Raw genomic sequence first — 284,372 nt, 5'->3', positions numbered from 1 at the left:
AGACAATAAGGAACCCTACAACACTGATGCTTTATTTACAAATGGTAGGTGAACAAGTGACAAAACATACAAAAGAGGCTCTCTTTGCCTGCGGAGTGTGAGGGAGGTCTGTCTGTCTGCAGGTCCACCTATTAGCAGTCTCTAAGTGTGAGATTAAGACAGCCATTAATCTTCCAGGCAGCAGTGGCTTATGGGAAAGGCCTGACAGCCCAGGGCTAAGTGATACATGGACCTTGTCAAGACTCCCGATGGAGGGATGGATGGATGAAAGGACACACACACACGCCCACCTTACCTGGCCAATAAGGTATGAGAGGTGGAGTTAGTATATGTCAGCACTGAGATAAAATAATTAAGATCACCTTACAAATCCACCAATCAACAGGAAACTTCCTACAGTCCTGAATCCACCATACATAAATGAGACCCATTATGGTAACTGTCAAAAATGTATGATATACCAACATCACACAATCTCTCTGGGTGGAGTCTGCATGTCCTCCCCGTGTTACCGTGGGTTCTCTCCGGGTTCTCCGGCTTCCTCCCACCGTCCAAAGACATGCATGGATGGATAGTATATTGATAACTTAATTTACACCTCAGCCGAATGCATGTCACCCTATCTGTGCTCTGTGTTAGCACTGTCCAGGGTAAGGCCCAAAGTCACTTTCAGTTCATATTTGAGATGTCAAAATGGATGGATGGATAGTATACAGTAATTAATGCACACCTGCATGGATGTCACCCCTATTTTGATGCAGTTCATATTTGAGATGTCAATTACTTAGTGCACAATGCATGGATTTATAATGCAGATGTCACAATTTATATTGCAGATGTCACAAAATGTTTCACAATAAGGCAACAAACATTTGAGGAAAGGGAGGCTTCCTCTGATGCCCTGCTTTTCAGTGCAACAACACTGATAATAAACAACTTCAGTCACCCGCTGCTTGTTACAGACACAGAGGTCAAACTCTGCTTCAGAATCTGGAACAGGTTTCTGTACCACATCCTGTTCCAATAAAAATTGAACCTATCAGAGAGCTCACAGTTTTTCATTTGAAGAAGTCCTAGTTTGTTGTTGCTCATCTCAGTTAATCTATTTCTAATTATGGACCATTCTGTGCTCTCTAATTGTGAGGCCAGATTGATTTGGTTTGGACTTGGATTTGGGTTTATGGTATGCAGCAGTTGGAGTGAGGCCAGTAGTAATACAGATAGAGATCTTTACTCTTTATTTTGAATACATTCTGTTTGTTTGCATCAATGGTATTTTTTGGGTCATATGATTTTGTATTATGTATAGTTTTCCTATATATTGCAGATGTAAGTATAATTCTCTAAGGTATTTTTGGCTTTATGAAACTATATTTCTCTTTGATGAATATAAATGTACCATGTCATATGCTATTAGTGGCACTTTAAGATGATATAATGCTATCTATGCAGTATATTAAGAGGGTAATTACTCAAACATGACATGACTCTCTCTTACCTGCCAGGCTCCACTTTGTAAGCCACTGTAGTTCTTCCAAGCGATTCTGTTCTGCATCCATGTTGTAAGTTTAGTACCTGGCTGTCTGAGAATAGACTACGAAGATAAAGGTCTATAGTGCTTTTTTGCGTAGAGAAAGTAGAAATTTGTTTAGTGTTTATGAGTTTGCTGAAAAATAGTCATTGTTCTGCATAAAATCTATAAACCTTTATCTATTAACATGTTGTCACTGCATTCAAAAACCTCCTGTAGCTTTTACGCTCCACACTCCAAAACTTGTTTCAGATAATGATAATGCCAATCATATACTGTATTAGTTACATGAGTCCCAGTTGTATTTTACCAACATGCAGAAACTGCAAAACCAGCAATAAAGTATGTTTCATCTCATCATCTTGATGCATTTTAGTGGTTAATTCAGCACCTTGGACAGCGGGCTCCAAGCATCTGTTTTTCTGGCGATGTAAGTAAAACTGACTGACAGAATTCTACAGTTTCAGCACCTCACTACTTTATGGAACATCCGGCAAGAGGTGCATGTCAGCTGAGGTGAGATGAGATAGCTTTACGGTAAAAACTCTCCTTTACATCATTGGCTCTAATTGACAGTCTCAATTTTGGGCTTAATCTGGGATCTCCACACAATTCATGTTGGTTTGCATGGATTTTTTCAGACATGCTTGCTATGATTGGCTCAGATGAGTTTAAAAAAATAATCATTGTGGTTGAATATAAAAACCCATCACACCAATGGCCAATATAACTAGGTCAAACTGAAAATTCAGCAGTACCTTCCTCAGCCTCCCAGTCACAGGAGTAGACCAGGCTGATTGTCGGGCTGTAATTACATGTTGGATATTAACTAGTCATGTTGTTTGATCAAAGTAACTTCCTGACCACAGTCACATAGAAATAAGGTATTAAAGGTATTCATGTATCTATTTTCTCAGATTTCACCCTTCAGTGACCCATTATGATTTAATGTTTAAGAAGGTTATTTGCCTTCATGAGAAAAGCAAAAAGCCTAGCTCTAATTTTGGGCCTGAACATTAATTTTAAAGATTTTGTTTTGTAGCTTCAGCAGGAAAAATACTGGTATTGGCCTTCAGTAACCCACAGCAGTTCAACCCAAACACAGCGGCTCACCTTGCAGAGAGTGGAAGAAAGAAAAGAAAAAGAAAACACACTCACCTTCTGTCTCGCACACAGTAAACAAACCAAATGACCTAAATAACAGCACAGCAAATGTGATTCATTAAGTTAAAAAAAAAGCTGCCAAAACACCACAAATTAGTTTCACCAACTGATTTCCATTCATTTATTCAGTAATAAAGCGCTGTGTAAAACCAATTATTCTGGTGGAAAATTGGTATATCTGCCTTCCTTCTCCCTTTTCCTGAAATGCAAATGGGATTATATGTTGCAGAATACCATTTGGTGGTTTACTGTCAATGTGTTTAGGAATTTACAGTATGAGGGTTGAGAAGGTGAGTGGTGGCATATTGCTCAGCTTTTGTGTCTCTGTGTGTGTGTGCATCTCTTACTATCTCTTAAAAAACACACACTTATGTGCACACTCAGACACTCGCAGAGATGTACTGTAGGAGAGGATGGGATTTACTGTCTAAAAATGGCCAAAGAGGAGGAGGAGGAGAGGAGGAGACGAAGGCAGGGTAAGTGAGAAGATATGTGGAAATGTAACGAAAGAGGAGGGGGATATATTTCTCTCTGAGCTGACATGGGAAGGAATGAGAAGAGAAGAGGACAAGTCATGAGGGAGAGAGAAATGAGGAAGGAAAAAGAAACAAAATGAAAAAAGAACAAAAAAGAAAAATGGCCGAACACAAAATCAAGAAATGCAGGGAAAGCTGGAGAAACAGAAAATAAGCTGTCATTTTCTAAGTAAGATTTATATATTTGTAGGACAACAATGATGAACCAATAACTCAGATCATTTATTTAAGCCCAAGTAAAAGGGAATGTCCATTTTTCTTGTTTTGTTAGAGGCTCTGCAAGTACACACACATGCATGTACACGCACACACACACACACACACACACACTCACTGACACAGCACGCACACAAGGTCTGGCCCATCTGAAAAGCGGATGGCACAACAATCTCCAGGGCACAATGCTTCACTCCACCCACTCATCTCCGCTGAGAGGATTGAGAGAAGAAGAAAGAAGGGGAAAAATAGAGAGGGGGGGAGGGCAGAGAGCTAAAAAATAAAAGCAGGAAAGAGAGGGAGAAAGTGGAGAGAGAGACAGAAAAATGCCTACACAGTGAGTAGAGGCATGCAGAGAGAGAAAACAGCAGTCAAGACAAGGAAATGAAAGGAAATAAGAAGATGAAGGAAAGGAAAGTGCAGAGGAAAGGAAGAGGGGGAGGAGGATGACACGGCGGAGAGAAGAGAAAGAGGAGTGTATGTTTGCGTCACATCTGCAGTGGAGGAGAACTGCCTGACAGCCATCAGACGCCTGCTGAATGACAATCTCCTCTCCTCTCTCAGGTGGCTGGCTTATCCCGAATTTCCCTTTCTTTCTTTTTCTGGGAAAAAAAACCCCCACATCGCCTTCCTCGCCCTACAATGTCCTTGGAACTCACAATCCACTGTGCTTACAGTGCTGGGTGATTTCACACCTGGCAATCCATCTTTTCTGAGACATTATGAGTGCCGATACCACGTCATCATGGTCAATAAACTATTACGGTCGAATCAATGCTCAGTGTGAAACTTGAATGAATACAGTCAAGGTCCAGCTTGTGTAATTCACAGTCATCAGCTGTCACAGAGTTGAAGCAAAAAAAATAAAACCATACTAGGTTATGTCCTTGTTAATGGTGACAACTATTTCACTGAATTTGTGAAGAGTTTTCTTACAGCCTGTAAGTGCAACCCCTAAATTGCCCTTGGTGGGTTAATGGGCATTGACATGCATTTTTATGTGACAGATGACCTTAAAGCAACAGTGTGACATTCAAAAAAAACCCTGCTTGTGTGACATCAATCCCATGGTCTCATGAGAAAATCAATATCAATTAAACCTCTATTAGGTCCAGGATGTGTTTAGCCTAGCATAGCATAGTTAAAACTGGCGACATCAAAATAAATATATCTGTATTATTGAACAGTATTGGCTGAGTGGTACATTAGAGATTCCCAACCAAACTAAATGTGCCATACTTTTTTCTTGTTGCTTTAATGACACAGGGCGAACAGAGGCTAACTTCAGCTGTCATTATCACAAGGGACAGACTGTAGATGCCTGAGGTGGTTTGAGCTATCAGATTTCAGTCTGTCATGAATGCTTCTTGGACCAATTTTCTCTTCTTGAGATCAGCCTTTCAATCCGACCAAGATGCTTGAAAGTAAGTGTAAATGGGGTCTATATGATTTGGCAAAATAAAGGGCAATAATAGTTCTATATCTTTAAAGGCTGTTTTTGCAGCAATCAACTTAAACTTGGTGTAGTCTGTGATGCATTTTCCTAATCACTCTGTATTACATCTCCAATAACAATAAACTGATTTAGAATTAAAGTAGGTCATCACTATGTGTTGTAACCAGTCCATTAATCACCATTTTTCAGCATTCAGTAATGAACTCTCTGTGAGAACGCTGCCAAATGTCTCTGAGTTGTCTATTTGTATTTTTACAAACACATACAGAACTAATTAAGTTCAATTTCTTTTTATTTTGTCTAAATGCTCATCATTTTCCAACTCTGTATCAATGTTTTTTTGTGTGATAGGAGGATAAATAAAGAGAGATCAACCAAAACTTGATTTCCGATCATTCCCCCCATTTGCTGGTCCACCACCCAATTGTCAATATAAAAAAAAAAGAGTTTGCAGTGCAAAAAAGATAAAGAGCCCCTGCAAAAAAGACATTTTGACATGTCACAGTAGGTGCACAGGTGTAAATGATAAAGATAAAAATTAATTCCATTTTGTGCTTCGGTTTCAGGGTCCTTGTGTTGCGCATGCTGGCTCACTGTCATGGCTTACTGGGCCACTTGAATATAACAGAACCATCATTAATGTTATTAGTAACACCTGTGTTTTTCCTACTGCGACTGCTGTGTCAAAGCTTATTGACGATCTGGCAAATGAGTAAAGCTAGTGGGTAGGTATATATACTGAGAGACTGATTAGGGCGATGAGGGACAGGTGTGCAGCCAGGTGATGATCAGGAGAACAGCAGGATGAGCTGAGGACAACTGCTGGGCAGGGGAGGAATGGTGGGAAATGTTCAACTGAGAGACATGGCAAATGGGCAGTAGAAAGATGCAAAAATAAATTAAGATGGTGCTGTCAGACAAAATCTGCAGCTTGAGTCTGAGCAAATGACACAGCAAGTCCACCAAAAACAGCAAAAGTAAAATCCACTAAGGGTCATGGAGCTGGAGATAGACCTTGTGCCTCTCTTTCAAAAGCAGACTGACTTCATATAAAAGTCAAGCTCTGCAAACTGGGATGAGAGTTTTGAACATCCAGTGATTTTTATTGTGTGTGCAATGTGACAATGTACAGCACAGGTGTCTAAAGCCACCAGGTGCTCTCGCTTGACAATGTACTCTCAAGTCAGCCTTACGCAGCACCTAAGAGACCCACTCACAGAGCCGACCATAGATAGTGCTCTGTCCGTGCATACTGCTGTTAGCTGTACATAAACGGCAATGAACTTTTGTTTAGTTATACAGTACCAGCGTGTGATTGGTCCCCCATGACTTATGTGTCGGAGCCATGCAAAGAGTGCAGGTCATCTTCCTGGTCTCCCAGCACCCTTTACACAATCAGTTTAATTTTTTTCCATTAGAACGGAGCTTTGACCTCCCTAACGGTGGCACTAACAGGTATATGGAGTATTTTAGTCCATCGGCTATTGCCATGTCATTTGGCTTACTCTAAATGGTGTTAGACAGTGATAATTACAACAGTGACAACATTAACTTGTGTACTTTTTTAATCTATTATTTATTGCATTAGACATTAAAGTGCTACTCAACTCTGGTTTGTATCAGGGATTTAATACCTATAAGTAGTTCTTGTGGTTGTGTCAGTTGTTTTCCATCCTCCTCTAAACTGTTTCTATCGCAATAAAACACCAGGCCTCTGACTAAATCTCCAGAAGAGCTTCAGATGAACAGATTCAGGAGAAAACAGGCTAAAATAAAGATGAGCTGAACCTGAGCTGACTGACAAACAGTAGCTAAGTATAGCTCACTGATTTAAACACAGTATTTCCTTTCGAGGAGCCTTCGCCTTTATCTCCATAACTGTCATCTGTCCAGGCTGTCGTGCAGTCAGTGCAGCCATGTTTATTTGAGTCTTGTCACCGTTAATTAACAAGAGCAGATGATGACGTGCTGCTCTGCGGTAGGTTTGGCAATTCTTTGCAAACTGGTGGACAGAAATATGTTTAAGAACCTCTGCTATTTAAGTTGTTCCCGCTTGATTTAAAGTCAGCTCATGAAGCAATTCTGCTCCTTCTTGTCTGTGATGGATTTTTGACAGGACAATATTGTAAGTTTATTGTAAATTATTGCCTGAAAGTTATTTATCAGAACAAAAACAACACTTTCCACCTTACAGTTATTGTTACCGTAAGGCCCACATGTCACAAAAAATATGATTAAAAGTTCATTGATCTGTGTGTCCTGGTGCTTATTGAGAAGGTGCAGTGAATGTAGCAGTGAAAATAAACTGCTTTGTTGTCGTCTTTGGCAATAAAGCTGTAGAAATGTCACACCTCGAGAGAAACAACTCGCCTCTGAGATTTTTCACAAGGTGTCACTTTTCAAAGTTTTTATTGTACGACTGAAATTGCAAAAGAGTAAAAAATTTACACAGGAGACTTAAGCGATTTGACCCCATCCTGAAATTAATTAACAACCCATGAAGACAGCAGATGACTATTTTCCCCTGGTGGTACAATATCTAGACACTGATGGTGACCAATGAAATTGTGAAGAGATCTCGTTAGTACACCCAGTCACACAGTTGCAACACATAAAAAAAGTATCTACACACACATACAACATTTCTTGTTCTTCACAATCTTCTTAAAGCCATGATATCTGTCGTTTTTGCTTTCGGTCAGTCCACCACTGGTCCCGAGTGAAATATCTACAATTGTCTCCCTCAAGATGAATTTTTAACATACATCTGTGCCCATGTCCACTACAGTATGTAACAGAGCTGTGTTGTATATTTGGGAATATTCTTTAAAAAAGTTAATATAAAACAAATTTCGTTTGAAAATAAAAAAGAATAAACATGTACACATATGCAGAAATATGTGTTAATGCATTTGCACATAACACAGCTTGCATATGCTGTAGGGTTCAGACACACACGTGTATCCAAGCTTCCTTTTGATAAATGAAAGGTGACTTTCACCAGACACTGGATTTCACTTTAAATGGAATGTATGAAGTGGGTGTATGGGTGTATAGGAGTGTGTGCTTTGGGGAGTAAAATACACTGTACAGTACTTCGACTTTCATACCTCTTGTCTTCCCTGTTCACCTATGTAGGACTTTGAGAAGAGTGGGAGATTATAGAGAGATTGAGGTGATTAAGAAGAGGAGGGAGGATCAGGAGGAGAAGGAGTCTGTGAGATGGTAGGAAATGGGTGGGAGGAGTGGAGGAGAGAGAGGAAAACTGTGGATGAAACAAGGAGGAGGAGTGCCATCCATTAAGCAACCATTTGGTTTAGGCGGGGAGTGCTGTGGTGTCCTTGGGCCTCAGGTCAATAAAGCCATTACATTATAGTGACACACACACACACACACACAGACACACACAAACACAGTCAAGGCTGACCAGAGGCTTGACTGTGTGTGTGTGACTGAGAGCAGTGCGCGAGAGACAAATGAATGGCACTGCATGAACACGCAATCTGTTAGAGAGACACTTTGTCATCATGTGAACACGAGCTCTACCTGTGACTGGAACACACACACACACACACACACACACACTAACCTTCAGGGCTTCCGTTCCCAATATGTTCACATCAAAGCATATATGCTTTTAAAGAAACATTCTGCCATTTTTCATATTCAGCTCTGTATGTGTATGATAAGGATAACATTCAATTAGATGTCTGTGTTTTTATAACTTCCCCGTGTCACCAACAGATTCACAAGCTGTGTCTACAGAAGCGTCTGGACTACGACATGTGTGAAAAGATAAACTACAGTCTTCTTATGTTAGAGGGGAAGTTTGGATTAGAATGGAAAACTACATTTTTTATAGCATTATAAATCAAATATCGGAGCATATCTGGTAAGACTATCAACAGCTGGATGGTGGGATAGACAGCAGACTAATGGCTGAGATACCTGTGTTGAGTCATACAACGAGAAACCTCTGCTGATGCACACATTGCACGGATTCTTGTATACAATAGGACTGCACAAGCCTGCAGCTCACTGTACCTGATTCCCCTTGTACCATTCCTCCCTTTTTTAAACTGCTCTGCTGACACCAAACATGACCATATCTAGTTGTGTAGACCAGTTTATATACATTTTTATTGCACTTTTCTTTTAGCAATTGCACTGCTAAGCTCAGTGACAACCATATCACATTTACATATTCTGTGATAAATTCTTTATTGAAACAAAACAACAAGGGCTTAATGGTCTTGAGCCACTGAGTGAGGAAACAAACGAGTGAGCCCTAATACATTAATCCATGTAAAGTCTGTAAAAGAAAGAAATAAGAGCACCAACATTACAACCCTCCATCCCTCTCAGAGTGATAAAATCCCCCTCAACATCCCCTGGTAGATGTCATACCAAATTTTTTCTCAGATTAAATTGGAGCCATCTGAGGGTAGATCCACATTCCACAGTCTGTCAATAGGTTGGGACTTGGAGGAGGGCTTTACCAGGATGGAAAATGCTGCCCCTGGGCTTGGTCAATGTTGCATGAATTGGGTGTGTAAAGAGGGATGTGTTCTACAGTACACCATAAGTGTGCTTTGCAGTGTGCATTTGAAGATTAAAAAAAAGAAAGAAAGATGTACCATGTAAATTAAAATGTTTTTGTTGTTTTTGAATGAGTAGAGGCCCTCAAGCCCACATGCCAGAGAGTGTGTACTCCAACTGGAGATTGTTGTTGTGAAAAATGGGTGACTGAAGGTACCAGTTGGGTGTAATTTCCTAAAAAGTTTATCACAGAGCTTTCTATTAGTCCACTTTTAAATAAGTCCACATCGAAAGCTACTCAGTGGTTCGTCTCTGGAAAATTGAAGCAGCAGTGGCAAGACATGTCCAGATTGTGTTAGCAGTGACTTAACACAGCAAATACAGCTCTAATAACACTGCAAGAAATCATCATTCTTTGCTAAACGAGAACATTTGTTTGTATGCATGAAAATAAAAGTATCTCCTCCAAACGATAAGCATTACATTTAAAAGTATTTTGAATGTTCCTATTAGCAAAATACATTTTGGGAGAAACAATGCAAGCTGGACTACAGTACTTTTCTCTTTGTTCTAGCACACACGATTCATATTGTTAGTATGTGCAAACTAATTATGTTTTTCAGTTGGTTACTTCTATAACATCTACACTTGGCAACTAAAATATGGTTAAGTTTAAACAGCAAAAAAGAAAGAACCTCTGGAGCAATGCTTGTGTCTGGTGCAAAAATAGAGACATGTTAAGGAGGTTTGTGGCCACACACAAAAACACTCTCCTCTCCTCAAACAATAAAACCTATTTCAAACAATACTCTGTTACTATTGTGTGTTTATTTTGCTTTTGTTTTGCAGCAGGTTTCTTGTCCTGTATGTGTGTGTGTGTGTGTGTGTGTGTGTGTGTGTGTGCATACATCTGTCAAGCCTTTATGCTGTCTCACTTCTTAGACCTATTGCTTTTTCTCTCTAGAGTGTTTCTGTCAGTCACTGATGCTCTGCAGTTAGCATGTGTGTGTGTGTGTGTGTGTGTGTGTGTGTGTGTGTGTGTGTGTGTGTGTGTGTGTGTGTGTCTGTGTCTGTGTGTGTGTGTGTGCTTGAACGAGGAAGTGGCAGAGCTGTGTGTATTATTTTTTAATGCATTTGATTTGCGTGTGTGTGCCTGTCAGTATTCTTGTTCTTTCTTTAATTATCTGTGATCTGTGTGAGCATATAATTCATTGTGTGTGTGTGTGTGTGTGTGTGTGTGTCTCAGTCCCCCGCGGTGCAGTAATGAGACATATTGGCTAGACAGAGATTTGGGAAGGTCAGGCTAAATTGAGGCATTGAGGAAGAAGGGAAGGTGTGACTTGTACGACTGTGAGCCTCTAATGACGAATCAGAATAAACCTGCACTAAAAAAGAGAGCAAAAGATAGAACAATTCAATCATTCTCAGTCATTTCTCTGTCATCAACGCCTCTAGGATCTGTTTCTTCAGACTGGGAGGGTGGGTGGTGAAAGAGACCAGAAATGTTGTTAAGTTATTATGAGTTATTGTGTTAATGTGAACCTCATGACACAAAACATGATGCAGCTATCATATGCATTTGAATGAGTACATCAAAAGTGTACTGGCTGTTTCCAGCTCCTGGGGATCAGCCCTTCTGGCCTACATCCTGGATCAACAGTCACACTTCTTCTCCTGCCAACCCTGTCTCCTAAAAAGTATGCTCATATACAAATAATTAGCTTTAGCAATTATGTTTTGTATGAAATGCGATGCCATCTGGATTATGTTTTTCTCCTAAAGAAGAAAGGTTTATATTGAATGTATTCACAAAACATTCACTCTCAGAGTATTTCATTCCTGGCATCTAATGCATGATTAATGTTTTATTTATAACACTCAGTTAAGGTTAGGGAGAGATTGTGTTTTTGATTAAATATTATGATCAGATGGAACTTATTGATGTTTTCAATACTGAACCAAAACTGCAATCTTTCCCCAACCTTAATCAAATAAAGCTTAGCAAAAGACCATGCCTACTCCATTTATTTACCGTAATTAATTTCTTTTACCACTTCCAACTCAACCAACTGACTGAGGATATTTACATTTTTCCCTTCAACAATCAGATTTTTGCAACAGTCTCTGTGAGCCAATCATCTTGCTATCAAACTTTAAAATCTTTAACGTTCACCTCCAGTTTTCATCACGACCAGCTGTCCAATGGATCCTTTCAGTGGGATTATCAGGACTCTGTCTAGACTCCATCAATGCATACATCTCATGGCATACAACCCTGTTTCCTAGAATGTACACTTATATACTTCAAATCTGCAACAGTCAAATACATTTAGAAGGAAACGTAATGTCGCCTGCGTTACTTTTTTTATCAACATACTGAGAAAACGTTGTTAGTTATTGGATCTACCAAGTCACAAAAAGTTGATTTGTTCAGCATAAAAAAAAAACATTCACTGACAACGTATTCAATTTGCTTTCATTTGCTGTCCCCTATTGCAATACAGTGTCATACAATAACCTACAACAGTTCCTGGATTTTTGTGTGTGTATGCAATAACATTTTCTCAACAATTTTTCTGGCGAAGCAAATTGGTTTTGTACAAATGTATTTGTGGGGGATAGGGTTGCTCCTGCACCATTTGGACGCTCACAGACAAGCTTTCCAGGTATTGGCTTTTTATCTCTTCATCCTTTGTATGATTTATGAACTAATTCTATGAGTCATACACCACCTCATCCCTGACCTTGGAGGAAACTGGTCAGTACGAATGAAGCCAGCCGAGAGCCCATCTTTTTGTCTTTCTCCTCTTTAATTTCTCATCGGGGGGGCAGCAGCAACAGCTGGGAGCCTTAAAGCACTGTGGTGTTGAACCTCCAGTTGCTCAACTGTAGCTGCTACCCACGGACCACAGCTAAAAGGTCATGTGAAACTGTATGAATCAGGGAGGGGATGTAAACAAGCTTGACCTTCCGTGTGGTTAAATTGTCATTGCCAAAAGTTTGATCATCTAAGTTACTTTAAAAAAAAAAAGTCTTCTCACTGTTTCTTCACACTGTTCACCTTCAAAGTTTCCTTACTGTACAACTGGAATTCCATCAGTGGGATTTCTTCCCACATGATGAAATCATTTGCAACTTGTCCTGCAGTCTCGTTACATTAGCATTCTCATTACAGCTGCTGAATCAATAGCAGATACTACAGCTGTCATTCAGCTGCCTGGTGTCTTACTGATAAATCCACATGGTTCAGTCTCTGTTGGGGCCGTTGTAAAGGTTGTTACAGAACAAGAGGCTTGCTGCAGTCTGTGTGATTAATGCAAACCAAACTCCCTCAGGCCCTGGCCAAGTGTTCGCCTTTGTTCCTGTAACAAAGAGGTCAGAAACCGAGGGCAGGTAAAACAATTCTGCAGCTTAACAGAGAGAAACAACGTCTGACGGTAGAAAACTTTGACTTTTGATGGGCAAGTATTGTGAAAAATACATCATGAAGAGATGTTAACATTTTTAAGATGCTTTTCCACTCTGATAAGAAGTTCCAAAAAAGATGTGACGTTACGAGAAAAAAAAGAGTATTGTGGTATAGAGTATTACTACAAATATTAAATGTAAACTATTGCCACTGGCATCGGCTTTAAAAAAACCAAGACTGTCCTAACATGAAAAATGACAGCATTTGTCATTTTTTAAAAGGCCTAAAATGTGGACGTTTGCCTCACACTCACAACTGGATGACATGTCCCTTTTTTCTGTATAGCCTATTATTCAGTTACTATCATTAGTTAGTGACTATTTAAAGTGAAGAAATATGTGCCATTAATTTGCCATGGTCAGTTATGTTCAGCAGCTCCTCGCCACAGTTTGCTCTTCAGCCACGCTCTCTCATTGCTTTGTCTCCCTGTTTTCTAGCCCCTGCTCACTTCTCCCAGGCCATGTATTTTCCTCCCAGATCTGCCATCCTCAAGCTGTTCACCAGATATCCTCAAACTTTCTCTCTTTTCCCATCACCTGAATGCCCCACCCATCTACACAGTTGTTCCCACTTCTCTCATCAGCACAGCAGTTATCTGGCCTACTCTGCCCACTCCTCGCCTGCAACTCATTCCATCATCGGCCACTCACCACATATATCAGTCAACTTTCATTGTTCTCAGCCAGATTGTCTTGTGTGTTTTTGCCAAGCTCTCTAGCAGTTCCTGTTCTGTTTTTTGCCTGATCTACCTGTTCTGATTCTTCCTTCAGATTTACTATGAATAATGCATCCACAGGCACTCACAAAAAAAATTCAGAGATTATTTAAAAAGGTAAAATGATATTTCCACAGTTTCACTCTGGTCAACAGGGGGAGCTGTATCCCCCTCAGCACCCCCTTCCCTCGCTAACGTATTTACCCAACATACGCCTCTAGTGGCTGTGTGAATTAGGACTCTTGTTTATCAGGAACAAAAGCGGAAGTGGGATGGAGTGGTTGAATAGGTCAACAAACAGTTCTGCTATTTATTTGCTGTTTCCTACGAACATTCAACATTGGTTTCTTTTCCTAACCTAAGCCAAGTAGTTCTTCGTTTAACCATCACCACAATCGCATTTTAATCTTAACCAAGTATTAAAATGTTGAACTACTCCTTTAACAAAAGTTATGGCAGATCAGAAAATGGTCTTATGCATTCTTTTTCTAATGTCAGTGACAAATATATTCTTCCTGCCGATAGGGTTCTCGGTGAGAAAACACTCATACAAACAATGTATTCTATCATTAAGTTTAGAGGAATTGTTGGGAAAACCATATCAGTCAAACCTCAGCGATCACCGCATTGACCTGTGGATTTGTACTACAGTAGAAATCCCAAATAGAGCATGAATCTTTGTTGTCTTAAAAGCAGTTTAATGTAGGATTTACATCAAATGCTTGGAGCAAAATCAATTGTGAAACAAAAAACAAAGACCCAGTCAATGCCTTTTTTGTGTCTGTTGAGAAGACAACATAAAGAACCTCATTCAATGTACTGCAATGAAATATTTTATAAGACATGGCAGCTGACAAATCTCAGAGGAGCTGAGATTCATATGGCTGTCAGCCAGGGAAGCAGAGGCACATACAGCGTGAAACTAAACATCATGGGCTGTGCTCAACAGACGCCCATTGGCATTACCTGCTCATCTCTCTGTCACACTGCAAAAATATATAGATTGTAAGAAATCACTATTGAGATGTGAATGCTTCTATTTATTTAAAATGAAATAAATCTTCTGTCTTACTGTCTTACTGTTTAAAAAAAATCTATTTTTTATAAACTAATCTGCCTTTATTATGCCTCATTTTAAAACAATAACACTTTTTTCTTGACAAATCCTGAGACAAATCAAACTGTATTGAATCAAAAGGAATTGCTGCAGCCCACTGGGCATAAATTGTCTCTCGTTTTAGGGGGAAAAAAGACTGAATATGAGACTTGTTATGATTGATATTTTTTGCAGTGTGTCCCCTCCTTTCTCTTCTCTAGTTATTATTCTATCCCAGTCCGCCAGGCTCTTACTCCGTGCAGTGGAGTGCCAATTATTATGGTAATGACTGAAACAGATATCAGATGGGTTTCCCTGGAATAAGCTTTTTATATTTCACACACATCACTCCATATGTGTGTGTTCATGTCCACAGATGCAGCGGTGAGAGTTTCTCCATGTGCAGAATTGAGTTTTCTCACCTTCGCTGGCTGAATTAAACCTTTATGGGAGGAAATTCATAGCAAACTACCCGGCTCTGCTCATCAAAAACGCATTCCTTTGAACACGTTGGGCACAAATTTGGTATTATAAAAGGAGCCGGTGTCTGTGCCAGTGACAGAAATTGGACACGAGAGAGAGAGATGTGATGACAGTCCTGATTCCAAGGTCGTTGCTCCATCCCTCTGGTTTCATCTCCTCAGCCTCTCTGATGGATTCACGTGTTGCTCACTGTGATCCTCACGGCATCATATAATGTGTTTCATCATATGTGTTGGTTGTGGTGTGCACATTCTGTCCTACAGTATATTTACGCAAGATACAGGATAACAGATTCAATGAATGGAGCATGAAGTGCATTACACTGGCTTAAAGCTTTCAAAACTTAATTGGACTGACCAAAAGGCAATGTTTGACATTACCTGGTCTTCATCAGGCAAATGGCCAACATGACAAAAGACAAGGTATACTGTATACAAGCATCAATGACATCAAAAGGATGTAATCAAGTTTGTGCTTTGTAGTGTTCGATGTTTGATGAATATATTGTGTCAAATTTCAGTCATTTAATTTTTGTTGGTTTTAGTCAACAAAACCCAAATACATTTTAGTCTAGTTTTCATCAGTGAAATTTTAGTCAAATGTATTTTTATTAATCTAAATGTGAGGCTACAGCTGCTGCCATCTTTGTTGTGTAACCCGCTGTAAAGTGGACAATATTGAAAATGAAAATCCAATATAAACAGTGTAACCCAATTTCCCATTTATGCAAGCAATATTTAAGTCAAAATGAAAATGAAAAGGAAATTTTCTAACAATTTGAAAATGAAAATGAAAACTGCATTTGACATAAAATTTTCAAAAACTCAACCTGCTGTACAGTGGACAACATTCAAATCCAATAATCAAAACAGCACCCCCAGTCATTGCATTTATGTTTACATGTCACCATGCTCTTTTGAGGTCAACATGAAAATGAAAATGTAATCTGTCAGTGCTCTTAGCAAGGCAGGTCTTCAGTTAGGACGGCACATGCTTGAACATCTGCTGCTTTGCTCATGTGCGTAGTCGACTTGTTGCAGAAAGGCGAGAAGGTGACTGGGCCTCACTGACTACTGGATTCATTTACTCTACAAAAACACAACTTTAATAACTTTATTCACTGATTTTGGTGAAACGTCATTGGAGTCAGAGTCCTGGTTGGAGCCGCTGTAAATCATCTCAGTAATGTATTCCATGTCAGCCCTGAAAACCTTCTCTTCCCGGCGGTCCAAAGCTCCTGTGCTAACGGTGTCAACAACATCACTCAGCCGGTGCTCTGTGCTCCCAGTCCGGGCAGAGTCAGCTAAAAGGACCGCTATCTAAGCTAACTAGTTTAAAATCAACAGTTAGCGATTACTTTAGCAACAAGTTTTTCAAACGTAATTCTTGTCTCATTTGTGGTCTGATAAACAGTAAATTCATCAATTTCAGTGCTCCATATCGCTAGTTTCACCAAAATCAGTGAATAAACTTACAAAAATTCTGTTTTTGTACAGTAAACCAGTAGTCAGTGAGGCCCGGCCGCCTCTTCGCCTTTCTGCCACAAACGGACTACGCACACGAGCAAAGCAGCAGATGTTCTGCTTACACCAAAATTATAAAGAAACAATGTAGAGACAGATTTATTAAGTGAGGCAGAAGTCATCACTCCATCTTCCTTGAAATGTCCAATATAGGATATAATAGAATAGGTACCCAGTAGTTAAATAATAACTACAGTGTACAGAATACAGTATAAATTACAGGCTATAGTAAGACCATAAAACTGAGAAAAAAATCTGTATATTTCAGGGTAGATGGGGTGATGACTTCTGCATCACTTAATAAATCTGATGTGATTTTATTTGAAAATGACCTTATTACCAACAAACTAAAAAAATACTAATTATCATCCAGTAAAATGTTTTATTTGCTAAATCACCATTGTCCTTTGGTGCGTGGATTTCGTGGTTATTGTGGCCATATAGGTTAGGTTGTAACAAGGGGAGAACTACCACCACATATACTGTAACTATGAATTCTCTTCCTCCCAAACGTCCAGATTATTGCTCAGTAGGTCATACATACCCTGTAATAATAGAATATGTACCCAGTAGTTATAAAATACAATATAAGTTCTTTGTAAGATCTCAAATTGTTACACCCTTATTCCATAACTTCACATCTTGTTCCCCAGTACCTACATATTTGTATTGGTACGTATTGTACTGGTACATCATTAGTACAAAGATTACACCGTAACTTCGGAGTAATTACGTTACATGTTGCAAGCATTCTTTAAATGCGTCATTTTTACACATCGTCAAATCTGTGAAAAATCATTAAAAAACTGCTACTGTTTCAAAACTAATCTGCATTTCAGGTTTTCTCCCCAGGATGTAAAGTGTTGATCCTCAGATGAAGGGAGAGCTGAGGTTTATTGATGAAACTGGATGTTGTATTTTAATGAAGTCAAACACTTTCAAGACCAATGTGAAACCTGCAGGGAGAATACCGCGTGACCACCAAATGATACTTAATTTTACTAGAAAGAAGATATAACACCTGAGTGATGTTATCCAATAACATTCTCCTGAGTGAATTCAATAATCTAAGGACAACATGATTAGGGTTGGTATCTGCTGCAACTGTTGCACCAATGGCAAAAATTATGCAGTATTTTTTATCATGAGTTCATTAAGCTTCTCTTTTACACTGTAATACACTGGATACACTGTTTACATTTATAACTCATTTGTGATTGTCAGTTTTAATAAGCTAAAGCATTTGTTTTCAGTCTATTCATATCCAACACACTTTGAAATATGCTTTTAAAAAAGGCCTCAGATAATCACATCTATGATATTCAAAGCATTCCTTCATTTAGTTTGTGTTTCACCCCAGCATGCTTCATTGACCTCCACTTGTGTGGTTGTTTGTTTATTTACATACATGAAGATGATACACTATTTTACCACTTACTACCATTACATTACAATGAGACAGGGAACATGAAAGACAAAAAAATCCTAAAGGGTCTTAATTCTTCAGAGCAAGTGTATTACAGAGATAAAAAGAAAAAATGTGTTTTATTGTGAGTATTTACAATGGCAACATGCAGTATATTAGAGATTGAAAAAAACCTCCCATGCACACAGCATAAAAAGCTTTTTTAATAATATAAATATACATATTGCAGATTAAATCAGCCACACTGAACATTTAAAAAATAGCAGACAACAAATGTTAACAAATCACTTTAAAAAACATTTAAGAAGATTTAGAATATGATATTAACCAATAGGGAGTGATTTCTATGCATTATTTCCACATGTCTCCAAAAGCCTTTGAGGGGTTTTACATGCAGGTGTACAGAATTGTGATGAAAAGAATATCCAGAAAAAGCACAACCATTATTGCAAAAACATTTTGCATTGAAAAAATTTTCTTACATACAGAAAATGCATTTTGAATGTAACTCAATATGTCAAGGCTTCCAAACTTCAAAAACATGTCATTGTAAATTACAAGGAAACATGTATGAAAGGACATTATCTCTGGAAACATTTGAAAGCCAATTTGGCATATGCAATTTGCACCTTTCGTGCAAGATTCCGCAGGTTTAAAAAGTAAAGTTCGCAGGCTACTGCTTCTTTTTCATCATTTGTGATGAAGCCTCAAGGCAAATGTGGTGATTGCAGTTATAAGTGTACATGAGGAGGAGGGTGATTTGCTGCTCCATTGGATTACCTTGTAATTCTGTACCAAGAAAACATCATTGCAGTGTTGTGGAGGAGGACATAACCAGACCGTTTATATTGTACAGAGAGACACATTTCTGTCGAGAACTAGAGCATTAACTGCAGTATTATTAACCCAACATAAACACACCACTTGTGTAGTGATGAAAATAACACATTATGTTACATCTCTATGCAACTTGCTCATTCCATTACAACACAGGTCAGAACTCAGGGCTAAGCAACATTCCCCTTTGTGCAGATACAGAAAAGACTGTAACAAATGACAAATATTCTTGCCATATTATAACAAGAATATTTGTACATTTCTCATATTCTGATCATTATTTAAAGGACAATGTCACATCATCAGAGACTGCAAATCCTTCCATTTCATAAACATTTCAAGAAATTCTAGTAATAATGGCTCTGTGATGCAGCATTGTTCTTCATCAGATCTTTCAAACCAAACAAATTAGCCAAAGGGTGCTTGCTAGATAACCTGTATGAGTTATTGATAATAATGATTTATAAACATGCACTGACAGATTTTTTAGGACACTTGAAGGCAGCGCAACAACCTGTAAACACAACATTAATATATCATCACCTTATAAAGTTGATATGACTAACTTGTTAACAAACAGTTGCTCATTTACACATCAAGCAGACACGGAGCAACATTATTATTCATTTGGAGTCGTGTTCCTGGCCACTTGGTGAATATAAGTCCTTTTAGCTCTGTTTTTGGTCTCCACCACTTCCTGATGGAATATCTGGCTATTTAGCTGCTAAATACTCCACTATGGTCACCAGCTAGTTGCTGTCTGTGTGCCGTTTGGTCTTGGGCAGGTAGCGCACAGTGGGTTTATCAGAGCTTTTTCACTGAAAAAGAGGTTGATGAGAGCGGTGAGAGTGAATCAAAACAGTAAAGTTGGCCCGAAAACCAAAACAATGAGCTGAAAGATGCTAAAGTGCTCCATAGAGCTGAGGAGAACAACAGAGTTATTAAACAAACCTCTCCGTTGATTACTCACAGTAATTTGATCAAATGTGTAATATAAAAATATTGAATAAAGAGACTTTAAGTGTCTTTAAGTAACTTTAAGTTACTTAAGTAACTTTAAGTTTATCATTATTTGTTTAATCTTAAAGAAATAATTTTTATCCACTTTTCAGTTACTGTTTTATCAAGGGATTTTGACCAAGGTTTGTTACTGTGATCATTAGTGAGGCATATCTGCATAACTGACAGAAGACACACCCAGGCTTTATCCAGAGGATGTTCAGCATTCTCAAAAGTTGTTTCAGATGTTTGGACCACACAAGGGGGAACCTGATGAACTCCCATCCCAACAGGTGTGTGACACCGTGACCTGCATCAGATAGCCGGATAGCATCTCGCCAGAGGATAGAGAGTTTGCAGCGGCAGAGCAGGTAGACTGCCTCTCATCTTTTCAGCTTATGTATGGTATTGAATATTAATGACAGTATCAGTCAATTGTTATGTACAGTCCAGTGTTTAAAAGCATAGTTCAATATGCTTATTTGCTTTCTTTCCAAGATGAGATGCGAGGATTGACACCATGCATTCTCATGTCTGTGCTTTAAGTAGGAAACTTAATTTAGCATAAAACATGCCCGCAAACACCTCAAAAGCTCAATAATTAACATATTGTATCTTGTTTGTTTAATTAATTTACAAATGCAAATGAAAAAAATGACAATTTGTGACTGTGCCAAGACATAGTTACAGCACATAACTCTCCCTAAAACCACAACTTGGCCTTTTTACAGTTCTGTTTGTGTAAGGATTAAACAAATGAGATTTAACGTGTTAATTGTCTTGTGAATCTCAGGTCGAAGCCCTTGCCAATCCAGCTCTTCAGGCAAAACAGGAGCTTGAATCGTACTCAGGTTTGATTTTAAATGCCAGATGAAATACAGAATTTGTTAAATAAAAATGCTTGAAGAAGCACAGAGTACTTGTTCCCCCACTGCTTTGCGTTTTCATGCCACAATCACCTTGTTTGGCATGCTCTCTGCAACCTTAAAGTAGACAATGATCTTGTGATGATCTTGTAATGTTTAAGTAGTGTTTGAACACGTATGGACTACTCTGTCAAGCACAGATGGAAGATTGCATTTGCAATTGCACCATGTCCTCAACAACAGCTTCTGAAATGTTCTGTTTGAGTTTACACTCACTAATTAAATGTCACATTTGTCACGGGTTATTTGGCCTCTCTGTTGATGTACTGAATCAGCTCAGAACAAAGAGTTGATATCCTGGGACATCTTGTGCACATGAGGGAGAAGGCTATGTTGTTGGTTTGAATGAAGTTAACCTTCTGGCCTACATCCTGCACTAAACTAAACCTTTTTTCTTTGTCCTGCTGCTCTTTTTGACACTTTGGCCACCCCTATCATGTGAGACACCACATTTGCATGCTCCAATATTCTTACATAGTCCAATATTCTTGTCCATCTTTTCAGAGTAAAGGTATATTTTCCACAAACATTTTGTATTATTTTCTGCAGCTCTTTTCTGAAAATACACTTCTAATAATAAATAAACTTCTACTGAGGAAAATGTTGCTTTTTTGCTCAGCTTTCTTTGTCACTCTGACGTATCAGTCCTCTCATCTTGCAACAAACATGGTATTAATGCTGGCAGTAATTATTGAACACTTAATTGACATTATGATTTTCATTAGCTGACACCTGTGCTTCGAAAAGTACAGCAGTAACGTGGCTTCACTGAGGTAATCACTGCAACACTGAAAGAAACCTCTGCACAACAAAATGTGAAACCAATTTTGCATTTTGATGTCAACAGAGCAGTTCTCTGCTAGCAAACTCCTCATAAGTTGCACTAGAAATGCATCAATGTCACATCACATCCTCTAACTGTGATTGATTAGGAGGAACATACCCGCAAACAACAAAAAAAGACCCATAAATGCAAAGTAAAGCATGTAAAATATTGATTTGTACCTGCCAGTGTGTCGCAATGTGTCTCACATTACTCTGACCTAATTTATTGTCATTCCTGAGTCTTGACAAACTAAAATCATGTTTAACAAGTGAATGTCCATCTCACAAAGGCCACTCCTCGCTGCAATATGGAGGGGGAAAAAAGCTGTTCCCTTTCACTCTGCAGATGCAGTCTGCTATCTTTCTCATTGTTTTATCTCCGCCTTTCATTGCATCTCTCATAACAACAATGACAGATCCCTTCTCTTTGTTTTCTTGAGGCTGCTGCAATGATGAGCCACACTGCCTCGCTCCATGCTCTTTTGTTGGAGTTTTCAAGTGTCGGGGCTGAAGATGTTTTCACAAAAGACAGATGAAAATAAACTTCACTTCTTTCATAGAAATAAAATATTTTTCACCTTCACCTTCTTTTGTGTATTTATATGCAGTATGCAGTGCACTCTCATTGTGGAGTATGGATGTGTGTACAACATGTTCTCTACATTGTTGGTTTTGCTAGGATTGAGAAAAATTGTGTGAGTGTGTGTGTGTGTTTGTGTGACCACTGGGAATTTACTCTCTTGAATGTTGGCAGTTAATCAGATCATTAATGCAGGTGGCGATAGAGCAGTTTAACCCTCAATGGCACCGTGGTGCTATTTGTGTGCGTGTGTAGCGGTGTGCATTATCAAATGTACTCTGTAAGGCTGGGGAGTCAAAGAATTTAAATCTGTAAGTTTAATTAATTGTGAGAATAAATCATAAAGTTTTACCAAACTTATAAGTAATGGAATAGGAAAAAACACCCCACATAAATTAAACAGGTTCATCTGCTATCTATCTACAAACAAATACGAAGACACACATTAACATAATACAACACACAAAATAATATGGATCTATGTGATGTAGCTGTGGATGCCAAAAACATTTACTGTATTAGTAAAGTAAATTAGAGCATTAGAATTTCTTAATTTTCTTCATTTGTCCAATTACAATTATCAGTTTTTAAAAATGTATTACACAAATATATCCCATTGTATGGAAGCCAAGAAGGGCAGTGGTTGCAGATAAATTATCTCCAGAAAACAAAAGGCTTTTCCCCCCATTTTTTTAGATAACAAGATTATTATTATCGTATTTCAGGAAAACAAATAGATGCGTGCACAGATCTGTGGCTCTGGCTAATGTAGCATCTGATCTCAGGCGATAACGTCAGATCCAGAAGATCCCATAATTCATCGGTGCTTCAGAGTATACGTTAACAAAGGCCGACATTGCGCTTTGTAGTTGTTGTTGTCGTCGACATTTGTTTCTGTTAGAGATAACATTTGATGCATTTCAGTGATCCTGAAGATTATTAACTTTATTGGTACCCATTAAGAGGTACTGATCACCTGTTGCCATGTTGACATTGTCACTTCAAACCTCCCATCTGTTCTATTCTTATTAATTTCTTTATTTTGTGCTGAATCCTGTTAACATCTCCTGCTGCAATGACCCAGTTTTTCCACAGAGATCACTAAATTTTCATCTAATCTTTGATGTGCTTGCGTACATCCTGCTATATTGATTCCTTTGCACGACTGTTACAGTGTGTGCTTTGTGAATTTGTGGGATGTGAAATGTCTCCCGACAACCCTGAACTGAGTCTTGCATGGGGAGGCTGAGTTGCCCCGGTTTCATAACCAAGTAATGACAAACTCACCAGAGCGCCTGCGACGCATGACTCATAAAGATATGATTTTTGAAATGCTAATGAGGTGAAGATTATACAGAGTGGAAGAACAAGATAGAGCACGAAAGAGTGAGACAGACAGTAAGACAGAGGGAAAGATTCTTGCTGGGTCTTTTGCTGAAGCCGACATATTTACAGTTTCCAACTGAATGTATAAGATCATTTTTAAATAATCTCTCTTTACCGGCTTTAGTATTTCATGACTTTGCGATGAGTCATAGAGGGAAAGAGAGAAGGAGAGAGTCAGAGTTTAGGCGGTAAAGCCTGCAGCACTGTGAGAATGCTCTTCTTACTTTTTCTCTCTCTCTCTCTCTCTCTCTCTCTCTCTCTCTCTCTCTCTCTCTCTCTCTCTCCACCATGTGTGTGGTGATCTCCAGTGCAGTGAAACAGGGCTAAACAAGGTTAAAGAGAAGGTCAAACACACATGGACACAGTTAATCTTCCTCCTGTCATCACATGAGACAGTGCTCCTCCAGGAGAGACTTAATTATCTTTGTTTGTAGAATATACTGATTCTTCTGCATCACTGGTTGAAGTCCGCTGGCATGTGGACAGAGGAGGTTTTACCTTAAAATGCTTTATGGGGGTAGAATTGGGGTGATGCTATCTGATTGAAGCCAGGATTTATTTTAGCAAGTGTGCTATCATTCCACACACTATCTCACTCATCTTTTTCCCATTCTTCATCCCACTGTTCCTCTGTCTCTTCCCCGTCTTACATCTCCTGTTTTTGTGTTCCCAGCTTTCATTCTCGCTAATTTTTCTCTGTCTTCTCTTTCATCATCCTCTCGCCATCTATCCCCCATCTCCTTACCAATACACCTCCATCTTCTTTGCCTACTTTACCTCTGTTTCTTCATTTTGCCACAACTCCTCCCTCCCTTCTTCTTATCCTTTTTCTCTCCATACCACTCTGCTTCGGTCTTTCCCATCTTCCGGCATGTTGAGCAAGTGAAGGTCATTTTAGTGTTAGAGGGGGATGGGGGAGGGGATGATGCTGCTATATGCAGCTCTGGATAACTGCAGGAGGATGGATGGATGGATGATAAGAGCGTGAACGTGAAAGCAGAGAAACAGAAAAGACAGAGGGCGAGAGAGACAGTTTCCTGCGACCTTCGTCTGCATCCTGATGAGAACACACTGTGCTAGTGTGTGCATATGCTGCCCATGTAAAACTGTGCTTTATGTGTGCACCACTGTGTGCTGCTGCCATTTGTTTTCATTAGTGTGGTCCATCATGTTGGCCACCCTTTCAAATTACCTTGGTGTCAATGGCTGCATCGTTATTTGTATTTTGCAGCAAACGTGAAAGGTTAAAAGTCCTTTTAACCCCAAGCTGACCGTTTGCTAACCCCTCCTCCGAACAGAGATCATGGCTTAGCAAAGTGCAGAAGTGCACATGGAGCTCTAATAAAAGCTATAGGCCTACCCACAAAGAGTTTGGAGCCTGGTGTCTTTTCTTTCAGCCTTTCAAAAACCAAAAACAAAAGAGTAACTCTAAAGTTAAATTCCTTCCAAGACCAAGGAGTATAATCTAACTATAATATGTTGGGTTACCAGTTATGTTAGAAAATGTCCCATTCAGGACTGGTACATCCACTGTTTAGTTTCCCCCCACTGCATGGGAGTCAGCCTGGGTGCTGCTCCGTCAGAGTTTTGAGTAATGTTAGCAACTCTGCGCTGCTCTTTATTGGCTCTGGAGAAGTTTACACTCCAGGAACACTTTACCCAAGATAGCATTATAATTGCCAAATATATCAGTTAGTTTTAATACTCAAATCCTATTCTTATTTCTTGTGACGTGAAATGCTGTTTTAAAATACAAAGAAATAAAGTATAAATCTAACCTCTGTTGCATGTCCAAGTAGGCTATGTTTTTCTACATTAAGCAGCATACACTGCTTATAGCTTTGTGTTTTGCCCTTTACAATACACTCGGGCATACTAGGAAAAATGGCATCTATACAACCCTAAATTTCTTCTTTTTTCTAACTCATGTTGTGGGTAAAATATGATGTTACTGTAGAGGTAAAATATGTGGAAGAGCAATTCACCTCAAAATGGAATGCAAAATAGCTTTCATGTCGAGGGAGACCAACAGGCAGCTATAAGCAACATTCAGAGTTTCATTTAGGCTTGTATCAGAGTCAGCTCTATGAATACATTTTTAGTATCATAGCATGTTGACAGCCGCTTGTGGGATTGCATGCAAGAAAGGTTTTTCACTCTCAGATGAACAGTTGCAAAAAGCCCACAATGTTGTCAGTCCCCCTGCTGTGTCATTGTCAGACATTCAGCTTTCTGCTATCTCTCCTTTGGCCCACAGCTGGTAAAAGCTCAGTTGTTACTGGGTTTAAAACTGGCTCAATATTTTACAAAACCTGAACCATTCCTTGCCTCCGTGGAAAGTGTATGAAAAGAGATGGAGTTGTAAGAGGGCTGCAACAGAGCCGAGCCTAACCTCAATCCCTGCTGCTCAAATTGATGCACTGAATCAACATGAGTGGAGGCAGCTAATAATCCGTGGAATTAAATGAATGGGAGTCATTTCCTCTTGTGAATGTTCTTACTTGACAGTGCAATACAGATTAGTGGCACTCTGTAGGGAGATAATATGTAAAAGAGTAGGTGCATGTCTTTGCATGTGGGGTTAGGCTTACAGATATACCTATGTCTTATGAATATTACTTAGCTTATCTCCACCTCCCCACCTTCCTGCCTGGCAAACAGGAAGTGTGCTTTCTGATTCCCTCAGGGACAGGGACTGGGGCAACCCTGGCATTTCCACACTAATAAAAACAATCATGAGAAATATGTTAATCTGCCCGACTGTGGTTGGCTGAAACAAACTGTGCTCTTTCAAAAAGGCCAGATGCTCCTGTGAGTAATCATCCATGGCAACTGAATCCATTTAACCATAACCATTATGGCTCAGTATTTGACCTGTGCATGTGACTTACTCCATACACTGTGCAGCATTAGAGAGATTGATATCTGTCGTTTTTTGCCATTGGGTCACAGAGCTGAGATTATCCATTAGTGTCTCCAAAACAGCATTTTTAATCACCTGGGTAACATTTACAGGTAACAACCAAAGGGGAAAATGTATCAGTGGTCTCAAAGCTTGTGAGGACGTCATTACCAAGTGGGAATGACTCTGTTCAACAGTGCAAAATGCTGAAAATGATTAGTTATACACGGTGGACTAATCCTGGTTAACCAGAACAAATGATGAAATGAGCTGAACTCTTCTACAGAGCAGTGTATCCAGTATGGCTGCTGGAACTGGGCTGATAATGGCTGCGACTGCGAGGGAAGGAATTATTCAGAATGGCACAGACCTAATATGACTCATCACAGAAGAATACATAGCAAGGTACATGCCCTATATGGCAAGAACACATGCAATGTAAATGTTGTGCTCTTCTATTTGAGAATAATAATATGCTTGTGCACTTAAAATTTTGTGCAGCCTGTAGAAAATGATAAAACTAATCCCCTCAGGAAAAATAAGAAGAAAGAAAATTTGTAAAATCAACACAATTCACTATTTGGATGTTAAGCAATAATACTGATATAGATAGTTTATTATATATATAATACAATTGCCAAGTCACACACTACCCTCTTTATTTGTTGTCACAGTTGTTAAAAAGCATGGTCCCTAAGTATTGAAGCAGCAAATGAAGCAAGCAATTAATAAAAGGAAATAACGGCAAAGTGAGCAATATAACGCTGTAAAAAATTGTCTTTATTTTCTATTTTTGCATGTAAACATAACAAATTCAAGTATTTAAATTACAATACAAGAAGAATTCAAATATACAATAAGTATATATGAAGAAAACAAATGTCAACCAATGAATAAATCTGTACAAATTAGTTTTACATGTATGGAGGGATGATGATCTGTAGACTTGTAGACGAGTGTAAATCGCTATGGGAATCTTCTTGGCATCCACTGTCGACTCATATCTGCTCTCATTACACAGTTTACAGAATTAAGTGTCTATTATATTTGAGGATGATGTCAAGATCCTTTGCTTGTGCAATATGTCTGCATGATTACAAGCTTGGCCTGCTGTGCTTGCTCTGTCCAAGACAATAGATGGCTTAGTCCAATTCTGTGAGAGGTAGTTTTTAAAGACAAAAGTAAAGCTGCCTTTCACAGTGTTCTGTTGTCTGGCGAAAAGTTTTAAACCGAGATCAACAGATCTCCAGGCCGAAATAGAATTTACAGAGATAAATGTGTGTTCATGTAACCATGGGAGCACTGCAACCCCCCCACCGCAAAACCACAACTTTGGGTTTTTACACTATAGTTTTTGTACAAATTAAACAAACAATATAATGTGTTAATTAGTGAGCTTTAGAGTGGCTGGTACGTGGGTTGTTTTACCTTTGGACAGAGCTGAGAGTGATATTGATCCCCTCATCGATCACCTGGCAAGAAAGTGAATAAGTGTATCACCCAAAATGTCAAACTATTCCCTTAAAACCATGGTTGTAGATAGATTTAAATGAGAAAGATTTGAGGGAGTAGCTTCAGTGAGAGACACACAAGCCTCTGAGGTTAACCAGGTCTTTGTGAAAAGTACAAATTTGACTGACAGGGGTAAAGTGAAGAATAAAAAGACAAATACTTGTGACTTATTGTTCGTACTAAACAACTGCATACAAGATTGATAAGCAGAGGAATATAATGATTAATTTGCTGCTAATTCATTATGGAATTGTTGAACTGTCTATGCTATGTGTGTGTGTGTGGGAAGACAATAATGGCAAAAGTGAGACCTGTGATGAATCCTTACTGTTTGTACCTGTTTCTCATTGTTTTATCATTTTGATGGAAATCACCTGGATCCACTTCAAAGAGTCCTTGGAGCCCTTTTTGACAACCAAATACTGCATGGTTGACATTTACACCTACTATGGTTAATTAATGATCAATTTAAAAATAAACATGTTAATTACTGCATGTGACATTTCAACTGTCAACTCGTATGTGGAGGTCCTTAAGTTCTAAAAACTAATTTTCAACCTTTTTCCATTTTTATTTATGTGATGCGAGGGCAGAATAATGTTTTGTTTTCCTGTTGCCATCTCAGAAGTCATTTCAGGTCTCAAATTTAGATGCCACCTTCAGTGTCAGTGGTGCAAATGTGGCGATGACACGTGTCATGCCTTCCACTCTTACTCTTGACTCTGGCAGGATAAGCATCAATGCTGGGAAAAATAACTTTAATAAAGAGAAACAGTTGGCTGGGTGTGTGTGTTCCTCAGTTTGGCTAGGAGGACCAAATGACGTCAAAACCAGGACGCGGATGTATTTCTGTCCCTGGTCCTTTTTTTTGGGAGGGGGCATGTGGGTGGGTGACATGTTGCCAGGAGGAGAAGTGACAACCTTGTGGATGAAATATGTCTGCCAGTGTGTGTGTGTGTGTGTATGTGTGAGACAGACTGTATTTAGTCATGCTAAGGGGCAGGACAAAGATACAAAAAACAGAAGCAACAGTAAGTGACAGAGAGGAGGAAGGGCAAAAATGGAGGGATTAGTCATTATCAAGTGGAGAAGTGTAACATATACACACACACCACAGCAGAGCTTCATCACCTCTCCAAAGGTCTCCACTAACATATATTCTCTGTTTCTCTGTATTTGTAGCTCATGAAAATCTACGACCACCTTTGCGTGTGTGTGTGTGTGTGTGTGTAGCCTACAGGGCAGACATCTTTGTCCTCAATTCAATACTGCTGTCACCGGCCCATGAATTATGGAAGTGTTTGCAACTGACAAAGCACGGCTTACAGCCAAGAGACATTTTTATTGAGTTGTGAGATGTGATGGGTGTGGGCGTGTGTGTTTATGTGTGTGTGTATATGTGTGTGTGTAATTCTGTGTGTTTTGATCCCTTAACCATCACCTCTCTCTCTACTCATCCCCACTTTTCCTCTTCGTCTCTCTGTTGAGGCAACGTTGCCATCACAACCTCTCCCGTTTGTACGTTTTCCTAACATACAACTGTGCCACAACAAAACAAAGAGCAGTGTGAATGAGGTTTCCTCACTGACAGTGAGCAGCAAGTAGGCGCAGTCGTCCTGGTGATGTTGTCTCAATCCCAGCCCAGTTTATTCTCCTCCAAACTGATGGCAAACTGGTTTTGGGTACTTTGTGTATTTTGTGTATTTTTTCTCAGCCATGTATACAGTGTTGTTGGTTCAAGACCATATAACTGAAATACTAAATAAATAGGGCATGCCACATAAAGTAAACTGTGGATGTCATTTTTTGAGGCAGTTTGTTTCTTTTCTACAGCAGAACTGTGCCACATCAGGTTACTATAGCAACACAGGTGGATGAAATTCACAGAAGAAACTCTGACACACTGACGTGAAGATTACATTTCTCCACCATTAAGAAATTGCATGACAAAAGTATTAAATAGACACATTTACATGTTCATCATATGAAAAGGCTGATTTAAAAGTTTGTCATTAATTGAGAATTGAGCCAGAGATGAATTTATTAACTTTTCACTGTGCCATTTTAGCATCAGACTTTTTCCTATGTATAATTAATTTTTCTAAAATCAAACCAAGTGCTGTAAACTACCATTAATCAGTCTGTATGTTATTATTTGGTCAAGTGGTTAGAAAAACACAGTATACATTGTAAATTTTATTAATTAAGAAAAACTGTTGGCAGATTAATTTATAGATTATAATCAATTTTTAGAGCAGGTGCAATAATTGTTTTACAAATTTAAAAAAAAGAAGATTTTAAATATGGTTTAGATACTCACTGTTAAGGGGAAATAGTTAAGATCTACATTTAAAAAGCACGCAAATAAAATCCCAAAGTTGAAGACGGCTCGTCCCTGTTGTCTATGTCAGCGAACACTTCTGATCACATTGAGATTTTTCGGTCAGATTCCTGTTTTAAAACACTGAGATGTGAAGCTCGACTCCGACTGCCGTTCCAAAAAGGAAAACAGTTCTTAACTTTCAGTTTCCTCTGAAAACTTTGGAATAAAAACATAACTACATCACTAAAAGAGCCAGGAGCCCTAATAAGCACCACACACACACACACACATATGGAGTCTTTGGGCATAAACTGAGTGTGTTCCCTGAAATGTCCTGAAGGTGTTATCTTAAAGTGGCATCATGGAGCTTGAGGGTGGGAGGGTGACTTGTGGAGCAGATTTAGAGTGTCTCCAAAGAGTATAGTACATAGTGTGCACACACACACACACACACACACACACACATACATACACAAATGAATATATACACACACAGGTGAACACACACAATTTCCCATATGCTAATTAATTCATACGTTGGTACAGACGTATGCATCAACATGGCCGTAAGTCATGATTTTCACTTAGTGCGCCATAATTAAGAGATACTCAGGAGAGTTCTTGTTTTTATCATTCCTAACCTTTCATCTGTTTCCTAGAGGGGATGTGCTTCCATATAAATGTGTGGGAATCAAATCACAAACACACATATGTAATCCATATACAATGCTGTTTTTTTCATTATTATAATGATTTATTTGCATGTTTGCCTTTATTTGTGTGTTAACAGGGAGCATGGTTGCTAGCTGGAATCAAACCAGGGACACTGTGGTTGCATGACATGCATCATAACCCACTAGGCAACAGGACATCCCCTGTCTTTGCATTATTTTAGGATTCTGTGTTTTCTCATGGTCAGACTTGAGTCACATGTCCAGCGTAGGGAGAGTAGAAGAGCCTGGACGTCCTCAGCTCACCTTTCTATCCTCTTCTCCATCACAGTTCCCTATTTTTATAGCTCTAACTTTCTAGAACCATCCATAAAACCCACTCAGGTTGAACCTGATGAGCCTCATGAGATGGAGCAGTAAATGGAACTGAAAAGTAGAGAGGAGCAATGTGTGCACCTTTCTCTGCTGAAGTGGAAAACATTGACCTCAAAAAGCGAGGGAAACATACTTGAGAAGATACTCTCACAGAATTGCAGCTGATTTTCTACAGCAGTGAAAAAAAATCAGTTAAGTTTGTTTAAACACAACCAAATTGTTGTTTCGCATCCTGACTGAAAAGCATTTCCCCTCACTGAATAGTTTTAAATGATACTCTTTTATGTTTTTTAATTTTTTTTATTTTGATGTCCTGAGCTGTTTTCCTTTTATCAATCAAGAAAACAATTTTGTTCCCCATGAATAATCAGGAAAATCAAACAGCGTTGATTTCCAGTGGTTCCTTTTACTCAGAAATACAAAGCAATGGGAGACTTTCATCCAGAGGAAGTTAACTTTTTTTTTACCTTTTTCATCAAAAACTTAAAAACCTTCCTCTTATCTAATCTGGTTTTAGTGTGAGAGGGAGGATTAGTAAATATGGGAAAGTTAAATCAGGTTATAGGGATGATTGCAGATTTGGATTAATTCAAATTCAACCTCATACTTTAAAGGAGTGCTAAGGTAAGTAACAACTTATTTTTTCCTTTGCGTTTGCTATTTTAACTGAAATAGCATTTAATCCTAAAGAAAATATATTCTCAAACGCATCAACACTCAGCTCCAAGTGGACAGCACTAGTTAACCACCATGACACTGGTAATACTTCACTGTGTCACTGGGTACTATCACTGTCTCTGCACAGGTCAAGCTGTCTTCAGCCTCAGCACTTAATTTCCCTTCGTTAGGCAGACTCTCTGTAAAGCTGTCCACAAGGATTTGACATCAATTCTAATTTGTTGCACTTTGAAGTCTGATTAATTCACAATTACTGCGAGAAAAAAAGAACAGAAGGATAGAGAGGGCAGTGAGAATGAGAGGGTGTATAGAATAGAAACGGAGAAGTGAACAGTGGTGGCACAGTCTTCTGAATGCAGAGCATGGTTCAGACAATACTGGTGTCTGAAGGCTGATTATGATCTTTTCCAGTTAAAGAGTCAGACAACTGATATTTTGTGCAATTATCTTTTGGCAGTCCACATTTTTATGCTAAATAAATGACAGTTAGTATTAATGTAAGTTTCTCACTGACAACCAGTGCAGCGTGGATCAATTTAATGTTTTCAAGCAAACTGCGTCACAACAGAGGTGGAGAACAATGACAGGCTGAGTTTTAATAAAAGGCTGATAGCTGCATTTTGGATACATCCTGTGCACGGAGGATAGGGATGAAATGAAAGATGGGCCGGGCCATTGTGAAGAAGATTTATTGAGTCGCGTCCACCATTACAAAGAACATGGTACAAAGCCAGCTTTACTAGGCTGTTAAGAACAGTAAGAGGCGAGGGGGTTCAGACACAGGGCTTAGGACTGAGTGATGAGAACAGATATGTAAGGAAGTTCATCTTCTTAGCAATGAGACTGGAAGCTCACACTGCACACCATCTAATAGAGGTTGACCTTTGCAGTGCATGGCTAATAATTTACAGCAGAATCGGGCTGGAATGGGCTTAGTCTCTTACCTGATTGTCTAGATTCAGAACAGGCATTCTTGCTAAAATATGTGCTTTTTGGTATTTTATTGTTAACAACAAGTTAGTATGTTCACACAGGGTGTTCATTTAAAGACCAAATTAACACCTGGTTTGACCTTAAACTTTAAACTTAAAAAAAAAAAGCATTTGAACTGGAGAGCGACAGAATAAGGGACATGGTAGTGAATTTGTAAATCTGCCACAAGTACTAAACACTGATCAACACAAATACTAGCTTGCAAGCAGTAGAGGTAGTATTACTACTACCCTAGTATTTCTACTACTGCTACTCTCAGTTGCATGCTCTCTGCATGCTTTCATACTCCATGCTGTCCACACTGCCGACAGTTGATTGCCGTATTTATATGTCAGGGGGTGGGGTGACCGTGACATCCCCTCATAGTTTGGGGGCAGAATGTCTCGGGGTAGCTACATCATAGATTTTTTCACATATTTTTGGGGGGTCTAGAGGACAGAATTAAAATAACTTCTGCAATGAACAGTATAAAATGGGCCCAGGATCAATAGATAGTGCAGTAAAGTGAGTGTACATGTAATTTACTAACTCAAAAAAGTGGGTGTAGTGTTGAGTTACTCTTCAAGATTCTGATTTATATTTGATATAATTGTGTCTACTACACTGCCCCCTACTGGTCATGCTGTAGAAATAGTATTAGCACACAGACTCTCCCTGGTGGTCATGAGCCACACAGCATAACTGCTTCTACTGCTATACTAACTCTTCTCACACTGTTGCCGTGAACACCATTTGTCCCTAAGTACTTTGTTTTACCAATTATTAGGTGCTGTAACAGAAAAAAATTACAAATTGAGTCTCTTGTTAGCAAGCAGAGGTGGTAATAATTAGCACTGCTTGTCATTTGACTCTGCATTTTCTGTCATTCAAAGTTAATTTAACAGTCTAGCTTTCATAAGGAAAATTTGTTGCAAGCACAATAACCAGAGAATGATAACCTTTTTGCTCAGTCTGGCTTTGAATGGAGGGCTGTTTGTATTTGACTACTAAATATGTGTTTTAAAGTTGTACATGCACAAGTCCTGACTCAGAGATCCACACTTTCTCAGTTGGCACATTAAGCCAGGGCTGAGAACATTTTGAACTTTTTGTTGGGTGGCCAGAAAAATGAGATTAAAGGGAAATGAGATTAAAATGCTGATTTAAATAAACATTATCAGTCTTTTTTGCTGTAATGTATTATATCAGTATGCATCATATCAAGCTGTTGGTGCCATATTTAATTTTTTGGTAGAAGGCAGTCAGTCTAACAATAACATCTAGTCAATAGGCGAGTTCCCATTAGGTGCTACATAACAGCAACGGCCATTCTGGCACTTAATGACAACAATAAAAGTCTGGATCCACAAGAGTAGGCTGAAGTGTTATTTTGAGTTGTTGTTTCTGTTACGATACCATGACTAACGTCATGCTAACTGAGCAGCTCTTCTTCTATTAACCTCAGGGGTCCATTCCACTCATTCACTGATGTTTTAAGGCCAAGTATTGTTCATAGCAAAGAACTTTATTAGAATATAGAGTATCCAGAATTGAGCAGCCATAAAAATGGGCCTTGGTTTGAATATTTCATAGATCATACAGATTCAGTGATAAAGTAGATACAGAACTTTTTTTCAGGTGGAGTGAGTTTTCAGTCCTGGTACAGGAGTACCCTTATCTCATGTCTCTCTGTGTCCCAGTACAGAATCATAGATCTTCCCAGTGAGCCGGTGCTGGATGTTGGTGAAGCCAGCGGCAGCCAGCAGGGCAGCGTACTGAGCAGCTGTCCTCTCTCTGCCCTCGGTCTGCACCAGCATGTTCAGGGAGTAGAGTTGCACTGTCAGCGGGCCAGAGCCGTCCTCGTGGAGCAACGCCTCCACAAGCAACACAGCGCCTCCTGCAGGACGGACCAAAGGGTCGGCTTTGTTTGTTTATTAGTTCCTTTCTCTGTCTTTTTTCTCTGTCTTTGTTTCTTTCTCTCCTTCTCTGACGGATTCGACAAGTTTTACAGTTTCGTACTCAACATATTAACCGAATGCTGATCAGCCGCAGTATATATATCAAAAGGACATGGTTTACATTAAATGGTCATCAAGTAAACAGGACAAGCCAGTAAACTTTTGTTTGTTCAATCTGTTTTGTGGAAAGTTGGAACATAGTGACTGTGTGAGTTAGCGAGTATGCACAGTATGTAAATGGCAGTTTGCTTTAATGCTCAACTAGTTAACAGGACAAACAACCATGTTATCATTCATTCAGTTATTGTGAAAAAGTAATGCAATCATAGTCATTTTCAAGTTTACGTTCATGACTTTACTGCTCGCCAGAATTGATAAAGCTTCACAGCAGACATCTTGACTTCTCAAACACAGGTGTATCTAATACCATTGTTAATTGCTGCATTGCACTGCAATAATTGCTGGAACGGAGACATCATTAATGTTATTAGTAACACCTGTGCTTTTCCTGTTATAACAAGTCAAAATGTCTGCTGTTGAAAAGGTCTACTGTGTGGCTCCTCTGAGAAACATACTTCGACAGGTTGTATTCTCTGTCCAGTAAAACTAGGCTTCCCTACTTTATTATTTTGTTTGTTTTTCTTCCTTCCTCTTATGTACACACACACAGATACACAGACAAACACATGAGAGGGTTTTCTGCCTCCTGATAGTGCCTGCTGCTTTTGTGTGAGTGTGCGTCTGTCTTTGATCAAAGTCAGAAGGACAGATTTTTCTGGGATCAGCTGCATTGTGGGATGCAATCTGCCATCTCATTTCAAGCAGGGGAGGGGGGAAAAAAAGTACGCATCCCTTTCACACTCACACACAAACACAGACCTGGTCTGCAGGCTTTGTAGACTCTACTGAGTAGCTCTACGCTGCGTTCGTCGGTCCAGTCGTGGAGGATTCTGGCGAGGATGTAGAGGTCAGCCTCTGGCAGAGGGTCTTTGAAGAAGTCCCCTAAACACACACACACACACACAACACACACATCCATATGCACAGTTCAAATGCACTGAAATCCTAAGACACTGCTATATTTGATTTAATTATTTCACATAATTATTAATTCTGTTGACAAGCCTTCCAGTAATAAGACAATGATTCTATTAGTTGTTTACATACTCAAACATAATTAATACAAAGGGGGGATGCCTGCTGCAACCAAATTATGTCAAAAGCATATGACCTAACTACATATTTCCAGCTGCTGTCTAACATACAGTGGTGATGTAGAGAAAAAGACACACAACCACAACAACACTGCTGCTGTTTATTAACCCTGTATAAACCATAATAGAATTAGTGTATGTGTGCTTGTCCTCCACTCAATTCCATGTCCTTGCTGTAAATTATAAAATAAAGCACACAGAGGTCTGCACTCAAAAAAAAAACACAGAGACAACATCAGTACATCAGTGTTTCCCACGTTACAGCTCTCATTGTGTTCGACACCATCATGGCTTTGAGAACAGCAGGAGAGGCAGGAATTGACTTTGGCTCTGGGTTTACAACATCACAGGCTGCTGTGAACTTTTTTTTCCCGTTGGAGAGCCGACACAACAAAGCGTGACTTATAAGTTGACAGTTTTGTACACAATATTTTCAGTCCAACAGCAGCAGCTCAGTGGGAGCATGGAGACACATAGGTGACAGCATCAACAGCGTCTTAATCTGCTTTTGTTTTTGGATCTGAGTTGCACTTGATTGTTTATTAACTGTACGCACATGGAACTGAACTGCGGGTAAACCTACATACACTCTGAAATGATTTACTAAAATAATAGTAATAGTTTAGTTTTCAAAAACAGTGTTGGGAGATGCTAGAAACGATAATTTAAACCAAATTTAAAAAACACCAACTCAACTTCTTTGGCATTACATTTTAAATGAAAGATAATATCTTTAATATTAATATCTTTATGCTTTTTGAAGGAAAGTCCTTAGATCTGCATTTATTCTTGTTAAAGCAGGTGTACCGAACACTTATTATCATGGTGTGGGAAATGATCTTAAGACTTTAACACTTAAAAGAGGTCCTTTACCTGTCATTAGACTTTTGCTAGTGTGTTGGAAATATTGTGTAATGCATTATCACTGTTTGTCTTCATACAGCATGATGGTCCCCATTTCACCTGGCACTAACATGTAATATGTGTCTGTATATCTTATCTGGATAAGTTTTTAGCAAAAATTACTAAAACAGGAGTAAATAGTGCATTTGGTGGGGACTACTATGAGCAACAGATGTGGTGCACTAGTGAGAATTTATGGCACCAGGGGCTGGATGTATAAACGATGATTATGTAATCTTATAGTAAAACATTGTTCGTTTAGGTTGTCAGCGTTCTGTAAAATGTCACTCAAACAAACTGAATTTTAAATTATTTATGAATAAATGATGAATTTGATAATTTTTATTTACATTTGAGCCATTATTTCCCTGTTAATGATCTTTTCAATGTATCCTGAATCGTGAAGCCCTTTGTAAAGTCTGTTTGAATATGAGCTCTATAAATTAGTCATTGATCGTCCTTCTGACATTTAACAATGATGATTGATTCACCGCGACAATGGTTTACAGGTACATATGATGAATTAGTGATATGGGCGCTGTAAATAGCCACAGCCGTGCGTAATGATAGCTGCTCTGGTGCTGTTGGAGAACCTCATTAATACGACGCAATCTGTGAAATTGCACTTCTTTGCCGTTCCTCTCATTGACAGACTCACTGTTGTGTTTTAATAGTTTTTGGACAACAGTGGAGGTCTATGGCACAGAGGAATAAGCTGTATCAAGCTTTGGCCACACTGTCAAAACATGTTAGTTGTCGTATGGTGTGTAGTATGTGGACCCAAATGCAGATGACCAGGAAGCGGTATGAGGATGAAGTAGCTGGATGGCTACAGTGTTTGTTGGGGTGAAATGGCTTACAGAGAGGCAACAAACAGGTAACAGGTAAATAGGCAGATACAGGTCCAGGGAAAATGGGTTACCAGCTGGCAGTGGTGGAACCAAGGAAGTGAGTCTAATGAGGCTAAACAAATCCAATAGGGAGCAGGCAAAGTTCAAAATCCAGAATCTAGACACGGTCCAAGGGAGACAAAGAATCCAAACAGAACTCATGGTAAGAATGCCAGGGAACTGGGCACGGGAACAAGGTACAACGAAAAGTGCACCAAACGGCGACACACCCAAATGACATGAACACACACAAGACAGGAACAACAATGATCCGACACTGAACAAAAGAAAAGACCTGGACTAAATATCCTAAGGGATGTGAGACAATGAGACACAGGTGCAAACAATCAAGGAAGGGCCAACAATCAAAACTGGAGGGAAAGCAAACAAAGACAGGAAGTAAAACCACAAGACACACAAGGAGAGGAACACACTACAAAATAAAACAGGAAATGACAAAACATCAAACTATAACAGTTAGTAGTATTAATTTATTGTTGGTTTTGGTCTTTTCAGGGGATTCGTTTACAATAAGAATATGTCATCACAAGCCTTATTGGGAGGACACACAGTAAGCGAACAAATTGCACGCCACTTCTCGCTCATCACTGTGGGCGTGTCAGCGCTCGTGAGCTAGCAAGTAGCTTGCTCATTAGCAAACATTGTGTAAATAAGCAACTTGCACTTTCTCCTACAATTTGCACCTCGTTGTACTAGGTAGCACTTCATTTTTGTTTGTTTCTGTAATCCTGGAAGCTTGGGATATAGAAAAAATGGACCCCAGAAAAATACAACTGCTCTGCTATTTTTTGCAACATGACGGCCTCTGTGGAAGGAGACCTCTGTAGATAAAAACGGCTCATTCTAAAGGTAATGAAGACACAACGATTCTTATTTTCAGGTGATTATACACTAATGAAAACATACTTATAAATATCATATTCCATTTCTGCCAATAGCTCCTCCTTGTGTTACACACTGGACTTTTAAGGAACAAATCCTCACTATAAGTCTCCTAACTCCGCCTCTTCTCGCTGTGTTAAACAAGCCCGGCAAAAACTTACAGACGAGCCCATGCTTGGCAAAGCAAAAATAAGTAGAGCCCATGCAGCGGTGTTGCTTCCCTTCACCTGGGACATGCCACTTCTGTTGACAAACCCACCAGCTCTGCTTACGTGATTTGCATATTGAGATCTGATCACAATGCGGGCAGAATTCAGATCAGAAGAACGCTTATTAATACCAGGTCTAAACACAAAGGCTCAGATAACGCATCCAGATACAGGTTGCATGTTAATACCAGCAACATGATCAATTCTTAGAGGATTCAATTTATTTTTTCTTAGTGTATATTTTGACATAGTTCCATTTTTACAAAGCTTATTCAAAACTTTATCCTGGGAAGATTATAGCTATTTCTATTTTTGTATATGATTGTGTGTGTGTGTGTGTGTGTGTGTGTGAGAGAGAGAGAGAGAGAGAGAGAGACAAGCATTTGAACTGGCTGTACATGATTATAAATGTCAAGTGATTTCGGCCAGTCTTGATGACGTTACCTTCGTGAAAGCTTATCCTCTGGTCGGCCTCTGCAACAAAGTGTTCCCTCGACATACGCACCACCTTGGTGAGGTCAAAGATCGTCACAGTGCATTCTGGGTAGGCTGACGTGCACTGCTTGGCTAATGCTCCACTGCAGCCTGGAGAGAGAGAGAGAGAGAGAGAGAGAGAGAGAGAGAGAGAAAAATTACATTTTGTTACAGCACAATGAATACACACAACCTTCATTAACAAGGTAGTGCATCACTCACACGCACCGTGCACACAAACACACACACACACACACACACACACACAGAGTCACACGAGTGGAACAGATGCTTTGAGGTATGTACCCATTATTTAAATGCATGATTTGTATTCAGTTGTATGTGGCAGCTTTGGGAATATAGTTCATCTAACATTCATGCCAATAAAGCAGACTGAATTGAACTGAATTTAGAGTGACCTTGCTTTATACAGAAACAGGGCAGAACTTACTGTCTAGGAATCCTATTAAGCAATCTAATCTAAGGAACAGCAAACACAAACACAATTTGATTGTTAAGTGGCTAAATCTGATTTCACTTTACCCTGCATTTGTATATAAACCTTTACATCTTAATGCATTTGAAAATCCTTGTTTTTAGCCATGTTGATTAGTCGATGGTTCTACCACTTTGATCCCGACTGAAATATGAACTATTGGAGGGTTTGCTATGAAATTTGGTACAGATATTTATGGTCCGTAGGGAATGAATCCTTCTGACTTTCTTGATCCCCTGACTTTTCCTCTGGAGCCACCATGACGTTGACATTTTTGTTTTTTATTGAAATATCTCAACAACCATCGGTTTGATTGCAGCAAAATTTGTGGTCCCCAGAGGATGAATTCTAGTTGCTGGCATTATCAGTGTGTGAATGTTAGAATGCTGACATTAGCATTTAGCTCAGCCTCACAGAGGTGCTAGCATGGCCGAGTCTTAGTCTTGTTTTGCTTACTGTCCTCATAGAGAGAAATGTAACGCGATTTAGGGCCGAGGTCAGACCTGATGATTTGAGTGGAAAATAAGGAAATTAAATGTGCATACGAACACACACACACACAAGGTTGGAAACAAGGATTTAATGTGAAAATGTGAATATTTCAACTAGATGCTTTGACAGCATTGTTATCAGCGTTCATGCTTCATAAAGCAACCTGAATTTGAAACAGAGAGAATGAGAGAGAAAGTGTATGAGACAGATGGAGAGAGAAAGAGATAGATGAAGAATGTATGAATGGGACAGAGTGATGGAAAGGCAGTGAGGTGGAATACAGGATCAAAGGATCTCACTTTGACAGTACTACAAAGCCAACCGGACCTAGGTGTGTGTTTGTGTGTGTGTGTGTGTTGTGTGTGTATACAGGGCAAACTGTCAAGCCCAGTAGTGCCGTCCTCCTAACATGACCTGCTGCTACTTTATCAGTCTGTATTCTTACAAGGCTTTCTCATTTTCACACACACACACACACACACACACACACACACACACACACACACACACACACACACACACACACACACAAATACTAGGAGAAAAATCAAAGAGCAGCAAGGAGGAGCAAAACCAAACACAACACGCTGTACAAGACCCCAAACTAACCTGGCTGCCTCAGTTTGTTAATAAAATCCTTTGATGGGCGTTTGTGATTGTTACAGTGTGTTACATTTGTTGTGTGTTGTTCTGTTTTTCTTTCTCTTTTTTTTTTTTTGGTCTGTTTACTTTATCTGTATGTTATCTGACATACATTTATTTGTGCAAATGTGTGACCATTTAATAAAAAAATAAATTCTAGTGTATTGTGTTGCATGTTTTATAAAAGTCAGTAGTTATACTTACATATAAGTATGTTATGTCTTGGATAAATCTCTTAGAATACTGGTTGTGTAGACTCTCCATCTGTAATGTGTCAGCAACTGGATACTGGTGTATAATGCGCTTCTGTGGCTGAGATTTGAGAATTTGTAACAGAAAGCCTGCATTATAAACTGGGGAAATGGAGTCTGAAAGATGTGGCCGTTTACTGCTGGGTGGGTCTAATGAAAAATGCTATTGAGTTGCATTGTGGGAACTGTAGGATCCAGCATTTTTGGAGCTCAGTCCATACTAGGGACTGCAAGTCAGGATATCTCTACCTCATGCTGCATATATTTTGACCATTCTTTTTTTTTTTGTCTTTCCCTTGCAAGTTCCCCAACTTTATGGAGGTGCAATATTAAATCGCTGTCCCAATACAGGCACAATCACTGGTTCAATTGTAAACGACAGTTTAGCTGCACAGAATCAGAATATGCAAAGGCAGTGACAGTATTTAATACTTGGACAGGCTGTTTTAAAACTAGACAGCAAACAAAACCTTATCCAATGTTAGTTAAGTTTTCTGATCAGTAATGTCAATAGCAGTTGATAAATTTAGGTAGATAGATAGTTCTTTTTAATCCACTACATGTATCTGATAGCTGGAATCAAAAAACACAGGACGTGATGTTAAACAATCCCTTGTGCCAATAGGTGGTGAGCACTTACATGAGATTCATCTTGTTGTTAAGAGTGGTTAAGGTTAACAGGTGGGGGTTCTCAAGTGGGCACCACCCAACCTCATCGTTACGTTGATTAGCCCACTACATCTCTGGAGGGCTCAACGGTGTATTGTGGAGCGGTCTTTATTTGGTCGTAGCACCCAACAACGGCCATTTTTATTATTGACTACTTATTTGAGAAAATATGGTATTAATGTGAGAAATGATTGCTGAAATACGAGTCTCTTTGTCTTGTTTGGCCACTCCAAGCACCAGTACCGTAACTGCATGAATAGACGCACATCAAAAGCCGGCTGGCTTGACCACAGTAATCCTCTGACACGACCGCACTTTTGCGACGATGGCTTTCACAAACGCAGGTTAGTCTGTTTTTCTCTTCTTCGTTTGTTCACATAGAGCCTAAAGTTTATGAGTTGTCACATATTAGCTAACGTTAGCGCTTGTTCCAGCGGACCAGACAAATGTCTGAGAAACAGACCCTTCCTCTCCATGCGGACAGCAACGGTGACAGAAAGTTGAAACTGAAAACCAGTGACATTGAAAAAAACCTGACAACATTAAAAAAACTTACTGAAAAAAAGAATGACATGAAGAAAAAATCTGAACATTGTCATTGAAAAATGCATCAGAATGCAAAAAAACCCCCAAATAAAATGAAATAAATTTTAATGTCTGTTTTATTTTTCAGCGAAACTTTTTTCAGTGCCAATACAACTTTTTCCAATTCAAATGTTTCAATGCCAGTGTTTCCTTTTGCAGTTCCGGTTTTATTTTCAATGCCAAATGTTAAAGTCACTGCCCTGGCTCCATAGTCTTACAACCTGTCATGATGTGTTTGAGAGTTGCTGGAGTTGGGCAGAGGGCACAGTTTGGATCCTTGCAGAACCACTGATGGAGATTCTTTGGTGATGGAAGCACCACAAATGTATAATGTTTGAATGCATATACTTGGAATACTCTAATGTAAATGATGTGAATGCTTTTTTTCCATGACTGTGTTTGTTACTTGTAGCAACGTGATACAGATGGCTGTTTACATAAAAAAAACATTATGCTTCAGAACCATGAATATGATTTCCTTAGAGTTGCAGTAACCTTTAAGTTGATTATTTATTTTTAAACAAAACATACAATTGAAATGTGTGTTAAATGTCACATTAAAATAAATCTAGGTGAACGGCTTCCCACAGACAGCCAGTATAAAACAAACCACCTTCAGCATATACAGTAAATGATAAAGACTTTGAATGTGGACTCACACTGGCTGATACCTGATTTTGGATTAAAGTCAGCTAGTTGGCAGAAAGTTGGACAGACAGACAGACTGAGCACCTGAGCAGCAGGTGTGTGCAGACACAACAGATGCTGTGTGAGAGACAGTCTTAATGGGACACTGCAGTCACTCACTTCACACCCCTGCTGTCCACATGCACACTCTTTTTGGTGATGCACCTTAATGCATAAACATGAACACACAACCCCATGGTGAGAAAGTCACAGAGGAGAGGGAAGAAAAGACGGGAAGGACTGTCCGGGATGTGTGTCTGTGTCCGCGTGCATGTGTATGAGTATGTGAGCTTTTAGTGGCTTCACAGCTCCCCTGTGTGGTCAGCTGAGGTGTCACACACAGGAAGTGGCCACCCATGGCTGTCAACTAGTGTTGGTACAGTGAGCCGCTTGCTGTTTCTTTGCCTCACTGAACCCAAATGTTGTAGTTTTTGAATCACTAAAACAGTGAAAAATGGAGACTCACTTGTGTATGTAAAATAACTGCTGATAAGCAAGATGGATTTTTTTCTTGGCTTTCTTTTTCTCGATAAATGTTGATGCACTTTTACCCATTTTGATGTCATTATTTTAAAATTTTCCATCACTGCTACATTATCATCCATCACCTACTCTTTTAAGGAATGGAATGGAGACAACATTCAGCTCTCACTTCAGTTAAGAACACAGGATGAGACAAAATGAAGAAGAACTGGCAACATCTCTCAGACAAAAGCTTGTTTCCACTATTATTCATATGACGTTGTCAGCAGAAGATTCATTGTTTTTTCATTTTTCTTTCTGTCCTTTCCTTTTGATCCTGCTCTGTTCTTGGCTTGTTTCCCTGCATTTCTCTCATGTTGTTTATATCTTATTCTTTACTCACTTTCTTATCCTTGTGCCCTTTGCTCTCTGTGTAAACCATTTTATAAGAAACCTGCACTTTATAAATAAACCTGATTTGACAAAGAAGAACACAGAGGAGATCAGTCAAGGAAGCTACCGTTTTACTTGACTAGGCTGCAACATCTTGCTTCACATTTATACATTTTACATTCAGAGCTGTTCAGTTCAACCAGTCTTCTTCTGTTGAACAGTGGATGGAAGCTACATTAGTCTGGAGCAAATTGGAGTTACATGTTTTCACTTTTTATTTATTGGCATTTCTTGTATGCTTAAGAAAAATCTGGTGATAGGGCAGTAACATCAGGATCAGGCCATGCAAAATCACATAAAACCAATTAGAAATACATACTAGGGCCATGACCACATTAATGCAGACAAAACGTTGTTTCCAGGTACATACATCTCTTTTTTGTTTTGGTTGTCAAACTACAAAATCATGTATTGCAACCATTTTCTGGGAAGGAGACGGGTGAAATAAAATTAAACCTCAGCTCTGTTGACTCCAACTGTCTGTGAACACTTAATTTGTTTTCAAAAAAACACCCAGAAAAATAAGTCAGTGACAAAACCAGAGTTGACGGTGACTTGGCTTCTTAGCGTTGCTGTCATATGGAAGTACTGTGTTTGGAAAGGTTGACGGTTAGATTTCATTTCCATTTTTGCAACACTGGCCTTGTTAAGTTTATCCACTCAGACCGCATTTTTGAACATTTTTAACGTAAAAGGAAGCCACTGGAGAGAAAAAGATTTTTTTTTGTATTTAACCGCATCAGTGTGGACTGTGAACACACAAGCTTGACCAGTCACCAAGTGTTTTTTCTGCTAATTATTTTCTTGTTAGGCTGGACAAGCCCCTGAAATAGCATTTAAACCATCATGGGACATTAACAAAACTTAAACTCAGACATCTTAATTATTTTAGGTGCATCAACAGCTCTAACTGCAGTAGCAGGTGACTGTGAGTGGTGGGTGTTATGTAAGTAAAACTTCTTAACTGTGGGACTCACACTTAATTGACATATCAACACTTGATGACACTAGTAGACTGATGTTTAATATTTATTTAAAGAACTAGTAACAACCCCATGTGTTAGTACACTGTATTTGTTGTTGTTTGTTGTATCTGTTCCGCTTTGAAGGAAAAAACATGATTTTAAGATCATTAATGACATTTTTCTGACAGATGTTAGTACTTGGCAACAGTGAAACATACAATCTCTGATAATGGAAACTCCAGGTGGAGTTGTGTGTGGTGAGAAGCTTGACTGATTTACTAAGCGGGGGGGGTGTTATAATAAAGGTCACAGTTGACTGTATGTGTTGTGCATTTTTGTGTGCACACACACTGTGCTGCATAAATACGTGTGTGTGGCTGAGCCAGCTGTCTCTCAGCTAACACACAACAGTAACAATTATATATGTTAATGACTATGAACTCACAACCTTATGGAAATTAGATATGGTTATTCGATAAACACACACACACCCACACACACACACACTTACCTCCAAGATCGCAGATGACCTTGAAAGGCGAAAGGTCGAAGGCTGTGACCACGTCTTTACCACAGATGTTCCAAATGGAGTTCATTAACTGCATAAACTTTACCATCTCTTCATCAGACCTACACACACACACACACACACACACACACATACACACACACACAGATAAAACAGTTAGTCATCTCAGTACTATTCTTTCACTTCAGTCTTGCTGCATTGAGGCAAAACTTTATAATTTTCTGCAAGCTGTCACCTAAGGGGCTGCTCTATGTCCACAATAAACAGAAACACACACACACACACACACACACACACACACACACACAGTCACACAGTCACACAGTGCCTCTCCTCATCTACAAAGTTTCTTCCCGTAGCGACACAGTGTGTGTGTGTGTGAGAGAGAGACAGAGTGCAGCAGAATAGAAGAGCCTGTGGTGACTGCTGCTGCTCTGAGGAATCTCCACCTCATCACCCAGCACTCTGCCCCTGCCATGGGGCTACACACACACACACACACACACACACACACAGTGAGTATCCTCTGTTCTGTAACGCTAGAATTTTATTTATCCAAACTTCACTGTAGCACAGTGACCGGCCATCTGATACATTCACCAACTTCAGACGACACAGTGACCTCCAAAAGAACCTTGAAAGTGACTCATTGCTGCGGCTTCAGACTCTGATTACATTGGATGTGAAAAGACAAAATGACTGTGAGGCCAAACAGCAGACTGTCAGCTTTAATATGAGAACATTTTAAACATAAGTTATTGAATGCCCCCCAACGTTAACATTAACATTAAAATTAACTGCAGCCCTTTTGATTGATTAAATTTTTTACATGCAAACCATGTCATCCTGTCTTCAATTATACTGAGGAAAAGATCTCTGTCCTTGCATGCATTATTATAACATCATTGTGGCTCATGACCTCTCTGCACAGACATGCCTTGTACTCCTTAACATCCCCGCAGGTCTCTGTCATATCTGTACCGACTGAGTTATGGTTCATGGCTGCCTGATCACTGTTGTGTGTTTTACCGCTGTCTTGTTGCTTTAGCCTCTCCATCTTATCAGCAATAACGGCTATAAAGGCTGACTTCTTATAGTATCAGTTAAAGTATGGCCCACTTTGACTAGTGTCATGCTTTCACCTCATTATATCATTTATCAGTGTAATATTTTATGTGTGTATGTTTGTGACTACTGTAAGCTGTGTCCTAATTCCACACTATACACTAATCCCCTCCTGATTGATGTAGCATGTTCACTCTGGAAAAGTGACAAAATACCCAGATTTTAAAAGTATTTATACTAAATTTGCTTGATTTAATCTGTTAATTGATGCTTTTGTCCCACCATTCAGCGGAGAAGCTACTCACAGCTGCTGAGACACTTCCAGGAGCACCTTGGAGATCAAAAATGTATTTTAATGTATTAAAATTCTTAATTACAAATTGCTTTCTCTTTGTTTCCCTTTGTTTGTAGAAAAAATGAACAATCACATTGAAAACTGGTGCAGTTTATGTGTCCTTTCTGCCCATTCATTTCAGCGTCTAGCTAGATCTGTCCTCTTTTACTGTTTCTTTATTGATACTACCACAAGAGGGTGCCAAAGTTGGACATTTTCAAATTTGAAGTATCGTGGCGTACGTTTCTACAAAGCAGTAGCTTTCCAAAGTTGCAGTACGATCTACTTTGGTCAGTACAAAATTGTATACTAATTGCCAGTACAATTAGTACATAGTCTGCATTTTGGTTTCATGACCAAAATAAAAGCTTGTCCAGGTTAGTAACCAGGATATCTTCTTTACATGCTAAAACATGTAAACCTAAAGAATCCACTCATAGACGGGATACAAGTGCCCATACTCATTGTACCTGTTTTACAATATACTGTAAAAACATGACATTTAATATCATGTCATTAACTATGTTCAATTTATCAGTCAATGGACTACATTTTTCACATGTTTACTTCTGTATGATTTTAATGGACACCCATGGAATTCATATGATGACAATGAAACCATCAAGCACATCTACCTGGTTTGGACAAAATGTACTCATCAGTAGGATCGAAACTTCTCACTATGTAATGTCTTGTAAGACATCTCTAAATCCTTGTCTTGCCAGTCTTCTCTCCAAATCTTTTCTGCTTTCTCGAGTGTGAGAATTCAAGCCATAGATGGGACTTGGCTGTAAATTATTCAGGTGCAGTACATGGCTGGTTAAATGGCAATGAGTAAACAGGAGTCTGAGTCATCCAGCCAGCTTTGAATCATCCTACTCCTGCTACAGCTCCCCAGGAATGCAGTGAATGACTTCAGCAGTTGTTTCCCCTTGCTAATTTACCCACAGTATTCACAGGGGAAATCAGCAGGGACAAACAACTGCTACTCCACATTAAATCAATTGTGTGCAGGTGTTTTTCTTGTAGGGTATTTTCATCTTCAATCAATTAAAGCTGAATTCCAAATTTATCTGCACAAGGGTGTATTATGTTATGTGTGCATGGTTCATATTCCATCTTTTTTTTTTGAATAAGGCAATTTCTGTGAGATCAACAGCTGCTTTTCAAAAGGATATGAGAATAAAAATTAATCAAAAATGGCAAATACAGAGATAATGCAACATATGCAGCAATTCCCAACAACCACAACATACAGAAAAATAAATTGCATTATATGTAAAAATCCAAAGAGTAAAGGAAATATGTCCAATTTCACAGTTTCTACCTCTGCTGAAGTGCTGTGTGTTCAGATTTACAACACTAATTCACACATATGCACACTGGTATTGGTACATTTAATTTTATAGTTCAGATGTAAAATAATGATGGAAATGTGCATTTAACATCTGTTTCATCTTCCATTTGTGCGCATCAGACTCCCTTCCATCAAAGTACAATGGTTTTGCAAATCATGTCATGGTGAGGACAAGAAGGGAGGATGTTTTTAGCAACTTACTCCACTGTGTTTCAGTTTTGATGGTCTCTGTTCCTTTGGGACTGGCAGTGTTCTACAGTACAGGCCCTCAGGCAGGCTGATCAAAATCTATTAGCGAACAAAGTGTGAAACTTTTAGCATGTGACCCCTGAAAACTGCTGACCAGCAGATCAGTGAAGCGTTAAAACTGTGGGCACTAGATACTATAAACATGCGAGACCTCAAGGACAATGGTGGATACATTCTTTCTTTCTTTCTCTCTCTCTCGCTCCCTCACACATCCCCTGCCTCCTAATCAACCCCACGAGTCTGCTTTTATAGGGGGAAGAGAGAAGGGAGTGACAGATAGGCTTAAGATGGAGAGACAGGGACAGAATGTAAATGAGCGAGGATGTGTGTTTGATTTGTCTGAGTGTGTGTGTGTGTGTGTGTGTGTGTGTGTGTGTGTCAACAAAGAAAGCTTCTTACCTGTAGAGAGCTTGAAACAGGTCTTTCGAGCTGACTCCAAAAGCCTTTTCATACTGGTTTCTTCCTTCTCTAGAACAAGGCAAAGACAGAAATATTCATACATGACAACCACATTGTACACTGCCATACGTGTTGGGTATTTGTGACTTATTTGATGATTTTTCACTTGTTATGTTTGCTACGTGAGTATACAAAATGTGGGATCTAGGCATTGATTGTTTCACTGCTTAAAATCTGCTTCAGCTTCATCTCATCGTCACAGCTGAAGTCGATGAAATCAAGATCAAGTGTGTTGTTCTATTGCACACTCCCACGCAAAAGAATAAGTCATTTAGATCAAGATGCCTTTATCCTTTAGGTAGCATTTTTACTTCTATCTGTTTTCAGTGTTTCTCACAGATGGACTTCACTTGTCAGCCTCAGTGAATCCAGTCACGCTGTCTCTGAGCCGCTGGCTGTCCTCCCTCAGACATAGCAATGAGACAAAAATCCATCTTGAGACACTGTTCAAACAGAAAAGGAGGATGGGAATCCACTTCCTTAGGCTACAAATCAAAGCTGCACCTCACCGCCCACCTGTGTGTAATTTTACTCTTTGCTTGCTCATTTAACTGAATAACATCCTCCTTGTGCATTATTTACAATAGCATTGTCTTTGGTTACCTTGACCTATTTTTCAAAGCACTTATGGCAGTTAATCTTTTGCTTCACCTCCCCCTGCAGCATTTTGTGCCCCTAAGTTACATTTTTAAATTATATTTTGGTGATTAACAGATGTTCTCATACAAAATTCTTACAAGTCATATTAAAGGTATAGTACCTGGATATCACAACACAAACTGTATGGCTTGAACCCCAACAAGAGGGAGCAAAGAAAGTTTACCCCATGAGGAATAAACAAAATCAAATCACATCAATGTAGTCAGTTAAAGTTTTATAAAAGGTAATATAAATGTAGAAAATTTGAAGGAAAACAACTTCCGTTTTGCAAATACTCTAGCTATTAACTGGTAAATATCTCTTGAAACTGAGATTTGGGTGATAGAGACTTTTAAGTCTGACATAGTACTGAAACCAATTAATCAATCAATTAGTCAATTAATCAATTGGTAAACTGACTCAACAATTATTGATTAATTGTTTAAGTCATCCATCAAGAAAATGTGTTTAAAAATGGCTAGTTTCAGCTTCTCAAATGTAAGGATTTGCTGTTTTTCAGTGTTTTATACCATTGTAATTGACATAAACACTGAACATCTTTGGGTTTTGGACTTTTAGTTGCAAATAACCTTGTGCTTAGGGAAATTGTAATTTTTCACCATTTTCTGACATTTTATAGTTTATACAATTAAACTTGTAGTTGAAAAATCAATCAACAGATTGATAGATTTGGGGGAAAAAATCATCAGTTACAGCTCCAGTCCAGACATCACCTACAAGGATACTGGGAAAAGGTATCAAACACACTGAACATGAAAAAAATGAATGTGGCAGAAACTCCTTCAACTGTGAAACTGTGTCCAGACAGCAGACAGGGATGTGGTGGCGCTCAGTGTACTGACTTGACAGCGTCGGTCAGGTAGTGCCAGCAGAGGTAGATGGTTCTGGAGCTGTACTGGATGGACTGGTAGAGGGATAAAGGACTGGAGCGGGTCAGGTAGACGCTGGCCTGCTCTGTGTTACTGTAATACACTGAAACAGGTGGTGGGAGAGGTGGAGGAAGAGAGAGAGAGGAGGAGGAGATGACTGTGGATGAATCACTGCAGGTGTTAAGACAAAGTTTGACCTTTGATGTCTACGTGGTAGACAGAGACAGACAGACAGGACAGAGACAATGGCAGGGTGCGTTCAATCCTAAATTATTATGTAGCACTCTAACACTGTTTTAAAGATACTTATCATTATTACTATCAGTACTACTACTCAACTTATTTAGAGGATCAAGTTGTTAGACAATTACCAAGTTATTACATTATTTTGTGTGTGTGTGTGTATGTGCTGACCTAGTCCATTGTCCTGGTGTGTGTTGAGGAGCTGCAGGCCGGTGCAGGCAGCCAGCAGTCTCTGTGTGCCGTCCAGACTGGCTCCAACCGCCTGACTGATCTCCTCTGCAGACAGGGGACGCTCTGCACCCAGCAACACATCAAACACACCCAGCTCGCAGGAGGAGAAAACAGCCTGGGTCGTGTGTGTGTGTGTGGGGGGGGCAGAGTAGAACAGAATAGAGTCCATTCATGTACCAGAATGCTGTGCTCTAACTGCAGTACCCCGCCACTCCTCAGTTCATCTCCTTGAGTTCACTGATTAAATTATCTGATCAATCAGATCAACAGTCACATATAGCACCATATATTTACACTAAGCAGGATAGCACTCATTTCAGACCAAAAATATCCATGTGTCCATTGTAGATCATAAAAAGACTTGTGTTTTTAACAGGTAAATTGTACAGGGCCATTCAAACTGTCACATTAGCTGGACCTATAGTGTGCAACTGAAGTACTCAGTTGATGTATGTCTGGACTTCAGTAACATTTTCACTAATATTCTGCGCAGCCTGCATATCTTACATTATTTTGTTCTTTTCATTTCCCCTTTACACCATCTGATGTATGAATTTACTATCCTAATTTTCTTGTCTGTCTCCTTTTACCATTTGCATCCTGCAACGATTTGTTTATTGGGATCTTTCAATTAAAGCTTCATCACCCAGTATCTATTATAGTGTAGATGATGATCATGTGTACCCTGTGATGTGCTGGTAAATAAAAAGTGCAGTAAACTGACCTGCGGTGGGTGATAAGGCAATAAATGAAACCAAAACTCAAATTTAATTATGTTAATACTGTGTCTGTTAAGAGACTTAGGGCTGCAATTAACAAATATTTTCACTGATTAATCTCACAATTATTTTCTCGATTAATCGTTTCCCTTCACAATATTCCAAAGCCCAAGGTGGTATCTTTATAATGCTTTTATTTTTATACAACCAACAGTCTAAAACCCAACGATATCAAGCAGAAAATCTCACTCTTTAGAAACTATATCCTTGTGGCATCAATATGTTTGCTGCTATTGCAATAGCATCTATCAGGAATGCTCCATCCCTGTATGTGACCCATGGAAGTGAGTGTGTATGCACTACATATGTATGTTACCTTGGAGATGAGGAATCCTTCCATGTACTCCAGTATCTTTCTGGGATACATGTCTGCAGCAGGAGTCCCCTCAGACGAACCCATCTCTTGACGTTCAGCCATGGCCACAGTTTGGACAGGAGTCTTTGGACAAAGACTCTGAATGTTGTGCTACTCCAAACTCTTCAACATGCAAAGTGAACTTCCCTGCTAGTTTGTTCTGCTCCGGAGACAGGTGTATGTATGAGTGGCAGTGAAGACAAAACCAGACTAAAGCTACAGAAAGTGCCCACCCAGCAGCAGGAGCAGCAGTGAGAGTAGCAGTGGGCTAAGCTGATTACAGCCAGATAACCCAGATTAGAGCAAGGGCTCAGTCTGCATTGGACAATGAAATAACTCTGTGGCAATACACTGCCGCCTTGTTCATTATCACTCACACTCACACACTCGGATGGAGACATTGAGCCAGTGTATTCTCATACCAGACCTGTTTCCACCAGTTTTCTTGATCCCAAAATGTGATTGACGCTTCTGGAATTCCCAACGTTTGAGGGAAAATTGTTTTATGAAAGACATGGTCCCCTTCTGTTCTCCATATGACCTGACTGCACGTACGCTGAGAGACTAATGTTAGCGTCAAATCTAATGACAGACTGCCACGTCACATGCCTTGATGAGATTACACTAATCAGTTTGACTATTAATTATAGTTCATTACGGACAGGATACAGATACCACAGCTGGAGTTGGTTAAGTGGTCACCTTGATCGAGGTAAAAATGGACATCAGTTGCTCAGATCATGGCTCAATTAGCAGTAAATCATGCAGACGTTTCCAAGGAAGGCTTTTCAAAAACTGACTGACAATAAGCACTTTTGACACAGAATTTTAATGTTGTTGATCACAGTGGAGCATAAGACAGTGTTAAAGTAGAAAACCCAATATTTTAACACTTGATATTTTGAAGCTTCTCATTATAGTACACAAGATTGCATGGTACATCTTCAATGAAAGAAAACAATGCTTTTCAATTTTCAGCTTGGATTTTAATTTTAACCATGTGTACGCAAGGCATGCTCTAGTAGATCATGAGCATACAGTACACAGAACAAACAGGCTTTGCCATGACAAGTCGATGTCGGTGTAGCAGTGTCAACAAAACAATTTGATTTGATTGACTTCCCTGAAGCGGAAATACAGCTAAGAAAACAGTTAATAGTAAAGAAATGTATGCAGCACAACATTGTGAACATGAAAGCAGAAAGAGTTACATCCTAAGATCCCATTTTTACTTGGTATTGTGCTGGTTTACCTTGAATCCCAGGAGCTGGTTTCCTAAACGATGATTAAACTTTATCGCAGACAGAAATAAATTAGACAGATCTCAAATCCATCACTTGTATTCAAGACTCACATGACCAAGGGAAGTGGGAGTACACTGCTTGCTGAGTCAGGTCCATTATGTCATTATGCTATCATCATTATGACTTTCAACATCAAGTCTTCACACAACTCACTCAATCAACAAATTACTTTTTCTTTTAAATATTCTTCCAAACATTAAGAAATTGAAATACGCCTAAAAGAAATCAGTCTTTGTCAGCTGAAACTATATGATCATCAAAAATGGTGCTGCTTGGTTGAGCTCAACAACAAGTCTGTTGTGGAATTCAGTTGGGTGTTTTTCTGAGCTGCTTATCAGCAACACAGCCAATACTGAAGCAGTATTCCAAGAAATATGTTAGGCTGTCTGCAGGTCAGCCAAACTAAAGGTATGTTTCTTATAGTCTGTGGAAATTTCACATTTTTAATGGACCAGCGGCCATTCATTTTAGACCGGTAGTCAACTTAAGTTTTCCACAACTATGGCATGCCATGAGGTCTCAGTGTTTGAAACTAAACAGACTGGTGTCACATCCAAACACAATTTGCCCTCTGTACTTGTCATTTTCTATAGCTCACAGTTTTTCATGCACAAAGACAACCCACACGCAGAAAATGAAGGTCACCAACAGGCTTTTGGGTTGACAGTAAGATTAGACTGGTCAATCTACAAATACAGTGAGTCTATGATATTAGCCTTTAATCTATCAGAAAGTCAAGGTTCTAACCTTCCAAAATATTGAATATCAATGATTATATAATGATCACTAACTTTGAATCAAATATTAATACCCTATTATGTTTATTCCTGTTATTCTAATTTTCACAAGAGTTTTAGTGTACTTCAGTCCAAATGTTGATGTCTTTCACACATATTAAAGAACAACATTCTAGAAACCAAATAGCACATTTAGCGTTTTATGCCATGAAATTGATAAATGTAAAACACAATATGAATATTTTGACAAATTCTTTTGACAAACTTCTGCTTCAATCTAACAATATGAAATGTGAAAAAACAAAAACAAAAACAGGTAAACGCAACTCCCTAGAATCAAGTGCAGAAACGTAAATTGCCTTACACATACAGGGAACACTTACATATGTTGTTTTAGTTGATTCTGTGGAGTTGATTTTACTTCTGTGGGATTTTTGTTTTATATCTAAGATGTCTTATTCTGAAGCCCTATTCTGAAAAAAGCCATTGGGTGCACTGTCACATTACTTAATCAAGGGACCAAAAATATCTATTCTTCTTCTGAAACTTTAGGTGTAAGACCAGAAATGGAAACTATATAAATCAATAAACTGGTAATATTGATGAGATTAGCGTCGTCTGGAGTGGCTCCTGTCTCTACTGTTGCTGTGTCTCCTGTATCTTCGAATGTAATGGCTGTCTCTACTTTTATTGCTGCTCCTGGAGCTGCCTCTGCTGTATCTACGGTGACTATGCCTGCGGCTCCTCCCTCTGCTGTAACTCCTCCCACTGCTGCTCCGGCTCCTTTCCCGACTGGAGCTTGTGCTCCTACTGCAATGGCTGTGGCTGTGCCTCCTGCTGCCGTGATGACTGTGGCTCCTCCTATGACGACTGGAGCTCCTCTTTCGCCGGCTGGAGCTCCTTCTTCTCCTGCTGTAGCTGCGGGAGTGCCTCCTCCTCCCCCGGCTGTAGGAGCTCATCTCTCTGTGGGAGCGGTCCCGGTCCCTTGCTTGCTCCCTACTGTGCCTGCTACTCACCACCTCTTCCCTCCTCCCCTCCTGGTCTTTCTTCCTGTCCTCCCCTCCTCTCCTCTCCTCTGTTGCTCTATTTTTCCCCAAAACTTGGGACACACTAGATTTGGACACCTGCTTGTCTTTGCTCTCAACTGCCTTCACTCCGTTTACCCGGCCCAGGACCCCCAACATCACATCATTGCCACCAGGATCAGAGGCCTCCTCACTCGTTACAGGGGCAGCCTGGTCCTGCGTGCCTGGAGGTCTTGTGGTTTTACTGCTGCTCTTCTTCAACAGGTTGCAAACCAGTCTCTCCCTCAGCTCCTTCTCTCGGCGCTGGAGCTCCAGTGCTCGCTCCTTCTCCACCTCCACCCTCCGGAGCTCCTCCTCCTGCTTGCGTCGGCAGGCCTCCAGCTGCTGAAGACGAGCTAGTTCCTCCTTCTGACGAGCCTGCTCCTGCTTTTCCTGTTCCTCCCTTTCAGCCCTCTCTTTCTCCTGCTGCTGCTGCTTTAGCGCCTGGAGAGGAGGCGGAAACAATGTAGGTAAAGATAAGAGAAACAAAAAAAATTGAAGGCAAAAAAAACCCCCCACAATCATCAGCAAAATCCAAATTCAAGTTAGACAGTCAGGATGAGACACTGCTCTAACCTACTCTAGGCCAATATGAAACATTACAGTGTCATCCAAGTAATTTTCTGCAAAGCACGCAATCTCTTTATCAAGCAGTAATAAAAAGGTTCTACTCTTGTGAAACAGCTCACCTGGTTCTGTCCAAAGGTACCAAAACCATGTACCAGCAAGCTCACCAATCTCCACGTTTTATCCTGTTTGTTTAATTCGTACAAAATCTGACGTGTAAAAACAACAAGTTGTGGTATTACGGGGGGTTATGTGCCAGACTACTTCTTGGCTGCAAGCAGTAACTTCTTGGAGAGTTGTCTTCATATTCAATGGACAAATATGAGAGTAGTATCAATCTTCTCGTCTAACTCTCGGCAACAAAGCGAACAAGCACATTTCGCAAAATGTCAAACTATTCCTTTAAAGATGAACTCCAACATTAACAGACACAATAAGTTGTACTGATTTCTTTGATGTTGAATATTAAAAACATTTAAGCTTAATTTACAGTGCTTTCACATTATGTACCTCAGTATTGGTATCAAAATCAAAAGTGTCTTATTACATACCAGATGGATGTGTGTATATTGTGTATCTTTGTGTACATGCTGTACCTTGGCCCTGGCCAGCAGCTCAGCAATGAGCCGTATGGATTCCAGGTTGCGCTGAGCCAGCAGCAACCTCCTCTCCTCCATGGCGATCTTCATCTGCAGCTTCTTCTGCTCCTCTTCCTGCTGTCGCCTCACCCTCTTCAGGTTCTTCCTCTCCTCTCTCTCCCGCAACTTCTGCTCTCGTTTTCTTATTCTCTCTTCCTTCCTCCTCTCCTTCTCTTCCTCTTCCTGCTCCTTCTGTTTCCTAAACAAAAAGGTGAATTGTCCTCCGTGAATATCTGTTATTAGTGGTTTTTGCTATACACTCTGTCAAACAGTGCTGTGTGGCAATGCATCGTAACTGTTTTTTAGAGCAGTGAGTGCAAAATCAAATTAAAATTGTTGCCACCCATTCAATATTATACTGAAAATGAATTCCCAAACCCTCAGTTGTTGTTCCTCAAAATAAGTTGAACGTTTATTAATAAGTTAATAATTAATAAGACCTCTAAAATGGGTGAGTTGGGGATGGATATGAATATAAAAGGTGGGTAAACTTCATGGACAGGTGAAACATTTATATGAAGGTCAGACAGAAGGGGAGCATAACTGTATTTTTAAATATTTACTATTATCTCCTTTCTTTCCCATAAAATATGAATGCAGTAGTACAAAACGATAAATTGGGGGTCATTGCCCTGATTCACAGTTACATGAATCTTCTGGAGCTTTGTAATCCATCATACCTCTCCTCCTCCTTACGTCGCTCCTCCTCTTCCTTCTCCCGTCGTTTCAGCTCCTCTCTCTGCCTCTCAAGCTCCTGTAACTTCAGCCTCTCCAGGCTCCTCCTCTTCAGAGCTAACTCACTCAGGTGCTTGCTGGTGTCAAAGGCCACCTAAGGAAAACACATATGCACAGATACAAGGCTCACAAAAAGTGCTTTCATGTTCGTAGTACTACAGCAACAAGAATCTCTTTTTCAAAAACTATTTTAGTGTTTTGAGCATCTATGTTTTTTTGCGGTGTTAATGAATCTGTTGTATCGTTTTGCATTGTGCTGTGGTATGGTCATTTCAGCCTGTCCAGAAAAAAAAACAGACTCAACAGTCTTGTCAAAGTGGAGAGTAAAATAATTAGAGTAAGTCAGATTCAGCTCTCCGTTGTTTCTAAAAACAGGTGCTTAAGAAGGTTTAGGCTATTCTGGCATGGCAGAGCAATGAAGAACAGATGGTAGAACATGTTAATAACAACAGCTTGATATTGATTTTGTAGTCCACAGTAGATAGTTTGATAATGTAATGAGTTTTTGCCTGTTGATTACCACAGTGGCTCGGTTAAAACTGACTCAGTACAATACTGATCATCAGGCAAGATTATGAGGGTCATCAGTTTTAAAATACTTTATATCATATGCAAGCAAGATAAAACCCTCCATGTTCAAGCAAGAGCTGGTGAGATTATAACATGCCATGTCCTTTGTGTATTTATGTAATCTAATAACAGAACCAAATTACAATATCTTCTTTTGTTCCTCTTTTTTATACATATTTCCTTTGCTTCTTTGACCCTAATTTAGATTTTACACTGAAGCTTTATTCATAAGAGACCTGGCTCTCCCCTACCCTCATTAACTTGGAAAGAATGATGACACGGCTTTAATTCTCATTCCACTAAACAGGTCTTAAAGCTGCTATGTGACTCTGAACAACACAGTCTAATCTAAAATCTGCCTATCTGCAATATCACTACAGCAGTTGCAATTCACTGGTGGCCTCACACACAAAACAGAGGCATGCAGATCTCTGATACGGTATGCCCTTAGTGGTCAATCAGACCAAAAATAGCAATGTGTTAAATGAACTGCAAAGGCCTGTGCTGGTGGGGGCTTGTGGCTGCAGTGAGAAAATTAAATATAATCCAGGAAGGCCAGTTTGAGAAATACATCCATGAGTTTGTGCGCTAACACAGATACAAACACTGCATAGTGGCTTATAATGCTATGAGGAAGGATTTTACAACTGAAAATTCAGGGACAATCATTTTACCTCCATCTTCACAATCGTGATTTAAAAAGAACACAAACACAGGAACAGCGGAGGATATTAAAGGGATGGTGTTCTCAATTCTCGGTATGTGGCTGTTTGTCACAGCAAGGAGACAAACAGCAGAGTTTGGGAAATCCTACATCCGAGTGCAGACGAAGAGACGACATCTAGAGACAATTCTCTCTGACCAATCACTGGTCTGTAGTGTTTTAACTCCAACTTTTAGTATTGGCTCAGCTCATTGGAACCTCGACCGAGGTGATACAAAAAAAAGTACCAGGTACTATCCACAACTTCTGCCAATAGAAAACCAAAAATGAATGGTTTCACGCGAGTCGAGCTGAGTCGAGCTGAGTCGAGCCGTACCATGCAGTGGAAATGAGGCTTAAGCTACATCCACTGCCTAGGCCTGCCAGGCTAGGATAGTGAATTTAACATGTGTGTAGCCAAGAAGAAAGAAACACGAAGCTTCACAATTCACCTTATTGGGAAAATAACTCTCTTTATACAGCTTGAGTTAAACTCAATTTTTCTCGACACTGCCCGTTAAAGTTTGTACAGATCAGTTTCTCTATCTAGGATTGAAGACATTTAAGAACTCAAACCACTTAATCAAGCTTAATTAGGAACACAATGAATCTCAGAAATGGGAAGCTTTTGGGAAATGGAATATCAACTCACCCCAAACTTCTTAGTTCTGGGAGAAAATATGAATATATATATTAACATGGATAGTGCAGTACTTCATGAGAACCTACAGTACCTTGATGTTGCAGGCCACTGCCTTTCCATCATCTCCTTTCAGCATCAGCTTCATGCTGCGCAGAGTGTCCATCGCCTTGGTGAAGCCGCAGTACTCCTGGTACTGCACATAAGCCTCAAAGTTCAGATGACCCCCGAAACTGAATGTGTTGAAGTTCTTGTCAAGCATCTCCTCCCGGTACGGGTCCAGCATGGGGATGTCAACGTTTCGTACCTACAATCAAAACGGTAGCATAGACAAAATCAAATATAATTTCTTAATATCGATGATATGATATACATGACTTTTGGTGATTTCTTGCAATATTTAACTAGGGTGTGTGTTTAAGTGTTCTCAGTCAAATAAGTTCAGAAAGGTCTACCACTAAAATGTTTTGCATAAAATCACAGCTATGTCTTTTAATTTGATTGTTTGAGTGAAACAAAGTTTATTAACTTCCATTTATTACAAAAGTCAAAGCATGCAGAATCGATCAGTTTGAGGAGGGACTACAGCTCTACTCTCAACAGCAGTGACTTTCCACCTCCACCCCCTTTATGTCACATACAGTAAGGATCAGTGCTCCAAAAACCCAATCATTACAACATTTGTACAGATGTACTGTAATACCAGCCTTGTCTATGCTAAATTAACAGGCCAAAAAAGTAAGAATAGGTCTTCAGTAATGTATGCATGGTATGTTATGTTTGCAGCGAAGGCCACATTACAATAGCTGTGTCTTACAGCCTAGTGGGACATTATCTTATTTCAAACTAACAAATAACATAATGAATTTTGTGTTCAGGTTAATTTCATGAATATAGAAAAGCAGAAAGAGAAACATGTACCACCTTGCCAAATGTCTGGAAGACAGCAATGAGGACCTCTTCAGAGGGCCGGTCTGGGTAATGGCTGTCTTTCTGGCTGAACCAGCGGCAAGGAAGTCCCTCCAGGTGGATGGTGTCAGGCCTCTCTCCTGGCACAGTCTCATTCATGTCCTTGGCGTCGCGGAAGAAGGAGTCCCAGTCGTGACGTGTAGGGAAGTCCACCTTATTTTCTACTGCACGAACCTAAGAAAGAGGAGGAGAGAAGGGTTGATATACACTCAGTTGTAGGGGTGTAACGGTTCTCTAACCGCGACGGAATCTGCAATATAAACGTCCATGGTCTCAAGTCACGGTTCCGTCTTCCGTGTCAAATAAGATCAACAAACAAACTGCCCTTTGTCACATTGCACAATAGCAATTTTTTTTCGCCGTTTCATTAATACTAGAAATGTAACTGTAGCAAGTAACTCACTATCACTATCCTCATTCATATTTTAAGACGCTACAAATTATATCCAGCTACAAAAAAGCAGAGTCGTTGATATGATGACGATACACCATCTCGTCTAGTCACATTAGTGTAAACTGGCAAGTTTCAGAGCGTTGCAGACTGACGCATTGCAAGTAATTGCAAGTTTCAACTCGTCTTGTTGCGAATCTTTTGTTTGAACTGGGCTTAATACATCAGCCTTGCAATAAATCAAGTTTTAGAAACTGTTTTAGAGAGTTGTTTTATTCAACTTCATTTTGGAAGATGTAATTTGTGGTGCTGTTTAATTGTATTGCATTATACTGAGAAGTTTTTCTAATATTTAGTTTCTACTCACTGATATAAATGGGGTGGGCAAAATATTAGAAAATCTGTCATTGTAACACAATGCAACTCAACTGCACCACAAACTACAGCCTCCAAAATAACCAAGGAATAACCAAATACAGACGCTGCAATCAGCAACATAACCAGCAAAGGTTCACCATGGGATTTGTGGTCCACTATAATGTCAGCCTTACCTTCAGTACATCAGTAAATCCACTAAGTTTGATGCTCTTCCCATCCAGGCGGCCCAGCAGGCCCTTGACTACTGTCTTGTTTTCCACCTCGCCCTCAAAGCGGATGAAGTCCATGGTACTCTTGGAGATTCGCAGGGCTGAAAACTGCTCTGGAGCTACCATGGCCTTTACCCTCTCCATTACCTCCCAGTTGGAGATGCTCTTGCCTGGCAGCTTGAGCTGGGGCAGAGCCACACTGATGGTCATTTTGGCAATGGGCTTGAGATACAGGTTGTACTCAGAGGACAGGCACACTGCCTCTGTAGTATCATGGACAATGGTGGTCATTGTTGCAGACATGTGGGGAAGCTGCAGGAAGGTTGGAAAAACAGTAAAGACTGTTAGCACATGGTAGCTGTTCTTGAAATAACACTGAATTAGAGGACTATTTTAGTGCTTTCACTTTAGAATATAACGTTAATGTTCAAGCTTCAAATAACTGCCTAGCTAACGTTAAACATAACTCGTTAGTACTATGTTATATCAACGTATTGTTAGGTACTAACAACGCTTTTATGAATGTTGGCTCCATTAGCTAAAGACTAATTTCAAGCTAAAGAAAAGCTTTTTGTTGTTTGTTAATGTTAACCCATTGAGACCAAACGTTGAATGTATGCTAACGTATAAAAGATGTTGACTGTACCGTTACTAGCGTAACGATAGCTGTAAAGTTTAACTTAGCTAGCTAGCGTTAGCTCAGATTCTGAAGGAAGACAAATAATTCATAGACCATGTTGGACAAAACGTTAGCTATTACATGCAACATGTTTGGGTTAATAACAACAGCCAACGTTAGTGTTATTTATAGTTAGCTAACATTAGTTGCAAGCTAGTTAGCTTGAAGTGTTGTGTAACTCTATCGACCTAGCTTTTAAACAACGTCAGTTATCACAGTAAATTTCTCCGCCACTTACCTAACATCAGTTAGCCACTTGTCAAAAGAGAAAAATCATCAAACTTATTGTATTGATTTATGGAGAGCCAAACATTGCAGGAAAAAGGAGCATAGAATAACCCATGGATGTATGAAAACCCCCCCACTAACCTGCATGCCACTTCCGCATGCAGTAAACTTTGACCTTAAAAAGAAACAACATGTAGCAACATTATGGCGGCGTTATTTCAGAACAGTGACACCATGTGGAAGATATAGGAAAAATTAGGAAAAGAAGAATGTGGCAAAAAGTCGCTTATTTTTGATATTGTCATCCAGTTGGTTTTAGAGTCACATAATTAGTTAAAGGGAGATCACCTGTGTGTAGGGTACCGCTTGATTGCAGTATAAATACACCTGTATCTGCAAACAAGAAGCCTATTTTATATTTATAATTAATATTTTCTGACGATTACTGTAAAAAAAAAAGCCACAATAAATCTACTCTGATTCAGTGTTGTAAAACAATAAAACATGCAACCCTCTAAGGGGGTACTTTTTATAGGCACTGTATGTCACAAGACACACAACAGAATATCTGGCTGATACTGCACATTTGTTACTAGCTTGATGGCTATTTGGCACTGTTAGTCACAAGTTGGGCTTTGTATGAATGTCATCATCACTGTGGTAACTGTTTGGGGAGAGAGTGAGCGATGGGGATAGATTGGACATGGAATAGTCCAATAGCGGAGGCCCCAGGCAAAAAAGTTGGCACAGTTTCCCTGAAAAGATGGCAGAGGAATTTACATAATAGGCATTACTCCCTTCACTTTGTATGTAGGTCAGTAGCTGCAGTCAGACAGCCTCTCTACTCCGTCCCGATCAGCAGTCATCTAACAGAAAAGCTGCCTAAGCCAACTAGAGTCTGGAATCTACCGGCCCACGAAAAAACCTCATCCCTTCAGTGACCTCTATAAAGCTTGTTTGACTAGTAGATGTGGGCAATAACAGAGGTCAGAGAAACATCAAAAGAGCATTTATATTTACACAAGCAACACATTTGTGATTGTAATGACTGTATACACATAATCCTGCTTTTATGTGGTTGATTTGTTCTGGTAAACATGAAGTGGAGGACAGACCCAGAAAGGGAGCTGGAAGAACATCAGTGCCACAAGACGATTGTCAGAGCTGTGGTTATCTGTCCAGTCCCAGGCGCTGAGTACATTGGCTAGAAATGTACCATATCCGTCTCACACATATGATTATGCTTATGCATATAATTTAACTTACTCAACTTTTCACATTTTTGCCTCTTATTCTCTGTGACATGCTGGGGATAACAGGCTCAACTACATGCCTGACAGAAAAAATAAAAACCACTTGTCCTCTGTCACTTCTTATTATGTGGTATTCTGATGAAACCTGGAAAATCTGCAGTTTAAATGGTTGTGAATTTACATTCAATTGTATTGTTTTGAATCCTAACCCAATCAGAATTTCATTAATCTTGTGAGGACGTTTGGTCTTTGTAACAATAGAAGTACACACACACACACACACAAATACACACACAACAGGTGCAGAATGAGGACTAGCTGTGAATATATTGGGTGCAGTGTTACATGGGCAGCTTGTGGACAGGAAGCTGTGGATATACTGTAAATGCTGGACCAAAGCTAGCACAGGGGGTCATCAGATCATCAATTATTCAGCACCACCAGACAAGAACAATCACTTGGTGTCAGCAGGGCTTGCAGACGAAATAGCCTGCTTCATTTGGAGTTCTGGTTCATTCTGGTTGAATTTGACTCCAGTATTTATATTATGACAACCATCAGGTGTCCAATCCTTGGTACTGGTCCTACATATTCTGTATATTTGTTTGCTTGGATGGTTGTAACAACACAGTTAGTGGCAAACTGTAACCGAGCACTGACTTTAGTTTTATGCAAACCATTATTGCTTTATTTAACATTCAAGGATGAGACACAAAGAGAAAAATGACAGTGGCTCAGTAACAGTGTATTCACACCACATAACTTCACAGTATTTCACAGACGACAGACACAATGACTTACAGACATACAAATAACAGTGCAAAGCATTTACATTTCCCCTATTCATGCAACTGAAAAAGCGACATCAAAGTAGGTTTGTACAATACATTTCTACATCAAAAGAGTCAAACGTACAATTACATGAAGCCCTATGATTTGAGTACAAATGCTACAAAATACTAAGGGAACATTCATGAAATCTCGGATGTGTCATTGATACAAAAATCAGATGTAAGAAAGGTTCACATATTTGGGAAAACAGTCGAAAAGTCACTGTACTCCTCAGCTAAACATACAACATATTCTGGTCTAGACTCTTTACCATCCACAGATGATGCAGACATGATTAATGAACAAAATTATTGTTTACATGCAAGATTAGACCAATACAAGAGGTCAATATAGGCAATTTATTAAATATAAAATCTGGTCCAGAGTGATAAGGTAGATATGAATCAGTTCGTTTGGTTGCATATTTACTGTAGAAGTAATCAGTGCTACGCTGTTTTAAAAACTTTTCAAGAAATTAGATTTGGACATGAGACAATTCTGCATGAAATTGTGAATCTATGTGATGGTTTAGAATTGTTCTTTGAAATGAAAATGGTAAATATAATACATTTTACAAATTGAAGATTTGCTCAAAAACACTGCAATCTGCTATTAAGAGGCCCACACCGCTTAAACTCCCTCACAAAGAAGCAACGTTACAATGAGTGAACCAGACTCAGAGGATTTGAGGTGCATTATACTCTGTTTGAAAAACTCACATAAACAACATCAGTTCCTCCTGTGCTTCCACCCTGTGAAACAGCCCTACTGTGAAACTGATCGGTGTCTTTACAAAAAGGTACTTGGATCTAACTAAAGCCACGGCAGCCTGGAAATACCCCCTCATCAGTGTAACTACCTAACTTTTAACACTTTGTACATTCTTTTGGTGTCAACTATTGATCAACAGAAGTGAAAGGTATAGGAAAAAATTACATAGTCTCATTTGTGCATTTATATAAACAGTACATTATACATCTAAAAGGTGTAACAATTTGATCACCCTCTTATATTGTGTATACAATATTAACTTATAAGTATGACATGGGACCAATAACAGCTGCCGTGGTTTTAGTTTGACCAGTTTCCTCCCATTATCACGAACTATCTTCAAAGTGACAAGTGCAAACATGACAACTGTACATGGTTGTTTGGACATACAAGAATTCTGTAGAACAGTTTGAATACTAAAATCTGCTACTTAAAAATACAAAATGATTCATTCACAGAAATTTACTAAAAAAAAAAATCAGCACCATCCAATCAAAGGAAGCTGAAATATAGAAAATTAGTTCTATGAATATATTACTTTACTCTGCAAACAAAAACAAGATTTTGGATAACTCTGTGGAATCAAACCTAAGTGTTATTTTCAAATCCCTCACCACTGTGAGTCAAAACTAGTGAAAGCCTGTTGCTTTTGCATTTGTGTGAAAATTGTATTGTATTAAATTTAAAAACCTGGTGTAATATTTGCTAACAGAGCCTAAAAACATTATAGAATATCCCACTAACACAAAAAACAAGTTCAAAAGCAAATCACAGAGCAGGAACTCAGTTTTAACTCAATGAATTGTTGTGGCAAATAAAATGCTACTTGAATTGTGCCCTCTGTGATCAACATAAGCCTAACAACTACAATGGGGGAAAAAATAAGTTATACTTTTAGCAAAACATACATTTGTGGTTATTCATTTAAAATCCTATAATAAAACTTTAAAATCAGCTTGACACCATAAATTAGGATGTGTATTATTAATTTTGGTCACAAAAATGTCTGACCTGTCAGCTTATAAAGGTGAGTAAACAGTCAAACTGGTTTATATCTCTATATCGCTGGTTTGTGTATCTTCATCCAAACAGGTTGGACAGTGGTCGGGTTCGGAGAGGGCTGCTGGGGAGCTCCTCTCCTCTTCCCACCTCCCCAGTGTCCCTGAAGGAGGCGCTGTGGATGATCTGGGCTCGGTGGCGTCCTCGATGCAGCCGGGCGTTCAGTCGGCTCAGAGACGACTTCCTCTGCATCCCCCCCTTGGTCCTCCCAGTCACGGCTGCCTCCTCTGCTGCCTCGGCGGGTGGGTTCAGGAGCCGCAGCGGGTTCAGATTGCCCTGGAGGACTCTGGGAAACCGCCAGCCACGCCCTCCGCCACTGCCACTGTTAGTGTTTTCGCTGTCTGACTCAGCTCCCGGTGAGATGACCACTCCCTCCTCCTGCAGGTCAGCGGCCAGCGGTGGGGGCAGGTACTGGATGGCTCGCCTTCCGCTGTAGTCTCGAGCATCAGGGTCAGCCTCCCAGTCTGACAGCAATACACGAACCACCTGTCAATCACAGGGAAAATTCAGATACTGAAGTCTTGTCACCTGTCGTTTCCACAGAACATTTTACTTGTGCCTTATTGGCTAAGATTTCTCTGATAGCAATCTGTGAATAATATCATTTCAATCGGTGTCTCATCAATAATCCAGAATGACAACATTAGGGTACTAGCTGTCTTCTCTGCTGCCATCTTGTTGTCTGTCTTGTATGCCTTGATCAGTCCACAGTTTTTTACGTCCTTGCACATTTGTTTGTTCTTATTTGGTAAGGATTGTTGCCAAATACAATGTGTGATACTGCAGCATTATTTATTGGTGGATGTGGACTGTACTATTTTGTGCATATTTATTATGTGGTGTATATGAATTTTATATGTCATTATATTCTATTTTTAGGGTGCCACAAGCACTGCCCCTGTCAAAAAAAAAAAAAAATTTTTCATTTATTTATGTTTGTGATCCCATGCTAGTATTTTTTTAAATTTACACTTATGTCCAAAAGGCATACGTTTTCACTTTAAAAGTAAATGTCATGAAAAGGATTTCTCTTTAGCCTATTGTTTTCCTATGACCAGAGCACATCCTGCACATTTTCCTGTTGATTTCCCACTTAGGGAAGCTTAGCTATTACTGGACAAAGTTTCTGTATAGATGTTTCCATCCTTTTTTGGAACCCAAAGCATACAGTAGACCCTGCACTGCACAAATGTATCCCAAAACATCTCACTCTCAAGGGACCCACTTCTTGGTAGTTAGTGAAAATGTTCAGGTTGTTGGATTGTCACTGTCATATTTAGAAACATACTTTCAATGCACTGTGTTTTGAATTAAATTAATAGCGAGTGAAAGCCCTCTCTGCAAGAAAAGGTTTTCTATAAACAAAGTTATGACTATAAATGACAACACACATGATCTTGTATATGTATACTTATCTGCTGCTTCACTGAGCAGGTGTAACACCTATAACACACCCCACTACCACCACAGTCTATGCAACTCACCTGTGTGTGTCCGTGCATGGCTGCCAGGTGTAGTGGTGTGTATCCAGCACTTGATCTCGCATTCACATTGACAGGTATAGCGTTCTCCTTGGCGAAGGTCAGCAGCTGGGAGAGCAGCTCAGCTTTGCCCTGTTTAGCCGCCCAGTGGAGGCAGGTAAAGCCGGTCACAAAGTCTCTCTTGGCCACTAGGCTAGGTTCCACAGTGAGCAGGGGCTGCAGGCTTTCCCACAGGCCATCCGAGGTGCACAGCATCCACTCGTGTTCCAGTGGGTCCAGGGTCACTGAGGCACAGTCCTCATCAGTGGCTGAGGAGATGAGCGATGTTGAATCTCCATCGCTCCTCACTGAGTCCCGGAGGCGTGAACCACGGTTGATCAGAGACCTCCGAACCTGCAAAGGGAAGAACATAGGAATCAAAGAAGTACACACTTTATATCCTTTTTTTGTGTCACAACATTTAATAGAGTAGTTGTTTAGCTTTGTACCACTACGGAATGCTTTATGGTGATATAGAGATGGCTTTTTTATAAGTTCTTTGCCAATAGCCTGCTAAAATGGTTCTTCACAAGACATAACATTTTCACAACACTTACCACAAGAACCACATGCATACTTTATTGTCATTTGTGGAAGACTGGCTAAACAAAAGTAGGCCAGACACCAGGGGACTGAGCACCACTGTTCATCACAATAAAGCATCAAACTGATAGTAAGCTGACAGTAAACAAATCAGTTTTGAAATTGTCAGTTTTGTTGGTTGTTGCCTTATGATGCCTAAGAGTTAAGGCTAGATTACATCACTGTGAAACTGTTGCTGTGGAGTCACACTTCATGAATGTTGCATTTCACACCACAAATGGCATTTTCCATCAGCTGTCAAAGGCTGCGCTCTTGGCCATGCTGCAAGTTACACAGCAGCAAATAATTTCATCTACGGGCAACTGTGTGCCATTCAGGTTCTGGAGCACACCCAGAGGTGAAACACCTGCCGTGACATCACTGATTTAGGTGTGGCTAAAAGTATAACATGGTTCAAACTATCAAAGCCCATTTTTGTAAACATACTTTCTCGCATGCTTAGATTGTTACTTTTTTTTAACGGCTATGCCCTGTAGAGAGCTTTATAAAGCTGCCTTACAAATAAAACTTTAACTTATAACTTTAACAATAATCTACTTGGAAGCTTTTTTCACGCCAGAGAAACAAAGTATCCTACCTGAGGAGAACTAGTCATCATCAGCTCTATGAAGTTCCTGCGACTTCCCTTGGGTGTGTTGAGATCGCCCACAGGGTCCAGCCCTTCCAAGGCGCTGTCTTCAGAGAGGCAGCTGATCAGCATGGCCCGCTGGGACCCTTTGGACACCCTGCGTGCCCCTCTCACCTGCTGGTTGTGGGACCCTGCAAGGTGAGCATGGTCCAGATCTGGCATCCCAATCACTGGGGCCGACTCTCGCCTCCTCCTCTCCCTCAGCTTCACCTCCCCTCCTCCACCAGAGGTAGGAGTCACTGTGTTGGTCTTATTCTGGGAGGGGGCTGCAGGTTGCTCATTGCCATTTGACTGTTTGTCATTGTCCAGGCTGGCAGTCAGTGGACTGGATGCTCCTGTGGAACCTTTGGACATGTTTTTTTTTTTTTTTTTGTAATTGTCATGCAGCTTTGACACTGTATGATGGGGTTGTCTATGGCATAATCTTAACCTGAGCTGACTCCAAAGCAGCCTACCCATTGTAATCCTTACAGGTATGCTGCATGAGGTTAGTCTTGTTATCCTCTTTGTGTGATTATTATCCTGAAGTATTGGAGACTTTTTGTGATTTTTGGCAAGAGAGAGGTCAAAATTAAAACTATTGATTATTGGATTTTGACAACTTCAGTCTAAGCCACTATAGTAGGTATTGGCCTTCAAAAACAATGGCCAAACAATGATACTTGTTAATGTTGTGGCTATTGAAAGGGCCAATGCGAAATAATAGCCTAAATAAATGCATAGACATAACGTTACTGATTACACAAATATATATATATAGGTTAGATAAAGAAATATAGAAATGTAGGCCTACATTATATATATGTATATATGTAGACTATTCGAACAAATAAATCATGGATAAAACAATGAATTAATCACAGAATAAAATCAACACAAAGTGCGTATCGCTCACCTGTTTGGTCTCCGTTGTCACGATTGCCGTTGACATAGTTGTTGTCCAGTGTCTCCTGGATATTACCGTTGCACTCCGCGTGATCGTGGCCGTCTGTGTCCGTACGCATCACCGACTCCGCGCTGCCTTCAGTGTTTAAACAAACAAATTTCACGCCGTTTTCCACCTCCACGAAACCCACGTTGTCCACGATGCGTTTCATAACCTCACGATCCACGCTTTCCTTCGATTGGTCATTTCTCCCCCAAATTGATCGGAAATGATCGATCAGCTCCATCTGTTGGACCCTCCCTCCTCTCTCCATCAGGAACTCCTGCACGGCTTGCTCCGTGCACTGGGACGCCATCATCCCCCCCTGAACGGCCCAAACAGAGCGCAGGGATAAGCTAAATAAGTTACACAAGAGCGTTTCAAAATTACTCCATGTTCACGCTAATGTCATACACTGAGGTCGGTGACAACGGATGACAGCATCTTCTTTACTTGCCTCCTCCTCTCCTCCATAGGGAGTGTCGCGCTCTGGCAGATAGGGGTCGCTGAAGTAACCAAGCAAACGGCTCACCCCTGCAAAATAATCATGCTGCATTCAAGCGCTCCTCGTAAACTTCCAATACTAATAAAATCGACCATATAGGAAAAGCAGTCTGATTTTTGGAGTATGCGGTTTTATTTTAAGTGTCGACTGAGCCGTGATAGCGTTAGAAAGAAGTGGAAATATACTTCGGGCCTGTAATTCAGATCTGTAATAAGTGACTAATGACATGTTGATAATTTAACTAGATATGCCATGGTAATCATGCTGGGCAAAGTCCATGACAACTAAAATTTAGGCTATACAAAACAAAAAATGTAGGTTGCAATATATTTAGCTTACACATAATGCGAAGTAATGATAGTAATCAGCCTTGTGAAATACATCTGTTTTACCCTAAAATCTGAGTACACGACAGTGTGGTCTTTTGATTTTTTTTTTTAAACTAACTAAGCAGGCCAACAAATGTAGCCTTCAAAATATTGTCAAAATGTTTTTAGTTCCTTGTGAATTCTCTAAGGTAAAAACTCATATGTGAAACCAGGCATCAGCAGCAGAATAGAGTAGCTGTTGGATGTAGATGTTGGCGATGAAATTGGTTAACAAATTTTCAGACAGTCCGCAACATGCCAGAGAATATATCTGTGTGAGCGACTGGGAAAATTAAATTGCACTGTACCATTACACGAAAAGGGGGGATAGGTGTATTATTGCAGAAAATTAACATTGTTATGCTACACTCTCTTACAATTGTAGTGTATTTTATTCGTCAACAATGTTAGATATTTTAATTCCCCTGGCAGTTTGTCCTGATTTGTAGAATGTTAGTGTTAAAGCAAATTTACAAACTATAGATCTCACCTCATTCCCATCTTGTATTGAGTGGTATAGTCTGTCCAGTTGTCGACGGTACGCAGTAAGGCGGTCCCGATCAGTGTTCTAAAAAAAGAAGTCGCTATTTAGTCAGTTTTGTTGTTTTATTTCTGAATCTGTCTGGGGTATTAACTTCTGGCTAAAAGTATGGCTTCTTCGGATGTTGCTCGGCAGTCGGTTAGTATTTTCCTTCTTTGTGGTAGACAAATGACAGTGTTCTTGACAGTTGAGCAGGGAGTGTCTGGGGCTATCATTAAGTTAGCTGTCGCTAGCCCGATAACTATAGTTAAGTACTTTCTGTCTTTGAAGTTATTGCAAGCACGACAGTTCAAATGTTACTTGCACGCAGTATAGAAAACAAAATCACATATGCCCTTCACGTCGACATATATCCAGAACACCAAGCGAGGCTGTTTAACTTTAGTTACTTTTCAAAAGGGATTCCGTATTACATCTTTCACCAAAATACACCGCGGAGGGCGTTAGCTGGCTAACACTACGCTAGCCATCCAACAGTCAGAAGTTTCTGAAAATAGTTGTGTCGTACGGTTTAACACTCCTGTGCTACAGTTACTAATTGTTAACGCTAGTGCAAAATTGCCAACGTTTTAGGTAATGTTTTATTGGTAAGTTATATAGGTTACGCTGACTATTTAGCTCGATAAGCGCCACTAAGTAGCTACATTTTTGAATGAAATTTGGCGTTTACGAAGGTACTCCAATCAGGACATCTGGACAAAAATAAACACGTTGTCGAAACTTGTGCGAACGTTTAGTGTTTCCCACATAGACGACATAGTTTACGATTATCAAAAGTTGGAGGTCTATTATGAGTAATTTCCTCAACTTCAGCAAATTGTACTGCACCACAACTAGGGCAATGTTAGCCCTCTGTTTACCTGACTAGTGATACTCTGGATTTCTGAATAGAAGTTCAGACGGGGGCAGGTTAGAGGAGGACGATAGGAGAGCGCAGTTTGGGGAAGATGGATTAGCCATAGACTGTATGTAATGTGAGATAAGCTTTTTGTAGCTTGCACATTGAAAGAGATACATTATAATGTGGAGCGATTTTTCTCATGTTTCTGTCTCATTGGTTGAGATACAGACATAACTTTTAGAACATCTTTTTATGTCTTTTATATTAGTTCCCAAAAGCCACTTGTAAATGTAATACTCTGAAGTCGCAAAGCTGTTTTTAATTCCAACAAATTAAGGGGTCCATGCTAAAAAGGGTAATGTATTTAGCATTAGTTGAAAATATTAAAAATATTATAGGTGCCTGCACCATGTGAATGATTCCATTTGTTAATAGAAAAAGCATTAGTGATTTCACTTTAATTACCCACATTAGGACATTTCTTAATTGATAAACACAATAGCTAAGTATCTATGGTATAATAGTATTTATCTATGGTATGGATTGGTTAACAAATATGACCAGAATCTTCATTACTGTGCATCCCTACAACAAAATTTTAATGTATGAAGCTGGAGGGTCGTGGCTGGCAATGGGGGATCATTTTTCCTATTTGAGGAGAAAATTGCTGCAGTGTCTTGAGAATGATCTGTGTATCTGTGTGATTTCTTCCTCAGGACAAAGGAATGCGGCCCCTGTCCCTGGCAGGCCACGTGGGCTTTGACAGCCTCCCAGATCAGCTTGTCAACAAGTCCATCTGCCAGGGCTTCTGCTTCAATATTCTCTGCATCGGTACGGTGTCATACACTCACGCACATACACACACAGTCCACACACCCTTACTGAAACATAGATGCACACAGGATCCTGCTCTACTACTAAAATAAATTCAATCAAGGGGCACTACATGCACACACATGCACATTGTTTTCCTTGACCACCTCGTTTCACTGCCATTGCTTAGGTCTCCTCCTCCTCCTTCTTAGCTAGAGTGCATTTTGATCCCAGTGGCAGTGCTTGATACTCTTAATAAGAGCATTAGTTTGAGTATTAGGGGGCTGATGTAGACAAGGGGTCAAATGAGCATTGTGATGAGAAGGATGCTGCTGGTTCAAATGTCTCAAAGCTGGTAAATATGTGGTTAGGTGAATGAGTAATGTTTCTTCTTCCTCAACAACTGCGTCCTTGAGCAAGGCACTGATCCCATCACTGCTCGAATGCAGCTGGAGTGTGGACTTAGAGCTTGTTGAGTCACTCTTCCCCTAGCACATAAAGCTTTAGGAATATTGCATTTAAAGCAGTTTGGTTTTGGCGTCAGATTGCTAGTCTGTGATGTTCAGACTACTAAATTGTATCTCATTCGTGAAATTCAATAACAAAAAATTCTGTCCCGTCTTTTTCTCCAGGCGAAACCGGTATTGGCAAGTCTACCCTGATGGACACTCTGTTCAATACCAACTTTGAGAACTTTGAGTCATCCCACTTTGAGCCTCAGGTGAAGCTGCGGGCTCAAACCTATGACCTACAGGAGAGTAACGTCAGACTACGCCTTACCGTGGTCAACACTGTGGGCTTTGGAGACCAAATGAACAAACAAGAGAGGTGGGAGGAGGAGAGTGTATTATTGACAGTTAAGAAGAAGTGTTCGAGAGAGTTTGAGGGATGACGAGAGAGTGAATGTGATTAAGAATGAGTGTTAAATTAAATATCATTTAAAATGTCCTGCCATTGTGAACTAATCTGTGTTTACCATTTATAAAACCCAAATTTCTGATCAGCCCTATATGTCTGTCCTGTAGCTATCAGCCGGTGGTGGACTACATCGACAAGCAGTTTGAGAGTTATCTGCAGGAGGAGCTAAAAATCAAGCGCTCTCTTCACAACTACCATGACTCACGAGTCCACGCCTGCCTTTACTTTATCTCCCCGTCAGGTCATTCATTAAAATCCCTGGACCTGGTCACTATGAAGAAACTAGACAGCAAGGTAGGAGAAGGAACATTGTGTGTGTGTTTCATTCCAAACAGTTTCAGGGGAGGCTTAGTGACTGGTTAAAGTAAAAAACAAACATTAGTTATCAAAAGGAGCTCACATGTGTGTGATTTTGTTAGAGATAGTTCAGAGATACAGTAGTTTTGAGAAAATGTACTGGTTTTCCCACTTTCCCAGAGTTAGAGACTAATGAATGGGACAGACCTTTTTTATGTCTTTGGTGTAGTCTGAAGTTACGTCAAACCACAATAGTAGGCTGTCTTGGCTCAAGTTTTAAGTGTCTATGGGATCAAATAACATAATCATGATCCCATAGGCATCCAGAAATTGAGCGAAACTAAGCAAGTAAACTAACGGGGTTGAGGGGGCGCCTTTTTCCAAGCTTTGTCTGAGGGGAGGCCCACAGTCTCAGACTTTGAAAACCCCTGCTAGAATATTCGAAGGTTCTGTGTATCCCAGACAGTATATACAGACATGATATGCAGGACATTTGGGGAATTCTCAGGGGAATATCAGGCAATTTTAAAAAATGGTTTATTTTACTGGAATGATACAAATGGTACAAGTTGTTTTCCAATGGTGATGTTTACCTGTGTTTTTTTGGGGGGGAAGAGTTCCTGTTGTGGAGCCACATAATAGCTTAGTTAATGGCAGGCCAATTTATTGTAAAAATAAATAAATAAATAAATAAAAATCCATTAATGAACCAAGGGTTATAAGTGGAGGATGGGTTAGCGTCACTGTACAAGTGTTTTGTAAATAGTTACAAGTGATGCAATAAAAGGCAGTCTGTCATTACAGCAAACATACAGCCAAACTTGTCAACCAGCTTTGGGAAGGCATCCGAAAGATGGTTGTCTTCATTGTAGTGAAGATTGTATTAACCTTTTAGGAGAAGTTGCATAAACTTTTTATATAACAAAGCTCAAAACGATGGCTGAAGTAACTTGCTGTGAAATGACATAACTGGAATTGTTGAACTTGTCTTTACCCAACAAACTACGGGGGAACAAGAGGTTTGATGCATGAACATGTTCAAAACATGTTTGATTTCGCAGAGATGATAGTGCAGTGACCTAAAATGTGTCTGCAGTTCTTTGACTGACTTCTATTGACATGGATATTTAAAAATAGACCCGTCAATTCTTGGGGTATATAATGTATATTTATATTGTGGAGAAGAGATGTCAGTATGCAAAAGAGCTTGTTTTTTGTTTTTTTGTCAAATAGGACACTGAAGAATCAGATGTGAACATTATATGAGAACTGATTACAAACTGATGTGTATGTGATAGTTGGAAGTACTGTATTAGAGGATATGCTGTGGCTGTTTCTAGACTCTCCTCCAAGTGTTTTTATGATTTTTATGTTGGGAGAGGTTCGCTATCCAACTTTCTAAACTCCTCCCTTCACTCTTGAAGTGGTCAGAAACTTTCCCATGCTCTCTGTGTGTAGTGACTTTGTGTTTCTTGTGTGTTTGTGTGATTTTACTGCTCTGGAGTGTCAGTAGCCCTGCATTTGCATGTGAATAGAGTAGAAAAAGCAGTGGAATGCTGTAATCACCTCACGCACACACACTCGAGTTGTCCTTTTGTGTCACTGTACAGATACACACAGAAAGAGCCATTTGTTGAATCTGCACTGACAGAGAGACATTCACTCACTCAGACAGCTGCTAGAACAGATCTCCTAGCATAGTTCTGTTGTCTCTGCTGGGATCAGTGTGTATTCTGTATGGGTGTGGGGTCTGGCCCAGAAGCTTGTCTAGTGACAACAACTCATTCCAAGCCTCTCTTCAGTACGACAAGATGACGGACGGACAGGCAGGACTGGAATGTGGGACGACTTGGACAGCAAAGTGGGCTGCTGGGCCAAAAATAACATCATTAAACCTGGTTTATATAACGCTTATCTGAAAGCAGTTTTAAAAAGTATTTTAGATAAAGTAACAAAAACAAATACAGTTGGAATAGTTAATGTTTTTGTTGAATTGTTGTTTGTACTTTGCCAGAGTCAGACGAATGGATGCCTTTTTAAATAGAGGTCGACCGATAATAATAATCATGATAGTTTGGTGCAAGAAAAGGCTGATAGCTGATTATTAGGGTGTATAAGTTGTAATAAAGGGAAATTTTCCTTTTTAACTTACGAGGAGGAAACCCAGTGGTCTCCTCGTCTTGCCCCTTGCTGCTCTGGAACCATTTTTTAAACTAGTTTGAGTCACTTAAAGCTACCATCTGTAGAATTTAAAATATGATTATCTGTCTTATCTATCTTATCAATGGTAGTAGACCACTGTCACAGGAGTCTGAGGTCCGATGGGGAAAAATAAGAGTGTATATATGTGAATATAATCAGACGTAACATCCTTAAACATTTATCATCCTGTCGTGTTTTATTCTCATGCCCCTCACCTGTAGTTTCAGAAGTTATTTGTTCTTACTTCGAGAGGGGGGGGGGGTAATTTTATTTTATTTTTTTTAAAGATTGCATTTAAAGGTCTATCGCTGAAGACTGCAGATAATATTATTTATATTTAATAATGATTGCTGAGGAAGAAGAATCTGTTATTTTGTACATGAACATGTATCCCATGTTGCCGTAGGTGAACATCATCCCAGTCATTGCCAAAGCTGACACCATCAGTAAGACCGAGCTGCACAAGTTCAAGATCAAAATCATGAGTGAGTTGGTCAGCAACGGCGTCCAGATCTACCAGTTCCCCCTGGATGACGAGACTGTAGCTAAGGTCAACACTACAATGAATGTAAGGAAACAGACACGCACACACACACACAGGACCAGTGTGTAAGATTTAGGGGGAATCTATTGGCAGAATATGGCAGAAATGGAATAATAATATTAATAAGTCTGTTTTCATTAGTTTGTAATCACCTGAAAGCCGTTTATCTACAGAGGGAGCTGGTCCCCTTCCACGGAGGTCGCCATGTTGCACTGCCATGTTTCTACAGTGGCCCAGAACAGACAAACCAAACACTGCATCTAGATAGGGCCTTTCGTGACCACATATGAAACTCGCTGTGATCGAAAAGTGGTTGATGGTATGCCACTAGTGGTTCAGCGGTATATGCCGGTCCCAAAAGTGGTGTGTCGCTTGTGTTCCACCGACACATACCGTTTCCTAATGGCAGGTGCCACTTGAAAGTGGTAGGCCTCTGTCAAACGGTCACATCAAATCAAAACATCCGCTCAACCACTAGTGGCATCCCATCAGCCAGTTTTCGATCCCGGAGCTACTGTAGAAGGGGAGGGTGAGGCGAGGGGTATTCCTTTGGTTGCAATCTGCAACCTCACCGCTAGATGCTACTAAATCCTACACACTGGACCTTTTAGGTCAAAAACTCAGTTTTAAAGGTTTTGTGGTTTGTTTGTGTGGATTCTTCAGTTTCAGTCTGACAGATCTACAGATTTGCAGTTGTTTTATTTTCAGAATTGAACTGCATTTCTTTGTTGCATCAGCAAGGTTTTAAAAATAAAAACTTAAACATGCAGACACTGTGTATGTTTGTGTGAGGGAGTATTGCTAAGGGAGCTGATAACAGCTGTGACTTAAGTATATACTTAACTACTAAAACAGGTTCAGTTTTAGCAGTAGTATTGTGGATCCCGCCATGTTATAGCTTTGCTTGCAGTTTCTGTTTAAGCGTAACGTAAAATAAACATTTTTTTTGTAGGGTCATTTGCCATTTGCTGTAGTAGGCAGCACAGAGGAAGTCAGCGTTGGCAATAAGTTGGTGAAGGCTCGTCAGTATCCCTGGGGTGTAGTACAAGGTAAGATGGAACATTTCTTTGTTTTCCTACACAACTGTGTTTGTGTTGCCAAAAATCTTGCAGTTAATTGTAGGATCACATTGATCTAATGGACATCTATATATATTTTTTCCGACCTAAATTGTTTCCCCTCACAAGAAATGTCAATCTTGGTTAGCAGCCAGCTGTTAGTGTTAGCTGCAAGCCAAACTACAGTAAAGAAATGTCACTACTGTGGCTGTCAGTGGGGAGTATCAGTGTCTAAATGCTTTTTCAAAGGCTTTCCTAGCCTGATATATTTTTATATTTTTTAAGATTTCCTCCAGATGTTATTATAACATTTGAAATTTTACAATATTTAATATCAGTCGGATGGCTAACCCTTTTGTGTCAATGTGTTCGTGTGTGTGTGTCAGTGGAGAATGAGAATCACTGTGACTTTGTGAAGCTGAGGGAGATGCTGATCTGTGTAAACATGGAGGACCTGAGAGAACAGACGCACACTCGCCACTATGAGCTGTACAGACGCTGCAAATTGGAGGAAATGGGATTTAAAGACACAGGCCCCGAGTGCAAACCTGTCAGGTGAGCTGCCACCTCATAACTGAAATAAAAATTACAAATGTGCAACTGACAACTGACCTGTGTGTGTGTGTGCGCGTGTGTGCGCGTGCAGCTTGCAGCAGACTTATGAGACAAAGCGTCAGGAGTTCCTGGTGGAGCTGCAGAAGAGAGAGGACGAGATGAGGCAGATGTTTGTGCAGAGGGTAAAGGAGAAGGAGTCTGAGCTGAAGGAGGCTGAGAGAGAGGTATGTAGACATGCAAACACAAACTCACCCACATGGAACTCTTCATTAGCAGCATATGGTGTGTGTGTGTGTGTGTGTGTGTGTGTGTGTGTGTGTGAAAAATAGTCGCAAACTAGGCGCACATCGTCCCTAGGGGTGTGAGTTGCTGACTTAACAGCAGTTCAGTTTTATTTATATTGTTTTTCTTTCTTAAAGCAAAACTATAGTTTATTACAGTGTGGGTTTTATTTTTGTTGCTCCAGCCATCGGTTCGATGGGTAATGATAACTTTGTACTCTCCAAAGAATTGCTGAGATCTTGGAAGGTCGCGACATTGCTAAAAATAGCCAAACTTATTTGGAAAGAAAACTATGGCGAACAAAAGTAAAGTACTGTCTCTTTGTAAACATCTGCAACATTTTGCAGACTTCCTGGTTCAACTTTGATCCACCACTAAACTGTTGGTTACTGACTGTATTTTGTCCCTCCAAAGTTGTCATTCGTTAGTGTACTCATTACTTTTTTAAATAAATCAGTGTGATTTCAACAACCTCTTTTCGCTTTCAAGTTGTTTTTTTTTCTTGTTTTTTTTTCTCTATGAATCATGAAGAAACCAAATATGATGTTTCTTCTTTTTAATGTATAGAATCAAAGTAAAACCAAAATTTCCTCCCAGAGAAAGGCAGCCATTCTTACAATTTCACATCTAATTTGGTTTTAGTGTGAGAGAGCAAATCCCAAAACTCATTGTGAGGAAAAGTAATTTGTGGCATAATAATTTTCATTTGCTACATAGAAAGGCAGATCTCTAATGTTTTTGCTTGTTCTACTTGATGCTAGCAAAAATAGAGGCATCTCAATCTCATCTCAACTTGTTCTCTGTGTGCGTTCCAGCTACAAACTCGTTTTGAGCAGCTGAAGCGCCTCCACGCAGACGAGAAAGCAGCTCTTGAGGAAAAGAAGAGACACCTGGAGGACGACCAGAGCTCCTTCAGCAAGAGACGAGCCGCCGCCCAGCTCCTGCAGGCCCAGAGCCTCACCGCCAACGGCAAGAAGGACAAGGACCGCAAGAAGTGAGTGGCTTCTCTAAAAGCTAATGCTGACGTTTCATGGAAATATTCAGGATCCATAGATTTACACATCTGTAGGCAGTGAGAGGGAAATGAAACTTTTTGAGTCATTAGTGACTCGCTGTTGACAATGGGTTCAGTACTCAGAATTTTATTTAATACAAAACACGTAGCCACCTGCTGGTAATATTAATGTGGGGCAACACATCTGATGACTACTGAGTGCATCTAAGATTTGTGTGCATGAGTGCACTGACTGACATGTGGTGCATATTGTGCAGATAGCAGGATTTTGCACTCCTAAACTGGGTTTGATCCTGTTAACTACTCATATTTAATCATTAAATTAGTCTTTTTGCAATATTTCAATCTTAACTGAATGTGACAGTGAATATTTTCATAAAGACAGAAGAACAAATTGAATCTTGAAGACTAATGTGTTAAGTGGTGGGGAAAGGCCACTAATGCTTTAAGTGGACATTTAAGTTGCTTACAGACAAACTACATAATAGACAGTCAGTACAGTAAATTCAGTAATATGGTGTGAGATAAGTTGTTAAATATAATTTGCTGTGAAATTGATTCTCAACTAACTCCATCTTGTTCTCTCTTCCAGTTCTGGCTTCATGTGAAGACATTGGGATCTGAAGTACGCTCCAGTATGACCAGTATAACCAATGACATTTTGCTCACATCCTTTCCAGCCCTTTGTGGCCAGTCTCAAACACTAACCAGGAAAACCCCACACAAACCAGCAGTGTGTGCGAGTGTCAGTTTGATTTTGTGCCAAAGTTTAATGACTGTACCCATGAATCCTGTGTAAACTTTCCTCAATGGTATTTTTAATCTTCTTTGTGGCTTTTATACCTCTGTGTAATATTTTATATTTATCCATTTTTTTTGTCATTTTTATTTTCCATATACCTCCCTCTTGTTGTTTTTTCTGCCCAGACTGAGGGACACCTCAGTGTATTGATCCTCACTTCGATAGGAACTTCAATAGGTACAAACAATACATTGAAAGGGACTTCTTCAGTTACATTTAATCTGTCTGCCATGTGGTTAGTGCACAATAAGAGCACTCTCAGTATTTAGTAATGCAGTCTTATGGCTTTGTTAATGAGACAGTCAAACATCTGTAACATGCTTGTAATTTATTATAAAGCCCCTTTCAGACATCCACTTCATGAGGAGATTTACATTTTGTCTAAACAAGTGCCAGAGTCTCTTTCTCATAAAAGTCGCTGCGGCGATCTGACAATGTTGGACGTGGTAAAATCTCTGTAACACCTCCAACACAAGTCATAGCTGCTGGTGGTGTTGCAACTGAATGCAAAATGAATGTTAAAGCTACAGTAGCATATCCTACATTTAATATTTTTTATTATTACTTATTAAACTGTTTAATAAACCACAAAAGACTTTAAATGAGACCAGTTTAATTTGTAGAGGAGATTACTCTCATGTCAAAGTCAATACAAATGTGTTATTAATTTCATTTTTTATTTGTGGTGAGGGAAAAGGAACAAAAGCCTTCGGACAACCACAGGTAGTGATCAGACCATCAGTCTCCCTAAATATTCAGCTTTCATTCATGCCAACTGCTTACAGTATGAATATCCAGCAAAGTGCTTTAGAGACAGCTTGTTAGTTTTAACTACATTTAGTCATTGTCAGATGGTGTGAAATAGGCAGCAGAATTGTATGTTCTATACGTAATTGATGACATAGACAAATGTATCAGGAAGTCTACAGGGTTGGTTAGACTAGTGAGAAGCAGAGGCGAGCGGATCGTGAATGGAGAGATAAACAATGAAAAATTCATCACTTTATTATTTATTCAACTCACAGCTGTTCTCCAGCAGTGTTATGTGAGCAGAGTATTAACTCCACAGAGACCTATGTATGTTTGAATGCCAAAAATTCCATTAATGTAACAGATTTGTAGCTAAATCCAACAATGTTACAGAATCCATGTCTGAAAAGGGCTTCAGTGAGCATTTCTGAAGTAGTGCTTTCATCATTAAGAGTTGTCATAAGCATGGTCACAGGGCATTAGAATTCCTTATCCCTTTTCTGTATTTTGTTTTTCCCCTCACACCTCCTTGATGCTATAAACTTTTATTATGAGCACCCCAGCATTACAAAGAGCCACAGTGAATCTCCTGTTGTAGTTCCAAAGGGAAAGAGTTTTTTAACTTATCTTGTCCTATCACAGTCTTCTAGGAGAGTGAGGCTAAGGCTCAGTTTTGGATTAGGGATGCATGTTACAGCATATATATAGCGTTTTACTTGCTCGCTTATTTTATTTAATTTTTTTTTTTACTGACACAAACAGTTGAAGTTTGCAATGCAAAGTCTGTCTGAAAAGAGCTGACGCGTGGGAAAAAATGAATTATGTCAAGTCAGTGTTTGTTGAGGGGGCACAGGAAGAGAGGGAGGATGTATTTTTTATCTTTTTTTTTTTTATTCCCTTCTCTCTGGAGTCACAGCGAGACAGGGTTTCACACTTCAAAGCATTTTACAGCACAGAATACACCAGAACACTGTGGTGCTGGTTTCCAGTAAAGTGTGATTTATAAACCAACTCACAAACACTACCGCTTTATATTTACACTAGTGCTTACGATGTGTTAGTGCCTTATCTGCGTGAAGCTCACTTAGAAATACAGTATCCACTTAACTTGTACATCCAGGGAAACACACTAATGGAGTAAAGCTTGTCTAAGACACATTTGTACTACACTTGTATTTGAGGAATGAACAGTGTTATTTGGGAACCTTTTTTTTTCCTTCTTTTAAAATAAATCTTTGTATTTTTGTCATGATACACTCTGCTTGTCTGTTTGTTTTCATCTCATAATATGGCGTCTAATCAATGAGTTATTGAGTATCTTATTTCATGCAGATTTATCACAATGATCAGAATTTTGATAGTGCTCCTAATACTAGTTTCTAATACTGCTAAGGTGACTGATGTATCAAGCACTTGTATTGGGAAATGACTTTTTAATAGTTTATCCATTGTTCAGATGCACTTACACTAATTGTATATCAATATAAATACCAGACTATTGAAATACAGTACTCCAAAATTTTACTGTAGCAAAAAACAAGATGTGTTATCAGTAAAATGTACTTAAAGTATCAAAAATAAAAGTACTCATGCAAGAGAATGGCCCCGGTCAGTTTTATATTATATATTACTGTTGGGCTGTGTCATGATAATGTATTATATTTTATAAATCCGTCATAGTTTTTTTTTTAATGTAAAATCTTAACTCCAGCTGTCAAATAAATGTAGTGCAGTAAAAAGTACAATATTTCTTCCTTCTTTCCTTTTGAAATTTAATGCAGTACAATTATAAAGTAGCATAAAATGGAAATATGTAGCTCAAATTTGTGCCTAAGTACAGTACTTGAGTAAATGTGTTTAGTTACTTTCCACCAATTGTGTTGTACAATTTAAAATGCAGTGATGCAGTATCCAAACTTTAGAAGTGTTATTGGTTTTGATCTGGATCTCAGTTCAGTACTTTTCACACAATCACATAAAAACCGTGGTTTGCAAAACATGGACCAGAATTTCCATGAGTCTTCGGCTGACAATATTCATTTGTAAGTTTCCTGTGTGAGAATATGCAGAGGAACAATGCTTTGGACTCTATAGTCAGTATGAGGTCACATGTAAAAGGACACATCTGGTTGGTCACCTGGTGTTTGCCAAAGATGGAAGCAAAGAGAGAAGGAAAAGCAGCTGTGATGTAGGTGTGTGAAAATGTAAGGTGGGAAAATCTATGAAGGGACAACAGTTGTCCAATTCTGTCATGTTTGTTACGTGTGTGTGTGTGTCATGCTGGACAATGCGACGATCCGTTATTATCACTCAATGAAAATTAGATTTTTTCCTGCATGGTGTTGAAAAATGTACAAACTCAAACCCCATGACCAGGTCAGAGGTAATGGACTACAGCTGTTTTGATTTGTCACACACACAAAGCCTTTTTATCTAAGGTGTCTGACCAGGGGCATTTTACAGTGGGTGTGATGTGCAGTGAATGAAAAGCAAGATGTGGAGCAGGTTCTGTTTATCGCTGTTGAACGATTGCAGGTATGACCTCATAATGTGATGAGCTGTAAAAAGAAAGTTGGGTTTTTTTTTTGTCCTAGTTTTTTTCTTTTTTTAGACACCAGTTTTTAGACTCACAACACTTTTGGGAGCATTTGCGATTTTGCAAACTGGAACACAATTGTGGAGTTTGTGTCACCTATTCTCAAAACTGGACCTTTTGTTTCTAATAGTGCAGCAAACCCAAAGGAGAAAAAACTGTCAATTTTAGTTATTTTCAGACTGTTGTAAGACCTGCAGACCTGCTGACTTACAGTTTTTTTACGATTGCGTACACACTAAAATTAAATTTTTCCCACAATTAGCAAAACCTTACACTCAAGGAGCAGGTAGGTTCACCTGCCTTCAACCAAAATGGAAGGAGTCAGAAGAAGAGTGAGGGTGAGAGGAGGAGTACAGAGAGGAGGAGAAGGAGGTAGAGGAAGAGGCAGAGGTAGAGGAAGAGACAGAGGCCGAGGAAAACCTGAAGCAGGAGGAGAACGTGCACAAAGAAGAAGAGGACCAAACTTAACAAATGACATTCGTGCAACATAGTGGACCATGTTGTGAACCACGGATTGATGCTGAGGGAGGCTGGACTGAGAGTTCAGCCAAATCTTAGCAGATATACAGTGGCATCTGTCATAAGGACTTTTCGACACGAAAACAGGTAAAAGAAGATCTGTCTACAGTAATCAGCCGCTTATTGTATGTACCATATCAGCACTTGTGATACCCCTTCCTGTGACATTGTACAGCAAGTTACATGTATTATTCTCTACATAGGATTGAGGGTCGGGAACGACAAGGAGGAAGGGGGCCCATATTCACGCAAGAACAAGAGAGAGAGATAGTAAACATGGTTTTGGCCAATAATGCTATCAGGCTCAGAGAACTACAAGCAAACATTATCGGTGACCATGACATTTTCAGTAATGTCCATCAGGTCTCTCAACACTGGCACGCATCCTGAAAAGACATCAAGTTCAAATGAAACAACTTTATCGAGTGCCTTTTAAGCGGAATTCAGATAGGGTCATACGGCTGCGGCATGAGTATGTGGAGGTTTGTTTTGTTCACTTTAGCTCTGTGATGTTGCATACTCCACACATGACTTTTTTACATTGACTGTAATATACTAGACCTACCCTGAACTACACAATGTTGTCTTGCACTGTATTTCAGAGAGTTTTGCAGATGGATGCTGTGGAAATCCTGCATGAATTCATATATATTGATGAGGCAGGGTTCAACCTCACAAAAGCAAGGAGGAGAGGCAGAAATATCATTGGCCACAGGGCTATAATATATGTCCCAGGGCAACGTGGGGGTAACATCACCCTTTGCGCTACCATTTCACAGCATGGGGTTCTCCTCCGTCATGTCAAAATGGGCCCTTACAACACACCTCACATACTCGCATTTTTGGACCGATTGCACCACATCGTCACAGCAGGCAATGAAATGCACCAGATACAATACACTGTCATCTGGGACAATGTGTCATTCCACCGCTCTGCTTCGGTCCAGAACTGGTTTCAACACCATCCACAGTTGACAGTACTAAACCTTCCACCATATTCTTCGTTTCTAAACCCTATCGAAGAGTTTTTCTCTGCATGGCGGTGGATGGTTTACGATCTCCAGCCCCAGGCTCAGGTACCGCTCATTCAGGCCATGGAGGACGCCTGTGACCAAGTCGACGCCGCAGCTGTGCAAGGATGGATGCGACATTCAAGACGGTTCTTCCCGTCTAGCTAATGAGGATATTGCTTGTGATGTTGATGAAATTCTCTGGCCAGATCCAGCTAGGCGAAGAGATAATGTATAGTATGTTTACCGTAGTATTTTCTGTACAATATTGTCAGTTTTTTCAGATCATTTTTTGTTTGTTGTTGTTGTTATTTACTGTAATTGTAACCTGTACTGGATACAGTATTTTACGTTTGTCTGTTGTTTGCTGAGCTAACAGTGTTATGCACACTACTGTAGTAGCATGACAACTGGGACATGTTTTGTTGTGATTCTCCATGTTGACTGATTTGGGTATATGGAGAGAAATCAATGATATTTTCCTCAGTCTGCAGCATTGGTCTTGTGTAGTGTTTGGTGAACTATTGTATAGTTGCACTTTCTCTGTGTACTTCATTTACAGTACTCTAATCACTGAGAATTAGACTTGCTAAAAGTGTTTTAGGTTAGCAACAGCAGTGTGTAACTGATTCAAAAAGATTAAAGTCATATGAAATATGTGTGTTTCATATGGTTATAAAGTTGTGTATAGTTTTGACAAAAGTGTTCCATTTTGCAAATGATCTGAAGTGTTGTGCAGGGTTGTGTTAATTGTGTGTAGTGTTTTGACAAACTGGGCCCTGTTTTCAAAATTGTGCTTAAGCAATCGTAAAAAACTGTAATCCCTCTCCACCCCTGTGATTCATTCTAAAAGAAATACCTAGGCTACTGTAGAGACGTCTACATTTCTTCCCCTTTTATCAGAAGGTAAGAGGATAAAGGATGATCACAAGCTTTTGCTTTAGAGGAAGATGTAGGAGACAGCAGTAGCTTAACATCTCCCCTGCCCACCACTTGGCTATATTTGAACACACACACACACACACACACACACACACACACACACACACACACACACAGGACAGCACTGTACTACCTAGTAGAGGTCTTGTTCCCTGCAGTGTCTTACCCTCCGGCTCTGTTGCCCTTCATGTGACTCAGAGCTGGCACACAGACAGGTAGACAGACAGGTCTGGTGTAAAGCAGAGGAATGCTGATCGATTCCCTGCAGGGGCCTGCAGCAGCTCGCTGGTACGCCCCGAGGAGAACCATTTCACTAAGGCACACTGTGGAGAAAGTGTGTGCATGTGTATAGATGTGTGTGTGTGTGTGTTTGTGTGCAGACTCCTTTCGCTACTCTCTGGGTGGTGCAGCTTCTGGGTGGGAAGCGATTTCTCCCCAGTTTTTCTGCCAGAGGTGAACACTATCTCTGCACTGCAGAAATCTGACAAATCGAAATTTGCTGCCTGCCTCCTGCTCGCCTCAAATATAGCAGTCTGAGTTTGTGTGTTAGTGTCAAGTTTTTCTGTGCGGGCTTACATCCAAGATAACTGCCATAACCCCTGCGCTCGCACACACACACACACACATTATCAAATACACATACCCTTGTCACCTTTTGCTAGTCACTCTAAATGCAAATGGAGGTGATCATTGGAGACGGGCCCGGCTGCTGGAGAGATGAGGTTGTCATTTAAGGGGAGTGCCAGCAACGCTCTGAAATGACCAATTACACACCTCATCCATGCCAGTGTTGGCTTGAGAACAGAAGAGAGAGAGAGGGAGAGAAAGGAGGAGGAGGATGGAGAGAAAGAGGTAAAGAGATGAGGAAAAGACAAGGAGAGTGTCAGCTTTATTTCTAAACATCCTTCACTTCGCATGTCTGTATTGATAAAGACACTGTCAGACAACTGTACCTGGAGTGTTGCTCATAAAGGCTTCATAAGCTCACAATGAGCACATTGTGAGTGCAGATAATTCTAATTAGAGCAGGATATAATATGATTCTCAGGATGAATCCTCCAAAGGGCAGCTGTAAAATCCTAATGGGCTATATAGGTAATGCGTTTGTTATGCATCAGAGTACACAAGTGTGTGTTGTTTCCTATCACTTTCTGTGTTATCTCCATTATAAAGCTACAGGGAGATGCAAAAAAAAGACACTGAAAATCTGTTTTAAAACAAAGGCATTTATTGCGAAAAATGCACTTGACATGAAAAAACAATCAAATCAGCCACGGGTCATCAGTACAAGACGATGTATAATGATCACATGGTAGAGAGCGCTGGGCATGACCAGCGCAGAGCATGACTTCAATGGCACAAAAGGCCTATAAATATGCTGCACAATATAGAATTATATATATATATATATATACTTTCTTTTTTTTCCTGTTCCCCTCACTGTACTGCTGTATTCAACCCAGCTCAGTCCTGATGACGCATGAGCGTTCACACCGCACCAAACCTTTTCATAAAGTTCCTTTTTTATGTAAAGAGCTACATACAGAGGCTCCCCTCCCCTCGCACACTCGCACACACACTCAGACACACAAGTATCCATAGGAACAAATATGGCCAACATTTAATTCAAGATGGCAGGGCGAGTGCTCAGGCTTCCTGGAACGACAAAAAAAGGGGGTGGACAGCAATTTGATATCAAGTTCAATGAAAAATTGGATGGTGTGTTTTAAATTGTGTTCATGTCCAATGGGAATTACCACAGCTGTTGATGGCTGTTCACATTTTCCAAGCCGTCACTTTGAGTTCTCAGGTGGTATTTACAACCAGGAAGCTGGGGCGAAAGACAAGCTTACATCACATAAATAAAACACAAAAGGCATGAAAACATTTGTGAAACCAGGATATTTTATGTAAATTGACCACTGTGCGGTGGTTTTATTCCTGATGTTTTAACTGTTGTAAACTCTTCTCCCCCTCACAGCATCAACCTCATGAAAAATAATAAGTTTGTTGAGATCCATTGATCTTCCGGCACAAATGAGGACTTGTGCTTTAGTTTGACCCAGTAGAAAGGAGAGTCCTCTGTTCAGCGGGCGTACAAACACATAAGAGAAACCCGCTTTTCTGAGATCTGCTGTTTTTTGTCAATCCAGTCAAACAGAACAGAAAAACAACCAGCAGGCTCATCGGGCCGATAAGAACGTAAAGAAGAGACAAAGACGGATAGGTCTGCCTGATGGAAACACTACGAGTGTGTATGTTGGCATTTGTAGGCAGTAGGCACTAGGGTTTGACTGACAGGTTCTGAAGGCCAATGCAGATATTTTTGGATTGAAGCTTCTATCTTCTACCAAAATTTGACATTTAGTTTTGACTCTTTTCATGACAAATAAACTGGCACTTATACTTGGCAGAACTACACTCAATTAAACGCTGCACAAATATCACAGTCTAGTACACTTGAGAAATAGGATTTAATAAATAGACAAAACTGGTCAATTAAACTTTAAATATGTATGTAAATAAAGAATCATTTAACAACTGCTTCAGGTCCACGCTTCTAACTGAAAAATTATATTTGTCAGTCTAGCCCTAGTCTTTTATGTGTGTGTGTGTGAGTATGTTACTTACAGTCTCCAGTTGAGCTGTGACCTGTGGAGAAATTAAATTGTTTGTGGTTTCATCTGTTGCTTCAGATGCACAGGATTACCCATACTGCACTGGCAGCAGACAGAAGATGATTGCAGACCATGCTGCTCTCTGTAATGACTGTGTGTGTGTTTTCACTTTGTAAAGTTTATTTCCCTAACATGTTCACTTTTCTTCACAGTCACACAGGGATTTGGGTTGGGGGGGTGGGGGGTGGGGTGGGTGGGGGGTGGCGACACACGTCACAAGTATAAGCTGCTTTTGTCTCGTCAGTGACAGGTCACCTCCACTTCAAATTCAAGACAAACATGAAAACATTTTTTTTTTACAAAAAACAAGAAAAGAAAAAGAAAGCTTGCTTGTTTAATTTTAAGCCTGCTCCTCTTTTTTCATTTTCACTTAGTGCTGAAAAGAATTACATGGACAAAAAAAGAATCATGTAACAACTTTATCAGACCATTAATCTAGGGAAAAAGGGGGGTGAGAGAAAACTGAATTTTTGTCTTTTGTCTTAATATAATTTCTGTTTTGTGCTTGTTTTCTGCAAGTATGTGGAGAGTTTGTTGCAAAGTCTCACATCTGAGTATTTATTCTGCAGTCACATCGTATGGGAATACGACATGGTAGATGTTTCCAAACCATTTGGACGCTGCAGCGTTTAGTTGACTCTGGGAAGCTTTTCATTATTGCATTGCAAAAAAAACAAACAAACAAACAAAAAAAAAACAAGTTGTGTTTTGACATTTACTGATTAAATGCAGATTTTTTCACAAGTGGTATTTTCTATCTGGAGTTTTGTATTTATTGTCTTTCCCATATGACATGAATGCAGTTCACCAAGGAGACTCAAGTGTGCTTAGCCAATGACAGACTCTCGCCTGGTTACGACCCCGTTAGACATTTGTGGGCTCAGCCAATGAGTGAGCCTCACTTGTGTGCACATTACCAGTGGTTGTTTGTGCTTCATTCCGGCACAAAACAGCAGGAGAGGAAAACCATTCATGCCCTTTAACTGTGTTCTTTCACTGATACATGGCCGCTATTACAATCCTGCAGACCTCTCACTCTCTGACACACACACACACACACACACACACACACACACACACACACACACACACACACACACACACACACAGTGAGCAAGTCAAACTCTCAGTTTTGCTGTGCTTCTATCTCCAGAAACAGGGGGAAAAAGGTAGATGGTTGCGGCTGGATGTAAACTAGACAAGCCTGGATTCACACTCAGGACGTAGAGATTCACAAAGCAGACTGTCTATAGACTCACTGAAGCCGTACAAAAATACTTGTTAAAGGTTGACAAGATCAGAGGAAAAGTGGTTGTCAAAGGTTGGCAGTTGTGTGATGAAAAACTTGCATCCCTGCCTTCTGACTTCAGGTGCTTTCCCCCTTCGGCCGTACATTCTTCCATGAGCATCGAATCTGCACGCTTTTGGTTTCGCGATATTGCTGCAGTCAGACAAAAACTCTCAACAGTATCTCAAGAGAAGGCTGAGGAAGAGGCAATCTTTGTGACAGAATGCGTTGTATGTTAGGTTTTGTTATTATTTTGTCCTACCAAAGAAGTTTGTGTCTGCTTAAAGAAGAAAACATGTTTGCTCTTAAAACAAAAGGCTGTCACAAGTAGCGATGGAAATCCCTTTTGTCAAATAAATAATAACGGAGCGTGTAAAACCACTGTGTGTATAGATATATTGGCAGGTTGTATCAAATATTACCAAGTGCATTCTTTGTCTCTATAATCCCACACAGAAGATCAAAAAACATCTTTTTCAATACAAATCAATTCTTTAACAAGTTTTGGCGTAACTTTTAGTTTCTTCTTACATTCAGCAATCCGTTTATGCAAATCAACCCAGCTGTGGAGGGTCTATAAAGGACTAATTTGAATTAAAAAAATGGTTGTATAAATTTATGTAAGCTATATAAATGGAAAATTAAACGCCTAATTCATATTTTGCTTTTTGCACCATTTGTTTCTAAATTAAAATTCCTGTGACAGATCATCACAGCATGACTAGTTTGGGACAACACAAACATCTATTATTAAATAAAACATAATAATGCTACATGCATTGTTATTAACATATTGGATGATAAAAAACACATGTGCTTGTTGTCACAAACTAGACACGGAGATGTGCTCACAATGATCCTGCAGTGTCGGCTCACACCTCATCGCCAGGCGATAAATCTTAACTTTTCAAACAAAGAAAGCACCCGAATTCAAGTTCTGAGGTCTCAGTAAAAAGCGGAGCTAATGCTTCTTGTGCTAGTGTTTGCTGGTGGATGATGTCAAGGAGGAGAACTGGGAGGCAGGGTTTGTCTTTCTGTGCTCTTTGAGTCTGTGTGCCTTCAGTAGTCAACATCACGTGCGGACAACGAGTCTCATGAAGCCCCTCTGACCCAGCGCTGTCCCTGGGCGCATGACGGGAAAAGCTGCCCTGCTTCCTGTGTGGCTGGTTGAAGCCAGGGATAGCTTTCCTGTATGTGTGTGTGTGTGTGTGTGTGTGAATTAGTTGGACCGATATGGGTTTCTAAAGACATTAATGATGTTTTTGCCAGTATTCAGTAGCTTTTAATTTGATTATTTTCATACCCAAAATTCCAGTGTTTCTTGACAGATTGTTCTGGGAAAAACTTCTAAAAAACGCATTTTGACCATCATGTGAAACTAAAATTCTCTATTGAAACCCAATCCTTCTTAGGGTTAGCAGCTTCTTAAAGCAAGTTTCTTTTTCGCATGTCAGTGTCTGTCTTTAATCCAAAAGTGTATGTCTGGGAAACCGATGTCGGTCCATCCTACGTGTATGTATATAGCCGTGAAGCTTGTGTGTGTGTTTTGCGACTCAGAAACAGGAACAGTGTGAGTTCTTTTGTCCACTTTTTCCAGTTCAGAAGCTCTCGACGAAGCTGCTGGGAAACAGGCCTGTCTGTCCTGTCCTCTGCAGGGTGCCTTTGTACCAGCCGTCTTCCCTCTTCTTATGGACGAACACCACGTCCCCTTCCCGCAGCTCGATCTCCGCCTCGCTCTGGGGCGGGTAGGGCACCACCACACGGTACCTGCCACACACAGAGACAGTTATGACACACACAGCGCTGTGAGCAACATGACATCCTGGAACGGCCCACCTGAAAGAATTTAATCAGTGCAGGTGTCAGAGGAGAGTTTTTTTCACAACAATCAATTCAGAGGTGTTATTCTCAGCAAACTACAGGCAGTGGTTTGTGCGTGAACAGCTGCGATGTAAAGAATGACAATACCAATGCCTAAACACTGTTCTGTGTTGTATGTATCTGGAATTATTCAAAAGCAAAAGTGTACAGTATATCAGATGTTATTCTAACCACTGTCTGTGTTTTGGTGAACCACTGTCCCACAGGGTTTGACATTTACCAAAATATTGGTAAGACAAGATTCCTTCCCTCTATGATTCTCTCTCTCTCTCTCTCTCTCTCTCTCTCTCACACACACACACACAGTGAGATAGAAGGAGCAGTTTGCATGGATGTGGTGTGATAACCAGTGCTCCCAGTACACAAGCATCCTGCTGCCAGTAGGATACATGCTACCATTAAATGCTTCATTTCTCTTCCAGTTGGAGTGTCCCTAAGTGTGTTCCTGATTTAACAGGTTTCCTCTGAGGGACATGAAGAAAGAGTGTGTGTGTGTGTGTGTCTGTGTGTGTATGAGAGCAGAACTTGGGTCTTTAAGGCTGCTGGTTTGTGTATGGTTGTACCAGTCTAGGATGAAAAGATGTTCTATTGATCATTCACAGCAGTATTAAGTGTTGCTCCAGGTCAGCACTTCAGCTCACATATAGTGTATATAAGTGTAGATATTAAACCCCTGATATTAAACCCCTGTTCTTTCCTATGGTTTGTCCTAAGTAGCTCACTAAGTAGCCAGTGGCTTATAGTGCATTCATGACTATAATTGCTTGTGTTTGTTAAATCTGATAGTAGATCAGGAATGTGTTTTTAAAAAAAATAATTCTTCTTCTAAGCAAAAGCCCCCAAATTCCACCATTTTGTCAGAATAATCAATGATTTCCTGTTAGGATCACTATGGTCAGTTGTCAATTTAAACACTCGACTGAATGGTCTAAACAGGCTGTTGCTTTACTCACAGTATTTGATGCTCTGCACATGTACATATGACTAAATATGACACACTGCATGGAACTTTTTAAACTATGATTGACAAAATACTGAAAACACTTTCTTTTGCTCTCCAAATATTGCAAAACATTTCTCACAACCTCGTGCAGCAACGTGTTGCATTTGCACCTTGCATATCTGTGTCTATGTGTGTGTGTGTGTGTGTTTATCTCTATGTGTTTCTGTATATTCATTATATGTGTTCATGTGTTTTTTTGTGTCTAATTTCTTTCTGTGTGGATGTGTGTGCGCGCCCACCTCTCTCTGGACAGGGGTTTGGGTTCAGGCCGGAGGACCATCAGAGCGTTGCTGGCGCGTGGTGCCGGGGGCGACATGGGGAAGTTGGTGTCCAGGGAACCAGACTTCCTGTGCAGAGGCTCCAGTCCCATGGCCCCTGCCATATCACTCTCAATTGGACAGGAGCCGGCTCGGCCCTGTGACGCCATCGGACAGGAACCCGATCGGTGGTGATGGTGGTGAGGATGGTGGGCAGGGTCGGCCAATGAGGGGTCGTGGGTGGGTGGGGAGGAGGGAGGTGAGCGAGGTTTCTTCTTGGCTGCCGCCCCCGACAAGAGCTTTAATAAACCTCCTGCTTTCCTCTCCTTCTGAGGATGGACAGAATTAGGGAAGAGGACAAAGGAGATAGGCAGAGAGAGAGGGCGGAACAAAACAAACAACCAGAGATGCTGGTGAGATATACAGGAATATAGGTTTCATAAGGCCTATTTTGAAAAGTGACAAGATGGTAATGACAGTGGTGTCTGTGTAAACAAAACCTCTACAGAATATTTGGTTTTCCCACAGAGCACAAATGCACTTCCTACACATTAATCAAAAACCACATTTATGAAACAAATAGAAAAATATTTTCCTGTTGCCTTTATATGACATATGGAAGAAAACTGGTAATAAAAGCACATTTGTCTCATCAGAGGGCAGACAGTAGAGGTGAGCTGTTCTCCTCTCAATATTCATATGGACAAAGTCTCAGGAATTCTAAAAAGAAATTGACATTTCCTCGCCTACCAGAGGACCGAGACATTACGGTTTTTATGCTGTTGCTTTGGTTCTGTTTGTGTTGGACACTGAGGACATGTCCCCTGCACATTTTGAAATGATCCATTTTGCCCCCCTTAAAGGAATAGTTCAAAATTTTAGAAAGTACTCATATTCGCTTCCTTTCTGAGAGTTAGACGAGACGATCGTTACCACTCTCATGTCTGTTCTCTAAGTATGGAGCTGGAGCCAGGAGATGATTAGCTTAGCTTAGCATGGAGGCTTTGTGGTTTTAGAGGAAGTTACATGCTGTAACTATGTCTTGACGAACAACAGTTTATTCATCCACCCAGTACTTCGGTGCAGCGTCTCTGCTGTTTGTCAGGCAAGATCACTGTGAGTCTGGGAAGTCAGTGCTCCCGGCTGTTGCTTCGCTAAAAAATAACGACAACAGGTAACTTCCTGTAAAACCACAAGTTGTTGTTTTTACATTTCTGTTTGTCTATGCATTAAACAAACAAGATACAGCATGTTAATTAGTAAGCTTTAGAGGTACCGGTTGGTGGATTTTTGTCAGGTTAGCTGTTTCCCCCTGTTTCCAGTATATATGCTCCGTACTTAATGCACAGACATGAGCGTGGCATCAATCTTCTCATCTAAGTCTCAGCAAGAAAGCAAACAAGTGTATCTTTTAAAATATTGCTGTTCCTTTAAACCAGTGTGTACTGACACAGAATTTTATGGTAGAGCTAAGAGCTAATTTTTTGAGTTTACCAATCATAGGAAACCAAAACCAAAATCACAGTCTTGGTTACTAATGTTGCCAGATTTGTGATATCCTGCCAAATGGTTTTAAAACAGACAGATAGTTTGTGTCTTTTAGATTTAAAAATTGTACCTCACATAACAATGTCATGTGGGCTATTTTCTATGAGCAGAACAAGTAGTTGTAGGTCAACCATCACGCCTGCTCAGTCACAATACCTATTTTGAACAGACAGGTAGCTAAACAGAGTGGTACACTAACAATCCTTCAAGCTGAATACATGTGCATCTACTGTGGTGTTAAGAATAAACTATATTGATTTTAGAAAGAGTGTTCTCTTAATGGCACCTCCAAAGGCAGTCTCATTTTTCCATTCATGCTTGAGTCATGCTTGATTATGGGCTGTACAATATTGTCCATTCAGTCAAACTCTGTGTGATACCTGGACGACAAAGCCGCTTTGTGTCTTTTGCTGCTTGGCATGATTTTACAGTCTCAGTCATGACAATGTGGATCAATACTGAGCATGCCTGAGTATAATTAAATTTTTTTTTTTGGTGCATGCATGAAGCCTCCATATCAGCTCTGTTACCATCTGTTTCCTTAATACATGGGCTGCTGGATCAAGCATCAGGTTTTGTTTTTTAAATTCATTTTCCATCAGACACTGAGAGGAAGATGCTTCTAAGAAGCATGGTGGTAAATAAACATGAAGCACCAGAGAGAGTGGAGGAGAGAAACCAGAACATCAGCTAACAACAGCTAGTGACCTGTTGGCCATATCAGCCTCCTCCAAAGTTCATTTTCGAACAAGAGAAAAACTAATTAAACCAAGAGAGATGTTGAAAAATAGCTGATTTTAAAGCTGAAGTTTGTTGCTTAATGATATCCAAAGCATGGCAAACATGACAAATATGATTAACATTTCTCATCTGCAACCACGCTATATGTAGACTTTTTGTGTTTCACCACACTCCATCCCACAAAAATGTATTAAGAGAATATACTAAAAATAAAATCACATTTTGTTCTTTTATTTAGGTGTTCGACTGCTTCAGCTGCACCTTTTAAAACAGGGCTTACAACTGTATCTAGACCACACTTAAAACTCCCTTTTACTATCGTAGCGAGCAAGCAAACTCAAAGCAAAACCTGGCACAATCTGTCCTTATAGTGGAGTCAGAGGAGGGACCTCTTCACTTTCCCAGAAAATGTTCTGTTCATTGCCAGGATGAAACAAAATACTTATGTTTAGTTGCAAAAAGGGTGAATTAACAAGTAATCATTACAAGATGGTGTAGTCCTTCATTCGTCAAGGAGTGTCCCATCGTAGATAAGGTTTCAGTCGTAGTCATCTGGACACTGTTTTCAGAATCAAGACGTTTTGGCCCCCTATCTGGAAGTCAATAGAGAATGACTTCCGGATGGGAGCCAAAACGTCTTGATTCTGAAAACAGTGTCCAGATGACTACGACTGAAACCTTTTCTACGAAGTAATAATTACCACTCAATAATTACCAGTTTCATTCTAAGAAATCACATCATATATACATTTTGGGTGCCACATTACCAAACCACAGTGTCACATGTTTTTCATCCGATTATGTGAGTAATTACAATTAACACATTTCTAATTGTCATTTTCACAGAGTTTCTGTTCTCAGGTTCTGGTGTTTGTTTCTGTGTATGTGAGCTCTCAACTTTCACCAGCTGAACTTTGTGTTTTCTTTGTGTGAATCACAGTTGCTCACAATGTTAATGCAAACCTTGTGACCTTAGAAGAAGCCTCTTAGTTGATGATTAATGGTTAAGGACTTCTCTCTGTGTTGTCTCCATATGAGAGTACTTCAAGCCATCTCTTTTCATCTCCTTTGCTCCAGTTTGAATGACTTCTCTAAGTATTATTATCATTAAACATGCTACAGTGCACATTTGATGTATTGAATACTGTACAGCCCGTCTGAACAAACACTGAGAACTTATCTGGAGATAATCGTGACTTCTAATCACGTTACACAGACAAGACACTTCTCCAGCACATTTTAAATTTTTTAAATCTTTTTTTATCACTTATTTTTCTATTGCCAGCTGATGCTGCCGACTAGCCCCTGTGGTAGGTCTGCCCAGCTGTCACGCCACATTTGCAAGCCTATGCGGATGGCTCTGTAATACTGTCGACTACTGAGCCAGGCTTGAAGCAAACCTGCCTGTGCTTCATGACACCTGTAAAATGATCAAAGTAATGATCTGTCCAGACCCCAGGAAAACAGATAACACAACACTGCAGGACGTTTTCTTGAAGAAATGAAACAGTACACCTACTACTACAGTAACAGTTATTTTAATTATTGATTAATCCATTTATTATTTTTTGATTAATCAATTAATTATGAAAAACGCCCATCATAAGTTCAGAAAGCTCAAGGTAACATTGTAAAATAGCTTGTTTTTGTCTAACAGTTCAAAAACCTAAAATGTTCAATTGACTATGATATAAAAGAGAGAAGAGCAACATATCCTCACATTAGACCTTAAACCAGCAAATATTTGGTATTTTCCCTTGATCCCTAAATTCTTTTATGTCAGCAAAATTGGGGCCTGCATAATCTAATCTGTAAAAAATAGGGCCAAACAGGATAACCTTTGACTCTGATGTCTGTTGGGAGTTCACAGGACTTTCCGCAATTTGGTACAAATATACCAACCCAAAGAGTGATCCGAGTGAACAGACTGAACATTAGAACTAAATTCAATCACTGAACCTGTAACAACCAAACTTATACATGCTGACATCTACACTGACAAACTACACTGTTACCACGTTCTTGGTAAACATACATGAAAAAACACTGTTGCCATATCTGATCAAAATCAAATAATTAAAAAGGGAAATAATAACAATTCATAGTCCTAATGACCAGTGTAAGTACAGAGGTGGGACACCACGGAAAAAAATGCTTATAAAGCAAGAGAGGCTGTATAAACACTTTGACTCAGCAGACCTACTATAGAAAATTAGCAGCATTCCTTGCTCTTGCATTGCAAATACCAAGACACAGGATGTAGGAATGTGTAGCCTTTTTGTTTAACTTCCCCCCAAAACATAAATCCCTTTTACATAAATCTAATGATGCAAGGTACTGAAATATACACACATAATATGTTACACTGCTACACATTGATGTAGAAAGAGAAAGGGAAGGTGGGAGGTGGGTTTAAAAGCGGCAGAAAAAAGTGAATAATCACTCCCTCTCCTCTTTCATCTGCAGGCTTAAAAGCTTAATCTGCCTCTTATGACTGTGTGTGCTCGCCTGTGTGTGTGTGTGTGTGTGTGTGTGTGTGTACACCAGTCAAACTGCTCCTGTTGTTCCAAAATTAACCACCAGATGGCAGCACACACTCACAATTTAACCTGTCACTCAGGTTAAGTCTAAGTGCTAAGAGGAGTGCCTTGCTCTGCGGTACACTGGCAGGATGCTGAAACTGAACTGAACCTGTAGTGTTTACTTTCTTCTTCTCTGTTCCTTTTACATACTGGTATGTCAATAAATAGCCTGTGTGTGTGTGTGTGTGTGTGTGTGTGTGTTTGTGTTTCTTTCATTCCAAATCTAAGAAACTGCACACACATAAATTAATTTAAAAACAATCACCCCTAGAAAGAATCCAGTGCCGATGATGAGTCCATTGATAAAAGCAGGTTTTGAACTTCACCTTTCAGAGTAGACGCTAGGGTGTTAAGATTGCTCAAGGTTGAGAGGAATGATGCTCTGAACGCCCGTTTCTGTCCACCCACCAAGCTAATTACTCTATCATTTACTCGCCCACGCTCAGCACTCTTTAAATGCTTTTAAGGTAAATTATGCACCAGACTCATAATATATGTAGTGAATACTTGGAAGGACTTGAATAAAAGGTATAAAGTGTATTTTTTGGCTAAATTGAAGTTATCACTATATTGATGATACATAATGTATGATTCCAGTGAATATACATTGTTGAACTGATTAATGAAGGATTATCATAGATGTATTGGCTAAACAGGAACACATGTATTTGATTACTATGTAAAGATTAGACTTATCGAGTATAGCTACACAAAATGTGGTGCTTTTGTTTTCTCTGGGCATTTTTAGACGTGAAGCCTCTCTATGAGCTGTAGGTGAAACTCACTCATGCTCGAAATTCAGAATGAGGCAGGAAGTGAAAGGCAGAATGGACGAGATGGAGGAAAGCCCGTACTGTGCCAGTTATTGTTTACTCATTGTGTCGTCCCAGTCAGCATGTGTGTGAAATCTGGAATCGGCCAATTCATTTTTAAATTAAAAAAACTATTTTGAGGTCACAATGACCTTTGACCCTTGAGTCAAAAGTGTCACCTGTTCAGTGTCTGACCAACTGTGAAATATGATCTTCAATTCTTGAGTTATGGCCACAAACGTGTTTTGTGAGGTCAGGGTGACCTTGACCTTTGACCTTTGACCACCAAATTCTAATCAGTTGATCCTTGGGTCCAGCTGGGCATTTGTACCAATATCGCGTTCACGAGAATGGGATGGACGGACAGCCCGAAACCAAACTAAAAAGAAAATCCACAGAAAAATCCAAGAGTGAAAGGGGGACAAAGCCCTGCACGCCATGTCTGAAATTTGCTAATCAAATGGATCATGGTATCTCCATATTTTTCTTGATGTACTTGTTTTCTCTGCTCACAGCTGTCAGACCTGCCGAAATCCTGCAAGCACTTCTGACAGCCATTTCGTTGGCAGCTGCCCTCCGTGCACAGACTGGAAACAGTATACAAACACATCTCAATGTCCAATGTGATATGTGTCTGTAATGCTGGCTGTGCTCTAGACAGTGTGACAGTGTGTCGAGATTTTTCATAGCTGCTTCATCATTTCCTCTGTAACGAAGACTGACTATGTGCGGCCTTATCGCCACACTGACTTCAAACCTGATGTTTCTGCTCTGCCAAGCTCAAAGCAACAAAGGTAAGTGCTGTGAATGAGGGTTAGGCTGAACAGTTTTTAAAGGGATAATATGATAAAATAGTATTTTGGGACTGAGAATGACAATAGTTGATTACTTTGTGCCAATAATCATTATCTTTAAATTTGATCTATTGAGCTATCTTGCCCAGAAACTGAGGAGTATTCTGGTTTTCCTCCAGAATTTTTATCTTGTTAGGGCGTGAAAGCTTCTGAAACAGCATTTAAATCATAAAATCCATATTGAGAAGTTGTTTTGGGTAGAGTAGCAGCTCATTTTGGCTGGGTGAGGCAGGTCATTACTTAAGATTTATAGACAGCTGAGAAAAATCATTCCAAAACAAACTAGATTTTTTTAGGCAGACATTTGATTTAAATATAACAAAAACATATTTTTTTAAAACTTGTGATTGGATAGGAGCATTCTTTAATATCAGAATGACGGGAAAGGATGACATGAACGGCTTATTTTTATCAAATGATACAGTACTTTAACTACCTTGTTCCAACTTTTGTGAGATATATATTCAGAATATGAGTTATAATCTCAACAAGGCCGCTGCCTGCTGTTCCATAGTCAATGAGCTGTTTGTCAGCTAGCCATAGATTAGCTGTCCCAGACAGTGGAGCCAACAGTGAAACAAATGGAGTTGAGACAGATGCGAGCTTTCGGTGCCATCCTTCACTGTCAGCGCAGCCTGATTTAACATCCACAGCTTTAACACTGCAGATCTCACAACATATAGGATGGCATTCAGCATTTGTGCCAGCTGCCTGAGTGAATGACACTTACTGAGGTGGGAGAGGACTACTGGCACATCACATGCACACATACAGACACACAGATTTCACATTCACAGTGCCATGGGAAATCTGCAAGACAAAACAGCTTTTTGTCACCTGATGTGGTGTTAAAGGTAATTAAAATATCTAAGGTGAGTTTTATTTACAGGATGACTGAAACGTCTGGAATCAAAGGAAGTGGAAGTGGCCTCATGTATTTCTTCTTCTAGCTCTTATTATCTGTGTGGTCTGAAACAAGAGGGATTGTGTTCTCTTAATAGAGGTGTGGACTAAAAACACACACTCAATATTTGGCTTGCCATATTGAGTTCCCTGCTCTAACAAAACAGTTATCTGACTCTACTTTCAATAATGATGGTCAGATCGCTGAAACAATCACTCGATCAATCAATTAGTCAACTGACAGAAAATGAATCTGCAATTGTGATCATCAATTAATCATTTATATTGTTTTTTTAAGCAAAAATACCAAACGTTCCATAGTTCCAGCTTCTCAGTTGTGAGGAGTTGCTGGTTTTCTTTGTCTTATGTGGTGTTTAATCAATATTTTTTGGGTTTTTCACATTATGACTGTTAAATGTTGGAGCAAAATAGCATATCTTAAAAACAATTTGATGATATTTGACTCTCAGCTGAAATGTGCTTTTGTAGTTATTTGTGAGGATGAGGCTCACCTTCTCTGCTTTGGGTGCGAGGGCGCCCTGGGCGTGGGAGGGGCCCGGCAATGGCGGCTGCAGGGGACTGGCTGCCTCCCCATTAAGGAGCACCGCTGACACGTTAGGAGGTGTGAGACAGGAGAGAGGGGAGGAGAGGGGGAGAAGGGGCCGCGAGGCGGGGGAAGAGAGGGGTGAGGGCCCTAAGCTGGGTGCTGGAGACACCATGGAGAGAGGACGACCCGATTGGCTGGGGCAACGTGAGGGGGAGGAACTCTGAGGACGCAGGGGGGAGATGGCCACCGTTGGACGCTCTGGGCTTCCAGCAGGAGGACTGTGGACTAACACAGACACAAACAAACACACACGTGTGTTAGTATAATTGTGAGAACCACCAGTCATCACCAGTCCTGAGGGGGAACATGCCAATATCTTGGGAGTTTGATTCAGTATTCTTCTTACTCAGTATCTGAGGAGAGAACTGGTATCAAAATAATCTGTGTCTCTGGTATATGTAGGTCTGTCTGGTCCACCTGCTACTGCATGAACACAGTATATTTTAACACTTATAAAAGTAAATGCACTTTCAAAGACAGACAATCCCTGGTTCCAGCAAGATGCAGACACACTATTGGATTGTTTTGTGCCAACTTTAGATTACTATAATGTCTATTTTGATATACTGAGTAATACAAAATACAATTACTTGACAAACTGTTCTGCTTAAGTCTTAAAGGCTTAAGCATAACAGTGGTAAAGGCTGCTGGAGTCTGTCCCCACATGCATTGGGTGGCAGGCAGAGAGATGGCCAGTCTCTCACAGAGATACAGTAGATGAACGCAGTTATTTACAAATTTTCATTTAGAGTTTAATAGTCTTCAATTCACCTCACTTGCACATCTTTGGTCTGACTAAAACCCACAAACACAGGGAGAACAGGCTAATCTGAGAGGACGAGGTCAAAATACAAACCACCTTGCTAAAAATGTAAAGAAATAGAAAGCTTCAAAGAAACTGTGATTAATTTAAGCTTAACTCGAGGCCCTAATTCTGAACGAACCCCTTGTACAAATAAAAAATGCCCGAGATGTCCTGAGTTTGGAGAACTTTTCTCAGCCTTTGAATTTGTATGAGGACATTTGGTGCTCCTGAGGATAAAAGCACACAGAAATACACACCCACATAAACACACAAACACATGCAGGGTTGCTAGCCACCTGCTTTTCTACACTGCAGTACTCAGGCAGAAATCCATAGAGGCACGCTGGTCATGTGATAAAACCACTAAATGCCAGAACTATGCACATACTTTATTTTATAATGGAGACCAGATGTGTGTCTGTTTGCGTGTATGTGTGAGAGAGAGGGTGAGAGAGGGAGGGAGAGAAAAACAGAGGGAGAAAAGTAAAGAGGTGGACAGAGAGAGGCATGAAGCTCTGTCATTACGCCTCCATAAAACAAAAAGCACAGTGATGTCATTCAGCTGTGTGTTTGTGAGCCTGTGTGTGTATATGTACGTGGGAGAGCACATGTCTGCGTGTGTGTGTGTTATTCTTGGCAGTGTTCTCACAGTGTGTACTCTTCAGCCTCCCGATAGAAACCTCTGCCATTATTTTCTCAGAGGGAGAAAGAAAAGATACAAAGAGGAGGAGAGAAAGGGGTGCTGGAGGGATGAATAGACTCTGAGTGGAGAACAAGGCTGATATGATCTAGACCTTGTACAGACTCAGGTGTGTGTGTTGGTGAGAATTGTGCGTGAGCGTGTGCACGGCAGGCACAAACAGTACCACTGTGTGATCAGAGCTCTTAGTAATGTCTTTGTGCGTGCATACTGCATGTACACAGTTTGTATGTTTGAGTGCATGTTGTAACACTGCAATTATGCTAAATTACTCTACTGTGAATTACAGTATGTTCTTGTAACTATTCTGCAATAGTGACTTATGTTCAGTGATTCAGTGGCTTCATATAGTGCAGAGGGAAGTAAGAGTGTGGATGGGTGCACAAGGTTTGCTTCCAACAACAGTATCATAGGGGTTCATATCCAGTCTCATACTTGTAGTCAGCAATGATAGATAGACTTTGACCATTTCATTTTGACTACAGTTTTCTCTAAATTTAAAGTGGTTTTAGTGGCCAACTTGAACTGTGCCCGACTCACACTTTAATTGTCATGTGAGAAAACTGTGATTAACCAATGGAAAAACACTGGCAGTGAACATTTTGCAGATACAGACGATATGACCATCCTTTTATACATGTTGCAGCATTTCATGTACCCCATAATTCATCAGTCCTCATGGTTCTATCTGAGTGGAGTGTGCATGTTCTTCTCTATTCTGTGTGTGTTTTTGTCAAAAGACAAAGGGCCGTCCTGGGGGCCTATAGGAGTTCAAGACGTTGATAATATAATTGCAATGTCCCCATTTCGAATTGCATGTCATCCCTCATCTCTCTCACCTCATTTCCTATCACCTCTGTACTGTCTTTCCTATCTTATAAAGGCAAAAAAGCCTGAAAGAAATAAATCACAAGGTTAGGTGAAATAGGCGACTCAGAATTTCCTGTAGGAGTGAATGTGAGTGTGTGGCTTTTTAAGCCCTGTGATGGTTATAGAAACGTTATATACGAACTGCAATTCTAAATAGATATGGTGCATATGGCTCAGTCTGTATCAATATATATACAATATATTGATATACAATATACATACACTTTATGACCACATACTTTAGTGTACTTTGGTCTGTTTTTCATGATTTGGACTAGGCCCCTTTGTTCCAGTTCAGGGAAATATTACTGCTACAGCACACAATTATATTTTAGACAATTGTCCACTTCCAACTTTGAGGCAACTGTTTGTGGAAGACTCTTTCCTGTTATAGCATGACAGTGTCCTCATGCACAAAGCCAGGTCCATAAAGAAACGTTTTTCCCAGCTCCAGGCCTGCACAGAGCCCCAACCAACACCTTTAAGACGAACTGGAACGCTTACTGCCCCTGAATGGAAGCAAATTCCTGCAGCCAGGTCACAAAAACTTGTGGAAACGTTAACCAGAGTGGATGCTGTTATAGCTGCATATTAATGGTTTTGGAATGAGATGCTCAATGTCTCATATGATTTTAATGTTCAAATGTCAACAAACTTTCTCATCCTTCTCATTCATTTGGGCATTCATCCAATAGCACTGATGAAACTGGAGGTTAAAGAGGCTACTGTGAGCACATGCCTGCAAAGTTTTACATGGTGTAGAGGCTACATGAATTAATGACTGATCAATATTCTATTATTCCTTAATCAGAGACTAAGGGGCTAAAATGCTGCAAGGTCCCAAATGATCTGGACTCTGCTCCTTTAAGCCCGTACACTGATGAAAAGTCTTAGCGCAAGAAGTGATATTGCAGACACATCTCCATGTGATTAAATACTTTCTTGTAACATCTGGAGAGATGCAACAAGATTCACCTCTCCTTTCACATTTCTTTCTTTCATGAGAGCCACTTTGGTCAAGAAGATTAGAAATCCTTTACTTACAATGGTATGGTGTAATGATGTACCATTATGTTAATTCATGATAATCAGTGAACATGTGATTGGCATTGATCAATAAACTGTTAAAACAACAAAACTGATGCTATAACTATACAGATTTAAAAATGCTTAGAGGTTAACCATTACCACCCATTATGTGTATTTCTACAGCGTATTTGTGTGTTTCTGCTTACCCAGCTGCATTGAAGTGCGTGCCTGGTTAACTGTATGCTGACTGGAGCGCAGGCAGTTCTTCAGCTGGGCGGCGGCAGTTTGCGGCGAGGAGGCGGGACTGACGGTGTTAACAGAGTTGACTGAGTTTACCAGTGGGGTGGAGGGACGGGACGAAGAGGGCCCCGGGGACCCTGGGGACGAAGGGTCGGAGATTTTACTCCCTACCTGACTGCACCCACTTCCTCCTCCTCCTCCTGGACTGGACAAACACGAGCCCCGAGAAGCACCAACTCCAAATGGAGCCCTGCAGAGGAGACAGATATTGGCTTGTCATTGAATGTTTCAAATGATTAAAAATGATATTTATTGATTTTTTCTTTCGTCTAGACACATGTGAACAAAAAGTAGATTGCTTTAGAAACAGGGGTCTTCCTTTGATACCTATAAATGCTTTTTTTAGCCATGCTAGCAACATGGCTCTATGGATGGCAATGTCTGTCTGTCTGCCCACCACCTTGGGTCAGAGTGAAATACATTTGAACAACTACTGGATGGATTGCCATGAGATTTGTAACAGATATCCATGGGGCCAAGAGGATGCATACTAATGACTTTGGTGATCCCCTGACCTTTCCTCTAGCGCCACCATAAGGTTGACATTTGTGGTTTTGAGTGAAATATCTCAACAACTACTGGATGACACTCATGTGCCCATCAGGATGAATTGTGATAACTTTGGTAGATCTGCTGACATCTCATCTAGTGCCATCAGGTTCAATTTAGAAATTGTCTAACACTTGCGTGTGCAAATAAATACTTGCAACACCGACATTTTCATTAGCCTCAGCTACACATTGTGTTTAGTGCGAATTAGCAAATGTTAGCATGCTAACAAGCTAAATTATGCTTTAGAACATGGTAACCATTATACCTGCTTATCACATGTTAACATTGTCATCATCGTGTTAGCATGCTGATGTTAGCATTTATTTAGCTCAAAGCAAAGCTGTGCCTATGTACAGTTTCACAGAGCCGCTAGCGTGGCTATAGACTCTTGTCTTGTTTAGTACAGAATGTTAATAGCCGGTATTAAGTCCATAATACAGAGCAGGAGCACCAAACAGTACTATTATCCTCTGTCAAAGTGAGTGATTTCAGTGCTGTTATCTGGCTGGTGGATCAGCACGACATAGTGTCCTACTGTATCATACATGGAGCTGCAGGCTGCTCATGTTTCTGCAGTGCTGAATGGCAGAACACTGAGCTGAACCTTATTGACTCGGCGGTATTCACACTCTTATGGCTGCCCATCGACTTCCCATCACACACATACAGAGTTATGGCTTTCTGTGTGTGTGAGCTTTTGTGTGTGTGTGTGTCTACCAATAGAAACAGCGGCGTTATTCACATATTCTTTGATTTGAGGTTCTCCATGGAAAACGCACACAAACTCTAATTTGAACTGCTTATTGTGTGTGTTGTGTTCAACACGTACAGATATTTGTGGCCGCTATCAGTAACTTTTCAGACTTCATACAAGTTTATAAGAGGAGACAATCATCCTTTGCACCAAAACGGCATTCTTACCAAACTGGAAGCATTTATGCTATTATGACACGTTAAAAATCTCAAATGAATCCAGGATAACAATAATCCAAATGCATTCATGAATTCTTATGTGGAATGTGATCAAATTGTCATACTGTATGTTCGTATCAACTATGATAATAAATTCCACAACAAATATGTAAATATTCAAACTGCATTTCAAAAAGAATGACATGCCTATTTGGCTGCCTGTATTGGTCTAACTCTACAATGTGTGTGTGAGTGCATCTTTGGCAGCCTCTCATTATCATATTGAGAAATTTCTGAGCTGCACTGCAGACAAAGGAGGGGGGGAGTGACGGAGAAGGAGAGAGTATGCTTGCGTAAAAATAACAAATTGCCTCTCATTTGATTACTCGCTCCTTCCTCTCTCTCTCTCTCTCTCTCTCTCTCTCTCTCTCTCTCTCTCTCTCTCTCTCTCTCTCAGATTGCATAACTGCAGAATGTGAAGCAGCCATTCATATCCACTTGACAGGGACACCTGCTGTTTTTCTAGCCGTTTTATCTCTTTGTATGATTTTCTTTTGCTTTATCTTTCTCCTTCTCTCTCCTCACTCTGTCGCTTTCTCTTTCAACTATCTTCTATTTCAATTTCTTCTCGTCTCTCTGTACCTCGTTCTACCTACTTCACCGTTTTCTTTCTCCACCCCATTCAGTCTTTTACCCTTTCCCTCCTCTCTTCTCTCATTTTCTTTTTTTCTCATCCTTTCTCTCAGTCCTACAGTACCGTATCTTTCGCTTCATCTTCTTATTAACTTTCTCTCCCTCATTTTAGCCTTTCTATTTTCTTTCTCTTTCTATTATTCTAATTCTCCCTTGCTTTCATTTTATTCCACTCTCTTTTTTTCTTTGACTGCATCATGGAGCAGAATACAGATTAAATGAACAGCCACTGCAAATGTTTTCACGCATACAGGAATAATGAGGGTAATTAAATTGCCAAATATGATTTCGGCACACAAATTTTTCTGTTTTATTTGGTTTTAAGAATTATGAGTAACAGTGTTTAGGATGCCAAAAGTAACAATCATGATGATAATTATGATGATGATGATGATAATAATGATCTGCACAGGGTATGTGGTAGCCCAACATTAGAAAGACAGAGCCAGTATCAACTAACTGCTGTTTTGTATTTTACATTGTATTTAAATCAAATTTGTAATTTCTCAGGTTTTGCAATGTCTCTTAAAATCTGTTTTTCTAATTTCTAGACTCATCTTTGCATTTTTAAAAAAGATTTTCACAAACAAAGCCCACATTTTCTAAAAGAGATAGACTGGTTTAAACTGATTTTCACATGATTTTGAACACATAAAAAGTGGTTTTGTTTCCTGCTGAAAAGGACAGTGTTCACAGCAGTTTACAGTTCCTTCCTGGTAAGGACTTCTCAGAATATGCTTCTGGTGCATTTGCTGGTGACCAAATAATTTTGGTAGTTTTGGTGGCCAGAGGTGAAAGCAGAATCCTGACAAAGCGGGGCACAGTGTGAAGTAGAGGCTGAAGCAGGAAGAATACATTATCAGCACGACGTATCTGCAGATTGCACCTCTGCCAACTCAAGCCCAAAAAATTGCTTTTTGAGGCGTGCCTCTATGACAAGAGGCACTCTGAGTACACGGGAACACAAGTGCAATTACATGCCATAACAAGTACCAAAATTGCACTGCTCCGCCTGATCTGTATTCGGGTTCAGTTGGAGCCAGAAAATTACCACGAAAAATTACAATGTAAATTACAATGTTAACAATGTTAGCGCTACCACCGCCTGTGAGAAGAAAATTAGGGGTCTTAGTCTGATTGTATTGCACTGCTGGGTTCACATGACCAAACCAAATGAACTGAATGATAAGTAAAGCAATGGCTTGAAAAAACTGCTTTTTAAAACTGCATATGAAAATGCTTAGGATTTCACTGGCATCAATGCAAAAAGGGAAGGAGCTCCCTGATCACCTCTACCGACCCATCAGCCCTCTCACCTGGATGAGGGAGTTAAAATTACACTTTTCCATCTTGGGCAAAGGAAGTGAGATGCTGTACTGGGCTTCAAGCTTCATCACCAAATGCACACCACTAATATGACTGCTACTTGCTTTTATCTCAATGCTGTGGAAGCTGTATCACCACAATACCCTCCGCCCTCCCCATGCCCAAGCCTGAGCTCACTGACCTGGACACCGGGGTGACGTAGTTTCCTGGGAAGACACCAGAGGCAGCAGTTCTCAGTGAGGTGCCCTTGAACCACCCATCCTGACACTTCTCTGTCACCCGGTACATCTCCCCTTTCCTAAGTTCAAGCTCATCAGCCTTCTGGGGCTTGTAGGCGTATAGAGCCAGATATCTGGGGAACAAAGGCAACAGACAATATGTAATGTTGAGTCAAATAATAAAATCATTATACGTAAGTCTGCAGGAAATATCAAGAAACTGTTCACCAAATACCAATTATCTCCCATGTGCATTACCCCTAATATGTATTATGCAAAGTAAAAGCAAAAAGCATAATGCAAATAAATAAATGAATGACTAAACAAATGAATGAACATTGGTAAATCAATGCTTTAAAAAACAAGTAGAAATTTCTGTCTGTGTGTTAAGATATAGTATGGATCTACTTAAGTATGTTCCTACTAGTGAACAATCTTTATTCATATCTCGACTGACCAATTTCCCCAAAATTGATTCATATTATGTTAAACAAAATCAAAGGCTTTTTGGGATATATTATATATTGCAATATGCTATGAACTATAACACAACTATTACAAAAATCATTGTAAAAAAAAAACATGATCAGAATCAGAAAGGGCTGACACATTAAATCCAAGATGTATCACTGCTTTAATATTGCATTGTATCCATATTCAAGTCATTACTCTCTGAGGTAGTAATGTGACCACCAGAGGCTGACTGAATGATTTTCCCCTCCTAAATTGTATGGCAAGCTGTGAACGGGTGCCTAATCAATATGTCCTTGTTTACCTGCCTACTAACAGGTACACTGATAAATGTAGTACTTGTATTATGTTTATGTATTGAGTATTGCATCTGCATTAATATATCAATGAATTTCTGGTTCTGTCGCTGCAAGACATTCGTAGTATGTAGTGCCAGACTCCGACAGAAGACAATAAGACCCACAGAGTAAACAAGCCCTATATGCGCTGCCTCCCGGTTGTCATGGTAACAGATGTGGGGACTGTCTCCCGTCTCCCCATGGCAACAGGAATAGTTGCCAGGTCAAGATGGAAACGTTCGACCTCATCAGTAGAACAAACCCACTCCGGACATATGTGTGTATGTGTGTGTGTGTGTGTGTGTGTATGCGCGCGTTTGCACGTGTGTGTGTATTATTATTAAAGCTGACAATGTTGCTGTATTTGACTCACATCCTGCAGGCAAGACACCAGTTAACAGTAAACAGCACACACACACATTTGTACTTCTATACTTGTGAGGACATTGGCATAATGCATTCCCTGGCCCCTTACCCAAACCATGATCCTTAATTCTAACCTTGGAAGACGTGAGGATTGACCAAATGTCCTCACTTTCCAAAAATATTCAAAACTGTCCTCACTCTCAAGGTCTAAAACTCTAATTGGTCCGCACAAGGATAGAGGTACAAGAGCACAAACACACACTCACCATGAAGATACCCATCTCTTTTTGGCAGCTACCTGGTAGATTAATTATGAGGTAAATCACAGAACAGTCTTGCTCAGCGTTGGCATCTCACCAGCCATCTGGATGTGACTAGTGAGGTTACATTTCCAAAAGAATTGAATTGTTTGTGAGTGTGTGTCAAGTGGTTTTTGGCTCTTAATCCATTCAAGAAATTATCAACCTGTGAAGTAATAAATAATAAAGTAGTAAGTCAGTAGCAAAGCTTCCAACTGCAGCCTGTGTAACCCTACTTTGCTTGTCTTGTGAATTCATACTGAGTCATTTTATCCATCTACTGTAATATCAGTATATAGAATGTTTTGGCAAATTTGGACAGATACATTTTAAAAAAAGAAAAAAAGCTTCCTGCCAGAGTTTCTGGGAAGCCCAGGAGGTTTAAGATGCATGTCATCCTCATTGCTCTCTCTCTCTCCCCCTCATTTCCTGTCAACAGTCTGTCCACTGTCAAATAAAAAAAAATCCCCCCAAATCCCTAAAAAGCTGAAATATGAAAGCATGTTAGCATGAAAGCTGCACATATTCTGAACTAAATATACTGTATATCCAGTACTGCATTTGTTAGTAAAGACTAAGCACCTTATTGTTCGTTGTTCATTTATGAAGAAAATTGTAATAACAATTGGTGATGAATTTTGTTTCCCAATGCTCATCTCTATGAAAGCACATAACACACTGTACAATAAAATGCATAATGTAATGGCTGTGCTGTTGAAAGCCTTGTTATGAAACACTGATGTAATCATCACACAACTGAGGGAACGGTGTGTGGCTGTATTTTTTCTGAGGGGGATTTCATCCTTGACCAGTGGAGGAGTAAACGTGGTTGCAGAGGTGGTGGAACATGGCCAATAACTCTGGGCACAAAAGAGGAAATATTTTTAACGCTGCCAGGAGGTGCGTTCTAAAATCATGCTTGGATCTCAGGAACATATACACTTGGTTGAAAACAGAATGAGCGGATGAAAAGAGGGACTAAAAACCCAGGTCGCAGGTGAGTGAGCTGACGGCACCCTGAGGTGTACTCACATGTTGAGTGGCAACTGCACCTTGGCATGGGCCAGCAGCTCAGAGGTTATGGATGCCACTTTGGGGGGCACCAGTACCCCTGCCGAGGAGGGAGAGGGACCCAGGTGGGATGCATCCTAAAGACACACAGAAAGACACATACAAATTGAGTAGTTTCCATTTAAAATAAAACATGTGCCAGCAGCATTTCCAGCTTTTCAGTATGCATTCTGGGTATTATTCCAAAACCCAGGTGTGAATGCAACCAGAGGCAATAAATGTAAAAGCAATGTGTCTCCAGTCTATAGCCATCAAAAAGAGAAATGATTTTATTCACATGGAACTGTCACAGTAGGTGACTGGGGAATAAGTTAATAAAATCTAGTGAAAAGGAGGGACCAAAGTGAACTCTGGATGGCGAAATGTACATGTGTGTGTGAATTGTATTGCATACAGTATACATATATATATATATATATATATATATATATATATATATATATGTATATCTGCATCAGCGCATATGTTGGCTGATATGTAACAAGAAACTGTAGTACAAAATGCAATATTTTGTGCCAAAATTCACTGTTTTAAATTTGACATTTGATTTGATTTTTAAATATTCACTGTTTGTTCTTATAAAGTAAAATTAAAAAATATATATATATTTTGACCCAAAATATGCCAACATGCTAGGCTGACTTGTTCTACAACAAATAAGCAATACGTGTACCATTATCAACATATCAGGTGGATGACCCTGGATTAATTGGTTAATGTAAACCCAAAATTCTATTACTATATACATACCAGAAATGGAAAGTAATTAAGTACATTTACTCATGTACTACACTTAAGTAGAGTTTTGAGGTACGTGTACTTGTATTTTCAATATGTTTTTCAGATTAAAATTTTACATACAAAACATATGATCAGCTTATAAAATATGATTCGTTGGTAAACATTCAACAACCCAACATTAAATAAAATAGTTGGCTCTGTCCAACCAAGGTTAAAATGCTGCAACAAAAGCCAAATAATGAAATTACAAGAGCAGCCACCCTTCATAACAAGTACTGTAATACTTTTGTACTTAAGTAAACATTTGAATGCAGAACCTTTACTTGTAATGTAAGTATTTTTATACAGAGGTTTCTCTATTTTTATTCAATTAAAGGATCTGAATACCACCACTGCTACATATTATACTAATTACAGTGTGTGTGTATGTGTTTGTGTGTGTACCTGGATGCGTGCAGCGGCCCTGGGGTCAGAGGAGCTGATGAGGACTGGGTGGGAGATCTCCATACTGTGTCTGTTGTTGAGTTGGGCGGCCCTCTGGCTGACAGACAGCGCCGAGAACGAATGCCTCTTCTTGGCATTTTTCTTCCCTTCACCTCTCCGATGGCCAGAGCCATTTCCATTGGACGGGGAGGCATTGGGGGAGGGGCCAGGAGCACAGGGGCCCAACGGAGCTGGCTCAGAGCTCGGACCTGGAACGTTAGTTGGCGTGGGCTTGTCGATCTCCATCAACTGCTTGGCTGTTTCATTTAACTGGAAGAGAGGACAGGAGGAGGGGAGGGTAGAGGAGAGGAGGTGGTTGACAGAACAAAAGAAGGATGGAGAGAAGAGGACAAGAGAGAAGAGAGGAGAAGTTCAGGTGTTAGATTTCAGCCCTCAGTAGTTCACATCCATAACAAGAGCTCCAGCACACACAAGTAGTGTGTTTGTGTGGCATTTCCTTGCTTGTTCTTGTTGGCAGCTTTTCAAACCAGCAGCATAACAATCATCACTTACAACAGCTGGTCTAGTGAGACTCCCTCTGTGTAACACACACTCTCACTGTCTCTCTTTGTCAAATACACACATTCTCCCACACATAACCCATCCAAACGTGAGCATCCCTTTCGCTTGCCAGGATTATTCTTCCTCTCTTCACTTTGGTTTAATTTCAGTTCAGTCTTGGGTACAATATAATACATAACAAGTTTAAGTTATTTATTTAAGTTATAAAATAAGTATAAAATAATTCCAAGTTAACTTTTTCATACATCAGCACAGAACAGTGTTGGATGGTAATCCACGTTGGTTTACCACTAAGAATTTAATGATGTTTTAAGTAATATACACACTAATCACCAAATCCCTGATTTAACAATTCAATTAATACAAAACATCAGTGACAGGGTAAATGAAGAAATGATGATAACAAATAACAGACACACAGCTTATGAAGAGAGCAACATGATGTAAATTTGTGCACTGCACAACCCACAAAAGTGAGTGACTTGAAGATCGGTCATCTTACCCTTTTCTAATGAGGACCACAATGGACATGAGCTTTTAGCTTTATTGTGTTTTTATCCTCAACAATTTTAACTGCATGTCAGGACTGGGTAATTGTAGTCTTGTATTTCCTTTTAGTATTACCAGATAAATGTGAGAAATAAGCATTCTAGCACAGAGTATATAATTAGCTGTATATATGTATATATATATATATATATATATATAAAATGGTGTGGTCACAGCTCTGGATTCTATTAATGTGGTGATTTTTTTTTTTCGCCAGAAACTGCAGAGGAATAAACACCTGAGTTAAGGTATGACAGCTCTCTCAGTTGGTGGATGTTTCTGGCTGTTTTTAATGAGAAGTCTGTTATAATTGTTAAAAAAAAAAAAATCAGGAACAAAAGAAAGGTATCCAGTCATTTAGTCAGTGTGCGCAGTCAGTTTCATGTTCCCCAGCAACAGATACATAATTTGACTTATTAAAGCCAGTACTGATGCAATTTTATATGCGTGAGACTTATTTTATGAGCACTAGACAGATAAAATATGTCTACTGTCTGGCATACTGTGCCTGCAAACAGCATGAATGTCATATTGTCTACCAGTATTGAGTTTGAGGAGATCTCTGTGTTCTTCTGGTCAGGGACACTGAAGGGATCGGCTCAAGAAATGTATTATTAGTGTAGTCCAGGTCACTTCTATCACTGCTACTAGCTGCCATTTCACACTGTACTTCCATGTGTCATATTAGCTAGCTAGAATTGACACTTGTGTATAAGAGTGTCATGAAAAAAGTTGTGGAAATGTGAGGATGGGTGTTCCATAAACATTTAGTTAAGCAGCAAGTTGCAATATTTTATAAATGCTGAAAAAGCCTAAATATGAGTTATCATGACAATGTGCCAATGTGTTTTCTGCCCTGTGGCAGTTTATAGTTGGAAAGCTTGGTGACAAATTATGTGTGTTTGAAAATTACAGAGCTTCGCTGCAGTTTAGGTAGGCACACAGAAGTAGTTTGATTGTCACATGTTCCATGTCCCGTCCAATCACTCATCTACACAGTCACTACAAGCAGGCTGGTGCTCATTAATTCTGCAACACTTACTGCTTCTCAATGTTCCTGAACTACCTGCTGCTTGCCATTTAACTCCCTCCACCTCCCCAGCCTCATTCAGCAGTGCCATTAGGTGGTTTCAAGAGATTTTTTCTTTTATGTGCTCGTGTTCATCAGTCAGCCTCTGCTGAGGGGTTTGTCAGCTCAGGAATAGTCTGTGTAAAGCTCGCTCAGATTTGTTCCAGAGAATCATTTGGGAGTGGAACCGCCAAATTCAAATTAATTTATAAAGAAATAGTTAAAAACTTGACTTGTGAATGTTTTGACTTAAATTATGTTATGGCTGAGGCCAACTTTTATGGTATTACATGCCAATATAAAGTTTCAAAGTGGTAAAATCCTGCAATGTGTTACACGGATGCTATATGCAGACTACACACACACCTGAGGGAAGGATGAGGGAAAGATGTTTCTCCTTCTCCTTTCTCCTATGTTCAACACCTGCATCAGTGAAAGTCTGTGTATAGATAACATTAGCTCTGTGCAGTATTAAACACTTGTCTCTGCACTGTAAAAGCAAATGTGTAAAGCACATTTTACACCTATAGTACATGTCTTTAATGACTGTATCATCAATTTAAACCTCTTGCATAGAAATTCTTGGTGTAATCTTAAAGATCTTAAAGGGCATGATCTCTAAAATATAGTGGGTCATTGAACGTCTTCTGAACAGGCACACACACACACACACACACACCCACCCACCCACACACACACACACACACACAGAGTTCAATGTGAAACAGGGACACAAACTAATACGTTAAAAGACAACATCTTCAGCTTCAGCCCTCTAACAAATTTACATTGCAATCATGTCAGCTTAGCGTAACCTCAAACTCCTGAACAATCCCTGGAGAGAAAGTCGAGCATTTCTTTCTTTCTGTGTGTGTGTGTGTGTGTGTGTGTGTGTGAGAGAGAGAGAGTGTACAGGACCGACTTGTCTGGGCTCAGTGTTGGTGATGTCGCATTTCCATATTAATAGATATGCTAATCAAAGCCAAATCATATGCTAATGAGCATGATGGATTGATGCTGCAGATATAACTCAGTTTGCTCTCATGAGGCAGACTAGAGGACACACGCACACACACATACACACACAGAAGGTCAGCGAGGCAACACACTCTTGCACTGAAAAACATATTGCAACCAATGAAGTAACTTCTACCCATGCAGTCAAGTTTGTGCCTCCACATACATACAGTAGCTGCCAGTCATAGGCACGCACACACACACACACACACACACACACACACAAACACCAGTGACTGCTGTTTCAGTTTCTCTTTAACTACCACTGCTATAGTGTCCGGTCATGCTGCAGTAAAGGAGATAAGGGAGTGTATGTGTGTGTGTGTGTGTGTGTGTGTGTGTGTGTGTGTGTGTGTGAGTGTGAGTGTGAGTGTGTGTGTGAGAGAGAGAGACAAATTGTCAAGGTCATCTATTATGTGTTGAGCTAACTGTACTCTCTGTACTCTGTGTCTTTTGGAGGGTGAGTCTCCAGGTAACACTGAGACTTGAGCTGGTGAGCTGATATCTGCACTGCGAAAAGGATAAGCCAGCAAAATACATGCATGCTCATGCACACACACACACATACAACCAGTGGCAGGTGTGTGCCAACTCCCTCCTGCTCCAGAGACAGCAGGATACATAAAGGGAAACTGAGAGAAAGAAAGAAAAAGACCCAAATCTGACCAAAATTTAATTCCAAACCTGTCCACAAAAAACAAACAAACAAACAAGCCTGTTCCAAACGCTTCTCCTTTTTGCATGGATCAACCTCAGATCTGCCCAAACCCATCTGCACTTAATTCAAACTCATCTAAGCTGACATCAAATCCACCTAAACCAAACTTCCCAACAGTGCTCCTATACTTAAACAACACAATCCAACCCACTCAGAACATCCACACAAAGTCTAGTATAGTATATTAATAACAACATAAATCCACAAGTGCATGTGAACTCACCCAAACCTTCACATCATCAAGATACAGATACACCTCCACCCACCTGAACCCAAAGGAAACCAACTTCAAATACGCCCACACCCAATACATCCACCTATGACTGCAAAAATTAAACTAAACTAAACTCACATTCAATAGTTATTTTTTTGCAGTTAGCTACTGTAATTACTGACAGCTCCCTAGCACATTTTAATTAAAGGTTCACGGTGAAGATAACTGCCAGAAAACAGAGACATGCTGATGGAAAAAACTTAATGGCCTTAAAAAATATAAGGCAGAATAAGTAGGTTTTTTGGTTGCTGTTTGCGCAAACACGATTCAAAGTTGGCCCCTCCTCCTTGTCCCAATGAGTGAGAGAGAGAGAGAAAGATCTAGAAAATGAATGAATGAAGAGAGGGAGCGGCGTTGGTGAGAACAAAGCAGTGATTCAGAGAAATAAAACATATTTTCTGATTGTTTTACTGCGGTTACGTTCTGAAGCACAAATAAAATTGCCCACACCTCCGCACAACCCCACGTGAAGGAGCCATATTGAATGCAGGCATCCTGTCCGCTCTGTGGCCTCTCTGCACTGTGTGTGAGTGTAGCTCAGCCCCGCCCTCAGTCAAACAGACACACAGCTCTGCACACAGACAGAGCAGAGCAGAGGAGAGTCAGAGACAGTGATGTCGCTACTTTTTGTAGAGTCCCGACCTTACAGCCTGCGTGCTGTTATTGGCTGGGGGCTACACACCGCTGCCCAAAGGCTGATGCCCAGAAACGTCCCGAACACAGCAAACTAATAAGAAACTAAGCAAATACAGGCAGAGGGCAGGGTCTCTGCAGATGCAGACGCTGCCACACACTTCACTTTTTAGGAAAATCCTTCTTATTCTGCCTTTAATATTTTTTAGTATGGACTATTAAGAATTGTATATCTGTTTGTGTTAACACAACATTCACACTGCGTTTGAGATATGTCTAATTTTGAAAAACATTAGAAATGTGTTTGTATTCGGTAAAGTCAGTTATCAAAGAAATTATTATTTTGGCATTAGTATCAGGTATTGTACAGGTAGCTGTATGAAAAAGTTAGACCAATACCAATAGTTTGTAATAGGTTTCTAAAAGGTGTTCAGACTGTCATTAGCATTGTGTCAAAAACAGCAGCCTTTCACTTCAATGAGACCACTGTGTTGGCACAGCAGGGGTCCCAATGTAGAGGCCTCCAACAAAGGGTCGTCGAGTAAAAAAGTTGGACTTGGCACAACTTTTGCTACAACTCAGTGCAACATCAACCAGCAATGCAAAGTGCTGGCCAATCAAACATGTGTAAATGCACATTTCTGGAAGATTACTTTGTAACGTTAACTGCAAAATTGTACTTTTTAGTTCTTGATCATGAGACAGAAGGTAAAGTGATTGTTACTGTCATAACTTTCCAGAGTTGTAAAGTATTATAAACCGCTGTGCAGTGTTTTGGCCTCTGTTAAGCCTTCAAACACACAGATGTATTACTCAAACTGACATCTTTGTTTGTATTTCATCCATCACCTCTACCTTTAGCAACATGCACCCACCAACCCAGTGCTATTTTCGCTCTGAATGCCCGCTACAGGGACGGACAGCAGCACCCGCTTCAAATGTAGTGACTGCCAATCACTTCACACACTTCCCACGTAATTTTGACTATTTTGGTGGCATCCCTATCATCTGCAAACCCTCCATTACCAATCTATGTATTCAGACTGCCAAACATTAACACAAGCAGTCTGCATTCACATCTGAGCTGTGAGACAACAGCTATAAGAGGTACTTTATATCCAGCGAGACACACACACACACACACACACACACACACACACACACAGATCAGCAGAAGTCCAGCTGGGCCCTCCTCATTAAGCTCTGACTGCAGAGACACACACACACACACACACACACACACACACACACACACACACACACACACACACACACACAACATGCCCCTGTACCCCTGCTGTGTCAGAGTGATGGAGAGGCCTAAATTATTGATGCATCTCTATCTAATAAGAACCGCTGTGTGTCTGTGTGTGTTTGTCCCGACTTTTCTCGGCCTATGGTTTAATCATCATCACCTAAGAGAGTCGTTTGGTCAAACAGCTAATTTCATGGACATGTTTGGGCACCCAGGAGTCCAAGCCCGTGCAGGCTGCAAACCCAGAGAGGGAAATAGTGTGTTTTGAGAGGGCTGTATGATTAGAGGATGGCAAAACAGAAAATAAATAAATAAATAAAACATGACCAGAACAGTGACTTTATATGTGCACGGATGTGGATATCAATGCATGTGTTTTGTCATATAATTGAGTGTTTGTTATTGAATTGGAAAGCAATATAATGTTTAAAAGCAGCATGAAGGATGAGTCATCCCATTAGTCTCTCTCTCTCTCTCTCTGATCTCTACCTTAATGAATTTCTCTAAGCTACACTACATGAATAGACAATGCACTAGCTACACTGGATCTGACCTTATAGATTCTTAATGTCTGGCCATACATAGTAGTACTTCCCAGTTTGAGTGAACCCCCTGTCAGTTTTGAAGGTTTCATCATTTGTTTTCGACAGGGCCACGAGAGAATAAGTGTGTTCACAAATTCAAAGCCTTAACAACAGCAAGAAAGGAAACACACATCCTTCCAGTTTCTACCAAGTGGAGTTTTACCACGGCTTAAAAGCCTTAACTGTGACCCAGAGCAAATTGTGCATGGTATTTATTTCAGTTGCACAAGGATTAAAGCAAACTATATTTCACTCTTGACAGGCATGGCACTATGAAAGAAGGTAAAATGTTTGGGGTGTTGGAGGTTTTATCCTTTTACTGAGAGCAACCCCCTTAAAGAAAACTTGCATTGGCATTGCTAATGCAATTTGTATTTCTGGGGCAATTTGAATGTTTTGGTTGTGCATTCCTACAGATAAGTGGTCAAACAGACGCCATGAAACATCATGTGGAACCTCACTGCAGTTTAACATAAAAGCACCATGTTTGACGGTGAATAATGAACACACAATATACCTGCTATTTGAGAGCAATTACAATATCTAACATTAAATGCGTGTTGACCTTTTCATACCAAAGTCAGAGAGTTTCCAACCTCGTCTCAACCCAGGTCAGTGGGAGGGGTTTAAAAGCAGGTTGGATAGTATCCCATTTAGACCAACTGCAAACTGAATGAAGTACAAGTGCTGTTGAAGTACAAGAACAATAAAAAAGAATAGCAATGACAACAGCTAATCAACAAAAAGCGAAGTTGAGGGTTGTTTTTTTGCTTAAAGAATGACAATTGCGTGTTTCTAGCCATCTAGTACTGCTGAGGTGGCACCAAGTATTGAGGGTGACACTGATGGAGCTCCTAACATTTCAAAAGGGGCCCCCTCTTCTAAATGTTCTGAATATACAAGTTAGCCAGATTGTACCATATGTTGCAATGTGAAAACCTACAAGAACCAATGGTCTTGTGTTATATCACTTTATAGCTTCAAAGAGGAGAAGCATTAACTGGGAAGTTTTGTCTGGTTGGTCTTCCATACAGTACTTCTGCTGTCACTGAAGGACTTATACCATCTCCTCTGTTACATCCTGATCTTAAATTGAGGCTCAATGTGTCCCTCTTCTCAGCACAGGTGGCATGGAGGCTGTTACCAGCAAAATATAAATAATACATTAATGGTTGCCACCACCAATGAATTTAGACAAGAGCTATATTTTCACAATGTATCAACAAATGAATTATAGCAGGAGCAGTACAACATAACAAATAAAATGTATTTGAAACCAGGGAGCCTTAATTGATTATCTGAGCATACTGTATTTAGGATATAATTTTTTCACTGGTGATTCCATTGATTCATCCGCTCTTTAAAAAATCTGAATAAGCCAGCTTCCACTCATGTGAATCATGAGGAAGCCAGCCAACAGACACAACAGACTATCACCTAGAAAAATAAAATGTTTTCTGTCTCTTCTGTCAACAAGTTGCAGTAAGATAAATGAAAATGGTGTGCAGGTGTTCTGCTTTTGCCTTTACAGCTCTTTCTCTAATAACTTCATATGTGAGTGTTTTTTTTTGTGTGTGTGTGTGTGTGTGTGTGTGTATATGTGTGTGTGTGTGTGTGTGAAATATATGTGGGTTTACCTCCACATAGAGAATGGGGAAGATGCCAATCTTGTCTCCCAGCATGCCTTCTGCCCAGTTATCGTCCACTCGCCTGATTACTGTCAGTACCTCATCCTGGACAGAGAGGAAATGAGTGAGACTACACACATACACACTGGTGTTCTTGCATGTTGTAGACCGTTAACGACAAATTACTACTGCCAACACTTTCCCAAGGCATAAATACGTTTCTAGACTGATTTCAGTTCATTTCAGTTGCTTTCATTTCAAATGCTAACCAATCAACAGCTTTTCAGTCCAGTTCATGAGGTGACGCTGATTATCACTTCTGTACAAAGACCCCCTAAGTATGTGTTCGAGCATTTTGAAAAAGCATTATTTCTTGTAATTTTAACTTTGATGAGACCAAGTGGTGAATGCTTCCTTTTTCGGCAGAGGTTTGTGGTTTGCAGTGTACAGTTTTGGAGTGTTCAAATCTTAAGACTGTGTGGAAAAATGAAAATGCCTTTGGACCATTTTGTATGTTAAAGTGTAAACTGATGCGCCTGTGGATGTGTCAGGATGTGCTATTTTTGCAAAGAGCTACTCAATGAGCTAATCTGTCACCAATCAACAGTCATGCTTTACAATATCAGAAACACACACTGTTCACTTTGTTGTTTTTCTATAGATATCAGTCATGTGTACTGGGCACAATACCAATACTGTATAAGATGTAAACTTGCAAAGGGTAGCCTGCCAATATGCTTACCTATGCATACTGTATTTATACATTGCACATACAGTCCGATTTAATATGCTCTTTTTTATTGTACAATATTCTCAGCAATATTGTATTCGACACTCATGGAAACATTATGTTCCTTGTTCACCACACACACCCACACCCACACACTTCATCGTGAAAGTATTTTTCCCTCTGTTGCTCCTCTCCTCACATGAATACGAAGGTCTTGGTAAGACCATTAGGGACGGCAGTGATAATGCTGGTAAATGACTGTGCATTAGTCATACTGAGTAATTACCTCTCACACTGAGAAAACAGTATCAGACACACTGGTTCTGCATGACAACACGCATACAGCACACCACAGGGGCATGCGTCTCTCTGCATGAGTGTATGGCTTTGTGTAATCTTCAATTTTCAACCTGTTGAGTAGTTTCGTGCTAAAACTCAAAATAATGAGAAATGTTAATGTCTCATTATTTTGATACTGATTCTGATCAGTATCTGTTAATCTGGATGTAGAACGCAGTGTGTTTGAGACAAGGTATCTACAGTACAGTATGACTATGTCAGTCTTAAAACACCTACAGTGAAATGTACAGTACACTGTAATTTAATAATCTTTCTCTCTCTCTACAGACACACAACTAGAGTGCAGAGACAGAGCGGATGTGTCGAGCGTTCAATCCTAGCACAAATGAGTCTGTGTAACAGCAGGAATAAAATGATAAGCTTTGAGGAATGGAACAGTACAAGGAATACAAATGTACAAATGTTGTTGGGCCTCGCCTAGCCTCACCATGTGTGAGGGACAAAAGACAGGCCTACATGGAAAGGCCAAAGCCTTCTCTAAGAGACTTGACTGAGAAACAAAGAACAGACAATAGGAAGGCGCCAAGCCGACACAGCTGTTAATTCGCACCTGAATGTGAATTTGAGACGAGATCTCGTTTGAACCCAACGCAAGATCTCAGTTGAATCTAAACAATGGACTCCTACCTGAATTCCAACACTGTTTACACCAAACCCACCCTGGGCTTTACAGTTCACACTTTACATCTCCTGTCACAAAAACACGTTTTTCTCCTGCGATGATGATGACGCATAGAGCTGATAGTGAGTTTGCTCAGATCCCTTCCAGTATTAGACATGTTGACACACTGAGACCCACAATCTTACAAGACCCTACCCTACACGATTACTCTGAATATAATTAAATACAACAACTTGAGTTCTGGGTCTTGCTCAGTAAAAAACAAGAGGACCCATGAAGACATCTAGATGGAGGTGGAGGAGAAAATATATACATTATTATTAGTTTGATGAAAAATCATCACTTCAATGGCAATGAAAACTGGAGTTGGGGGAATTGTGTCATCGGTCCAGCATGTCAAAACAAAAAGCTCAGTACACACTGTCAGCAGCACAACATATAGGCAGACATAATGTATTAAAAAAATAGACAAGTGCACTCAGTAGAGTTGCTCTCCGCCAGGCCTGGTATCACCAAACGGCATATGAATAACATGCCAATGTCCTAAGTCATTTTGCTTTTTATCACAACGCTTTTTTTGCTTTTTGCGTGTCATCTCACGCTATTTAGTTCCTACTGGCTTATATTGTGCAGAGAGGGCGTGTCATTTTACGCGCAAATGTCATAGAGAAAAAAATGTCAGGTGACGTGGTATAAAGAGTGACAAAGTCTGTGTAGGGACGAGGTCGGAGTGGCAGAGCCACCCCATGATATCACATTGGTCTGGGGGCATGTGGGTGGGGAACAGGGAGTGCAAGGCAGGCTGTGTGTCCAGCATGTATGCATGAGAGTAGTTTAATGAAGGGGAGACAATATGCAGGTTACATTATAGAGTAGACAGGCTATATGGAGACAAACAAAGTAAAAGTCCTACATTCAAGATTTCATTTAAATAATAAGTACAAAAGAGTGCACTCAGTAGACTGCAGATCTCCAAAAACAAATAAATATTAGGCTGATCTGTCCAGTAGTATGCGAGATTTACTGCGGACAGATACACACACGCGCACACACATACACACACAACCAAATACATGATCCCCTCCAGGCTTATGCCTGGCGGAGATAATAAATAATAATCACAATATTCCTAGATGGACAGCTGCATGTATCATTCCAGTGTGAGGAAGCATTATACGTGAAGGATTCTCAACTGCCTTAAGCAGCTATACTCCACATAAAAAAAGGTATTAGTATGGAAAAGTAATTCAACTGTGTAGTTTCTGAGTTTCATGGTGGTGTAAGTGCTGTTTTAGGGACTTTGTTTTTTAAAAATAGAAGAATTTGAAGACTAGCACAAAATATCAATTGCCAGAATCTTCATTCCAAAAATATTAGTGTCAGTTTTTTAAAAAATGCCTTCAGTCAAATCGTCATGGTCAGAGTAGACAGGTAGTGATGGAACCTATGAGGGCAGCAGCTGCTACTGTATGTTATCTCCACTCTTGAAAAACCTCATATTAGACCCACTGCCTTTAAGAGCTGATGACTGATATCAGCAACTGAAATCCCCCTCATGTTAACTTCGTGTCAAATTCAGTTTTAAAACAGTGTAAATTGTTAAAACAAGTCACAATAAAGCAAAACACCACACGCGTATATAAACATCTTAAAAAAGTCCTTAACATATTAACTTAGACTGGAAACAACTGAAATTAGATGGTACTCAGAGTGTATGCCTCTATCAAATACTATGCAACAGATTTTAAGAGTTTCTCCCATTACCAACTCATTCCATAACAAGAAATGAGTTGACTGTACCACAAAGAAAACTGGCCTATTCAGATTTTAGCTGAGCACAGGACTACCTGACGAAGCTCATGTTCATGTAACAATATTACTACTAGTCAATAACACATACATTGCTACCTTATGTCAAATAATCACACAAATGACTATGTCAGTGAAAAGTAGTAGTTTTTTTTAGCAGCAGTAGATTTTATCTGTTCTAGCTGTGGACTATGATTTATTTGGATGCGAAAGCTAATCAGATTGTTTTATTTACAAAATAGAAAAAATGGAGTACATGCAAAATAGTAGTAATAGTAATTGTAAAATGTGAAAATTGCAGTTCCTTTGGAAAGGGAACATGCAGAGCATGCACTTTTTACCCTGTTTAAACTCGCTGTGGTTTACATTCTGAGAACCAGTCTGAGGAGTCAGTAGTGATACATTATTAGTGTCCTACAAAGAACCAGCCTGGTTTAACACCAAAGATAAGTGTTTTCTTCTACTATGCTATTTATGCTGTTGTAAATTCTGAGTACAGCTCCCCAATCTCTCCACTGATTAATCTATGCAGCCTGTCCATATTTTCATATTATTACATTTATTCTGTGTCTGATATAAAAACAGTGTCCTCAATGAGTGTGTGTACAGCATGTGTCTGTATGTGTGTTACCTTGCTGAAGGCCAGACAGTCTTTATCTTGGTCTTTATCTTTGACCTCAAAGTCGTACAGTGCTTTGCCCTGTGGTGGAGTTTGGCTCAGGGGACGCAGCAACTGGATGTAACTAGCGGGCAAGAAACCATGGCAACCGTTGAGCTCGCCATGGTACCAGTTGTCATCCACCTTGCGTCGCAGGATGATGATGTCACCCTTAGAAAATTGGAGATCGCCTGGTTCTTTTCCTTCGTAGGAATAGAGGGCTTTACCACAAGGCAGCGCTGGGATATTCTGAAAAACATACACAGACACAGACACTAATTGTACAAACAAAGCACTTTTTTTATATCTACACTAAGACCATAACCTGCGTGATTAGAGGTCAGAACACAAGCCAAAAAGGTTAGGAAGCAGTAGGTTAGAGCACTCACATGCTGCTGTTTAGACAATTCTGTATTTTGCTCCTAAATTGTTGTTTCCAATGGGCAGAGCAGATGATCAGATTACCTGCCAATTATCTTACCCTACACAGAAAACAGGGTTTCAGTGAGAATAGGATGTTCTCCGCTACTGCAGCTCCACATAGTGATTAACATAAAAGGTTAGGTGACAGGTCTATTTTTACATAAAAAATCTTGCATAGAGCAGCATTAAGTGCATTTTGAGACCTCTGCAGAAGATTAAAAGCATTGCTATCAAGTAGTAGCGCCACTGTGTCAAAATGATGCCAGATAACTACACCTCGCTAACCTTGGGGTTTCATTATATTCTTCCAATTAAGGAGCTGGAAAGTGTGCCTTTTGTGCCATGTCTGGAACCAATCAGTTTCAAGTCTGTTGTAACAATACAAAATTGTTGTTGTATGAGTCTATTTGCATTGTTCTCTACTCTTTTCATTTTTACATTGGTGGTGAAGGAAGGTACAAATGAGGCAGTGACTCCTGCAGTGATCAGTAAATTAATTTGGAGAAGAAAAAAAAAGCCTGGGGGGCAAAGTGGTTTTGAAGCAACTCAAAACAGTGGAAAATCCAATATTTTGCAAACTGTTGGCCCTGGAGACAAATTTGTTGAGCATGGATAGTTGGATATGTGCTCCAAGTTTCATTTTATTCCCCCCAGCAGTATGTGAGATATGACTGGTTATTAAAATGTTTGCCAGGTAATTGCTGCCCCCACCTTGGGCCAAACACAGTCATTTTGAAAGTGCCAGAGCGGTGTGATGCATGACTCCCTGGAGTTTCATCAAAATCAGGTCTGTGGTGTCTCGCTTATCACATGTCAAGGAAGGACACACACTGACCCATTTATCCTACACAAACTAATTTTTTACATGATGCCATACTTGTTTCAATGTTGCATTGAACTTAATTCATGTTAGAGTTCTATTAACAACAAGTGCAGTATTGATAAATCTTCATTTGACAGTTTGCCAAACCCCTCCCTGAACAGCAACTGTCCAATCACAGCTTAGCGACCATAACTAGGCACAGCAGGCCTGTCAAGCTTTGTACTCTATATCTCCACTTGTTAAAGAAGTGTGCATGGGGCAGAGGTAAGGACTACTCAGCTCAGTGTGGAGGGTAGTGTATTTAAGAGTAAAAGTGTAAGGACTTAATTAAACGGTGTGTTTGTCTGGACTAACATTAACTACAATTGTTAGCATGTCCGGCTAGCTTGCTTAGTACCTAAAGTAGTAACAAATGGTTACTTCCAAGGCTAAGGAGCAGATCATTAACTACCTAGGTTACATTAGTTTGTGGGGTTACAAGTTACATTAAAAAAAAGCCCTGTTTATGACTAGCACAGCCTTTGTGTGTGTTTTTCCCCACTGTGTGAAAGCAGATCCTGGATGCTATCCGAGCTAACGTTAGCAGCTGCTTGACATTGGATTTGGGGGAGTTTACACTCCAGCAACCCCAGCGAACAATACAAGTATGTAAGCTAAGCAGCCACACAGGGTTATGTTTGAACAAAATATCTTTCATTTTGTCTTATCATACTCATAATGCTAGGACTAAATAGCTCTAGACCTCAATACAAGTAGAACGCTGTTTCTGTATTTTCATTTCTTCTACCTGGTGAGGAAGCAGACTTTTTGCCTGGGACATATCAGCTTTAGCCAAAGTCTTCTGCACGATATCATGTCTGTAGCCATTATGTAGGCTACACATTTAAGAGCCTTTTACAGGGTTCTCATTTTAAAACAAGTCAGCTGGAAACATTGAACAAGTCAACCAGAGACAGTCTTTTCAACCAACTCACGAACTAACGTTAGCTTAATTAGCCATCTTGCTGCAGCTGATAAAAATCTGCTTGTGATTTAAGGCAACAAAACTGTTGGTTTGAAATGACAACCGGCTTCAAATGAGAAGCCTGCTCTTTTGTCTATTTTTGTCTGAAATCAAAGACACATTGTTTCAAAAATTACTTTCGAGTGGTAAACCTGCAACTGTTATAATTGTAAACAGTAAAAAGTGCTGTGCTAGAAATGAAAGGTTGACATGTGTAGAAACAGTAACTGAGGGGAGCAGGCCGTCAATCAAGATGAAGTTAAATTGGATCAAGTTCATATTAGATGTGGTTAGATTAGATGTTTTCCAATAAAAGACCCAAATCGACAAGCTAACATAGTTTTTAACCTGCAGATGACATAAAAACTACATTTCTATACAACCAGTGACACATAGATATTCATCATCACACCTACATTCACATTCTCCACCACACATACCCAAACAAACACTGCAGCATTCAGTATACACTTAATATACTGAAGGAGACAGGTATTAAAAGGGAGTTTATCTTAAAGAAGATCCAGGTAAACAGAGATAATGCATGAAAGAAAAACAACTTCTTTTCTTCCCAGAGAAGGTGTTAACAATAACACTAACACACACACTTACAGACACACACACACACACACTCTCTCTCTTTTTTATACACTCACGTACGAACTGATTCTCCCCAGACGCTACACTGAAGAGAAAAGCCAGAGGCTCCACTGTCTGTACTGAGATTAGTGGTGACGCAATATGAGGAAATACACACAAAGACACACAAACTTACACACACAATCAACAAAATACACAGTAGCCTACTAGTGCTGCTGTATGTATGTGAACAAAGTCTGTGGACACCCAAATATTACACCCATAAGTGATTGGCCGCATTTACACTTCTCATTGTGTGTGTCTCGTATCTGGATAAAATCCAGATGCGAATTAGTACGTTTTCGTTTACACTAAACCACATATATGTGTCTCTGTTGGCCAGATCACAAATGCAATTGTAATCCGTCCTTGTTTTCCCGGGCTACATGCAAATCAGCCTTCCTCCAGTCCAGCAGGTGGTGGTAATGTACCCGGAGCTGTTTGATTGCTAACTGTTAATTGTCACTATACTGCTAAAGTGCACAAGTTATTCTTCTGGCATTTATGGCAGCTACCAAGGCTACAAATAGCCATAAACTAACACAAACACATGCTCTTCCACCTACTCAGATCATTCAGTGGTCAAATAGATCAAGGATCAGATACATGCTACAGCAGCCGGTTTACGTTAATTAACAACATTTGCTCATTATGTTGATAAAAGACATAATCTGGGTGGCACTGCAATTCCTCCATACATATTTGCTGTCGTAAATGAGTTGTATATACTGTATATGTAATTTCTAGGAGACGTGGTTGACCCTGAACCAGTAGGATGAAGCTGGGCAGGGAAGTGGAAGAGCAGCACCCCTAACTCCCTCTATTGCACTGCTGAGGTCCCTTTGAGCAAGGCCATTCACCCCATCAGCTCCACTGGAGAAGCTGGGAGTGAAAGCCTCCCCCAAAAGAAGAGGGGTGTAAGAGGAAGAGTGGTGGATGGGAATGGAGATGAGAACAACACCTTCACCTTCCAGTTTTCATTTCTCTTTTCATCTTCTCACCTGCTCCCCCTTCTTTTCCTTCTCCCTCTCTGCCTCTTCTGCTTTCTCACTTTCCTGCTATGTTTAACCTCTCTCTCTTCCAGCCTCCCTGCTTGTCTTTCCTCCCTCTAACTTTTATTCCCTCTTTGTTTCTCTTCCTCTGGGCCAACAGACTGGGGTGACCTCCTAGAGTCTGCTGGAGGGCCTTAATCAAGGAACTGCTGGGTTTGCTGCTCGATGCCAGGAGGAGGGAGTGCATCAGCTAAACCAAAGGACAGGCTGCTGTCTCTATCTTCACTGGGCCGGGGGCAGGAGGGTCAAGGTGCATGAAGGAGGCCTATATTTAAAAAAAGAAAAGATCCCACCCAAATCTAAACAATGGGCCAATTCTGTTGTTTGATGTTGTATTATTCTAGTTATTCTATAACTGATCAAACATAGTGTAGGTGTTGTGATGTTACAAAATCCATCACGAGACCTGCCATTGGAAGCATCTGAAATACACCATAATGTAATGTGAACATCAGTCACTGCAAGAAAGTTCTCCCCTAACTCTCATTTCTTTTTCCAACTTGGAAACACTATTTGTATCATTCCCCACTAAACATGAGAATCATTAGATGCCTTCAGCTTTCAAGTTGCAAATGGAAACACGTACTGCCACCTTAGCGGAGTGTCGGCTTTTCAAATATAAAAATATAAAAAAAAGACACTATTAGACCTTGAGTTTCATTACATTTGTAAGACTTCAAAGATATGCTAGAACTATGAATATACAATGCAGTATGTCCCTTTCCTCTTTCCTCTCTTCATCTTTTCTTTCACTCTTTTCGTCTCTCCCTCTTTTGTTCCACCTGCTGAGCTACATGAGTGACTATGGCAGTGTTGGTGCTTTGCTTAGTGTCTTCATGGCACTGTAAAAGGCCCTTTAACACACGCACTTTACTCCATAAATGTTCTGGCAAGTTTACCATCATGTTTGAAAAGGACCCAGAGTTACTGTAAAATTCACTCTAATAATTTTCCAGGAGCTGGTAACATTTCTGTAACTCTTCCTTCACGGCTAAAGTGAGAACATAAAACACCAACATTAACAGTTACTTTATGCTTCAAGGTTTGTTATGGTGTAGACATGTAATTGTATATACATGAATGTACATACATAGTATACAAATATACATACACAATTATATTTGTATATATAATTTATATACTGTACAAATATAGTTGGCCATCTTGTACCACCTTCTTAAGACAGCAGTGTAATACATTTACCATTTAATTATCATTTATATGCACAGGGAAATGAAATCCATTAAACCATTCTATAAATGAAATACTGTGGATAAACCAATTCCAGCTGCAATTTTGTAGAAGAGATATATTTTAAGCTGTCTTATCCTTGTTTTTTTCTGTTGCAGAGCAGGGTACTTGGAAATCCGCATAAGAAAATTGCAATCTACATACACAACACAATCAAAGTTTGCAACTTTAATTTAACTTTGTACAGCGTGACAATCCAGGAAAACTGCTTTACCTACAGAATCAACGGCAAGTGATTATATTAGGAATTAAATGAAAGCCAAAACTTATCTATGATATCTCCTGTATCAACTAGGCAATATACTTCTATCATAAATTCAAGATAAAATTGAGGAGTCAATTTATCGTTGCATTGTGTAGACGGAGATTTGATATCTAGGTGGGGTGCTGAAGCAATAATCTGCCATTTGCCTGCACGTTTTACATCCATCACTGAAGCAGACTGGGAGATAACTGAGAACGCTCTTCTTTGTTGGTATCATTACTTTCAAACTCACCAATGTTTTCCTGCTGTGCTGCCACCATAGTGAGAAGAGAAACTAATCTATCCAGAGCAGTCATTTCATGTGCGAAAAGAGTGTGATAGTGTGAACGGCAAAAACCAATCCAGGATTCTTGCATTCCACATGGGTGAAAAGGGTTTTTTAGTGTTGTACCTGTCAGTGGCACAATATTATTGTCAACCAAAACACACACACACACACACACACACACACACACACACACACACACACACTTTTTATTCAGAATGGTCTCTCACTCCTGTGGTGCAGTAATTAGTGTTTGTGGATTTCTGTAATGGACAGAAGGTGTGTGTGTGTGTGTGTGTGTGTGTGTGTGAGTGACAGAGATTGTATGTCCCCTGCCCTTGGGGATCACCATCAACCACTACTGAGGCTCCCATCTGTTCTAGTCTCTCAGTGTGTGTGTGTCTGCTGCAGCCATAAGGTGCAGGGAGGTGACTTATCCAACATGGGACTGACTGCTCCATTCAACAAGGCCCCTATGACACACACACACACACACACACACACAAAAGGGTTGATCATGTGGGGTTGATGGATCGATGAGTTGGTCGCTGTGGACCCTTTAGAAGGACTGGGCATTTGAAATTCTTCAATACTATTGACAAGCACAGCCTGAGTTGTACTGGTACCAAAACGGATACTTTTTTTGATAACTTGAGGAATATAACAATGTTTCTTTTACAAAATAAGACGGTGTAGTCCCTCATTCGTCCAGGAGTGTTCTATCGTAGAAAAGGTTTCAGTCGTAGTCATCTGGACACTGTTTTCAGAATCAAGATGTTTCGGCTCCCATCCGGAAGTCATTCTCAATTGGTTACTAAATGTTTTTTTTTTTGTAAAATTCAACAAAAGGAAGCTATTGTTTTTAAATGTTAAATGTTAAAAACAAGAAGCCACACAAGAACCTTTGACTAAATAAAATGCAGTCTAAAATTGGCAAAATTATGATTTAAATCAGGAGCTATGCTCAGGCTACCAACGCATTTAGTTTACTCTATTTATTGGTCAACAAATCGCTGTTTGTTGTTTTTCCTTTCTGAGGTGTTTGTGTGTCGCTACCCTACTGAAACTAGGTTCATTCATTCTTAATAGATCTTTAGTTTCACACCAAGCTTGCACACTGTCATAACTCAAACATCAATTATCAAGCAACTCTGTCTATAATTACATTCAGCCTAAAGTAAAAATTAAAAGTATTAAAAGTATGTCTTCACCTTTCATCATATCTTGAGCTATAATTAATACTGTGTCATCTGTATTGTCACATCGTTCTTCCTAACACCTTAAACACCAATGCCTTTAAATGGGTTTCTCACTATACTTTGTATACTGTATATGTGTGTGTCTGTGAGTGTTAAAAGAGACTGAGCTGTCTTTGTCATTTTAGGTTAAAGCATATAGCACAGTCAGACAATATGAAGTTACTTTGTTTTCTCCTGCCTGCATGAAAGCATCAACATATCCACATATGAATACTATTTCACAGTGTGCCTGCCCTCTCTTGTTTTTGTAATTGTATTATTAGAAGATTTATTAGTTTTTTTTAGTACAAAACTGCATCTACATCTTGAGGATTCTTCCAAATATTTTGTCTCAGTTTGAATAAATTAACCTGAATATGTCAACAACTATTGGATGGATTCCCATTAAATTTTATACAGATATCCATGGTGCCCCAAGGATGAATTATACTGACTTTGGTCCCAAGTTACTTTCAGATTTTTTTTGCCATATCAATTCCATGTTCTAATTACTATCATTTAGAGACCGAGGCTCTTAGCTAAAAAGGTGGAAACGTCTGATCTGGCAGCAGTGACACATTTGGGAGAGCTGGTCCATCAAATGTACAACCAGCAGAAATGCAACAATGCCTACTAGGTTCTCCTTTGTACCTTTTCCTTGACCTCCATTAAAACACTAAACACTTGCACATTACGTTGCCTTCAGGCGGTGTCACTCTAGTTGCTCCAAAGGTCACAAGAGCAAGTGTCTGGAGCAGAGGTTAGATTTATAAAAGTGTGCACAGATTCCACAGGCAGCATTAAAACGAGAAATCTGCTTATGCTCAAACTGCTTTATAAACCATCTGCACACTGACCTACGACAACAATACATGGTCAATAAAATGAACACAGATATGCATATGAATCTATTTATATGTGTAAATCTATTTATTTATTTGTAAGGGAGAATGGAGAACACTCTGAATCAAAAGGAGAAACGTCATGGAGTGTGAAATGGAGGTGGCTGTTGTTGAGGTTAAGGCTATATTGGAGGAGATTGAGGCTTTATTGTTTGGTGGTCAGAGCACAGGTGTGACCAACAAGAGAAAATTTGTTGAGTGGCAGCACATCACAGCCACGGTGAATACTCCTGACCCAACCTTTCCGTTTTCTTATGTTTATTTTGTTTGAATGTACACATTATGTTTATTGGCAAACCCTTTGGTTCTTTGTCTATTTGTTTGTATTCTATCTCTGTATTTATCTCTTCATTTTTCCCCAATAAAGGTTTTTTTTTGGGGGGGGGGGTTGTTCCTTATCTGAATCGAGGGTCTAAGGATAGTGGGTGTCTTATACTATACAGACTGTGAAGCCCCTGGAAGCAAATTTGTGATACTGGCTTGTGTAAATAAAATTGACTTGACTTGACTCTGTTATCTGTCAAGTCATTATTTGATATATAGTTGTTTTCCTGATTAATTAAGTAAAAAATAGAGAGCTGAGCTATTCTGAAAATCATGGATACGGTGGTTTTCGAATCAAAACTGATTTTACCGAGCATGATGCTTTTTATTGGCACACTGCGCTGTAGTTTTCCTCTGGTCAGGAGTCACTGGAGCTCCCTGCCCTTAATAAGCATCTGACTTCTATAACTGGAAACTGCCTCGTCGCTGGGTGTTGCTCCTCAGGGGGAAGGAGACACCGATCTGACAGTGTATGAAGCTGCTGCAGTGAACCAGATAAACAGGCTGTTTCTCGAGCGCAAAGACTGCACCATATTACACACATCACAGGTTATTTCCTACATGGCTCCTGAGACAAACATTGTTTAGGCTTGGATGTTCATTTTGACATGACACATCGCCCCATGAAGACAATTTGATATTGAGCAAAATTAACTATATTAGAACATTATTTTAGGTTTCAAGTGATCTTCCAGGTTCTTTTCCAGAAGTAAGAGAACCTTATTCAAAATCCCATTGACATTTGTAACTACGCTAATAACGTGTAGGCGATTTGTTAATTTTTTACATGGGGGACGGAGGGTTTCCCAGTTTGTTTCATTCACCCATGACTAGCAAACCGACTCATGAAGTTTTTAGACAGCAGAGATTGCATATAGAAAGTAGAAAAAATTACTTTAGAAGGGAGCGACGAAACCAAGGTACAATGACGTAAGTACCTGCGCTGCCATGCTTGTAGTTATTTTCATGGGAGTTGTAGTTATTTTCTCACAAAGTTAACTTTGTTAAAATCACAAAGGTTTCAGTTCCTTATAGCAACTGCTGTGGGAAATTACTGTGAAGCCAATTTGTCTTATAGAGTAAACCTGAGGAACACACTTCATTTTTTCAGAAAAAACGATGAAATACACGCTGAATGAGAGATTGCATTGAGTTACAGACACTAGTGGAACAGAGGCTAGCCCAGACGTTGCGTCATGACTTCGGCTCTCTATAGTCTTCCAATTTACACAAAAACTGTAACTACAGTGATTGTGTATTGGATTGTGCCAAAATGTAGGTGACCACACAGCAGTACTGTGGCTGAATGCATCCTGTATAGATACTGATGGAGGACCGAACTTGCTTTCGTTATGCGGCCAGTGTAGAAAGAGCTTCAGTCACTGTTTCCTAGGCATTGTCAGTGGGTGTGGACCATAGTTACTTTTCTGGAGATTGGTTCAAACATTGACCAACTGACTTGACAAATGTACCAATCCCTGGACTGTCCTTAAGGTCTGCTTCTAGTTAAGCAGATGTTCATGTTGCACTTTGTGCACCTACACAAAAATAGAGCCCAATATGTTAACTGTTACAAGATTTGCATACACATCCCTGAGGCTCCCTTAAATTCATTAATAGGTAGATATTTTGTGTGTGCACAAATGGGAATAAAGCCAATCTACAATACACCCACAAAGTATTACCACACACCTGTATAGTGGTGTAGAGTGGAGTATCTTTGTCAACTTCTTGACATTCTTATTATTTGTATTAAAAACAGCATTTGAAGAACATTTAAATACATAATAAAACAGCAGAGAAATATTCACTTTAATTTCAATACACTACATGGGTATTACAGTAATGTGTGTATAGTGTCTGTTGAGTACTGAGATCCAATTTTTTAGGTTTCACTTCAAAGACAACATTTGCATACTGGGTAGAGGATGTGGAGGAGCTTCAGGTTAAGAGAGCTTTGAAGGAAATAAGGAATTAAAGGGACTAAATGGTCTTGTTTGGAGAACTGGAACACATTCCGTATCCTGGATTCACTCAACTGTCGACTCGGCAACACTAACATTCCCACGCTAAGCCAGTGTCTGTCTGTCTGTGTGTGTGTGAGTGTGAAGGATGGTAGATGGGACAGGATGTTCCACTCCGCTCATATAACCATCCATTTCTCCAGCACCAAACAATTTTCTGTCCCCAGTAGTCCATCTATTCACCTCCCTATAGACACACACACTCTCTCTCTTTAACTGTGATCACTCTGCTCGCTCTACTTTTGCTCACCCGTCCTTGGAGGGGCACCGGGCCATTACAACTTTTTTCCTCACGGAGTGTGTGTGAGAGAGAGAGTTTGTGTGTGTGTGTGTGTGTGTGTGTGCGGTAATAGCATAGTAAATCTGCAGAGGTCTTTTTCCACTCGGCTGTGAGAGCAGCATTTTATCATGCTGTGCTGTTTTTATTGGAGTAGACACTCAAGTACAACACAAACACACACACACACACACACACATTCATGCACAGATGGAAAGGTATTACCTGTATATTAAGATCATGTTAATTTGCTGAGTTTTTATTAAATAATTTAAATAGAAATTAAAGATTAAAGCTCATAATCCTTTCCCAATCACACACACTTCCCAGAGTTGCTGTGGGAGTATCAGTGAATAATAATATGCTGTATTAATTTGAACCTACAAAATGTAAAACAACAAATTACATCAACATGCAACCACACTCATGCAAACATCAGCGCATCCACACACACCGAACACACAGGCTGTCGGGCAGTAATTCAGTGCACTATTGATTCACTTTCCATCTATAATTCATGATACAACACACACCTCAGGTGAAGTGGACACACACACACACAGACCAGCAGTTTCTGAGAGGTAGGAAGATGAGAAACACAATACCACTCAAGACACACTGACACACACACACATACACAAGTCTAGCCGGCAGCTACCAGAAGTTCATTCATCTCAACCTTGTCTTCACCTCTCCATCACTCCCTCGTTCCGCCTCCTCCACGTCTCCTCTCTTTCTTCACTCTCTTAGCACATCACTCCAACTTAGCTAAGGTGCCACACTTCACTACTCTCCTCTCACTCATCCTTCTCTTTTTCTTCTCTTCCTCTTCTTAATCTTAAGGAAAGCGCATGTAGTGTCCAAAATGAAAACAGGTTCATCCTCCGGGAAGTTACTCTACTAAAATATCATGGAAATCTAAGATGTTTATATTTTAAGAAATAACAAGGACTCATCCTCTGGAGACTATACCAATTTTTTTTTTTTTTGCCATTTGTCCAGTAATTATCAAGATACGTCTGGAGCAACCAGGCAGACAGACTGACGGGCTGGCAGACGTCAACCTACTTCGGCTCTGCCACTGGCAGGCCAAAAATATCACAGGAGGAAAGAGACAGAAGCAAAGCCAGACAACTAAAAAAGAACAGACCGATATACTGTGTAAAGTAATATGAAATAATACATAAATGCAATCCTAGTTGGATATTATTGTTAATTTCTCCTGATGAAACAAAGTGAAACCTGCAGGGATTACTTAGTACTTCAGAGCCACAGTAAGAACAGCTTAATAACTACTATTCTGACCACAGTTTCACATATCAGCACACGGAGACACACACACACACACACACACACACACACTCTCTCTCTCTCTCTCTCTCTCTCTCTCTCTCTCTCTCAATTAACTCAGCAATCAGTGTGAGACATGTGTGTGTTGTTGCTTTTGCTGACTAGTTCCCACTCACAGTTTTAGTGAGGGTCAGCTTGATAATGTGTTTTTTCACACACTCTGTGATTATGTTTGTGAGAATGTGTACGTTGTATACTGTTTGAGGGATGGGATAAATAAACAACATACTTGTGATACCTCATTGATAGATCAGGCTGGGTATCAACCCTCAATACTCTCTGAATACAGGCCAGATTGTGTTCCGAGTATTAACGCCTGTTGAATACTGAACGTCAGTCTTCTTGATCTTCTTTATTTAATCAAATAAAGATACTAAAAGTCATAGACAAATGCACAAAGTCAGACTTGCACAACACCAGTTTTGCACTTGAGAGGTCAACATTGTGAATTTGTTCATAGAAATGTACGAATGTGAATTTAGTCGCCTGACTTACAGACTGAAATACATCATTTTTCATTAGCTTCTATCTGAACTCATTGCTCTATGTAACACATGAATGTCTATGTCTCTTATATGCTTTGTAGCATTAGAGAATTATGTTTCAACTCAGGGATTGCATGATGTTATTATTTACCAATTTCTATATATAATGAAAATCTATGTATTAGTAAGAATTGTAGGAATGAATGCTAATCAGTTGAAGAAGGTATTTCAGTAATGCTACTAGTAGATTGACATTAGATTTGTTTAATTATTTGATCTGATAAATGTGATCATTGTTAGATTTACCTATCTCATGTTTGGTATCACTTTGCTAATCTTACACCTAACTTGACAGATCTGACCTCAGCAATGTTTCATTTGGAAAGGTACAAATGTTATGAAAATAGCCTTCTCTAAAGAATAATTAATAATGCCAAATCTTAGAACTGCCTGACCAAAGGGCGTCGACTAGAGCATACGTGACTGTTTCCTGCAGCCAAACTTTTTGAGTGTGATTTGAGCGTGATCCCTTTTGCAATAAGCAAGTGAAACCCCAAGAGTCTACTCCTGGAGTCCACTCCATCATCAGTCCTCCAACCCACCAAGCGAAATGTGCCACAGGGACTTTTATCCAATCAATGCAATGTGGCTTCAAAGGCACATGCAAGTACTGAACAATAGTCAGTGTACCTTGCACAAGACCCTGGTTCTTTCAGATAATTCATGCCAATTTGGTTCTCAACCTAAAATCTTGTATCTGGTCATTTTGGTCAATATTTATCCTTGTTCAGTAATTTCCTCTCTTTTCACGCCCATCTGAGTTTACACTTTTGCTTTTACTGTTAAAGTTATGTTGACTATTTATGTGTTGTCTTTGTCGATGTTTATAGTGTTGCTGTTTTTTTGTAGTTGTACCAAATGTGAATAAATCTAAGGTGGACTTTCCTGCACTGCTCTTCATCGAGACCAACAGCAATATTTGTTTATTATTAGAATAATCTATTATGCTTATTACCACACTGCAATAATTACAATACTAATCCTATTACTACTTCCCATAGCTTGGTAAGAAGGTTTCCCCCCCAATAATCAGTATCAGAATGAGAATCAGAAATACTTTATTGATCCCTGAGGGGAAACTCTTTTGTTACAGCTGCTCACTATCACGCCAATGCACACAGGAATAGAAGTACTAAGCAAATCAAAATATCAAAATATATTATATATTACTATATAGATTCCCATGGGAATAATTAGATTAAGAAACTGGTTTTTCATATTGGAGATTTATTCTTATATTTCCCAAAAAAATCATTGAGCTAAATTTTTGACTATACTGCACACCATCAGCTGTGTTACCCTGTAATTCGCAGCCCACTATACTGTACAGTGACATTCCTATACTGTATAAATGCATACTGCTGTGTGCATCTGATTCTACTTCACAAAAACCCTTTTCACAGATACACACATAAAGTATATAGATATTACAGATTGACAGTTACATAACAGGGTATATTCTTAAATTATGAAAATGCATGTATGATCCTACAAAGAACCGTCAAGTAACACAGAATAACTGCTACACCCTCCTAGAGCTGAGACAACCTGTCAAACTGAATTATAATTGTTCATGCACACACACAAACACACAGTTATATAGCTATAATCTGTCCTTAGACTTTTGCACAATGTCATATAAACTTTCTTCACATTGAACATTCTTTGTGAATATCATCCATGATGTACTTTCATGACTTACTGTCAGGCTGCTGCATAGAGAGTATTTGACTGAGTGAACGATTGAGAAAGAGACAATGATAGAAAAAAGAGAAACAGGGCGCAAGATGGGAAGGAGTAGCGACAGCAAGCTTTAGTACAGAAAGCTTGGGGAGTGCATGCATATTCATAAGACTCATTTCCATCTGAGCTGTGAGAGAAAGCGTGGCTATGTAAAAAAAAAAAAAAACAACCAAAAAAAAAAAAAAAACACATACAGCAGAGACTGTTAAATATGCAAGCTGTTCAGTGCCACTGGAGTTGTGAAAAGGATGGATGTCTTACCTGACGGAGTATCCAAAGTGTTGAAGCAGGAGATATCAAGGAAAGGAGGGAGGGAGAACAGAAGAGGAGAGGAGAATTAGTATCAGTATTTACTGACAACATTAATCCTTAACAAGTCCTAAAATTTAATGTATTAACTATAACAAGTGAACTGATTCTTACAACTACATAACTCCACACGTTGCAATGACTTCACATAATGTAGTAACTGCATACATTACAATAACTGAAAATTGTGGAACATGCATGATGTGATAACTGCCTAAAGTTGTGTAAAGTTCCCCTCTTGGAGAACTCTTACAGGCAATTCACCTTCAATATCTTAGCACATTAAGCTATACTGACGCTATTACATCATTAAACAATTCCTGCAGCTGATTAAATGATGCAATAACCAACATAAAGCATGGCATGCCACCTGATGGTTATCATGGGGCTTACGCCTATCTACATCAGCGGCATGCATTTTTGATACATTTTCATCATCTTATGTGCAGTTGCTACAATACATGCAGTTAAACATGATGTTTTTTCTACATATTAATCCATTTAATAGCCAAGGCATTTTATATGAAACAGGCAGCTGTTTGAAATTCAGAATTTGTCATTTTGGTGAATGTTTCTGTTTCTCAGGTCTCTCTTTGAGCCAGATACTACTTGATGACTGGGGAAGATGACATAATGGTGACATAGATTAAATGATGATGTTATAAAGTGCTTAGAATAACACATTTCATATGGCATCATCGTGACCAACATACTGAAGGAAGTGGCAAAAAACGCTGCTGCAAACATGAATAACAAGTTTGTACAAAGCAAAGAGATGTATCTAACCTGTGTACAGCAAAAGAGTATCATAATATTCTGGAAATACATTTTATTAATATTTCGTCCAATAGTCATATTTCCCTGATAGCACCAACAGAAATAATATGTACAATATTCATGTTGTCAATAAGCTGTTGGTCTCTCGGTCCAACACTTTGGTCCTCAGTGCAATATCAATATCAATCGACAATTATTTGATGAAATTCCTAGTCCTGATAGGATGAAGCTATGCTCCTATCAGTATCAGTATCTGCTTATACTGGAAGTAGCTCAGTAGTTCAATTGTTTTCTATTGCCATTTTTACTCTGAGGACATATAAACATTTAGCTGCTAACAAAATATTTATCACACAATATTTTAACCATGAACATTAATTAAATAAATGATAAAGTATGTATATATGTATTTGAAGCCTTGCCTTTGAGATAAACCAAAATGAAAAAAAAAAATCGGATTCTGTTCATATATGTTCAGAGTGCATTATCTGTTCATATCTGAATGATGTATTCACATTCAGTTATATGTCTGCTTTCAGGACTTTGGTGGCTTAATAGAATTGTCATTTTAAACATGTTATTTTATGTTTGTTATTTTAAAATCTGCAACTGGATGTCCTTTTTAGATGTCCATCCATAAATTGCTTTGTTCCAGCGTTCTAATGCAAGAAGACACTCTTTATTGCTGTTTAGAGTAATGTGTGTCATGTAAGAGAAAGAAAATAGGGATGAAAATAAGCTGCTGATTATGTCTAAGAGTCCACCAAAGTAAAAACACTTGGGGAAGTGGTGAAGACACCAAAATGTTCGGAAATGGAAAAATTCATTTCATTCATTTTTCCTTCGCCGACCACCTCGTGTCCCTGACATGTCACCTTGTCATCTCCGCTGCTGGAAAACTCTTTCTGACATTTGACCTTTCAGCACAACAGAGTCCAGTTCTCGGGGGCAGAGGTGCATCAGGAAGAGGTGGCTAACAAACCTTGTTAGTCTCCTTTGTCATTAGCACCCAGGGCTCCTACTATGCTTTCATAATGAAGCTGCACTTTTCTAAAGCCTTTCGCTGTTATTCAAGTAACTGCCCTCATACTGCCGATGCTTGAGAACTGACTCAATTATTCACAGCTAGAAAGTTTAAATGCGTGTGTGAGTTTTTGAAGGCCAAGACCACTATTGCAGGGCTTAAGGTTTGAAGATTTCTAACAGCCTAATTTCAGCCCTCGTAAAAGAGTGATCGAGGAAAATTAGCTATGAGGATAGACAGAAATGAAGGGGGCAGGTGAGGTTGCTACGGGTGACAGGTTGTCATGGATGTGCCCTTTCTATTGGTCCCCTCCCCTCTCTCCCCCTGTTACTGTGGCGACAGGGGGCCTTGAGTGACAGATGGTTGCTGAGGCGTGTCGGCGGTTGTTAAAAGTACTAAATGTGTCAATCACAGTCACAGATATAAAGAACTTAAAGGATATACGCTTGGCCAAAATAAACAGAAACCACAGCGAGCAAGCGTTCAAGTGTAGAATATGGACTTTAATACATTTGATATAGTCTCAAGGTTTTGAGTAACAAAGTATGTAAGATTTCACATGTTCTGCGAAAGGGATTCATTAGATGTTATTTTACTAACTCGCAAGAGTTAGATAAAATAACTTTTTATTATTATAACTATTTATTATTTATTATAATCATAATTTGTGACCTTTCTTACCCAGTGCATGCTGGGATAGGCTCCAGCACGCTGCAACCCTGAACATGATAGCAGTTCACTTAATGGGTGGATGGATGGATGTGCATAAATAATGAATAATTTAGCAACTGAGCACAATTACACTTTTATCTAAGTCTTCCTGTCAAGAGGCAAACCTTCCATTATTAAGCAAAAACATGTGAGCACTGTGTAGCTGGTAGATATGCTTTGAAATCTTTTCTATATTTGGCTGCTCTTTCTCTTTTAAAAGATGCTGTCAACTGTGCATTTAGAAACTAATGTGGTTTTAGAGAATGAAAGTAAGCACATTTACTAACAATCCAATTTAAATTAAGTTTCATTACTCACAGGTACATACGATACTATAACAGTTAATCAAAGGAGCTTAGGCAACTTATTTTGTATTTTTTTTATGCATCAGACTTACGTGTATCGTAGGAGGCAATTTTAAAACCTTGATCTAGTATTGTGCACCCCTGTCTAAAAAATATGTTTATATACAACTAATTAACATTACAATATACATGGATAAAGAGTCACATAGAACACATTTGCAAACTGGCTGATTTGGTTTAAATTGTTATATTAAAAGAGTACTCCACAGATTTAAGAAAATAAATTTAAATGATCACCCAGCCCTACTGCCAACATATAAATGTTTATACTGAATGTATCTGCAAAATGTTCACTGTCAACATATTTCATTGGATTGGAAAAAATGTTTTCTCCAAAATAAATTTGGCAAAGCAAATTGGTATTACATAAGCATTGTGTGCAATGTGGCTCATGTAGAATGAACTATATCCTCTGCACTGGAATGTGGATATTATGAATACAGTACACTGCTCACGTATTGGGTCATTAAGACACATTTAAGTACAAATCCGCAAACACTTTTATAAATGTAGCCCCTTTGTGATTTCCCAAGAATACCTAGCTAGACCAGCGAGATAGTGAGACATAAGTGATAGTGACATATCCGACCATTCAGATAAGGTGGATTGAACTCTCTGTCCATTGAACAGTCTGGACATCTGACATCTGAATGTACACAGACAGACATAACAGATAAGCGTGGCCTGATCCAGAATACTGACCTCTAAAGTCTAATCTACAGTGCTACATCCTAATGTGAAATGCTATACCACGCTAGTCTGATCAGCACAGTACTGTAGAGTGAAAGATGTTAACCAAGACTCTGTACCTCATCTTCTCCTCACACACACACAGAGAGAGAGAAAGAGATACCACTCAAAAGCATGTGTGGACACATGCATGAGCACTGAAGTCAAAGGGAACACAAACAGGTTGTTCCCCGAGGCTCTCCACTTGTTACTTGTTGAGTATTTGTTGAAAAGGAGATTCCTCCACCATGATGTCAGCCCTTCACACAGTACACCCAGTGGTACACCCACACACACACTTGTATTGACAAAGATGATTGGAGGGGGAGCTGTTGGCAATGACCAATAAGCTTACAGTAACATGTGATGACAGCTGTGTCTCTCTCTTCTAATCTTCCGTCCTCCTCCCTGTATGTCTCTATCTTTACATCCACCTTCCAGCTCCACCTGGCATGTCTCCCTCTCTATCACATGTCACATCTCTCCCTCTTCATGTCTCCCTCTGCCTGTCTTCCTTCCTTCCTGCTCTGTCTCATCCTGTTGCTGCAGGGTGTTGTGTTGTTGTTTTTTTTGTCTCTGTCTGTTTCTCAATTTTCAGTTCCATTTCACTTCAAAGCTGTTTTACTGACAGCAAAAACAAAAGGGATTTCATAAGAAAGCAAATACAACCAGAATCAACTATGACACTGTAATGTCGGGCCAAATAATAAACATATAGGAATGACTGATACAGTATATTTACATCTGGTCATGTTAGTGTTTTTCACCTCTAATATGATGGATATAGTTATGTTACTCTAGAATGAATCACTGCTACACTAGAAAAGCCCCCAGGCTGCACTTTTTGATTAAAGTACAAATAACTACATAGAGGATGAATATTTTTCTTTTAGCCTTTATCCTGGTTTCTACTGCCAACATTCAAAAGAGCTGTCTGCTTCCTCTTATTGACAGATTAGATACCAAAACAGTTGCGCTAAAATAATTGATCAATTACTCAAACTGGAGCTAAACTAAAGTTTGTTTTTCTCTTCCTAATCTCCCTAACATGCCTGATTAGTTGTAGTGAAGTGCGTTAAGGCTGCTTAGGTATTATACGGACTGAAATGCCGTGTAGGGCAGGGAGTTAATTTACCCCACCAGCACAGAGGTAGACATTTACTGAGATTTAACTGGAGACTTGGGAGTCTTACATCATCGACAACACGACGCAGAGCGAGAGCGAGAGCGAGAGAGAGAGAGACAGAGAAAGAGAAAGAATGAAAATACTTGACACTGAGTATTTTGTTTAATTTTTCCCCTGGTATCATTACTGTACACAACTCCTCTTCCTCTACAGTACTATCACCTCAGTTTCTTCACATTTGTTTTCCAGAGGTCTGGAAAAAACCAATAATTACCTTACTGACTTATTCAACTGTGTGAATTAAATAGGCGTCACTGTGGTGAGGGAAAACCGCATTGATGTTGTCATATCCACTCAGGAAGAGTTTGTTTATGTAAATGTATGCAACAGCACAACCTCAGTCTGCGCCACATCACACAATCACATGCCTCTGATAAACCACTCTTGATTGACAAGCACATGGACAGCCTAAAGGCATGAGCAACAGAATCGAAAAAGCTAATAATCAAAATTGCACTTCATGCATCACTCATTCTTAAATTAGAGAGAACCCTCAGCAACACCCCAAAACTAACCACTGTTTTCATAAACAGACCATTCTGTGGCACTGGTTGTACAACACATCAAAATTCACATTAGCACCACCCAACATAATTTTCCTTAATGAGCAAAAACATAAACAAATTCAACAATGCTGCATTTTTAACCATTCACATCAGTCTCTCCAATTGTTTGGGTGTTCCATATTTGATCTGCCAAAATCTACATTTTTAAACACAACCATTAAGGTTATCACAAATACTAAGGGCATTTAGTGAAGATGCAGTGCATGGTCGGAAGCACATCAGGTGTTTAATGTACAGAAGAAGAAAACCGACCACTAAGCCAGCTGTAGCTTTGGTTGTAAGCTGCCAAGCTACGTTACCAAGCTAATGAAGCCCGGACAGTTTTTGTGAGCAATAAGACAATCATCAAATGATGATCCGCCAACTGATTTTCTTCTTCCTTCTACCACCGGAGACTACGTTTCAAATAACAGCAGCCGTGCTCCATGCTAGTAGTGATGTCCAATACATTTACAGCAGACTAGATGCTGCAAGACACATTGATGCTTCCCAAGTGAATACTAGAAATTAAATGTTTAATGGAACTCTAGGTTTTGAAAATGAATGTGACGACTAGTTGCCGCCACAGATTTATCAAATACGTAAAAAACCAAAAATCCTCAGAAACTCCCAATCCCCAAAAACTTCAGTATTCAAATGATTCATATTCATTATTTACAGTGCATACTGCTACAGTATACACTTTTATACAAAGAAAGGTATCAGAACAACAGCATTACTGTTTTGTGTCAGAAACCCTCACTTCAACTCTACAGACCATTTGTCAAACGTAGGTTTAACTAATAAAACGAATAATGGCTGCATTTGAGTGTGCCAGTAGGCCTTTTTCACAGAAGAATGACATTGTTAACATTATTAGTAACACCTGCCTTTTCCTGCTGTGTAAAAAGGGCTGTTGCAGGGTATGGTTATTGTGCATACTGGCTCACTGGGACGGCATACGGGGCACCTACATGGAATGGAGACATTATTCATGTTATTGCACTTGTGTTGTTGCTGCAAGTCAAAATGTCTGCTGTAAGAAAGGTCTATCTCGCACCTCCCATGTACTGTATGTGTGATTAATTGATAGCATGTACTATATAGGTTACCTCCAGTTGTTAATTTAACACTTCATTACAGCTCGTTAGAACTACACGGAAAAACTCTCAGCTGAGAGGATCTGGTAATTAATGCAGCCGATGGGAACGCTTTATCTGGAGGAGTTTATTCTATGGAGACAGAGGTCTCAAGTGTTTTACAAAGCATAGCTTCATATATGGAGATACTGTGATATTTCTCTTTGCCAAAAATATTTATGGAGCAGAAAGACACCACTGCTAGCTTAGGTACTTAGGCACATTTGTGTCACTGACATTCAATGGTCTACTGATTTGCTGTCATTATACCTCTTTCTCTCTCTTTTCTATCTCTTTTGTAATGTGAACATCCTGTTGACTTTAATGAAGTCCATCCTATGAAAGATTGCCTTACCCTGTACTTTTTTCCTCTTACAAATCAATACATACATTTATGCCAGGAGATGCTTTCTTACCTAGCAACTGAAAAATGGAACTCTTTTCACTATGTTTAGTTGCATTACATTGCACATTAAAATGTATCTTAGATGTACTATAGAGAAGCATTGATCTGCATGAACAGATTGATAGAAAGAGAACATATACATATTGCCACATCAAAATACAAAGGCCTCAATTGCTGAGAAGATGAGATCCAAAAATAAATATCAAACCACTCAAGTGGGAAAAAAAGACAAAAAACAGAAACAAACAAACTGAAAAAAGTGAAATTCCAAAACATCTAAAAACAACTGAAAGAAGAGAAGTTTGCCTTCTTACAGAGAGGACTCTGTAAGCAGGAAAACTTCCACCATCTCTGAGCAATTCTCCAAATTACACAGCTGCAGCCTCAGCAACGATTTGTTTGTTTATTGTTTGTTTTCCTGGCTTGATTTCTGTTAAAGTAGCATGTGAGTGTGACACTGTTTTGCAGCTGACTTGTAAGTCGTGGGTGTTAGGCCCTTCCAACAACAACGAATGCAGCATGAGTTATGGCTATAAATAAAAATGATCAAACAGCAAACTTGGATCACCACCAACACTGAATCTGTCTCCATATTACAGCCAGATTAGTTTGTTACTTTTTTCCAGTGGATATTTTTTTTCTCAAGCATTTTTGATCTTATAGACACTTGACAGTCGAGAATCATATAAAACATGGGAAGATATACGATAAAGGTCCCAGACAAGAATTGAGCTGGGGCAGATGGAACAGCCTCTTTCCAATTATGCTGCAAAGGTAAAAAGCAGCTAGCATTTGTGAATATAAAACCATGTGTAAAACTATTGTACATGAGCAAGCCATATGAGCTTAACACCAAACAACATAAACACTATCTGATCTACTCCTGTGACGTTGTCAGTGACTGAGTGAGTGTGTGTGTCTGCACTGATGATACAGTGAAAATGATCGGGACCATTTTAAATCCTCTCTCTTTTGAAAAAGTAAACAGTATTTTTCCAGTCTTTAATCAAATCTCCATTTCAAAGTGCACAAAATGCATAATTTTGTGCCCCCGTGCACCTTGTTACTTTGAAATGCTAATGATGGCTGTGGTTCATGCTTGCTGGGTGTGTGTGTATATGTGTGTGTGTAAGAAAGGGAGAGAGAGAGAGAGAGAGAGAGAGAGAGCATGCGTGGTAGAGTGTGACTGGTTTATATAGCCTTGCTGTTGACTGAATGACATCTTCAGCTCTCATTTGTTCTCATTTGTCACATGCACACACACGGAATCCCAAATCTCTTAAAAACACCCTCTCTCTCTCTCTCTCTCTCTCTCTCTCTCTCTCTCTCTCACACACACACACACACACACACACACACATGAGTCATGCAATACTCCATATCTATCTTGATGTACTAGGAAGGTGAGTGCTCTACTAGCCATTACTCCTCATATATCAAGTCATGGACTCTGCCGCCTCCCTGGCTATTACACCTATACATCTCACACACACAACCACCCACCCACCCACCCACCCACCCACCCCCACACTGCTGTTCTCTCTGCAGTTACTTAGGAAAAGGTCATGACCTATGTAAGGTACATTAATCATGTGAAACAAACTGCTCTGATTGGTGTGTTCACATTTAACTAGGGGCATCGAGTGACCTTTGAAAAGCAAGGGGCAGTGATTGGAGGGAACAGTTGTTAGGGCCTGCAATATAAAGTGGTGATAAGCATTATAACTGCATTAGCTCATTCTTGATGTGAAAGGAAGGAAAGGACAGTGAAATAACAACAGGGGATATGTCCCTCGTCGTAGTTTGACTTGTTCCCCTCCAATATGGCCAGGTTAATCTTCAGGTTTGTCCTGAAGAGTATGGTCTGATGGTTTTGAATGAGTATCTCTCACTTTGCAGATCTCTTCTCTGACTGTGATTTCTATTATTTTTGTGAAAGGGATGACTTCTCTATATTAACATTCATATTTCGTTTCAAGCGTATTTGGGGCTGTGTGTTGGGGATCTCTCTTGGTAGCCTGATGAAGGGAGAGCTCTACAGGAGATGACAGTGAATAGTAAAAGAAGGGAGGAAGGATAGATGTAGCAGTTGGGGAAACATGGTGGTTTATCTACAGAATGTCTACGTGTCCTTGGGGTAAGAAATAGTAAGAATGCCAAAATGAAATTTGATTGCCAAGTGATCTCCAGGAAATGCGGTGCAACAGCACTGGAGTAATGAGCCTATATGTAGACACAAAACAATGAGAATTGCCACATTATACATCTGGGAGCTCATTTATAAACACAGCATATGCTCAAAAAAAGGGGGGTTGATAGACGGATACACCACTTCCTGTGCAGAAGTTGGGAGTGTAACAAATTAAAACAAATTTCAGGAGCATGTGTGCAGCTATGAACAACGGGTTACACCAACAGTAAAGTAGTGAAATAAAGCAGAATGTTTTAATGAGCCTTCTGACAAAGTCCCCAAATCAAATGAAACTACTCACTTAGACAATAAAGGCTAATCAATGTTTGTGTTTTGTTTCACAAACTAGATATAAAATGACAAGCAGCCAATGAAGTATGATGTTTTCTTATGCTCAAGAAAAGAACAGCATCTTAACGTGGACCAGACCTTGACACTGTAGAAACCTGCAAAGACTAGACACCTCACACAAAATGATTATTTCCACAAAACCACACAGATTGTTTTAGTCTTGACAGTTAGAAAGACGCACATGTTGAACGAGCAAACACAAATGACAATACAGGTAGGTTAAACTAGATTTGTGTTGCTAGGCAACCCCCAAAGCCCTGTAACCACCGTAATTCTTATGAGTTCTTGTACCTTAAGAAAAACAGCCATCCATCATAAATAGTTTGTAGGGTAATTTGTAGTGTAGATTTCGTTTGTCTTTTGTAAATGAGATGGTGCAAAGACAGATGTAGGCAACAAGTCTGCGAGTTGGCAGCTGAGGGTGTGAACTTTGTAAAAGTGAGGATAACTTCAGGTGAGCTGCAGGCCTGCTCTGAAACCTGATGAATTGGATTGTAGAATAATTTTTGCTCATGGCACACTGCACTGTTTTACCAGTTGCTCGCTGTTTTTTAACAGTTTTTTAAGTAATTTTCTAAGCTCACTTTGGACAAGGTTATATTAATGAATGAAAAATGCAGCAAAATGCAGCTGGATCAGGTGCTTCTTAGCTCAAGGACAGCAAACTTGTCCAATGGTCCATTTTGACTCTGATGAAGATACAGTAGTGTCAAAACGTTAGTCTGTTTGCACTATTAAAAGCTAAAAAAGGCTAAAAAAGCTATGGAACACAAATATTTACAGAAATAATAAATAATTCTATTTTTGAAAAGATAAAAACCTACTACCACTACAGCATTGCTAATATTCTTATAATAATAGGCCACTGGTACTCTAGCTAATTGAGGCTATCCAAAGAAACACCTGACTTGTGTGTGTGTGTGTGTGGCGTGTGTATGTGGGTACACGTTAGGTGTGTCACATGTGATACCCCAGAGAGCTGACTGGGAGATGTGGAGGGATTGGGTAGCAGCGTGTAATGACTTTAGGGGCTGGGGGGTGGGCTGGATCAGGTGGCACATTAGGTGGGTAAACCACTAGTCTGCTGTGAGAGCACACACACACACACACACACACACAGGCATAACACAGACAATATTCGCAGATATACAGTATACAGTAATGTATACCAACTGACAGAGACAGGAAGACACACATGCAAGTCATTCAAGCACACACAAACACACACACTGCCTGTTCAGATAACCTTGCATAACAAAAATGTGGTTTCCTCCCTGACCTCCTCCTGACTCATCTTGACCTGGTAATAACCTCTAACCATTAGCAGACTGTGCGTGTGTGCGCACACACTCATATCCTCAGCTGTTCAGCTCATTCAATCCTCCCCAGCGTTCAGCTGCGTGACCGAGTCGACTTCTCTACAGTGTCTTCACAGCTCTATCTGAGCCTCCGTCACTTCAGATCTCTACAGGGTATTTTGTCACTTGCTGCCATTGAATTTTATTCAAGTGTTAATTAACCAGTCCCATTGAATGCTGCTTTTTCTGAGAGAAAAGCACAAAGCATCGTGGAACATAAAAGCTGTAGAGGCCATTACTTTTGTCATCACCTACAGTAAATAACAGGCCGAAAGTGAAGTTGTTATCCCTGTGGAGCAGATAAGAAATGGCAGAAAAATTGACATTGTTCTTTTCTTTTGTTCTCAGTACTATCATCTTCTGATTTCAGCTTGTTTGATTTTCTGATCTTTCACTCGAGAGAAAACATCTTGATTTTAGAAGATAAAATAAAACAGCTGGTTTTAAAAATAACAAACTTATTAATTACAATTCTGTCTATATATTATTTATATTTAATGTGTATGTATTAATGTATGTAGTGTAAATTGCTGCTCTAGGGAGTCATAAGTAACCCTATTACTTTTGAAATGAGTACTGAGCTCTTAAACTCACATATTCTCTGTATCTGATGTTTTTTTAACATTTCCCTCCACATATACACATACACGATGTCGCTCAGTGGCTGGAGATGGGAGAGAGAGCTATCAGTAACAAACACAAATATTCATTAAATCCCACCAGACAATGCATAATTCATCACATACGGATCTGAATTATATATATTGATCATCAAATATTTACAGTTTTTGCGTTTTTCAAGAACGGGCTCTGGATGTAGTCTTTCGCTGGATTGGCCCAATGTGACAGAGGGGAAAAAAAGACAAGAAATAACATGGGACTTTGGTTTCACAGGGATACAGTACAAGAAGATGAAAAACAGAGATCAAGTTAGATCTTCCCTCCTTCTCCTCATGAGTTCATTTTTAAATTACATTCTTGCACGTCGTTTTACTTCCCTTCGTTATGAATTCATTATCTGTGTTATTGGACTTTTTGTTGACATTAACTAGTGTAAGTTGGTTTGGTTGTGTGTACATTAAGCATTGTATTCTAACTTAAAGGAAAACGTTGCTTTTATTGTTTGATATATACTGTATATATAAATAACTTTATGATATCTGTAGCTTTAAACCACTGAGCAGACTATAAACTAAAATCTGGTTAAAAGAGGCTGAGGGCTAAACCATTGTAAGCTGTTATATGCACGCAGACGCACATATGCACACACTTGTCTTCCGAGCCCACCTCATGTCAGACAAACAGATCTCCCTGATCTGTTTGGATTTCCAGCCAAGATACACGGGTGGGCGAAATAATGGGAACATACAGTATTACAATTTATTCCAAACCAATCCAACAGACCTAAAATAAACAACCTTTGTGAAGAATTACAATATTCTATATGATGTTCATGTTTTTTTGTCCACCCCTGTTGAAATTGCCCCAATGAATAGTGTATTTATTCTTCCAAAAATAGATGGATTTGGTGAAGATAAGAAGCAGATTAACTCTCTCTCTCTCTCTGTGTGTGTATATAGGTTATAATTCTTTTTAAAGGAGATTAAACCTTTATTTTGGCAAACATCTTACTCAGAAATGATCCTTCTTACATACACACACATGCACACACACCACACTCATGCGCTGTAGGGAAGTAGGCCAAATGAGAGGGATGGAGAGAAGTCGCCTACTGGGTAGAAGAGAGAGAAAATGAAAGAGAGAGACAGAGAGAGACATTGAACATAGATAGAAAGATAGGGAGGTAAGTAGGACAGATGTAACAGGCCACAGTGGGTCAGATAACGCCTCACTGATGGAGAGAGAGACAGACAGAAATCTGATCCTCTGATATTCTTTCTCTCTCTCTCTCTCTGTTCCTCTGTATGTGTCTAGCTCTCTCTCTCATGGAGCCACTGAGTCTTGCAGTCAAGCATGCAGCTGTCAGCAGCTCTCCCTCCGTCTGTCTATGGCAGCTCAGCAATACACAACCCCTCTGTCAAAAAGAAATTGTACGGTATATTAGGGGTGTAATGATACACAAAATTCATGGTTTGGTACGTTTTGGGTGCAGCAGGAAAATAAAAGAAATGCAAAAGAAAAAATGTATTCATTCATTTATTTTGAAAAGTCTTAATATCAAACAGTGGATCATTGGCCACAATTCTTACTGTGAAAATGAAGACATGCTCAAACATCGGTAATGTATATGGTCAATAAAAAACAAGACTAAGCGTTCACAGTCATGTTAACAGCTCTGTGAGGCTGAACTTAGGTACAGCAGTGTTTCGAGCTTAATGCTAACGTCAGCATGCTAACATGCTCACCATTACAATGCTAACATGCAGATGTCTAGCAGGTATAATGTTTACCATGTTTTCCATCTTATTTTAACATGTTAGCATGCTAACATTTGCTAATTAGCACTAAACACAAAGTAGAGCTGAGGCAGATGGGAATGTCATGTCAGGTTTGCAGGTATGTGGTCATAAACAAAATACTGGACAAATACTGAAATTTTAACCTGATGATGGCGCTATGGCACGATAAAAGTTAAGGGATCACATTGTCATCGTATCGTGTCACACTGCTAGCGTGGCTAAACATCATCTATTAAGACGAGCACAGTGTATTAAAATGACTTTAAACCAACAATTAGAGTCAGCAGTGCAGTTTAAGCTTATATTCAGTTAAACCATATTTATACTCAGTCAAGACTCACTCTATTTTCAAATTATACACAGTTAAGTTGCTCTCTGTAGCCCTGGAGCTCCAACTATCAGTGGTGAGAGTGACTGCCGGTGCAGTGGATAATTCCTGGTGCAGCTTGTGCTCTTTTATACAGGGCAGGCACAACAGACTGATGCACACATGAAGGAACATTATAGCAGGGCTCAAGCTTCGAGGGCTTGAGCCTTGTGATATACTGTATCTTTCAATTTTCTTGGAAGCACCCCAATAGACTAGGAAGTTGATAAGAGTCATGGTTAATGAAAACACTTGATAAGAGTTTGTACTAAAGGAATGTGATTAGTCATAAAGAAGAAAAAATGAATTTGATAGGAGTCACAATTTAAAAGGAACTAGATAAGAGGCATTCATGAATGATAAAGGAACAAGAGGATTAACTTGGTGATCTATGAAACATCTGGCAATTTAATATTGCTTTGTTTATTGTATAAATGTATGTACATTATGGAGAATGAATACAACGAAAAAAACAACATTTTGCTTTTATTTTGCTTGTTATATCTAAGCCTTATGTGACTTTGTTTCACCCTTTTCTGGTATGTGACAGAAAATTCTCCTCATCCACCAATAACATTTAAATGAAGGTCAAATCAACACGGTTTTTGTGTATATTTTTCTTTTCTTTACATTGAAGACAGACTACAGAAGTGTAGCCTACTTTTAGAGTTTGAAGAATAGTGTATAAAAAAGGAAAGGGAAGGGAGGGAGCAGGCAGATGGTTGGAGGATGCGTTTCCAATCAGCCTGGTGATAGGGGTGAATCCTCAAACACTAAATCCAGAGAAATCCTTACAATCAAAACATGCACATATCCTCACTAGAGGCCAGGCTAAAGGTTACAGTACACCCTCGTCTCAACAAAAAACACCAAGTTAGGTAACTCCCACTAACAGCCAAAGTGATCTTGAGCACAATAGTATTTCTTTCTACTCATTCATTTTAGGATACTTTGGGTAAGAGCACTACCTGAATTACTAACATCAATGTTATATTTTATATTATGATCATGAAAGTTTTCTTTACTTTCCGGTCTTTTATACATTATGAAGTCATTTTTAAAAGCTTTAATCATGTAATTGATTGGGATTAAAAAGAGAACTTTATACGAGACTAAAGTGCAGCATCTCATTGCCCTCGCTGGTTGAAAGTGATCAGTCTGTTACACCACACTCGGCAGTGATACTGGATGTGGTCCACTTCAATCAATGTTGTTTTCAGCTTCTTACTGTCCCTGCTTCTCATCTTGATGTTACACTACGTCATACAAAAAGTACAGCTTCCTGTTTAGAAGTAATGTAACTAAGAAAGAAAAAAAAAGACAGCCTTATTCCGGAACCATACGATGTCATAGTATTGTCCGATGTCTGATGACATCATGAGAACACTGGAATATTTTGGGTTTGTTATACAGTGTCTACCCCAGAATCACTCATAGCTCAACACAAACACAAGTTTATTAAACACATTGCAGACGCTGCACATTGATACGAACAAACTAAGAGAATGGTTCACACATTTGATGAACGAGGTGACCACGAGGACTTGGATGATGATCCATACCAACCCACAATGTTCCCCTTTGAACATTTTGCCTGGCCTAATGATCTGTCGCAGGTCATAAACAATGCTCTGAACCTGCTGTTAGATGACTCTGGCATGGAGGACTCTGACGTGGAGGATTCTGACAGGTATTATGAAATCTTCCAAGATGAAAATATAGAAGTTGGTGTTGAGGTGAACGTTGATGTTGAGGTCAACCAAAATGCTGGTGCTCAAGAAGAAGAGAAAGAGCCACACCCAGACTCTAAGAAAAGAGCCAGAGAGGAGGAGGAGGAGGAGGAGGAGGAGGAGGAGGAGGAGGAGGAGGAGGAGGAGGAGAAAAGGATCACCAGACGCTTCAGATATGATTGCGACTGTGTGTTCAGAAACAACAACAACAACAACACACAGAACCAGCCTGAAGTTGGTGCTGAGGTTGACCCCCTGCCTGGAGGATCCAGGAGGAGGGCACGCGAAGGCGATGACGAAGATGAGGAGGACAGCAAAAGGTTCAAATGGGACTGGTATGAGGTGGAAAATGATTACACTGATGATGAGTGATGAGTGATAAGTGACGAGTGACATGTATATAACCTTCTCTTCTACACCGCACCATCTATACATCTCATGGGTGCATCACCTCATCAGTGTAATGCACCGATGAGATGTTGACATCAACTCTCACAAATCGCACCTTCCATGTACACCACGTCACTTTCTACTCTGTAGGCCACCTATTAATCCCACGTTCAGTGCTGACCTGCATTATACAACAACAGAAACAACCAGTCACCTGCCAACTCTTGACACCCATCAACTGATTGTCCTGGTGGGGGATGTCACTCTGAGTATGCCCTCCCAAGGTTTCTTCCCTTATGCCTCCAAATCGAATCGAGGCTTTTGGGGAGTTATTCCTTGTCCTCAATAAGAGTCTATGGTCTAGGAGGGTGTCAACTTCTGTACAGCCCATACAGGGTGACACAGTGGTGCAGTGGTTAGCACTGTAACCTCACAGCCTTTCTGTGTGAAATTTGCACCTTCTTCTCGTGCCTGTGTGGGTTTACTCCGGGTGCTCCAGTTTCCCCCCACAGTACTTTCAAATGCCAGTAGAAAATTTCATTGAGTTAACTAAAAAATAAAAAATAAAAACAGTATCAGTCAGGCTATATTTTTTTCTAGTTAGAAAGGACATATCACTTTAGGATCAAGAAAATGACACTTGAATGAGGAAAAAGCTACATGGTTGATGACATGTTTTGAAACTTCAGCTAAAACTGACTTCAGCTAAAGCGTGGAATTAAGAAAAGAGACAGAACAGGTAAAGATCAGTGGATGTGAGTGAGTGGGTATGTGTGTCTCCGTTGGGTGGGTAGTCAATGTCATCACTAGGCTGCAGCTGCTTGCTGACATCATTACCATGGGACAGCTGAGGGCAGCTGCAAGGGCCCAGAGAGAGAGAGAGAGAAAGGGGAGCTTAGGTCATTAAACCAAACCTTTAAGTCTCTCTACCTTTCTCTGTCTCTTGTCCCTGTGTGTCTCTCTGTAGCAGCCACAACCTTTTCCTGAACAAACAGACTGAAACACAAACTCTGAAGGGCTTGCACACTTGCCACCCTGTGGAGAGTAGATTTTAATTGTGGTTCAGTCAGTCTGAGGTACACTCAACCAACAAAGATTACTTTTTACTCTCTTTCTCTCAGACACACATACACATAAAGCCCACATTATACACATGCTGTATATTTGCTATATATGCACATGTCCACAGAGCATCTGAGACTGCGGCCAGACACACTTGAGCTCTAAGCTAGAGTGTAGCTAAGGAAACCGTGTGTGTGTGTGTGTGTGTGTGTGTGTGTGTGTATTTGTGTGTCAGAGTAGTCTGGCCAAAACCACAAAGCCAGGGGAAGCTACTGCTGGTCTAGACGGACACATGCAGACACACACACCTTCCTCCATCTGCCTACTTAACGGGTCAATCATAAGCTAATTCACACAGAGAAAGAGAGACTGAGAGGATGAGAGGACCAAAAACACATTCATGTCCTCACTATGTGAACAGAGCTGGTCTGAACCCGATTATAATGGACTGAAATGGAATTATATAGAATTGAACTGGATCATGTGGGTCTAAAATTGAATTGAATTAGTGGATTATACGGAACTGGATTATACTAGACAGATCAAGACTATAGTGGAGTGAGTAGGAATAGATGGCAGTGAATTAAGGTAGACTGAATCGGATTTTACTGAACTGAACCCAGTTTTACTGCACTGGCATGAATTGTGTGAAATTACTGGTAATAGAATTTTAATGGGTTGAAACGGATTAGTTTAGTATAAAAGAGGCATATCAGCTCAAGTCCATGTCAGTCCTTTCTGTTCCAATTTCTTCCATTTCACTCCAGCCCTCCAACTCATCTGAGGTGCAGCAGAGCCTAGGTTTTTAAAATGTACTTTAGTCCAGACTAATGCTGAAACAATTAATCAGTTAATGGATTAGTCAAAAATAATAGCCAATTATTTTAATAATCAATCGGTGGTTTAAGCCATTTATCAAGAATATAAAGGATTTGTGGAAAGATTTGCAGCTTTAATCTGTTTTATATCATTGTAAACTGCTTATTTCCCACAGTGTATTATAGTGGAGGTGAAGCGCCTCGCCTGAAGTAAAGTGTGTGTCTGCCAACTTCAGATGAAATGAATACACTTTTCACACATCACCTCCACTAACCAATTTCCTGGGGGAAACCCTGAATTTCTTTGGGTTTTGGACTGTTGGGTGGACAAATTTGAAAATGTCACTTTCGGCTCTGAGACCTTGTAGACATTTGTCACTTTTTTGTGACATTATATTAGAGCTACAGTGATTATTCGATTAGTGGGTTGAAATAAAATAATTTTAATAATCAATTCATTGCTTCAGTCACCTTTAATGCAAAAATGCGAAACATTTGCTGGTTCCAGCTTCTCATGTATGAGGATTTGCTGCTTTTCTTCGTTGTATATGATAGTAAATTATACATATTCCGGTTTTGGACTGTTGGTTGAACAAACCAAGCAGTTTAAATGACTTCATTTTGGAATCTGGGAAGTTGGGATGGGCATTTTTCAACTATTTTTCTTTTTACATTTCATAAACTAAACAGTTAATCTGGAAAATAATTGGCAGATTAATCCCGAATGAAAATAATCGTTAGTTGCAGCCCTACATGATACAGAGTAAATGATAAATCAATTAATCAAAAAAATAATCAACAGACTAATTGATCGTGAAAATTGTTAGTTGCAGGCCTGGTGCAAATAGACACGGGTTTTGCAGTTCACTTGTATCAGGCAAAGAAGTTAGTCCTGCTTAAGTACTTTAGTTCACATCAGTTCACTTCAGTTAAAAAATTCAGTTTAGTTAACCTCTTTTTATTGGGCAGCACGTGGGGTTTAAATGAGAAGTCTCATGAAATTCTATTTTTGTCTTATCAATAAATCCCATGAAAAGACCCAAACAGCAATGAATTTACAAGTATTGCCTATGTAGCAAAAGCCTCCTATATCTTATTCCTCTGTGCCGTAAAGTGACTGGGTTAAAACACACACAATGGTGTCCTCCCTGCTAAAGTGCCCTGGAGCAGGACAGTAACACCCAGGGTGCTGCTCAGTCCCTGACCTTCAGAAAACTAAAAAGTTCCCCACAGGGATCAATAGAGGAGCTTATCATTATCTGATATGAAACTGGTTTAGTTCATTCTATTTCACTGTGCTCTTTCTGGGACAGTGCTGTGAAATACCTCAGTCAGATGGCAGGTCAAACAGAGGAGGCCAAGGAGATACACACATGCACGCCCACACACACTCACACACACAAGCAGCTCAGATAGCACATACAGAGAATCCTCAGCCCTGCGAGCACAGACTGGACTGGCTCCAAATGTCACACAGACACACACACACACACACACAAACACACGCACAGATGTCTGTAGACCACCAGTGGGGCACCAGACTACCCCACTTGTCCACTTATGGACCACCAGTGGCTAATGGATCAGTGTCTGTTGTTGTGTGCCGAAGCAAAAAAGACACTATTAAGAAACAAATCAAAACAACAATCTGCATGTGTGTGTATGTGTGTCATGAGCCACACGGCAGTCATAAGATTCAATTATGAAAACAAGAGATCTTTATTCACAATTGACAACAGCAACACACACAAACATCTGCAGGGTTCAGAGCCATCTGTTGTTACAGACTGCTCAATCAGCCCGGTGTGTGTGAGTGTGTGTGAATGCCACATTTATTCCTGTTAGATATAAACAATTGTCTTCTGAATGTGTGTGTGTGTGTGTGTGTGTGTGGTTTCTGAGAGTATGTGCAGCTTGTGGCTGGGAATGTAGCCTGTCTGCGAATAGGAATGTCAGTCAGCAGAAATTCTTTGCTTTATCATAGTGAGAATATGCAGAACTATACTTAAACACACAATCGAGCTGATTACTGTCTCCACCATATGGAAAAAAACCCATAAAACTATGTAGGAGGAGGGAAACATTAACCCATAAGCTGTCTTAAAAAATAGATGCACTGTGACAGTTATGGGGACATTCCTGGAAGGATTTCAACACTGCAAGGAGTAAAGCACTGCTTCAGTGATAATGGATGACTTTTACTTAGAACTGACTGACTTTTGCAGAACTGACAACACAGACAGCTGGAGCAAAACATTAGCACCCCAACAACAAGACCTCAACACAACACTTACACTATGAAGGCTAAATCAATCAATAAATAAATGTGTCTTGATGTTCATCATAAAGCAAGAGCATCACCCACGGAAACATTATCTACACAAAATCTGAAAAAACCCAGTAGTGATGCAATCTGTAATCTCCCTCTTTATGGCGCTACACTCTCACACACACACACACACACTCACACACACTGTATTCAATATTGTATTCTCTTTGATGAATGTGATAACCAGTGACATTTTTTTCTGGGCCAAGTTTCCCATACTCCAAGGAGTCAAGATTATGTAATAACTTTATGTAGTGTAAGAGCTCGATGCTAGAGGCACAACAAAGTCTGCACTGCAGTTGGCTCAGACATCATTCACAGTTTAGCTGGTTTAAGCAAGGTGTTACATGAGGTGAATTAGACAGCCATTCATTCAACTCTGACGGATGTGATGCAGATTGTTTGATTACACACAACAGAATTGGGACTGCTACTAATTATTATTGATGAATCTATCTATTAGGGCTGCAACACCACAGATTATTTTCTCAGGTTCATCGTTTTGTCTATCATATGCCAGAAAGCAGTGAAAAAGGACCATTCAAATTTCCTAGAGCCCAAGGTGACATATTCCAATTTTTCATTTAACAGTCCAAAACCTAAACATTTTCCATTTACTATCATATTTGACAAAGACAACATCACATTTGCATATTGGAAGTCGGAACCAGAGAACGTTTGACATTTTTGCCTGAAAAATTACTGAAACAATTAATTGATAATCAAAATAGTTTCTCTTGATTGACTAATCAATTAACTGAGTAATTGTTTCAGCTCTGTTTTTCAAATAAATTAATTGTTTAGTTTTTCAAATAGTGAAAAATGCCTATCTCAATTTCCTAGAGCACTAAGTGGTTTTGAATTTGCTTATTTTGTCTGAAAGCCCAAAATGCCAAGATATTCACAGTGATATCATCAAAATTGTTTACTATCAGCCAGTTTGTATAGGAAGACCTTAACTTGAATTTGTTAAAATTTATGTGTAAATTAAGGGCACCCTGGTGGCCTAGGGGTTTAAGGTGCTGACCACGTAATGGCAATGTCCCCTGTTTGAATGTGGCTGGCGACCTTTGTTGCATATCATTTCCCATCTCTCTCTCTCTCTCTCTCTCTCTCTCTCTCTTCATTCCCTGGCTGTCTCTACTGTCTATGGTTCAATAAATGCCAAAAAGACATTATACTGTATTATAGTATTTGTAAGTGTAGTAGTTGAAGTAGTGCTGGTATTATCTTGGGTTTTCGTTTAGTGTCTTACATGCCCTAAATCTAATTCTGTATCCAGACAAATCTGGGAGAACATTAACTACTTCTAGTTTTTGGCATGGAAACAGACAATCTGGAAGACATTAAATTACAGCAGAAATACCAGCATTAGCAATTGCCAAAAAACAATAGTGTCTTAAAAAGCCCACATCAGCTGGGTACCACTGTGTGTATGTGTTTGCATGAGTGTGTGTCTATATGCATGCACCGAGGGACATGAGTGACTTATCTGGGACAGGGACATCACAGGGAACAACAGCGGTAGAAATTCAATTTTCTGGTGGCGATAGACGAGGGAGAGAGAGCGTGACTGAATAGGTGAGACTGCAGAGGTTTTCCTTTAATACAGCCAAGATCATACAATACACAGAAGAACAGGCCGCCAGGAAAAGCCTTCCTGCTGACATTGTTTTATGTCTTAAAAAGTGTGGGAGAATGAGTGTGTGTGTGTGTGTTTAAAGCTGCAGCAGCTGAATTCAGCAGATATAAAGGAGCACTGTAGTGTCACTCAAAACCAGAGGGAGAGAAAAGAGAGAGAAAGAGAGTGCAGAGAACAAAGAGGTAATCAAAGAGGCAACAGCAGAACTGGAGAGTGGACATTAGTCAATTGAAGAGGATAGCTGCTACTGTAATGTGTTTACCTTTTTATCACTTATAGGGTATATTCGTATTTAGTTTTCTCCTAGCAGTCATCTTGAAGTGTACCTCAACTCCTGCACCACTGCACTGAATCATAAAAGGCATCAAAGCTGCAGCTGGACTGCTCTCTTATGGGTGAAACTTTCAAGCATGTTGCACTTCTGACCACACCCTGACCAAGCAAAACACCTGTTGTATCATCACTGTTTGAGACGCAGCCATAAGTGCTACATGCAGGACTAGGACCATAGGGGACTCGAGTCTTTCCCAGCATGCCTTGGACAATGGACAGGAAAAATTCCTGGACATCGAGATCCACGCCTAGGGTCAATTTACAGTATCCAGTCAGGATGGGACAACTTTTGTGAGTGGCAGTGAGGCTGTCAAACCTACTGGCCCACTGTGGGCGGTAAGAATATTTTTCATACATACTTTAAACTCTGCTGCAGTGATGCATCACAACTTAAATTTAGACCACCACAGCAAAACATCCGGTTCTCAAAATAAAAAAAAAGCCTCGGAGAGACAAAGCAGTGTCTCTTCCCTTGAGTGCGAGACACGGAAAAACTTGCCAGCTTCGCAAAGATATGTAAACACACAGTGAGAGTAGCGAGAAACTGAGACTGGTACTATTGTTAAACCCTCTAAAATATTGTCATTTTTCTTTGTCCCAGTAGTCACTCTTCAAAGTGTATACTTAGAATATCTATTAAGGGTATTTGGAAAAGGCAGAAAAATGCAGATTTTCTGCCAATAAGTTTGTGTGGGCATAACAGTTTTCACAAACACTTTTTCATGCTTTTACAGGAGCTTGAAGCATCACCCAGGTTACAGTTTCAAAGCAAAACAGTGCATTATAGCCAATTATGCAAGCATCACATCTGGGTTTATTTTTGTCAAAGTTATATTATTGTATGGTAATACAGCTGAAACAAAGGACTGCTTTGAAAAGTTTGCTCATGTGGTACATTGTAGAAAAGGTTTCAGTCGTAGTCATCTGGACACTGTTTTCAGAATCAAGATGTTTCGGCTCCCATCCGGAAGTCATTCTCAATTGTGGAAATGGTCTGAGAACTCAGAAATTTAAGCTAATCTGTGTTGCTTGGAGAGGAGCTTCTCTTGAGAGGAAACCTGTCCGGGAAGTGCAGTGTTGCAAGTTGAAATATAGAGCAGTGCAAATGTGCTGCCAAAGACAGATGATGTCTCTTTTTGTTCACATTTCTAGACTTATTCCACAGGTCACCATGATTTCCACATGTAATGATTAGCAATTTTATTTGGAATCACAACGATCTATATAACCATAGCTGCAGCTACAAACAACACTGTGGTACAATAAATAAAATTGCAAAAAAAACTAAAATTGTGTTTTGTGTTTTGCAGGTTGTCTTTGCTTTTTGTGCTTGTATGATTATTAATGTTGAATGTAGTTAAATCTGACTGCATCTACATGCATTATGTCAAAATGGGAACAAAACAATAGTGTCAATGTGTTTGTATGGTTGCATAAACTGACAATTCCTGTAACGATCATTCTTCTCTCCAGTCTACAGGTAAATCTCTACTGCAATTATACATGTGATGCTTCAGGCACTTCTCTTGTCGGACCTGTTGGAGAGAAGCAGACATACACAGCTGTTGCTCCAATAACCTGATGGCGCTGGATGAAAATAAAGAAACTGAGTATACTATGTGACTCCAGTGGTCGTGATGAGTTTTGATGCATAAACTGGCAGACCTTGTCAAAAACTGAGCTATGACCAACCAGTTTGATTTGCACAAGAACACAGCCTGGTGCTGCAAGATTTAATCAAAGGAAACACAGTGGATCTGGCTTGCATTACTTTGACAATGTAAACCACTCAAATTTGTGCCTTTACATAAACACATACCTGCTGCCTTCAGCTGACAGGTAAAGCCTTCCTGCTGTTGTGTGACATTCGCTGGAAAGAATTAAACATTGATCTTAACTCGCCCTCTTTGCAACATCACTGTAATAAAACTGCGGTAAAACTATATTATTTTTCCGTACAATTACATGTTTCAACTGGGTGTTTCCGCAGTTACTTAGTTGAGTGAGTCACCAAAATACTGAACAGCCACAGGTGAAGACGTAATCCATTTTTTTTTTTACAGTTTGTCAGCCTTGTAAAAACACAAATAAAGCTGGCTAATCAAAACATTTTTTGCCTCACATCAAACTTGCAACACACAATGCCAGGCTCAGGTTGTGAACACTATGGCAGCTATGTTAGGTAGGCTGTGTGTTCAAATGTTATGCAATAGCGTAACAGTTCACTGTGTAACAATTGTATCACAAATTTAGTTTTGTATTTATTATTTTTTGTAAGACACTTTCAGTTTTATTAAAAAGACTATTTCTCAGGATGCTGTCCTTGTAGTTCAGTGTCTTCCAGTGTGTAATCTTCCAACTGGTAGCATTCACAACTGGTTTCAAAGCAGCTTCTGCCTTTCTATTATGGCACTGATATGCATTGATTTATTCCTAGGGATCTGTTAATATTACCCGTAGTATATATCAAGTATATATCACTTTAACAACACAGTTTTCTTTCTTGCCATTACCAAGATGTACAATGGAACTGAACAGAGCTGGGATACTGAGAAGACTCGGGCAAAAGAGAATGCATGAAGGAGGGCGAGATAGTGTTGATGAAGAGAGAAATGGGGTTACTGTATGAAAGAATGTGTTTTCAGAGAGGAAAAGGGAAAGCCATGGCTGCAGGGTCTGACACTGTCCCAGTTTTACTACAGTGCCAGTATCTCCTGTGGCTCTCCAGCACATTTCCACCCAGTTGATTAATGCTGCCATCAAAACCATCGCCAGCCTCTTTGAAGACTGGGGAAAAAAAGCAACTTTGATGATCCACATAAAATTTCTATTCAATGCTGCACTAGTTTTAGTCATGATTTCCTGAGACAAACAGTTCTGGGCCATGAAGGAATGGTGGTGGAACTAGGCCATGACAGCACACTACAGCTCAGGTTGGTCTGTAACAAATTTAATTTATGGTGGTTAGAGTTTGAAAAAAAATGTTTTTCTGAAAGCTGAAGTCACAACATTTTGTGTCAGTAATTTCTTTAAAAGTGACAGTTTTATCATATCAAAGGTGGGTTTTTTCCCTATTTTTCTGTTGACTAACGTTTTATTTATCACTTCTGATTAGTAGAAATGATTTCCTCCCAAAACATATAGAATCTAAATTTTGTTTTGTTTTTTCTGACTGATTAGATAAGATTAAATACACATCTTTAGCAACTATAATAAGAACCAATATTGACAGCTTCCGTCTAATGGGAAACAATCTATCCCAGCACACAATGGTTTGGCTCTTTCTGAAAGAAAGCTGTGAAAGAGACTATTTCTACATCTTTGATTTTAAGCCTGCTATTTGGAAAAAAAAAAACATTTGTTACTATTTCAAACATTTCACAATCATTTAAAAAAATAACAATGTATAAGTTATTTATTGATTACTCTGTAGGAGCAGCAATTAAAAAAAAACTGTTTAACCCCTTAAAGTCACTTTCCTCTACCAAACAGATAAAATTTTTGGATAGTTCCACTTGCACATTTATTTGAAAAGCGTACAACCAAAGATTCCTTCCCACAATGTTATGAGAATGGAAACTAGAGGTGTAAGTACTGCTATTATTCCCGGTGTATGAAAAGGCTGAAAACAAGACAAAAGAAATATTTACAACCAAGACACACACACACACACGTTCCTATAGAGGAATTTGATACTAATTGATTCCTCTTATCAGTCAGATAGCCTCTGCTTGGATCATATCATACAAAAGAATGACGCCAGGAACTGCCATTATAATATCATGAATATACTGGAGAATAACCTTTGTTAAAATCACAACTTTGGTTTACAAACCGATTTTTACATGAACACGATTCTGCCATATTTGCATTAGCAGGAGGATTCCAACAAAGCACTCCAAATTTCTCTAGAAGCTGCATTAATAAACCACAAGATAAACAGTGCACAAGCAGAGGGGCATGAAACAAAACAAATATTACATGAAAGAGACAGGAGAGTGAAATGGCAAAAGAAAGTGCCTCAAGGCAACGACAGTAATGAGAACAAAATGAGTCATGATTTATAATGGTCATCATGATGGTGACAAAGAGGAAATATGTGTATGCAATGCCTGACAGTCATTTTCAGATTAAAAGATAATGATGACAGTCAAAAACAAGCACAGTAAATACTTTGCAAACAATGCTTTGCCCTAGGTGCAGATGGCAAGGCCACAACAAATACCACTCATTATTTAACTGAAGGTCTACATGGTTCTCTGTGTGTTAGAAAGGCCTAATATCAGAAACTTTCAAAACCTTGCATAACCTTAAAAATACATGCTGGTCAAGCTTCAAGGCTGTTTTTCTCAGTTTCAACAAAAGACTGACATTGGACATACTATGAGGTTTCCCGATGGCAGCAATATGCAGATCGTGCCAGACAACAGCATGATGACCTATGGTGTTTTAATAGAGCTGGCAGGACTGGGCAAAGCTGGAGATGAGCTTGGACCTCAGCCAGTTGTCTGAGGACGGATACGAGAATGAATGGACAACTGAGTGGAGAAGTGACTGCAGTCATTCCCTAGAAGTCTCTCTCCAAGCGAACAAACATCACTCAAAGACAGATGAAAGAGAGGGAGCAGAGAAAGGAGAAAATGAAACATGAAAGAGATGACAGTGATGTACAGTGGCAGAGCAAGACACTGAGGGCTTTAGTATTCAGAGAGAATACTAACTTTCAATTTGAAGACTGTCACCATTTGTGCCAGTTAAATAAAATGGTACATTATCGATACACTGGCAGCCATCTTCAAACACCTTCTCTTGTGTGTATAGATTATAGATTTCACATTGTATTTTGCTATGTTTAATAATAATATGCTATTTAGCATTTTCTGTTAAAGGGGCACTCCATCAATTGTACTGTATACATCAAGTTCAGATCACTTGTCCCTGAGAGTACTATTCAGCCTGGGAGAATAGTTGAGTAATATCTTCTGTAGCCCTGAACAAGCTTAAAAAAAACCCAAAACCCTGATGATGTCGTCAGGGTTATTTTGGCTTGGGCTTAGTCTCTACATGTATTTTAGCAGAGCGGCTGTGTTATGAACTGGGGGTGAGGAGTTTGATAGACCTGAGCTTGTACTAGACAGGGAAGGTCTAACGCAAAATACTATGGAGTTGCATTATGGGAAATGTAGGATCCAGTGTTTTAGGGGCTTGACCCATACTTGTCTAATCATGAATCATATCACAATCCTAATATCTGTCAAAATAATCGCAATATGATTTTTTTTTTTTACCATATCGTGTAGCCCTAGATGAACCTAAAGTTTGAGGGCTCAGTTGCCGATGGACAATGGCATCGTTCATCGGCCCAACCCTAGCACGAGCATGCGCACACACACACACACACACACACACACACACACACACACACACACACACACACACAAAACAGTAAAAAGCATATGATTCATACAGCCACCTACACACACATTCACATATACCCACATACATACACGTTCACATAAACAGATAAACCCAAACAACAGAGTCAAGGCTGCTCCAAGCTGAACATGACTCAACACTTTGTCTGTGCAAAAGCCTCTTATAACAAATACTATCAGACTAAAGCTCCTAAATGAGTTGATAAAGCAGTGTGTGTTTCATTTCCATCAGTACCCTTTTTGCAAGCTTGAAATTAGTTACTTCACTGACATTAATTAGGTAATGAAGTGAGAACTGTGTTGCCTGAGCCGATTTCTCAGGTTAAATGACTAAATGGCTGATGTTGAATACAATACTGTGTTCAACTCTTATGTAGTACAACAGATAATCACACATATCAAACAAAAACCTTAATAACTAATTAATCTTAATTACAATTCGAATCATTAATTGGACAACAAAATGTTATAAAATAACACAGTATGATCATACGATTATAATACAATTCCACCAAAAGTTAATATACAATAACATTGAATTTTTGTCCAGTTAGATGTCATATCTGAGTCCATATTGGATGAAATTGAAACAAAGAGAAGTAGAGGTTCAGGTTGACAACTGAAAACATGAAGGGTCTGCACACTGTAGCTCCCTTAAGTGCAATTTATTGGCACATCCACATTCAGGTTGAAAACTGAGTCACGAGCAGCCAACAGTTTTAGTATAGCTGCTTCCACTCCCACCATTGGCAGTAGGTATTGTGAATTGTGCTGGTACTGTAATTCCTACACATAACATTGACTATAAAGTGTTATCAGCAGGTGGATGTGATAAGCACCTTACACTAACAGCCAGGTAAACACTTTCTCCTCACGCTGGTCATCTTTTCAGTTTCCCATCGAGAAGCTCATACATTCGCTCTTGCATACTGGTACATGTAGGCACTTACAGGCTCCCTGAGGAACTAAGTGCCAAGCTGTCTCCAAACATGAATGTAACTGAAATTGTCATAATTTCACTGGACTGCATAGAAAAAAACAGCACAAACTAGTTGTTTACAAGTGTGAATTTGTTCTTCAAGAAAAAAAAATTCAGTCAACACAAAGCAGCATAGACTCATTGAGGTGAGATGTTTGACCTCTTTGCCTTTTGGCTTCTTCTTTGTGTATTATTTATAACTTCATAACATGGTTCTTGTAATTCAGATTACCTTCCATTACTACCTTAACTAGTGTAAATTTGTGTCATGCAGCTTTAACACCCACAAACCATTACCACATTATGTGTGATATTTGATTGCAATTACTGGAAACAAACAAGACCATCGCCAAGGACACTGGCAGCCTGTACCAGCCTTTACAGTACATTTTATACTAGTGAGACTAGTGTAAATTTTATTGAAATTCCTTAAACAAATTCCATTGATTTTATTATCTGGAATAGAGAATGTCAGAAAACCTTCACTATTACAAGCACCAACACTTTGCTAAACATCAACCCCTACCTCTTTTTTCATGAAGAGAGTAGATGTAGCCTATAATAGTGATGTAAATTTGAGTTCCAGACTGGTCCGTTGATACTGTATGTCTCATGTTCTCTCTCATTTTCTTCCTCTCTACCTCTCTCTCTCTCTCTTTCTTAAAAGGGACACTTAATAGCAAGAACAAACAGGTCAAAGTTCTGATATTTATTGGCTGTACAATATCCAGTACATACAGAAAATGGCAGTCAGCCTAGTGTCTCTGGAGAGAGTAAAGCTTTTTACATTTAAGAGCAGACACGTTTGATTGTACCAGTGTTTCCATTGCTCCCAGTCTAAACAGAACACAGCCGGATGGAGGGTGGTATTTGACCTCACTTCTCCGTACTTACATAATCCCTGTCCTGGAGGGAGAAAACTCCCTCTTATATACACACACACACACACACACACACACACACACACACCAGACCCCAAGCCAAAAATCCACTACATAACTGCCACTAGGCTTTTGCGCTTTCCTTCCAACTTTCCCTGCACACTCCCTTTCCTTCTAACAAACTACCATGACCAGCTACACACCCCTTAAACACACACACCAACCTCATTCTCTGACCTCAAGTCCAGCACTATAAAAGGTTGAGAAATTCTGCTTAAAAACATACAGCAGCCAAACAACACACACATGCGCATGATGATTTATTCGTATACTGTACATAAACACATAGCACATTCTAAGTACACATACAAACCACACCAACATGCATATGCCAATTCAAATATGCACACGTAGTATTTATGCATAAACAAAACACACATAAGTACACACACACAGCCAGGAGGAGATGTTTGGACACAGACGTCAGAGTGGAAAGCTGATCACAGTTGTACTGCAGCCATGAACACTGGATCAGAGTGTGTCCCGAAATAACCTGAAATGTTCTTATCTGACCCCCAAAAATTAATTTGCATGCAGCACACATTTCAGAAGAATATCACATTTATCCTCAGTGAAAAGAAACAAACATTATAACTATAATACCACAACGATATTCCTATGGTCACACTTTTGTTATGTGTAATACTCAGTGAGTTTATGGTGGCCATATGATAGTCCACGAGTGATGTTTAATATGCCTGTAATGTCCATGTTCCTGTAATGAATGTATGGTGACCTAAAAGTGTTTTGGTCTCATGGTATCACTATACTTATCCTTTTATAGATATTATATATGCTTGGTATTTTTGTGTTGATATATTAAGCATCAGTCTCATATTTTAACACCTAGACTATTATCTATTTGTTATGATTCAAAATTACTTTTAATTTGTGAAAGAATAAATTTTAATGATAGTCTTGGGTGCCCTTTTTTATACTTTATAAGTGTAGTTCAAACTGCTGAAAAGTCCAATTCACGCATTTCAGAGAGCACAATAATGTTCAGGGAACAGAAAAAATCCTTTAGGAGGAGTCTGAACTACCTCAAAGTTCAGTCCCATGGCCATAGTAAAAAAAGAGGCGAAAAGAATGATTTCACAAAGATCCATAAACACTGCTGGTGATGAATTGAAGTTGAGCTATGAGAATGAACAGCAGGTCGATGAAGAGGAAGACCTGTATTTGCTGCCATGTTTCCAAATTCTCTTCAGATGTGTGTGCATGTGTATCTGCGTATGTGTCTGAGAGTGTGCGTGTACACTGATCTCTCTACTCGAGCCAAGACTCTGTTTCCTGCCAAGTCTAAAGTGGGTGGTGGGTGCATTTCAACATCTCTCCATTACAGAGAAAGAAGAACAGGAGGAGGTGGAGGATGGAGGAGGCATTTTTGCAAGAAGACAGGAAGGAACTGAATAACCGTTACACAGGCATACCCACACACACACATGCACTGTCTGACACCTGGAGAAACCACAGTGTGTTTCCACGAATCTCTTCCCCCAGGAGAACCGTTCCACTTCTTCAAGCACATCACCAATGGAACCTCATCTGTTATTACAACAGACACACACATTACGTTGCATGCAGCTGGAGGAGTCAGCAGATCCTTAACACTAAAGTAAAACTACCTGGAGTCACAAACTATGACTCATACACTCCTACACTGTAGAAGACTGTTTAAAGCTGCTTGGGGTAATTTTACACATTGGCAGTCCCAGCTGGCAGCAGGAGAAAACTCTGGTTTGGTCTGAATGTTGCCGGTTCATTAATCAGAAACCATGTAATGTGATGCCAGTACAGAAGCTGTGACTTTCTCACCAGGAAATAGCACATGAACGCCCCCCCAGATCGGACAGGATTCTAGATGGTGCACTAATTATGAAGTTGTTGCTTTACACAACATGGCACGCATCATTGATTTCTTTTTTGTCTGCTTACTTGAAAACATTCATTTTAGATGAAGTTGCTAATAACGAGGAGTGTAGAAATGTTATTAAATCTCATTGACTCACAAGTCAAACGTGAACTTGAATTCTCCTCCCTTTTTGTGCAATGATACTGCAGCTATTGTGCATAATTTAAATTTTTTTAAAGGGGGATACAACCATTTACAGAGCTCAGGCTTCTGGGTGGAGCGTTGCTAGGAGACGCACTGTCAGTATGTGTAGTGCGCTACCGACTGGAGCGCGTCATAGCCCTATATAGCCTATGAACATTTATACAAGCGATTTTTCCCCCTTTTTCAACAAGCCCACATAGCATTGGATATATACCATTAGAGACATTTGGGAAGACCTACTGTGGAAGCTAGTTAGCCTAGCTGCTAACGTTAGCACTGATTCCCACTAGACATTACTTTTCGTGCATCTTATTTCAACACCTGCTAAATCACCATCAAGCTCCCACACACTCAGTGTTGTGTCCGTCCTACATTATACAAAGGAAACGGTCTAGCTAGCATTAGCTGTCTGTCAAAACTCACAGCAAGGAGTAGTCGTCTAACCTCAACACTCTGCACATTACCCAATGATTCGAATCACAACATGTAGGTAGTTATGCAGCAGCGGCTAACTGTCTGCCCCAAGCTGGTTAACTGCCTGTGTGGCCATTGGAATTGAAGTGATATTCTGAATATTTTTTAGTCAAATTCCCAATAAAGATGTTGTCAGTCAGTGCCAAAAATGGTATGGTAATGGCATATGGAAATATAAAAATATTTCTTTTTGGTAATTACAATTTTGACCAAATAAGAACAAGTCAAAACAAACACCAATGATATATATACTGACTTCTTAGCAAAAATTTATTTTAATTTCTGTGCAACATTAAATGTCTAAAATATGATGTTTTAAACATATCTACATGTTGCCCTGTTCATGGTGCCATGTTTCAAAAAAAATTCTGTCTGAAATGTAATGCCTTGACCAGTGACATCTCACCCACATCTCCATATTAACAATGGGACCATGAGTGAGGGGGTTAACCCTTCACCTAATGTGTGTGTGCATTTGTGCGACTGGGGGATGGGATTGATGGGATTCCACCCATACACCCGTGGGAATCACAGTCAAGCTCCAAAGCTTGTTTAGGCTTTAACACCCATTACGCATCAACCCCCCAAACTAAACACACACTCTCTCATTACACCATCACCCGAGATAAGTTACTCTCGACCGCTACCCTGCCTCCATCCATCAGTTCATCATCTGACCCACCTCCATAGTTGTATGAAAAGGACGATGGCAGGGCCAAGGATGAGACATCACCCAGATTCAGGGCAACATGGACACAAGTAGTTAGGGAAACGCTGTTATGTAAAGAATGTACATACTAGCTCGTCAAAATTCATTTACAGTTTTACCACAAGCTATAGTGCCAGGTCTTTAAATCAGTAAAACAAAATTACTTTTTATTGGTGATCATATTTGGGCCAGCTGTTGCCATTCATCCTCTGTGTACTGCATAAAATACACTAGTTGCCAGTGAATCTATTGAAAATGTGATTTCGTTATTTCCATTTATACAGTATTTTTAGTACCACACTGTATTTCAAGAGGAGAATAAAAAGATAATGCAATTTCAGAGGCTTTTCCAGGCAGACGAGTAAAATTCTGGAAGAAACAACAGTACATTTTGGCATGGTATGGTTTAAAGTTTGCACAAGTTTGCTGTGGGCAGCTTCATTGTACACCATTCAAAATCCAATTGTGCCTTGTGTCTACTGGGGGAAAACCATAAACTTGTTGCATGCAGTTCAGGAGGTTGACCCAAGTGCAGAAAATACACACGGAGATGGTGGAATGAACAGAAGATTACTTTATTTACCTACTATGAAGGAAGACAAAACAACTGAGGGCTGCTGAGAAGTTCAGGTAAATGCCCATCAAAGAGTAATCCATGAGAAGTCCAACACAAAAATAACAAAAGTCAAAGGTAATCGACAGGGAGAACACTGAGGCTAAAACACAGAACTGGTGGCAGCAAACGCAGTGCACATGGTACAATGACACCCTGACACTGGGAAAAAAAAAAAGGAAATACTTAAATACACTCAGGTAGGGGAGCCAATGAGACACAGGTGAAACCAATGAAAGCCATCAAAGACATGAAGCAAAACTACCAGACACAAGAGGGAGGGAGAATATTATAAAATAAAACAAGAAATAACAGGACAAAAACCAAAAACCTTAACATAACTGGTAAACAAACATACAAGCATAGATGAATGCATATTATGTGTTTGCATACACACACACAAAGCACAAAACAGCATAATTCCCAAGAGATCCCAGGAGGCACAGAGCATAGTCGTCTAGTTTTAACTAGTCCTTAAATGGCAGCGCGTGCAGGTGTGTGTGTGAGTGTGTGTGTGTGTGTGTGTGTGTGTGTGGAGGGAAGCTTCATTATGTGGTAACACTGAAATTAATTAAGTTCTCTTCACATGAACATCAGAGAAAAAGCGAGAGGAGGATGAGAAAGAATGAGTAAAGTGCGACAGAGGAAAAAGATGTGTTTGTGTGTGTTCATTTAACAATCTGGGTTGAAAAAGGTTGAGAAGGCAGAGGGAGATCTTTCTCTCACACACATATATATGCATAGAGAGAGAAATGTGTCCAGAGAGATATTCTCAGACTTGAGAAGATAAATTGTGTGTGTGTGTATGTGTGTGTGTGCATGTGCATGTGCATGTACAGTGTCAGGCCTTCGTTCAGTATTTATGATATGAGGAGGTAATGTGGAGATAATGACTGAGAGCTTGTTGTTTACTGCAAGAGATCGGCAGTTTATAACACTAATGAATGTGAATGAATGTGCATGCAGGTGTGTGTGTGTGTGTGTGTGTATGTGTAAGAGAGAGAGAGAGAGAAGAAACAGAAAAATGAGGCTTTCTCACACTGTTATTGTAAAGGTGTGGGAGATACTGTATCAAGATTAACTATGAATGGACCTGTAGAGAAGGCACTGTGGTGACTCTGTGAGAGAGTTGAGAGAGTGTGTGTGCATGTGCTTTTGTATGTATGTGAGGACCAATTTTGAGTGTGAGGACATTTTGGTCAATAGTACGCTGTTCTTAAAATACTTGGTTTTCAGGTTGAGATTAGAATTAGGTTTAGGTTAAGGTTAGACCTTGTGTGTGTGTGTGGGTGTGTGTGTGTGTGTGTGTGTGTGTGTCCTTAGTACAATATAACACAAAAGACACAGGTTCAAAGGATCATTACAGGGATTGGTAACTATTTCCTTTTTGCAGCCCCCACCTAATCCTTACATACACACACACACACACACACACACACACACACACACACAGAGAGAGACATTGGAATGACAGGGCAAAGCGATGTCTCACTCCAGAGATGAAAGCAGGTGGCGTTGTTGCTGCAGTACATTGCCATGGTATCCTCGGGAGTCGGCACAGCAACCCCAGGTAAATACAGGTAGAAGGAAGAAGATTAAGGGTTGGGATAATTATGACACACTGCTTTGATGGGGATTGGACAGGCGGACTAGTGCGAACAGCAATAGGTTTTTTGTTGATCAGATAATTGTGCGATAACACTTGCAATTCGTAGCAGTTTTTGAAGATGATCTGATGATAAAACTGGGAGCTGATCACATCAGGTTACCCTCTGATATTATGGATATGCTGCAGTTTGCTTGATTACATATTTGATCAACGATCAGTACAACACTAATTGATTTTGATGTGACATTTTGATTGTCAGAGCTCTAGTGTCCCATTATAGTGGCCTGTATCTGACGAGAACATAATTCTGGGGAATATTTTGGATTCTTGTTCCAGATTGATGATAAGCTGTATGAATACCAAACAGGAACCTGGGTTAGTCACTAAGGTGTAAAAGAGAGACCACATAATCCATAAACCTCCAAATCTAAAAAAAACAACAGACTCCAAGAGAACATCTACCTGCCAAGACTGACCAGCCAAGGGCAGTAAAAATTCATAAATCAGTAAGAGTCATCCACCAGTGCTGTAACATTGTAATGCCCCTGTTATATACAGTCTTGACTATTTGTCTGTTTTCCAACTTTGCACTTTTCTGACAACTGAACACTTTCTGATCAAATCAAAACAAATCAATGCAGAAGGCTCAGGATGTTGTACTGATATAAAGCTGTCAGATGAGTTTCTCTATTGTCTGGAGGTATAGTTAATCCACAGTTAGCTAAATCTCCAGGACTCTAAGTATATGATATTTACCTCAATACATCATTCTAAAATAAGCGTGCTGTACTGTGGAAAAATGAGACCATAACAGTGTAAACTGTTTCTAAGAATGTATTGCTCTGTATGTGTTCCATTTGTCCAAGGCCATGATTTGGCAGGAAATGTGCAGGATGACATATGGCAAAAAGGCAAAGCCGCAACTCACTTTGAAACATTTTTTCTTGTGAGCCTAGAAACAAATACACAAACTAGAAAGCACTTGGAGAGTACATGCCTCCACCAAGGCTGCATAATCCTCTATACTTGTGTCAGCAATACATTGTTTTGTTTTTTTAAATCTGTTAAGTGAATCAATGGATGCAGCAGAATACACAAAATGATTGACAATCATGGCGTACATGTGCCAGATTTCTGTCTCGCACATGTATGCAGTGATTGTCTTTAAAATTGGTGCAGTACTTGATGAAAAAATAGAGAATGTGTTTAAAAATACCTCTCACACAATGTAAAGAAATACTTTTACAACTAACAACTTTATCTGTGGACCATGGACAAACATTCCACCACATTTATTTGAAATCTGATGACACATTTTTGGGATATCCAGCTAACAAACAGACCAACAGGACCAAAAACATAACATCCTTGGCAGCGGTAACAGAAACAGTCCCCATAGCTACAGTGGGTGTGCAATATCAGCTGTTTGTGTGATATAACTAAAGACCTGGAAAAACCTGCATAAAAAATCACATCATTTACCAGTCAAGAAAATCTGATTCACTCTCCTGTGCCGTACACCAATCTATTTGACCATTTAACAACAACAAAAAAATACCCTGCCATTCATGATGAATGACTAGCAGTCCAACTCTGCTGAAAATAAAGGAGGATTTTGCTATCAACATTCTGCGTTTTGCTTTATTTTCTGGCTCATATGCTAAGAATCAGAAGAAGGGTTGGATAAAACCAGAATTGATCAGCAGCATTGTAATCAGAGTCATAATTGATAATATTATAATAACACCTAAATGTGCCATGACTGAGCCTCGTCATGAGTTCAAGCAGCACCATTTGGTTGACTGATAGACAGACTAAACTAAGATTCTGTTCTGATGAACATCTACTCCTGTTCCGAATAAACACTAGTTTTCACAAAGTGCAAATTCCAAATTCCAGCCTCATTATTCAGTTTACATGACACTGTTACGTTGTTAAAACACCTCTTCTGTTTGCATAGTGCATGTGTCTTCACACTGCTGTCTGTGAACGGGGGAACAAATGGAGAGTCATCTCTACAACAGCTGATGTACAGCACTGCAACTGAGGGACTAGTTAAAAGGTTGCCAAAGTCATCAACTGCTAACAGGCTCAGCATTTCTCCTTCGGGATAAAAGAGCAAAAACCAAAGAATCTACCTATATGATCCTAGCCAATACAACAGAAAAAATAACTAAATAGGTGTGGTGAAATATTCCGATGATAAATGCAAGCTAATAATTTGTGTTAGGATTATTCTAGGCAGGTATTTTGGTTTACTACCATCTCTGGCAAACTGTCACACAGTGAATGGCAAAAAAAAAAAAGATTAAAGAAATTATCAGTCTTGATAAAGTGTTATTGGTCAAAGCACAAAGTCGGCAACAGAGGCTCAAAGAGCACAAACAGCAGGGGAAACGCTGGTCTTGCTGCTGACTCAGCATGCTGACTCTTCTTCTATTTCCATAGCAACACATTCTCCTCATTGTCCTCTACAACTCTTACTGCCTGATGTAGACTGTTCTGATTGACCCGTGTGACTCCTTCAATAACTGTGTGTGTGTGTGTGTGTGTGTGTGTGTGTGTGTGGTGGTGGTACTGCATTAGAGTGTCACTCAAAGACAGATTTAACTCCCTTTGCGAGACCCCTGCTCTTTGTGTGCAGTGGGATGCACATCCACACTCACACACTCACACACACACGCACCCCACTGTTAAAGGAGATTAATTTACACTTTCATCACCAAGCCTTGGTCCCAAGAGAGCCTGGAGGAGACTTGGGCAAAGTGACTGCAGGGGATTGCAGAGGGTAATGGCTTATAAGTGTGTGTGTGCGTGTGTGTGTGTGTGTGTTCAATAGCAATAAAGGCTACTTCCACTCTCCTCATGGGATCCTACAACAAACACAGACTGGCCACCACTAAGAAGTGAGTGTGTACTGTGTATACTTTTGTGTGTATGTTTGTGACTGTGCATGCGTTCACATGCATGCATTCCCTCTCTGTAAGGTCAACACTCTTTCAGCCACACTTTTCACACAACTTCTGATATTTCTCTCATTTTTTATTATGTCATACAAAATTCAAATATAAAACATGTTCTGGTCCCAGCTCCAGTGGGAGGACTGGCTGCTTGTCTGTGTTTCATGACAAGCGAATCCCTTCGGATTTTAAACTGCTGGTCACACTAAATTAATTTAAGACTTCCCTTAAGCTCTATAGGAAGTTATAATTTTTTTTTTTTTTTTTTAAAAGTTGCACCCCTACATATGAAAATGGCTTTTCTGAATTTTCAATCCAAACATGTTACTATTGTTAGAAGCCCATAGCGCAGCATGTCTCTTTTGTGTGCGTGCTTTTTTTCTTCATGTACCAAGCATCAAAATTGCCCTGCAGGGACCGGTAGAGTTTATTGAGTGAACTGAAATGGGGTGCTAAGTGTTACTTGAAATGTCACTGAGGGTTTGGATTTCTGTTCATCGCTGTGAATGAGTGACTGCTCACTGCTGCTCTACTTCATAAAACCACTGGCTCAATCAGTGGTTAGCTTGCCTGATAAGTCTTGTTGTACTGAGTACTGGGGGGGTGAAAGCTGATGGCAACGCCTATGTTAGCCTGATTATTCATTGCATCCTCTCTGACTGGGGACATCACTAAACTCAGAGAAAAAACTGCTAAGGGCAAACATGAACACACCTGCCCACGACCACCCTCATGCACTCAAACTCTGAGAAATCCCATTGCATTTATCAGTAAGCACACAACAGAAGCTCACCTTAGACAAATACAGTATATCCGTCTCAACAAGTTACAACATGAAGTATTGAGTCTGGAAATATCTTGTCTTTCTTTAAAGAAAAACAAGTAAGAAATGCTGTCAGGCGAGGTCATGACTATTGTTAGCATTTTTTTTAAACTTTTAAATCCAATGTTTCTTTATGATCTATATTGACACCCCCTCAAATGTGACGAGCTGCTTGCATTTCTCTGTTTGATATGATTGTGTGTTGAACATTTGGGGATTTCTTGGCTGCTAGTCAGACATAATTGAAATGTTTGTCATTTCATGGAATATGCCTATGTTCGTGGACCTTTGTCAGGTGCCTGTCAACACACCTGTCTGCATTACGCAACACTTCGTTTGAAATTACATAGATTAAAAAATGAATTCATGCATTGAAAAACCATTCTATAGGTATCTATTAGGATTTTTATCGATTTAGATGATCTATTAAGATTTTGCACATCATAAGACTGAAGCTTGTAGAAATAGCAGTGCAACTGCAATAAAACTAGGTATTTCTATCTCACCACAACTGCCAGATGTTTTTCAAGATGTGTGTAAGATTTTAGATTCCAATTGGAGGCAAAAAGACAACCAACCTTTTTTGCAGCACAGCCCCGGTTGATATCACGTTTTCTAATTGCCACATTCTTCAACACATCTCACATTACAATCACAAGACAATGCATTGGTTGCACTGGATAGCAAGTACACACGGCTCTCTATTCTTCTCCCATTGAGCTTGGGTCATAAAACCTCACACTTGTGCAGCCTGTGGGCAACAGGGCTTCACCAAGACTAAGGCAACAACAGTATCACAGACAGGTGACCCTTTCAGTCTGTCTCCACAGCATGTCTCTCTTCCTCTCTCTCTCTGGCTTGCTCACTCAGTTCAGTTTAATTATACCTCAGTGGCATCACAGGAAAGACTCCCTCATTATGATACCAAAGTAGTGTCACATTAGGGAATAGCACAGGCACAACTGGTGATAATTCAGCAAAACAATCTGTAGACAACAATATACATCAGTCAATAGATATGTGTCATCAGTAACGATATGACACAACCACGGCGATGTTTTCTTATTCTCTCTTTCTCTGTTTCCATGTTCCATAACTTGGACTCTGCTACCAAGTTAATTTTCCTCATCCTTGTTATCAAACAATCTATGCTGCAAGCAGTATCACTGCGTGAATATTCAGAGCATAGTCTTTAAATGTGCATCTACATAACCATACAGCAGCTGGATATCCGTGCAGACAGCATGCTAAACACACTGTTCCCCATTTCCAGTAAACATGAGAGATAAACTGTGGGGAATTCGTCTGTACAATTGTCCTCGAAATCTTCTTCTACCAAATTCTGCTGCTACACTGGGCAGCAGCGTACAGTGGGAACCAGTCTTAAAGTTGTTGTGTTTTGTGTGTGCCGAATTGAAAGGGGGCTCTTAACTATTCGCAAAATGTTTAAGTCGTAATTTTGGAAGTGTGTGTTTTTGTGAATAAACAAGGATTCATAAAACGTGGAGACATTTAAACATTATTTGGGCGTTTAGTGCTCCACAGAGAGAGACTGGCACATATCGTGGATGGTGGGAAAGTAACCAACCTTAACTGGGGAGCTCCTGATGGCTACGGGCAGCTCTCTGATCGCACTGCCCGGGGGAGAAGCGGATATCCCGGCTGCGTACCCCTGCAGCGAGCCCCCGGCCAGGGACTGCCTCCCGCCTGCTCCTACTCCTCCTCCGCTCCCTCTCTGGGGCCGCTGCTTGATACCGTCCAGGAGGCGAACCAGAAGGATGTTAGCCGGCAGGTCGTCCACCCCACAGTCCACAAGGATGCGGCACTCGGGACAGCGGAGCTCGTTCCGGGAGCTGACAATGTTTTCCAGGCAGCGGCGGCAGAAGGTGTGCTGGCACGGCAGCACCTTGGCGGTGGTGTCCAGGCGCTCCAGGCACACCGAGCACTCCAACAGATCCAGCAGCGACGAAGACTCGTCCATGTCGGCGGAGAGGGTGAGCATCTGGGCTTCAGTGTCCGTGGGGACGCCGCGGCGACTGGTTCGTGTACCGTAGAAATGGACCGGGGGCACAGAACATTCTGGGAGGCGGACCGGCGGGAAGGAGCCAGCGGACGCCCCACGACAGAGTCCCCGCGCGCCGAGTTATCCCTGTGTTGTGAATGTTCTCCGCTGTTCTGTAGCCTACCTCTCTCTGTCTCCCTCAACGTGTTTCTGTTTCTCGCTTTCTCTCTCTGTGTCTCCCCCCCCCCCTCTCTCCAGCAGCTGTGCAGAAAACGGTGAGGTCACGCTCTCATCATCATCATCCGCGCGCCGATCAGAATTGCGGCGCGCGCTCACGCACCACAGACAGATTGATAGAGACTGGGAGAAAGAGAGCGAGGGAGAGAGAGAGAGACCCTGCGACCACTGGAGACAGGCAGCTCCACAGCCGCTCAGCTACATTGCCAGGCAGGTTTGTCTCTCCTCACACCTTCACACAGACCGGCTGATAAAGAAATACAGGCTGGTGTCACACCTTTCCAACAGACCTGAGAGGTTGTTGAAAGGTTTTCTGTCATCTCACCTGGTCACAAAGACAAGCTAATGTAAGTAGCTTACCAGTCATACACAATAGCTGCTTTCACGACAACTATGGCGTACAATATTTTCAAAGACTAGGCTAGGCCTATATGAAGACGCCGTTTTTGAGAGATGTCGCGCAAGTTTGAGCAAGACGGAACATTAATGTTTGTGCTTCAGTATATTTTTAGACATAGCTTCCAAACAAGTTGTTTTACGTGTACGGACCAAACACCAAATTAAACTTAAACTGACTTGGTCTGAATTTGTGTGGCGTCTCATCTTGTGATACCCTCCTGACAGGCGTAGACATCCTTTACATTACCTCAGAAACTACATCCAGCTGACGTACGGGGCTTTTTGGGAAAAAAAGGTTTCTGGCGACGCCTGGTGGCCATCAGCTGATCTTTTTTTCTTTCTCCTGGTATGAACAATTGAAATCACAAAAAGCTATCACTCGTTTTTACTTAAAATATCTTCTGTATTGTATAGACTTTAAAGACTACAAGACACACCATTGGTATTCATAGAATTATTAGTGATGCATATGGTAGGCAAAATTTGACAAAAAGACAATTATTATTCCTGTACCTGAAGGTGTTAAATAGGATTATTGTAGTATTGTAGTGAAACCTTAGAAAACAAAATCTACAATTATAAAGGTATAGTGTAGTATATGATGTGAATATTTTTGGATAATTACTCTGAATTGTCAGTGGGGGTTTCAGAAACTGTGTACATCGTGTTATTCACAGATACAATATTAGCAGCCAGGTAATGTATTTATAATAATAGATAGATTGTGTATTTATAGATGACATGCAGGACTATTTTCAGCTAAAGTTGTGGGACTGTTAAAAGATTAGATAAGAAAAGATACATTTAAAAACTGCAGCATTTGCACTGAGCTATTCCTTGAGGATGAATACTGTCATGTGCTACGTGATGGACACAACACACTTAAAGGACAAGGAAATGTGTGTGTGTTTTGTTTCTCAGCCATGACTGCAGGCTTGCTTTGCCTGTCCACCTGTTCAGACCTGTTCTGCTCTCACATTCAGCCCTAGAGGGGTAGGGAGTGATTGAGCCAAATGTATGTGTATGTTTGTCCCAGCATGTGTGAGTGTGTATGTGTGACATAGTGACGCCTTCCTGGGTGAGGGATGGGCCCACTATTTACCACCCACGATGAAAAGCAGAGGGTGGACTGCTTAGGCTTACAAAGAGAGAGGGGTGTGTGTGTGTGTGTGTGTGTGTGTGTGTGTGCAGTGTGTGACAGCAGCATTTAGATTGATTAGTCAGATACTGAAAATGTTGTATACTGTAATTCATTTCACAACAATGTATGTAAGTCACAGTATTGCAAGGGTTTTGTTATTTTATTTTATAATGACAATAGTGTGCTATTAACACACACACACACACACACACACACACACACACACATTGTTTATGTAAATACATATAGAGACTGAATGATGGTTTAGACAATGACAAGGCATAGTTGAAATACACATAACATAATGAAATCTGGTGTAATTGAACTGAATTGAGACTGAATTGCTAACTAATTTACTCCTGCAGTCCTTGTATATAGGAGGTATAAGCTACACAAATTGCATCTTTTCCAGTGGCAAGAAATGCAAATTAACAGGTCATAGTAGGCCCCAAAATGCAATGAAAGCAAGATGTAGAAGAAGCTTCTACTCATAACTGGAAGAAAAAAAACTCCAAAAATCAAGTAAAGGTCAAGTCTTTTGTGCCAATAATGGAGTAACTGTGAGACGACGCTCCCCTTGCATTTCATCTACAGAGACCTGCCATTTCTTATAGGTCTGTTTGTATCGCCGTGGCTGCAGAACATTGCAATTCTACAGTAATTCAGCCGCTAAAAACGTGTGTGTGTTGTTGTTGTTGTTGTTGTCCATCCCTGATTTTGAGTGCCTCACTAGCGCAGCGGCCCACAAGTGCTGGCAACGAGCCCAAACTCATGGTGTCTCTCTCTCTCTTTATCATACCCACTCATGTCTCATGCCCAGTGTGTTTCATCTGCTTAATACAATTCTCCACAGCCAATGATTCAGAATTAGAGGGGAACTACAGGGAGAAGCAAATAAAAATGGTTATTGGATGAAAATCCCCTCAATCCATTTAAGCAGCATAGTTAGGGCTCCCTGTAGGACGCAGTGCTGTCAATAACAAACAAAAGGTCGATGCTGTTTAAATAGTAGACGTGTCAATTAGGGATGGTAACCGGCATTTTGGAGATACAAGGGCTAAACAGCTCTGTGAGATGTTACGAAGACTGAGATTTATATATATATATACATATTTGCACATGGTAAGCTATACATGCTATGAAAAGCTATGAAAAGAAACCTGAGTTGACTTGCCACTGCATTCATATTCTATTTTTATGGCTATTTTCTTCTGCATTCTGAGTTTTATAGACTCCTATAGTATCCTTGTCTTTGTCAATAATGTCAATAATAATTCTTTCCATCATTTCTCTGCAAACACAAGAGTTCTCCCCTGGGCTGCTTTTCTGGAGAAAGATTAAATCTTGTTTGCCTGCAGACGATCAAATATAATGAATATGTAGTGTGAGTTTGTGTGCGTGTGTGTGTGTGTGTGTGTGTGTGTGTGTGTGTGTAGATCTTCACCATGTACCTGTACCATACACCTCTCTACCATCGACCAATGTCCTTCATTCATGCAAAAGTAGGTTAGCTGACACGGCAGTTACCATGGCAACCGGCTCTCTGCTTCCTTGTTGAAGAGTAGTTAGGGAATGTGAGTGTGTTCACACAGACAGTGTGCATGGGGGATACTAACAGGGGTACTAACAAGGGCATAGAGTCTGTAGTAGGTTCACTTGTACAGCATGTGTGTGTACTACCAAGTTTAAGAGCGGGATATTTCAACTAGTGTTACTCCAAAATATTTGCTCAATATGACATTGCTGTGTTTGTATATTTTTCCATTTTTTGTTGTCTACATGTGGTGTGATGCATATAACTTCATTTTTTTGTGCGTATTATTTGACAAAATTCTACATACAGTAATGTACAAATGTATTTATATTATCACTGTAATCATGGAATTCAGTGGAGAGTTTTTAATGCCCTGTGGTTTAAATGTACACTTTTTCATGGAAGATAATTTGGTAAATTTTAAATATCAGGAGAAAAATATGAGCTATTGAAATTTTTTTCTTTTTTATATATTGCATTGGTTTCATGCTTGAAAAGCGGAAAACGGTTAGACCATATTTTCGACTTCTCCTTTCAGAGTTCAAGCCTCCTTGGGGCACATAAAAAGCATGAGGAAGTTTGTTTTTAATGATTTTGCTGCAAATTAAAGTTACCGTAACTTCATTATACCAAGCAGCAAATTAGGCCTCCACTGACTGCTATCTTCTCTGAGCTACAGTACTTTGATGTGGTGCTGGGTCATTAAAACAGGATAGCCAGTCTGTGACAGCTGCTGTACTATATTACTAAAACTCTGATCTCCAACATTAATGCAGGTTGACCTTAAGACTTTGTAGAGACTCAAAATATATTCCACCAATGATTACATTCATTCATGGACTAAGTAATCTTAACTCCAAACCTTATGTGTTTAGCACAATTTAATAAAAGCAGAGCCATTAAATAAATAAGTAAAACAGGAAGACAGAAAATGAAGACAAAATATTGGGTAAGCTAGAAATATTAATGTCACGTAAAGTCACGGCTTTCCATATTATAATATTAGTGCTGAGAGAAAAAAATAGTTAAGTAAATGAACAATATCGATATGTGTCTATACGGCCCATGGGCTGCAAAACAACAATTAACAAGATGGTTTATTAAATGAATAATCTTCACAATGGCCTTATTGCTGGCATCATAAATGCTGTTTTTCATATGTTTTGTTTTCATTATCAGATGTATTACATTCTGTATTTGTTATATAGGCCTATACTGTTTGTTTCTTTGCTATATCCTACTATTTAATGCTGCAAGAACCACATTTCCCCACAGGGATCATGCAGTATGTGAGGAATATGCAATCTTATACCATTTTCTGTTATGTTGCTATATCACATAATCCCACATCTCATCATATCTGATCTTGTTTCAACTTTTTTGTCACATTATGCCTCATGTATCTCAGCTTGTCTCATTGTATTTTCTCATATATTGTATACGTCGCATTATCTCAACATATTCTATCTCGTTATACCCCATTTCACCTTATGCAGAGTCAGTTGCATGCGTTTTTGTGTCACAACATCCATCATAGTAAATACAGGTTTCGCTTAATATGTGTTTTTGTCCGTTCTGACAGAGCAGCCATCATTCTCTCAGCAGAACTCATCACTCTTCTTGTTATCCTCTCCTCATCCTCTCTTTATCCTCTTGTCATCTAATCTCTTCTCCTCACATCCTCCTTTTCAGTCAGGAAGCCCCTGGATCGACATCAATGAGCCTCTACAAGAAGGACGGAGACAGAGAGAAGAAAGAAAAGAGAGAGGAGAATGGAGAAAGAGAGAAGGAAACAGACTGAGAGAGGGACAGAGAAAGAGAAAGAATAAAGACAGAGTGACCAAGAAAGAGAAAGAATATGGGGATAAAGAGAAATGCAAAAATGGGGACAGAGGGAAAGACAGAGACAGAGAGGGAGAGTAAGTAATTACAGGACTCCCAGTGTTTTCAAAGCCCCTCTTTTATCTCACCCTTCCTGTGGCTGAGAAAAGGAGAAGCAGCGGAAAAGGGGAGGAGGAGGAGAGGAAGACTAAAGTCCAAGCTTTAGTCCAAATCAGACAACAGGCACCAGTCATCCACATCACACACACACAAACACAGACACACTCAAACTAATTTATAGCTTCTGTTTCAAAGACATTTTTATCATCTGAAACAAGGTGTTTGTGTGTGTGGGGTGGGCTTCATGTAAAGTACTTTAATGGTGATAGTTGAAGTATTGTCAGTAATAGTAATATGCAACTTTTCTCTGTCCTTTGAATATTGTGGTTATTATTTATATATGTTACATGTCTGCCTATACGTTGTGCTGCTGACACTGCATACTGAGCGTTTTTACCATGCTGTACCAAACACAAATTGCACCAACTCTGGCTGTGTGGCCATTAAAGTGAAGTGAAATAGTAGTAGTAGTAAATTGTTGTGGGAGTCGTAGTAGTAGAAACAGAAGTAGAGGTAGTCGTAGTGGCAATATCAGTAGTATTGTGTAAGCAATAGTAGCAATAATAGTAGCAGTAATAGTAATGGTAGCTGTAATGGTATAACTTTATTGTCATCATATGCATTATAAACAGTACATTCATCATATATAATATATAATTCACTGGTTTCAGTGTCTCAAATGTGAAGTTTTGCCTCTTTTCTTTGTCTTAAATTACAATAAAATGAATACCTTTGGATTTTGACCAAAAGAACAAGCAATTTTGAAACTTGTGATGCGTTCAATAAAATTTATTTTTGCATATATTATTGTAAAGGTATACAGTAAGTGCAAAGTAGGCCTATAACTGATTTGTGTTCATCTTGGAAGTTCCTTATGATGATCACTGGCTTGTTTTCAGAGGTTAGCCGCTTCCATGGTGCTGCAACTACACGCCTGCGAACACTAGATGGCGGAGTTGAGTTGTATCCTGCAGCATGTTAATTGTCCCCGCCGAGAGTCTACCTGAGGCGCGTTAATCTATTTCTCATTCAGGGAGGAGAAAACTTCTCACTTTTTTCTCATCAAGGAGGAGCCTGCAGACACACCGACATGCACGAAAGTGGAGGCTGAGACACAACTTGGACTGTGTGGAGTAAAAACTCGTAGACAGCCAGTCCCTCGGCGATGCTTATCCGACACCACGCTAGAGATTAATCACCGATCACCAGGACTGATCGCCCGCCAGCAGATCCCGCAGTGCAGCGGAGAAACCAGACCATCGTGCCCCCCTCTCCGAGCTCCAGGTAAGACGTCTGAGCAGCTCCGCTCTCAGGAATGCAAGGACGGATTGCTGCAAGACTTCGGGGAAATTCCTGAGCAACACTTATTATGGCAAACCAACATGTGCTTTAGTGCTATTTTACCTCTAAGAAAAATAAGTAGGCCTATGAATTATTATTCTTTTATGCTGTAGGAAATGTAGGCTTTAGGACAGAAACAATGCTGATGCATGTCAAAAGAAAAAGAAGTTTATAATTGCAGTTTTGAGACACCCCAAGCACTGCTTTTCTACATTTAGATGTCATCCTATTTATTTTGACAGGCTGATTCCGACTGGCCAGAGTATCTCAGGCTAAAAATGCAGATATGTTGTCAAGTGCATGAGATTGGAGGAGTTGGAGGCCAATTTGCATAATGTAATCTACATGAAATACATTTTTGAGTACAGTCTGTGTGTAACAAGCATATTCCCTAATACATTCTGAAGTATGCGAAAGGTACTGTACGTGTTGGTGCAAAGGTTGGAAGGTGGAAGACAAACGAGATTGTTTCTCACATCACTAGCTTCACAGTGTAGGCCTGAATTGCTTTTTGACAAGGCTATGAGTTTTGAATCCTAAACACTGACTTTATTCTGTTGTGATGATTTTGGTCCATGCGAATAGAATATTAAACCATGCAGTAGCCCAGGCTAGCAGAGTGGTTTGGGTAATTAATTAATTAATTCATAATAAATCATTTTAATGCTGCTAAATAAGCCATACCACTCTTACAGTAGGCCTATACGATGTGTTTGCCTATGACAATGTGTGTTTTGTGACTTTGCACACCTTTCTCCTCCGTCTGCATAATTGTTTTCTTGGTGCCGCCTGACTGTCCCGGGCTCCGGGGCCCCCGGGGGAAGTCCTGCCCGCAGACAGGCAGCTCGGCCCGGCTGGGGACAAGCCGGGTCCTGCCGAGCCTCTGAAGTCTGCTGGCTTGCTTTGAACTGTAGCTGCTGGAGGTGGAAATCAATCCGTCCCCCCCCTATCTGCGTGTCTCTCTCCCCCTGCAGCCCCCAGCACAGTGCGTCTCCGCTGCCATTGAATCTTTCATGTTCACAGGTAGAAAGGCGAAGGAGACAGAGAGAAGAGGCAGGGGAGGGAGTGTAACTCATCTTCAAAAGAAGTTCATATGGTTTCTGAGGATTAAAGGGATGAAGGCAGAAAAACTAACAAAGCCAGCGCCTGTAGTCATGATCGTCCTGATGATTTGTTTACTTACTCGCCGCTCTGTCGCTTAATGCTGCTCGGTACTAGAATTCACACAATGACCCTATTTATTTTGGAGTGATATCATAGAAAGGAAAAGTATTCTTTTGTTTTTCTTGTGAAAGTTATTGGTGAGATTTATGTCACAGCTGATTCCAATCCCCACAGCATATCCATTTCCCCCCCCGTCGAGAAATTTATAGAGCTCAGGGGGCCTGTTAGGGTTGAACGTTTCATAATGCTTCACACATCTAAAACGAAATTCTACTAAACACGTCAGACAGAGTTTACATATGGAAGTGAAGTTATTTCAGCTCATTTGGTTACTACATTTAAATTATGGCAAAACTGTATGGTGGAGGCTTTTATCCAAACTGCCTTACCAGAACCAGGACCATGTGCAAGTAAAGTAATGCTTTACATTTTATATAATGTATAGGATTGTTATAATTATCTATGAGAATGTAAGACTTTTAGATTTATAGGGATAATCTAGCGATCCAGTAGAAGATAATTCTAAAGAAATATACATGTCAGCATCAGCTTCATCCCTACAGGGATACTGACATTTATTTTTACCTGGAAAAAGTACAAAAAGACTCCACTCAAATACTGAAGTACTCAAGTCAGACTTAGAATAAAAGTTGTACTAGTAAAACAAAGAGTAGCTCACAAAATGTACATTGTTATTTTGAATAGAAAAAAAAGTTTTTGCATTATAGTAAAGTGACAGTTTAATGAAACAAAAGATAGTGTTGTACTTATGTATGTATGCAGAAAATAGACATGAAGTATCCTAATTAATTGATAGACATGAAGTATTAATAATGTATCCATATTTAAGTAGCCTATATTTAATTAAAAGCACTGGAAAATAAGTGTTAATGTGTGTTAATTTATAAGGCTTTTTACCTCTATCAGTTGGATTTTACCCTGACAATTATTCTGAAATCAACAAAAATAATCCACTAATGAAATACCGGCAATAAACTGAATCTATAATCTTTATTCTGTATGCTGAGGATCTGCATGTGCTCAACACTAATAGTGCACACGGCCCAACCCAATGCACACTGTTCTTAAAAGAGGAAACAAAAGGCTTCTTCTGACAGTTTACCCCACCTTATTGTGTTCTAAATCATTTCCCATCACAACCCGTCTCCCCAGGCTCCGTCACTAATTATTGCCGCACAACTCACAGTCACCAGGACGGACAAGGTAATTTAGAATAAGGCAGTGAATCCTCAGGACTCCCTGAGGGGCTTCCAAGGGGTCCCCAGCAATATGAGAGGTAGCTGCATTTCATTATATTTTAATTTACATGCAATAATCCCAGCAAAGCAACATAAGAGCAAAACACTTTTCTAATCATAGGTTTCACTCTCACCACTATTATTTCCCCATGCGCCGGTGCAGACAGTTCAACAAACCAATACTAAATCAACAGTTGAAACCTCTCCATGTCGGCTCCAGGGAGCAAGTTTAATCAAATTGGGGTTTGTGGTCTAATTTGTATCTACTTAAGAGTCCTCCATAAGGGGAACCTATTTCAGTTAGTCATCCATCAATATCTTCTATACGGAATGTGTGGAGGGAGATCTGGCAGGTCATGTCTTACATTGTGGAAAAACAGAAATACTGAGTGAGATCTTGAAAATCATAGTTTATAGAATACGCAAAAATACATGAGAGTTTTTTGCCTTAAGATGAAGCCAGATTGTTGTGTGCTGGCAGGTGCTTAAAGAAACAACTCTTCCACAGCTTGGCAGGTTTAATCCCATACTGTGGTGTTTCTGGCTCGGTTGGTGAGACAATTGGCAGGTGGGAAGCTGTTGAGGGATTATGTTGTTGGTCGTGGGAACCTGTGCGGATGGGTGCAGGATCTGGGGTGATCCGTATTATGTCCTCCCGGTGTTGCTCATGGTGGCAGGTGAAAATACGCATTACCAGAAGTAGACATGACCTCTTCTGTTGGTTTGCATATTTCAACCCTCTAAATAAGCAGATAAATTCTCAACTCTTGACTTTTTCAATGTGTTGACGAGGATTTTACGTTTTGAAGATTCCTCCGATCTCGCCTACAGTTTATTATTGCAATGCTGACAACTTGAAACCAACAGAAATGAACAATGCAGATACAGTGCTATTTTATTTGACTTAAAACCAAAGTTTCAACAGTAACCATCTTTGATTAAGATCATTTCTATCAGAACTGTGGCAGTATTCTTGTGTGGTAATCAGATAAGTCAGTGTGGTTCCTAAAAGGCTGCTGATCTGGAGTGTTTTGTACTCACTTTAATGGTCCGTTACTGTACTGTATTGTCTAGAAACAATAGACATATGCCCAAAAGACATGTTTATCCTAATATATAGAACTTTTTAGTTGAGAGGATGGCATTGTTTTGCAGGCCCTTTATAGTAGCATAGTTAGAGGGACGCAATAATACATACACATGAATTCCTGGTTGCAGATTAGGCTTCCCACCTACAGCCACTGCAAAATAAACAGAGACGGAGACAGGGAGAGAGATGTTCTGCCCCAGCAGAGCTAAAGAGGGGAACAAGGGATCAGGGAGAGGAGACGATGAAAGACAGATCACCGGCAGGCAAAGAATCAAAGAGCCTACTGACTGACTGGAGCTGTTACAAGAGAGAGAGAGAGAGAGAGAGAGAGAGAGAGAGAGAGAGAGAGAGAGAGAGAGAGAGTGTGTGTGTGTGTGAGAGAGAGACTTCTTTTCATGTGCCCTAAGAGTTTGTTTTTCCTGCGCACCAAGTGGGAAGCTGACAGTAAGGCTGTAATTAAAGCAATCTAAAGATGAAGACAGATGAAGAAACAGCACACACACAAACAGACACGCACAGACGTGCACGTACAGAAACACACACATTTAATTTTGTTTAATTTAGTGCTCTGGCCATGTATGTAACTCAGAATTAATGTTATTGGAGGTGTGTTTTTCTGCTGCTTAAACAATCTGCACACTAAGTATTTATATGAAGTCTTTCCATGAGGTATTCCTTCAAGTCATTAATGGCATATGTTTAAGTGACTCACAGTCTTTCTTCTGTAGATGACATTTGATCCATCAACTCTTGTGTGTCCCAGTTACAGTAGTATTGTAGTCTGATTTGTCAGTGGAATTTCAAGTTGCTGCAAAACATGTTTTGACACTCCTGTAAAAATACAGTTCACATTGATAAACCATGATGCTGGATGGGATTGGAGTAAATGGATATTTAGTCAGCAGACGAGGGCCAGCTGTTGTCTGAGGTTTGCATCTGTCTCCAAAGTTGGAAATCACTTTAATCATGGGTTTATTTTCACATCAAACTTAGACGGTAATCATGTTGCAAATTAGACCTATCTTTTTCTGGCTCATTTAGTTCCTGATAGTTGAGACTTGATGGCTACTTTATTCAGTGAGTTTGACTTCCTTTAGCACTGATGAAGACGTACGAACCTTGAAAAGTGCAAGGAGAACGGGAATGAACATTTGCAAACATGTCAGTATACAAGTGTGTGAGCCTGGATTGCAGAAATGTGATCATACTGATTCATGTACATTGCAACTATTAGTGTTGTCTCTTTGTTTTTAAATCTTCTTCCAATCAGTGAGTTCTGTGTAGAGAAGTTTTGAGACAGACTCATGGTCTGATTTAGCTGAAGGTGAAAGCGGTTGGTCTAATTTGACAGCCCTGCCGCCACCTATTTACTCTCCAGCTGCCTCCAAATCATAGAAAAGAGACAAAATGCCAACAGCACATTCCTCCTTCATAGTTCACTTCTGGGGGAAAAGACAGACAGGGGCACTTATAATTACTTAAAACTGGATTGACAGTGGATTGGCCAAATTCTTGAACACACACTTGGAATTATTATTGAATGTCAGAGCAGAACATTCAGAAACACTTGCACTGAGGTGTGTTTTGATGCTTTTCAGGCAGATTATTAGAAGCGCAGGTAGATAATTATGGCCGCTGTACAATTAATGACATGGTATTTTACTGAATGAAATTGTCTGATTTCTTTTCCTGATGATTTTAGACTATTGTAAGAAGAAGAGTTTCTCTGATTATAATATCCTCATCCATCATAATTGACTATTACAGAGTTAGCATTCACTTTGAGGGGGCTCTATTTGTTTAAGGCCTTTATCATAGATCTAAAACCTAACATGAAACATAACAAAGAAGACAGAAACAGAGGCGCAATCATCCAGGGTAGAGATAAAATATATATGCTAAAATTAGTCTTGTCAGAGTTTTTTTTTTAATTTTTTTTACCAGAGCTGGTGGAGGTTTAAATGACAGACTGCAGGAACTTGATAGTGGGGAAATCCACAATCTTAGTGGTTTTCTGCTTCATGTTTTATCTACAAACCCATTAGGTGGAAGTTTTATTACCTGTGAGAAATCAGATCATTAACCTTTATATATTATACAGTATTTGGGATCTATATCCCAGCATTTATTTTCATTGTGGCACTTTTTGCTGCTTAACCGCTAGCTAGATTTGTATTTGCTACTGTCGAAGCTAGTTTTTGTTTGGTTTAGTTAGTGTGAAGTTGTACACTTAGTACTCACATGTGCAGGCCCAATGAAGTGGGAAGTTGTTATATGATGCTTACGATCTACGTTCTATAATAGTTGGAGAATTTTCTTTAGACAGACATCTGCTTCATTTTAAGTGAAGCTAATGATGACTAGCTCGTCTTCTGTCAGGGGCTCAAAGATGGTGAGTGTGATATACTCGCTGCTTGGTTGGCTGGAAAACAGCAGGATTTGGTGTGTTGTGTGCATGAGTAATATGTTTGAGATCTTGCTTGGATTTGGCAGGTTGAGCTCTGGTCTGTAAAAGGATAAAATAATTGGCTTTTTAAGGGATAGAGCTCCTCAGCAGAGCATTGATTAACTTAACGTGTTTATGGCCTGGAAGCAAAGGGAATATGTGTGCAAGTGTGTGAGAGTGTGTTTATGGTAGGGTTAGGTCGATATCTTGGTTAGCTGATGTATGGGGCCAAAATTATATTTTATTTAGAGTTTCACATCAGACAGTGTCAGTGGCCAAAGCTATCATGTATTGGCAACAATCATCAGCTACCAGCAGCTTCAGTCAAACAATATCAGCACGAGCAGTCCAGCCTTAACGTGTACAATTTTATTTGTATAACAAGCATTTATAGTATATGTTTATGGATCATTAGATTTAAAATATATCAGATAAACAGACAGGGAGGTGGCTGCTTGAAAGAAAAAAAACAAGTAAGAGAAGAAAGAGAAGGATTTCAATGGAAAACAGATTTTCCTTTTAGAAATACCAAAACCAGGATGACAGAGACCCCTGGATCCACATGCTGCTGATTTAATTGTCATCAGAAATTAAGTGCTATGGAAGAGCCCACAAACCATCCCCTAACCTCATTCTTTATCTTCTTTATTGGTTTGCTTCTTGGCTTAGTTCCCTTGCTGCTGATTGGCCTATTACTTATTTAGGCAGGAAGTCACTATCAACTGGCATAATGAATATCCTTAAACACTGATGGTGAAAAGCAGTGTCCCACACAATCCATTGGTGATGGTACTGAATGACATGAAGGTAGAAACGTAGAAAAGGTTTCAGTCGTAGTCATCTGGACACTGTTTTCGAAATCAAGACGTTTCGGCTCCCATCCGGAAGTCATTCTCAATTGTGAAAATGGTCTGAGAACTCAGAAATTTAAGCTACTCTTACCATTTTCACAATCCGTGTCCAGATGACTATGACTGAAACCTTTTCTAAGGTTTAAGTCAAAGGTTGTAGAAACTGGACTTATCACAAGCATTAGCTCACGTTCGTAACAATAAATTACATGTTGTTAGATCATATTTATGTGATGTTTTTAATCTTGAAACCGGCTGGGTCTACAGTAACTGCATGTCAGAAATCAGAATCAGAAATACTTTATTGATCCCCGAGAGGAAACTCTTTCGTTATAGCTGCTCACTATCACGTTGATAGACACTTGAGAATAGAAGTACTAAGCAAGTGGATATAACGTATAAAAGCTAAAATAAGTGTAAGTACCAAACATCTCAGTTAATCTCCAAGTAGCAGCCCATATGGCTCGGTTGTGCGTTCCATTGAACTTGACTCGACTGCTACTGGTCGGTCGTGGGCTCCACATGGAGCGGAGTGGGATCTTGGCGATATTGCGCATCTCCCAAATGTTACACTGCAGCCCTCCCAAGTCCAAAGGCAGAGTTAGCGATGACAAAGACTGCAGTGCATAGGGACTTGGACTTTCATTCTGGGTAGAAAAAGGGGGAAAACTGACTTATCACTGACTAATCATGCAGTAAATATCTACTGCTGATTCAAGACCAAAGTATATTTGTCAGTGTGACTGTGGTGCTAGAGATGTGGCTATTATTTTAAAGTAATGACCAATGATGAATAACCCATTTCCCATAAGAAACAACTAATCACCTACAATGGTCTTAGTCTTGGGGCAGTCTTAGTTTTCACAGTGTTTAAAGCTCTGTTTATAGAAATGAACACACATAATGTGCTTACACAGTAAGGTCTAAAGCATTACCACAAAGAATACAAACACAAGGATGAATAACAAAAGACTGACTGGCAGTTATGGGAGGATGCCTGCTCCGACTGTCAAAAAATGGGAGGAAGAGTGTAGAGAATTAACAGGAGGGAGGAAGTCCCTGTCTGCTTAATGTACATGTGTTTGTATGAGCTGATCTATGGGAATTTCCATATGGCAACCCCTCCTTTCACCTACAGGGTCTAAACATCCCCATAATGACTTTCACTCCATCACATTTGGCTGTCATATTTAGCTGCAGTCCATATCAATACAGACTTAATTCTGCTTTGAAGTTCTGTACTGGATTTTTAATGATATTAAGGCATTATACTTGTCACTGTAGGCCAGGGAGCTTTGGTGAAAAATGTCTTTTAGGTCTGATTGAATTGCATTGTATGAATTTTTTGGGGTCAATGGGTTTGTTATTGTGCATTTTTTTAATGAAGCAGAGTAAATTGTCTTCCCATAGTTATGTGGAATTTCATATTGGATTTCCTCCGCTGACAAAAACAGCAATCAAATGCGACCAAATGAAAAACAGAGTTGAAGACAGCTAATGAAGGGAGGGAGAGAGGGAGGTTGCAAAAAATGTTATTCAGTCCAGCAAACATTGCAAAATAATAAGGCTTTAAAATTTATTTGTCCAGAAAAAAAGTCAGCTTCTTTTCCTCAGCAACACTGTGCCTTTAATTCACATGCTCATACTGGGAGCTGCCCAGTACATTCGCTGTGTTCTACTGGTGCCACAATAACCTGCATAGACTCTACCTGGTAATGACACAGCTAAAGACAGAAGGGTTATTTATCAGAGATTATGTGGTCGTTAGAAGTTTAATACCCTCGGGGTGCAAAAGACTCGGGCTGACTTTCATCTCAGACCTGCCCCGACAGAGTGAACGAGGGTTAGAGAGACACAGAGAGGGTAGAAAGATGTAGAACCGAGTGTCAGAAGACACAGAGAGTCTTCAAACACAGCGGTGTTGGTATGTGTGTGTGTGTATCACTTTAACCCCATAATGAGTAGCCTTGAGGAGACCACAGCCATTTGGCAGTTCGTCATTTCCTGATTAAAAAAAAGTTCTATCTACCCTTTTATGTCTGAAGCAGCGACACAAACACACACACACACACACACACCGGTTGTGGTATTACCACAAGGACTTGTGCAATTAAGCCTATTGTGCCCTCAGAAGCCAACTCGTATTTATAGGCCATATACAGTATGTATCTGTTAATGTGTGTTTGTGTGTGTGTGTGTGTGTGGAAGCTGTAATTAAGCAAGATCAAACCCTCTGGGTTGGGGAATTAGCCATCATTGAAGATCAGAAGGTTTTTCTCTCAAGTCTGCAACATGGAAGAGTGAAATCAGAGGTTTGGAGCCAGACAGACAGATTTTGGCCTCAGATAGCAGATAATGGCGGCTTCTTCCTCTCTCTCTCTCTCAAACACACACACACACACACTTTGATGCTTCCGACAGCTTCAGGTGGATTTAAAGTTCAGCTTTTAATGTGTTGAATTGAAGTGATCTGACCTTAGGGCACATCAATCAAAATAACCCCCCCCCCCCAAGGTTAAGGTATGGTTAGGTTTAGGTAGCTAAACCTATTTGGTAAAGGTTAGGGAGTGATTGCCTTCATGGTTAATGCAAACCAGTGCTTGTCACAAAGAGGTCAAATACTAGAACACCTATCTGCCACGCAGACCTCCACAGCCATACTTCTTGCTGTGCTGTAAGAACATCACACTACTCTCGCAACAAAACATAAACAATTTTTTTCATGAATACACCTTTTTTGACATGTCAGTTATTTATTGATTACGTACTTTAGTACAGCAGAACTCATCCACACCACAAAGGGTATCTATGGAACAATATGAACTGACATCAGGTCACACACTATTCTGTTCAATATTCCTTATTACAAATGCAGGTTAAATACCCAGGATTCAAACCAGGATTGGAGATTTTAAGTTTCCCCTGACAAAATATTTTATTTTAATGTTGATTGTTGGAAATAATAAAAAAGAGAAAAGAATTGGTCATTGAATGTCGAAATAAAAAAATCAGCTAACTGTAGCATCGAGCCACAAATGGCCCCATATGAGTTAAAAGTAATCCCAGTAAAAGGTTGTCAGTTTGTCTTTTTGTATCAGTTTGAGCATAATGTCAATATGTATTTAATTCAGGACTGTGTGTGTGAGTCGATGTGATGCGGGTGTGTTATCAGCGAGGTTTAGGGTGTCACAATGTCCCCTGTAAAACCGGGAAATCAGACATCAATTTTCCATGGCATGAATGGAAGACGTAGATCCAAGAAAAGTATCTGTATACACATTTATACATCTACCTGCATCTTTCTTTCATTCATATCTAGTAATTAACACTCAAAGAGACTCCATGAGAAATGTACTTAATAACAGTAATTAAAGGTGTGTTTGTGTATATCTACAGTATGTGTGTGTGTATGAGTGCATGCTATAACTCCACCACTGATAGTGTATGGGCTTGCCATGCTTACTAATTAAATGTACATAAATATGTCTTAAAATCTTATTTAGCTGTGGAAATAAATTTTACCTTGGTAGATGGGAAAAAGTGGATTTGAAATATGGGTTTGTAATAAATACTTTCCAATAACATTTTTTTTCCTTTTATGTTTTTGGTGTGGTTGATAGTATCCATTTCTCATTTCCATGTCTCTTATTCATCTTTACAAAACTGTCTGGAACAGTGACTTATAGTTTTCTATTTGATCTAAATGGCCAGAAAATTAATTTATCCACTTGCTGAGTTGATCAAAGGATTGTGCATTTGTTTCCCTAGGCCTTATTGACACTGATATGGTGGTGTTAGTTCAAAATGTGAAATGTAACCTTGTAATTACTTGTAGATTAGAAGCAAATTGTAATTGGAGAGAGTCATTTAACATCCAGCAGCTCCACAGTATTTGTGGAAGCCTCCGAGTTTCAGGAAGCTGACAGAAGCAGCATTCAGTCAGCATGCTGTCATCTGTACTGCCACCCTGTCAGAGACCACACACACACACACACACACACACACACACACAATGATTTCATCCTGCAAGATAGGGAAAACAGATTTGAAAAAAAAAGGATTAAAAACCTTGGGAAAATGTGATGTATAGTAAAAATTACATGATTCATAGTGTGGCCGTTGAAATGAACATGTTGCTGTTTAATGAAGCATGCAAGTTGCTTGTGCTGTGTTAGTTTTTTTTATTTTAGAGACATTAAAAGAAAACAGAGCAGAATCCTTGGTGTGGGTGAGTCAAGTAAACAGTCAGCAAAGCAACAAGGCCGCTTCAAGTGAAAAGGGGTTCTCCGCACATCTTCTAGCAATGTCTAAATCGGGTGCTTCTCAGATTTAAACAGAGCAAACATCAGAGCACGCTGTACATTATTTTGTTTTTCTGTTGTTTTGTTTGCAAGTTGCTCTGAGCCCTTGGATGAGCGATCCTGGACTCATCGTTTCTATTCAAACACGGCCTAAGAGGTGATTCTTTGCAGAGGACCTCAGCCAACACATATCCTTTCAATTACAATGACGACATTATTTACACACTCACGCAAGCACACACACACTGACACACAAACGCTCCATGCTCAGTCAGTGCAGACCAAGGCAGGACAAACACACAGTAAATACAATCGCAGGCATGATCTTGCAGACACATGTACGAAGAAATAAACAAGCAATTACACATTACCACACAGGCACATGGACTCACACGAACACAAATATATGTTAATTTATGCCTTACTGAGAGAAATACACACAGACTTCATGAAGTGTTCCTATCAACAGCATTAAAAGCACATTCAAACACCAGCGAGCAGCGCACATTTTGACACATTCCTCTCTTACTTGGTGCTTTCAGGGCTTTCTACAACTTTGTTAGTTTTCTTGCCAAAGTCGTTAAAGACAGTTTTCAGCAGCAGGACAGAGGGTATTTCAGCTTGGTTGTTAAAACAAACACACGATCTCCTAATGACTGTTTACCCAACATCCACTTCACTATCACAGCCACTATGTGTGTACTAAATGTTTTTCAACTTTTACCTCATTTTGGTGGAGCTGTGAACTGAAATACAAATGTCTATTTTATATATTGAACATTTTGATTTTACATTAATCTGAGGAACTCAAAAATGGCATCTTAAGCTACCCTTATGCAGTAGTAGTAGTAGTACAAGTACTATAGCACCCGCAGGTGTGAAACCAGACTTGAAAGCTGTCTTAACTGGCATTTCAACTAAGTTTGGGGTTTTGACAAAAACTTAAGCCCAGTGCGAGAGAGAGACAAAACAAAGAAATAGGCAGCCCAGTGCGAGAGAGAGACAAAACAAAGAAATAGGCAGATCATTTTGTTTTTAAGTGATATCACCAATCTTTTACTGAAGCAGAGGTTAGCCAACGGTGATGTGTGCTAGCAGTTATGAGCCAGAGGAATGCCATGGGCTGTTCTGCTGCTATTACATGTTTATGGGCGATGACGTGATGGTAACGGGACAGTGAACTCATCTGGGCCACACACACACACACACACAACGTGCCCACTGACAGCACTACTGTTGGCAGGAATGCTTAGATTCATGACTTTGCTGTTTTGTAAGTGAAGATTGGTGCAGAAGCTTGATCGCAGCTAATGTCTGCATTGCACTGAATGACCATTTCTCTTTGTCTTTTTCTCCATCTCCAGGAAGAAGAGGCAAACATGTCAGAGAGGAGAGGTCAGAAGAAGTCCATCTTTCTGTCCTCATTATTAGTAAGTTTTTATTCTTTTCCTTTGTTTCTCTTCCTCTTTAATTTCCTCTGTCCTCCTATTTCAATTCTCTAACTAATTCGTTAGTTTCTTTTCTTCATTCAGTTCTAATCCCAAACTAATTTATATTTGGTCCTCCCTTTTTCCTTTTTCAATTTCCTCACTTTCACTCCACTCTCACTCTCTTTGTTTTTTCTTGTCCTCCTCTGCTTCACCTCCTCTTTCCCTTTTCTTCTCCTTGCCCTCTTTAAAATATTGTCAGGGAGTAGCTTAACTTCGAAAACATCATCATATTTCTGGTATCCTCAGAAACTCTTATTGGTCCGTCGGTATGGATCGCAGCCACAATCGGCTCCACACTTGGCACCGCGTCATCCACACTTGTGGTGCTATGTGCCAGCAGCTTGCACAACTATGCGGCACTTGTACCAATTAGTCAACCTCAAAGTTTTTCAGAGAGCAGATATCTTTATAATCTGACTGGGAATCTAGATATTCTCTGCTTGTTTTGATGTTGAAACCCACTGGCAGTGCTCCAAACAGGCTCCTCCACCTTACCCTCCCTCCTTCCTCTGTTTTTCTCTCATCATGTGTACATGCAGGCTAACACTAGAGCACTTAGTAAAGAAGGAAGAGATATTTGGATGAAGTCAGTGGTGTCCATTTACAACACCACCAAGTAGTGACATTAGAAATGTATTACCACTAATTCTGAAACCACTTATATAGACTACATTTCTGGGGAAAATGTAGAACAATGACAAATGACTCAGAAAATTAATCTGCAACTGTTTTGATAACTGATTCATTTTGAGGTTTAGACTGTTGGTTGGGGATGTCACTTCGAGCTCTGGGTAATTGTGATTGACATTTCTCTTTGTTTTCTTATGTTTTAACAAGTATCAATACTTTTGATACTTTAGGTACATTTTCCTGATAATACTTTTACTTAACTAACATTTTCAGTACAGGACTTTTACTTGTAATGGAGTATTTTCACAGTGTGATAATGATACTTTTACTTATGTAGAGGATCTGAATACTTCCTCTGCCATCTGTGAGGGATAACAATAAGGACCCACTGGATGCATTGTGAATGTGCAGAGGTGCACGCTCCTATGTTCTATAGACCTGACTAAATAGCTTCCTCAAGCATTGTGGGATAGCTGGTTGTGTAGAATTGGCCTGCGAAGATTGGTGTGACAGGAAGTTTGTTTTTCCAGCTGCGGAAAAATGTGGAGCAGAAGATCATTATTGCAGAGCACACAATGCTTTCCAACCATTGCTTGCTAAATACCTACAGTGACCCGTAGCTGTGTGACACACTGACAAGGAAGAGTGGCAGAGGATGTGTCGTACAATTGTTTTGCTTCCAGTGGGTCGTCACTGTGTCAGAAATTCAAATATAGAAGAAAATAGGAAGCTTGTCTTGTTAGTGCCTGGAGGTGTAAAGGGGGACTCCACCAAATTGTACATGAAGTTTTTAACAGAAATCCTGCATTACAAACTGGAGGTGTGGGGTTTGAAAGAAGTGTGCATTCAAGAGGGGTCTTATAAAAAGATGCTATTGAGTGGCATTATGGGAAATGTAGGATCCAGTGTTTTTGGAGCTTAACCCATACTAGGGACTAAAAGTCAGGATATCTTATGCTTCAATATTAACCATTCTTTTTAAAAATCTACCTCTTGTGAGTCCCTGAACTTTGTGGAAGTGCATCATTAAATCACTGGAATACTCATGTAACCAAGATAGCACCTATTAAGAGAGATGCAGAGAGGAAACACTGGTCCAGAATACTCCACTGTTGTGATTTTTGTCTTCCTTCATTAGGTTTTTTTTTTTATCTTTATTACCAAGTGAAAACTACAAGTTTTAGATTTGGACTCAATATGGAGAGTGCATTAAATTGTTGTTTGTTAAACTGTATTTGCACTACAGTAACTGTACATCAGGCGTGCCAGTTCATTTTGAATCTGGTGTAAATTACAAACAAATTACTTGGCCTGAGATGACTGGGTTCCATACAAACACCTCATACACATACAGTACAGCATACATTTGTATATTTACTCAAACAGTGTCTTGTGTCTGCTGATGAGATGGTTATGAGGAAGAAGAGAAAGTGAGGGAGATATTATTAAAACAATAGAGAGAAGATGGAGAGAGTTAGTCATGCACTCATTTTCTTTGCCTCCATCATTTTCTGGACTGCAGATGATTTTTAAAAGTCAGTTAGTTTGTTTGGAAAAGAACATAGTGTGCTGGTAAAGCTATAAATACCAGCTGCTACTTATTACAGTGAGCCACAATGACACAATACCACACGTACACACAAGGATACATAGGCACACAAGCAAATACTGGTATTGTAACTCTCTCATAAACACAAGGGCACACACAGCTAACAATCATCTCCACTAATCTGAGTATCACAGATGAAGACGTCGGGATATGATTGTTTTCTTTGCTGTTTGGTTTTTGGCAATGATGATGTTGATTCTTCGCCAGATGGTTTTAATGAATAAATCAGCCATCATCCAATGCACTCATTTATCTCTGCTGCTGTTGCAGATGTTGAATGTGAATCATAATGAACTCTTAAATGTCTTAAACAGAAACAAGCAAATGTACAAGATTGTGTGAGTTTTCCCAGTCTCGTAGGAAAAATAGATGAAAAATGTGACTGACAAATCAGCAAGCTAATCTCCAGTCACCAGTCCACCTGTGACGTGTTAGATATGATGCAGTTTGTTTGATGACATAGAGTATTTATTCCACAACTGATCAATGCTATCCTGGCTATCTATGGGAAAACCTTGCTTTAACTAGAGACATTTTGATCGAACTTCTCACATGAAAAATGTAATTGAGAGGATGAATGATGTCAAATCTTAGTGCAAAAAGGACTTTGTCTTTTTTTGACATTTCTTAGACAAATGACTTGTTAATTGTCAATAAATAATTTAAATTAAAAAGGAAAAAAGTTAGAATAAAAGTCTTCCTGAATTTATTAATTTTATTATTCACATATTATTTTCTGTATTTATGCTTTATATCCTATGGACAACAGAAATACACACTTAAATGTTAAAATAAAGAATAAATCAACAGCTACAATAATTCATGTATAAATGGATACAAAAAACTAAAAACAACTGACATAAATGCTGAAATAAGTGCTTAGAAATAATTAATGCATTCATTAATCATAAATGCATTTATGTATTACTTTATTCATATTTTTTAGCAGGTCTGGTACTAATCTGGATCATGTCCCTCCATCACCAATTACTGTTGAAGTGCCCTTGAGCAGCTCAATTCCATTATTCGATGGCGCTAGAAGCACGTTTGTTTTCACACATACAAAATGTTATTGATATGTCATGAAAAGTCTCACTTCCATCTCCTCCCTCTCCCCCGTATGTCCTTCTCTCTGTCCTCCAGGTGTGTTGTATGTTTGCTAGTGCGGAGTATTCCAGCTGTGGAGAGTACGAATTCTTCAACCAGACCAGTAACAGTTGCCAGGCCTGCCCTCAGTGCCAGCCAGGACAAGAGCCGCATATGGTGAGACACAAACACACATGAAAACCATTAATTTTGGTCACAGTCTTGTTTGTAATTAAGTAGCTGTTTCATGTACCTATACTTTTGAGTACATTTCAGTTTGAGTCATTCCAGTGAATTGGGGGAAGGCATTGGGATAAAGCTGCAAGTTCAACATCAACTTGTAACCATCCAAAATCGATAAAATAGCATGAAAGCTGACCTTATGAACCTACAGGTGTGTGTCATTTTTGTTCAGACCACCCACAATACACACACACACACAGAAAGAGAAGTGCACACATAGCTGCACAGTGAAGAGTGCTTAAATTCAATTGAACAATTTCTTGTGGTTTATTGCGCTCATTGACTTCAATGTGAAGGCATGCATTACAGTGGACGACTTGCAGTAGTCACATTGTGATTCAGCCTCCGTCAGTCAGTCTGCCGACAGCCAAAGATAACAGGGTGAAGGTAAACGCTTCAGTGGGCACCCTGTGATGCCACACCCTCTTAAGAGAGACAGCTGCACTCAAGGGTGAACAGAATGAATTATAGTCACTGTAATTTATTTGGGGCTAGAAACATTTGTATTTTGAGTATTCTCAGTTTAACTTTTATACGGTCATGTGTTGATTTAAGTATGACGCTGCAAAGGTTAGATTTTCTTGGCTCTATATATGTATTACATTGTATTAGAACTGGATCAACGGGTGCAAGGAAAGAAGAAATGATTACAATAAATAGGCCTACTCCAGTTTATCTAACTAGCTTGCCAGGGTTATGTTTCTTGAAAGGTTAATTTGGAAAGTTGAATAAGTTGAATAGCTCAAACATTAGTAAGCTAAAATGTTAAATTATGTCGACAGGCATTTACAGTTTTTCCAACCAGAATGAATAATCGCATGAATTTAAGAATCTGATCTTATGAAACTTCAATAAACAAGACTAAGAGTCTACAGCCATGCTAGCAGCTCTGTGAGGCTGTACTTACACACAGCGTTGCTTTGAGCTAAATGCTAACATCAGCATGCTAACATGCTTACAATGACAATGCTAACAGGCCGATGTTTAGCAGGTATAATGTTTACTATGGTCACCATCTTGGTTCGGCATGTTAGCATTCTAACGTTTGCTAATTAGCACTAAACACAATTATGTTCAGCTGAGGCTGATGGGAATTTCAGTAGTTTTGCAGGTATTTAGTCATAAACCAAAGTACTGAACGAATTCAAAATTTGACTTGATGAAGGCGCCAGATGAAAAGATACTCACTAAAGTTATTACAATTCATCCTGACGCGGACATGATCGTCTGTACTAAATTGCACGGCAATCCATCCATTAGTTGTCGAGACATTTCACTCAAAACCACAAATGCCAACCTCATGGTGGCGCTAGAAGAAAATGTCAGGGGATCTCCAAAGTCACTATGATACATCCTGTAGGGACCATGAACATCTGTAAAAAATATCATTGCAATCCATCTGGTAAAGATTGAGGTATTTTAGTTTGGACGAAAGTGGTGGACTGACCGTCCAACTGACCAACATTGTCATTCTAAGAGCCAAGCTGCTAGCATGGCTTAAAACAAAGCAACAAACTGAACTCTGTTGTTTCATCCTTCATTAAATTGAGAATAATCACAACACTCTAACTCCTTGTCTCTTTTAGCTCCATAAATTAGGATGCATAAAAATTCCATGATTGTTGGAACTGTGTTTGTTTGCTTTTTCCTTCCTTTCCTGCTTCCCTGCTTCCCTGCTTCCTGTCTTGAGTTCACTAAGCTACCATGTGCTTCTGGTAAGCATCCCCAAATATGTGTTGTGTTTGAACTTGTAAAATCAAGTGAACCACTGTCCGAGACAGAGACAGCAATGAGAAGCTCAGTCTGATAAGCACAGAGCTCCGTCATAAATAGTAATTTGGCCATTTGTGAGCGATAGAAACATGAGAGAAAAAAGACGTTTAATCAGTGAGATGAGAGCCCCCTTTGCACTTTCTCCTGTCTGTCTGATCCTTTGTGTGCCACAGTCTGTAATTCATGTGTGATTTTGTTCCCCTGAGCTTTCTCTGCGTGTGTATGTGTGTGTGTGTGTTTCTTGACACCCTTTCAATCATGGGATAACCATAGGGTTCTTCCTCGCAACAGAGACTTCAGAAAGCATGTGCTCACACACATTTACGCGCACGACACATCACACAACAATAAAGACATCCAAGGATGCTTCTAAAGTGCATCTTGCATCCAGATTGTCTCTGATGTAGCTGGATTACATTTCCGTACTAGTTTACTTGAACGTAAACACTGAAGTCAGACATAATTCCCGATTTCCTAACTTTTATTGATTGATGAAAGTGATGGTGAGGTGAGGAATCATTAAATAATTGGGTAGTGAAGTTTCAAGTCAGCTTGCATGACGTGTGAAAGCTGCTCGACATTGAGAATAAGGTCCCTGGGGGGACCTTGTGGCCTGGTGGTTTTATGATGCATAACATAGCCACAGTTTGATTCTGCTTGGGACCTTTGTAGCATGTCATCTCTCTCTCCTCCTTCATTTCCCTTCTTTTCCTTCCCTGTCAAGTTTCAAAATGAAGGTAAAAATGCCAAAAAATTCCCAGTTTGTTGTCAATTCTAGGTTTTTTCCAACTCCCTGCCTGCTAAATATATAATACGCCAGATTCAAAAAGGCGATAAATTTGCTTTGAAAAGAAAGACGCTTTCAATCGGTCTGGAACAGCTTTAAGTGAAGGAACAGAAGTAGAGCCATGGTGATCATGTGTACAAAAGATCCAAAGCAAGCTTTAACCCAAAGAGACAAGATCCTGCCGATAGCGCAGCGCAGTTTTATATCAATCACACTGAGACGTACGGACGTCAAACAGAAGGGAAGGAAAATTATAATAGTCCGTCTACTGTAGCCCAAAGCTAAGAGGAATAGGCTAATAGACAGATGAAAGTAAGAGGGAAATGAAAGATGAAAGAGAGAGAGCAAAAAGGAGAGAGAGAGTATGTTTTAGTATGTGTTTGTGTGTGTGTGTGTGGCCTGTTGTTCAGCCTCCCCACTGTGAGGAATTAACATGCAGAGATGGGAGGAGATCGATGCTAGAAGACAGAATGATGAGTTGGTCATCTTAAACATCACCAGGCATGGAACGCTGTACGCACACATACAAACACACACACACAAAGGGACCTCTGTGACCAATCAGATTTCTCTTTTGTTATTTCAAAACAGTAATGCCAGACATGGATAGAAACAGATGTGTGTTTGCAAGTGTGTGGGGCATGCTTGTTGGAATGTGTGTGTCCACAGCACAGTTGTAAATCATCATATTTACTTAATTTATTTGTGTGTGTATCTTTATGCATGCATGTGTATGCGTGTGTTTTTCAGACCTGTGGCTACGGTGTGAAGGATGAGGACTTTGCCTGTGTGCCGTGCCAACAGGGGAAATATTCCAAAGGGAGGTATGAGATCTGCAGACGGCATAAAGACTGTGACGCCCTCTACAAAGCCACTGTTCGAGTAGCAGGAACCCCGGACAGCGACGCTGAGTGTGGACCCTGTTTACCAGGGTAAACGACACAAACACACGTATTAAGGGTATTGTAAGATTCAAAACCCATTCGCTACAATGCAACTAAAAAACAGAAAGACAGCAGGCATATAATACACAATACTGAATACTCATTTAAATGTTATTATTACTTTAATCTTAGAAAGTGACCACACAAAGAGTGAACAAAAGTTCAATGCCTTGCTTAAAGGTGCCTTAAACACCGGTTTACATTCAGCGTCATCGCGTCTATCCTTGAGGTCTAACAAAAGTGTTGAATGCATTTCCTTCCTCATAAAACATTTGCAAAGACAATTTTTGGAACATTTTAAACTTGCATTGTTTACATCCATGTTTTACTTGCTAATAGTCTTCTTCTTCCCTGCCTTTTCCTGGTGCATTGCTGTGTTTCTTGGTGTGTTACTGCCACCTGTAGATCACTGGAATATTATGAAACCATTGGCAGGAATGCGTATCGAATCACATGCATGCTTGTGCATGTGCGTCCTCCTGTGCGTGTGCACACGTGTGCTGCCATTTTTGGCTTTAGACTATTGATTTAGAATAAAGGAGTACAATCTGAGTTCATGTTGTGTGGAACATTTACATAAAGTGTTGAACAAATCATTTGTTCTTCATAAATGAGTCAGATGTTTGCTCATCTTCATGAACTGTTAAAATCTGTTAAACTTTTGTAATTGTGCAGAGCTATTAAAATACAGGGACTAATGTCCAAAATCCAAAATTCACCAGCAAAAAAGTCCGATATTCCCTCAACTATCTGTCCACCAAAATCCTTAGAAATCCCTAAAGGTGTCCATGAGAACAAGATTGAACCAGTTGCTCTGACTATATCCAGATATATGAAGGCATCAGCTAATAACCTGCGCACTGCATACCTTATGTACATATTCGTATAAATTCTGCTCATGCTTTCAAACCTAAATGATTTAATACTACTACCAGTCATTTACAGGCTTGACTCCTTGTTGCCTCCCCCTCTCCTTTCCTCTAATGGACGCTTCATGACTCAGGGCGATAATATGTACAAAGCCATGTTTAGGGCCTTCAGGGCATCAATTATGTACATTTCTTCACCGAGTCAAACTTTTCACCTCAGCTGCTTCCCCATACTTATGCACTGTGTAGGTACAGTATGTCTGAAAGGTAGGGAGGTCACATACTGTATACACACCTGCCATGCTTGCCCATAGTGCTTACTTGCAAGGTTTAAAATAGTTTTTATTTAAAAATCTTCTCTTTTCCTACCTTGATTTCTTACCTTTCTTATGGCAGGAATCTCTTCAGATTTATCGCTGTTAAGTTACCAGTAAGTCTAACCAGGTCTAGTGTAGCCTAATTATATAGTCTAACAAGTTGCTGGTTTATACCCATGTATTTTATGTCTCCTAGGTATTACATGCTGGAAAACAGACCCAGGAACATCTATGGGATGGTTTGCCACTCTTGCCAGAACGCACCACGCAACACCAAAGAATGTAAGACCAACCTCTTCACAGTTTCATTTCTCCCTTCCCTTTCCTCCGCCTGCTTTCTTGCAACCTGTAGTCCCAACATCCTATTTTTAGTCTCTTTTCAACTATGAATTCCCCCTTTTTCTTTTTCAACATTTATCTTCACACAGACCTGATTTCTGCTTTGATTAAAAGCTACCAAACATTAAAGTTTTCTGTCTAAATGAAAGGAAATAAAAGGCGACAGGCTGTTCAAAAGCAGATGTACCGCATGTTGAAAGCCTGGACTTAGTTTGAGGGAACAATCGGAGGTCAGAGGTTGTGTTGAATTCCCCCAGACCCTCTGGTCACTGTTCTCCCCTGTCAGCGGGCCTCGCTGATGAAGGAGTCGAACACCTCCCCTCCCCTCCCCTCCCCTCTCTGCATCTTTCTGGCTCCAGAGGGGTGTTTGGCAGCTTATCCATAACCTCACTGCCTCACTGATTGCCCTGAATACCTGACACTGTGTGTACATGCATGTGTGTGTGTGTGTATGTGAGAGAGTGTGCATGCATGGCGCCAACTGTTGCTGCGACCACATCTCTGGACAATAATATTTACCAGTGGTTGTCTCCATTTTTCCGTTTTCCATTCACTATCAGCCTCAGTAGTTCATAAACGTTTCTTCACACTTGCAACACAACACATGCATGTTGCCAAGTGACAACTCCTGCTGTAATTGATTTTCTTACATTGGTCCTCTATAAGTTCAGGCATTTTGCCTTTCAAACCCCCAGTAGATGGCAATCAATCAATCATTATACTTAATATACTGTATTTTGCATTTCCTCATGCTTGAATTTTAATTAATTTTCAATCACCACAATGTCTCCTTCAGGGTGTCTTGCTAACTTGTTTTATGAATTATCACCTCTTTCTCTTAGTTTTCATCATGCACAGCAAAGTTTCATTTATCTCCTTTAGCCTCCTGTCATTTACTTCCCAGGTATTTGCACTACCTCTACTTCTTTATTGTATTGTCTTTGAACAGTAATTTTTTTGTGCTCTAAATTGAAACTCACTATAAATCTTCCCCGAGACACTCTGGGGAAAGAGAAAGATAAATGCCTGAAATGTAAATGTAATTAATTGTCATATTGTTTCAGGTGTTGCTGCAGCACAAGGACAGAAGTACAGAAAAATAGAGAAAGTAAAGAATAAATAATTAGAAGAATAGAAATAAAAATAGAAACTATGCAAGAGTAATTATAGTCAAAATTACAAGGCAGATAAAAGATAAAAAGATAAAAAAGATATAGTTAAAAACACCATGAAAATGAGAAGAAGATTAGACTTCAGTCCATTAGAATATAATTTAGATACAGTGGATAACTGTCTTCTTGGACAAAAAATGTCCATGTTATCAAACCTGAAAAGCAGTCTCAAAATGTATTTAATCTTCATCACAATAATTGAAAATAATATTTTAAAGGTGATGAGATTAATAGACCTCCAAGACTTCTGATGTAATTTCACATTTTAAGTAATTTTCTGTAAGGTGGTAATTTTAAAAGTCAGAAAAAAGAAAAAAATACTTTCAATACAAGTTGAGTATTTATTGCAGAGCTGGAGCCGGATATTTTCACCGTCCTGCGGTGCCCTCTGTGGGTTTGTCCAGATGTGACAAATACATCACATTGATCCAAAAATGAGAGAATGTCAATGGGATCTGAACAGTGTGACCCTCACTGATACATACTTCTATTGGAATTATATTTATGGGCCCATAATTACTCAAAACCCAGTTTGAGTGTAATTGAAGAGCCTGGAAATGAATGGCATTGTCATTGTGTCATATTTAATGAGTGTGTTTTGAAAGATGAAAACCTCAAAAAGCACCCTGGGCCTGCAGAGGAGAGGGTGTGAAGTAGGAACAGGAATATGTGTGTGTGTGTGTGTGTATGAATAAACATTTGCTTTTCAGCAGCACCCTAATTGTTTCTCCCAGGCATGGAAACGAGTGATTGAATGATGCTCTGAAGATAAAAGATAGAATGATGTAACACAACAAAAAAATTGCCAGTGTGGCAAGTCATTTCATCTTGTATTCAGATTTATCAAGCTCCTTTGGGAATTGCAATTTTTGGTGCGGTCAGATAATTTTACATTCAAGTTTCTTGTTTTAAAGCCAAGCTAGATGTTTTCCCCTGTCTTCATGCTAAGCTAACTTAACCCGCCGTTGACTGTAGACAGACATGAGAGTGATATCGATCCTCTCATCTAATTCCCTGCAAGAAAGCAAATAAGATTATTTCCCAAAATCTCAAAGTATTCCTTTAATCAATGTTGGCACAATTTTGCTGATTTCATTGCAAGAAGGTTTTAAATCCATCTGCCGGCTGGTTCAAACACACACATAGTTTGTGGAAATGAGTGTGTTCAATCCAAGACACATGAAGTGAATTGGAAACTCTAATCTGACCGAAAGTATGAATGTGTTATCCCTGTGATAGTAGCTTTTGCATGTAATGGATATATGAGCAAACAATAGAACAAAAAATATTCTCTCTAAGACATTTACTGAGATACTTTTTGAGGTATTAGTGCCTGCTTACTACCCAGTTCTATTTGTTTCAAAAACAACATAAAATATAAAATGGGATTGAGGATTATTTCTCTCGAGAATAACGTGACAATTTACAGTCTCTAATGAACTGGATATAGTTGTAATTACTGTCGTGTTCTATCAATCAATGATAGGGAGATGCACAACAGACAAAAAGTAATGAAAACTTTTCCAAATTATAATTTAAATTTCATCAAAGCAAGCTGTTAATGCAGTATGGCTTTCTGAAATAAGTTTGATTAATCTGGATAAAAGATACAGTCACACAGCATTCTCTATTTCTCCCTATCTGTTAAGTCAGGCTGTGGTACATTTTAATTAAACCCTCTTTAGATGAGAACTTAAAAATAATGCACCCCTACCAGTAAATAAAAAAGGAGCTGAAAGCTGGGAGTTCTACTTGCTCAGGGTGAAGGCAGGCTGACACTCGCCATGTAATCTTTAAATTACCCTGGCTCCTGCCTAGCTCTGTGTGTGTGATAATTAAAACTTCAGTGGGTATGAGAAAGAAAGATGATTAGCGTGTTAGTGCTTGCGCTGATGCTACTCTTTGGCAGGCAGATGTTATGACTCTGTCGGCATCTCTCAGTTTCTACTGTCGCCTTTAGATTTGTATTGACTTTTGCTGCCATTTACCAAGCGTGCACCAATATACATTACCTAAATACTTAAAAAGACGGGACTAACTGTAAGAACACATCTTATTTTCCCCTCTACGTACCTACAATCACAATTTCACATAGAAGTATTTATCAGAATTTAACCTTCGCTTCATCCCTGCTTACAGAGGTATTACAATTCTTACCTCAAACAAAAATGCTTTGATTTTATTTTTTTATATCTCCCCTGCTCTGTAATTCTGTGCCTCGCAGTTTGTTTGGACCTGAGTACCCAGATTGCCCTGCAGAATTATCATTTTGCAGTGGTGTGTTCAGCCTGCGAGACATGATTAAGAGATGAAACCGCAAGACGCTAAACAGAATTCCAGTTCAGGCTCATATCCTTATCCAGGGAGTGTAAACACATACCCCGAGTTAATGTCTGCAGCCACAGGGCACTGATGTATGTGTGCCTGTGTGTGCGTGTGTGTGTGTATGTGATGACATGAGGCTCTGAGACCACGGGAAGCGGCAGGGCACATGCCAAAGAGGTCTACAGTATATCAACGTGGTGAAATAAAAGACTGATTAAAAGGGCTGATTTATGAGCTGCCAGGAGTTTACAGCTCCATTAGGAAAGAGGAAAAACAGGGGAAGAGGGGGGTGCATGGAAGTGATGGAAAGTGAACAGAGAGAATGAAAGAAATTTGGACAGATGGCTGCCTCCCCGTATCCACACATCCCAATTCAACAGTTGGTTTACTGTAGCGGCAAGAGGCCTGAGAGAGATAAAGTTTAGGACAGACTGCTGTTAGTGCTGATAATTTGCTTTTGTGAAATGTTACTGCTTGCAAAATGATGTATTGCAACACTATTGGGTGGGGGTCAATAAAATGCAAGGCCAAAGCTAACATGCATAAAAACTGACTGATGGCATGTCGCCTCTGCCACTGACAAATGTCCAAGCCGGACAGTATTTCTGGTGCTTTCTCCTGCGAACGATTTGTAAAATTGTGTAATCTCTGGAAGAAAAGGATGTATCATTTATCCAAATTTAAAGGAATAGTTAGACATTTTTGGAAATACATTTATTCACCTTCTTTCGGAGATTTAAGTGAAAAGATTGATACCGCTGTCATGTGTGTAATGTTGCTACAGCTGGCAGCTAGTTAGCTTAGCTTAGCTTATCACAAAGATTGGAAACATAGGGTAACAGCTAGCCTGGTTCTGTCCTAAGGCAACAAAATCTGCCTACAAGCACCTTTAAAGCTCACTAATTTACACGTTATATTTGTTTAATTCATACTTCAGACAAAAGTGAGCTGTTTCCCCCTGTTTCAAGTATTTGTGCTAAGCTAAGCTAACCGACTGCTGACTGTAGCTTCATATTTACTGTAAAGACCTGAGAGTGGTATCAATCTTCTTACCTTACTCTCAGCGAGAAAGCAAAAGAGCGTATTTCCCAAAATGTATTCCTTTAATATAATAATTGAATATTGGCATAGTTTTGCCATTGTAACACGGATTTAAATCCATCTGCTGGCTGGTTCAAACACACAAATTGTCGCACGTGAAGTGAATTGGAAACTCTAATCTGACCGTTGGTATGAATGTGTTATCCTTGTGATAGTAGCTAAGGTTTTGCTTGTAATGGATATAATTGAAAGTATGTGTGTCTATGTGTGTGATTTACAGGCATGTCAACAAGCGGGCCAAGAGAAAAACCTCAAATTGACCCTGGTAGCACTACTGTGTTTCCTCATCCACATAAAGGTACACACAAATACACACAGACAACCTTCATCTATCTCCAATTACCATCCTTTGTTTATATGTTGACTTTGTCCTTTCTCACACATACAGACACAAATCATTAATACTACTTTACATCATTGCCTCCATGTTTCAGATTCCACCGGACAAGGTCACCTAGCAACAGCTCTCATTATCGCCATGTCAACCATTTTCATCATGGCCATTGCCATCGTCCTTATCATCATGTTTTACATCCTGAAGGCCAAACCGAGTAGCCAGGGTGAGACACACACACACACACACACACACACACACACACACACACACACACACACACACACACACACACACACACACACACACACACACACGCCATGTTAAATGTTATCATGTTATGACGTTCCTTGTGTGTGTGTGTGTGCAGCATGTTGTTCTGGACAAGTTGTGAAGGCAGTGGAAGCTCAGACCAACAAACAGGAAGACAAGAAAGATGTCCCTGGTGAGACATGAGTCACACACACAATCACACACTAAATAATTAATGAGCTCACACAGCTTTTAAGCTTCTTAATGGCTTCCTGTTTGGTGTCTCTCACACCACAGTCTTTATCCTGGCCTCATAATGGGGAGTCTCTAGCAGTAAAAACAATGAGATTGTTTACATGCACACTGGTATCCTGGTTTTCATTATATTCTGGATATTATGTTTATATGAAACATAAGTAATCTTTTTCATTGTTAAACCAAGGGTGGACAATAAAAGTCAACAGTACTTGAGAATAAAAGTAGCTGTAGTTACTGTATAGTTGCTTTATTGAGATCATACGGAGTACATACTGTAAGGTATTTATATTGTAATTCAAAAAGTACAAGAGGATATATTGAAATTGTTTCTTAAGACCTGGAAAAAAAATACAAAAACAAAGTAAAGCATGAACATACAATAATTTTGTGACATTAGAGACTGTTTATGTACAGACCATCTGTTTTTTCTTCTCTAACATTCTCTCGTTTTCACATCAGTAAAAATAAACAGGCCAACAGTCACTAACTGATCATTTCCATGTTTCCATAAACTTCACTCACACATTGCACAGTTCCTAAAAGATACAAAATATATGCTCAATAACAGATGCAGTTTAAACTTAAACTACTTAAAAATACACTCAGAATAGTACAAAGACACACAAAGCTATATAATTATAGTAACAAGACAAACTATAATTTGCTTTTTTTCCCCACCCTTAGCTTTAACGACCATAAAGTGACTCCAAGACAGTCACAGTGACGCAGCACACAGTCAGTTGAGGCATGAGCAGATACCACCCAGCACTGATTAGAGTAACACTGTATTTAATTTACATAATCCTGCAGAAGAATCCTCTCTAACCTTGATTCAGGTAACTGTATGTCTGGCTTATTTGTTGAGCCCAAACACTGTATGAGCCTATATCTGCAAATGTATTTTCCAACACTTTCCTGTAGTGCTCTGGGCTCAGCTGATAATGATTTTTTCAAATTGAAGCTGCAAATTGCAAATGTGTTTGTAACTATTTTACACAGAAAAAAAGTATAGTGGGGGGGAAAGTGTTTCCTTCCAAATTGTACTTTTATCTCTGGAGGAGCATGTTCAGTATGTAAGAATTATGTGACACTTAAACTCTCAGTTCACGTTATGATCTGCCCAACAGCAACCAATGCAATGCTGATTAAGTCTATATTAAATATGTAATCAAACAAACTGAAACATCCCATCAAATCTGACACAGTCACATCTTAATGTTAATACAGTGTTGGCTCTGTGTGTTAGTCTATTATATATGTGTATATTCATAATTTGTAGCATAATGCATGCAAATGCAAGTGTGTGCTTGTGTGTGTAGGCTGACAGACCTGCAGTTTGATGAGTACATCATGGTGGAATGTGAAGCTTCCAAAGCTAAAGCCATACGTTGCTTTAGGCGCCATTTCTTCTGACAATGATGCTCTGTTCAATTTCACTCCCAGACTGAATGACTAACCACTTACATGTGATGTGGATGAGAACACACACATACACACACTTACTGTATCTGTGGCCACAGACACATTATGTGGCACAACGAGGTCACTAACTTAATAATGTAATAGCTAAAAAAAACACGACAGAGTATTTAGAGCATGATTAAAAAATAAATGTCTGCATTGTTACTTAATGTTTGGTTACTGTGTGTGTGTGTAAATGCTATTTTGGAAGACTGGTGTGTGTATGTGGGAGAGGAGCCCATTGCTCCGAGCTCTACCGGAGCTAGCTGTCACTCATGTAGACACTGAGTTAATAAGTCTGTGAGATGAAAAACAGACACTTAAAAACACACACACACACTCGCACACACATACACACAGCATTTGTTCCATTTAGGTATTCACTCATTACGCTGTCTATCCCTATCAGTGTCCATGATGTAAGTGTAATTTAACATAATAATCACTATAATCATTTTATACATCGTTCCAGCTGCAGCTCCTCTGTTCGAGGTATACATCCTTTTAGCCTCAGGAATCCGTTTGCACGCTGTACTCCAACTCATGCCAACATCTATTAAAAAGTGTAGATTTAATCCGGTCTTGCTTAGTGATAAAAGATCAGAGCCCAAAAAATCAGAAACGAGATATTTTCTGACTTTATATCTTTAATTTTGCATTAATATAATACAACCCACTATGCAACACTATTTCAATAAATGTATAAACTTTCAAAGTGTGACTTTTATCACACTTGTGTTTTCATAATGTATTTTTGTGGAAGATATTTTGGTATTTGTTACTTCTGTTTGGTTGATTACATGTACCAAAATGAGACGTGTACATTCACTAACAATCAAAGTGAGAATGTGTAACTTTTGAAAGGAGAAATAAGAGTCAAGACTCAAGAGAATCTCAGGAAATTGAGGGAAAATCTCCTGTAATTGCCACTTGTAGCCAGAGTGGCCGCTGTTCAGCAAAAGTGTGAGTGCTTTAAATCAACACTAACCCAGCAGACCTTTGGAGAAGTTTGAGTATATTGTGGCGTTCTTTTCATATATGAAACAATGGCAGGTGTTGGACCAACATCCTTTGAGATTTTAGTATATTTGCAGCATTACTATCACTGACTTTTATCTCTTCTGTATTCTGTATTTGTGGGAAAACCACCTATAAACCTCTATATCATTTTTCTCTCTCAGACAATGTGGTGATCTACTCAGAGAAAGACGAGTTTGACAAACTAAAAGCTCCTCCTCAGAAGACGGTGAAAAGGTGAGCGACACGTTTGATTCACAGACAACTTCACCACACTGTTACTCTTCGGTTGAACAAACTAAGAGCAGACAAACTGAAAGGATTCTCAGTGATTAATGGTAAAATCCAGATAGCTTAATATTGTGTGTAGCAGAAGAATCGAACATAGGACTTGGTAGATACTGACATCAAGCATGTTATGAGCATAGCAATGCTGAGTGTACAAAACATGAAAGACACAAAACAAGATTCCCAATGGAGGCTAGGAACCTTTTTTGATTACCACGAGGGCATGTTGTTAGAGGTGATGGGTGAGGAAGAGAATAATTACTAAGCCTTGAAATGATGGCGTTGGACAAAAAAATTATGACCACCAGCCATTTTTTAGTTTATCCACTCAGGTTTGAAAGGGATTTTATACGAAATAAAGGTAGAACGGCTACTATGTTTAGTACACTGATTTTTTAATTAGTTGTCACCAAACTCCAGATTGCCCCACCATTTTTTGCTCTTGAAAAAAAAAAAGATTGTATCTTATGCTTCATAACTATACATGTACTGAATGTATGGGAAACATACCGCGGAATATTTTATATTCACCACTTATATTATACTTATATTATATACACCAATGTGTCCTTATCTTTCAGTGTGCATTATGTGTGCGTGTGTGTGTGTGTTTGCATTTGTATGTGGCGTCACAGAGACTTTGCACAGCAGAAAGAAGCTTTTATAATTTTTTCAGCATCTGCCCATAATTAAGCCACCACAGAACAAGTCACTGCAGTAGTAGTATAATTGCTGCTGGCCCTTTTTTTTGGGCTGTATCTGCGTATACGTATGTGTGTGTCAGTTAATGTTTTTTTGTTTTGTTTTTAATGAAGCAAAGAGCCATTATGTGGCTTTGGAAGGGGGGGGGAGTTAGGTAGCTGAAGCCTAGCAAAGAGAGACAGACAGAGGGGGCAGTTGTCGAAGCATATAGGGGTATTTATTCTAGGCTTCACCTAAAACCACCATCAGGTGAAAGCACGTCCTGGCAGACAACAAAAGAACAACAGTTTTTTCACCTTTGTCTTTCTGCATTTATCTTATCCCCAGATGTGCAGACAATGCTGCTTTATAGGCGCAAGTGGCTAATGTGCAAAGAGAAGTGTGGGAATACATGATAGCATACAGTATTGCACACAAACCAGTGAGCTATTGTGCTCAAAGTGCTGTAGTGAACATGCTTAGATTGATATGCTGTTTCAATGGGGGGGGGGGTAAATTAGAGAATAGAGAATGAGACACACACACACACAAAGACACACACCCCTCAGCATCAATAGCAGTAAACAGTGTGGTATAGCAGCATGCCAGAGGATGTGCTAACTCACTGCTTTAGCTGCCAGAGTGGGTGTTAGATGTCTGGGAAACAATGCCATTTTGTGTGTGTGTTCAGGAAAAGAGCTTGGGACTGCGAAACAATGGCATTCTGTGAGCATCTCTGTCAACAAGGTGCTTTTCGGGAGAAAATCAGGCATAGGGAGGACGAGGACGGATAATAAAGTGATATTACATGGTATCATGTTGTAAAACGCAGGGCTATTTCAGTCAATCACAGGAACAGCTTAGAAACATCAGCAGCTATCGCAACAACAACAGCATTCTTCTCTAGCTCATTTTCATATGTCAAAGTTCCTGTTAAGTTTGCAAAGACACAAGTCATTGTGTGTGCATTAGCTGTGACTCACAGCATTTAATTATGTAGTACAACAGCAAAACTGTGTATACTGCAGAATTATTTTGATTACTAAATCCAGAATTAGAGCATATGCATGGATACAGTATATCTGAGCACAAAGCAGTAGAGTGTGAGGGAAGTGACTGTCAAAAGAACATTAAAAATAATTCCATCAGGGGTATAGACCCAGCTAAAATTAATGCAGTCTAATTGAATTGTATTGTGTTATACTGAGAGATGTTTCTAATATGTAGCCTACCCTCATTGAAATGAATGGGGCAGACAAAACAGACCTTTATAACCTTCATCTAGGTATACTGTATCTAATAAACTGTCAACTGAGTTAATTTCTAGTTTATCTAAAATCCCCCTTCTTAGATTTTTTTGTAGGTTCATTGCGATTGTATAAAAAGTTTTACTCTGATTTGTTTTTCAGCCGGTTAGCTTAGCTTAGCATAAATAGTGGAAACAGGAGGAGACAGTTAGCTTGGCTCCGTTCTAAAGGTAATAAAATGATCTTCTATGTGACTGTGGACAACGAATTATGGAGTACTAACAAAACATTGTGACGAAAAATAGTATGCAATATATAATACTCACGTTGCACATTTAATGGTTTGCTGTGTAGCATTTTAATGAAAATAAAACCACAACCTGCCAGTAAGCCCACAGGTAGTAAGAATCTAGCTACTGTGTAGGAAAATACTGGCAGGAGACCATGCACATTTTAAGTGTTTTATAGGGTACCAATAAGTATGTGCACATGTAAATAAGTTCAAATATGTGTGTGCTTGTGTGTGCAGTGAAAATGACGCATCATCAGAGAACGAGCAGCTGTTGAGCCGTAGCATTGACAGCGATGAGGAGGCGGCGTCTGAGAAGCAAGGATTAGCTGAGACTAACAACCCCAACCTGTGCCTCGTCAACCTGGGAAACAAGCCCGACCTCTGCCTGCTCTCTCTGGGCCTCTTGGACCGCGACAGAGCCTACAACGGGACCCCCAACATTACAGGCGGCCAGGCCAATAACACCCCGAGTCCCAACCACATCGGCAATGTCAACCACATCACCAGCACCAATCACATGAGCAGTGTGAACGCAATCAATAACAACAATAAAACCCCAGGGGTAAGAAGATAGAGCTTTTAAAGACGTTACTGGAGTAAAGAATATGATTATGAACAGATCCACAGTTCAGTTTCATCTGGAAATCACATAGTGCTGTTATTTCTTTTACCACACAGATGCTACAGAGTCGAAGGAAAAAGATCCTGGATCTGTATGCCAGAGCCTGCAATGTGACAGAGGGTAAGTCTCTCTTTCACAGACAAAAACATCCATCTCATCAAGCCTTGTAATCAATTGATTTATGCGAATACTGTGGGGCATTTTACTTCTTTCTAGTGAAGATGAACTCTTTTTATGAACTGTGTTGTGAGAAATGATATGGACTGTCATTTTCAAAAAAACTGCTTTAGGAAGTGAAACTGCATTGGAAATAAGTCATTACAGTAAACAAAATTCAGACTTAATCAATGACTAAATTAGTTAAGAGGTAAAGGTGTGTGCATGTATATATGTTTGTTTAAGAAATAACTTCCCCCTAATGCCAGTAGAGGCATGTTTTTAGATACACTCAAACATCATCGCAGCAGCAAAGTAGATTAAGATAGAACAAAAACCAAAATATAAAACAAGAATACAGCAACTGGATGGGTATAAAACAATACAACCAACTACTTCATCTATATTTTAGCTGAAATCCTTGAATGACGGTATGAATCAATACGAACAGCATCATCATATGAGGGTGAGCAAAGGACAAGAATAAGAGTCTACTGCCACACAAGCGGCTCTGTGACGCTGTACTTTAGTAGTACTTAGTTTTGCAAGTATTTAGTCATAAACCAAAGTATTGGATAAATGTACATTTTGACCTGATGGTGGCACTAGAGGAAAAGTCAGAAATATTCTCTGGGGACCTTGAATATTGAAATGTCACTGCAATCCATCCAATACTTGTCGTGACAGTTCAGTCTTGACCGAAGTCGTGGACCGACCAACCAACCAGCCACGCCGCTTGCACAAAAATGACATTTTATTTAAATCTTAATGTAATTGACTATGTTTGTGTACTCAATCAGTTCTAACACTCCTGTCCCTCTCCAGGCCTGAGCCCAACAGAGCTTCCCTTCGACTGTCTGGAGAAGGCCAGCCGCATGCTGAGCTCCTCCTACAGCAGCGAGGCGGCCGTGGTGAAGACGTGGAGGCATCTGGCCGAGAGCTTCGGGCTGAAGCGTGACGAGATCGGTGGCATGAGCGACGGCCTGCAGCTCTTCGAGAGAGTGAGCACGGCGGGCTACAGCATCCCCGACCTCCTGACCCGCCTGGTACAGATCGAGAGGCTGGACGCTGTTGAGTCACTCTGCTCGGACGTGCTGGGCAGCAGTGAGATAGCGGCGGCTGCCGGACGGCAGGGCATCGGCAGTTTTCACAGCCAGTTGGTCTGTCCATCCCCGTGCTCATCTCCATCCCAGCGCTGCGCCAGTGTCTAAACATGCTAACAGGTGGAGCAGAGACTTCAGAGACTTGGATGCCTTACTGTATACATATATGTAGGGACAGATACAGCACATATACAGTACAGTCCTTACCCCATCACATGAAGAATGTCAGTGGACCTCCCTGTGCACAATCCTTTTTTCCTATTATCGGTTTTCTCTGTCAAGAAGCTAGTAATACTTTATATGGCCTTAATTTTCTCTCTTTCTAAACTGTTGCAGAGTTTGAGAAAGGCAAAATCAAAGACCAAAGATTAAGATTATTCTTTAGTTTGTTAGTTCAGATATTTTCTCCTCTGACAAAGAATCTAATAATCAGAATTTGTTTCTGTTTTATTAGATTTTTGTCTTTTTCAAATGCTAGGGAATTTTAGCCAAACATAGCTAGGTTAACTGTGCGCTGGACGCAACACAATAACAGCTTTTACAGTATTTTTTCAAAACATTTGATACAAAATTTTGTATGCAGCTTACAAAATCACACAAAAAGATGCAATGGTGTGCTGATGGAAATGGTCACTGAGCAGCTCCACTGCAGCAGTGCCAATTAAGTGCCTTTCTTGCAGGCACACCGGTATAACAGTGCATTATTAGTAGGAGGAATAAGGATGTCTTCTTAGCTGTCCTCTCACTGAACCTTCTGTTCAGGACCAAAACTGTCTGGTTAAACCGCAGCTGAATAACTAGATGTTTGTGTCCGTATAAAGAAAGCGACCTGGTTTGACCGCAGCATCAGTTAATATTCATAACTGTGGTATATTTAAAGAATTACCTAAAGACATTATGTTGGTATTTTTAACTGAATGCTTAAAACTGCTTTTTTATGTGAATTTTGGGTTGATTCTGCAATGTTGTTTACTTCAAAACCCCAACTCAGCTTTATTAATTGATTACTATATGTGTGGAAACACTGATCCCGAACAGATAAAGTTTACAGAAAAGTTTAACCAATCATTTATATTGGCAAAAAATCCCAAAACATATAAACATTTTATCTGGTGTTCAGTGTTAATCCCATACAAAGCACAAATACAGCATTACTCTGCTGCTCGTGTTCTGCCTAAACACACATGTAAATCCACTTTCCCTACATTTTCCCAACATACTCTCTTTCTGCAACTACTTCCTCAGCAGTGACCCAGTCTGTGACCCCCCCCATAATTCTTTCTCTCCCCGCTTATTCCCCTTTTACCCCAATGCTGCGGTCTAGTGCTGCCGCCAGCCCTAATTATTTGGCGTGTGGCTCCCTGGGCCCCTAATAGGCTGAAGTGTTGTGGTTTACAGAGCGGGTGCAAAGTGCCTGTGATTTCCAGCACCCAATTAAGCATTTAGGGCCACTTAACCACTGAAAGCCCAGTGGAAAAGCTGTAAAACCCTGCATTAAAAAGAGAGATGCCACGGCAGAGGCATGACTAACTGCCCCCGGCGTTGCGGCACTGTGAGCAGTGCAAGAATGCAGCCGGCCGTGCTGGAAGCAGCACGTCCTATAACGTCTGACCTTACTCAGCTTTTGTGGTCAGCTCAGACAGGATTTAAGCTCCCCTCTCCCCTATGGGACCAATATGGCAAATGAGAACAATATGCAGGTTGTGTGGGTTGTCCTCTTCTGAAAAGCAGCTGAAGCCGATTAAATGTTGTACATACAGACCGACCGGTGGCTCCGATAAGCTTCAAGTTAAACTTTGTGAAGAGCGTCACGTTAATGCTCATCTTAGCTCCATTAACAGATACGATGCTGTAGGTCAATGTCCGGCTTTCTCTAGCAGTTAAGCTTCAAAACTAAGCAGTAAGCTCCAAAGGCCAGTTTTAACAAGCAATGCCAAGACTTGCTTTGATTTCATTTCTTGGGAATTATCTGATGTTGTCAGCATAATGTCCCATTACTGCTCTGCACAAAATCAAACACATCACCCACTGCCAAGTTCTTTTTCTACTGCTTTTTTCTTCATATTTTACATTGCAAACTCTGGGGCCGGACTCCAGCACTTTAAATTAATGAATGTGCATGTTTATCAAGCATGTAATCACATTTTTTCTTGTTTAATATCTCCTGTCAAGGCAAATAACAAGCTCACATTTAAATATACTGCCTTCTTAGAGCAGGGTTGTCTTCATCAAATCCAGTTCAATTCAAAACAGGTTTAAGTAGTTTTTTTTTTATTATGTTTTATGCTGTTGACCTTTTGTAAATAATCTAATTGGTGGATTGAAATGAAATGGATCCAAGCCCTGTTTTCAGACAGGCAAAATCTTGTGTGACATATATTATGCTGATAGGATGATATACAGAAGCCAAACATGGATTACTTACCTCAGTAGCACACATAGTATAGTAGAACATGTAGAAACACACACAGACTCATCACAGAACCAAAGTATACCTGTATATATAACTTATTATTGTACATAATGTATACATTAATAAAGATGTATGGCAAAAATGGCTTGGTATTTGTATTATTATGTAATAACTGACTGATATTAATTATAACTTGACCTGCAAGCAGGTATTAACGGGGTCCAAGCCTCCGATGCAAGCCGCAACATGCAACCCATGGAGGCAATGCCAGTTGGACCTGCAGTCCCACGGCATGATGCAATTCGCAATTCGGTGGAGATCAGCACAAAGACTGGAAAACATACTGTTCAAAGGCAGTAGTGTGGAAAAATAATTTTATCATATTTTATGATTTTGTAACAAAAGGTCTAGGAGGAGTTCGACTAAACTATAGTTAGAGTGACAGACTTATTAATTGACCATAGGTTGCAGTCAGTCAAACTTTTGTCACACATCAGCGGATGTGCTGAAAAAATTTCAGCTCTGTAGGACATATTTCTTGATGTTTGGAATGTAAAATGTGTAGAAATTTACATTTGTTGTAATAAGCCACGGCCAGTTGTATCAATCATTACCAAATTTTATGCGTCAACTGAGTCATGACCCTAGATCGTGCAAACCGAATTTCGGACGAATCCATGCTGACGGTGTAGGCTGCAGTACCACTTTTGCCAATGGAAAAAATAAATAGAAACACAGACATAGAAATCTATGCACACAACTCACAGGCACAGCTAACACTCATAGGAATAGGCATCAGTCAAAAAATCAGCCACATCAGGAGGATTGAAACACTAGTAAGTAAAAGTACGTTTTATGTTTTAAGCCTGGACTTAAAAGAGTCCATGGAGATGACAGATCTGATAGGGAGGGGGATGCTGTTCCAGAGCCTAGGAGCTGCAACAGCAAAACCCCTGAGCTTAAGGTTAGATCGCAGGACAGTCAGGATCCCCAAGTCAGCCGACCTTAGGGACCTGGAGGTGGAATAAGGGGTTAGGAGTTCTGCAATAAAGGAGGGGGCCAGCTTTACTACTGTATTGACTTACTTGTCTAATTTAAAAGCGGAATCAAATATCACACCAAGGTTTTTGACATGGGGTTTAACAAGGGTGGACAGGTTGCCAAGACTGTTGGTAATCACATTGATCGAGTCAGGGGGGCAACTTCAGACTTGGTTTCATACAACTGTAGGAAGTTTTGTGCCATCTTGTTGATGGCGCCGGATCAAACGTTGGGGCATCACTAGAGTTTTTACAATTCATCCTGAGAGCGACATGAATGTCTGTGCCAAACTTCATGGCACTCCAGCCAATAGTTGCTACATGATACATTTCACCCAAAGCCACAGATGTCAACCTCATGGTGGCGCTAGAGGAAAAACGAGGGAACCACCAAAATCAGTAGGATTTATGAACTCCATGGCAAGCCATCCAAATGTTGTTGAAATAAAGTATTTCTGAAATATTTTTGTATGGACCAAAGTGCTGGACCGACTGACAGATTGACATTGTCATCCACAGAGCCACACCGGTAGCATGGCTAAAAAAATTACCTTGATTATGCCATTAAATTAAAACATATACAGTCCAGACTCTTAATGTCAGGGTATAAAACATGAAACATACAGCATGAAAAATGGGACAAAATCATTGGAATTCTACTTAATTCAAAAGTCACATTTGACTGGATAAATCTGTATATAGTGTAGGGTGAGTCTTCAAAAATATTATGTTTTACAGACAGAGAAAAGTGAAAGTTTTTTTTAAGAACTCGTTAAATTCTTATTTGGTCTTCTCATACAACAACCGGTATAGCACTGATCAAATATACATAAAAATGTAATGTGCCATATACACGTGTCAGAGGTGAATGACAATGATATACAGTACAATACATATAGTGGTCCATCCCAGATCGTTGTTTGCCAGCCATTACAGCATACACTGACAGGGTCTGCTAGTGGCTTTGAGAAACCAAATGGAAAATCGCTAATCACAAAATTTTCCAGTTCATTCAAAACTCCAGCAGTTAATTATAGATAATTAAATGTGACATTAACTAGATAGTTCATTTAATGAGAGATGATTTCATTGGAAAAAGACTGTAGGACAAGATAAGTAGACCAGAACTTCATTCAAGCATTAGTTGTTGCATTTTTATCTCTCCCACTGGCTTGCTACTGCAAGTTGAGAATGAGTTTGGGAAGCCAAACCACTTCTCTCTTTCAAATTAAATTATTATTTCTCCTTATTTTATAGCATAAGGTTTCTACATAAATTGAAAGTTTTTTTATTTACTGTTACAAAACATTGAAGAATAACACAAAATTACATTTTCAAAACACTTGATTTCTATTTTCAGAGGACATATTTCTAATTTCAGAGGATTAGTAAATGATGCACCTGTGCTGCACCCACTCTTTCTCTTGAATTTTTCTCCACCAACAAGACATCAGCCACTACAGTGGCAACTGTGACCTCGGCACACCACTCATCAGGCATTTACTGTGTGTGTGTGTGTGTGTGTGTATGTATTTGTGCCAAGATTCCCAAGGCCTTAGCTAAATGATTAGGTGTGTATGTGTTGGCTGGGGATCTTAAGTCTAGTTCACAGAAGGTCTGCCCTGGCAGTGGAAATGCCAGTGATGCTGCTGTGGGGCATCGGGGCAGCATTGAGGTCTTTCTCTCATCATGTTTCAAACTCTCAAAACTGCCCACAAATAATCCATCCCAATTGAAGAGCCTGTCTGATAACACACACACACACACACACACACACACACACACACACACACACACACACACACACACGTATGCAGAAGTGTGTGTGTGTCTTCAGGGTCTGTTTTTTTTTGCGTCTTAAGCGCTTGGCTTGACTTTAAATGAGGAGGATGAAGCCATAGAGAGCAACTTCAGGGCAAGGAGTGCCAACCATGAGACTAATTAAACCTCTGCCAGTCAGGAACAGCTTCACCCTCCACACAACAACTACATGCACACACTCATCCCTGTCAGTCACCTGCAACCACATCAAACAGCAGGAGTACAGGTACTGTCCAGACCTCGGTCAGGTGTATGTTCTATAACTAGTCTGGATCAGAACGTTTGTGTCTGTCTGGAGAGCAGGATGAACTGTGTTTGCACTCTCAGTAATTAAATTGCTTTCAACAGCCATAACTGCAATTTTGCAACTAAATATCCACAGAAACACTGTCACATACTGTTAGCAATGCACCTCGCTTTTAAACCAGTTATTTTAAAATATGAAGGTAAGCAGTCAGCCATGAAAAAACAAGGAACAGCTCCTTTCTAGAGCTGCCATTTTGAACCGACTTCCAAAAATCACAAAGGGAAAAAAATCCTTTGTCAAAGAGGAGTTAGAACAGAGTATTCTCCCAAAAATGGAAGTGCAGGAGGCAGGCACTGAAGTGTGCGCAAACAAACACACAACTGCATGGTTGTCACTGGGTCAGGCGTGGAGTGGTTTAAGACGTTTCTATCAACGTTGAACCTCCAAGCTGATTCTACCTGATTCAGTGTTCTCCCTGAACCCCTAAAAGAAAAGTTTGACATTTTGGGAAATACACTAATTTGCTTTCTTGCTAGGGGTTAGATGAAAGGATCGATACCACTCTCATGTCTGTGCGTTAAGTACAAAGCTGGAGACAGGATGCGACTGGAAGCAGGGGGAAACAGCTAGCCTGTGCTGGGCAGATGGATGAACGTTCGTAAAGAAATAGTTACGTTAAGTAGCACCCCATAAAACAACAAATGTTTGTGATCATCCAGATCTTCTAATCTTACTCTCAACAAGAAAGTGAATACGTGCATTTCCCAAAATGTTGAACAATTCCTTAAAGTAACAGTAATATTTGAGGATACAATAATCATAAAGTGGGAATAGGTTTTCTCATGAGAATGAAACAATTTAATATCAAATACACCCATCACCAGCGCACATTTTGGAAAGATTATGAAAAGTAGGAAAACAATCAGATTGATCTCAGTTTGCACAATTTGCATTGTGCTTCCCCCTCCCCCTCTTCTCTCTCTCTTCTCTCTTGGGGCTATATAAATAAAACTGAATTGAATTGAAAAAACTGGAACATAATACCAATTTTGGAAAAAAAAATACTGCAGACAGCAATGAATGAGCAATGTGTATGGAAATCCTACATCAGGATTAACACTTCATTTTAACAGATACAACTGTTATCCGACGCAAGCCTTAATGAGAGAAAAGCAGAATAAAAGAAGTTAAAACAAACTGGGATTTGGAAACGAGTGTGATCCCGGCCTGTCTACCATAAATAACCCCTGACAGCTGCTTCCACTCACAACTCCTTTACACACTAGCTCATTTACAGTCAGGTATATTACCAGACCCTCCATGTGCTTAGTGCATTGCTCAGGCAGCATATGTATGCATATTGTGGCTGGTGGAAATAATATACATTTGGTGGTCTGCCATGTCGAATCGCTGATTGACTTGACTTTATGGTTGTGCTGAAGTGGAACCGCTAATGTTTCTCCCTGCCAGCCTCCTCCACCCACTAAATACCATTTTAACGAGGTTTACCAGTCAGACCAGAGCAGGGCGACTCTTTAGGTTAATTTTCTGAATTTTGGTCCACTGAAGAAACCCAAACATAAATCAAGATCAGTGTATAAAGTCGTGTGGGTGATGCTGAACAGGGTAGAGTTAAGTGTGTTAGGGAACACGGACCAGACACCGCTATGCTGACTGCAGTGCAAACCAGACTTAAGTGAAGTCATGAAAGTAAATAAATCAGCCGTCGACAGTTCCTGGAGTAGGCATATAGACAATAAGGCCCTGTTAAAGAGATACTCCACCCAAAATCTATTTGAGTACACTCACAGCCTCTAGGCTTGAAAAGCAGCTGTAAGAAGTTTGTAGATTCCTTCAGCTTGAATTCATGTCACTTACAATACATTTCAATTACGACAAGTTACAAAAAAACCCATAGAAACCGTAATCTCTGTCTCCACTGTCCATCCATATGCTCAGTGTGTTCCAGTCATATCTTTGCCAAAATACACTGCTTCTGTTTTGCCCTCCTTAAGCCTCCAAACTCAGACAGGTTTGCATTTGCTGTATTTTGGTGAACATGTGACTCTCTATCTCTCTCACTATTAATTGTGTTGACGGTTAATAAAAAGGAATCGTCTAATATGAACGGAATTCGAAGAGGTGCTGGTCTGGAGGTTCAGTCTCACTTCCTGAGAATACTAATGCGTGATAAGATACTGTAAACTCAAAGTTCACTGACTAACATTTTCCCAGAGACTGTATCCTACGGCTGCGTGAGCAAATTCCATTCACTGAAGCAGGCCATGAGGCATGGTCAAAAGCTCTGAAAAAAATCCAGTGAGGGAAACTACAAACCTTTTACAGCCATCTTTCATGCCTGCTGAGGATGAAAAGGTCGTCTTTAATCAGTGCTGGGCTGGGATCGGTATACAGAGGAAGTGTGGACAAAATTGAGATTAGGACAATTTTATTTGCCATATCTGCCAAACAGGACTGTGCCTGAGTTCATTTAAACTACATCACTGGGTGTGAACACAGCCTTACACCTTCTGTATGTCCTAACTACCAAGTGCTCATGAAAAAGATGGCTTGATTGGTAATCCGCAGTGGCGGAGGAAGATCCTTTACTTAAGTAAAAGTACTAATACCACACTTTCAAACACTCCATTACAAGTAAAAGTCCTGCATTGAATGTTACATGAGTAAAACTATATACTTAAAGTATTAAAAGTAAAAGTACTCAATAAGGAAAAATGGCCCCTGTGATTGTAAAACTATTATATATCATTAGATTATTATTACTGATGCATTTATTTGTAAGCAGAATTTTGCTGTTGTAGTTGGTTGAGGTGGAGTTGATTTTTTTAAACTATTTTATATAGGACTGCAACTAATTATTTTTCTTATGGATTAATTGGCTTGCTATTTTCTTGAGTAATCTATTTGATTGATTGTTCGGTTCTTAATCTTAATTTATAAAGTATAATATATAAACTAAATCTGTCAAAAAAGTGTAGTGGAGTAAAAAGTACAGTATTAAGTAGCATGAAAAGAAAATACTCAAAGTACCTCAAATCTGTACTTCGTACTAGTGCCAGTGAAGGGTGCAGCTCTGATCAGCTGTCATGCGTTATCGTGCCGCTCAATAGCTCCATATTACAGCTTTGCCAAAGCAAAAGATGAGTTGATAGAGAAAGAAAGTGATAGGTGGCTTCACAGTCAATTTGTACTCTATCCGGAGAGCCAGCATGCTCCGAGGCAGAAGAGATGGATGCGGAAGAAACGGCTGGTGATAATATGATGATCTTGAGTAATTGTACTAACCTCACTGCATCTGACTAGAAGTGACAAAAGACAAACAGATTTTTGGATTTCTGAGGGTTCAGGGTCGGACCTGCACATGTTCCCTGGGTGGCTTGGTGAAGAATGGTGGTCACAGGATGAGTGTTTATGTGGTTGTGTGTTCTGCTGTTGATCATAAAGCCTGATGTTTCCATTTGATATCATCCAGATGCAACAAAATTCACAACAGCCTCAATGGGAAAACAATGTAAACACTCTCCTCCTCAAGATATGACCTCCTCTTTTATCTAGGACATAATCTCCTCTGTTTGACAGTTGGTGAAGTAGTAAAAACATCAGCAAGAAAATAATTTAAACGTAGGCTAAAACTTAATCAGGGACCAGGGTCATTTGCTCAGTAGGATGGAGGGGGATTTCCCCCTTCTGGTCTCTATATCTGTGCCCTGGCAATTTAGTCTCACCCCCAGTGGAGATTAAAATTATACTACTTATTTACAACAGCACAATCATTTTTAAAAGGGCAATAGAATTAAATCGTTTTCCAGTCATTTTGTATATAAACTTTGTATATAAACTGAACTTTTAACACTGTTCTTGCATGTGCTCTGGTGCCGGCCACGTAATAACACAAGTGGTTAGAAACCAAAGTCATTTGGGGTAATAACATTCCATATCATTAAATGGGCTAAACTATAAACTACAGCTCAGTCCTGAACCTTTATCACAGCTGAACATAGGCTGAACATAAGCTTCCAAACTGATCAGAACAAAAAACACGGTTTAAGAAAATGCTCAAAAGTGAATATAGTGAACATACTGTAATGGCTCTGCTTGTTTTAGGGATGCATGATGCTGTAAATTCGTCTGATTTCCAAAACTGATATTTTCCATTGTATTTTGACTGTACAATAGTAATTTTTACATTTCACTCTAATATCACCACATCTCAACATGTGTAACCACCAGTGGATCTACTATAACTGTAATGCAGACATGTTCCAAGTGTCTGCAATCGCTCAAGGAATTACTTTAACTTTACAGGTTGCATGTATTGTGGCAGAACATTTCCTTTCAAACATCTTTTTCTTGAATGTTTTCTTGAGCAGGTGGTTTTTTCAAGCAATTCACTGATTAATCAAAAATCGATGGCTGCAGCCCTAAACCAAGCATAATAATTAGTCTTGATTAATAAAGATGAATGCATACTTATGTGAAACCTGAGTAAAATGTTACAAAACAACTGAAATCAGTCAGCTTTGCCTTTTTGTTCCATCAGTCTCTACTGAAATGGGTGAAAGAGAATTAAAGGCTCCCTTTCATCAATCTAGTTGCTCTTGCTGCTCATGTTCATTTTTATAATAATGTATTAATGTCATGACAACGATTTTGTTACTAATTATGTTTATTATTTTTCACATTTCTTTTTTGGTATGCACTACCCAGTAGTTGGTAAAATGTAATGAGTTGTCAGAACCTTCTTGAAAACGAGATGATGAATCTTAAGGGCCTTACATAGACAGCTAGTGTACAAGTATACTGTAATCTATATTCATATAGATATATACTATACTACAACAAATATGTGATCCAATATCCAGCAAATATTTTGTCAAACTCACTATGTTCAAACCCTGACCAAAACAGTGTTTCACACAATAACTATCATGCTGTAAAATTTAGGAATTTGGATGCTATAGGGGACAAAAAAAATTGGATGCACTCCTCTTTCAGTTCAGACCAGCCAAGCACTTCCGAGCGGTTTTCAATGAGCACGTTTTAAATATCAGCTGTAATTGTTCCAGTCCGTCCAATCTCCTCCATCAACCAACACCACCAGTGTGTCCCATCCTGAGACCATTACTCCCATCAACCCACCCATGCTCTGGAACAAACAAATAAGACAAGTTTATACAAAACATATGGATTTCAGCATTTCATATGCAGTCCGATCTTAATGTCCTTCAGTTCTTTTTGTTTATTGTCATTAAAAAGCTTCACAGTCACAGCCTCTCTTCCTCTGAGCACATCAGACACCCATTAAAAAACTGGGGGGGGGCACATCAGATTAAAACTATGGAACATAAAAACAGACGGGTCACAAAAGGGAAAACATACACAACACTAAAAAGTACTTATGACAGACAAAAGAACTTCAAAAACACATCACTGTATAAATAAAGAATGTGCTTCTGCATATGTTATTTGAGGCAGAGCAGTGTGGAGCCTTGAAGTACTGTACAGTTGGAAATATGATAATTATAGTTTGAGCACACATGGAAGATCAAGCAACGTACTGAAGTACTGAAATACAAGGCAAGTAATCTTCATCCGAACTGGGAAATCTGAATTTTTAAAGAGACCTTGAATCTAGCATGAGGCAGAGAAACACATGTGAGTGTATGTGTGTGTTATTTAAGGTTGTGGAGGATGGACCTGAGATTGAGGCAGAGGAAGGTGTGTGTGTGGTTGGTTTTGTGATTAAGTTCTTGTATCTGGAGGTGGAGGGAGGACAGTTCAAACAGACGACGGTTCTTCCTGGACAAAAATCAAAGAAATACAATGAGTCAGTCACACTCTAGTACTAGACCAGTGTAATACAGCTGTATAACTAGCTATTTTTGGCTGGGTTTACACTACTTGGCTGAACAGGCGAAGAATGAAGTTTAAAAGTTAGACCTGTCAAATAGAATTCATAAATTGTTTTCAGTCTTGGTCATAAAGAACCAACCAATGATTAGTGTGATGTATTTAAAAATACTTGATGACCAGTTGACTAGGTTAATGAACACACACTTGACCTGTTGAGTCCAAGAAATACACACTACTAAACTTCTCCAGATGTGGTGGTGCTAGAGGAAAAGTCAGGGATCACCAAAGTTATCAGGATTCGCCGTCTGGGAACCACGAATGTCTGTACAAAATTTTGTGCCAAACCATCCACAGACCGACCAACGTTTCCATCCCTAGAGCCACCCTAGTGATCAGAGACGTGTTAATCCTTGTTCAGTGTGTGATATTACCAGTGTGGAGATCTCTGTGTCTACCTGATGCTGGAGAGCTTCTGGAGAAGGATGGAGAGCTTCTCCAGCGACGGGAGCTCCAGACGAGGGTTTTTAAGAAGCTGGGAGGCCGTTCGGAAAAACTCCTCACAGCTACATGCCTCCAGGAAGGAATTTAAGTAGCCTACAAGCACACAAACACAAGCAGAGCAAAGAAAGAAGGATATTATCAAAACAATTTCTCTAATGAACAACACATTTTTACGCAATGTTAAAACTTCTGAAGAGATGGAAATTATCAACTTCATTTTGCCAAACTTTCAAGATTTGCATAGAAATGAAAACTACATGGATGCATAAACCATGAAAACACTTCAACGATCAAACTGAGTTAGACAGGGACACAGATGCTGGTCAGAGCGACTCTGTGATGATAGTATTTGGAAGAGCTTCCATATTGTCACCGTTAACTCTGACCTTCCCTTCATCAAACCATAACCTCACACTGACGCACATGCACACACACACGCAGGGAGATGAAACATAGAAAGGACAACAGCATCAATCCACACACATGAGAGCTGCACATTTTTTAAATGAATAAAAGAAAATGTGGACCTTATGAAGTCCTAAAAGTAGTCGGTTCCTAGTAAACAAACATTTGTTTCTGTTAAAGTCACATTCCTGCTCCTCCAAAAACTAACTCTCCACTGTCTTAGACCACGCACAAGGGTGAGGGAATACAATCTGAGCCACAGAGGGACTTTTTTGGCTGGTACAGAGGTTCTGCTGGCATCAAATCACAGCAGAAGATTGGACGGGGAAGAATAGGATCAGATTCAGATAAGAAAGGATAAGACAGCTAGAATCTGATAATATGAGAAGGATAAAGAAGGGATGGATGGTTTGGTCAGTCTTTTTCCAGCAAAAACGTCACCTCATCTCAAGGTTATAAAACTACTATATATAATTCATGTTACCGACATGATCTTGATCAATTTCTATATGTTACAGTTTTTCTTACACATTGTGCATGTTTCAAACTCCAGCGTTTTTTAAATTAAACCTTGCTGACTGGTGAATATTTGGTGTAATTTCTGTTGATAGTGGCTAGACAATACAGCTGTCAGCTAAACTATGTATCTGTAGCTGTACATAATCCTTCATACAAATAAAATTGTGAGGTGGTAAGAGGTGTAGGGCTTCAACTAGTGATAATTTTACTTAGATTAATCTGTCAATTATTTTTGTGATTAATTGATAAATCATTTAGACTATAAAATGTAAAAACAAAAAACAGTGTAAAAGGCCCAGTGATGTTTTTAATTAGCTTGTATTAAATCGACTAATTCGAAGATATTCTATTTATAGTGATTTAAAACAGAGAAAAGCAGCAAACCCTTGCATTTTAGAAGCTGAAACCAGAAAATGTTTGGCTTTAAAAAAAACAAACAACTTAACGATTCATCGATTATTAATTTTTTAGCACATTTTCTGTCAATTGACACAAAAGCTGCAGTCATATCTTTCTTTGTCTTTGGCAATCATACTAACAGTATTTTGTCATATCGAATGTTTGTACTTCATAAACACAGCAGGACTGGGCAGTGCAGTGTACCGTTTGTTATGGGTGTTTGCCACATGCAGACTATGTCTCTGATGGTGCACTGATTGTTCTTTTACTGTGTATTATATGTTTTTATTGGGCATGTTAAATTACGTGCCCACACTGCAAACCAATTTTCATCTGACATAATAAACTTAATCAATTTGTGTATTACACCATAAAAATACAATACAGTCAAATTCTTTACTGAAATCTGCAATAACTGATTTTTTTGACCAACTTGGGGGCAGCAGAAACAAGTTGTGAACACAACACTGATATATGATCACCTTTTAAGTTGATGTGGTGAACTTGTTAGCAAATAGTTGCTTATTTACACATCCAGCAGTTACGGACTAACATTACAATTAATTTGGAGATGTGTTTCTGATCTCCTGGTGAAGTCCACTATTCATTCTTCTTTTAGCTCCGTTTTTGGTTTCTACAGTATGAACTTCTGAGGGAAATATCTGGCTCTTTAGCTGCTACATACTCCACTATGTCAACCAACTTGTTTCTAACTGTGTCTCCTGTTCCTGAGCAGGTAGGGTACAGTGGGTTTTTAGAGCTTTTTCACCAAAAACAGCAGCTTGCGTCCAAAAAAACCAACACTATGAGAGCGGTGAGAGTGAACCAAATCAGTAAAGCTGCAGGTCGGACAGCGATTCAGTGGGCTGAAACTCGCTATAATTCTCTGTAGGTTCATCACTATGAGTGACTCGTGTCACATTGTTTTCACATTGTCATTTGATACATTGTTATTCTAAAAATATACTGTATGAAGCAGTTTGGTGTACCTTCTGCTTAAGACAGTAAAACACTGTTAATGAGTGTGTTTTGTGTATTTGTGTGTGCTGAAATGGCCAACTGCATTTTTGTCAACCATGAATGTGTTATTCACAAGATGTGTTGTGTAACTGAGTATGTGACTGAACTTTATACAAGCAGTCAAGTTGTCACAGTATGACCACAAATGTCCTGTGCGTATGTGTATGCGTGTGTGTTTTGTGTACAACTAGACCTTTTTGTTTTGTTTTGTTTTATTGGCAACCTTCAGGTGTTAACCTTTCTCCCCCTCTTCCTCACCCCTTTCCCGTCTCCCCTCATTACTGCTTGTAAAACACAATAATTAGCAAGTCTTGGTAGACTTACAGTCCCCTTGAAACACACAACTGTATGTACGCACACACAGCTCCGGCCCCAGTCGCCTCCGGCATGTGGCTCTGCTGTGTATTAGCATACAGCAGTCTTAAATGATATGGCTCATGACCCTGCCAAAGTCACCCTTCCATGGAAACACACTGCAGCTGTTCTCTCCTCCTCGTACACCACTGTCAAGTCTTTTGTCTTTCTATAAAAGACCCAGGAGGTGGTGGAGGTCCAAAGTTTTATGACCACAACTTCGAAATATATTTCCTGACCAGTGCTAATGATTGATGGGCGCTCAGATAAACTGTTACTTTTCACATGTGGTTTTTATATGGGGATGATATGGAGTGATACTGCAGGAGAAGCTGGTATAAATCAAAGTAAATAGTGATAGTAAAAACAGTCTATAAATCTGGGCTAGAAGCGATCATAGCAGCTTTAAAGGATACGTCAACCACAGACTATTTCCCAGGCCAAGTGAATTGTACAATTTTAAAAATGAGTCTTGTGAGGTGCTGGAGCTGGCTGGAAATTTAACTCTACGTACGTACTTATTAATTAGGCAATAACTTGATTTTCTGGACAAGACCACAACAATTGTGCCGTCCACTGATGTTCCAAATGTACCAAAAATGTTAACTAGTTGCTAAAGTAGTGTTGCTATAGTGGAGTTCCTAACTCCTCTAGTGTTCTGAGAGTGTGAGTGTGGTGGTGACAAAAATATATCATTAAGTTTGCTGTGTTGTTTCCTTTGACAGCCACAGCTGATCATGTTTGTGCCTGAACCCTCTTTCGCAATGGGAAAAAACGTGTTGTATCTTTTTCTTGTTGTTTCTTAGAACAAAACTTAGCTATCTACAAGATAAATGTGTATTAACCAGCATGCCTTGCAACTACAAAAGAGCTATTTTTTGTATTTTATACCAAGACACTGGTTATTGCAACATCCTTAACATTAAACTACATTTCTGTCTCTTTTTAACACATAAAACCAGAACACAAATTTTTCTTCCAGAAACCACTACTATTTCACACACCAACTATTTAAGTATGAGAAAACAGTGTCAAATTGTGATGAAATCAAACTCGCAGACAGTGTCATTATTATCTAAAATGCACTCAATACACTAATTTTCTACTTTCAAACTGAAGTTGAATATTAAATTGATGTACACTATATGGATTCTCCAGGTAAAGGTTGGCTTGGTGTGGAATTTGTGGAAAGAATTACTTATATGTCCAAAAACCTGCTGCTCATCACCCTTGGTGCCGTCTCATAATTACACAAGTGTGTACACATAGTGTGATGGTACACTATACTTGTGACACATGCCTACTTACGGGACTGTTCAGTTAGCTGCATAAGGATGTCTACAGGTGTGTGCAGACCTCCACGGCCAGCTCGCAGCATCGACAGCAGTGCACACACTCCTCCATAGTGGATGAAAAGGCCTCGGCTCTCCTCAGACATCAGCTCGGTATGGAGACTCTCCAGAACCTGGGCCAGCACATCAGCTACACACACATACAGAGATTTGGTTTTAAATTGAGTGTTTAAGTCATTTCAAACTCACATTTGCATTTCAGTCTTTCAGCTGAAACTGTTGTCTATAAGAATACAAGATAAATAATGAAATTTTACAACAATTCTAGAGACAAATCTCATTAAGATTACGATTATTTTCTCAACTAATCAATTAATCGCTGGGTCTATAAAACATCAGAAAACAAGGAAAGATGAGGATCACAGTATCCCTAGAGTACAAGGTGACACTGTCAAATGTCTGGTCCGACCACTAGTCCAAAATATTTCATTTACTGTCATGTCAGATCAAGAAAAGTGAGGAATTCTCTGGAACCACCAAATGTTTGGCATTTTTGCTTTAAAAATGACAAAGGATTAATCGATTATCAATATAGTTGCTGATTAATTTTCTTTCGTTCAACTAATCGATTGACCAACTTATATTTGCAGCTCTTTTTTGTACTTTATATTCTTATTAGTGTTTTACCTGTTTTTCCATCTTATCCCAACTATCCAAGCTGTGTTTCCTTTCTTTCCACCACTGTACTTTGGCCTAAATGCCTGCCATTTTTCTGCAGTCACTTCTCAAGTCCAAAACCCATTTACCCTGACAAATTCAAACATATGATTTGTGATCATCTCAAATAGTTCTGAGAATTTCTAAAGTTCTAAGAAAATGCTTTTCAAATGTCCACAAGTGCACGATTTATACAACCTGACATGGGATAAAAGCTTTCTTTTTTATTTTGGACTGAGTTTGGTTAGCTCCGTCTCAGAATGGTACCTATTATGTGTAAAATCCCAGCAAATATGAGGGGGAAGGCACATCTCTCCATTATACTCAATCTGGTTTCACGTCAATCCAGAGAGGGGGAGAAAGCAAACCTGGTAAGCAGATTGACAGAAAATAGTCTATACACTATGTAGACATACTGAGGGAGCCCTCGAGCATTACGACCAGATGGAAGGTCAGTTCAGAGGAGATTTTCATAAAATATATGTCAGGATATGTATGCTGCACCCACTCAGTGCACTAAGATTTACTGTATAGTGTGGAAGGCCAGGGAGCAAAATTTAGCTGTAGCTAAAGGCCCCTTGCCCTTTGTATCAGAACAAGACTAAGAACCTAAAGCCACGCTTGTGGCTCTGTGAGGCTAATGCTCTTTGTAAAGAAAACAAAACTGCAAGATAGACCTAGTAGAGGTCCAAAGATAGTTGTTGATTAGATTAGTAATCGTGATGAAAGTGGTATGGCAGTGGTTGTAATGCCAACATTCTCATAATGAAATGAACGTGCTGATGTTAAGCTCCTTTGCACTCAAACTTAAATATGTACTTTTATTAGCAGAGACATGGGAATTTTAATTAAAATGTGAAGTAAGAAGTTTACACAGCATGCAAAGTATGTGTGAGAACACTCAGTTACCTGCTGTTTCTGTGTATTCACACCTACACAGGTGGGGTGCTAGCGTAGTGGGAAGTGTTAAGTACTAACAGATGTACCGCTCACATTTTCTAGGTCTGAGTCTGACCAGCAACTTAAATTAGGTTGCCATGACATCACCACACCATGGATGCAGGTAAACAACCACATCCATACAGTGAGTACCATTCCTTTTTTGAAAATCTACTTCTTAATTAATCAAGTTATCTTTACTAAGTGTAATCTGAATAAAAAGTGAATCATAAAAGGTTTCAGGTTATTTCAAATGTTTCATCATTATCCAGAATAATTCTTCTTTCCGTTACATTGACCTTAGTAAAGCCAACTTGGCTTATTTTTCCTTTTGTGATTATTGAATTTGCATATACTTATATTGCATTGCATATATAAGATTGAGTATCCACCTCACAAACCAATCATAGACACAATTAAATAATTTGCAACTGTTCTCATGTCTGCTGTCTTTTAGCAAAAAACATTTTTCTGTCAATTGCTTGAATTCAGTCTGTGATGTCAGCAATAGATAAATGAAATAAGTCAGAGTTTTGTGGTTATTCAACAAGGGAGATTTAACATGCCACATGTGGAAATTCAGATATCATCTTTGTAGCTATGGTGATAGTAAAATTCTCCTTTGAAAAACAGTATAATAAGTAGGTGTAATAAATAATATTAATAATATATCAGAGTGGAATCAACTTAGGTTAACAGCTTTCCATACACAAGAGCTGATTCTAGTGCTGAATCAATTTAGGCAATTAATCAATTAGTTGATCAACAGAAAATTTATTGCCAGTTTTTGATCATTGATAAACTGTTCAAGTCATTTAACAAGCAAAAAATATTTGCTGGTTCCTGTTTCTCAAATGTGAGGATTTATTGCTTTTCTCAGTTTCATATTGTTGATCAAATATATTTGGTTTTTGGACTGTTGGTCAGACAAAACAAGCAATTTTAGGGGCTCTGGGTCTTTTTTTCTGACACTTTACAGACTCAAAGCTCTATTGATTAATCAAATAAATAATCAACATATTTATCAAAAATGAAACATAATCACACCTCTACCTGATTCATTATTCTAACCCTACTATCCTGCTTTATGTTATGTTAATTATAATTTAACATCGGTTTGCATTTTCTAAATATAATGCTTAAGATACAGTATGTATATGTGTGTTTAGTATTATTACCTTGTGTGACAGTGCGGAGGATGATGAGGGTGGAGAGGATACGTGTGCAGGGACAGGGGCTGCGGTAAAGGGGCCAGCTCCTGCAGGACTTGGGCAGGTCTGGATCTTCAGACTGAGACGTTGTTAACTGGGCTGGGGGCTTTGATGCTTCCTCTCCTATCCGCCGCAGAGTGGTAGATAGTGCTACATGCTGTGCAAACACATACACAGGTCATTGCACAAAATTCATGACTGTGCCTGCACTCAGTTGCTTTTGTTATGTAACTGTCAAAAATAGGAATGATATGCCTACAATGATCTTCATCAAATGCCAGTGTAGAAAATACAAGGTCAGCCTGACAGGGAGCCAGCAGGCTTCTTCTGCGACTTCTCCAAAGAACTGATGGAGCCAATAAATCAGTGCAGTAAACTACAGCTACTATCCAAGATTTATGTATTTCCAAAGCAGTGAAGACTCTGGTGGTTTTCAAACTCACTACATCCCTTTCTCTGTCTACTATTCCATCTCCTCAAAGTCTCCATCAGCTCCATTTATGCATCGTGGCCCAAAAGTGGTTGGTTTTTGTCTTAAAAGTGAACACATATTGCAGCAATAAGGGAGCATGTGATTCCAGATGAGCATCAAGCATGTTACTAAGCAGATATGACATGGCCTGACAAACAAACATGGGGGGGCCAAGCTCCCTGCAGCAGGACTAAAGAAGAGGACTGAAGCTTGGAAGTTGGAGGCTGGGGGTAGAGAGCTGAGGGCCAGGGGCGGGGGGTGAAGGCTGGAGCCTAGCTCATAGTTGGGATTGGGAGGTTGGACAGTGAGCTAAAGGTAAGGGTTAAGGGCTAGAAGCTGGTATTGGGCCTTCACAGTCAGATAAGCCTACAAAGTGGGATTGGGCAATAGAGCAAGATTGTTCTATCACCCATCACCAATTCAACCAGAAACAGCTGATGTACAGTATTTGTCATGGAGGGCTCTCAAGAGGCTCATGGCCACGTGGCAGTATAATGGAGCGGGACACACATCCTTATCAAAGCTACAAAGACAGGGACAGCCTGTTCAATGGGACTTCAGATAACCACGTTTCTCATCTGAACACAAGATGGAACTCGACAGGACCTCCAAACATTAAAGCCTGCCATGCTGTGAAGGGAGATGTAGCGATAAAGTGGATATCCCCTGCTTGAAGTGGATGTGTACTTCTCTGATGTGTAGCTATGTGTTGAGGGATAACTGTGCGTCGTCTTTGGTTTCTGCTGCATGATGTTGTGAAAGTGACCCAGCAGCTTTCTGCAGAATAACACTCATCTCTTGCAAGGCCAAAACCCATTTTTTCCAGGTATAAATTGGCTTTCTGTTCGATTGACAGCCATGTGGGAGATCGGAGGTTTTCGGACAACAGCAGATCACATTTTTAAAAAGGCAGCCACCTAAATAGTATGTAAACAGGCTTTTGATGCAATATTTGACTGTAAAATAACAAAAACAAAACAGTACATCTCCCTGTTTCTGTGCTAAACTATGCTCATTCTCTAGCTGCACTTAGGTCACGGTCTTGATTATATCTCTTTTTAGCATTGCAGCTAAGGTGGTGTGGCTTGTTAGTGGCTATTCGCGGAAAGATTTTATGAAACAGAATACTGATGGACTGTGCTGCGATTTTACTGTAGTGACCACAGACAGAACTGCAGGTCAAGTTACACCATCTGGCCTACAAATTACCTTTTGGCACACAGTCACAATAAAAATGTCAAGCTAACAGCAACATTTCCTGATCACACATAATGCTCTTTGAATTGTCACAATTTCAACCATTAGTCTGGGTTCTAAAATCCAGATATTCTTCAGTGAAAACTAAAAACAATGAGGCTAATAGCCCACATGCCCCACATGTTCTATTGTTATTGTACTCATACTGTATGCTCTCTGATGTATCCTATAACTAATTGCTGCATCAGCCCAGTTTACCCACAGGAATAATCATATATTATCTTTACCTGTGTACTGTCCATGTGTCTCAAAGCCCAGTAGATGAGGCGAAGAAGGTTGAGGAGGAGGTCAGGTTCTGATAACGGAGCGTGATGAAGCTGATCAGCTAATAACGGCAGCACCTAAGGAACCAAAGATAATTTATGATTTTGATCGCAGTAAAAATGTGTTAACGTGTCTTGATCTATTGCTCTTTTGTGGTCACGTCGCCAAAATACGCAATGAAAAACAGTTGTAATAAAATCCAGAGATAACAGTGAAGCTACAGTGAACATGCCACCTTAAGACATCTCTCGTTGAGTACGACCTCTGGAGGCAGACACTGGCCGACACCCTTCCCTTCATTTCCTGCTACTGATGAGAACGTCTGTCCATCAAGTGTCCAGTCCAGTAGGAGGGCCAGGAGCTTTAGTGGGGTGGGACTGGAGCGGCCCTGAAAAAATAATGGGTTTATTTATATTGCTAAAGCAGTCATCTGCAGCTTGATTGATTTAATTAGACCTTTATCATCTGTCAGGTTCACATCTTGATCTGATTTCTATAATATTTCCTGCATGGAGTCACAACGAGCACCTAAGTGACACAAAAAAGTCAAGATTTAAAGAAACATGGCTAGAATTATATCTATTTGAAGTTCAGCCGTGAGACATACAGGCGTATTTGGAAAAGTGTGAACATTACATCAAGAAATTGGGGAGCCTAAAGGTGTTAATTAAACTATGAAAAAGTAAGGTAAGGGAATGAAAGTTTGGCTCAGTCAATGATCTCCGAATAGGGAAAGAAAAAACTAATCCTTTAATTGACAAGTGCAGCTGTATCCACTGATAATTCATCTTTATCAACAACAGTGATGATAACATAAGAAAAGCACAAGCTATGATTTATCATGTCAGCTGGCAGGATGAGTGTGGTTTGTGGAGAAGGACTGTTGTACTGTTTCCAGCTCGGATGTGGGTAAATGAGTGTGTTAGAGTCTGTCTAACCATGCTAAATGATGTGCACAGTGTTCTTTCAATAAACACATTAACAACAAATGAAGTAATGCAGCCTTAATTAGAGCAAATCCTACTGATTGGTAGTGCATTCAACTGTAACACAAACAAACACACACACACAAAAAAAACCCGACACACACACAGGGTTGTTGAAGTACCTTGTTGCTGGGTTTTCCAGAGGCAGCAGTTTTCTCCTTTTTGGATGGTTTAATACACTCGGTGCTCTTAACACTCACTTTTTGACAGCCTCTTGATGTTATGCTGTGCTCGTATTTCCTCTGAAAAAAAATCAATTAATAAGTCAATGAATGAATGTATGAAAGAACATCTGCTTTAACTTTAACCAAATATATTAGACATAAAAAAATCTACATTTTCCATGCTACAAGAAATCAGTGGTTTTAACTTATTTTTAGGGTGGAAAGGCCTTGAACAGGGTTCAGACCATTATGATACACTAAAAACTGATTGTCAGATTGAATGTCAGAACTTAAGCGCTTTCCATACAAAACTGCCTTGACTGTAGTTATAAAAAAAAAAAAACATGACCATCTGTGCATTGGTTAATATGTTCTTACCTGTAGGTTCTCAAGTCGGGCCTGCACCCTCTTGGACTGGCTCTCCAACTTCTTGTTCTGTTCATTGATCTCATTTAACTGTTGATTTAAAAACAGAATGTCACTCTGCTATGCAAGACCACTGTCTAGAAAAACATTCCTTAATTTGTTTAATTCCACGCAAACAAATCTGCCCACTTTTTCGGGTGAGATGTTTTTGCATTTTTGAAGCAAGGAGGGCTTCATTCAATACCAGCAAAAAAACACAACACACACTTATACCAATAAAACAAATGTAAATCACAGAATCTGCATTACTGTTGTATTATTCAACATCCAAATATAAGAGGGTTATGTCATAGCGCCCTCCTGTGGTCCAAGGTACTAACTGTTCAGTATTCTATTCCACCCATAATGAAGTGAAGATCTGATCAGTCACTTTGTTTTTAAAGAAAGAAAATTCTAGTCAAACATTAGCTGGTTCCCGACACATTGAGTGGATATCAGGATTGGTCGCTGTAGACTCCACTTTGGATATTACTCTCAAAGCAAGACATATAGCACTTAATGTTCTTAATGTTCAACCCTAAAAGAGCATAAAGCCTGCTGCGCCTTCAAACACCACAATGATACAATGAAGACTTTTAATCATAATGAGCTTTTAATCAGATGAAAGAACTTGCAGACTTACTGGTCAAAATAATGCTGACTCACTGCAACATTTCAGCGCTTGAGTTCATATAATTTTAGAATGTTGTAGGACTTCATCAAAACCTTGGAGATACCAACAAAATGCAAACAGATGATCATCACGGCTTGTATGTGAACACCTCTAACCTGTTTCTTCATGTTGTCATTCAGCTCCTTGATGATGTCATAGCTGGACTTGAGCCTCCTGTTTTCTTTGCTCCTCTCTCGAAGAAGATCCTGCAGCTGGCTCAGCTCTTGCTGGTGTTTCTGGTGACACATAAATACACATTCACTCATAATGAACAGTGCAACCACACCAACAAAGCTTGAATGCTTCAGTGATACATTACACTGACTTGAGTTTGTTATTAAAATTCTATAATAGTCATTCCCTTGCATCCTCCCCTCATGTGATGGGAAGTCCTTACTGACCATGACAGAAATTATATTGGCTTAGTTTGATTAGTCTGACTATTTGATTTGGACAGCATCATAAGCTAAAAAACGATAGATTCGTAGATCAGGCTGGATTATTACATTTCAAGATAGTGTATTTCCTTAAAACATGTCTGGGGTTCACTTAAACAACCTGAAATGTCTGAACATTACAACTTATGTACATACATTAGTTTACACATTATCCTACGTATAAAATGCAGATATACATTAAATTTGGAGGCAGAATGTCGTTATAATCTTGTTATACCACAATACAACAGTATGCAAATGCACTTTCAGCGTCAAAACATGATTTAGCAGTATGACTAGCTGCATACTTTGGAAGTTTGGGACTGAAGACCACGGAGTTACTTCCTGAAAGGAGACAAGTGGTAGGGTGGAAGGAGTGGGAACAAGGTGGGGTGAAGAAATATATAACACATCCCTTGCGTTGAATGTGACTGGATGGAGTGTGTGTCTGACCTCCTCTACAGCTAGTATGCGACTGTGTAGCATCTCTTCCAGCCCGGCCAGCCTCCCAAAAGCCTCCTCCTGTTGCTTCAGCCTCCTCTCCCGCTCCTGCAGCTCCCTCTCCCACTGCTGCTGGCTTTGTCGCTCTGCCTGTTTACACACACATATACATTGATCTTACTATACTTTTCATATAACATTCCTTCTCTAACCCAAACACACCTTTAACTCTAATACTCAAAACTACTCTTCACAAACACAAAATACAAGTATGGGAAAATGCAATGGCAAATACAAAGGCACCCCTGTATCATAATATTCTCTGCATTTAAGTTGATGTATAATGTGGACACGCATGGAACCCTACACCTAGTCACTTTTTCTGTTTTGTATTTCCCCTGCCATTACAACGGTTCGGCTCTCTCACCTTTAGTTGTTCGTAGATGGTCATCATCTCCTGGTACACCTTTGCTAGTATTAAGGAAGAGGAACGGCGCGAGTCAGGGAGTTGGCAAGCTCTCTGAAACTTCCCGTCAGTCTCAGTTTCCTGGGACCCAGGGCTACCATCCAGACAGGAAGGCAAGGTCACATCTGGACAAATAGAGGTATGAAAGAGGTAAGCCTATAGCTAGCTCATTATCTACCTCTAACAGAGGCTATTGGGAAAAGTCAGAATATTCAGCAATAACAGGAAGTAAATAAATAGTAAAATTATTGAAATTATTTCAGCATCTGCTACTTTGAGTTTGCTATAAGGTGGTCAGTTGTCAGTTCTTCTACCTCAGAAAGCACAAACACTTGTGGCTGGTTTCTTGCTCTGACACATACACGCATACCTGTTTCTGTGAACAGCACCTGAGAGTCGTGAAGTGGGGCAGCTGTAAAGTCCCCACTCAGGTCCTGATTACTGCCACGCAGACTATGATCACTGCCAAACCTTAGAAAAGACAGCAGCATGTTCTGAGCAAGGCATAATACTCATCAAAAACATGAAAAATGGTATTTGTAAGAGTAATCTCAGTAGGAATACTGGTCAGGATGGTTGGTAACTGCTTTGAACAGCTCATGTAAAGCTTTGCTGTAGCATTTCAATTCTTTGCTTGTTGGATTGGACCTGTTGGCCACAATGAGCCTTTGTACTGCCTCTAAAACGGAGAACATAAAGCAATGTTAGGCATATTAGGTCAAGGTGTCATGTTTTTCATGTCAAACATCATCAATTAGATGTGGGGTCAGACCATTGAGTGTGATTAGATTAAGACTCAAACAAAACCATGTCAGTGGTAAGATCACTGTGTTTTAAACTTGCATCTTACTGTAGGAGACAGTAAGGAAAAGGCAAGTGAAGCGATAATCAAAAAAGTCACCCTTCACATTCTCTCATTGCTTCTCTAAAAAGTGAAATATTGGTGAATATAAATGAGTGTGTTTAATATTGACTTGCTAGAATCCAATCAAGAACCCGGGGTTACCTGAGCATGTGGAGGCCCTGTGTGAAGTGCACTTACCGTCACTGGCTCCTGAGGTAATGTCTTCTGACGGGGGCAACTAAATCAGGACAGAGGCTTGTTTTAGTGCAAAGTAGCAGCGATTTGATTATTGCTATTCTGTTCTGCGCGAGAAAAGTGTTTGATTATATGTCAAGTAATGTTGACTTTTCTACCATATCCATAGCTGGAAGACCACAAATTAAACTTAAAAAAGGCTCATTATTCCATTAGCTAGGAGTTCATTCAACGTTAAACTAACGTTATGACAACAAGCGAGCAGTGCAACAAATGTGTAGCTACATTTTAGCTAGCGATAACTTACTTGACACGAAGTATTTCTTAGCAAAAAGTTAGAACTGACACTTTGTAAGGTAAGGTACAGTAATATACATAGATTTTAGTTTTATTCAAGTTGGTGTGAAGTTTTTCATTTAGCGTTAGCATACGTTACAGTTTGGTTGACTATACTTAAAGTTGTCGTTAAACTCAAACCTGTTTCCTCCTCTCCAAATATTTCTTCTTAAGCTTCTCGACTGCATCAGCCACGTCGGTGTCTTTAAACTGCAGGTTCATAGTTGTAAGTTAGCTATACTATCAAGAAACTGCAGGCTTGAGTCTTCTTTGCCACTTTTAGATACCACTTCTGTCAAAAATCCACAAAATAAGAGTAACTTCCGGCTAAGACTTTCGAATTAAAAAACACTGTCATGAATATAAATGGTTATTTTGCTATTTAATGTAAATTATTTTGAAATTCCAATCGCCAAACTTCCGATATCACTCTACTTAACTAGTTACGTTTGTTGACTTAACGTAGCTCCAACCAGCCTTGTTGTTAACTGGGTGGAAACAAAACACAATCCAAACTTGGCGGATCAATGATCATGTGATGTTAAAGCTTTTTCTTCCGCGCGAGTAGCGCCCTCTAGCGGGTTAGGACAGCGCCAAACAATTGATTTCAGATATCTCGTTTGAACATTATTAAGTCCAGCAAAACTGTCAACCATGTTCAGAACAACTGAAGGGCAAGATCCGGAAACTGTTCCCAAATCTGTTTAAATCATTTTTAATGCACATTGTAGGTTAATTGAATATAATATTAACTGTAATATGTGCTATTCAACAGTACTTGGTGGCAGGCTATACATATAGAACAAACAATAAAACAAAAACTGTTGCCCTTAGTTATTAACGCACTTTCTTCAATTTTATTTGAATTGTAATATTACATACATTTTGTTTTGTTTGTATTTTGTTTCCCTTATCACAACAATGTTCTGAATATACTGTAAGTTCATGTGCATACTGTATTCATACAGTGTTTTGGCAATAGCCTATCTCATGGTCACGCCAATAAAGCCCTTTGAATTAAGTGAATTTTAATTAATTTCCCCCTTATGAGTTGGCTACAATGCCCTTCCCTCAAAATGTAGCTTACTTTAGTTTTGCTGTGATATTCGTGTCCTTCTAAAAATAAAGTACTTCACCTCAGGACATCAAATTTCATCTAATTTCAGTTTTTGATGGCCTGAGGTGAAGTACTTTTCTGAGGCTGATGGATGGAGTGCCTGATGGATGGAGTGCCTTTCCCCATCCAGCCACACTGTAGTTACACCAAGAAGCCAGAGAGTGTCAGTACCTCATCAGAGACAACAGGATCAGGCTCTTACTGAGTCTGCTCTGCTGCCTTGTTTTTATGTGTAGCTGATTGCACCACCAGTCTTCAATCTAGAGTTGAAACTTGCCAACAACTGGAGCCAGTCCACAAACTATCTCACAATACTTATCCACATGTTTCTGTTTTCTGCAAGTAAGCTTGTTTTTTTTATATTTTGTCATATACATATCACAACAAAACTGTGATATTAGTGGTATTGTAGGGCGTAATTATGTTGTCAATATACCATAAAGTACAACCAGGTAAATGTAAACACATTTGTATACACTATGTATAGAGTAAAACTATATATCTCTATAAGAATATCACAGAACCATTGAACTTCTGATATCCATTCAAAGGAATAAATAACAACAACAATAATTTTGAATAATTAAAAAAAAAAATCCTTAGTAATGAAACAACACTATTAGAAATTTTAAAATACGGTACCACAAATTCACTGTCAGCTCACTTATCAGTAACACAGACACATTCTGAGGAGCTACAGGGATAAAGTAAAGATATTAAAGGGAGTCTTTGTTAGGGATATTAGATTAACCTTGTTGCACCCCGAGTGCCTCTCTAGCCCACAGCGTAGCATTTAGCCATTGTGTTTGGCAGGCAGTGCCAAGTTTACTCTAGACTTGAATAGTCTACAACTAGGCTTTAAGATTAATGCCCTCTTTCTCTTTTTAGCTAATTAGCAGCCACTGCCATTAATACACATTCTCATGATTCAATCACTTTGTCCCTGCAGGCTTTTTGCTGACGTTGAGAGAAATTAGCCGGCAAGCATACATAACACTGATCTTCATTAGAGAGCTATTTGCTTTGTCCACTTTATATGGAAATTACTGTTCTGTTAATTGGTCATATAAGTTGCTCTTTAAGAACTTTGCTTGTCCATTTGTGCCAAAAGGAGACAGTGTTGGACCATCAGCGGTGCGTTTGATGTGTGCATGTGCATGTGGTTATAGATTTTGGTATTATTATTAATTACGACCAGGTCAGAGATTAGGGCAAGGGTTAAATTTACAGTCAAGGTTAAGGTTAAAAGCCATGTAACCAATATTAAGGTCTTACCAGTGTAGTGATACACCCATGTTTTTGTGTATGTGTATGGGTGTAATATCTGTAGCACTGCATACTGCTGTATGTGATCTCAATCGTGTTGCTCTGCAGCCACATACTGTAACTGAAACAGGGACACAGTCTGTAGAGATATAAAAAGCAGACATGGCATTCTTTGAATCTAAAATGCAGCCATGTTGCTGTTATCCCACTTTGTAATTTGACAAAAGCAATCCACAGATAATGATAAGATAATTGGGGTTGATTGTCACTGAACACTGGGACATTCATATCAAGCGCAATTATCCTCTTTATTAGAGTTTATAGACCCTGTTTTTAGCATGCAGCTCAAATTATTTTTGTTGTGTGTGTTTGTCTGTGTACTGTATTTGTTTGTGTGTGTGTGTGTGTGTGTAGAAACTGGTACAGAAGCAGCGCAGACAGTCTTAAGGGATGTGGCCAGCAGTTATCGTCTGCACCTTCTGTTTTCTGACAAACATCACAAACACATGAGCCAGCCCAGGGGACTCAACTAGACAAAAGCAATCAAGTCCTATCACTGAATTAACAACATATTGCTATGTTGTATTGCAAAAGCAATTATCCCCTGTCTCATGATACAAAGCCATGCACATAAACATTCAAGAGCTCTCACACTCAATTAAAGTGGTGATGGCAGTGCTCTGCTGTGAAAATGATTGCATTTCAATTGGCATGACTCTTTGAGTCCACAGAGCAGTATTATGTATGGTAATGTGAGCTGTAAAGACGGATCTGGGGTTCAGGGAGGTGGGGGGGAAGCAATTAGGGCCCGGACAAGACACTGGGTCCCTGGGCATGCAAGGCATTTTTACGGGCTTTTCCATATTAAAAATATATTTTTGAGACATCATCAGGATAAGCTCGTAAAAATGTGAAGCCCAACCTTAGGGTTAGTATAAGTGGGCAATATTGGCCTTTGATGATAAACTTTCTGAATCAGGAATAAGGCTCTTGTTTCATCTCTGAGACAGTTATCTATGTTCACATTTTCCCAAATGTCAAGGGTCAGTCAAGAGGAGTAACCTTGGAGGCTGGAAGCAGGACTGCAGTGTTTTGCTCAAAGGCACAGTGTAGTAGAAAGTAATTCCAACAAAAACCATGATGTGGGTGAACTGACCCTTTAAAAGACAGGACTGGAACTTGTAGTCACTCTTAAATTGGTCTTAATAAAAGGAATACTACCAGGTAGCATTATCTCATGAAAATGCTGTAAGTCAAATTGTTACAGTATTGTATATTTATATGGAGAACATTTGATCTGACATTTTGATTTCATTTCATGGTGGCATCATTACCATTTCAGAGGCTTTTCCAGTGATGCTCCTTATGAATAAAGGAATCATAAGGTTCTTTAAAAGAGCAATTAGAGATAATAATTCGAATCAAAACATGACACACTAAACACAATGAGTGCAAAAACTGTAAGAGGCTCAATACTTAATGGTGCACCTGTCTACTGTAGTAAATGGCACACTCAGACTAAAGCAACACATTTTTTCCCATTGTTTATGTTGTTTCTAATTTAGTTTAGAATCAGCTTGCACTAAAATGAATCATAGAGTACTTCATTTAAAGAGTTATTGGTGCTAGTTCTCCAGTCCAGCACCATAGATTTGTATTAGTCAGAACTCATGCAATCAGCATTGCCACCAAAGCCCTGCAGGATTTATCCTTGTAATAACCTCTGATGTTTAAGAGCCTGTAATAGCTTTGTCTGGTTATATTTATTAGATTAATTTCTACAGATTTAATTGATACATGAATATTTTAATGTTTACCCCTTACATTACTGTACAAGGCCTTTGAGGCCCCAGGAAACTGGAAGGAGGAGGAGTAAAGTAAATCCTTTTCCTGGGAAGCCCCTTGAAACCCACTTTTTTGTAATGGAAATGTATGAAAATGTTTTAATTATTCAATGCAGTCATAGTTTAATCCGACTTTTAGATTAGCCTAATTACTCTGGTGCTGAAATATAAATGTGATTTACTGATTATAGTAAAGTAGGTGGGAATAACACTAGATAAAGTGTGGCAGAGCTTTGAGAAAGTGATGTATTGCAGAGTGATTGCCTTGTGTTATTCTCCTGGTAATACACTACTAAAAGTTACATGCTGTTGTATAAAGGCACATCAGATTTCTTCTTTGTTGACTTTATGGAAAAGACAGGTGCTTCACTTTCTCTCTCTCAGTCTAATTCTCTTGGTGTTTTCCCCTCCCTTTCTCTCTCTTTGGACACAACTGCAGTGCAAAGAACAGAGCACTTCATGAGCTGATTAACTTGTTTGGACTGTGCAAGCTGTCAGTATGAAAGACAAGAAAGAAATATGATCAGGGTTTGGGGTGCAATAAAATCAATGCTAACAGGACTGCTTGTGGATTTAAGATGAACTGACAAATATCTTGAACTCTTGTGGGAACAGGTTGTGTATTGACCATGTACTATGTTGCGTTCAAGGCAACATGATGGTATTTCATGTAAGAAGTTCACTTCTGTGCCTTTTTGAATAGCTTGTTCTGATGTGATGAGTTTTTATTGATGCTAATGTATGTGGTTAAGCATAGTTAATAAAGGAGAATTTTTCTAAAAACCTCTCTCTGTTTGATCCAGATTCACATTTTTATGCTAAATGATCTGTGTGTGTGTGTGTGTGTGTGTGTGTGTGTATTCCTGTTAATTAGATGTAGTGTTTTTTTCTTGTTCCCACAAGTACAACATTTTTCAGTTTCCTCCCTATGTTTTTGTTCATTTTGCTCAGTTGCTTGGAAGTTAAATGCAAGGGTTTGCCAAGGCATCGGAATACAATCAATCAAAAATATCTCTAGCGCAACAACAAACTGTTCATATGAATGGACTATGGAGTCTGTTCCTCCATTTTCATTTGTGTAAATTTCCCTTTCCCAGTTTTTCTCTCCTCCTGATTTTTCTTCCACATGGTTGTGGAGGTGGGCATGGTTAAGCAGTCAGCTGCAGAGAGGGAGAGGTGGGGGAGTGGCTCAGGTGAGCAGTGAAGCATTTGACACAATGAGAAAGTTGCTTCACATGATAACATCTTCAAACATGAAAGAATTTGACATTGACAACACGTGGCTTAAACAAGAAACTTTAAGAATTAAAGTGCAAAAGTGCTTGAGTATTTATTGCACATTGCAAGATTTAGTAATAGAGTTCCGCAGCTTGATGGAGGCTGGAACAAACGATTGCTTCAGGTGGTTTGATTTGCACTTTGGCACACGGAGTCACACTGATCATGCTCTCTAGGATTGCCCATTAGAACATCAGCATGATCTGGCTGCTCACTCCACACAGCCTCAATCGCCTTAGGAAGTACACGCTCTGCTGCAGTCTCTTGCACAGGTTATCAATGTGTGTTTTCCAGCAAAGAAGGTTGTCTATGTGGACACCTAAGTATTTCTACGAGGACACCTGAATGATTGTCTGGTTTTTGATTACCACTGGCTCATGGTCAGTCACTTGCCTCGGGTCAAGGACCATTTCCTGTGTTTTGGTGACATTTAAAATGAGATGGTTGATCACAGTATCATCATATTGTCCTATTTGTTAAAAAAGAAACCACCTAATAAGGGTAGTGTTAACACTCATGTCCTTCAGCATCTCTAAAAGTAGGTAGGGTTGCACAGTATTAAACGCTGAACTAAAATCAATAAATAAAATTCAAGCTTGTTCTGAGGATGGCGTCTTCGGTGCTGTGCTCATGCTTATAGTCAAACTGACATGTCTCAAACATTGGCTTGACTTCATTTCATGACAATCGAGGTCAAAGCTACAGGACGAAAATCATTATTCACTACGGCACAAGGCTTTTTAGGCACTGGTGTTATGATTGACTGCTTCCACAAAGCTGGGACAGTGTAAGTGTCTAAGGACTGTTGGAATGTGGGACACCATGCTGATGTCAATTTCTCTGAACAGCTTTTGAGCAAAAAAGCTGGCAGTCCATCTGGGCCTGTGCGGACTAATTAGTGCACACCCTACTGAAAAGACGTTGGTGGGTCCACTTCCAGTCAACAGATATCATCAGTGTCTGGCAAAGACTGCAACATATTGTCTTACTCATGAAAGAAGTTTTGTGAATCAAACCTCAGCTAAACTTGAACTGACTAGACTAGAAGTCAGGATATCTCAGCTTCTGTTGTGTATATTTTGACCATTCTTTTTTTAAATTCTATCTCTTGCTACCATTATGGAAGTGCAATAATGAATTGCTAGAGTACCCCTTTAATACCCAGGAATGCTTCCCACTATATTCTAATAGTTTCTGATGCATTTTTGACAAAAAGTGAAACTGTCTTTCTTTGAGGTGACATGGTATCCTATATTTTGTTATTATTTCCTTTTGTAAGTGCTCATTTGATCAGTGACTTTGTATCTGCCAAGAATATTTACCACCTGTGATGTAACCACAATGGGCTAGTATGGATAAAACCAGTCTCCTGCTTCTGTTTTACCAGATTTCTTCATATTGTGGTACTTTAAATGAACCCTTCCTTGAAGTGATGTATGTGCAACCTCTCGAGGAAACACCGGACATGGCTGGAAGTTTATCAACCCGTTTCACACTTTGAAACGGTCACTTCAGTTACGTCAAAGCCACCATTTTTTATGCTAGTTGCCCCCTTTGCTAGCAGGATGAATTGAACCACTGTTAAACAGATATCCGCCTGAGTCAGGCTCTATAGGAGTTGAATACATTAACACAGTCCCTGATAGTGATGTTTGACCTCAACTCCCACTCACAATATACACAACATTCCTCCGAGTGTGTGTGTGTGTGAGAGAGTGCACTAAGGTTTTTGAAGGACAACATTTTTCATATTAAACATCTTTAGTTTGGACAATTTTCATGCCAGGAAAATGGTCTAAAATTATTTAATGTGTTTACTCTAGATCTTCTAGTTCTTCATGAGACATAAAAACTATATTACAAAACGACTACACTGAAATTGTTTTTGTGCATATTTATGTATTATCTGACAAAGATGTCTCACTAAAGTCGGTTCAGAATTAGGTCCTCTCATACTTCATGATAGATACGGAAATACTGTATAATCAAACTTATTGCATTAGATCCCCTTATCGGAAGCAGATCATTGTATAAATCATTCTATGTGATGTATGCTTCTGTATGTCAGTTTAACTTAATTTAAACGTGTGGTCATGTGTTAGTCTCTGCACGTGTATACTGTACAGTTTACTTTCATGGGGCATCAGTGACCTAAAGGTAGGCTACTAGAATAAATTTGGGTTGGGAGGTGAAAGAGCAACATTTGCCACTGGTGAGGTGCCGTAAACCCTAATTGCATACAACAAAAACACAGAAAGACATTTCATTTAAGGATGATCTAATATGTGAGAGAGCATGATGACAGAGGGGCAGAAGGACAGAAATAGAGAGAGGAGGGTAATAGAGACTATATCTATGAGAGGACCTTCATTGGCGACCCTGGCGGTGCTGTCATTCCTGCAGTGTTGAGTCATGTGGGATGTTTCTGGGTAGTCTCTGGGCCCAGCAGCCCTTTTTTGGGAATGTCATGTTTTAACAACTCCAATGCCTTTTTAATTCCCGCTTCTGAAAGTCTGTCTGGAAGTATTGGAATGTGTGTGAGGCAGCAGGCCAGACGCTAGTGTTTGGAAATAAACTGTCTGTCCAATCTGATTGGCCTCGTTCTCAGGGACGTGGGAGCAGCAAGTCTGCGAATACACAACACACTCACACATGCATGCACAAACATGGACGGGCACGCTTCCAAACACACCTTACAAAAAAAATGCTCTCTATTTTCACTGCATTCCCAATTGTGTTTACACTCTAAAACATGCATGTGTATACACACATACTGTACAAAGACAAACCCACACATGGCCACAGGCACACACACAACACATGTACAGTACAGATGCAAGCAAATACTGTCACATGTCACACACTAAGCACATATCTTGGGTGTGTGTGTGTTAAGAGAGAGAAAGATGCCAATGGAAAGGCTAATTCTTTTTTGTTAAAGTTATTCCCAAAAGCAGTGCTGATGAGTCGAATGGAATGGCTGCAACAACATGGCTGCTTCAACTGCAGGAGTCGCCTTGGAGACTGGTAGAGTTAATGGACCATGTGTGATCATATTATCATCTGTTTGTGTGTCAAGTGTGTGCGTGCGTGTGTATGTGTGTGTGCATGTGTACATGCATGTATATTTCAGTCTAAAAAGGAGGTCCAATGGAGGAGTGTAATGAAATAAGCTACAACAACATAAAAGGAACTTAATTGTTCCCTAAAGGCACAGTGTTAGGAAAGAGACAAGAATAACTCAAACCTCCCACATCCCAGCAGAAACACTGGCAACAATTTTGAATGGCTCTGGATTGAAGATTACATTTTTTTTGTATGTTTGATAAAACAACGGGAAATGTAGAAAAATGGCTTGAGGAAAAGGATGTTTGGAAACTGGAATTGTGTATGAGCTTGAAAAACATGGTTTTTGAACTGTGCTATTTGAAATTAACACTGCATGACCACAAACCGTGACTTGCTCCTGGCGATTTCAGAATCAGGTAAGAAGTAGAGGAAATTCCTGACATATTTTATGTCAAGGATATAATAACAACAGTAAATATCTTTGATTACATTCTGCGGAGTTCTTTGCAAATGCACCCACTTCCTTTTAGGACCGTATTTTAAATTTTCCACTGTGAGAGCTCCAAGTTTTCTAGGTGGACTAGAAAACAGCAGAATTAACCTAACATACATGTTTTGATGGTGGGGGAATCTGGAGCATCCAGAGGAAATCCATGCAAACACAGGGAGAACATGCAAACTCCACATAGAAAGGCCCTGCTCCGCCCGGTTATCAAACCCAGGTCCCTCTTGTTGTAAGGTGACAGTGCAACCACTGAGCCATCGTGCTGCCCCCTTTTTTTCCTTTTCATTTTAACAGCTCAAATAAGCAGCTATCTGTCAGAAACCACTGGGTTTTATTCACTGTTTTGTTGGCTTTGATATCCTAGTGTAATGCAACATCTGTCCAACTTGTCCATTGCTGTTTGCAGGTTACAGTGATAACTACTCCAACTGGCTGTCAACTTGTTAATAAAAGTTAAGATACATCCTCATTTAGAAATTAGATGCATTATTTGTGAAAACGAAGGCAGATATGTTTAATGACAGTGATCTCTAAAACCAACCAATTCCTGATGCAAAAGGTTTCAGGCAAAAAAGGTTGAACAAGGTTCAACTTTTGCCGCAATGGAACGTCATCTGGGAACGCACTGTGTTGGCCAATCAAATACATGCAAATGCTCATTCATGGTATATAACTTTCTGTTGCTTACTTGAGACAGACAAAAAAACTATTATGGCCATATGGTCATGTTCAACAGCTTTATCATATTTTTTCAGCAATTTTCTGTCTGCTTTCCATGCCTTCCAGTCTCTAACATTTCCTGTCAACTCACTCATTCTTTCTTTCTTACCCAATAAAAAGTGGTTCCTCAGTAAATTCCCACCATTCCCCTGCTGCACTGGTACTTGTTTTTGAGTCCAAACATCAACCATCAAAACTTTTTCAGCAATGACATTTCAAAGTTGTAAAATTCTGTGTCATAAAACTGCTCTATAGTGTTCTGGTGTCTGATGAGCCTTCAAATTCACTGATCTATGACTCATTCTGGAATTCCTGGATTGTATTGCATCTGTACTTGCAAGCAACACGCCCAGAGCAATACAGCCCCTTGCATTTCTTAAAGCTGTGCTATTTTCAGTCTGAACACCTGCTGACATGGAGATGGACTCCCAACAATCTTCCATCCTCCTCTTTGCCTCAGGTCCATGGAGCATGTCATTTGACCTCAAAGAGCTCCTTCCATCTTCTACCAACATCCCTACACAAGGCCATGCTTCCCTCCCAAACTTTCCAAGTCATAACCATAACCTTTCCAATGTCCTGCTTTCATTTCTGTAGTTCTGAAACAACCACAAACTGTAACCTCTCTGGCCTGTTGGTACCTCTGCTGAGTCTGGAGTTGCCTGAGTTACCACTACTCAGAGGGCTAATTTCTTCAACTTGACACCTTCCACCAGCCATCATCTTCTGACTCCATGTCCTCAACCTCTGACCATATATAACATATATAAGAAAAATTGTTCAAAGTTAAGGGGTGAAGTCTTTCCAGAGTCTCCTGCAGCTGTTTCCAGCAAAGCCCCAACACATGTTTTGGGTGTACCAAGTGTGTCTGACAGCCTCCCCTTCAATCTGATCAATCACACCACCAGATGGAGGTAAGCTGACATCCAAGCCCCTACTCTTCACTTGTATGTCCATAAGAAATGGCCTCAGGTCTGATGAAACTACTACAAAGTGCCCCTGAGTGCTCTTGTACCCTTTACCTTTAGGTGACTCCTTGTGTTTGAACATGGTGTTTTTATGGACAATCTATGGCTGGCACAAAATGGAATGACACACCACTGAGGTTTAGATCAGGAAGGTCATTTCACACCCTTCCAGATATCCCAGTTATTGCCAATATCAGCAAGATGTCTCCTAATTGAAGACCATCATTCAAGCTAAGGTATGTGTCTGAAATGTATGTTTTTCCAAAAACATACTGATTATGCCATTAAGGACAATATTGAACAAAACATATCGGTCTAATCCTACTTTGAAGTGCCAATGCGTTGTTGCTGCCAAGCCTCTGTAAGGCCCATCACAGCTCATATAAACACAGCAAACATATAACAACACCCTGGCATTGAAAACAGAGAGAAACAGATGTGTGTAAGTGTGTACGTCCATTAGTTAATGTGTATTGAATTCCTAATTTGCTCACATGTGGGCACCATACTTACTTTAATTTGGGTATCAGGCCTCTTGGCAAATACTATGTTGGCGGGAAAGCAGTAAGGACCTGTATAATTACTGAGACCAGAGAGAAGAGTGAGCTTTTCACCAACACACTAGGTCACAGTTTAACTATGAGATAAACAGAATGATGAGAGAGGAGGATTAGGGGATGGAAAAAAGTATGAACTCTGGAACAACCTGCCAGAGTTGTTTGAGGGTTTGCACAATCAGTACTCTCCAATCACTGCTCAAAAAGTTTCATGAGCTTGCTTTCATGTGTTTTACTTAGTTTCTAGTTAGGCCAAAAAACAGCAGCAGCCACAGCTGCTCACCGGCCCAAGATGTCGGTGTGTCCCTGGTGTGAAACAAGTGTTAATGGCAGGCATGCTGAATGGAAGGTCACTTATGTAACCATGGTTCTCTGAGTGAAGAGACTGCCTCAATGCCCCTCCGAACCGATCAAGTTTAACAAGAGATAACCACGTCCTAACAGCCCAGTATCCAAGGAATTATGTTAATAATGGATGATGTTGCACCTCACAATTTAACTTAACTAGGAAGTAGTGTGTCCCTGAGGCCAGGGTGGTGGATTGACGCAGCATGTTTGTGTCCTGTCACAATCCTGCAATTAACCTTTTTCTTAACCATAACCACAATCTGCCTAACCTTACCCAAGTGTTTTAGTTGCCTAACCCTAACCATAGCTTAACCATAATTATTTGCAATAACCAAAATTTTTCCCTATCCTTAACGTACAGTTGCCGTTCACAGGCATTGTACAATGTGAGAATTTAAAAAAAAGTTGACATTGACGATGATCTGGGGCTTTCACAGAATCGTCCAATGTTGACATTTTTATTTGCCAATTTTTGTCAGCCCTAAAGAGTATTCATGTCAAGCGCCACCATGGGGTCAGTCTCTGTTCATGTGAAATTTGTAGAATGGAGAACTGTATGTACCATCTGTAGCCTGACCTTGATCGCACTGCTGGGCTGAGTGCTGCTTGCCTTTTCTTTCTCTGCAAGGAAGAAAGGCATACAATTTTAGAGTAGTCTAAATTCAAATGACTATAAATGTAAAAAAAGAACCTAATACTTGGGATGTATAAAAAGTTATGCATCATGTACTTATGGGGTCTTGGTCCTGGATTAATTTACTATTCAGGTCTCCTTTTATGTGTAACTAATTTAAAATCAGGGCCTGCCTTGGGTTGTATTTTGTGTGCTGTGACCAGTATTGTCATTATTTTCATTATCATCACCACCATTGTGGTTGTGTTAACATTAAGTTTGTTTTATCATGTTTTACATTGTTACATGTTAAATTATTTCACTTAAGGGCCAAAATCTAATAAAATCCATGCTAGCCAGCTACTAGAGATCATTTAAAACTGTGGCAGCCAAAGTGGTCCACTTGTGGAGAAATATGTAACCAAACAGAGGGTCTATTCTCCTCCAGAGTTCATTTGCATTTTCCTTGGTGTTAGCAACTCTGCTTCACAAACTCTTTCCCTCACTTACACATACAGACACACACACATAGTGAGGGGTGTGCGTGGGCAGATAGAAAGGAGAGGAATCCCTGATAAGCCAGTAGCCCGGTGGAGGGCATAGAGAGAGGAATGGCAGCTATGTTGGGCATTCACAACACTGTGTGGTGTCACCAAACAAAGCCTTCCCTTCTCCCGTCTGTCAAAGACACCATTGTGGCGTGAGGAGAGAGCCTTTATATTACACACACATTCCACGCATGCTCCCCCCCGCTCCACACACACACACACACACACACACACACACAAACACACACACACACACACACAAATAAAAAACCTACCATATAAACCTACATATACACAGATGAAGATGCAAACACCAAAACATTACATGTAGTCTCTGTTTTTACTTACAATATTAACAATACAGTACATGCATATACAAATACAACATTCAAATGAATCATTACAAAGTCAGAAACTATAAATGTGAACACAAAACATACAGATACAAACACAAAAAGGCAAGATTACACCATTAACACACATGTATACACATGTAGTATTATTATATAAACATATATGTCGAGAAATTCTCTCACTTTCACTTTCGTTTCTGTGGCTTCTGGCTGGCTGGGAGACATCCAGCAGAGAGGCTGGCATTCCCAGCATGGAGCCCCCAGTGAGTGTCACCTGTGAGTGGGTGGGAGCGAGGGGAAGCTCCCCTGCTCACTGGAAGTCTGGGAAGTTAATGACAGCTGACACTCACTGGGGGGTTGACAGCGAGAGTGTATGAGAGTTGTTCCTGTTAGAGAGAGGGAAGCTGTCTGTGTCTGTGTGTGTGTGAGAGAGAGAGTGAGTGTGTTAACCTCTTCCTGTTGCTCTGACAAGCTCCTGACTGCTCCTGCCACCTCCACCTCAGCCACAAAGGACTCATGGGAAGGCGGACATGACAGGAGGGCGGGACTCCCATATGTCTCATGTCTGACTTTGCAGAGTGACTCTGCAAACACCTGTCAATCACTGTCAGGGTAGGACGAGAGCTACAGTACAGCTGGAATGTGTGTGTTTGTTTATTTGAGATTTAAGAGTAGCAAGAAGAATGGGAGCAAGCTTTGAATGTTAAAGATGGGCATTAAAGTGTGTAATGTGTCAGTGAGGAAGAAACGCCTGTGTGCATTTTAACATCGAAAAGAAAAGAGCAATTGTGCTGACATCGCAGAGCCTTTTGTTTATGGTAACAGATGCTGCTCGTTTTATTTTCAGATGTTTTCTGAAGTGTGTGCCAGTATTTCTCTCATTATACTTTTGAAAATGTCTCTTAATTTCTGCCATACTGACAGTCTTTTAGTTAGTTAGATTACTCTTTAGTCAGGGCGAGGCATGAAGGAAGGCCCATGGGTGGACAATGCTAACTTTATCTCATTAAAAGATATTAGGAAACCAATCTGCCTGAACATAATTGTGATATCCACATAACTTTATGTTGTTTGGGAGATGTGTGTGTGTGTGGAAAGGGGTGGGTGGGCAGCAGATGCTGACAGGTTGAGATTATTTGGGGCCGGCTCTCCTGTCAGCCTCGTAGAGAGCTTCCCAGCATGGGGGTCACCATCACAGAGGAAGCTCACTTCCCCAGGTTACAGTGGCAGGGCCTACCAGGACTCTGGGCCTGGACAAGAAGTCCTGCTGAGGGGCTTACTGGCTGCAGGGTGCCTGGTTAGATTGGTGGATAAAGACCTAGACAGTAGGGGCTGAGTACAAGGACAATAGAGGGACAGTAGGGGAGAGGACGATTACCTGCCAATTAGGCAAAGTTAATGTGAAGAATGATGGGTGTCAACCTGTCAGAACCTGGGGAGGTGGGGGGATCAGCTGGATAAGCACCATGTTATCCCTCAGATTACACTCTCTGCTGACATGATCACACACACACACACACACACACACACACACACACACACACACACACACACACACACACACACACACACACACACACACACACACACACACACACACACAGGCACACTTTCAGATTGTACACTAATAAATTGCAATACTATAGCTAATCTAATTTACATGAGTAATTCCAGCCATTTAAAATGATGCAAACAAACATGAAAATTCTTATTTTAGTTGGTGTTATTGGTCCACAAACATCCAATATGGACGTATTTACTAGAGATACAGGGCTGCACAGTAATAGTTAGCAGGATAGATTCATTGTTTCCTTCGTTGTTTTTTTTTGGTCTCACCTCTTTTAAAGTTGATATTTTTCAGCTCAAAACATTGGCTGGACAAAATTCACTTTTCACGTTTTCGCACTACTTGGCAGTTCAAATAGTAAAGTACATTGGAAGCTTATTTCCCAGCAAACTCTGGATCCTTCTCTATAATGCATTTATAGGCACATTGCAGCTGTAAGTTACTCTTTAGTTTCATTATTAGTTGATTATATGATTTTTACAACATATATCACAAGTGGTTACACAGGTGAATGCTATAAGTTTGGACAGTTTACCCAGTTTACCCAGTTTACACCGTGAAAACTGTTACTGTAGGACGTCACAGTAACTTTTCAGTAAGTAACCATGCCTACTGAAGTCAGTTTGCATTTGATGTCAAAACTACTGGTGATGTATTATAATTATAGAGAACTGTTATTTCACAATTGTATTAGATATTTTTATTTCAAAATGCCCTTTTTCAAAAGTTGTTTATTTCATAATGGCATTTCCCCCAATAACACTTTTATTTCATGTCAAGTTTCATTTCATAATGTCACTTTATGACATGACAGTGGTGTAGTCACCGCTCCCTCACCTTTCAGCCAATCACATGCTCACTGCCTCTTAAGCAAGTAAGCTCAACAACCGATCTGGGTCAGTGGTCCAGGAATGCCCCTCTGTGGCTCTGGTATGTGTGGTATGGTCATTATGGGCAGCATGGGACAGTAGCAGCAGGTAGGGTCACATAACACAGGCCGGGATGATTGACAAGCAGGTGGCAGAGCAAGGGATTCCCCACTACTGTGTGTTTTCAGTTCCTTTTCAACTGATTTGCCTCTACAATAATCACAATATAAGGTTTAATGGGAAAATTCTTGCCATTTTACAGATTCCAGCGCATTCGTAGATATTTCACAGATGTCTGTCATTTAATTCTGAACTGATTGTTGAGTGTTTTTGGAATACAGTTAACATGTTTTTTATTCATGTTGCTGTACAGACATCACAATAGTACAGGACAATTAGTGTAGTACCATCACAAAAAAAAAAACCCACAAAAATTTGTATTTAAATGATCTTTATGAAATAGGATTTCTTTCAGATTCTTTCTCCACTTAGCAACTAGACAAGACAGGGCAGTGACAGGTCTAACACTCAGCACCGATTTACCCCAAGTACCGGACAAAGCATAGGTGGGAGAAAGAGTGTGTGTTTCTGTATGTGTATGTGTGTGTGTGTGTGTGTGTGTGTGTGTGTGTGTGTGTGTGTGTGAGAGAGAGAGAGAGGGTTTAGGGAGATTTAACTCTACAACAGTAGAGACAGACTGACATACAGTGACACAGGCATTAGTAACCCATGAGTTTTGATAATGAAAATGTGTAACAGGACGAGTAGGCGAAGTTCCACTAGAATACATTGGAAGAGAAGATTCAAGTCCCCATGTGGGTATGTCTCTGCCCTGCTGCAGTGTCCTGGAGAAATCCCATCATCTCAAGGTGCATTGCTCCATAGTTGACCCTGACCTCCCTTCAGCACACAACTAATGTAAGTTTGCCATTTGTTCAGCACATTATCAATGGCTTGACTTCATTTTGATGTTCAGAAAAAAACTGTCATGCACTGAAAACAAGACCAGGTCAAAATAATGAAAGAAACTGGAAATGTAAAGATTCTGTAGAACATTAACATGGTGGGGTCAAACCTAAGATATTATCCAAATTATCAGTGCAATTGACTGACACAAGTCTTATTAAAAAGTGGATGCCAAACAGTCAGTCAACCTTTTAATGGTGCATATTCCTCCCTGTCCATTGTAAGCAACTATGTTTTTATTAGGTTAATATTAGTTTATGCCGGATTCCTCATCGGTGTGTTATGGAGGAATTTTAAAAGCCTGTGTTGAAAACTGCCTCACCCTGTTTTAAAGGGATTTTTTGTTTTTTGGAAAATGTTACTGTTTTCCCGTGATGCTATTCGTCCTGAACAACTGTTTCTGCTGCTAAACAAATGTTTCTGGATGTTCATTTGAAGAGATGGCAATCATATTTCTTTGTTAAAACTAAAATTTGAGATTTTATAAACATGCAAATTGCAGTGTGTCATTTGATTAGACCAGCCAACCTATGAACAGGAGCATTTTCCCTCCTTTTGAATAGAGTTGCTATTGAACCACAACCAGTAACTTGGCTAAGATTTACTATTTCCCTCTTCATTATACCTTTAAGCCCCATGTAAAGAAATGAAAAGGTATTGTACACTGAACTGTCCTTTTAAGGAGCCACTAACCCACCTCTAAGAATGTCATACAGCTTCCACGGGAAGGTTTTAACATCCTGTAAAGGTTGAAATGTTGTTGGATGTTTTCGTTTTATGGCTTCGAGTGGGCTAACTACTACTGTATCTGTTGGTAATAAAAAAAGTATGTTAGCTACATTCCAGAAATAGCGGTATTGGCATATAAAAAGTCATAAGAGTTGAATCTGCCCCTCTAGATGCAGGCAGAGCTGTAGTGGCGCAGCCTATAGTGGAGACTGAGCAGGGGAAACAGGTGTTGGTTGCTAAATGTGCTTTCAGTGAGCAGAGGAATGACAGCTATGTACTGGCCTCTGTGGTTACTGGCACATTACCCAGAGTGGAGCTGACAGAAACAACCTACTGCTGCTGCTGCTGCAGCTACTATGGCCTTTATGAATGGAGTGCCTTTCCCTCCGATGGAAGAAGGACTTTGGTTCAGTAAATGGACTTGGCAAGGAAAAGTATGAAGTTATTGTATGCTGTGTGTATTAATCTTTATTTCCCCAACCCAACTGAGCTCCATGCTCTTTTCAAGCAGTTACAGTTCCTTTGTTTTATAATTATAGTGCCCCATACAATCTCACTCTGTGGTGATATTTGGAGTCAGACCTTCTCATGACCCTAGTTCTTCCAAAGCGCCAACTTCTTCTGGTGGAATTTGTTTTCTACTTCTCATTTTGAAAAACTTTTTTTCAAAAATCCATCTTCTGAAATCTGGCGAGGGGAGACATCATCATGCATCCTGGCCACTCTGTGTGTGGGCAGGCAGAGGAATGTGGCTGGCCTGTGTTATGGGTGGATGTTCTTGCTGTACATTGTAAACAGGCGTAAATGTTGATCTTTTCCTGTGGTGTAAGTGTGTATTGAAATTGATTTAATAGCCTGCGCTCGACTGTTGGAGCTCCAACAGACCTCATGATTGCCACACTCAGGATTCCCTCCCTCAAGCCATATGGGACTATAAACACTAACCCTGTTGAAACTATTACAAATGCCTATTTTTTTGCCTCCAGTTCTAATTAAACATCCTGAAGTGATACATGTGAAGCCATACTCAAGGAATTGATCAGTGCATTCCTTTTCTGTGAGAAAACAACACAGTAAGCAGTGCTGATGAACCATGTTGGTTAGCTGTCTGATCCAAACCAATACTGTCTAATACTTTTCAAATTCTGTAACTTTTACTGCTGCAGCTGTAAAGAAATCTAAAGGCAACGCAAGTAAGAAATAAAGGCAAGAAAGATGAAAGTAAAGTGATCAAGATAGACTTAGAAAAAAACCCATTCTATTAAAGCCGTAAAAGCAATTTAAAGCCGCTCGAATCAATATTATTATATTTACAGTGGATTGAATGTCGTGTAATGTGAAAGTGGTAGCTCGTAGCTACAAACCCACAGAAATCACCCGATTCTGCAGTTCCCCTCTGCTCGAGCATTTCACCATCTTTCAGCAAATTGTTTTGATTTTCTGGCCAGCAGCTGTTTTCTGGGAAAACAGTTTGGTGTGCATAACTTGGTTGACTAGTGAAAAGGTCCAACAATGGCGAATGTCCTATTTATGTGATCATGAGGGGCATGAGGGAATGGGTTGAAAAAAAGGCATATTACATTATAATTATCATGAACATCATAAGTATTAACCATAATTAAACATTTTTAAAATGATTTTGTTTACTACGGAGCTCGCTTCATCTACGTTCTACTTGTAGTGACTGACTAGTTTAAATCCAATGTATCTGTGATCCGATGGCCAGCGGATCCAACAGCTGCAAAGGAGCACTGGTCCATCACTGTCTGTGTTTCCACATCCACTGGAATGAATGACGTCTGGCCTCAGTTAATCCAACAATTCGTGAAGTTGTGTAAATGGCGTTAGCAACTTGGCGGAGAACATAGCGGAGCATTTAGCAGCTAAAGAATCAGATATTTTTCTCAGGAGTTGAAAACAGAGCTAAAAGGAGATAAAATTCATCAAGTGAAAACAAACATGACTTCAAATGAATGCTATGAATGAGTGCCTGCTGAATGTGTAAATAAGCCACTCTTTGCTAACACCACTTCATAAGGTGATAATATGTAATGTAGTGTTTACTGCTATCTGTGCTTCCTCCACATGACCAAAAAATTCATTATTACAGCTTTAACAGACGTTTCAAAAGATGCAACTCATTTAGTAGCCTAGCTCATTGAGCAAGTTGACGTTAAGTTAAAAAACAACAACAATCTTGTAAAAACCCTGCGATGCATTGTCACATCTGGGCATTTTGCTCCATCTACCATTTCTGATCATATGAATAGCAAATGTTGCACTTTCACCACAGCTTTTACATTTTGCTATATTTTTTTTTCCTGTTTTCCTATTCTCAGCAGTTTCTTGTTGCCTCCTCTCTTCTGCTGTGACACTTTTTTTCTCCATGGTATCATTATTATTATTAACTTCGTCCAATCTAAACTGGATTAAATTTAACTGTAATGATCTAATCTAAACTAAATTTGATTAGAAAGCTTATAGAGATTTAATGTTTGTCCTGTTTGAACCTCCAGTACATGATTTGTTCACTGGACCTGCAGCATTATGTACATAATTGGTAGTTAAGATAGAAAAGAGAAAAACAAATTTTGATGTAATAATACAGCTATTATTGCTCTAATACAAATTCTAATAATACTTGCCTTGAGAAGCTGAACGTCAGTAAATTCTGTTTTTTCACTGGCTTCTATTCTCCTTGGGTGTTCGGTCGTTTGGAAACAACTCAGGTATCATTTAAAACAAAGAAGACTTGGCGAATCAGCTGTAATCAACAGGACAAGTGTTCTGTGACACTCCCAGCATGCTTCATTAGGCTGCCCTGTTGACACAAACAGAGTGGTGAAAGCTGAGCCTTTCACTAATACCCTTAATACCCCTAATACTTGCACGAGGAGGGCAAATTAGCTCTAATTACCCCAGTGATTTGTAGACGTGGAGCTGGCTCATGGAGGTGAGAAAAAGATGTTTGAAGGGAAAAGGGGGGAAAAGGGAGTGAGAGGGATGTGAGGAGAGATTATGATTGCCATATGCCTCTTTTACTCACTTTTATTGTTTTTTAAATCTTTTCTCCTCTCCTCTCCTCTCCTCTCCTCTCCTCTCCTCTCCTCTCCTCTCCTCTCCTCTCCTCTCTGCCCTGATCTCTGTATTTATTTAGTTTTGTGTTCGGACAGCTGGGGTTGTGTTGCTGATTGTGAGACTAATCATCCGCTCAATTACTCTGGAATGTGTAGCTGGGTCGTGTTATGACTGATCAGCTTTCCCTCTCTCCCTCACGCTTTCTTTTCATCTCTTTTTGTGGACGCCAACACTCTCCAGTCTGCTACTCTCTTTCAGCATCTGTTTTCTGTCTCTTGTTCTCTCGCTGTTTCTTTAGCACTCAATTCGATTCAATTCAATTCAATTCAATGCTGGTTACAGATACACTGGATATTCCCTTGGGACCAAAGCAAAATCTGAAAAATACTTTACTACAGCTATCTGCTATGTTATTCCTCATTCACTTTGACAGCAAGATTACTTTGCTTCTTATTGTAGGTAACATTATGGCTGAGATTGTTTGATTGTTTCACTGAAGGGTGATTTGAAAACCGTCTACAGTAGTTTGGCTCTTTATTTTCACGAAAAACAGAACGATTTTAAAGATAATCTGCAACATTTGACCATTTTTATGCCATTAAATGTAAAAAGAAAAGTAAAAATTGAAACTACACATTGTGAAATATTAGTAAATTAAATGAATTATAAGAACCAGGCTGGGGTTTAGAGGGCAGCAACGACAAGAAGTTCAGTCTGAGCATGAAAGGTTCAAACGGGGCTCACCAGTTCAGAAGGAAATGTGAATTCCATGAAAATAAAAGAGAAGATGCAACTATTTCCTCTCATTTTTTAAAATTAATACAATTCTCTGTTACAGAAAGGAAAGATATATTGGTTACAAAAGAGGCAATCATGGCAATGAGGACATGGTGATCCAAAGTAGATTGGCTCTGGGTTCATCCACTTCTCATTTAGTGTCTTTTGTGCATGGAAACATGGTTTTGTGTGTGTGTGTGTGTGTGTGTGTGTGTGTGTGTGTGTGCTGGGCTTGTAACTGGGTTTGTAAGTTTACGTTTGAGATAAAATAATAAAATGTATCCATTTGGAAAGATATACCAGACTGTGTTTATACCAACATATATAAATGCCGTCATGAAATGAACATTGCTTGTATATGCATGCATACTGTATGACAATGTCATCAATTATTGATTTGAAGATCTTAAATATCAGCACAAAGCACTGGCTATTTAAACTTTAATTAAAAGCTAATGCTACACATGCAACATTTCCTAAATATCTGAATGCCCCTTTTTTTTATAATCGACATATTAATTCACTTTTATATAGCTTCCAGCTCTGTATTGCTGTATGTTAGTGTTCTTCCTGCAGTGGAAGTGCCTGTGGTGATTCTCCAAGGCTGCCAGTGGGATGCCAGTTAGCATATAAGTACACTACATGCTGATGCAGAGGCTACATGCTAATGCTAATTAGGAACTCTGGAGGAGAGGAGATGAGAGGACATACTTCTGCTGGAAAATCTTCTTAAATACCTCCATCTTTTTCTATGTTTCGTCTTGCCTAGTCTTTTTTACTCTCTCGCTCTTCCTTTGTGAGCTCTGGGAATATCAGAGGCCTGATGTATTAAATACCATGCTAGAAGATTTAACAGAGAATTTCATAAAGCAATTATTAGCAATTATAAAAGAGTGCTGACACATTTTCAGAATGAATAAATTCCATTTGCATGTTATTTTACTGCTGAAATGAACCCAAACAGGGCACACACCGGCAACTGCAGAAAGCATGAGAGATACACCCACAACTGGATGATTTTTAGGAAGGGCTGCAGTGCTTGGTAGCATCGTTGCATTCTGTGTGGCTTCAGTCTAAGACATTCCCATGTAACAGTAAATAAAAGAATAAGCACAGCTCATGTCAATTAGGTTTTGATTACTCTGATTTTTCTTAGAGAAGGGTGATCACAGGATTTCAGTAGTAAACAGGATCCAGATAAAAATCCCTGACTTGTTTATTTTGCCATAACATGTTAATGTCATAACAAACATGAATAAACAACTAATATACTGCTTAAGAGTCTTTTTTCCCAGGTTGTTTTTATACTTCTGTGTCAGATATTGTTGTTCATACTGAGTGCTGTCCATCGATTCATACTAAGTAATAGACAGCAACTGACATGCTGGCAATTGTGCATTTGGTAGTCCACTGAATGCCTCATAGTCTTCACTGGAGTGACATTATCTATTAAATATAGTGAACGGAGGCTTAACTGTCATCCTCTAAGAATATCCAAATTCACTTCTCACTTGTCAAACTTTTGGAATAATCTGTTGATAATGAACAAATATCATCACCTAAATTAACCTTTTCCACTTTAGTTTTTCTACTTCAGTGCATCATGATTTGTTGATACTTCGGATGGAAATGCAGCTGCTGAGGTCCAGATTTGAAGTCCTGCTGTTTAGAGGGGATGGAGAATGAGAGATGTGGGAGAGGAGGCTGGAATGTTAGTGGGCTGCTACTGCTGATCATACCACCTGGTCAGACCACTCACTACACACACACACACACACACACACACACACACACACACACACACACACACAGACCTAATAGTTGCTCAAGCTCAGCCAGCTGTTGATTATGTCAGGATGGGTACAAATAATGCTGGTCTTGGCAGAGCCTAAAATATGTATATCAAGCAGTAACGTTTTTTCAGTATTCCTACCAATGAACATTGTGATCACTTCTTGAATTCTTTAGAAAGCAAATTCTTCCAGACCTTAATTCAAACATTGATATCCAGGCTGTTTCAGTGCAAGTTTTAAATTAAATTTCATGCAAAAGATCTTGATTGAATTCTATATCAGAATAAAACAAAACCAAACCAACATTCACTGTAGGACCTGAAATCTGCGTGTGTCTGAGTAGTCTGCCACTCTCTGACAAACTTCCCGTCCAGACAGGAAATGCTTTCTTTGGTGTATGTTTGTCAGTCTCGGAATGTGTGTGTGGGTTTTTTACGTGTGTTTGTGTGACTGACATTTCATGGTATCTTACAATAACAATGTCTGTGGAATGGAACCCACTTCCCTTGGTACCACAACTCAGCTCCTGTCTGCTCCGTAATCAGAATCAGAATCAGAAATACTTTATTGATCCCCGAGGGGAAACTCTTTCGTTACAGCTGCTCACTATCACGTCAATGCAAACAGGAATAGAAGTACTAATAGAATAGAAATAGAAATAATAATAAAATTGGTCTGCAACGAGACAATTATTTCTAATAAGAAATAAGAGATGTGCAAATCAAAATATTATACACTATAATACAGCTAAGATAAATTAAGTACCAAAGTGGATTTAGAGGTTGATAAGTATGTACGGTATAATACAATGTAATAATATAAGTAATAAGTAATAGTGCAATAATGAGTACTGTCATGTTAAATGTAGCAGATTAACCAGATTATTAGACAGTGGATATTGCACAGCAGTAAAATAAGTATTGATAAATGTCAATAAGCAGGGAATATTAAACTGAAAACAGAGTATATTGCAAAGGAGTATTAAACAGAGAATATTGCACAATATTTCACAATATTATTACAGTGATGTTAATGATCCAATGCCCAGTTTAGTGACTTACAATAAACAACATGTTGTTTAGCGGTGTTTGTACCTGAGACATTAAAGTTATTCAGTGCTGCAACAACCAATAATGTCTGTATTCTTATTTTGAGCAACAGCCCAGGTCAGGTGGGTTAGTGTTTATTTTATGTGAGATATGTTGTTTGAAATTGGGACAAATCTACACTTTTGCTGGTGATAACAATAATCTCCTAACAGTTTAACAAACTGCTGTTTCTGCTGTTTTTAACATTCTGGTTTGGTCACCAAACCCTTTGAATATCACAGGGTTTGATGCCACATTTCATGAATTGTTTTGCTCATAGTTACTTCTGTCAGTCTGCTCTCACAATGAGTAAGCTTAGATGAGACACGGTAGAAAATCGGACTCTGTCTGACTGGAAATATTCCACCATTTTGATTTTAGTTAAATAATGACAAAGGTCCTTAGATTAAACGGAAATGTCAGCATCTGATTGACGTGTGTGGATACTTTTTCTATTTTCTATGGCAAAAACACTACACATCAATATTGTTTGGTGTCTTACTAAAGGAAACTGACTTTTCCTGATTTTACAAGAGAAGAAGCACCCATCATTTAATGGGATGTAATAGAAAAGTTATGTGTAATGAGTTGCACAACAAATGTATGCCTCCAGCAGGAATTTGTATGAATGTGCTGTCAGAATTCTACATATTTTGGGGGGAAATTAGTAAATTTATGTCTGAAAAAAAAAAACAACCTTCATTTGCAAATACAGTTCAACAATTTATTACTTAAACATACAGTGCCAATATTTACATTACACAATCTCCAAAGGCAAAATAGTAAAGTAGCATTCAGGCCAAAAATAGCAGAAGTCATCCAGCAAACAGCAACTTAGCATGGCAAAACTGTACACAAAGAAAACATTTACAGTCATCAACAAACATTTACTGTACAAAACAAAATGTGGATCAAAAATCAAGCTCTTGAAACAGAACCACTTGGTCTCACATTGCATGAAAAAGAAATGGTGTTTAGTGCCGACAGAGAAGAAGAGGCCTCCCAGTCCCACATCTAGTAGTCTGTTTATATCGTTCTTCAAGGGGTTTGTAGCCAAAGCATTTCATTTAAGTCCAAAGCCTGAGTTCATCTCCACAGTAAGTTGGTGGGCAGTGCAGGAGCTACAGTAAGACATCTACATTGTACATTACAGTGCTGGTGTTGCAGCCATACATTGATAGAGCCATATAGTCGGTCCTTTTTGGTGTGAATTGATATTCCTTTTTATTCTCAGTACATCAGTTAGAACCAGACTGACGTCTTTGCTTTGGTCTGATCAAGAGCTGCAGGAAAGAAAGAAACAAGGTAAAGTTATCATTGTGCTTAGTATCACTTACTGCACCAGTTAGAATGCATGTGGAGTTTGACAAATGCTTGCAACTCATTGGTGTGTAGAATTTGTTTTGTTGTATCCACCTGAGTCATACACCTCCAGGGATCCATGGAGGGCCGAGGGGGTCCAGGTGACAGAGGTAGCCGTGATGGGGCTGTTGCTGCTGGGGTCCATCTCCGTCTTCACCCCCTCGCTGTGTGGGGAACTATCCGTGCTGGTGGTCGGCTGGTTCTGGTTCCTAATACCAGGCAGCAGCAGAGGATTAAACCTGGGATCCAATGCTGGGCTGTGGGTCGGGTATGAATGGAGCATGGGGTGGTGATGCCGGGTGTGGATGTGGGGGTGGGGGTGAGGATGGTAGACGTTGTGGACACTGGGGTAGCCACTTGTGCTCTGGGGGTTCAGGCTGTAGGTCCAGCTATCGGGGAGTGTAGCCGCAGGCGGGAGGCTGGCCTGAGAGAGCATGTGGTCGGCCCACAGAGCTCCATCGGGGTGGCTGAAGGAAACAGGGCTGGAGGAGAAGTCTGGGTGGACTGAGACAGAGACTGATGGGAGGCAAGAACTGGCCTGGGATGGATAGGTGCTGTTCCACACTGAGCTGCTCGGACCCTCAGAGAGAGACCCACCATCTGGAACAAACATAATATAAACACTTTACACAAAAACAATTGCATTGTTTTTAACAACTTTATTAATTAGGTAAGGGTAAAAATCATCAGCTATTGTTGAATCTAATATCATTTAACCAGAGTATTTTTCTCTTTGAGAACTATTTCAGATTTGTTGCCCCCCTCACCTTTCCATGAGCCAACAGCTGGCTGAGTCACTCTGATTGGTTTGGTTTCGCTGTTGAAGCTGCTGGACTGACTGAGAGCCCGGGAGAAGTGCTCATCTACCACGTCACTGATATCGCCTTGGAAGTAGGTGAACAAAACACACCGGGAGCTCAAGTACTCTGCCTCTGCTGGTTGAGTACCATCCTTCAGCTCTGAACTGGACGTAGATCTACGGCCTGATTCGGTTCCTGGTGCTGTGGGGCCCTGTCGGAGGCCCTGATCCCTGGAAAGCATCCCTCTTCCTTCTCCTTGCTGCTGCTGCTCCATACACTCCTGCATCTTACTGTAAACACTCAGCTTCCTCTGGAGGAAGAGACAGAGAGAGAGATTAACTAACCTAAACTAGATCTGAATAGAATTGCAAAGAACTTTCATTTTAGTAGAGCCTGAATACTGTTTCAGAGCAATCAATTTCTATGAGTTTATTTTACAATACAGAACCAAATCTTATTACACATGTTGGTGGCAATAACGCTTGTCAAAAATCACAAATAAATAAGTAATATTTACACTCATAACAGTAATTATTTTATCTGGGAGCAGCTTGGGAGTTGTGTAAAAATGAGTTTCTTTTTTCCCATGCTGCATTCCAACTATTTGTAAAGCTCAATGTGCCTCACCCACATTCCTGAGTGACCGACCGGCTGTCATTACATCACCATTTGACCGCAGGATTAATAGTTCCGTGTCATTACGCCTGACCTGAGGTGAATACCGAGCCTCAGAGTGGAATTTGATCATTCAAAACTGAAATTGAAGTTAAGAGGTGTGTATATGAGGCGTAAAGAAAGTTTGAGGTGGCGTCTGAACAGACGTCAGGCAATATTGATAAACCTGTTTGAGTAAAAACGCAAGGACATTGATTATTTTTATGAAATGTGTACAAAATGTTCCTACAGTAACTTTGATTTTAGGGCAGGTGACAAACTTTATGGTATACTTTATCCCCAAAGTTAGCTACTTACATTTGTGTTTGTTCTGTGGATTTCTTTAACACTTTGTTTGTCTCATAAATAACTATTGCTTTTACAGTTACTTATGCTATTTAAGTTTTGGACACACTCACATTTCATCCTGGCTTTTAAGAAAGTGTCCTCTACTCAAAAAAAAAAAAAAAATCCACTTTGTTACTTTGTGTCACTCGGTAGTTACAAAAGTTGTATGATAATTGTCTCACCTGTTGTTGCTGGTGATGGTGGTTATAGTAAGTCGCCTTGTACGCAGCTGCAGGGAGGTAGTGCGCTCCATAGCTTTGGTGGTACATCACATCCAGGCAACTCATAGCGACGGACCAGAGCGGTTAATAAGAGGAGAAAGTCGGATGAGAGAAACACAACACAGCCGAGGGCGAATCTCCACTCCTGAGACTTCAGACGGGCTGTATCCTCCGAGCCATCGGTGCCTCCATATATGTCCAAACGCATACAATAGCCATGTCGTCCAGTTTGCATACAGACAATGTGCCCCCCGCTGTGCGCTCCACCAGCACCACCCGGGCCCACAAAATGGATCAAAACGGTATGAGACAAACACACTATCCTAAAAAAGACACACAAAAAAACCAAAACCCTCTTCTCTGACAAGTGTTCAGACCGCTTCTGATTGGGTGAATATTCCTTTGCCTCCTTCTCTCTCTTTCTGTTTTGGAGGGGAGTTATATTTAGAGAGGGCTGGGGCCATTTACTCACGCCCACCGGGGAAGGGCCTGCATGGAGCAGGGGACTTTAGCAAGGCACTAACACAGCCATGAGTCTAAGGGTTCTTTTCCCACTGGTGGCACTTATTCATAAAAGTTTAATGTACTCATTTGCTACTGTGGGTAAGATCTCATAGTTCAGAGACCCTTGACCTCAGGACTACCTGTCAGAGCTTAGGGTGGTGGCCAGGATTTTGGAAATACTTAGGTCGCAAGTCCCTGTACACAGAAAAGTTTGACCAGACACCTAAAAGTCTAATGTCAAATGTCTAAGTTGTTTGATTTTTTAAACATTGTATTTATTCAGTTAACTGCTCAATTGTATTGTCTGTATTTAATATCCCATCATCAAGGTCTAGATGCTGTTTGAAAGCTTTCTCCACACTTCCAGGAACCATTTGACCATTTATTTCTTGGCCTAAAAACATACTGTACATCAAATCATACAAAAATATACATCAAGTACTCAATTATAGAATGCAAGCTTCCCTCTGGGTTGCTCCATTCCCTTAATAAGATCAGCTACTTTGAAAGTTTCCATGAAAGAGAGGTTTTATTGAAATGTTTCAAACCCTGTGTGAATGGCATCTGTAGGTCATCGTTGAGCAGCAGGTGCTATCCAAAGCCAGGTTCATTTTAGTCTGTCAAAATCACCTTTAAAAGAAGAACTAACATTTTTACCCTTGACATAAATATAAAGATGGCTACAATAAAAAGTAACTGATACAAAAAATCTGTTGTTTTGAAAAGCATTGTTGTGTGTATGTGTGTGTGTGTGTGTGTGTACCATTGCTGACCTATGGTTTCTTGCCTCTATGTATTTGGCTTCTAATATGTTTAAATTAAAATAAAAGCTTCCTCAAATGACTGATTACTGCCATATTTTTATCATTATTTTTGTGTGGCTTTTTCACCTTCATAGGATAGCTGGCAGAATGGAGGCAAACAGGAAAGGGGGCGAGAGGAAGGGGTATTACATGTACCAAAGGTCCCGAGTTGAAATTGAACCATGGACATTGAAGTGGTATGTCCCTTAACCAATCAGCTACCAGGACACCCCGATTACTGCCATGTACATACTGGGACTGTTCCTTATCAGTTTCCACTCTTTGAATGAAGCTCCCTGATTGACTGAGTTGAGCTGTTTGCTGCCACCTGTTGGCGTGGCCGATGGCATGACATGGCACAAATTATACAAAAAATAATGGTTTTTGGATATACAGTACATGCAGACATTTAGATTTTTAAATTTTTCTTTATATTAGATCACATTTTCCCTCAATTCACTACTGATTTTAAGTTTATTCCAGTCCATTTGAGCCATAAATGTGAAGTGAATCCATTCTGTGAATCTGTTATCATGAAGTCATTAAAATTAGGCAGATTATCCATAGTCATGAGCAGTGATTTCCAGGGTACTTTGAAAACATATTGTTCAGTAATGAAATACATACTTGATTTACTATAGCCATAGCTGTGCTTCTACTTAAAGTACACCATATATGATGTTTCAGTTCTCGATAGAGTCTGCTCTCCCCACACTGCACTACAGCAGGAATAGACGTGCTGTGAAGGGCAGAGAGTACACATGCCAGTATTAGGTCATTTTCCTGAAGCAGAGAAGAGGAACTAATCATTGAGGTTTTTGGTTACAATAAAAACCAGAGGACTCATACTCTTTGTGGCATGATTGCCCTCTTAATGCTGACCCCTGTTTAAACTCAGTGACAGCTAATCATGAACTTTTGAGTATGATCATTTTATTTAAATTCTTAAAGTAAAGCCTATGTTTTGACTTTATAAAATCACACTTGTGTTAGCATGTCTTTGAGGAATAAATGAAATAATTTCTAAATTAGGACTTTAATTATACTAGCGCAATGTAAATAGCTATAGATCCAAACAATTTAAAAAAAGTTAAAGTCTCTGTGATCTATATGAAAAACATGATGTCACGGAAAGATGTGAGAAATTCTTAAGGAGTTTATAAGTCAACTAAAGAAACAGGCTGAACATACATTAACCAACGTAATGGTTGGTTGGTCAGAATTACCTTATACTTGAAAATCTTGATGTGAAAATTTCAAGAACAAAATAAACATTAAAAGCATTAATCTGTGCATTTTGACAGACTATAACACACTTTCTGTATCCATTAGTTACAAAATACTGTCAAAAACCTAAACCTGTGTATTCAAATGAACTGGAAGGATAAAAAAAGCAGGAATTCATCGATTCATCGTCTATTGTTGAGCAAGGAACGGTGGGACAGCATGCTGTGTCCCAGTTCCATACACACTAATTCCAACTGGGTTTTGAGTACATAGTGCATTGACACTGGAACTCAAAAAGGGCCTTTAGGTCACTAATGATCACTAGTTCAGTCCATTTTCCCAACACAAGACTGTGTGGGGCCCCTTAACACCTAAGCTATTTACACAAAATACAGAAAACAAGAACTTAAGGTCAAAAGCTTATATAATGTTCTGTCCATAGATCCATTAGAAAATAAAGTGGATCTTTGCGTTTACGCATGAAAGGCAAAGTGGCAAAAAAAGATTAGTTATTAATAGAATTGCTTCAATGTCTGCAATATATTTTTTCTCTCATTTTGCTATTAATTTCTCTCTTCTCATTCTACCCTTTCATCAGTGTGCATTTCCCCCACTGTGGGATCTGGTGAAAGGTAAATGTTTAGGAAAAACAACAGGAAGATTTATTATTTATTTCCTGGATCAGTCCTGCATGCTGGTTGCCAGGTGCCAGGTCTGATGAGACCTCAGAGACTATGGCAAGTGCGTAACATGTCTTATCATATTTCATTCACTTTGATCTCACAAAGGGAGCGTGAATTATTCAGTCGCAAGCTGATGATGCGATTAGACATCGTGGAAGTGGGGCAGCATTTTGAAAAGAAAAGAACTTATACAGGAATTACAAAAACTTTCGGAGTTTTGCTTATTTCAGAAGAGCTCAGCTGTGTTTCAATTGATATTGCCAAAATCTCTTCAGATAATTAGGATGGAAAGCTGAATCAGCAGGAAGATTGTATTTTGTGCACCTTTTTAATTTCTTTGAATTGTAATAGGGTTTACCTTAAATGCGAGTGTGCGATTGTGTCCTCCAGAATTAATGAAATGATATTTAAAGAACAGTAACAGTAACAGCCAGTGTGTCATGTTCCAATTATATCTATCACAACAAAGTTGGAAAACAGTGACTGGGGCAGATTTTAATAAACAGTCAGTATCAGCCCCATAAATCCTTTAAATCCTAATGCTCCCTGCTTGTCTTGACCTGACAGATCTCTCATTGTGACAAACACCAGCAGACAAAGAGACTGATTGTAAAATCGTGTGGAGATGGCAGAGTTAGTCCACATCTCCATCTAGTGTTCTCATAGAGGAAATCTTGTCCCTCGCTGTCTTCGCTTGCTTTGGAAGTGGGGCAGTGGAACACTCAGAGTGATGCCTAGAGACAGTACAGGAAGTATCAGACACACAGATTTATAGCTGGGCCTCATACACATACATGCACACACTCATGCGATCATGCACACTTGATAGTGCATATTACAACAGACAGATACACGCACCAGTTTCTCTGACACAGAGGCTGGACCTCAGGGGTTTTCCACCAAACATCTGGAGCAGCCTGTGCCTCTACTCCTCTGCTCCTTAATGAGGCGCAGAGATGATTATTAGTGGATGCTTTAGAGGGGGAAAATGCAGGGAGGAGAAGGGAAAGGACAGAAATTAAAGGGAAGTTGGAGAATTGTTTGCTTTTCTGGCTGTTCAAAGAGCGAGGGGCCCCTCCAGTGCTTTAGATCTAAAGAAATTTCACACGCCTAATAAACTTCCACTAGTTTAGATCACCGACACATTTCAGAGGAACATTCTTCTCTGGGAGGGAGAAGGTTTTAGGGATACATCCCAAGAAACCAAAAAAAACAGGTCACGAGTGTTGTGTCCCAGATCTGAGTCTCAGAGGTAAAAGATAGTTTGGAGACAATTAAAAACAAATTTACCAACCATAACGTACAATGCTTTTTGTCAAAAGTACAATGCTTTTTGTCAAACTCATTTTCAGCAGTATGTTGCCAAATTAAAAGATCTATTTTTTTCTACCTTACACTGCACTCCTGATGAGGCAGGTGTGAGATAACGCTGAGTGCTGTTGATGATGATATCTCGCATTAAGCAGACTGCAGCATCATGAGTTTTGTAGTGCGATTGCTATCGTTCTTTTGCCCTGGAGAGAGTCTGTAGAAACACACACCTGCCTGAGCTGCCTCTTTGGACGACCTGAAGATGATGATGATGACAATAATGGTGAGGAGGATGAAGATGATGCACAAGGCTCCTGCGCACAATCACAAATGAACACTGCACATGCAGGTTCTCTCGTACATTTGGACACTCAAAGGCCACTACCAACGTAGACGTCATTGAGCTGCAAGAATATGACCATGTGGTTGATGTGGTTTACATCAATGAAACATGAAATGTTTCATTGACCTCTGAGACGTTAAGTCAAGGAAAATATATCTAAAAAATAATATCTGGCCAATAAATAACTGACATATTGGTCAAACACTTCCATTATTTCACACTTACACACATGATATCTGTGTGTGTCTTCCTGTACATTCAGTGGATAATTTCATGCAGTTGCTACTTTAGTATAGTGTGTGTGAGAGGTGGGGGAGGAGTGCAAACATTAAAGTCTAATTAAAGAACCATTAGTGCATCTTCAAGCAAATGGAGTGATGCAACATGAGTTGATTTTTATTCACTGACATATTTAGAAAAAAACTCTACTTACTATTATATACAACAAGATTTGCCTCTAATTTAAAACTAGAAGATGAGTCTTGATGTATAATTCAGTTCAAGTGAGAGACAAAACAACGTGGTGGGATCATTAGCGCTGTAGCACCAGTGTGTTTTCTAACGAGCAAAAGACAGTCATTTGTAAATTAATGGAAATGGAGTTTCCATGTTAAGCCAAAGGAACAAAACTGTTACAAGGGCTCTTTTTGTCAAACAAAAGCGCCACGGTTTCGCCTTTTCATTATCTCCGTGATCTCACACACTCAGTTTTAATTGTTCCAGCCATTATTGCACATTTTATAAATGGAAATGAGAGTTTTAATTGAAGGACTAGACAAAGAAAAGTACTTCCTTCACAGCATGTCTTGTGTGTCTGACGGCCTGCGTACGTACTGTCTGTCTGTTAACAAAGTGACCAGCAGATATTGGGCTCTCTGAGAGTCACCATGCTGACCTTGCTTAAAAAGCAAATAATTACTCAGTCCATCCTCGAGTTTTAGCTCACATTCTGCGCATATAAAGATAAAGGAAACTGCCCAGGCTGCCTGGCAGAAGTTAATGAGATGATGGAGACTCAAAGACAGGGTCATGTTGATGGAGGGGAATCCACTTGGCAGATGTGTGCCCCCTTTGGAGGGTTAAAACTGGGAGGAGTTTTCCATTAAAACAAAAGCTGGACATGGGTTTAAATGTTAAATCTGAAAATCTGCAGCAAATTGGAAAAATGTAATGTTTATGCAGGACATTTGGGTTCATACTTTGGATTTGTGTGAAATTAAACATACAGGTTCATTTCCACACCATTCTGCTCTATTACTTTTCAGAGCAAAATTTTTATGCCTGGTTTAAACAGTGATATGAGGAAGAAAGTTGATTAGATTCATATTATCTGTGACAGTAAGAAAATGCTCTCCACTGTGAATGAACACAAAAGAATACATGGAGACACAGGAAGCTTCTTTGCTGTGCTGGCGCTTTTGAATGAAAATGAGGGACATGGCTAGTCTTAGCCTTTTTGGGGCCCTGGGTGAGATTTTGCTTTGAGGGCACCCCCTCCATATCTTGGTGATCCAAGATTTTTTCCACCTTTACAAAACTATTGATTCCACGCCTATACAATGGTTATTGCTTAGAAACAGAATGTGTTTTTACTTTTTATAAATAGTAAATTGAGAACATACTATAAAAAAGAACTCAGATATACTGTATATCCCCTTCTGTTTCAGTCTTATAGCTCTTTGCTCTCTCTTGCAATAAAATGTGTTTGTGCTCATATTTCCACACACTAAGCCATTTATAAAGGGCAATCAAAAAGATGATAGGGTTCGAACTCTATTTCTCCAAAGACTCTACATGACATTCATTCAAAGTAATATGTGTCGGAAACATATTCAATGTGTTTTCGATTTGTGTAATTGTATTGCAGAATAAGAAGACCCTTCTTATTTCAACATTTAATTATTTTTTTATTATAACAGTTGGTGTAAAACTGCTAGCTCAAGGTGATTCTCTGCTCTTCTAGCTTGATGACTCTCATTTGACAAACTCACCTCACCTACCTGTCCAGCTGTCATTACAAATGACACTGCCCTGCATGGATTACACAGACTTTCATCTCAAATGTGTTACCTTTGAATAAAACATATCTTTTTGAAACACATTATTCTGACTTTTCAGAATATGGCATTCAGAATCAGGACCACCCACAACATCTACTGCATGTAGAAATATGTATTATCATTATAAATACATCCATCCACTACATGTTGGATACATGTTTCTCAACTATCTGATTAATAAAGCTTCACACTTTGTCTGTTTCCTCCCTCCTCTTCAAAACGAAGGACTCGTCCTCTGTTGCCCTTCCAGTTGTAATGACTCTAATTCCCTCATGCTAATGGTGTGTCTGAGCCTCGGCCCCTACTGGGACCACCAGCCTACTTCTTGTGGTCACAGCCTGGCCCCAGGGTGAGGAAGACCATGGACTGGAGAGACAGAAGAGAGAGCGAAAGGGCAAAAGAATGTTCTGGTTTGATGCATGTAGGATCTACCCTCAGACAGATTGGCCTCCTCAGGCAAAAAGGACCTGTGGATAAAAGAGGGTGTCATTGAACCGTGTGTGTGTGTGTGTGTGTGTGTGTGTGTGTGTGTGCCTCACTGAGTGTGACATCCAAAATTGGCGCCAGCAGCAGATTTAAACAATAACACCACACTGTTTGACCTTACTCACAAAACCAACAGCATGTCTGCAAGATGTGTGGCACCATCTGCACATGTGTGTCTCCACACCTGCATCTAAATGCTAAATCTACCTGCTTGTGTTAGGGTGTGTGTGTGTGTGTGTGTGCTTCGTGGGAGGCTGGGGAGGTTGTGAGTGGCAATGATGATGAGCAAACACTACAGGGGAGAATAATCTCTCATTACCCACAATTCCCTGATGCTGCACTGCGCTGCTGAACGCGACTAGATTCGTCCCACGGGCAGAAATGAGTGGAGTCACTCACTCGATTTATTAGACCATCCCAAACTCCCTGCCTGCTGCCTCCCCCGCTGCTATCACCCTGTCTTCCTGCTTCCTACCACCCCTCCATCTCTTCCCGCTCCCTCAGCCACCTGCTGTCTTCCATATGTCCGAAATCCTCTCCACTACTTTCATACTTTGGTTGGAAACTGATCAAAATGTCATGTTAGAAATAACAAAATCCCACTACCAGCACCTCTAAAGCTCACTAATTAACATTCTCTTTTGTTTAATTTGTACAAAAAACTAAGTGTAAAAACGACAAGTTCTGGTATTATGGGGGTTATGTGCCTGACTATTTACTGTTTGGCCAAGTTACTGTGGCACGTAATGCCCCGTATAACTAAAACTTCACAGTTTTAAAATTTTTACAGTTCAGCTTTTGTGTGGATTAAACAAACAAAAAATATATCCGCTTACGCTATACAATGATAACTGTCTCCTGGCTGTAGCTTCATATTTAACAGAGAGATTGGAGAGTCGTATCAATCTTCTCATCTTATTTACAGCAAGAAAGCGAATAAGCATATTTCATAAAATGTCAAACTATTCTTTTAATAAAGGGACAATGAACAGCATACAGTATATCTGTATGAGCCTACGGTGGAGTCCAAGGGATTTGTTTAGATCAACCACCCTGTAAACTGTAACTTGTCCTCCTGTCTCTGCTCTCCTCTATCTTTGATTGCTCCCTTGGTTCATCCTGGTCTTCCTCTCTGAATTTGCCCTCTGTTCTCGTCGTCCTTTAATCCCCCTGCTACTCTATGTGTCCTGCCTGCCTCCTTCTATCTATTTCTCTCCATCTGGGCAGCAGTGAAGTATCCATCCATCAGGGAGAAGAAGTACTGTTGAAATCCTGTGCCTCCCATTCCAGCCCGTTGTCTGAAGTTTGCATACAAACATATTTCAGCCTACTTATGTGTCATGGGCACAGGAAAGAATGGAGGATTCAGGATTTACACTTGATAAATACAGGGAATGAGATATACATCCTGAGGAGACCTGAGGGAGCTTTGTTGAAATTCTATTGCAAATGACAAACTAGAAAAAAATAATGGAATTTGCTGAAATATGGGGCAATTGAGAGTTTTTTATGTTACTGCATGTGTCTAAACTATATTACTGTAATGTTGCAAGAATAAAAGAGTAGCTGGAAAGTGAATACTTGCAGTTATATGGGGGGTTGCTGTAAATTGTTATTCTACAATTCTACAAAATACAAGTTCTTGTCCTTTAATTAAAAAAAGGACCTCTTACTGCTACACCCAACACTTGGTTCCATCATTGGATGTCCATGAATGGGTTTATCTGTGAAGAGGAGAAAAAACAGAGTTGTAACAAAAATAACTCCACAGTCATCAGATGAAAGGATTTGTGCAATTTGTTCGATGATACCTTAAAGCTGAAAAGCTTGATGTGCTTTATGGCTGCGACTCCCACTGATTGTGTAGAGATCTCATTTCACACATGAACGTCTCTCTCTGCTGTGTGTGTGTGTGTGTGTCCACACACTCTGTAGTTAGTGCCCTTAATATTACGTGTCTGCTTGCCCCGGGCTGGATCACAGAGAGAGGAGGAGGAGAATGGGTGAGATAGATAGTTGAAGAAAGTGGAGAAAAAATGGGAAAAGTGATGCTGAAATACAGTGAAAATGAAAAAGAGAAGCATTTCAAAATGTATTTATTTGTTGTTTAATTAATTTATTTATTCACTCTCTGTAAAGTGGACATGTTTTGCTAAATATTTAAAAGAATTTGTATTTGATGTTTCCTCAAGATTTTTTTTGTTGCTTTTTGTGTTCTTTTTATTCGGGTTTGGAGAAGCCTCTGAAACATTAACACTGAAAAACCTTCATCTTAAAGATGATATTAACATTAACAACGATAACAGAAATAAGGTATATTTATATGGAATCAAAGTGTCTCATTACAATAAACTCAGGTTAAAGCCTTCCCACAGTGTAATATTGATCAGTTTTACTATGCATATTTAATCAAACTCCTGTATATCCATCACAGAGAGAAAAAGGCCCAAACTGAATCCCTAAGTATTGATTTACACGCTCCTACCAAAGCCACTGACATATACAGGCTTTGTACCTGCAGGCCCTCTGGGTGCTTGGGGCTAGATTTATCACCACTGGGGCCCTCTGATGATGAGGCCGTTTAGTGGGGGTCCCCGTAGTCCTCTACTGATTAGAGCCAAACATCTTCCCTAATAACCTTAACAAGAACAACGCCTCAGGACGACATGCTGATGCACACAGGCAAGTGCGCGCGCGCACACACACACACACAAACATACACACACACACACCTCCTTGGAGATAGAGAAAAGAGCTAAGGGCTACCCATCCTCCTTTCCTTCTCCTCAAAGTCACCCCTCTCTCCTGTGCTTCAGCCATAACTTGGCATCTCTCACTATTTCCCCCCCCCACCACCTTGCATCTTCCATGCTACCTCCCACCGCCACCTCTAACACAGAGACACACAAGCACCAAATTGAGTTGGTTCTGGTTCAAGAGTCCCACCATTGCACATAAAGTTGCTCTCAGCATCAATATGAAATAAGACAATACGAATATATGAATACATCCTGGAGTGCATGAAAACCATCGCCCCTTGGGATAAAGAGATGAGGAAGGAAATTGAGAAGAACTGAATTTATGATGCTGTGAGAAGCTGTGGGGGCTCTTTTATAGACAGCAACTCCCTCTGTGGATTGTTTCCTTACAACAGTTTACATATGTGTGTGCTATGACCAGTGTATGTACTGATATTATGCCCAGATGCATAGACTACTTGAATACACTATATGCAAAAACCCACTTGAAAGACTGAAAGGACAGGAGAGCCAATTATCAGACATCAGTTGGATTAAATATGCTGTAAATGTGAAAAGTAAAATCCATGCAAACTGTAAACGATAGGCAACTCACACATGTCAGTATGACTTAATTTGCTTGCTTAGCCTTATCATTAAGCAATAATAAGAAATGTCTTTGTTGCCAATGAACATTTTATCAGTTTCTCTGCCTTCATGCTGCCTTCACTTACTGCATGGAATATTGCAAGTCTATGTTCAATGGACATGAATAAACCAAACGAGTGGATAACAGGACTGATGTTTTAATGTCTCAATTCAAACACATGAAATGTTT

General features: G+C 39.7%; 8 protein-coding genes across 16 annotated transcripts; 2 read left to right on the top strand and 6 right to left on the bottom strand.

Moving 5' to 3' along the window:
- Window positions 1–32,841: 32,841 nt before the first annotated feature.
- Window positions 32,842–53,033, bottom strand: asmt (acetylserotonin O-methyltransferase). The gene is made up of 8 exons (XM_044217904.1): window positions 52,485–53,033; window positions 51,330–51,504; window positions 50,889–51,018; window positions 49,327–49,395; window positions 45,905–46,023; window positions 39,662–39,802; window positions 35,978–36,100; window positions 32,842–35,037 (listed from the first exon to the last, which is right to left on the bottom strand). Exons 1-8 carry the CDS (start codon window positions 52,584–52,586, stop codon window positions 34,820–34,822), a joined length of 1,077 nt encoding a protein of 358 aa, XP_044073839.1. The 5' UTR covers window positions 52,587–53,033; the 3' UTR covers window positions 32,842–34,819.
- Window positions 53,034–53,333: 300 nt separating this feature from the next.
- akap17a (A kinase (PRKA) anchor protein 17A) lies at window positions 53,334–62,513 on the bottom strand. The gene is made up of 7 exons (XM_044217427.1): window positions 62,346–62,513; window positions 61,393–61,740; window positions 60,406–60,624; window positions 59,576–59,788; window positions 57,514–57,662; window positions 56,792–57,032; window positions 53,334–56,072 (listed from the first exon to the last, which is right to left on the bottom strand). Exons 2-7 carry the CDS (start codon window positions 61,729–61,731, stop codon window positions 55,173–55,175), a joined length of 2,061 nt encoding a protein of 686 aa, XP_044073362.1. The 5' UTR covers window positions 61,732–61,740; window positions 62,346–62,513; the 3' UTR covers window positions 53,334–55,172.
- Window positions 62,514–64,248: 1,735 nt separating this feature from the next.
- On the bottom strand, window positions 64,249–71,421 carry sowahca (sosondowah ankyrin repeat domain family Ca). Of its 3 annotated transcripts, none has more exons than XM_044216810.1 (6): window positions 71,289–71,421; window positions 70,340–70,459; window positions 69,896–70,250; window positions 68,950–69,344; window positions 67,734–68,123; window positions 64,249–66,735 (listed from the first exon to the last, which is right to left on the bottom strand). In XM_044216810.1, the coding sequence occupies exons 2-6, from the start codon at window positions 70,397–70,399 to the stop codon at window positions 66,271–66,273; spliced, it is 1,665 nt and encodes a 554-aa protein (XP_044072745.1). In that variant the 5' UTR covers window positions 70,400–70,459; window positions 71,289–71,421; the 3' UTR covers window positions 64,249–66,270. The 3 variants fall into 3 exon arrangements, with proteins under 3 accessions (XP_044072745.1, XP_044072746.1, XP_044072747.1); XM_044216811.1 differs by having other exon boundaries at window positions 68,950–69,335; XM_044216812.1 differs by lacking the exon at window positions 71,289–71,421 and having other exon boundaries at window positions 70,383–70,443.
- On the top strand, window positions 71,338–82,670 carry sept10 (septin 10). Its single transcript, XM_044216813.1, has 10 exons — window positions 71,338–71,477; window positions 72,897–73,011; window positions 73,626–73,821; window positions 74,019–74,205; window positions 76,817–76,978; window positions 77,907–78,003; window positions 78,399–78,567; window positions 78,659–78,791; window positions 79,665–79,843; window positions 80,457–82,670. The coding sequence occupies exons 1-10, from the start codon at window positions 71,448–71,450 to the stop codon at window positions 80,470–80,472; spliced, it is 1,284 nt and encodes a 427-aa protein (XP_044072748.1). The 5' UTR covers window positions 71,338–71,447; the 3' UTR covers window positions 80,473–82,670.
- Window positions 82,671–87,689: 5,019 nt separating this feature from the next.
- LOC122885433 (E3 ubiquitin-protein ligase SH3RF3-like) lies at window positions 87,690–180,380 on the bottom strand. 5 transcript variants are annotated; one of them, XR_006380113.1, is made up of 11 exons: window positions 179,736–180,379; window positions 125,213–125,488; window positions 121,070–121,165; window positions 112,773–113,081; window positions 111,549–111,664; window positions 109,006–109,176; window positions 105,248–105,531; window positions 101,543–101,862; window positions 93,573–93,919; window positions 88,241–92,216; window positions 87,690–88,139 (listed from the first exon to the last, which is right to left on the bottom strand). XR_006380113.1 is itself a non-coding variant. In XM_044216508.1 (10 exons), exons 1-10 carry the CDS (start codon window positions 180,147–180,149, stop codon window positions 92,048–92,050), a joined length of 2,499 nt encoding a protein of 832 aa, XP_044072443.1. In that variant the 5' UTR covers window positions 180,150–180,380; the 3' UTR covers window positions 87,690–92,047. The 5 variants fall into 5 exon arrangements, 4 of the variants coding, with proteins under 4 accessions (XP_044072443.1, XP_044072442.1, XP_044072444.1 ...); XM_044216508.1 differs by having other exon boundaries at window positions 87,690–92,216; window positions 93,573–93,916; window positions 179,736–180,380; XM_044216507.1 differs by having other exon boundaries at window positions 87,690–92,216.
- Window positions 180,381–180,443: 63 nt separating this feature from the next.
- edar (ectodysplasin A receptor) lies at window positions 180,444–222,806 on the top strand. Of its 3 annotated transcripts, none has more exons than XM_044216511.1 (13): window positions 180,444–180,600; window positions 186,469–186,685; window positions 199,218–199,283; window positions 202,726–202,845; window positions 206,222–206,403; window positions 207,798–207,883; window positions 212,759–212,836; window positions 212,973–213,098; window positions 213,243–213,317; window positions 216,025–216,097; window positions 218,606–218,930; window positions 219,047–219,110; window positions 219,972–222,806. In XM_044216511.1, exons 3-13 carry the CDS (start codon window positions 199,233–199,235, stop codon window positions 220,355–220,357), a joined length of 1,566 nt encoding a protein of 521 aa, XP_044072446.1. In that variant the 5' UTR covers window positions 180,444–180,600; window positions 186,469–186,685; window positions 199,218–199,232; the 3' UTR covers window positions 220,358–222,806. The 3 variants fall into 3 exon arrangements, with proteins under 3 accessions (XP_044072446.1, XP_044072448.1, XP_044072447.1); XM_044216513.1 differs by lacking the exon at window positions 180,444–180,600 and adding an exon at window positions 180,626–180,733; XM_044216512.1 differs by lacking the exons at window positions 180,444–180,600; window positions 186,469–186,685 and adding an exon at window positions 199,052–199,126.
- Window positions 222,807–228,202: 5,396 nt separating this feature from the next.
- On the bottom strand, window positions 228,203–246,411 carry LOC122885925 (coiled-coil domain-containing protein 138-like). The gene is made up of 15 exons (XM_044217704.1): window positions 246,083–246,411; window positions 245,609–245,648; window positions 245,131–245,245; window positions 244,937–245,037; window positions 244,528–244,691; window positions 244,113–244,250; window positions 243,339–243,458; window positions 242,523–242,600; window positions 242,103–242,222; window positions 241,230–241,382; window positions 240,958–241,071; window positions 238,969–239,158; window positions 236,151–236,324; window positions 232,100–232,238; window positions 228,203–231,590 (listed from the first exon to the last, which is right to left on the bottom strand). Exons 1-15 carry the CDS (start codon window positions 246,161–246,163, stop codon window positions 231,464–231,466), a joined length of 1,854 nt encoding a protein of 617 aa, XP_044073639.1. The 5' UTR covers window positions 246,164–246,411; the 3' UTR covers window positions 228,203–231,463.
- A 24,293-nt stretch (window positions 246,412–270,704) lies between these two features.
- vgll3 (vestigial-like family member 3) lies at window positions 270,705–273,805 on the bottom strand. The gene is made up of 4 exons (XM_044216596.1): window positions 273,341–273,805; window positions 272,124–272,466; window positions 271,411–271,956; window positions 270,705–271,277 (listed from the first exon to the last, which is right to left on the bottom strand). The coding sequence occupies exons 1-4, from the start codon at window positions 273,443–273,445 to the stop codon at window positions 271,237–271,239; spliced, it is 1,035 nt and encodes a 344-aa protein (XP_044072531.1). The 5' UTR covers window positions 273,446–273,805; the 3' UTR covers window positions 270,705–271,236.
- Between the last annotated feature and the right edge of the window lie 10,567 nt (window positions 273,806–284,372).

The sequence above is a fragment of the Siniperca chuatsi genome, linkage group LG12, assembly GCF_020085105.1.
Source record: "Siniperca chuatsi isolate FFG_IHB_CAS linkage group LG12, ASM2008510v1, whole genome shotgun sequence".
NCBI classification, from domain to species: domain Eukaryota; kingdom Metazoa; phylum Chordata; class Actinopteri; order Centrarchiformes; family Sinipercidae; genus Siniperca; species Siniperca chuatsi.
Note: the sequence above shows the minus strand (reverse complement) of the source record. Positions and strands in the feature narration are given on the sequence as shown.

Excerpts from the sequence above, each read along its gene's own strand:
- asmt (XM_044217904.1), bottom strand. The coding sequence starts at position 52,586 with ATGGCTGAACGTCAAGAGATGGGTTCGTCTGAGGGGACTCCTGCTGCA. Across the intron at positions 49,396-50,888 it reads TACCTGACCGACGCTGTCAA|AGAAGGAAGAAACCAGTATG; the intron begins GTCAGTACACTG and ends GCCTTGTTCTAG. Across the intron at positions 46,024-49,326 it reads CTGTTTCAAGCTCTCTACAG|GTCTGATGAAGAGATGGTAA; the intron begins GTAAGAAGCTTT and ends GTGTGTGTGTAG.
- akap17a (XM_044217427.1), bottom strand. The coding sequence starts at position 61,731 with ATGTCTGCAACAATGACCACCATTGTCCATGATACTACAGAGGCAGTG. Across the intron at positions 57,033-57,513 it reads CGACGTAAGGAGGAGGAGAG|GAAACAGAAGGAGCAGGAAG; the intron begins GTATGATGGATT and ends CTTTTTGTTTAG. Across the intron at positions 56,073-56,791 it reads AGCTGCTGGCCAGGGCCAAG|GCGCTAAAGCAGCAGCAGCA; the intron begins GTACAGCATGTA and ends CCTCCTCTCCAG.
- sowahca (XM_044216810.1), bottom strand. The coding sequence starts at position 70,399 with ATGGAGGAGAGGAGGAGGCAAGTAAAGAAGATGCTGTCATCCGTTGTC. Across the intron at positions 70,251-70,339 it reads CCGTTGTCACCGACCTCAGT|GGGGGGATGATGGCGTCCCA; the intron begins GTATGACATTAG and ends TGGGCCGTTCAG. Across the intron at positions 66,736-67,733 it reads CCATGCACGGACACACACAG|GTGGTTCGTGTATTGCTGTC; the intron begins GTGAGTTGCATA and ends TGTGATTGACAG.
- sept10 (XM_044216813.1), top strand. The coding sequence starts at position 71,448 with ATGGCTTCTTCGGATGTTGCTCGGCAGTCG. Across the intron at positions 76,979-77,906 it reads AGGTCAACACTACAATGAAT|GGTCATTTGCCATTTGCTGT; the intron begins GTAAGGAAACAG and ends TTTTTTTTGTAG. Across the intron at positions 78,568-78,658 it reads CCCGAGTGCAAACCTGTCAG|CTTGCAGCAGACTTATGAGA; the intron begins GTGAGCTGCCAC and ends GTGCGCGTGCAG.
- LOC122885433 (XM_044216507.1), bottom strand. The coding sequence starts at position 180,149 with ATGCTCACCCTCTCCGCCGACATGGACGAGTCTTCGTCGCTGCTGGAT. Across the intron at positions 121,166-125,212 it reads ACTGTCTGGCCTTCAGCAAG|GATGAGGTACTGACAGTAAT; the intron begins GTAACACACATA and ends CTCTCTGTCCAG. Across the intron at positions 101,863-105,247 it reads ACGCACTTCAATGCAGCTGG|TCCACAGTCCTCCTGCTGGA; the intron begins GTAAGCAGAAAC and ends TGTCTGTGTTAG.
- edar (XM_044216511.1), top strand. The coding sequence starts at position 199,233 with ATGTCAGAGAGGAGAGGTCAGAAGAAGTCCATCTTTCTGTCCTCATTA. Across the intron at positions 216,098-218,605 it reads CCTCAGAAGACGGTGAAAAG|TGAAAATGACGCATCATCAG; the intron begins GTGAGCGACACG and ends TTGTGTGTGCAG. Across the intron at positions 218,931-219,046 it reads ACAACAATAAAACCCCAGGG|ATGCTACAGAGTCGAAGGAA; the intron begins GTAAGAAGATAG and ends TTTACCACACAG.
- LOC122885925 (XM_044217704.1), bottom strand. The coding sequence starts at position 246,163 with ATGAACCTGCAGTTTAAAGACACCGACGTGGCTGATGCAGTCGAGAAG. Across the intron at positions 242,601-243,338 it reads ATGACAACATGAAGAAACAG|TTAAATGAGATCAATGAACA; the intron begins GTTAGAGGTGTT and ends TTAAATCAACAG. Across the intron at positions 239,159-240,957 it reads GACACATGGACAGTACACAG|CATGTAGCACTATCTACCAC; the intron begins GTAAAGATAATA and ends GTGTTTGCACAG.
- vgll3 (XM_044216596.1), bottom strand. The coding sequence starts at position 273,445 with ATGAGTTGCCTGGATGTGATGTACCACCAAAGCTATGGAGCGCACTAC. Across the intron at positions 272,467-273,340 it reads ACCATCACCAGCAACAACAG|AGGAAGCTGAGTGTTTACAG; the intron begins GTGAGACAATTA and ends CTCTTCCTCCAG. Across the intron at positions 271,957-272,123 it reads AGCTGTTGGCTCATGGAAAG|ATGGTGGGTCTCTCTCTGAG; the intron begins GTGAGGGGGGCA and ends TGTTTGTTCCAG.